Raw genomic sequence first — 288,358 nt, 5'->3', positions numbered from 1 at the left:
GCCTTGATCATTTTGTACATATGCATAATTTTTAGATCTCCATCATGAAATATATACTCATTCATCCTTTATCTCTTTTGTGCTTTTTGCTCCCATTCAGTTTTAAGTGAGGTTGTGAACATCACTTCCTTCTGCTTTCCCCAACAATTTCATGTTCCTACGTTTACAGATACAAATATTTCATAATGTGAATTCTCCTCCCAGCACTCTGTTAGCCTTTGTGTATGTATCATGATCTATTTTTTTGCCCATCCTTTTACTTTGAATGGTTTTGAATCACTTTAAGATGCATCCTTGGGGCGCCTGGGTGGCGCAGTCGGTTAAGCGTCCTACTTCAGCCAGGTCACGATCTCGCGGTCCGTGAGTTGGAGCCCCGCGTCAGGCTCTGGGCTGATGGCTCGGAGCCTGGAGCCTGTTTCCGATTCTGTGTCTCCCTCTCTCTTTGCCCCTCCCCCTTTCATGCTCTGTCTCTCTCTGTCCCAAAAATAAATAAACGTTGAAAAAAAAAAAAAGATGCATCCTTTTTATAGGATGTATACTTGAGTTTTCTTTGATAATCCCATTTGAGACATTTAAAAAATAATAAGTACATCCAGGCCACTTACGTTTACAGAGAAGACAGCTTTTTGGTTTTGTGTCTGTCATTGTATTTTACACTTTTTATTTCCATCAATGCTTTAAGATAATTTCCAACATATGGCTTACTTCCTTTGCTCATGTATGTGTTTGGATCATTTTATTTTTTTATTTATTTTTGAAAGAGAGAGGCAGAGTGTGAGTGGGGGAGGGGCAGAGAGAGAGGGACACACAGAATTCAAAGCAGGCTCCAGGCTCTGAGCTGTCAGCACAGACCATGACGTGGGCTCCACCTCACGAGCCATGAGATCATGACCTAAGCCGAAGTGGGACACTTGGAGCCACCCAGGTGCCTCTTGGATCATTTTTTTTTTTCAACGTTTATTTATTTTTGGGACAGAGAGAGACAGAGCATGAACGGGGGAGGGGCAGAGAGAGAGGGAGACACAGAATCGGAAACAGGCTCCAGGCTCCGAGCCATCAGCCCAGAGCCCGACGCGGGGCTCGAACTCACGGACCGCGAGATCGTGACCTGGCTGAAGTAGGACGCTTAACCGACTGCGCCACCCAGGCGCCCCGCCTCTTGGATCATTTTAAAGGTTTTTATTTTGTCTTACCTTTAAATGGTTACCTTCTCGGTAAAACCTTGGTTTGCGAGCATCACTCGTTCCGGAAACATGCTTGCAATCCAACACTCATATATCAAAGCGAATCTCAAGAACCACTGGCTCAGATGTGATCATATGACATTCAGCGTCAGGCACTACTTGTATCGCAAGACATCGCTCCTTGATCAAGTGAAATTTAAGAAACGTTCTCTCCTCTTGCAGAACACTCACAGAACAGGTCACTCACAGTCCACGGCTTTACTGTATTTATTGATCTCCTTTGAGCGCTTCTTTGAGCACAGTATACAAACTACTACGAAATAATAATATGCTTTAACCCCCCTTCTACTAAATTAGCTGATATGATTTCTACTTATTTTTTCAGCCCTCACCCTTATAAAGTGTATTATAAACCTCAAATACTTTTTACTCCTAATAATGAGAGTAAGAAATCAGAATCCCATGCCACTTCTCACCTTCTCCTCCAACCTCCAAGTTCTGTTACAGCATTTCTGTGACCGTAACTTGCACACGTGACCCTGTCTTTGTCTTACGGCAAATTCTTCCGCGGTAGTTTCTCCGTTTATCTCGATTGCTTGCACTTTATCCTCTTGTGGCTTCTCAACAAAATGCTCATGATATATTCCTTCATTTCTCCGTGTTTATGTGTATTACGTTCATACGGAAGTGGTAGTTTGATTGATACTTTCTCTTACCAGAATGGACACGTCAGGAATAGATGCCTGTTTTGTTCATTGGTGTATTTCAACGCCCAGATACATATTTGTTAAATGGAGATAGAAAGGAAAACCACAAAATAGGTCTTGGGTAGGGCTTCTTCCTCCTGAGAATTTTGTCAGCATCAATCTTCAAGTGCTAAATGCTAAAGATGAGGAGTTTGAGGCTGGTTTCTGCCTCTGCTACAATTTATTTTTAGTTCTCAGCAATCTGACCTTGAGGTGCCTACGTGTGGTGTGTGTGTCTGTGTGACTGTGTGTGTGTGTGTGTTTATCTTTCTTGGAGTTATTGAATGTCTTGAATCTGTGGCTTTAAATTTTTCATCAAATTTGAAAAATTTTAAGCCAATTTTTATTAATGTTCCATGCGTGCTCTTAAAAAATATTCATGCTCTATTGAGTGAAAAGGTCATTATTTATCTACTAGATCAAGTTGATTGATTTTATCATTCAAACCTTCTGTATCTTTGCTCTTTTTAGCTAATTTATCCACTTCTGAAAGGTATATCTCAAAACCTCCAACTAACACTGGTGATCTAATGTCTAGTGTGTCCAGTCACTTGCTTTATATATTTTGAAGCTATATTGTTACCAACATACATATCCATGATCATATCATTTGTTATTATCTTACTAGTAGACGTCATCCTTTGCCCTTGAAGGCATGTTCATCTTATCATTGTTTTGCTGTTAAAACTGCTGCCATGGCCAGTCTGGGAGGACTATGTGAGGCAGGGAACCTCAAGGTTTCTGGAGAATCTGGGAGGATGAATAGATGGGTGGCCCTTCAACTGAGCCAGTAACGCAGTTAGCGGTAAAGGTAGTTCAAGGTGGAAGGACTTGCAAAAAGGAGTCCACAAGGGGCCTTATGCATTTATTCTAGTCCAAATGAGTTAGGTCTTGTGAGTTAGGCCTAATCCCAAAAGGCTTAATATGCTTTCTGAAAGAACCAAGGCGGTCAGCGTGTGGGCAGCTGTGATTTGTTCCAGTTGGAAAAGGAATAGTCACAGGGTGGAGAAAAGTTTCCTTCCTACCTAGGAGGGCTCAGAGAGAGAGACAGCCTTCATATAACAATGGGGAAAGGGAGAGACCCTCACCCATGGCATTAATGAGCATCCCAATGCTCGCTCCGGTCTACTTTCGTTAAGTTATTACTCAACAGCTTAAAGGATTAAACCCTTTTTAAAAAAGACGGGCTCCGGGGCACCTGGGTGGCTCAGTCGGTTAAGTGTCTGACTTCGAGATCATGACCTGAGTCGAAGTCATCATGATGTCGCGGGCCATGAGTTTGAGCCCCGTGTCGGGCTCTGTGCTGACAGCTCAAAGCCTGGAGCCTGTTTCAGATTCTGTGTCTCCTTCTATCTCTGACCCTCCCCCATTCATGTTCTGTCTCTCTCTGTCTCAAAAATAAATAAACATAAATTGAATAAATAAATACATACATACATACATACATACATACATAAAAAGACGGTTCCTTTCCACAGAACTGGCAGGCAGGGAGATAATACAGATGACCCAACCGAAATACACTGAAGTCAGAGACATTTTCCTTGCAGAGTAATTAGAAAATACACAGCACAGATGACAGACTGGCTAGTGAACTGTACAAAGCCCCATTAGAAAAATGAGGCCTGACGGAGAGGGTGAAGCAAAACCTACGTGCATAGGTGCTCTTCCTTGATCTGTGAAGCCTGGGGGAAAGCGGCACCAGGACCTGAAGGGAGTGCAAGCCCTCACCCAATCCTAGCATAGATATCCTGCCTGGCTGGGTCAAGAGGAAACTACTCATAGACTTCCTTGATCTGAAGGTTCTATACCTCATTTCTAATGCTGAAGCAAGTCTGTGGCAAATAGTGTAGAGAACACAGAATTAGAGATGGCGCCTGGGGAAAAAAATTGCATTCAAAGTAAGGCAGTCATCTTCAAGCAGACAGACCATTTGGGACATTTTCAGTACAGAGCTGTAAAGGAATACACACACACACACACACACACACACACACGCACACACACACACACACAAATATATATAGACACACACACACACACACACACACACACACACACACACACGATGGCAGACTTCCAAAAAGAAAGCTAAGAGCCACAGTTTCAAGAGATTTCCTTCTTTTTCTCCCTCTAACAGGTAAATAATGATGTGAGACCCTTTGGGGGAGAGGGAAGGACAATCATCCCTTCAATCTTCCTAACCACCCTGAGGCAGGTGCTCCCATCTCCAATTTACAGATGAGTCCAACTGCACAGCTCCTTCCTGTGTCCTCATGAAGGATGCATGGGGGAAAGGTGGGCACGGGCTGCTCTGTTCTGAACGGACAAGGCAAAGAATTAAAGCTAGTAGCTTCAGAACCGGCGGAAACACAAATACATCTTGGGATCATGGTTTTTTAAAACACATCAAGTGGCACCTTTTAAAGCAATGACAATGGCTTCTATTTCTGTTTCTAACCCGATTCCTCTTTTGGAATTTGCTCTTCAAGAAACATGAGGCTGGGTAATGAGGACTCTGAAAGCCCAGAGCCCAGATCCTGTTGCAGAACCCCAGCATGACTTCCTGTGAAACTCCTAATAAATCATTCAGTTTTGCCTTGAAGCCACTGAATAACTTTGAATAATGTGAAAGCTGGTGCCTCAAATCGTTACCAGGACACCCACACGGGAGTCCTATTTACCCAGGGAACTGTTAAATTCCACCTGTGGTAAATTGGCATCTCCTCCCTGCCATGAGGTGGTTCACTTCAAAGTTGGTTACGTTTTAAAAGTCTTGCTTTCACCAAGCCTGTCTGGTAATTGCCTTCTCTTGAAAATCCAGATCCAATCCACCGGGCTTCCTGACAGACGACAAAGAGGAAAACAGTGAGTGAACGTAAGAGCCAGAGCACCTAAAGGATCTGTTGCACAGTGTATGGTATGGGGTCGGCCTGGCAAGTAAAGCCGTGGGAGGCAGGCCTTGATGTGTGCTCCGTGCGGCTTGACGAGGAGGAAAGGAATGGCCACTTATCGAGCATCTACACCGCACTAGGCGTGGTGTCATGCCCTTTTCCTATTTATCTTCCCAGCATCCTCTACATAGTAAAATGAACCTTACTACATAGTAAAATGAACCTTACTCCCACTAGATGTGGGACCTGACTGAGGTCATTTGGCCAGAAAGTGGCTGAGTTATAACTCCCCAGAATTCCTGCTTCTCTCACACCATACCCAACATATCCTAAGCAAGACTGCCAAAATGTTTCAATGAGGAACCCATGGAACAGATATGTCTCCTTGACTGCTACGGTGTTGAGGTTCCTCTCAGGGAGCAACAGATGAGATACTGATCGGGGTCTCAGATACCCAGTGGACAAAGCTGAACTCACAGCCTGTGTGTCTAAAGATGGCGTCTAAAGCTGTTCATGTCTACTGTTACCAGGAAGGGCTGTTCACACATCTGTGGGTAGGAAAGGTTTCCCTAGACTGGGAGAGTGGACAGAAGGAAATTAGTATTTATTAAGAGGTAATAGATGTTAATGATGAAGAGCATGGGTGTTAGGGCCTGACTGTCTGGGCCTTGATCTCATGTGCTGTCTTGCTGCAAAACAACCCATGTGTGTGCACGTGAGGGTGCCTGGGTGTGGGGCAGCAGAGATAGACGAGCAGGAGTGGCCACGTGCTGGCTTTGCTGAAACTCTTCAATGACAACGCGAGACGTATCACATTATTCTATTTCTGTAGAGGTTTGAAATTTCCCACAATGAAAGCATAAAAATAAACCTGAGCTCCTTCACTGCTCACCTGTTGTAAGACACTGACAAGTCTCTTGGCCTGCCTCAGTTTACTCCTGTCAAATTAAGTACTAATAGTACCTACCTCATAGGACTGTATGAAAAATGAATGAGTTAATCCATGGAAAATGTGGAGTAACCAAAACGTCCCAGGTATCAGACATGGTTTTACAAATTTACTATGTCAACTGATTCCTCCCATCAATCCTATGAAGCAAGATAACTTCCATTTTCACATGAGGAAGGGGACTCAGGGGTTCTGGCAACAAAACCTGCATAAAAACCCTGGTTTGCTCCATAAGCCTGGTTTGTATTAGACGGCCCCCTTCCCTAGAAGCGACTCGACCAGTGATTTACAGACAGGGACACTGAGGCTTAGTGAGTTTCCACTGTTCTTGGCATAGGCTGGGGACAAGATACAGACCAGGCAATCTGTGACATGCAGCCCGGGCTCTTTCTGGTAGACTGGACAGGCTGTCCCTGCGGCAGCCTCGACACCCACTCTTGGGGCAGGAGGGTGAAGAGCTCTGCATTTCAGTGGCCCTGTGGCCACCGTGAAGAACAGAGATGTCTCCTCCTCGCTGTGCCCCTGCGTGAGCAGGTCCTTGAGTCAGCGGCCTTCAGTCTTTCCCAGACCACAAGCACTGAGGCTTATAAAAGAGAACCAGACAAGGGAGAGAAAAATAGAAACCTATGAAAAACTTTATGCTGGCAGCCTCTGCACTTGATAAATATTTTAGTAAATCTCTTTCCAGGGCGACGGGCACTTGAGCGTGCCTAAGGCCGCACGGCATCTCCCTCTGAGACCAGCTCTCACAGAGTGGCCCACAAAGCTCTGTCAGCCTCGCCGAGTCCCGGGATCGTGGGGCATCAGCTGGAGTCCTTCCTTTCAACAGCTGCTTCATCTTCCCGAGGAACTTGCTCCCGGACATCCCAAGTCCCCTGTAACAGCCTGAGCCATCAGGGAGTAAGTCACGCAGCCTCGGTGATTAGAAAAGCACTTCTCTCCCCACAAATCTCTGTGTAATCAGCAATGACAGGAGGACAGACACCCTCGGAACAGTCATCATGAATCTGACTTCCAAAAAGGGGTCACTCCCTCAGGAACCAGGGCCGGGCTAACAATGCCCTTAGAGTACAGTGCAGAACCTTCTAGCAGGGCCAATGTGCATCAAAAATCCAGCTGGACTGCAAACAATCTGCATCCTTTCAGCAGGAACAGAACCAAGTCTGACCTTTACCTCCAGGACCACTTTCGGGTTGCCTTTCCAACTGGCGGAAAGAGCACCTGTAGTCATATTCCAGTTAGACCTCTTACTTTGCTAAAACAGACCAATGAATGTACCCTTCCTGCCCCTCTCAAGATTTTCCCAATCTTGAACTGCTCCAGTCAGAAAGCACAAATGCTACTGAAAGGGATTCAAGCTGGGACTGAAGGAGAGGTGAAGAAGCCCCTGGGGGGAAGGAGCAGCGTGAAGAAACACACACACACAGTGCCACCCTGCACTTCCCGGAGAGCAAGGCCTCCTCCTGGCAAAGCAAGATAAACATCCAGTTTAAGGCTATTATCTCCTTTATTCAAAAAAATAAATATTTCACTTTTGAGTCGACATATTTCAAATCACATTAAGCACAGAGAAGAAGTACAGTCCCTTTGGAAATTGTGAACACATGGAGGAAAAGAGTCATGTTCAAAACAATGGGGATGGGGGTGAGCACTGGTTCCAACTGATTCATGACCCAGAGATTCCTCCTCTCACCAGGTGGGCTACATATTGATTTTAGGAGAGACAAAGAAACACACACACACACACACACACACACACAGACACACACACACACCGCTTTGAAGTCTGAAAGGCACATGAAGTGGACCATAAGGTGTATGGCACGTTCACTGATAAAACGTTCCCTATTCCCTCCCAGGGAAATTGGAGAAACTTTAATCAAGTCAAAGACCAGAGAAGACAGGGTGCCCCTGCTCGGAGCTCAGCATCAGGAAAATCTCGGGACACGAGAGCCATGTTTCGTTGGCCTTCCCCCTCCCGGGCCTCCACTGCCTGCTTGGGGAGCCCGCCCACAGCGCTCACTCGGTGACGGTGGGGCGCGTGGCCACGTACACGAACACCACGATCAGAAGCACGACCACGGCCAGCGTGGGCAGCACCACCGTGGTGATCTGCTGTCGGGCCTCCTGCATGGCCTGCTTCCGCTCCTTCTTGTCCTTGGACGTCTCCTTCTTGGGCTTGCCTTTGAGCTGCCGCATCTTTCCCGGGCGTGGCTAGGAAGGCGTCCGGAGAGGGTTTTGAAGGACGGGCCACGCTCCTCTGGTCAAGGACAACCTCCTGTGGGGAGAACTGTGATTGAAAACGAACGGAGTGAAAAGGAAACGAAACTGTAAACTGAAAGGCAAATGCTGACCCAGGAGACACACCCGCAATTTAGAAGACAAGGGGTTAGAACAACAGGGGTCACACAACAGAGGTCAGAGCCTCTGAGTGGTGGGGTTGAGGACAAACTGGATGGACCCCAGGGTCCCTGGCCTGGCGGCGTACCGTGAATGGGTCTCTGGCATGCTCACACAGGGCCTCTGTGCACGTGGGACACGGACGGCACGCCGTCTCCGCTCGGATGAGAGGAGCACATTTCTCCCCGCCGAGGCCCCACCCGCTTTCCTCACTGTTCCGAGTGTTCCACCCTCCCCCGCTGATCTTTACTGTTGGGCAGCCTGCAGATGCCAGGCACATGGCTCCATCCTGCCCAAGCCCCGGGCCTGATCGTGGGCCTGGTCAGCCTTGCTAGGGCTACAGAGGGCCCAGAGGCACTGACTTCTCCATCTCTGCCCCGGTTCGTCCATCCGTCCAAACCTTCCCGAGCACCTACTATGTGCCAGGCACTGCTGGAGGAGCTGCGGAAGAGGTGGAGGACTAAGTCCCACCCTTGCAGCACCCTCGGTCTGGGGGTGCACCACCGGCTGCAGGCACAGTGTTGTCTGGGTCAGGCAGACAATGGAGACTGGCTGAGCCTGCGCCTGCGGTCCTGCCGCCCACTCGGATTCTCGTGAATTCTGTGCCCCGAGGAGGGGCTCAGGTGATGAAGCAGTGCCGTCAGGGGCCTGGGAACAAATGAAAAGCCCACGGACAACTTTACAGCAAGAGCTCCATAGAAGTCTGATTCTTAGCTTGAAGCGGCAGCAATCCTTTGACTGATTGAGACGGGGGAGTTGACTCAGAGACCTTTGGCACGTCTCAGGATCCCCAGAAAAGCCAAAGGCCTGGGCTCTGGCCACGAGCAGGACGAGGGAGCCGGGCGGCCATAACCAGAGCCCCACTCATACCACAGCACCACCTGGGCACCGCCACTGCAGCAGGAGGCGCCGAGGCCACCGCGACTGTCCTTGCAAACTAGGTGTGGCTGCTGTCACCGTCCAGCATGGACTGCCGAGCGCCTGGCTTTTCTGCGCCACCAGCTCCTGTGTGCGTCAGACGAGCCAAGCGGAGGCCCAATACGCCCACAGCCCAGCCTTTCAATCTCTATAGTGGGTGGAGTGTTTTCTTAAAGCGAAAAACAAGCGGAGGTTGGATATTGGACGAGACAAGACATCTGTCCATCACAGTATCCTGGGACTAGCATGGAGTTCGACGCTCTCAGAGGCAGAAGGGCAGCACACGCCAATATTCCTTGCAACATGACCTTGTGTGTGCAGTTTTGTCCCAGGGCAGTGGGCGGCCTGTCACCATGCTGACAAGAAGACAGCATTTACACCCGAGTCACCACATTAAGCGGCAGAATATGAAACGTGGATTCTGAGACAGAAGACGTCTTACGTGAGATCCAACTGTTGGGAGAGGGACCCTAATATATCCTACCACTCCTCTCATCTCCTATGGACCCCGGAATTTTTTCTGTATTATCCACATCAGGCAGAGTTTCTTACGGCACAAGATGACTAATTTTAGTACACTGGGATGACCAAGGCCAGCCAAAAGCAAATACTTAATTCCAGGGCAGCCCTACTTTGGCCAATGTACAATTTCCACTAGGATTTGAAAACTACTCATTAGTACTTTCTTAACACCTGACAGGTGTAGGAATCCCTGGCTTTACCAATTCTCCCTTTCAAATCTTTCACAGAACTTTCAGACAGACCTGGCTTCAAACCCAGGACGCACCGCTTACTGGCTGCATGGCTGTGAGCAAGTCACTTAGCTTCACCGGACCTCACTGCCCTCATCTGAACAATGAGAACAGCTTCTCTCGCAAAGGCTGACCGTGAGGACTTGAAAACGCACAAGTGCACGGTGCTCTGACCACCTGCAGGGAAGCAGGACAGGCCGCTGAGCCAGACGGAGCCGGCTTCCTCTCCCCCATGACTCACCGGCCCGAGACCCTGGGCAGCCTCACTGAGCTTCTCGAAGCCCCGGCTACCACCTGAGAGGTGCTAATGATGGCGGTGTGCCCTTCACAGGACCATGGTGAGGACGAGACAAGAACCCGTAACACGGTGCGTGGCGTGGAGAAGGCACTCGATGCACGTTAGCTAATGCTGCTAGGGCGCATCCCACCGGGCTGTGAAGTTGGAACGCACAGGATGGAAGAGGCTCACTATCCCCCGTTTTAGAGACAAGGACACCAGCAGAGCAGTGGACAGCACCGCTTGTCAGCTAGGAACCGCAGTTCATCCTCTCCCTGACGGGGCCTCACAAGTTTGTTTAGAAAGAGACAAGCCATTAGCGGCACTCGGATTTGCAGCTATTCCCCGGCGGGGGGTAGCTAATGGCCTGTCGGGCCTGTGAAATACGGAGGACCCGCGGGTGCTGTTCACAAGGCCCCTCACAGGCCCGGCCGCAGGCAGGCACCCTTGGAAGCCTGGAGTTAAAAAGGGCCCCAGCTGCTCCCACGAACCCTACAGGCCCTGGCTTCGGTCCTCCCACATCAGCATTTCAAAGGCATCAGCCTCCGTGGTGACCAGCTCCTGCTATCACAAAGATGCCCTCAGAAGTTCCTGGGAGCTTAGAAAAAAGCCTCAAGTTGCTGGGGACAGTGCAGGTCTGGTCAGGATTTAAAGGACAAGCAGGCAGGTCTGAATCCCGGGCTCTTCGTCAGGCTACAGCAGGCAGCCTCCCTGCTCTCACTCACCTATGCTGTGGATCTCAAGCCACAGCCCCACACTCTCTCTGGGGCCCAAGAATCAGGGAAAACGTCTCTGAGATGACACCAGAGGAGAGGGGAGGGGACCAGCCAGGACAGAAGCGGGGAAGCACAGCAGAAGTGGAAGGAACCAGGCAGGAGGAGAGTGGCAGTTGGACCTGGAGAGGGCGGCAGAGGCCAGGTCATGGGTCGGGGGGGGGGGGGGGGGGGGGGGGCATGCAGGCCACAGTAGGGAGCCTTGTCTTATCCCAAGAGCAGCAGGAGGCACCGAAGGGCTTCACACTGGCAGGCACAGGCTTTCAAAAGCTCCCTCTGGCTGCTTTGTGGAGAGCGAGGGGGGGTTGGGGGGGTGGGGCATGGCAGAATAACAAGGGAGGCTCAGGGAGCAGGCCAGCATGGGACGGGGTGGCTCAGACTGGGAGAGGGAGTGGTGCCCGGGAGGACAGAGTCGGTCGGTAGTACTCTGGGGGCACAAGTGACAGGCCCTACTTACAGATTAGATGTGGCCTCTGAGGGAAAGGGGGAAAATCACAGGTGAACCTAAAGTTTGGAGTGCAAGCGGCTGGCTGGCAGTGGTCCTGCCTCATGAGCGGAGGGAGAAGGGGTGGGGGAAGGGGTGGGCTTGAGAAAGACCGTGAAGTGCCGTGTTCATCTCTGTCCGTGTGTGAGGATGCCTATTGGACATCGCCATGGAAATATCAAGGAGGCGGCTGGAGCAATGAGTCAGGAGCTCCGGCTGGGCTGAGTCAGGAGCTCAGGCTGGGCTGAAGATCTATATTTGGAAGTCGTCTGCTATTAGCCAAGGTGAGCTCACTAAAGGTAGATGGAGAAAAGGCCCGGCCTGGGCCCCGCAGCCCCTGACAGAGGGACAGAGAGTTGTGGAACAAGCAAAGAGGCCTGGGGAGAAGAGGCCAGTGAAGGGGAGAAACAGAATATAAAGTCCTGGGGGCCGAGAGAGTCAAGAAAGGTACTGCTTCAGAACACTACTGAGAGCCAAGGTGAAGAGCGAGAAGCATCTACGGGCCTTGGCAACATGAAGATGTGACATGAGTGACTTCAGAGTGGGGAGGGTGCAGAGTAGGGCTATTAAAAGTGTCACCCACGGGGGCGCCTGGATGGCGCAGTCGGTTAAGCGTCCGACTTCAGCCAGGTCACGATCTCGAGGTCCGTGACTTTGAGCCCCGCGTCAGGCTCTGGGCTGATGGCTCAGAGCCTGGAGCCTGTTTCCGATTCTGTGTCTCCCTCTCTCTCTGCCCCTCCCCCGTTCATGCTCTGTCTCTCTCTGTCCCAGAAATAAATAAACGTTGAAAAAAAAAATTAAAAAAAAAAATAAAAGTGTCACCCACAAACTCAGCTGAGAAGGGAGAAGCTTGGGCCAGAAGGCAGATGGACACTCTGCTTCTTTCATTGACAAAGTTTTGCCATGAAGAAAAAAAAAAGTCAGCTGAACTAAATCAGGCGTGGTACACAGCTGACTTACATTCTGGCGCACACTCCCGAATCCTGTGACAACGTGCGATAAATGGTTCACGTACCAGCACTCTGACCAGCACTTGCGCAGACAACTGGTCTGGGGCCCTGCTGGAAGAGCATGTGCAGCCGGGAGGGAAACCGGAGGATGTCTGGGGAGACCAGCAGAACGGGGCAAGCCCTGATGCTGAAAAGAGAGCACCCGAGGACCACTTTGCCTTTGAGAGAAGTGAAGGCACGGCTTCAAATCCACCAGGAGATGGGGACGGGAGGAGGCAGGTCCTGTGCGGTAGGAATGAGAGGCTCCTACTTTCTTCAACGTTTTTTTTGGTTTTTTTTTTGGGACAGAGAGAGACTGAGCATGAACGGGGGAGGGGCAGAGAGAGAGGGAGACACAGAATTGGAAACAGGCTCCAGGTTCTGAGCCATCAGCCCAGAGCCTGACGCGGGGCTCGAACTCACGGACCGCGAGATCGTGACCTGGCTGAAGTCGGACGCTTAACCGACTGCGCCACCCAGGCGCCCCGAGGCTCCTACTTTCTTAATGAAACAGGAAAGGGCTCAGCTTCAAGGCTGGGAGTTGGGAGGCAGGTCTGAGGAAAGAGCAGGCAGGCAATAACCATCTTGGAGGGCAAAAAAAGCAAACTCAGCAGGGAAACAGCCCTTAAGGCTGAAGTTCATAGATGCTTCATATCCAGGCCCCGCCTCCTTTTGAGCCGGCAGTCCACCTCACATGCACTGGCCTTGGCTCACCGGACCAGGTGGCCTACTGGGTCACGACTGGCTCGACCACACTTGGCCAGGACCTCTGACATGTGTGGCTTGCCTCGAGAAAATGAGCTGGGTCAATCAGCCCCCACCTGGGAAATCCAGAGTAAGAAACACTAAGGGACACTACACGTAGCCACCTGGGAACCCATCTGATGCCATGTGCAGAAGGCAAGAGAGAAAGCCGGGTGGGGGACAGAGGAGACAGGAGCAGAGGGGACCACACTCCCGTCTTTCCAGCTCTACCAGGCTCTGGTCCTCACAGGACACTGCTGCACTTCTGTATTTCACGGTGGACACCTCTTTCATGAGCTGGCTCCAGTGGACCTCTGGCTTCCAGTGAAAAGAGCCCCGGCTGCAAGGATCACCCCAGTTTCACCAGTGAGGAACCCAGAGCCCTGCCTCGGTCCCAAAATTAGGGAGTGGCAGAGTGGAAGGTCAATCCCACATCTGTTGGACTGCAAAGCCCGAACAGTCACCACCCACCTACCTTCCTGACCCACTCCCCACTTGGGACCACTTCATCGCTTACCAGCCCCTCACAGAGAGGAAGGTGAAGATCAAGCTCACACTGGGCAGTCTGGCTTCTTCCCAGCCAGCAGCCCAGACAGGAAGGAGAAGCCACTAGCCGAATTCCAGCTTCACAACTGTGACTGCCACCTGGTCCCCCCCACGGCCTCTAACTCCCCTAACCAGGGAAACGGAAGACTTCACAAACACTTGGGTTCCACCTGATTCCAATGACACTCCGCCTGCTCTGCCCCCTCCCCCACCAATGCCAGTCAGGGGCAACTGGTCAGCGCTGCAACCGTCCAACTGGGCCCCAGCGTGTGTGGGCAGGAGGCAGAGGCAGAGAGGAAGCGTGGGAACACCTCTTTTTCTACAGTCATTTCAAGTTGGCGATTTTTCTCTGATTATAGCCTTTATGTACATATATATGTGTATATATATGTATACGTACATATGCTTGTGTATTACATATACATGCACGTATGTACACGTCACGTACAGAGTTTAACTCTATTAGAGAAACAGCCAGGAGCAGAGGTAAACCAGGGTGTGAAACCAGGTTTGAGTCTCAGCTCTGTCAGGTCCAGTCATACAACCCTGGGCAAGGTACTTAATGTCTCATGTCCTGATTTGCCTCCTCTGTAAAATGGGATAAGAAAACCTGCTTTGTAGACGTGCTGACAAAATTAGGCAGGATGTGTCATCCGAACATCCAGTACATTAACAGGCCGTACCAGTTGTTCAATAGACGGCACATAGTGCCTTGCTCTCCAGGGGGGTCTGTCCAGTGGAGATACACGTAAAGGGAGGAAACACCGGGGAATTCTGCTTTTTGTTTTTGTTTTCGTAGCGTGTAGCCCGAGGGTGATGGAATCCCCCAGTTTTTTCTCTTTTGGCTGCTGATAACTACCAGAGTCACCAATCTGGTGGTGGACAGGTTTGTTCAAAGGTTTGATGGGAGAAGGCTGGTTCAGGCTGAGGGAAGATTCTGGATTACACAGATCACTGCCACTCCCCACATTCCAGAACCGCTAACCCTTTGCTTTTCAATGAGGCAGCCGCTAGCCACACGAGCCTCTGATATTTGAAATGTGGCTGTGGTCCAAACTGTGCTGTACTATAATGTAAAATACACACCAGAAAAAAATAATAACGTGAAATGTGTCATTTAAATTTTTACACTGATTCATGCTGAAATGACACTTTGATAATATATCAAAATATAATATTTTGATAAACTCTCATTCATGTTGAAAGAATATTCGTGTTGGGATGATGATAATAAGATCATATTCACGTTGAAATGATATTATTGGGACACGCCTGGCTGGTTCAGTTGGGTAAGCATCCAACTGTTGATATTGGCTCAGGTCATGACCACGGTTCGTGAGTTTGAGCCCTGCGCTGGGCTCTGTGCTGACAGCTCGGGGCCTGCTTGGGATTCTCCTTCCTTCTCTCTCTGCCCCTACCCCACTCATGCTCATTCTCTCTCTCTCTCTCTCTCTTTATTGCTCAAAAATAAACTTAAAAACATTTTTTTAAGAGAATAATATTATTAATTTCACCTGTTCTGTTTTCCCTGTTTTAGTGTGGTTATGAGAGACATTTTAACCACACGAAAGGCTCACGGAGCACTTGTCCTGGACAGTGCTGTGCTTGCCCCATGCAAGAAGGCACACCACCTTCTGCCCTCTTCTAAGCTTTCCACGTCTTGGCCTCCACGCACAATGCTGAGGACTTCTGAGACTTCACAACCCAGCCCTAACACATCTCCCCAGCCTTGTCACGTCTGGCGTGAGCCACAGCCACCAACGCACCTGCACTCCCACCCTGCACACTCCTGCCTCCTCGCCTGTGCCACGGCGGTGCCTATGCTGGAGGCCCTCTCCCCTGTACCGTCCCCTGCCTGCTGGAGTCTCTCTCACCCTCGGTCGGCCCCCTCCCCAGGCTGAAGCAATGGCTCCTTCCTCGGTGCTGTCCCAGCACTCGATTGGTGCCCCTATGGCAGCACCGACCAGTGGCTGGTGACCAGCTGGGGCTCCGATGTGCCCAGGGGACTGTGCGCTCCTATAGGGTAGCAACACTATTCCCCTGGATTGGCATGGTGCCTCTCGCATAACAGGTGCTCAGCAAATACCCGCTGCATTAAATATCCAAGCTGGAATAGTCTAACAAGCAGTTCATCGTATGGACTCCCCACAGAGGTACAGTAGAAAATTCTACAACGCAGTAGAAAAAAGTTACAATAGAAAAGAATAAAGTAGCCAGCTGCCACTTCTCAACGCTCAGTTCATTTTCAACACAGTCTCGCAAGATTGGTATTTTTCATCCCCATTTTATGTGAAGAAACGGAGACTCAGAAAAGTGTGGTGACTTCCCCAAGGTCAAATACCATTAGGGAACCAGCACGGCCTCAACCCGTGTAAGATCCATAACAGGCACTCAGTAAATATTTGATGAATGAACAGAAAGAGGATTTGAACTCAGACCTAATTTCAAAGTCCTCCCATCCTCCTTGTGTGACCCCACTACGCCTCCGAGGCAGTCACCTCGGAGTGAACAGCAGCTATCACTTCCCGAACACAATCTGTCAGGCTACCACACTAAAGTCGCCCACAAACACACAACCCTCACTTTGGCTGTAACTCCGTTTTGCAGACCAGGGAACCGGGGCTTAGAGGAGGCCCCAGGCGGTCAGTCAGCAGTGCAGCTGGGATTCACCGAACGCTCTCTGGCTCAGAAACTGCTTTTCCCCACCACCGCGGCTGCCTCCAAGTGGCCGGCATCCTCTAGAAGCACGCGCAGGGATGGGGTGCAGAATCAAAAGTCCGCGTCTGGTTCCAGCCCCACAGTTCTGCGGGCCGTGGACTCGGGGAGGGTGACTGAGAGGGAGCACAGGCCATCCCGGGCTTGGCTTGTCGCACTCAGCAGGGGATAAAGCCTGCCCTCCTTCCTGAAAAGTATGCCTGCACGCCCGGCCCGGCTGGGCTGGGCTGGGCGGTGGGCCTGGGTTTACGCCCGCAGCACATCCTGCCTGAGGGTTCACCGTGGGCCCGGCTGCTTTGACGTCGCCTGATTTCTTTGCTGTCCGTTCTCACCTGATGTCACGGGCTGTCGGAGAGGTGCGGGTGGAGAACAGCACAACATGGCCTGGCCTGGTGACAGCGTTAAGCAGTTGTGAACGGCGTCAACGGCACCCCCACGTCGTTGGCTCACAATCAATGCGAGTACGGAGGCCAGGCCCAGGTGGTGGCTCCCCAGGGAAGACCACTCCCCCGGAAGACCGCCCACCTATTTTCCATGCTGGTCGCCTTTCCTAAAGCGCCGCAGCTCTCCCGTCTTCAGAAAAGGCAGTTTGAGGTGCTCGCTGAGAAAATGGATGCATTTTTCTCCTACTTGAAAACCAGGCATTCAAACGAATAGACAACACGTAAGAAGGGTATATGTGGGGGGACTCCTACCACCCCTTCTCGTGGCTGTGTCGTTATTGTAACAGGGAGCATCGGAAGGGCTGAACTGCTTCGTGCCCCATGCTAGGAGACTTGGGGAAGCTGCCCTGGGTTCAGGGAAACATAAATTGCGCGCCTGAGAGCGGCAGCTCTGTGTTTCATCAAGTGTGCCTGCTTCATTTTATGTGCCTGGTATTTAGCCATAATGGGCCTGTGATCACTTCACTCCAGTCTGCCGCAGAGAGTGGGGGCAGGGGGTGGGCAGGCTGCCAGGAGGATTGTGCAAGACGGGACTCCTGACACCCGCTAAGCACCTGCTGATAACATAAGCGCCTTCCCCGGGAACACAGACACGAACAGTAATAGCCACATGCATGCCAGCTCCAGCCACCCCCCCACCCCCCACCCCCACACCGGTCCCCTAGCCACTGACAGGCCACAGGTCTGGTGGGGGGATTCCGAACTACCGATAGAAGCCAAGAGACACGAATGCACAGGCACAGAGTTCTCTCACCAAGGGCAGAAGGAAGAAGAAAGTAGGTAATTTGGCAAAGGCAGTACCGGCTTCTCCTAAATAAAAACCCAAGAACACAAAAGAGCCTTTGGGCAGGTTGCTGAAGAACAGATGTGAAAGGCTAGGGTTCTCAAAAAGATAGATAAGTACCAGTCCTTTGGCACCCCAGGGTTTACAAGTGCTTTCCTGCGCATTATCCGTTTCATACCCACAATAACTCTGCGTGTCACATATTACTGTCCTTATTTAACAAGAAAAAGGAGGCTACAAAGCAGTTTAGCTCATGTCAGGGTTTCCATCCTTGTCCTGACACTTTTAGGGTCTGTGGCCCTGGGCAAGTAACTCTCAGACTTTCAATTATTCTATCTATAAACCAAGGATAAAAGTACCTATCATTCAAATATTTTTTGAGCACCTACTGTATGTGAGGGGCTATCAAGGGGATAGAGCTATGAACAAGACAGGCAAAACGCTGCCTTCAGGTAGTTTACAAGGACACGGGGAGACAGGCAACCAACAAATGAACAGAATGTGTGTCAGAGGATGCTATGTGTTGTGCAGAAAATACAGGGGAGGGGGTGGGGCAGAGGCTGCACATTTAGAGTAATCATTTGGGGAAGGCTTCAGGAGAAAGTGACTTTGGACCAGAGACTCGAAGGAAGTAAGAAAGTGACCTGTGCAGATTCCTGGGAAGACCTTCCAGACAGGGCAGAGCATGTGCTAAGGCCCAAGGGTAGCCCCCACGCCACCGCCAGCACATCTGAGAGGCAGTGCAGCGGCCAGCATCCTGGGGACGGCAGAAGGGAGCATTTAGAGGAGAGGCCACAATGGGAGCAGGAGGAGGATGAGATTACCCCACCCCCACCCCCCAGGGCTCTGCCTGCATTTAAAAAGAGCACTGTTGGACAACTGGCTGCAGGGGGACAGGACGGCGGCGGGAAGGAGACTGGCGAAGATGCCAGTGCACTATTCATGTGAAACACGGTGGCACGGTCCAGGGAAGGGGCAGATGGGGTGGACAGTGGTCAGGTCCTGCGTGCACCCTGAAAGCAGAGTCAACATGACTTACCAGCAGACTGGAACGGGAGTGGGAAAAAAGAAATGGACTAAAGCCTGAACGAACGGAAGGCTGGAGGGGCTGGAGGGGCTGAAGGGGATTGGAAAAGATGCAAGGCAGGTGGGGCGGGGGCGCGGGAAGCTGGGACGCATCAAGTTGGAGACCCTAGCGGAGACAGCGAGCAGGCAGTGGGATACAGGAGTCTGGTCCAGGGTGAGAGCTGGGCTGGAGGCAAGGATGTGAGGCTGCCGGGGCTGAAAGCCACAAGGCTGGTAGGCGAGCGCAGACAGGGACAGAGGCCGGGGCCAGACGGAGCTCTGGTGCAACATAATGCTTCGATCTGGGAGGGCAGAAGAGGAACCAGCAAAACAGACTAAAAATGTGTGAAAGGAGGAACACCAGGAAGAGTATGGTGTCCTGGGAGGCAAGTGCGGAAAGCGCTCTGAGAAACAAGGAGCTGACCATCTCATCCGGTCCCAGGAAGGTTTTGGAGAGGTGAGGAGGGGGCAGCAAGAGGAGTTGGTTCCAGAGTGGAAAGGGGCGGAGACAGCAGAGGCCAGCAGGAGGCAAGTCTTCTTGGGGACGGAGCCTGGAGGCCGAGGGTCGGCGCTGAAACCCCACTTTTGGCATTTCCCGGCCCTGTGACTTCAGGCAAGGCACTTAATCTTTCTGTGCCTCAGATTTCTCATCTGAAAAGTGGGGACAAAAATTGTACCCAATGAACCGATCAGAAGAACGCCAGGTACTTACTAAGTACTACGGAAGGTTAGCAAGCATCATCATCGTCATCAAAAGAGGGTCAGAATTATGGGCTAGGAGGACAAGAGCTTTGTTCTGTTTGTCTGTCAGGTAGTTAAGGCAGTTACAGAATGTTCGTACTATAAGGGGAAGTGCACCAGGAGAAGGAAGGAGAAAGAAGTGATGGACGCACCCCTGGGGGAGGCAGAGCGGGCTCCGGGCCACTGACGTGGTGCTGGGAGTACGTGCAAGTCCCACATGACCGCCACTGGCTGTGCGTGATAACGGGAAGAAGGTCGCCAGCTCAGGAGGCAGGAAGATGGAGGGGATGTCAGAAGCCTGAAGAGAGAAGAGCTATGAAATAGCTGTCCCCGAGGGGGACAAATGCAACAGAGGGCTACCATGTAACCGCAGCAGCATGTGGCCCACCTGCAGTCACAGATCTTAGAGCGCGGACGGTCAGGTGGTACCAACAGAGCAGGTGCAGGTACGGGGGGACAGAGGTGGAGGGTGCTAGAAGGAACCAGGGTGGGGGCTCTGTCAGGACCATGTGAGAGAAGGACAACATGAGGACGGCATGTGATTGCAAAAGCAAATGCCTGGCACAGGCCCTGGCGCCCACAACACCACATTGCTCAAGGGGCTTCTGTGGCCTGTAGGGGAGCCCCTCCCCCAGCACACCTGCCTCCCCACCGCCCCCTTCCCCTAATACACCCAGAACGCAGGCTCTGAAAACCCTGTTCAGTCTCCGTTCTGCTCCGTCTTTGGAGTCACGTCCCCCATCTCCTTTCAGTTCAAGTTACAGTCACGTCTGTCAGGACAACATGTGACAAGATGACACCTCTCCTGCTTGTCTCCAGGAAAGCAGAGAAGCCCACGTGAATGCAGGCTGGTCCCCACATGCTCCTTGCAAGGACCAGCGACAGAGGAAGCTCTTCTAGCCTTGAGGAAACCATGGCTTTCCAGACCCTGCCCTACAATGGCACGAGGCTCTCAAGGTGTTCAACCACCAGCTCCTCTCACTGAAGGAGAGGAAGGGGAGGAAGCAGGCCCTTTGATGGATCTTGTCATTTAACTCTGGACAGCCTACTGTCCTGCTTTAATGAGGACTTTGACATTCACAGCGACTGGCAACTTTGTTTTAAGCCAGCCGCCCTGAAGCAAATCCACCCACAGGAAGGACAAAAAAAAGACAACTAAAAAGAAAAGAAGTAACTTGAAATTCTCGCAAGGGGGTTGAAAGCAATGGCTTCAGAAATGGTTATGATGCACAGAAAGCAATATAATTAATGGGGCACACCACACAAACTGAAACAAAGTTTTACAAGGTAATACATAAGCTTATTATGAACAACCACTCTGATGTGTTTTGTTTTATTTCACCAGAAAAAAAATGCCCACTGCAATCCACTAAAAGAGACTATCAATCAGTCTGTACGATCAGTAGACAGATTGAGAAACACTGCATTGAGAAGACGTCCGCACAGTGAGGGCCACTAAAATGGTTAAAAATCTCATTTCCCCGTGAAATTGTGTGAACGCTAGGCCCGGAGGTCCGCGGCTCACAAAGAACCGAGGTTGCATGCTGAAGAAGGGCCAGGTTTAGTTGTGCTCTGGAAGACAGACCTGAACGGAGGACAGAAGATGCCTACATCTGGAGGAGGGAGTTCTCCATCGCGAGGGAAAACCAAGAGACTAATGGGAAGAGATTCAGAAATCAGACGAAAGCAAAGGACCAGGGTTCCACGCTGACGGTCTTCACCTTGATGGGTAACGGGCTTGTTTATGGATGAAACGCGAGCACCAAGTCAGGTCTGTCCCAGCACTCAGAAAGGCCACAGTTCCTGTAAGCGCAGTGACTCCCCAGCACAGTGACTCCTTAGGTGGCAATTCTGTATCCAAACCTATAGGTTCCCTCACTTCATCTGCTGTTCAATTAGGTACTTTAAGACAGCGGTTACTAAACGTAAGCATCGCTAATCTACCACTCTGTGAACGACAGCCCAACTCTGTGACAGCTTAAGAAGGAGGCAAGTTTGGGGGGGAAATTCATGAAAACGAGCAGCCCAGCCAGTGGTGCGCATTCGGTCTCTTTAAGGTGGTGCTTCGCCAACTTTTCCATCTCAGATACGGCAGATGTGAATGAACATTCACCCCTGGAGGCCAGGTCTGGGGCAGAGCCACTGCAAGAATAAAATTTCATTTGTGTCCTCTTTTACCTAAAAATGTCAAGCAATCATATATAACGTTGGCCCTTAAGATGTGCATGGCACTGTGATGAAAGCCTGCGGTGGCTGTCACTGAATGCTGACAGTGTCCCCACGCGGGAGACTCGCCTGTGTCACAGGCTCCCATCTGAGAGACGAGAATTGAGGTTTGGGGAGGTCACGTAACTTGCCCAGGAAGGGCCACCACACAAGTAAGTGGTGAGACCCTGTGAAACCCAGACAGTCTGGTTCCAGAGACCTGCTCTTAACCACTAAGCAGTGTGGAATTCTCCTCTTTCAATATTCCTGAAACATCATGTTCTCCAAATCTCTGGGTAAAATGTGACCCCAAGGAAGATGCACCCCTCACAGACAGCGGGGCTCTGCCTGGATGCCCCCACGCTCTGAAGCACCCCAGGACATCTGCTTGTCCTCTGGCTTCTACAGCCAGGTGTGGGCTAACGGCCCTTTCTTTCCTCAGCCCGTAACGCCGTCCTCGTGTTCTGTTAGGCATGAACTTCATTAACAACCAAGATATCATAAGCGCTGGTTGTTTATGGCATCTTTAAAATGAAAAATTCATCTCTAAGCTAAATTACAGCAAGTTAATTACAGAGCCTGGCTGATGGCAGACAAACTGAGAAAGAGTGAGGTATTGACTGAATTTTCAAGTACAAACAGTGACTGCCTGCACCCAAGACTACGTCTGGGCCGTCCTCAAATAACGAATCTCAGGGCTCACCCCCATCGAGTCGGTCTCAGAGGCGGGCAAGCTCTCGCATCCATTCATTTACTTATCCGCCAAACCCTTGCTGAGCACCCAAGCGCAGGGGACTAGCTAGTCACACGCAGAGTCACCGGCTCCCCAACTCATTCATTCAAACACTTACTGAGCACCTACCAGGTACCAGGCACCGATTACATGTTGGGAATATGCACACTGATTAACGGACCGGTCCCCCTGAGGGGTCGCTGATCCCCCAGGTACAGGGCAACCTCCACGAGCTAGGTGCTGTCTTGGCAGTGCGGATCGAGTAACGAACACAACAAAGTTCCTGCTCCGACAGAACACACACTCTACGGGCAGGAGTCAGACAAGAGACAGAGATGTAATATGTCAAGGAGCAAAGTGCCATGAGGAAGACAAACCAGCGCACGATGACAGTAGGGGACCTGCTGTGACAGAGAGGGTTACAAGGGACTGCATCTGAGCAGAGAGCAGAGGCCTGAAGGAAAAGTACCGCAAGCCCTGAGCACAGCTAGGGGAAGGGGGGTGCCGGGAAGGGAACAGGGAGGGCAAAGACCCGGAGGCAGGAGCTCCCCCTGCCCCAAAGAAGGATGTGTGGGAAGTTCACCTGAAGCATGATGCAGCTCCTGTCTGCCTCCCCCCAACCCCCACGCCGAGCATGAGGAAGAGCGGAGGGGCGAGAAGCTCAATCCAGAAAGGGCTCTACAGACCCACCGGCGAATGTCTCAGGGCCTATTATTTGTGCTTCACTGCAGGCCTTGATTGCTGCCCAAATTCAAATATTCTGCAAAAGGCAGACCATAAACTAAGCTGCTAAATATTTAGGCAGCCGCATATCAATGTTCTCTGGAGGCTCCAGGAGGACGGATCTGGGGGTAGGGGAAGGAGAGCGACCCCATCGGACAATGACCTCAGCCTGCTGGAGTTGAGTTTGTCGCTAACAAAGGGATACATATTTGATCTTTAGTTTAAATGATCTTTAGTTTAAATGCGACTTGTTTTTTTTTTTTTTTTTGCTGACCCTTAGGCTGTTTTACCAAACTGAACAGTCAGTGAGGATGGTTTGGGCAAAGGGCATACACAGAACCAGCAGTTTGAAGACCAGGCTGACTGATTTTGCCAGTGGCCTGTCTGCAGACTCCACAAAGTGCCACTGGCTCGCAAGGTGCCGTGTCCCTGTAGACCGCCGTGTGGCTGCTGCTAGCTGAGGCAAACCCAGCCAACAACTCGCTGTCGTGAAGTCTTCACTGCCTTCTACCCACATGCCTTCCTGTCTCCACCTCTGATTCCTCAGTCTCCAGACAGAGTAACTTCACTTAATCCAAGGTCTGATCTTGGTCCTCTAGCTATACCAAGCCTTCAGTGGCCCCCAGGGCCAACAAAACACAGTGCACATTTGGCCTGGCCTTCTAGGCCTTGAATGCTGAGCACAACCCCACCCCCAACATCACCTCAAGCGGTCACACTTCTGTCCCTCTGAACGCAGAGACAAAACAACATGCGCCTACCCCCAGGTCTCTTCATCTCGGCCAGCTTTACACACTCTTGCTGTGCAGATAATGTCCCCGACCCCCATAGCCAAAATTAGTTACCCTTTTGCCTACTCTTATGCCTTGAAAATGGCCCTTCTTTCGTTTTGCCTTTTCAAAGAGTGAATCATTCTTTGTCTGCCTCCCCCACGAGGGGTTCCGTAAGTGTTCGCCGTATGATAGAAGCCCGTTCCTCTTAGTGATGTTGCCCAAACCAGAAGTTTGAGGTTTTCCGGGATACCTCCCTGACCCCCAAGTCCCAGTATCAAATTGTTCCCTGAGTACTCCCAGCCCCTTATCCCAAACATCTCTCAAACGTATCCCCCTTTCTCCACCCCCACTACCATTATTAGGTCAGGCTCCCATCTTCGCTCATGAGCATTTCTGCAACAGCCTCATAGCCTGCGTATCCCTGCCTTACCTTCCTGCTTGCTCGAGCCCTAAATAGTACAAACATGTCTAAATCCTTCTAAAATCACTGCCTGTAGAGGCAGGGAAAGGATGCTACAACCTGCCCATCCCCACGAGCAAATGCAGGAGATGTATGCATCTTCTTCAGCAAAGGGGCAGGGATGACTCGTCTCAACCTCGTGTATGTTTTAAAGCCTAGTTGCTGGAAACTCTTAGGCCAAAACACATCCCTGGTATACATATGCATTGCTGTATACTCCAAGGTTAACCGCCAACCAAATCATGCTAAACTAACAATGAGAAAGCCAAGCTAGGAGTCATTGCTAATTAAATACCTAGGTTCCCAGCAACTGCAAATTACCAGTCATTCAAGACGGTTTTGACATTGCCCGGTTACAGTGCCATTTCCAGCATCTACAGGAAATCCAACAGCCTGTGAGTCTGTGCTGCACAGGAGCCTGAAGCGCACCGCTTCCCAGCACAGGGAGGCGGCCGGACCCCAAAGGGGCATCCATAAACGCCAGAGGGGCTGTAACTTAACGCCGATCACACTTCGGGAACTTCTAAAAATGTCTCTGCGATTCCTGGCGGACAGCCTACAACATACCTTAAACTTGGAATTTTTGAGTCCCATACCCACAAAACCTGATAAAAGGCCTTGTGTGCGGCCTTCCGAACTGGACCAACGCCACTGGCAAGAGGCCTTGGAGGTAGAGACCAAGCCTACAGAATCCCGACTGCAAAAGACAGATCTGATCCAGGAACCCACAGGGTCTAGGCTCCCGCGGAGGTGTTCCACCACACGATCAGGCCCCCGGCACACCATTCAGCACCCCCACCCCCCCATGCCTTTACCTGCAGCGGCCACAACCATTGTACAGCTAGCTCTCTGGCTGTGCCATGCTCTTGCTGACCTCCCGGGCCTCCATCCATGCCGCTGTCTGAAATGCCCTTTTCCACCTCTTTTCTCCCGGTCACTCCTCCCACTTGGCAGACTCCTCCTTCAAGACCCATCTCGTGGGTCATGCTCTCTTAAGAGTATTTCACAACTTTTCAGGCCCTACGGTGGATAAGGGGCTCATCTCTGTGCTCCCATGACACCTGGTAACACAACATCATAGTGCCCATCACACTGTATTACCATCACCTTGCCTGGTATTCCCATTTGCTTGCAACACATCAGAGCGAACTATCAACCTGGTATCATTAAAAGTTTCAAATTCAAGATCACAGAAAAGTTGTCTGAATTCGAGGTCATAGTGTACCAGAACTAAAGCTGGGGTTTCAGGATTCCCATTAATTACCTTGAATGGAAGGCCTGAGGAGAGCAGAGAGTGTCACTCAATTAAGACAGATTTCCCTTTTCAAGTGTGTTTGTGTGTACATGGTTCAAAAACTCAAGGTTAGAGGTGCCTGGGTGGCTCAGTTGGTTGAACAGCCGATTTGACTTCTACTCAGGTCATGATCCCAGGGTCGTGGCATCGGACCCCATATCAGACTTCACATGGAGCCTGCTTAAGATTCTCTTTCTCTCTCTCTCTCTCTTTCTCTCTGCCCCTCTCTCCTGCTCATGAGCATGTGTGCTTGCTCTCGCTCTCTCAAAAATAAATTAAACAAAATTTTTTTTAAAGTTCAGGTTAAGGTAAGGAAAACAAGTAGGCTTCAGGGTAGGAGAAAGGTGTTTAAAAAGAAAAAGCTGTGCACTAATATTTAGTTTCTTTTTTCCCCTATAGAATGTCAGTCTTTTCTTCTGCTGACTTAGAACCAAGTTACAATCATGATTTCTGGACCTAAAGGCTGCACATGTTTTTACATCGAACTATCTGGAAGGGAGGCTACTTGGAGAGTAGCAGGGGTATTAAAATTCCAGCCGATTACATACTGGTTATTTGCTTATTAAAGTTCCACAAGCTACCTGAACGTGATGTCACCAATGCTGTGAGACTTCTCTCGCCAGGCCCGGGGCCCAGACCATGCAATCCTCTCCGTGTGCCATGCTAGGCATGTTGGGGTTCATCCACGTGCAGGAGGAGGTCACTGGCAGGTTTAAGCAAGGAGTGAGGTGACATGACAAGTATTTTAAAGACCACGCTGGGTCCAAAGTGATGAGCAGAATGGAAGGAAAGTGGGAACAGGGCAAGCAATTCAAAGGCCTTTGCAGTGAAGGCCTACTGGTGTCACTGGACTTCGGGGGTGGACAAGGGAGGGCAACAGATGAATTCGAGATCTACATTAAGGGCATCTCAAGGACTTGGGGATCTGGAGGCAGAGAAAGGTGAGTGTTAACAGACGACTCCCTCGTTTCTGGCTTGAAAAAGAGAGTTAACAGCTGCGCGCTCTAATGAGAGGGGGGTTAGGGGAGGTCTGCAAAAGGGGCTGTGTTAGAAAGAGACCACGAGATAAAATTTGGACCCGGTGAGCTTGGAGTACCCACAAGACACTCAAGTTACCTAGCTGCTGTAGTAGGTACAAAATGTCCTATAAAGCACAGAGGAGTCATGTGGAACAATGGACGCCTGGGCCTTGCTCACTGGTGACCCTTCCCACCACCCTCCGAGGTGCTTGGATGTCCTGCTACTGTGTTGGGGCACCACATAAGGAGTTTATGGTGCCAAGTTCACCCACGCAGGCCGCTTCTATGATGACCCTCAGTAGTGATGCCGATACCAGCTTTGGGGCCAGGAAAGCAGTAACTTTAACAGTAACATGATAAATGATATTTTGCATCCTACCACAAGAGGAAGTGAAGTATGTAGACCAATATTTTCTTCAATTACAGGCATCCTAATAGGTTTGCAGATTTCTCGATAGTGACGTTTTCACGGAGTCCCAGCAGAAGGTCTTAGTACCCAGTCCTGTGCCCTGCCGGTTATACCACTGGGAGTACCACCCCGCGTAGGGGGTTCCAAGTTAGAGTCTCTCCTAGGGAAATGCTAATCTAAAGTGGTATCAGATGCAGAGAAAGGTCTCTCTCTCTTAACAAAAGACCAGAGAAGACAGCCTATTTTAGGAAAACAATGACTCACTGAAATCACATCCTGCTCTTAAGTTAATATGCCTCCTTCTGGACTAGAACCTGCTTTCCTATCATGATGGGTCTGTTTTCCAAGTCCCCCATCAAAGGACAAATCAAATGTCATTTAACAATCTGCCTTCTAATTAAAATTCGAGCCATTTTTTAAAAATCACAGTGAACTAAACAATTCCACATGGCAATAAAGCACTGTGCTCTGCCGCCTTGATTAACAGAAGCATTTGCAACTATTTAAAGGAGAAGGCGGGGGGGGGGGGGGGGGAACACATCATTAGATACAGCGAGATGAAACCCCTGTTAGTGTCTTTCAGTTTACTCCTAGAGTAAGTATCAATGTAAACTAATTAAATTTTCTGCCTTTAAATAAGCCCAAACAAAAATAAAACTTACAGGACTGACTGGAGGGTCCTGGAAGGAAGAGAACTACTTTTTCAAGAAAGTGGCCCTGCTGGGGTGGGGGGAACACCAGGGTCAGGCTGCATGTCTTAACAGAGGGTCAAGGGTCCTCTCGGTGGGAGGAACCCCGGGATTGGGGAAGAGACAGGGCCCCAGGTTTCGTGACGGCAGCAGTGGCTTCCCAGGGCAAGGGCCAAGACGGTGCAGGGGAGGGAAAAGCTGAACTCCTTTCACGCCCGCAACATGACCCCATGCAAGACATCTAACTCCTCTGAGCCTGTTCCTGACTGAATGTGAGAAGGTTCCAGCTGCCCCTGCCTGTTCCCTAGGACTGGCGGGAGAAGACGACCCGGTGCAGTGTGTAGAAGCACCCCGTGCAAAGGTAAGAGACCACTGTGGTTACTGGAGGGGAGGAGAGGGGCGGGCAAGCACTCTATGTGAACGGTGACCCATAAACTGGGAAGATCAATAAGAAACTTCTTGAGGAGACTTAGCAGTGCAGTAAACAGTTTGGGAAAAGGAACCTGCTGACTCATTCGCTTAAAGCAAAAGGTCTGGAGCAGGGACGTGGGTTAAGATGCAACCGTCTGCTGACTGAAGCAGCTCAGAAGATCATACAGATGGATGGAGGAGGAGGTCTGCCATCCAGTAGACGGGAGGACACCTCCCCTCCCTTTCAATTTCTGGATTACTGCTCCTAATGTGGGCCCACATTTGCCCATAAAAACTAAGAATCAGACACAGAAGCTTTGCTATTAGCTTCGTGTCACCAGTAGCCCAAAGAGAAAGGACATCTAGAGAGTAGCAATTTCTGATGGATGCTCAAAGAACAGAATCGATTTGAAAATGATAGTGAAGGCCCCTAACAAGGGTGGAGTGGTAAAGGTGCAGAGTGAATCCATACAGGAACTGCCTGTCTAGTGGGGAAGGCTGAGATGAGACTCTGTTCAGCATCCAGGCACAACTCAGATGCACCCTCCAAGAGCTCATTATGGCCAACGTGCAAACACGCAACTATAATCAGGTGTGGAAATACCCAGATGGTGGTGACGGGAGGTTCACAGAGAAGGAGCCACGGATGAAGATGGGACAGGGGAGGGGCACAAGTGACAATGTAAAGCTCGTTATGGTACCTGCCAGTGAGGAGATAGGATATGGGGATTCCAAAACAGGAGAAGCGCTATCAGCTGGGAGGGGATAAAAAAGGCCTGATTTCTGGGGAAGTGACGCCTGATAAAGGCCTTCAGGGATCAACAGGAACCTGGCCAGGCAGCCAGCATGGGGGCAAATAGTACATACAGGACTGGGCATGTCTGAGGAATGAGGGGTACAGTAATCTCTCCCCAACAATGGTTTCCCTCATAAGAGAACTTTAGTAGGTACAAATTTCCTTCTGTTTACCTTTTCTTCAACTCCAAGAACTGCAGTTTCAAGGCTTTCAGCAAACTGATTTCCAGTAAAGGTGACTTGGGTTATTCCTGTTGAGAAATCAAAATAAGAGGTATCATAGGTTTTGGGGAGCTACCCCTACACAGACCCCTTTTTGGGGATACTCCCCCCCACCCAGGCCACGCTGAGAGGGTGGTCCCGTGGCTCCCCTCCCCAAACTGACTGGCTTGGGGAGGGACTCTCGCCAGGGTCAGCTACACTGCTTCCTCCCTTGCTCATCTGAGGATGAAGATGTGCAAACTTAGGCGAGCAGTGGTGAGCCCTTATCCAGGGAAACACACACACACACACACACACACACACACACACACACACACACAGGAGGTGAGCAGGACTGTATAACATGCAGCCTCTGGATTAAGGGGCCTTCCCGCTCCAGTCCCCAGCAGGCTGGTCACACTATGCTCCCTGCATTCCCGAGATTCCTACAACAAACCCTCTGCTGAGGTCAGCTGGCCTGAGAGCATTTCTGTTCCTTGCGACCGAGAATCAACGATTTAAGAATGATGGATCCAGGGTCAGGACCAGAAAAAGAACAGAGTAGAGGGTGAAGAAACAGAGGCTTTTGGAACAAAGTCTTGGGAAAAATAAAAGAAGATGGGAGAAAGTGACCCGGGACTCTCAAGTACTGTCCCGTAATAGCTGAGAGCGAAGGATGAGAGGGGTGTGTGAGACCCAGAGAGGAGATCCAACAGATATAATTCATAAAATCCCAGCTGTATTAAACATTAAGACGGGGGCCCAGACACTGGGGAAAAGGGGCTCTTAATATGGGCATTTCCCATAACAAAGCAAAGCAAGTAAGAATTTAATTGAAAATACAGAGGTGGGAGACTGAAAAGTTTCTATAGCAAATAAGGAACAATTGAGTAACTATAAGAAGTGTAATAATTTGAAAGTTGATTTACTGTGGGATTTTTTTTTTTGGTCTAAAACAATAAACATTATATTTATTCATGGTTTGGTGGGTCAACAATTAGTGCTGGGCTCAGCCAGGTAGTTTTTCTCTGGTCTTGTCTGGTTTACATATGTGGCTATAGTCATCTGGTGGCTTCTGGGTGGTAGACCAGATGACTTAGCTCACATACTAGTGACTGATAAGGCTGTTTGTGCTGCTTTTATAGTCTATTTTAATGAATGTGAACTTCTGAAAGCTTCAAATATGTATGCCTACTATCCCCTTGCCGTATTTTTCCATTGGTTCTTGAGTTGGTCAACCATGAATTCACCCACTGTAAGGTTTCATAAATCTAACCTCTTCCTCCCCCTCTGCCAGGGAGTGATGATCTTGGTGAGGCTCAGAGATAAAGATGTGGGGAAGGGAGGGGTGAGAGGCAAGAGTGGAAAGGGCAAGGTTCTTCAGGGGCCCTGAATGCTGAGTTCAGTTGGATGGACTGCATTCAAACAGCAGAAGTCAAGATGATTGTAGTCTAATCTCATGTTCTTTCTCTAAGAAATAATTACCACTCAGAAAATGTAGAAAGTTTAAAAATGGGCTGCAGAGGGAAAACATGACCCAAACCACAGAGACTAGAAATTAAGTCAACGGCAAGCCGTGACCTTTACCCTTGACAGGATCCTTTGCCTGCTGCTATTGGTTAACAGCAGCAGAGGCTTCACAAGATTCCCCTGGCTTCTGGAACTTCTAAGCAGCTCAGCGCAGTAGGCTTTCACTGAGCAGGAGCAGGGACACCAGTTGACCGTCAGAACAGGCTGCTGAGCCCAGGCCTGGCCCCCAGGAGGCCGCTACCACAGCCCTCCACAGTCTCTCCATTCCCACCAGTCATCTCTGTCCCACCACTTCCTCTCTGGGTGAGGGAAACTAGACCCCACGGCTACTCAAAGGCGGTCATCCACCAACTCTTCGCTGCTGGTTCACGACAAGGTAAGCACAGAAATCAGAGACGCTGAGAAGCTGGGACAACATACGATACTTCCACACAGCCAAGCACATGATGAGCAGGGCATCCTCGTTGAGCGAAGCACAGATTGGTACAGGAGTTTCCTGTAGCTGCCATAACAAATTCTCGCTAACTGGGTGGCCCAAAACAACAAAAATCTATTCTCTCACAGTCCTCGGGGCTTGAAATCAAAGTGGAGGCAAGGGCCACAATCCCTTCAGAGACTTTAGGGGACAATCTATGCCCTGCCTCTCCCAGCTTCTTCTGGTGGCCATCGACATTCCTTGGCTTGTGGCCGCACCTCTCCTCTGCGTCACCGCCTTCTCTGTGTGTGTGAAATCTCCCTCTTTCTCTCTCTTATAAGCACACTTGTGATGGCACTTAAGGCCCTCCTGGATAATCCAAAATGGTCTCACCTCCAAATCCTTCTTTCAATCACGTCTACAAAGACCCTTTTCCTAAGAAAGGTAACATGATTTGGGCACACCTTTGGGGATACCATTTAGCCCCCCATAACTGGGATGGATATTGCCGAATTTGTGCGTGACCAGCTGTACCTGGTATGCACTGAACACTCGTATCAGATCACCACTGGGGGAAAGAAGACCCCACCCTGTCTTTCACTCTTCCTCTACAGCCCTGAGGCCTGGGTTGGACAAGATCAGATTGCAATGGGCAGCCCCCAGGAAAGGGAAGGAGGCTAACAGGAGGAGGCAGGGGCACAAGAACAGGTACAGACTTTCCGTCAGCCCTTCCCAAGCTGGTCTCCCACATTCTCTGGCAGGCAGTGGAATAGCTGGCCCTTCCTTACCCCAGCTTTCTGTCCTTCAAGCAGCTTTAGCTGTAAAGTAATTAAATTGATCTGTGTTCTGTTCAAGTGTTTTCAGAGTTTTCAATGTCCACGTTTGAGATCAGAGATGCAACTCTTCTGCTAAAATCCTTGTGTACCTAGCGCTGTCCTGCCAGTAACATATCCTCTCCCCAACACCCCTCCCTGTAACCTCAAAAGCACTCAGGAAAACACTCAGGCTTCATAACAAAATGGAGAAAGCACTTGGAGACTTGACAAAGCAAGGGCATCATTTCTCATTAGAAGTTTTCTTGCCTTTGCAAGAATACTCCTTGCTAAAGGAACCACTATGTTGAGTCCCTTTGCTATGTTACATTTCAGCTTTAAAGGGCAGACGATGTCAAAAATACCTGAAAATGTTTAAAATGATAACACTCGATGCAGGTATGGCCACAGTAAAATGGGCATTCTCATCATTCAACTACTGGTAGGAGTATAATAGGCACAATCTTTCTGGAAAGCAATTTGGAAATTTTTATTAAGCAGCTTAAACAGTACAAACCCTTTGACATTATAATTCCATTTTCAGAACTCTGCATTAGGGAATGAATCAGAAGCGAGGACAAACTTAATGCTCAAAGGTATCCATGCAGTGTTATACACTGATAAGAAAAAAAAACTGGAAATAAACTTAATAGCCAACAAAAGGAAATGATTAGATAAATTATGGTATATTCATAAATAAGGATTTACGCAGACATTAAAATGACATTTTACAAAGAACTTTTCATGAAAATGACATTTCTAAGAATAACAGCTGATCCTTACATGGGCCAGGCACTATCACAAGCTTCTTATTCCCACATTATAGATCAGAAAATGGAGACACCAAGAGTTAAGACACGTGCCCAAGGAAATCCTGCTAGTAAGAGACAGCATTGGGGTTTGAGCCCACCCAGTCTGACTCCAAAGTCCATGCTCTTAAACCCTGTGGTAGGCTAAAAACTGGCCCCAAAGATATCATGACCTAACCCTGGAACCTGTACATGTTACCTTCTATAGAAAAGGGTCTCTAGGGCACCTGGGTGGCTCAGTTGGTTAAGTGTCCTACTTGGGCTCAGGACGTGATTTCGCGGTTCACGAATTCCAGCCCTTCATCGGGCTCTGTGCTGACAGCTCAGACCATGGAGCCTGCTTTGGATTCTGCGTCTCTCTCTCTCTCTCTCTCTCTCTCTCTGCCCCTCCCCCACTCACACTCTATCTCTGTCTCTCAAAAATGAATAAACGTTAAAAAAAAAAAGGAAGAAAAGGGGTCTCTGCGGATGGGATTAAGATAAGAACCTTGGGGTGCCTGGGTCACTCAGTTAGTTAAGCGTCTGACTTTAGCTCAGGTCACGATATCAGTTCATGAGTTCGAGCCCCGCATAAGGCTCTCTGCTGTCAGCACGATGAAGAGATAGCCTCAATTATCTGGGTGGACCCTAGAGGCCATCGCCAGTGTCCTCATGAGAGGCAGAGATTACACACGCGCGCGCGCGCGCACACACACACACACACACACACGGAAGGCATGTAAAAACAAAGGCTGATAAGGGAGAGATGAGGCCACGTGCCAAGGAACGCCAGCAGCCACCAGAAGCTGCGTGGGACAAGGGATGGATTCTCCCTAGAGCCCCCAGAGGGAGCACAGCCCTGCCTACATCTCGATTTGAACTTCTGGTCTCCTGAAATGTGAAAGAATAAATTTCTGCTGTTTTAAGTCTCCCCATTGGAGACAATTTGTTACAGCAGCCACAAGAAACTAACATAAGCTCCTATGTTGTACTGCTCTCAATGCCAGAGAAAATATTCTTATGTTACATAGCGAAAGTAGAAATTGAAATTTATACACAATGATCTTAATTATGCATACAAAAATACATGCAAATACAACAAAATGGTTTGTAGTGATTATCTCTTGAGTACTAGAATTATGGGTAATTTTCAGCATTATGCCTTTTGATATTTTTCCAAGTTTCTACAATTAGCGTGAATTACTTTTACAAAGGAAATAAAATTATTTTTTTTTTAAATTAGCAACTCATATGATATTTCTGCAACTCTAACTCGATCACAAAAATTAGAAATCAAGAGGGCCAAAACTCCCCAAGTATAACATTTCTTAATTCAGTCTCAGAACAACACCTGAAAAATCAGGAATCCAGATGCAAGCCGTTCTTGAAGTGACTCCACTCAACCCTCGGCCTCTCTAAAGCCTATTAATCTTCAGACTCTGGTAGGAACATAATGTGGCTGAAAAAGTTGCAGGCTTTGAAACAAAAGGATAATTTGAGCTGGTAAATGTTTTCCTGCCCATGGAGCCATATAACAGGGTACAGGGAGTGGGGAAAGGGGGGACTTCTCTGCATTCCCAGAGCTCATCCAGCCCAAAGTGGTGTGAGCTGCATGCCAAGAACCAAAGGCACTGGTTAATAACCATGTAAATGTTTGATTTCTCTGTAGGTGACTTCATAGAATGAAACAGCAAGTTAAACAGTAGGTTAAGCTTCTTACTGAAGTCCTGACTCCAAAGCCTCCTGCTGTCAGCTGTCCAGGCAATCAGAAGACCAAAGGCCAATTTTACCATATCAATATCACGCCCTTTGATTGAATATATTCGCATAAAGATTGTATTAACATTTTCCCCCATGTCTGGGCAGTACCGGATCAAAATAGAAAGTAGGGTGTGTTGTGCCTTTTGTTTTGAGCCTAAGAGGAGGGAAGAGTCACTAGTCCCCTCCAGAAAGCGCCAGATCAGAGCAGCGAAGCATGAACAGCACATCGTTTGGTTTTATTCAGCTCACCCTGCACAGTGCAGCGAGTCCAGGCACTGGGGTGATGAGACCACAGCGTGGAATCTGTCCTTGAGTCTCAGATTTTTCAGGGCACGTGCATTCGTTCTTTGTTCAGCCAATCAACATAAACACACACCTACTATGTGCCAGGCACTAAGTGGAGGTTGGCTGACATTTTAAAAGACCTTATCTCGGACACACTATCCTCTCAGATGATACGTTTGGGCAAACGGCCCACATCCTAATGATCTTCATTAGTCATTTGGATCACAGGGATACCGGCAGTGGCAAAGTGTAGACAGGAATACCTAAACAGGATGGGCTGAGCCTTGAAAATGGAGAAGATGAAAAGCAAGTGGTTTAGTGCTGTGTACCTCCCTACATATCACTGTCATACCACTTGTAATTTCGGGTGACCAGCTGATGCATACTTGAATCTCCGACCTGACCGTCTACTCAATACAAATAATATATGAGCGTTTTCTCCAAGTCTTTTTTTTTTTTTGCTTGCACTGCATGCCTAAATCCACTAGCACCTAATCTTAGAAGGTACTTATAAAATATCTGAGATATAAATTAATGCATGAATGAACACAGGTAATCAGTTTCCTCATCTGTAAAAGTGGAAAAGTCAGGCTACACAATGATTTCCCAAGGAAAATTCTAAGAAACCTATTTCTATGAGATACGCCAAGAAAAGGACATTCACATGTTATTCAACTCGGGAAATACTACAGTCTATTGCCTTCTACCCCCCTTCAAGATTCACAATGCACATTATACAATGAAGGATCTGAGAAATCCTTCAACTAAAAACTTGCCTGAGCATCCCTAAATCGCGTTAACCACAGATGCCCTTCAAGCTTAACGCTTACTGACATCACAGAGAACCAATATTCTGAGGAAATTCTGGAAAAATACTAACCCAAACTCTTCATTTGTTCAAATACATTTATTGAGCCCTTGCAATAATGATACGATGATGATGAAAAGAGCCAACACGGAACGAGTCAGCACTTAATAGGTATAGTACTTGGAGCTACCGCCACCAAGATAAATATGAAACCTGGCTCACAGTCTACAGTCTACTGGGAGAGACCCGTGAACACATGATTAGTAAAGCTGGGTATGTGAATATATATATAAACACGTATATGTATGTATGTGTGTATATACACTTGCACGCAAGGATGGAGAGTTGGTGAAGACAAGTGTTCCAGGCAGATGGGAAGCAAGAGAGTCCATTGTGTACAGATGAATGAAGACAGTCTGCTTTTCAAAGTATGGCCCAAGAAACTTTGCGGGTGCCGCAAGGTCAAAACGACCTTCAAGTTCTGTTGACACCTGCACTGATGGTGCAAAGGAAAGGGTGGGTAAAGCTGCTGGTGCCTTAGCAAGAATCAAGGAGTGGCATCGGACCATATGAGCAGACACTCTTTGCCCTATTGCCACACATTCACAGTTCACAAAAAAAGAGTCCATTTCACCTAAGAATGTCCTTGATGAAGCAGTAAAAAATATTAATTGTATCAAATACTGACTCTTTAGTACACATCGTTTTAATATCCCATCTGACAAAATAGTAAGACCTATAAAGCCCTTCTGCTGCCAGCCAAAGTGTGATGGTTATCGGGAAGAAAACAGCACTTGCGTGACTGAGCTGCAAGTCGGATTAGCCACTCTTCTCCATGGAGCACCATTTTTATTTGAAAGAATAATAGAAAAACTATGGTTATTCAGACGTGGGTACCTGTAGAAATTTTCTCAAAAATGAGCAAAGTAAGCTCGTTATTTCAAGGAAAGTTGATGATGTTTGTTGCTAAAAAATTTTTTTTGAGCTTTCACGCAAAAACTAACATTTTTTTTAATATATGAAATTTATTGTCAAATTGGTTTCCATACAACACCCAGTGCTTGTCCTAAAAGGTGCCCTCCTCAATACCCATCACCCACTCACCCCTCCCTCCCACCCCCCATCAACCCTCAGTTCAAAAACTAACATTTTTAAAAACTTGTGTCAGTCACTATGAGCTTTGGAGCATCCCAATTCTTAGACTTTTCAGATAACAGTGGTAGTAACATCAACAAAAGTGATATTTTCCAAATGGCTAACGTATGATGTTTCAAAATGCATAAAAGATCCTTCCCAAGTGCAAGATGGACCAATAGATTTTAACATTACAAAGTACGAAAAGTTCACTGATATGGTTTCAGATTCTCAGCTGCAACAAACCTTTAGGAAACTATCACTTGTCAAGCTCTGTTGTAGTTACAAAGACTACCACAGTTGAATGCAAACTGGTGCAGCCACTCTGGAAAACAGTGTGGAGGTTCCTCAAAAAATTAAAAATAGATCTACCCTATGACCCAGCAATAGCACTGCTAGGAATTCACCCAAGGGATACAGGAGTGCTGATGCACAGGGGCACTTGTACCCCAATGTGTATAGTAGCACTCTCAACAATAGCCCAATTATGGAAAGAGCCTAAATGTCCATCAACTGATGAATGGATAAATAAATTGTGGTTTATATACACAATGGAGTACTACGTGGCAATGAGAAAGAATGAAGTATGGCCCTTTGTAGCAACATGGATGGAACTGGAAAGTGTTATGCTAAGTGAAATAAGTCATACAGAGAAAGACAGATACCATGTTTTCACTCTTATGCAGATCCTGAGAAACTTAACACAAGACCATGGGGGAGCGGAAGGGGGAAAAAAAAAAGAGAAGGAGGAAGCCAAACCATAGAGACTCTTAAAAACTGAGGATAAACTGAGGGTTGATGGGGGGGTGGGAGGGAGGGGAAAGTGGGTGATGGGCATTGAGGAGGGCACCTGCTGTGACGAGCACTAGGTGTTATATGGAAACCAATTTGACAATAAATTTCATATTTAAAAAAAAGAAGACTACCACGGTTAACTGAAAAGGTTATTAAAATACTCCTCCATTTTCCAACCACATATCTGTGTAAGGCTGTATTGTCTTTGTACAGTTCAACCAACGCAACATATTGCAACAGAATGAATGCAGAAGCATTTATGAGAATCCATCTGCCTCCCATGAAGGCAGACATCAAAGAGATCTGGACAAATGTGAAACAATGTCACTCTTCTCATTAAACGTTTTTATTTTGGAAATGGTTATTTTTCATGACAAATTTATGTTATCATGTTTATTACGACTATGTTTAAACTAATTTTCACAAATATTTTTAAATCTTTTCAATTTGGATTTCATATAATAAGTATTGCTAGATATGATCCACATAACTAAAAGTTCTTTGGGGAAGCCATTAATTGTTAAGAATTTTTAAAGGGGTTACGAAACAGGAAGTTTGAGAACTGCTGCTCTGGTATATGGGGGAGCAGGGAGTCACGGCAGGTGAGGTGTGGATGAAGAGGCAGCAGGGAAGGACACCCATGGTCTCCCACACAGCGATGAAGTGTTCAGAACTGATCTTATCAGAGCCAGTGAACGGTGTAGAGCGCCACATGATATGGACAGATTTGCCCTTTAGAAAGCGCAAGGACACCATAAAGGGGCCCTCTGCTCCGTGAACATACAATTCCCAAAACAAGTCAGTCTGATGGGAAGTCCAACGGTAACTAACACGGAAGGGCCATTAGAACAATCTAAACAAATGGAAGACAAATTTCTATAAAAGATCAGGAACAGAAAAAAAAATATATTAAAATTTAATGATGGAAAGGAAAGAAGCAGAGTCTTGCAAAATAGACTTGCAACCAAATGGAATTCTGCAAAATGAGGGAAATCATCAGCAACAAAGTGCAGGGCTCTAAACATCTGAAGATGCCAAAATCAAGATGCATTTCAGGCAAGTTTAGAAAATAAAAATAAAGGAGCCAGCAAAGAGCAATAAACTGCAGCAGTAAAGAGGGAAAATGAATGCGGCCCAGAGAAGACAAACAGAAGCATTTAGAAATAAAAAGTCAGGAAGAGGGGAGACCAGCTCCCATTTCCAGAGTGTGCACTCCATCCTATGGGCACGGCACGCACTCCACCACCTGGGGGGTGGGGCAGGAACAGATAGGGCAGGAAGCTCCCCCGTGGCCAAGGACAGCCCTGCAGCACCCAGTACGGGATGGGAAGGCCCAGACCAGACAACCAGGCCTCCTGAGCAAGTGTCTCACCCAGAAAAGCCTGGATTACACCACTCAGGAATGCAGACAGTAGAGAATAGACAAAACACAGCTACCGAAAGTTGTTCTCAAGGAGTTTATGATCATTATCAACTAAATTAAAAAAAGAAAAAAAGAAAAAAAAAAAAAAAGAGGGGCGCCTAGGCGTCTCAGTCAGTTAAGCGTCCGACTCTTGATTTTGGCTCAGGTCATGATCTCCAGGTTGGGAGATCGAGCCCCGCAATGGGCTCTGCGCTGACAGTGTGGAGCCTGCTTGGGATCCTCCCTCTCCTCTCTCTGCCCCTCCCCTCCTTGTACTCACTGTCTGTCTCTCTCTCTCTCTCTCTTTCAAAATTAATAAATAAACATTTTTTTAAAAAGGGTAACAGGGTAGTTGTAACTAAAATGAGAATGGGGTGCTGTACAAAACTCCAACTAGAAGATCTCGGTGAGTTTCTTGAATGCACTGGACCTCAGTTTCCTGTTCTGCAAAACAAGGAATCTGCCACTTACTCCACCAAGCGGGTGGGAGGAAAGGTAACGCATCGCAGATGCTCTGAGCACACATCTGGCATATAAACTCAATAAACAAAAAGCTGTGAGTATTTTCACTTTAGTTATGATTTTGGGGTGAAAGCGGACTACAGAGTTGTCATCGTACTTAATCAAAGCCAGAAAGGCCCCAAGGTCAAATATCAAGGTTTTAAAAAATCACCAGTATATGAACACAGAGAAAGAATCTGAATGGCTATGGCCCAGGCTACACTCACTCGACAGGTGAGAGAACTGCCCTTGACCTTGGTTGGGCCTGATACCACTGGGACTGTAGATCTCTCCAATAACAAAGGAACATTGTCAAGCAAAGCACAAGGAGATCCAAGAAAGAAGGGAGAAAAAAACCAAAAACCAAAAAACCAAACCACCTTCCTGAACAGCAAACACTGCTACGTCATGTACCCTCCACACGACTGATCTCCCCCCTGACTGCCATGATCAGCCGGGCTGGAAGAGGGTATGCTGTCATCACCCCCATTTAGTGGCCCAGGAAGCAGTCTCACAGCTGATTGCAAAGAACCAGTGTGGCCAAGGCCTCGCTCACTTGACCTGGGGGCTTAGGACTCTTTCACAAGACCACACTGCCCATCCCAAGAGGGACTGAGGGCCCGCCCAACAGATGTGGGCCAACAGCTCTTCACCCAGTTCGAACAAGACATTGGGAATCCACTGAATTAAAAGATAATCTCAAACAAACAAAAAACCCACTCAAAAGATTCTGAACCATCGACATGAATAAACATGGCCAATTAAAGAAATGCTTTCTGGAAAGGTTGGATAAGAAAAAGAGAGTGAGGAATATTTTGATAGATACAGTCAATGCTGCCAAACATGAGACTCCTGCCTTCCTTTACCATCCACAGCTAACAGAATACCCAGGAGGCATCCATTGATTGACATCGCACACCCTGCCCTCGGGACGGAGGATGTGAGCCAGCCTGTGACCCTACCCCCGGACAGATGTCTAGTGAGCAAAGAACGATTTCTTTATAGACGTAGTAAGTGCTGGTAAGTGCTGTGAACTTGCAGTTCCGGGTACCATGGGGCAGGTCATGAGGGGCCTGAGTCTGAGAGGTCAGAGGAACACATGCAGAGGCCCCAAGGGGTCTCAAATCCCATGAGACAGAAAGAGCTATAAGGCTCAAGAGGCCGGCAGGGACCAGGCGGCACAGACCTCGTGACCACACAGACTGTACCTCTCCTAAGAGTATGTGACTCTGCTCTAGGGAACATCATCCAATTTGCCTCATAAGAAGTTGTTTATTGTGGCTGCAGCTCAACGTGAAAGTACAGATGTCTGTCAAACAGAAACTTTACAACTTTTTTTTTTTTACCGTAACTTACAGAATAGGAAAGACACTTTACAACCCAGTACGTATGTACGAATGCACACACACACACACACACACACACACACACACACACTTTCGGCTGGTAAAGAACTCTCAATTACCTTCAGAACCCAATAACCAGTAACCGGAATCATGACCCGCAGATGGAGATGGAGGCCCCGCCTGGGGTGGCAGCGGAGGAAAGCAGGAGGAAGAGAGAGAACTGACGGGGCTTGGTGACTAATGAGGTATAGGGCGGAGACAGCGGGAGGTGTCACAGGGCTCTCGGGCCTCGGCGTTGATGGTGGTGCCATTTCTGAGACAGGGGAGCCTGGGGAGATGCAGGTGTAAGTGTGTGGGAGGACAGGAAGAGATCGGACTCCTGGGTCTAGACTTTTCTTCCCATCTAGACTTCCTGCCCGGAGGAGGATGTGCGTGGGGGTGACAAAAGGGACCTTCACTTAAACACTTCACCAAGCAGGGACCCACACAGAGAAATCTCACATCAGAACTGCAGGCCTAATAAAGAATGCATTTTTGCAGACTGTGCTCAGGGAGGTGGACCTTCATGAAGCGAGCACAGCAGCAAGTGGTTGCAGGAGGACTTGGGGACTTGGGGCTCCTGCCAAATGTCTTTCCTTATCTGACCAACATAAAGCACTAATCACATTTAATTAGAGTCCATCTGCCCATCTGTTCCCTCCACTAAGTGAGCTACTTCAGGGCAGGGACCACCCTGTCTCATCAATCTTTCTAGTCCCCAAGCCTCCCTAGCACACTGCCTTGCCTGCTGCCTATAGTAGGTGTTCAACAAACGTCTGCTGCATGAGTGGCCATGATTCAACATGATAAAATTCCCAAAAGGCCACTTACATTGCAAGAAACCAAAATAAGGCAGAGCAAACGGGAGCGGGGAGGCAGAATGTGCCAGGAGAATTCTGATCATTGAAGGGTGTGGGCCAACAAAAAGCCAACTGTTCACAGAGAAAATGAGTCTTCAAAAAAATGTTAAAGTCTGGAATGCGCTACGGGTCTGGATCTTCACCATCTTGATCAGAAACAGTAAGCAGGTCTGGGATGGAATCAGGAAGACAAAGGAAACATAAAATAGGGGGAATGAGGCATAATGTGTATATATCATTTGGCCTTTTCTAAAGATCACTCTAAACGTTTAATTCTTTATATCGCTTCTCTTGCCTCATTTTTCCATTAGCTCTAGTTCCTTCTTTGCGATGCCTCCCAATTTCCAATCCTCAGTCATCCTCCAAAGTCCAACTCTTTGCATGTTACCTGTTATATGTACATGACTTGTTCCCCCAACAAACAAGAAGGGTGTTACACACCTTCTGATCTACACCGCACCCACAGCCCTTGCACAGACGAGACACCCAATAATAGTTGATAAATTGATTTTTATAGTGCTGATTTGATTTTGTTATTAAATGCCAATTCGAATTCATATTTTTCTAGTCTCACCCCCTTTAGTTGAGACTGTAACTAAAACTTTCATTTTTTAATAGTAACAGCCCCATTTACTCAGCACCTACCACATACAAGACACGGCCAAGGACCGTAAGTACATTATCTCCTATAATTCTCAATCTGCAGGGTTGGATTATTCCTATTTTACAGATGACAAGACTGAGGCTCAAATACAACATAGTTTAGTAAGTGGAAACTTCGGGATTCAAACCCAAGACAACTTAATTTCAAAGCCAAATAAATGTGCAATCACTCTAAAGTTTCAGCACTATTTTCCCTGGCACAGAAGTGCAGAGAACAGCCCATGGATATGGAATCCATACTCAGTGCTCACCAAGACATATTGAGAGCTCACCTCAGAGGAAGCTTTTATTAGGCTTGAAAAGGCCATAATTTACCAAGACCCATTCACTCACTTCTACAAATACCTAAGTCCAGGTTACGCTTGTTTTAATTCTATGATTAAAAAAATGGAACATGCTAAGGGCACCTTTTATTTCTGAAAGAATGTTTAAGTTAAACAATGAAAAAAACAGCTTCAGAACAATCAAGTCATTCATTAGTGTCAAGTAGTTAATAAAATGATCACAGACACTATCAACAATAGCCAGAGTATGAAAAGAACCCAAAAGTCTACCAATGGATGAATGGATAAAGAAGATGTGGGGTGTGTGTGTGTGTGTGTGTGTGTGTGTGTGTGTGTACACACACACACATTGGAGTATTACTCGGCAATCAAAAGGAATGAAATCTTGCCATTTGCAACTACGTGGATGGAACTAGAAGGTATTATGCTAAGTGAAATTGGAGAAAGACAAATATCACATGACTTCACTCATATGAGGACTTTAAGATACAACACAGATGAACACAAGGGAAGGGAAACAAAAATAATATAAAAACAGGGAGGGAGACAAAACATAAGAGACTCAAATATGGAGACCAAACAGAGGGTTGCTGGAGGGGTTGCGGGAGGGGGGATGGGCTAAATGGGTAAGGGGCATTAAGGTCCTGAAATCCTTGTTGCACCATATGCTAACTAACTTGGATGTAAATTAAAAATTAAAATAAAATAAAATAAAATAAAATAAAATAAAATAAATCACAGAGCTGTCACAGCCTCTGTGCTCCCTACATTACAATTCCCCCAAAGTTTTCACTTACGTGTTATTGCATCTGAACACTCCAGTAACTATGAGGCAATTATTGTTGCCATTGCACACATGAGGAAAAAGATGAGCTAAGAGAAGTTCAGTGGTTGCTGAAGATCACAATGTCTACTATTTGGGGCCCTTGGTTGTAAGCAACTAAACAAAACACCTCCAATTAGCCAAGGCAAAAGAGAAACTTTGTCATAGGAAGGGTAGCTGGGGACTCTCAGATGAACAGAGATGTTTCCTCTCTCTGCTTCTCTCTGCCTGCAGGTTCCTCCTACCCACCCTGGCAGGCCAGCTTTCTCCTCCAGACAGGAAATCCGGGCCACCAGAGCTCCAGAGCCCCATTCCGGCTTCACCACCTCAGAGAGAAAGGCTCTTGGGCCTCAAGTTCAAAACTTCTGGGAGATGAGCTTGAAATGATGCCCACAAGGCCTCTCTGCTCTCCTCAGGCAGACGCTCGGTGGTATGATGGCGGGTACAATGGGACAGATGGCAGATGTCTCCAAAGACATCCCTCCATTAAATCCTCTTCCTCTCCACAGTCTGACTCCCACCCCCAATACCTTTGATCTGGCTGAGGGGTCCAAGAGTGGTAAAACCAGTTCCACGCTTTTCCTTTGTATTTTTCACACAGGAGGCTGCCTCACTTCAGTAGGGGATAGCCCAGTACTGGAGGCTCTGTGGAAAAACCCCATTTTACATCCTATTACACGGCCGTAATTATGGTCTTAGAGCCTCTGGGACATCCCGGCCTCACAATAAATTCCTCCCTTATTACTAAAAAATAAAAATGTTTTTAATTTTTTAAAAACTTAAAAAAAAAAAAAAAAACCTCAGAGCGAGGCCTGTCTGGCCTAGTCAGGTCAATCAGTGGTCCACCGACGGCACAGGGACCAATCAGGAAGGACACTCGGCAGGCCCCAAGGGCGGCGGGGGTGGGGGGTGCCAGGTCCAAAATCAGTAAGAGTTAACAGATTAAATATTAAAACTAAGTAGAAATCCTGTGCACGCAACTGCTAAGCTACTGCTCTTCAGACCCCAAGGCCAATGATCTTTCTTCTTTCTACACCAGGGCTGACACTACTCGGGCGCTACTGGTGAAGCCAGTACATAATAAGGTGCTAATTGTGTAGTAAAGATGTTTAGTGCAAACAGAATTAGAAAGAGAGAGGTCAATATACCCATTTACGTCGAGTAACGTCCTAAAATCAGAGCTTTGCACATCACAATTTTGTCCTAAGAAGAGCTAAAAACTGTATTTCTTCATCAATGAAAGTCAGCCTAGCTCCCCCCCCCCCCCCCCCCCCGCAACCACCTCCTGGCCAAACCCCCGCATCCTCCCCTTCACCCCTTACAGCTGAGGGACAGAGCCTCTCCGTAGGTCCTCTACGCCGCAGGAAGGTTCATCCGGGCCCAGGGGATGACTCAAATCCCTTCTTCTGAGGAAGAAAGCAGGACTCAGACACACAAAACCAAGCCTGCGAGGAGGAACCCAGAGGCCCAGGGCTCTGCAGAGACTGGAGGCGGGCTGGCCTCAGGGCACTCTCTGAAGTCTGAGGAAGCAGGGGGGAGGGGGGGAGGGGAGGCATGCAGGGGGTGCTTCCCCATCGCTGCCTCCTGAGGACTGTTACAACTCGCTTGGGTTTGGCTTTTTTTTCCCCCCCTTCTTCTTCTTTAATTTAATCAAACGCTTCTGTAGCCCTCGCTGCCTGCCACCTGCCACACGCTTTTCAAAGTGTTTCCCAAACTTGTCTTGTTCGAGCTGGTGGGAGTGAGTTTCCACCAGCTTCCACAGGCTGCAAGTGGCTATCTAGAAGAAATCGGGGAAACAGGACTTTCTGTCTCCTTTCTTCAAAAGTCTAACAACAACCTAGCTGGCTCAAATCAACTCATTTCTCTGCCTCCAGCATTTTGTGTCTCTCCCTCAGTCCACCGCATTCTCTCCTTCCGCAGAAATGAAACGAGACTCCAACCAAGACTGAAGTTAGTTAAATCAATTAGAAGTTAACATCTATTAAATGCTTACTGTGTGCCAAGCACTTTCTGTCTCTTACCTCGCCTAATTTTTTACTCGAGGCCAAATTCATGGACCATAAATTAACCATTCAGGGTAAAGTGTTCAATTCAGGGGTGTTTAGGAGATTCATAATGTTGTACAACTGCTGCCCCTAACCTAGTTCCAAAATATTTTCATCACCCCAAAAGAAAACTTGCACCATTAGGGGGTCAATCCCCAGGTCTCCCCACCACCAATCCCTTGCAACCACCTGGATATTTCACATTAACGGAATCATACAATATTTGGCCACTATTTGGCTTCTTTCACTTATAGCATAATGCTTTTGAGATCTATTCATGTTGCAGCACATCCGTAATTCATTCCTTTCTGTGGCTGAACCATATTCCACTGCATGGATATACCATACTTTATTTATCCATTCATCTGTTGACAGACATTTGGGTTGTTCCATAATGGGTGCTATGAACACAGCTGCTATAAACATTTGTAGACAAAGATCTGTGTCCTTGTTTTCGGTTCACAAAGATACCTAGAGTGGAATTGCTGGGCCCTATGGTAGTTCTAAGTGTAACTTTCTGAAGAACTCTCTAAAATATTTTTAAAATATGAAATTCTACACAGAAACACCAAAAGGAAACTGAAAGCAAATGTAAAACCACAATGAGATCAAAGAATTTTAAAGACAGATGTTTTTCTTGTCTTACTCCATTTTTGCATAAGTTCAAACCTGGGCAGAAGGAACCCAAATGCCCAAATAGTACACTTGCTTTTGAAAGGCCAAGAACACCATGAAGAGAAAATTAAGATACACAATTCTACCAAAGAGTTAACAAAGGGTGCTGTGTCTCCACAGTATTTTTTTTTTTATATTTATTCATTTTTGAGAGAGAGAGACAGAGCACACACTTGTGCGTGTGCGAGCAGAAAAGGGGCATAGGGGAGAAGGGGGACAGAAGATCCAAAATGGGCCCTGTGCTAACAAGCGGCAAGCCAGATGGGGGGCTTGAACTCACGAACCGTGAGATCATGACCTGAGCTGAAGTCAGACGCTCAACCAGCTGAGCCACCCAGGCGCCCCTCCACAATATTTTTAACAACAAAATCACACTTAAGCCAGGGCTCCGCTGAAAACCATGCTGCTGGCTATGAGATTTTGAACCAAAGAAAAGAGTTGAGAAGACCCAACATAGGCCGTGAACAGGAAGGCTTTCTGTTATCAGGGAAGACTGGATTCTCTGCTCTGGCTCTCATTTTTAGTAAAGCCACTTTTCTCTTTGGAAAGACATAAACTTCTAGTGTCAAACAAAGTCAGCACTCTTTCAAAAACAGACTTGCCACATCATATGTCATTGGGGCAATGTAAATTAAAACAATTATGAGACATTACTGTGCACCTATTAGAATGGCCAAAATCCAGAACACCGACAAGACCAGATGCCGGCAAGGATGTAGACAACAGGAATGCTCACTCATTGCTGGTGGGAAAACCAAGCAGTTTGGCACTGGGAGACAGAGGCAGTTTGGCAGTTCCTTACAAAATTAAACGTTTTTTGACCCTATGATACAGCAATCATCACACTCCCTGGTATTTACCCGAAAGACATGAAAACGTATGTCCACAAAAGTACCTGCACAGGGATGTTTATAGAAGCTTTATTCATAATTGCCAATACCTGGAGGCAACCAAGTCTTCATGCATTTCAGCAGGTAAATGGAAAAAGAAATGGACACATCCAAACAGTGGAATATTACTCGGCACTAAAAAGAAACGATCCAGCAAGCTATGAAAAGACGCGGAGGGACTTTAAAATGCATATCACTACATGAAGGAAGCCAATCCGAGAAGGCCTCTCACTATATAATTCCAACTATACGACACTGTGAAAAAGGCAAAACTGTGGAGACACTAAAAGATCCATGGTTGCCAGGGGTCGGGGTGAGACGCATAGGCAGGGCACAGAGGATTTTTAGGGCAGTGAAAATACCAGATATATGTCATTGGCTGAATCTGTGTCATTATACATTTGTCCAAATTCTTCAAATGTACAACACCAAGAGTGAGTATTACATTATGGTAAACTATGAGGGCGCCTGGGTGGCTCAGTCAGTCAAGTGTCCGACTCTTGACTTCAGCTCAGGTCATGATCTCACGGTTCACGAGACCGAGCCCCGCATCGGGCTCTATGCTGACAGCACACAGCCTGCTTAGGATTCTCTCTCTCCCTCTCTCTCTGTGTCCCTCCCCTGCTCATGCCCTCTCTCTCTCTCTCAGAATAAAATAAATAAACTTTAAAAAAAAGTAATTAATTAATTAAGGTAAACTATGGATTCTGGGTGATGATGATGTGTCCATGTAGGTTCACCGACTGTAACAACTGTACCACTCTGGGGGAGCGTGTGGGTAATGAGGGAGGTCATGCATGGGGGGCAGGGGTATGTGGGAAATCTCTGTACCTTCTGCTCAATATTGCTGTGATCCTAAAACGGCTCTAACAAAGTAAAGGCTTAATTGAAAAAGGAACTTATGTCCCTTCCCTTAAAAGAGTACTTCTCACTAGCTCTAAACCGTGAGCACTACTTTAAGAAGGACTCAGTAGAAACTTAGTCTGGGGACCAAGGGAGAGGGAGGCAAGCATGAGAACCACACCAGGATGCACACATACCCTCTCTCTGCATCTGGTCTCGCAGCAGCTGTCATGAGGCTGCCATTCAGCCATGATCTTTTTTTTTTTTTTTTTTTTTTTTTTTTTTTTTTTATTTTTGAGACAGCGAGAGACAGAGCATGAGCAGGGGAGGGGCAGAGAGAGAGGGAGACACAGAATCTGAAACAGGCTCCAGGCTCTGAGCTGTCAGCACAGAGCCTGATGCGGGGCTCGAACTCACGACTCGCGAGATCATGACCTGAGCCAAAGTCAGACGCTTAACCGACTGAGCCACCCAGGCGCCCCTCAGCCATGATCTTAACCGGGAGGACAGTGGCAAGATGGGAATGCAGAGGGACTGTCCCAGAAGAGGATGCATTGGCACCTTTAAATTAAGTGAAGAAGAAAGCAGTTCTCTGAAGGACACAGTGAGCTAACTGCAAGTGACAAAACCGAATCTTCTGGTACAAGCAAGACACTGACATGACAGGGACGGCTGGCAAACCAGGTAACGGGCAGGCGCGCTGGCAGCAGCTGCCCGGCAGCTGTTCAATTAGGCCGGAAGTGGGCTGCAAACGACTCAATTCGTTGTGCACGCCTGTCCCAGAGAACAGGGAGATAAACCTCAAACACCAGCGGCAGGCCAGAGGTGAACTCCACAGCTCCACCTTTTCAAAAGGGCGGGGCGTCTAGCAAAGATGCACGTGCAAAATAGAAAATCACACCAAGATTAGCCTGGGTAAGCCCTTTAAAATTCCAATGAAACTGACGGCCAGAAAGGAGACAAAGCGAGAAAGTAGTTTAGTACACATCAAAAAGTCCTCCCTTTCTCATGAGTGGCTTTCCTGGCCCACCTCACATACAGGCAGCCCCAGCGCTCATGCTGGGGAATACGGAAAGGACAAACACAGACAGGATTCAAAATCCAACGGCAAAGGGAAGGGATCACCCTTATCTGTAACCTCCCCAAGGTGTGAGGTTCTGCCACGTGGAGACTGAACTCCGGCCCACCAGGCATACCCATGGTCTGAATCCACTAGAAAAAGCATGGAAAGCATGGAGTCATTCTGCAGAGGCCAGGGAAAGGGAGATCCACTGAGAATATAAAATCAAGGAAAGAAAAACAAAGGTTATGAGGACCAACAGTGGGCAGAGAGCTGCAGGTCCTTAACAGAAAATGGGATCTCACCCTCCCGGCAGCCAGCATCACATCCTGAGGCCTCAGAAGAAACAGAGTGCACAGCACGCAAAGCAGAACATTCGAGGTAGAAGGAGTCTGAAGCATCTGGGCCTCTCCCTTGTTCTAGAGAAAACAACACTGAGGTTCAGCAATGTATCCAAGACCAGCTATTAACAATGGCAGAGCCAGGTCTATAATCCTGATCTCCTGTAAAGACCTTCCGCTAATATTTGGGATGATGATGATGGTGGTGATGACAGCACCCATGTCCTAAAGAGTTCATACGCAGACGTTACCATGACGGCTTTGCATATATTACCCAATTAAGCCTCTGCAAACTCCCCAGTAGTAGTATTATCATTAGCCCATTTCACAGATGGAATGCAGGCAGGTTAAGCTACGTGCCCAAAGTCACACAGCACGGGCTGTGACGACATGGATTAGGCTGGAGGGCATCACACTAAGTGAAATAAGCCATATGAGCTCACTGATACGTGGAGTCTAAAACAGTGAAATTCATAGAAGCAGAGGGCAGCATGTGGCTTGCCAGGAGCCGAGGGCTGGGGTGAATGGGGAGATGACAGTCAAAGAGTACAAGCTTTAATTTATAGGATGAGTAAGTTGTAGGGACCTGACGTACGGCATAGTGACTACAGTTAATAACACTGCGTCGTACACTTCATATTTGCTAAGAGTAGCCCTTCAGTGTTCTCATCTCACAAAGAAAAAAAGTGGTAACTACGGGAGCCGATGAATGTGTTACTTAATTAACTGGCTGGTGGTCATCACTTCACAGCGTATACGTATATGAAATCATCACACTGTGCTCCTTAAATATATACTATTTTTATTTGTTAATTACACCTCAGTAAAGCTGGAAAAAAATCAAGGGGGAAAGCAGCACAGGCAGTCTAGAAATGTAGGTCTGGCTGAAGTCTGTGCTCTTAACTGTTACACTCGACTGTTTCCAAACAAGGGAGAAAGTCACATTTCCAGCTAAAGTATAAACCCGAAACTTTCGATCATTGAATAATTTTCCACACCTTTCCCTCCCAAGATACGAAAGCAATCAGCACTAAGGGATATAAAGGGCAAAAATATTTTAACTTTGAGGGAGAAAGAAGGCTCGCGACTCCCCAGGCTGTACTCAGAACTGAACAAACTCGGACTTGAGAATTAAGGCTAATGCCAAAGCAAGTCCCTTTGGGTTCTGCCCAACGTCTTGCACCTTCAACATGTCACATATTTACTTTCCAACAGTTAATTCTGACTGGGCAGTGGCGCTGCCGGGCCCAGTTGGTGAGTTCAGAAATCTGTATTTACCAGGTCTTGGAGCTTTCACTGAAAACATCATTGTTGTTGGACACAAAAGCACCAGTTTAATCACACACGTGGCTATGTTCGGCTTCAGGAAATAGCTGCCTGCATGTGTGTGGTTAAAAACAAACAAACAACAACAACAAAACCCATACTATTAAAGTGAAACTGTTGCTTTTTGATTACATAAAAAGTACCTGGATTTTCTAAGAAATGCCACTTATAATCTCAGATTCCACAATGATATATATAGTCCTAGCTCACTGCACATGAGAGATGCCGTTTTCTCTAAGCTACAAAACCAGACTGTCTCGACCGTCTCTCTGCACACACAGACACCTGCTGCCACTGCTCCGTCCACTTCCTTTCACCACACGACCAACCACAGGCAGGGGCTTCTAGTTCAGTTCCAGATCTACAAGCATCACGGAACGGGAGCTCTGGCAGGGGCTTCCTGCCATGGACCCCACGTGAGTCACTTAGCCTCTCGTCATATTCACCACAAAAATGAGCACCAGACAAACTTTCGTAACTGCTTATCAGGTGCCAAGCACTCTGCTAAAGGCGCTGAGTTTCCTCTTCTAATCTTCACGGTACCTCGGAGGCGGGTGTCCTTACAGATGGAGCTGGTGAAGCTCGGTAGGGGTAAAGAAGCCACCCAAAGCCACACACCTGGACAGGGCACCCCCAGAATGCAAACTCAGACTTTGGAGTCAAGCTCTTAACTACCACATGCTCGGTGTCTCTCTGCTTTCCTCGCACACGGAGCCTGGGAAATACCGTTGCTCTCATTTCCTTGTGAGGACAGGGCAGTGTGTGTTCTGACTTCTTCCGGTCTGAAGGAAGAAGGGAGAAATTTAATAAGTTCTCCCAGACAGAATGACTGACCATGTACTCAACACTGGGTTAAGGATGGAGGCAACATAAAAAGGAGACAACAACAGACCCCTGCCCCCAGGCACCTAACAATCTAATCTATAATGATCGAAACTATAATCCCTATCTCTCTAGGACATTTTTGACCAGGACTCGCAAGCAGAAATGCACAAACACACATCAGCCTTACCATCTGTGATGTACTGATAGTTTTTACTTGGCCTTTTTTCTTTCTTTTCTTTCCTTCTCCTTTCTTTTCTTTTCTGTCAACCCACAAAATTGATTCTGTGACTATGGATCATGGATGACAGCTTGAACAGCCCTGTTCTAGAATGTCTCATTTTAGCTCTAATTAAAAAAAAAGAAAAGAAAAGAAAAGTTAGGAAGTTCTTCCTTAGATCTAATTTAAATTTCTAGGACTGTCAGGTTAATTAATCGTGTATGGCTGGGATATGTCCTCAGGGCAGAGGCAGTAGTGTATATCGGATTAGTTAAAGGCCAGGAATCTGGACTGACTTGCCTACCTGTTAGCTGGGTGGCTTCTCCAGATCTTAGCCTATAGAATAGGAGATAACACCACTCACACCTTGGGCTTGTTACCAACCACCTATCTGGTACTGGGGTACTGGTTTCGGGTCCCTCAACAGAAGCACTAGGGGCATGGGTGGGGAAGGTAGACAAGTAGGGTTTGTGGACAGGCCTGCCTGGTGCCACACAGCTCCCAACGCCCCCTGGTGGTACAGAGCCAATTCTGCAAAATCAACAGCGGCCACTGACCTGACAATCAGCCCCAGAGCCTCCTTTCCACCACGTGAAGTGATCCCAACTGCCGCAAATCTTTTGCGTAGGTAGCAATTGTGTTTCCACATAAAGTGAGACACGTAAGATGCCTAGGCTATAACAGGGCACAGGCCAAGTCCCTGCCCCATCAAGCTGGGCAGATGGACAGGCAAACAGGTAACTGTAACCCACTGTGCCAGATGGTGTAACTAAAGTCTGCGAGCCCAAGCAGAGAGCAGCTCATGCTGGAAAGTCCTGTCCTTAATTCTATTTGCAATTCTTCCAGTAAGAAAAACCACAGCTTGCAAATTTCTGGTTTATAATGCATTAAGATTTAGAAACCACCGCCACCACGCCCACCACCACGCCAAGACTTAAGCCCTGGAGAAGAGCATCCTTATCGGCACCCACAAAAATACAAGGGCTGCCACAACGCCAGGTCTATCTCCCTGACAAGGCTGCAGTTCCTTGAGGCTGGAAGTAAAGCGGATTGCTCAACATAATGTGACAGATACGTGAAATCAGAATCCCCAAAGATCAAAAATCACTAGTCACCTTTCTGGTTCCTCTGGAACCTGCCCTATACCTGTCTGGCCTCAGACTTACAAGGGGTGGGGGTGGAATGGAAGGCCTCCCATGAGGTGGTCAAAAATGCAAAGCTGAATCTGCTAGATGCTTCTGTAGGCCTTCAAGATGCAAGGCCAGAAGGTGTCAAATTTAGACTTTAAGTGGTCTCAGGAAAATTAGATAGTCACTGAATGTGTGTGTGCTAAAAGTACTGATGTGTCCAATGCACACACTTAAAATACCTGTTTCTAAAGCACTATTTTAGCGTTTCTCCATTTTTTTAAATGGGCCCAGGCACTTGAGAGTGGCTGTGTAGTTAAAGTGGACTTCCCAGAGCTCAGGTTCCCAGAAAATGAACCAAATCACCAGCTACCATTCCCTGAAACCAATAAGAATAGGAAAATCTTGGAAAGATTCTAGCTATAATCAGGGCTCTTTAGGGTTCCTTATGCTTTGTCCTCTGCTTCTCACTTTGGGGGAGGGGCTTGCAGGAGAAGTCAGTCACTAAGGCTCCAAGGTGGGGAGGGAGGTAGTTTCTCAGGCCTCTGCTTCTGTGGCAGCTCCAAACCACTGTGGTTTAAAGACCAAAAGTATGGGGCTCCTGGGTGGCTCAGTCGGTTACGCATCCGACTTTGGCTCAGGTCATGAGCTCACAGTTCGTGGGTTCAAGCCCTCTGTCGGGCTCTGTGCTGACAGCTGAGAGGCTAGAGTTTGCTTCAGATTCTGCCCTGGCTCACTCTTGCGTGCTCTCTCTCTCTCAAAAATAAATAAACACTTAAAAAAAATTTTTTTTAAGACCAAAAGTAATAATCCACTCACTGAGTCCTGAGTGATTTTACGTACATTGTCTCATTTACATCTTTTAGAATACTATTAGTATTATCCCCAATTCATAGGATACAGACTCAGATTAAGAAACAAAGGCAGGAAATGGCAGGGAGGAAAACTAGGATGGGCCAGGGACTCCTGACAGGAAACCCCAGCATGTACCAGCCAGCAAGACAGCATTTGAAGGGGTTCTCTCACTTTAGAATACAACTGATTTTATTTTTTTTTATTTTAGAGGGAATGTGTGTGTGAGTTGGGGAGAGGGGCCGAGAGAGCGAGAGAGAGAGAGAGAGAGAGAGAGAATCCTAAGCAGGCACTGCGTTCAGTATGGAGCCTAATGCAGGGCTCGATCCCACGACCCTGGGATCACGACTTGAGCCGAAATCGGGAGTCAGACGCTCAACTGACTGAGCCTAGAATACAACCACCAATTTTAAATAAACACTCCTCTGATGTTATCTATGAAACTTTCAGAGGAAGCTATGAGGTGTGTTACCTAAAAGTCTCAGGTCTATGGCATCCCTTGAGAATCCCCACCCGTAAAATGGGGTGACGGTGGCTTGCTGGGGATACTCAATGAGGCAATGCCTCTGCAAAGCACCTGAACATTCGGACACACCAGCAAATGTAGGCGACCACGTGCAGCAACATTACCGCCAGAACTCTGTGAGCAGCTTAGGGAGGAGAAACCGGAGAGAAGGACACAGCACGCACACAGCCAAGAGCTTGTGTTGACGTTTCAAAAATGTAGACAAAGCATGCAATCCTGACAACAGAGGAATATTAGGGTCAACTGCTGGTGTACACAGAGGAGGTGGTTAAAAGGACCCTGTGACCACCTGCACCGTCATGGATCTCACCATCTCACGGCACTCACCCAAGGTCTTAGGCAAGAACACCTAGAGAAAAAGTGAAACAGGAGAAAACTCAGCAAAGAGTAAAAACTGACAATTCTGTGGTCTAGTTATCTCCAAGTGGCAGAATAAAACATAACTCCAGTTCTGCATGGAAGCCGCTTTGCACTGGGGGCCCTACGTCCCCAACACTCAGCTGGGAAGTCCTATCTCCCCTCCGAACGGAACAGACCCGGGAGCCGCTCCCCTGCTCCCAGACAGGAATGTCTTCCATTCGCAGGCTCCTGAGACCCGTGTGGTGCGGTGCAAAGGCCAGATCCTGACCAGAAGACCCTGAGTGCAAGTCTCCGGCCTTGCTACTTACACAGTTGGTCTGCGAGCAAATTACCACACCACTTTGATTCTCTGCTTCTTCCCCTGTAAAATGGGCACAAAAATATCCATTTTCCAAGGCTGTGGTAAGGATTAAATGAGGTAATGCACATGAAAGGCTCAGCACACAGCAAATCAAGCAACTGGCTGCCATTACTAACAAAAGCAGAGGCCAACTAACACGGGGTAAAAATTAAATGCGATTTCTTAAAAGAAAAGGGTTCCATGAAGTTCGTGAGGATCAACAATTTTCGGAAAATTCAAAGAAGCGGGGCGGAACGACGATACGCCCCCGGCTTCCTGAAGGTTTCTGAAACCTCTCCACGGACCGACCGCTCTCCTGCAGGAATAGATAAGTGGAGTGTCTCGTTACCTCCAGACTCTTCACACTTTATAAATACACCGCACAACCAACCAGAGAGTGCTTGCTGCCAGCCTCCTGGACAAACAAGTCCAACAGGATTTGATCCGGAAATTAAATGGCCATGCAGCCCAGCCACGCTCGGTTCAAAATAGATATCTATGACCTACTTAGTCTTCGAGGACCGTTCTCAAAGCCAGAAACAAGTGGACAGTGAGACAGGGCCATGACTTTGGCAGACCCAGCACAGACCCCTGGCTTTCTTATCAGATGAAACATGCAAGGACACAGCAATGACTCAAAAAACTATTGTGGGGATGGCTAGACGGGAAACCTAGTCACCTCTGATCAGCCCCAAACAATACATTTTCATTCATTTAGACTAAAGGCTATACCTCTCGTGACAGTTACTCGTCAAGCTACCTATGCTCGCCCTCATAATTGTGTCCTGAGTATATGTATCTTCCCCATGAGACGGTGGCTTCTTTGAGAGTAAGACCGCACCTTCTTTACCTCAAGACTGCACCCAGGGTCTTGCACAGTGCACAGTGTGTTAGTGCGGCCAGGACAGGCACTGCACCTGCCATGAGAAAGTGAGCTCCTTCCCCCACCAGTGCATCTTCCGCATCCCAGCCCATATGCTTGGCCACTCAAGATCGGAGGATGGAAAGACAAACTGATATCTGCTGTAAAGACGAGGTAGACAGACAAGGCCCAGGGAACGTTGCTGTATACCTTAAATGATCACACGGCTACAAAAATGATCTCTGACGTTACAGTTCATCTCACCACAGAGATGGGAGTCTCGGGGAGGGCCTTGAGAGAGACACACTCTAGAAAATCTCAGAGCATGCCAACCTGCAGTACCAAGCAAACAATGGAACACTGGTGCTTCACCAGCTAGGCGATAGTGATGGAAACAAGCTGATGGCAAAAACGAAAGAAAACAGAGCAAGGCAAACCTGCCACTCTTCACCTTCCAATCCATCCTCCTCAGGGCTCCAGGGTCGGCCCCGGACACTCCCCTCTACCAGGGTACACTCAAAATGCCCATCATAGAAAGCTGCCTAGTCTACCTGGCACTATCCCCACATCGTGGCATGTAATCATCTACAATCGTGGCAGGCAAGCCAAACAAGCATCTTTCCCACCCACTTAGAAATGAGGGGGGTGCACCTGGGTGGCTCAGTCGGTTAAGCGACCGACTTCGGCTCAGGTCATGATCTCAAGGTCCATGAGTTCGAGCCCCGCGTTGGGCTCTGTGCTGACACCTCAGAGTCTGGAGCCTGCTTCAGATTCTGTGTCTCCCTCTCTCTCTGACCCTCCCCTGTTCATGCTCTATCTCTCTGTGTCAAAAATAAATAAACATTAAAAAAAAATTTTTTTTTAAATGAGGAAACTGGGGCACCTGAGTGGCTCAGTCGGGTGTCCGACTCTTGATTTTGGCTCGGGTCATGATCTTATGGTTTTGTTGAGTTCAAGCCCCACTACAGGCTCTCTGCTGTCAGCACAGAGCCCACTTCAGATCCTCTGTCCCCTTCTCTCTCTGCCCCTTTCCTGCTGGTTCCCTCTCTCTCTCTCAAAAATGGGTAAATACATTTTTTAAAAAATGAGGAAACTGAGGCCAAAGCATGTCACCCACAAGGCAACATAAGCACTAAAACGCAGAGACCTTCTAACTCCAAGCTCAGACCGGATGAGGCCAGGTACCCGAGCCCTGGGGCCCCCGCTACAAAAACCTTCTGGAAGAAGTCCAACACCCACCCTTTCCCAACACAATGGCGTATACACTTCAACCTTCATCAACCCTAGTGTCCATCAACAGGTGGCACCTGCATCAGCCACACACACACTGAGCCGGACTGATCGGCCACCTCCCCGACAAAACGCGAAACCCAATGCTAGAACTTTTCAACGAGAGATGCACATGAGTGAGCTGGTTTTCTGCAAAGAAGTGGTGAGCATGGGGCAGGGTAAGAAACCATGGAGCCCAACAACCACTAACCAGAAATCCCAGAGCTCTGAGTCTCAGGGTCCTGGGTTCAAATCCTACTTCTGGAACTTCTTACTCTCTGTGACCTGAGGCAAGCAACTTTGTTTTTCTAAGTTTTAGCTTCCTCATTTATAACATTAAGGAGCTAAAGAAAGGGATCCCACAGCAAATGTACTTAATGCCACAGAACTGTAGATTTAAAAATGGTTAAAAAGGTAAATTTCATGTTATATATATTCTACCGCAATTTAAAAAATAGGTTAACGGGTTTTTATTAACGTTTATATATTTATTTGAGAGAGAGAAAGAGTGAGTGTAGCAGGGAAGGGTGAGAGAGAGGGAGAGAAAATCCCAAGCAGGCTCTGTGCTGTCAGCTCAGAGTCTGATGTGGGGCTTGTTCCCACAAACCATGAGAGCATGACCTGAACTGAAATCAGGAATCGGACCCTTGACCGACTGAGCCATACAGGCGCCCCAGGTTAACGTGTATTTTAAAAAACAGGATCTTGGGGCGCCTGGGTGGCGCAGTCGGTTGAGCGTCCGACTTCAGCCAGGTCACGATCTCGCGGTCCGTGAGTTCGAGCCCCGCGTCAGGCTCTGGGCTGATGGCTCAGAGCCTGGAGCCTGTTTCCGATTCTGTGTCTCCCTCTCTCTCTGCCCCTCCCCCGTTCATGCTCTGTCTCTCTCTGTCCCAAAAATAAATAAACGTTGAAAAAAAAAAATTTTAAAAAAGGATCTTACAGATTCATAGTGAGGATTAAATAAGATATAATGGCAAGTTCTTACAGTGGCTATCGCATATTAAATTCTAATTTATTTATTATTTATCATAATTTTAATAGTTTTTATTATAAAGGTAATAGGTTAAAAACATTTCCTATTATACCAAAATCCAGGAATAATCTCCGAAATAAAGTTCCACAAAGTATTTTTCCTATGCATGGACAGTTCTTACATTTGGAATGTAAAATGTGTACAATTCTGTAGTCATGATCCATTCTTTTCTGCCTTACCAGTAACTGCAAAAACAATTCTCATAACAACAGCCAGAAATAAAGGGACTTTGTTCAAAGCGAGAATAAAAGGTTGCAAGAAACCTGAGACAGGAGCGAGGAACTCACGGTGAACCACTGGAGACACCTGCTTCCAGAGCTAGGCTAGAGATTCAGGCCAAATCCCCTGCCAGCTGTTCTTCCCTCCCCCATCAAAGTTCACCCCGAAAGTGAGTGCTGCGGGGGTCTGGCCAAGCAGGACGAAGGCCACACGGGAGCTCTAGGGAAGTGCTGCACATGTCGGGCTCTCAGGGACAAAGAGCTCATGTTCTTGCTGTCCCCGGGGAGCTCCCACTGTGACCAGGGGGGATGGTGCAGGAAGGGGGGATGGTGCAGGGGGGATGGTGCAGATCAGCCCAGGACCCCTGCATCCCAGGGGCAGGGGGGGCAGGAAGGCACCAAAGGAGGGGAGCCAAGAAGGCTCTCATTCCAACCATTTCATCCAACCCCCGGGTGGAAGATGAGACAACTGAGGCCCAAGGAAGCAAGCAAACGACGTCCCCAAGGCCATGGCTGTGAGACCGTCCAGTAGACGGAGCTGTCAGGGCTCTGGGCTAACTCACAGCACACTGCTGCCTGCTCAGAGCCCAGAAAAAGAGGTCAGGGCCGGCATCCAGTAGATCCTGCCCATCAACAAGTATTTACTTAGTACGTGCTTGTGCTTGGGGCAAGTCAGCACAGAGATAAAGCCCCACCCCCACCCCCTGCCCCGAAACAGGACAAGGAAGCGGTTTCATGGGAACAGCTCTTCCGGCTCCCACACAGGCAGGGCCTCCGCCTCTCGCAAGGCCAGACCCCAGACTTTCTGGGGGTGCTACTTGAGTCAAACGTCCCGCAGCACCTGGCAGAGAAGGCTGCAGAATTTAAAAGGCACCTCCTCCCAGGAAGTGCTTTTGATGTGCTGGGGATAGCACCCCCAGAAATAACTCTGCAGGAGGAATTACAATCTCACAAAACACCTTTTAATGTTCATTTTCTAGCCAGGAAGAAACTTCGCAACTTTTATTTTGTATGGGTGTATGTTTTGTTTGGCGAGGTGGGGGGGGGGTGATGGGGGAAATGAGCAAGTGGTGCCCAAAGGCAACTAACTCCTGAAATCCTACAGAAGAGCGGCTGCTCCTGGCCCTGGGGAGTTCAATCACCATCTCTGCTCACACAGAATTATCTTCTGAAGTGGTGCTTCCCCAGAGGGAAGGCAGCGCCCCCCCCCCCCGCCCCCACCCCCACCCCCCCCCACCCCCCACCCCCCCCCCACCCGCCTCCCAGGTGACCTCCCTGTGGGCTGCTTAGGGCACTACCCCCGGCAGGTGGAGGCAGGGAAGAGGGCCTGAAATCGGGCCGCCCGTGCGCGGCCCACTTCTCGGGGGCCCCTCATCACATACAGGCCAGGCCCCTTCCTTTCGAGGCCCAAAGAGGAAATTAAATATCAGCCAGATAAGGAGATTTCCCTTCGGCTCTGACGCCAAGAATCCGAAGTAGGATTCCTCCAGCAGCCCCGCGAACCAAACACCAGCACAGGCCTCGGGCCATCAGGCCAAGTGTGTTGAAGACAAGCCACCGCCTGGAGTTCCTTTTCTATGATGTCCAGATGGCAGGCCTAAGTGTTTTTATGGCAAATAAGAACAATGGGTAAAACTTTGTGGGCCACTTACAGAGCAGGCAGCAGCCAGGGCCCCAGGCCCCTGGGCTAGGACCTCAGGATGGCTCATCTGTCTCTCCACAGGTACTTTTGGGCATGCCTCCCTGCCCTGTATTTTCAAGGCCAAATGCGGCCTCCTGCCCAAGGGAGCTGACTCGACTCTTTTCACAGCGTGGTGACTTTATCCACGGAAGGATCCGCGGAGCTGAACACACTGAGCTCACACACTGACCTCAGCATTTTCTAAATCTGCCGGGGTGATAAACACCTTAACGCAGGCCTAGTGTTCACCAGGCAGGCCCCAGGCTAGCGGAGAATAAGCAGCTCCCAGCAGGGCTGACACACACACAGGGCCGGCCACCCCCAGCCTTGTCTGCCTACTTTCTCTTCCACGTGCTTGTGGTTTAAGTGTGGGGAGGTGGGTGGGTCAAAGACATCTAGAAGGACCAAGAACAGCCTGGAAAGGGCAGTGGATCAAGGGCCAACAGAGCCCTGACACTTAAAAAAGAAACCGCAGAGAAAACAGTTGCCACAGAATATCTGGGTGGGTTCACACATCCTGCAATGGCCATGTGAATCTGGAACACTCCCTAAGTGAGCTGGTCCGCATCAATCCTGCTTCAGCTCATGCTCCAACCACAACCGTGGCTCCCATCTCAAGAGAGCAAAAGGCCAAAGTCCTCGCAAAGACAGGCAAAGAGCTGCAAGGAGATCCTGGATGCCCCTACATACCCCTCGGCCCTCACGTTCTCCTATCTCACACACGCGCGCACACAGGACTGAGGCACTCGGGCCACACTGTCCCCGCACCATCCCGCACGGTCCGGGCAGGTGCACATACCCACCTCAAGGCCTCTGCTGCCCCTCCACACCACAGCTCTGCGCCCCCCCCCCCCCACTCCTCTTCCACACAGAAGCTCAAACACCACCTTCTCAGCAGGGCCTGCCTGATCGACACCTCACCACCAGACCCCTGTCCCTGGCACACCTCCTGCTTTTTCAGCGGTGATCGCCACCTCACCTATTGCTCTGGGTTAAACAGTGTCCCCTCCGTCCACCAAATCCATATCCACCTGGAACCACAGAACATGACTGCATTTGGAAATGGGTCTTTGCAGAAGTAATCATTTCAGATGACGACACACTGGAGTGCAGGCGGCCCAATGCAATGACTAGTGTTCTTCAGAAAACCTGAGACGGCCACATGGGGGCAGAAGCAGGGAGCAGTGCTATGCTGCCATAAACTAACACCAAAGCCTGCCTGCAACCACCAGAACCTTGAATCCCCTCTCAGAGCCTCCAGAACCATAAGAGAATGAATTACCGTTGTTTGAGCCATCCAGTTCGTGGGGCTTGGTCCCAGCAGCCCCAGGAAAGTCATACACAGACCATGAATTGTAATCATTTCTTATCCGTCGCCCCTCACTAGAAAAGAACACGATTTTAGCTTCTTTTGTTCAGTGCAAAGTGCCCAGTACTCAGAAGAGGGTCTGGCACTCAATAAGCACTCCTCAATAAATATTTGCTGAATGAATTCTGAGTCAATGAAGATAAGCTTAGAAGAGAGGCAGAGATGTTGTACCCATCCTACAGAGGGCAAAACTGAGAGGGCAAATGCTCTGACTTTGCTCAGAGACAGAAAAGCCAGGACCAGAATTGAACTGGGACCTTGTTTGCTCATTTGACAAATGATACTGAGCTCCTCCAGTGCTCGGTGTCACAATAGCCCTCAGGATAGCTGACACACGCAGTGATCACTAACCGCACATGTGGAGGGGCAGGAAGGGTGGGCCCTGGGCTCGCTGTCCCTCAACGAGGGATATGACCCTGAACAAGGTGGCTTACCCCTGGGTTTCAGTGTCCTCACCTAAAATTGAAGGGTACATTTGGGGCACCTGGGTGGCTCAGTCGGTTGGGCATCTGACTTCGGCAGGTCGTGATCCCGCGGTTCATGGGTTCAAGCCCCGCATCGGGCTCTGTGCGGACAGCTCAGAGCCTGGAGCCTGCTTCGGATTCTGTGTCTCCCTCTCTCTCTGCCCCTCCCCCCACTCATGCTCTGTCTCTCCCTGTCTCCCCAAAATAAGTAAACATAAACTGCAAGCATGCAGTCTGCCCAGGTCCCATCCCTGTCCCTGCCAGGCGGCTCTGTTCCTCCCAGGCCTACAGACAACAAACTCATACACTAAGCCTGGCTCCCGAGAGTGAAGTTTCCTTTTTCCCTCTGGACTTCTGAGGCCTCGCCTGCTTTGGTGGTCTTCGTACAGCCTTTTTCATACTCAACCTGCAGGTCTCAGACCTCCGGTCTGCATGAACCAACCATCCTCAAGCATACCGGGGATTTCAAATGAAGTTGCTGTCATACACAAACATGCATACGCATATGCATACACACACACACACACACACACACACACACACACACACACAGAGACACGTGTGTGTGTGTGGACATCATCCTCTGAGGAGTGCAATTATAGGTGATCAGGGGTATGAAACCCGCACAGACACCAACTGGGGGCCAGCACCGTTAGCAACGTAACCGGGTAGAAGGTAAAAGAATGAGCTTTGGAGCCAGGCGGATCTGAGTCTGAATCCCAGCCCTGCCTCACCTGGGGCTATACTTGACTTTCCCTCTCTGTACTTCAGTGAACTCATCTCACAAGGGGCTCGGGAGGAGCCTATGGCAGACCTATGAATGCAGTTCTCTAGTCCCACACCTAGAAGCAGGCAGTATGTGGCAGTGTAGAGAAGAGGGGGAAGAGTCTCGACCCCACAGAGGAGGAGACCTGGACCCCATCTCCACTCTGAAATTACCAGCAGTGTGGCATGGGGAAGACGCTTTACCTCTCGGCCTCCACTCAGCCTCCTCCCAGACAAGTGGGAAAAGTTGGACTAAGGAGCCCCCAGCACTCAGTCTACCTTAAAAAAAAAAAAAAAAAAAAAAAAAAAAAAGGTCTGTGCATGAGGGCTTTGGGGTTTCACAGCAGGAGGTCTGGTGTAAGGAGAGAAGTCACACTTGCTGTCCTGCCCCACCAAAATTTTCCCCCCAAAACCCCCTGTCTTCCCCCTTTCTTTACTCCCACAACCCTAAGTGACCCCAATCTGGCGCTAGTCACTACTGATCTCCTGACCCCCCCCTTTACAACCGCTACACTAGTCGCATTTTTATATTTAGCAAATGTAATATGCATTCATGCATTTATAAACATTTATTAAGGAAAGGGGACATATATCACAGTTTTTTACTACCTATTAGGTAATGTGCTGAGAGCTTTACAAATATTACTCTCTGTATGCTCGCAACAACCCTGTGAGGCAAGTACTGATATTATCCCGGGTTTACAGATGAGCCAACTGAAGCCCAGGGAGGAAATACAACTTTGTTTAACTCACACAGCCATAAGTGGCTAAGCGGAGGCTGGCACCGAGCTTGGCTGACCGTAGAGCCTCTGCACCACCCTAGGCTGCCTCCTCCATCACTCCTCTCTGGCCCCCTCTGAATGGCGGGTAAAGAACACTGTCAGCCAGTAATCCAGAGCTTCCCAAAGCCCACCAGATGGCTCGGCCTGCAGGGACTTGCCCAGTGAGTTCCTTCGTGGGGGTCTCTAGATGCCTCCTCCACCAGGTCAGGTCCCCAGAACATCTTCCAAGAAACCACGGCTTCTCCCCAAAGCACCCCGCTAAGAGGTAAACCATCATGATAGTCCCACAAGGAGCCAGGACAGAGGGAGACCACCACATGCTGGAGGAAAAGACCCGCCATGCACAGAATCTTGCTTCCCCACATTCATGGAGGCCATTCCAGAAACAAGAGCAGCTGATTTTCCGGCACACAATCTTTAAATGTTCTCCCAGGTCAGCTCTCCAGCCTCGAATCCCTGCCTCGGCAATGCAGACGCTGGTCTCAAGGTGCCACTTACACACGCTTGCCTCCTCCGGGAGAGGTTCGCGGAAATACTCTGGCAGGTTACACCGAAATGAAAGTGCTCTATGACAGAACCGAGCCTCTGGGGAAAGCAGAGAGAGTGCGCAACCTGAAGCGTCCGCTTCCAGGGCCACGTTGACACGCCTGTTGGCCGGACGCTCACACCAGAGTGTGAGCAGAGTGTCGGTCCTTGAGAGCGTGGCTCCCTCACCCTCCCAGGTTCCGACGAACTTGGCCACTAAGATCCAAACACCACACGATGAGTCTCACCGCGTCACCAATAAGCAGAGCGATGCCTACTAACACTACCCATTTCTTTCACCTGGAAGGAGGCCAGCGCATGGCGAAACGGGCCGCCTCCTACACTGCTGGTAATTTAGACCAGTCCAGCCCTTGAGAGCACGCTGGAACAGTTTAAACGTGTGGAACAGTTTAAACGTGTCCGACCGCTGACACAGCAATTCCGCTCCCAGAGAACCACATGTATGTGTGCCTAACGACAGGTACGTATGAAGATACAGTAGCAAAACCAATGAGTTAGGTTCTATGAATAGTGGGCCGACTCGTAAATCAGGACATAGGCTGTGCTATAAAATATTTTGTAGATGCAAAAGAGACAAACTAAGAGAGAAGAGGATCTAGAAAATACATTAGGTGAAGAGAGAAAGATATAGGGAAGAGGTAGGGTGGAATCAGTGTATGCTCACACAAAAAACAAAACTGCATGCATCTGTGTCTATGTGGGCTGACGGGCAGTTTCAGGATACACAACAAACTGCTAAGACTGGTGATTTCTGAGGACCTGGCAGAGAGGCGGTCTGTGGGGGAGGGGTGCAAGGGCCTCCCAGATTCATGTGTCACTTCTACTATCTAAGAAAAAAGCAACTCAACTGACTAAAAGAGAACAACGGCCAAACAGGATTTTCCTTCTGGTGCACAACGGCCACACCCATCTGAACAAGTTTGGGTGCCCCGCTCCAAGGTCTTCCCAAGACTGATGGAGGAAGTTCAAGTCCAATTTCTAAGCCACTGAGGGCAGACTGGATGGGGAGCAACGGGGAAGAAGGGAAGGGTGGGAGACAAGGGAAACATCTGTAAAAGTTCTGTGGAAGCTGCATCTCGGCTGAGCCTACCCCGAGCCTGCTGGGCTCTAAAACTCACTATCCTAACCCTTTCCTCCCTCTCACCCCCACAGGATGAGAAAAGAGAAAGCCAAAACTAAGGGACTATTCCCTCTTTCCGACAGCAGAGGAGAGGCCAGGATTGCTGCTAGGAGGAAGCGACCTGGCCAAACTCCGCCTTCCCCACAAAGTCACCTGTGCGCCAGGCTCCTGGGAGCACAGGGAGAGCCGAGACGGGCAACCCCAGACTCACTCCCTGGAGCCCCTCCACTTAGGCAAATAGCCCAAGCATCTTTCAACACTTGCTACTGAAATCCAAACTGAACCGGTATACAAATCAGCCGGTTCTGCCAACAAAACAGCAACAATGTGGAAAAAAGGAGAGATAAATCAATGGGAGCCCGGCTAAATATATATTTATTCTTTCTGCTTGCCAGCAGTAGCACTTCTGTAGATCCAAACATTTGGTAAATATCTTTTTTGCTTCCCGGTAATAATTAACACAAACACACACCCCAAACACACAAGGCACAGCTAAACACGAAGCAAAACGAAAACCAACAAAGGGGCATTGCTTCGGTCATAATGTTCAAGAAGCAGGTGTGACAGCTGCCATCCCCAGGCAAAAATGTTTTCCATTAAACAAATACCCTGTTAGTGCAGCAGACAAACTCATGGGCGCTCTAACTGTCCACAGCTAAGGCGGACACCAAAAGGTGCCCTCAGGGCAATGAAAAGTGGTTCCATCTTGGAGGGAAGGAGGTGACCATCAAGCAGAAAGTCAGGGAGCTGAATCTTCTGCAGGGACTCAAGGCAGAGACGACTTGTGATTGCAGGTGCCAGGAAGCAGCGGTCCAATAAAAGTAACCCTTGGCCTCCTTACGGTGAAGACAAAGCCCAAATAAAGCCCAAACCTGATCAACTGGCTTAGCCTAGCAAGAAGAAACTAAAGGGCACGGGTGTTATGCAGTCTGGAAAACGGGAGCCCATGCAAGTTTATCATAGAGGCTGGCACTAAATAAGGGAGAGTGCATGAGACCAGCATATTCCTGACGTGGTGACACTGCATCCTCTGACAGGAACATGTGGACACCAGCCACCAGGACCAGCCATCTCCCCTTGCTCTGCCTCCGATTCACCGATTCACCGGAGTATGGCGTGGTTCCCTGCTGAGTCTGCACCCTTCAGGGGAGAGGTGGTCTCATCTCTCAGAGCTGCCCACCACTGTGAACTCACCCACCCTCCCTCCCATTCCCCGGCCAGCCCCCACATGCTTGGTGACCACAAGTCACCCCTACCGAGAGGCAGACCAACTCCTGGGGAACAGCCAGAAGGGAGGCCCTGGTGGGTCCACTGAGCCTACCAGGGAAGAGTGGGGCGCAGACTCCGCCCCAGGTAGGTTTCCTTCTCTGGGGACCTTTTCCCTTTGATGCTTTTCACTTTGCTTGAATGCTCAAACCAGCATTTCCCTGAATGGTATCAGTGTCAGAGGAACCTGAATTCCATCCTCTGAGATGCTCCCGGAAAGGCAGAAATGATTAAGGCTAGGTGATGGGCAAAGAGAGGGGAAGGCGCTTTCAGGTTTCGGTCGGGCACCTTTCCCTAGCTGTCAAAAGAGACCAAAGGGGCAATTTTGGTTTCTGCAGAGGCTGCTTTCAGTCTACCAAGGGTCAGTGTCTCCAATGCCCAGCATGTGGACCAGACCTCCAACGGGGAGGGGTGAGGAGAGATAAGAATGGCTAGGATTTGGTTCCTCCTTCTCTCAGTGTCCATACCCAAAGGGACAAAGCGCTATCATCCCGACATGTCCCTGTTCAGTATCACCACCGCCACTGTCCTCATGTCTCCAGTTCATGCCCCATCATGAACTCTGATGGACTCATCAGTCCAGGAACTCTGATGGACTCATTTCTCCAGTCCCAACTTCACGCCCCACCTGACCCGCTCTCCCTACATGAGAACCCCCAGCCTATCAGACACAGTCCGACCCTGTCAGAGATGGCGAGGCCTCTGCCTGCACAGGTCCTGGAGTCACACAGGTCACCGAAGACCCGGGCTAACCCTTGGCTGGCTACGTGGACGCACACGTGATCCTGGGCCCATCTCCCCATCTGTGCGTTGAGGACAGCACAATCGACCCCCCAGAGCTGCCGTGAGGATTAAATCCAAGTTACAGACAGCCTCATTCTTCAAGAACCATGACGATGTTGACTTGACCTGTTTCCCAGCCAGCTCGGGAGTCTGTGTTTTGCCACCTCTATCATAATGAACGACTACCCACGAACTCAGGGGCAAAGGAGGCACATTAGAGATCTAGAAATGAATGGTCATCAACAACCAAATGTGAAAGAAACCAAAATTAACTATCAAAATAATGCCAGAGGAGGGAAGGAATGGGAAGAGAAGGAAAATATTACTTTGGGGAGGAAATGTTTTAAAATATATAGCTCTATGATTTTTTGGACTTCATCCGTTTCAAAGATTAGGAAGATTACATTTCAAAAGCTCACAAAGGAGACACTTCTATTTAAAAAAAAACAAAACTCTTTCTTAATTAATATCTTCAGAGAACTAAAAAGTGCTTTTATAGGCAGACTGAATCTTAATAAAATTCTCAGAAAAAGTCTGGCATCAGTCACAACAAACACCCTCTCGGAATTTAATTTCCTTTTCAGCATACAACTTACTATGGAAACTCATTTATGATGCCACCACAACCGGTCAAAATCTGCCTGGAGCACAAAAACTTCAAAGCCCCACAAGAGAGCCTTATAGGACGAGATGGAAACTGGCCCCATACTTAGCCAAATCCTACACCTAACAGAGATTCCCCCACACCAACTTTCCAGCTTGTACGGTCAGATTCGCCTCTCCCGTCTCCTGCCCGGCCCTTACCTGCCCTGGCCCCACCTTACACTATACCTCTTCCACGGCCTCCTTCCAGCTAGAAACCTCCCCAAACTCAGTATCATTTCCCTGTCCAATAAAATGAATAAAAAGGAGACAGGGCACAAAATTGGCAAAGGGAAACTAGCCTCATCCATCTTCAACCTTCTATCAAAGACTGTCCTCTCTGGCTTCTGGTTTTGTTCTCCCTTTCAGATGATGGCAGGGCCTGGAATATTCACTGTGTGCACTGGGCGTTGGGGTGGGAAGGCAAAAGCTGGAGGAATTATTCATAAGTACAAAAATGTACCATAAAAGCCTTTTTCCCTTGAGGCCAATTCCTACTGGAAGATTTAATCAATCCCATTATCCCAAGTGCCTGTAAGCAAGGGGAGAGAAAAGGGTGAATGCCAACCTTTACTGAGCAACCCCCCCAATATATCTCATTTAATGTAACGCAGTGATCCTGATTTTACATATGAGGAGACCAGGCTCAGAGGGGTCAGGGGATGGGCTCAGGAGGCACACCCAGGCCTGCCACATACATACCAAGACTCACGGCCTCAAGCTTCTAGTGTCCCCAAGTGCTTATGTTAAAATACTGTCCTGGGCTGGAGGCTACTTTACAGTTCACACATTGCTTTTCACATACATTATCTCATTTAATATCACAACCCTGTAGGATAGCTAAGAATTCCTTCTCCACTATTACAAAAAGGCTATTTGGTTTCAAAGATCATAGTGCAAACCGGCTACAACACTTACAGAGTTATGCTCTTCCTGAGGTTTGTTTTCTCACCTCCCAGTGTCTGATAAATGGTAGTGACTCAAATAGTTACTATTATTAGCATCATAATTTTCATTAATTTAATAGCATACACACAGACAGGCACACACACACACACACATACACACTACAGATATTTTAAAAATCCAATCTAATTAGTTAAGCCTTTACTTGTTGGAGAAGATATAATTTTACCACTTCAAACTCAGAGATAACCACTAACTGCAGCTTCCAAGAAACTGACAAAAAAAGGATTACTGAAAATGATGTGGTCAAACCCGATATGGATTTTGAAAGCTAATGGAAGAGAAGGACAAGGAGCATTCGGTTATGATAAAATACAAAAAAAAAAAAAAAAAAAAATCTTCCTCTCCTTCCAGCATCATGGCTTAATCATTAATGTGCTGTTTGGCCCAGCATCCAAACAAGATAGCCAGCAGGTGACCTAGAAGTTCTAGTGAGAGGTTGCCCAGGGGGGTCTGGGGGATAAGGATGGAGTGGACACATTATTATTTCAGGTTATTTTTAATGTGCTGCATCTAATGAACCGTGTGCCTATGAATTACACTCACTTGAAAAGAAATCTGGGAATTTCAGAAATGCCAGACGTAACAGGCATCAGCTGACGACTTCTCAAGCCACAGTGAAAAAGCTGACAGAAGTCTGGTGATACATGGATCCCAGTGTCAGACAGAAGGAGATCTTTAGTGCTGTGGCCCTAAGAGTTGCTGGGGATCTCATCCTGGGGATGTTCTTCGAATAAGGCTCCAGCAAAACCAGCCAAACCGAGCATCCACTCCAGGCTTGGGGGTTAAAACCAAAGAAAAAATTCAGGTCCGCAGGTAAGACATACATGATTTTTTTTTTTTTTTTAAAGAAGAGTTAGCAACTTTCTAGTAAAGACCTCTGGCCAGCCACGTACACGAATTGCCTGCATGACAACAGTATTCACACTAGACATCTCGTACCAATTATTTGATTTTATTCTCTTTTGCTTTTTGCAATCTTCCTTGCATCTTATCTGTCGTAAGTCCATCCGAATTTCTTTATAATAGGCTGAGGCTGACTTTGTGTGACTGATCTAGTCTCACAAGGAGAAACGTTTCAGTCTCTCTTCTGACTCCATCAGATTGTCTAGCTCTGTCTTTGTACCCCATTTCAGAGAAAAGGAAACTGAGGCCCAGAGAGGACTCATCAAAGATCATACTCCTTGCTAATATACCCTAGGACCAGAGCTAGGGCTCAAAAGGCCCACAGTGTGGGTCTCCAGCTCTATCAGTCGCAAATGACCTAGCACACTTGTGTCCTGAATACAAAGTTTATTTGAAAAAGGAAAAAAGGCCAACATGAGTCATGGCTGTTGCCAAGGGGCACCACACAGGTTGTTCTACTAAAGCATCCCACATCTCCAGAACCACTTGTTTCTGAAATAACGAGCCTCAGCCAGAGAATAAAGGGACACTTCATATTTCCCTTCAGGATATCCAGGACCGTCTGAGTAGATGTGCTGCTGGGCTTTGAGGACCTGCTAGCCCAAGCCAGGGAAGCCCTGACGCGTCCTCCAGAGAGGGAATAGGGTGGGTGGATGTGGGAGGAGATCAGACAGCTCTCTGCGACAGTTAGGATTTCATACCGTCCTGTCCTGCTCACCTTGGAACCCCTAAATACCTCATCCACTCAGGGAGCCCTCCTCAACTTCCCCAGGACAAAAGCATTGCAGTCGGGGAGGTGAACCTGACAGATGGGGAGGGGCGGTACCTGACCCGAGCAGTGGAGGAAGCGACGATCAGCTCCCTCCCGCAGTCCTTACAGGAACTCCCCCATCCGGTCTTCCGACGCCAAGGGGGGGTGTCCCCAACTCTCTGAGCCTGATCCCTCTCTCAGGGTCTGCCCCAAGGGAGATAGAGGGTAGGCAAAGCCCACCCCCCACCAACTCGCCTCCGGTCCCTAGTGCTCACCGCCTTCCCCAACCCCCCCCCCCCCCAAGCCCCCGTAGGGCCTCCCTCGCTCCCTCCTCACCCGCAGGGTTCCCGGCCGGACACTTGCCCACTGCAGCGGGAGACCCAGAACGCACCCCCTTTCTCCCGGCCCTCAGAGGATCTGCATCTCCCGCCTTCCCAAACGGGGCCCTCCCGGCTGCCCTGCGTCCAGCCCGGGACCCCCTCTCACCGCGTCCCTGCGCCCCCCGGGGTCCGCTCCGCAACCGCACTTCCCGCCCGGCCCACGCGGGCAAGCGGTCCGCCCCAACTTTTCCGGCCGCGGCCCCGTTCCCGCCGCGGCGGGGATTCCCGTCCGGAGCGGCGACTGGCGGGCGGGCTCGCGTCCCCTGTGCCCCCGCCCGCCCCGCCGGCACGAGTTGCGCTCGGGACCGGCTCCGCGCCGGGGCCGCGGCCGGCAGCCCGGCGCGGAGGCGGAGCCGGCGTGGCGGGAACCGCGCTGTCCCGGCGCCGGCACCCCCTCCCGGTGCCCGGTGCCCGGTGCCCGGTGCCCGGTGCCCGATCCCCGCGCCCGCCCGCCCGCCGCGCCGCCGCACCTCTCCCTGCCCACCTGCCCGCGGGCGCCGCCGCCGCTCACCTCCTCCCGTGCCGCCGCCACCGCCGCCGCCGCCGCCGCCACTGCCGGGAATACGTGGCAGTGGCCGCCGTCGCTCGCGCTCCCCGCCTCGCCTCGCCTCTCCTCTCGGCGCCCGCGCGGGCGGCTCCGGCGCGCCGGACCGCAGCGCCAGGCGCCCTCTGCCGCCGGGAAGCCGCATCCTCTCGCCCTAACCCTAACTCGCCGGCCGCCCCCGCCCGGACCTGGGCCTCAGCCCACCGCCTCCGCCCCGGGCCCCGCCCTCGGCCCGGTCGGGCCCCAACGCTTGTTTCCGAGCCCATTAGGCAGGGTCGCCTTACCGGTCCCGCGTGCCGGGCCCGGGCCGCCGCCGCCGCCTCCGGGGAGCCTGCCCTGACCACCCAGCCGCTGGGCACCGCCGGTACAGGTCATCCCCGGGCTGACACATTTCCTGCTTCTCTGAAAGCGTCGCCACGAGGTCGTACAATCGAAGAAAGGGCGGAGGGCAGGGGAGCAAAACACCAGGTCTCTGGTGTTCAACGTTCTCTCTCCGAGGGCGCCCTGCCTGGAATACCGAAGTGCGCAATAAATACTTGTTGAGGGAGCGAAAGAGTGAGTGAATGAGTAGAGATTTGAGCAGCTCTCCACAGTAGGCTTTTAAACCTGAAGCGGACAGATATCTTGACCTGGATTTGTTTTTGTAAATTACACAGACACGTGCGCAGCTTTGCATGAATAAATGGGCTGCACAATTTCCACCTCAGACCAGCACCAAAGCCATGCAAAGCCCACAGCTAAATATTATTCAGGGCTTTTAGTCAGATAGACTTGGGTTTTAGATCTACCACTTAAAAGCTGGGAAATCTCTGGAAAGCTAGTCTCCCTGGGCGCAGTTACCTCATCTATAAATTAAGAATAATAAAATCTATGTCAAATGGGTTGTTGTGAGATTAGATGAGATCATGCATTGTATGTAAAGGGCTTTGCACAGCTGCCCCCCTACGCCCCACGTACGCCGTCCTATCTAAATGGTAGCTATTTTTAGTATTGTTACTTACTGATCTAGTAGGTAGTAAAGACTACAGGCGAAACGTAAAAAAAAATGGCTACCCTTCGCCCGAGGACAGCCTTGGTTCAACATTAGTTCTGTGTACCTGCGGTATTAGGAGCAAGGCCTCTCCAGTCCCTCCTCTCCTCACCAGCAAGAATGAGCTGGTCTCGATTTTTCCAAGAGATGTAGAGCTGGCTCTCCTACAAGGTTTCCAAGCAGGGTTTCCCTGGCCAATCTCTCCACGAACAGTATTTATTGTATTGCAGAGGCAGAGAACAGTTTGAGGGCCGCTGCAATCTCCTACCTCTTCCTGGTTTCTTTTTGCCCCTCTGTCAACACCTTGAGGCTTTCGCTCCTGACTGTGTGCTTCCTGCTCCGCACATAAAGCAGCAGTGAGGAAAGTGTCCGGGCAGCAGATGGGGTGGGGCTGGAGTTCCGGCCCATCCACCTTGGGCTTTCTGCACCTCAGCCCCCCCTCAGGGGAAAACCGTAGAGAGTAACACTTCTTGGTGGCACTGAGAAAGAATCGGTGACCCAATCTGGGAGTGAAGTCCCTGAAACACCCAGGTGTTTAATAAATGGCAACTACTGACTCATTCATTCCACAAGCATTTAGGGAGCATCTACTGAGTGGTATAGGTGCTGGAAGGGCGAGGTAAATAAACATGGGTGAGGTGAGATCCCTGCCTCTGGAGGCGTTTGGGGTCTAGCCGATGAGACAGGCGTGGGTACATACCCCCACACATACTGGGGCAGAGGGTCTGGTGGGGATAGGTAGGCCATTAAATATGAAATCCGCAAGCCTCAAGTTCCAAACTGGGGCAACAGTATTACCGTGTGGATTGCTTTAATTCATTATAATTGTAAATGCCATTTTCCTCTAAATATTATGTACATAACTTCCCAAGGCCACTGCTAAAAATTAATGAATAATTTTATGAGGCAAGCAGAGCCATTTGATGTAGGATTCGGTCCCTTAATAAGGTGACTCCGAATGCTCCCTTCTACTAGTCATAACATCTCTATTGTGTCTTTGTGAAAGCACCACAACGTAGAAGTCAAAGCTCCGTATCTCGCAATGCACGTCGAAGAAGGAAACGCTCACACAGTGTTGCACTGGTGACCTCTAAGGAATGCTACCTTGGTATCTATGCCCTCGCTGCAGCCCTCTCCCACACAGACCCTGGGCGAGGTTATGTGATGTGCGGTGGCCACTGGGACATACGCGAACTTGGCAAGAGCATGGCAGATTGATGAGCACTCACGCCTTGTTCCTCGCTCTCTCGGAACGCTGTGAAGACAGAGAATACAGTGAGGATAAGTTTGTGGGCGACACGCCCCGCTGGGGTCCCCGTGGGACGCGGTGAAGAGGACAAGGACTCACACTCGGGATAAACCGGGAAACGCTGCCTTGTGCATCAGCGATGCGCCATGTTGTGCCGGGCTGTGCCAGGGATATAAATGCTAGAAGCAGTGAAGCAGGAGAACGGTGACAATCGCAGAAGTACGAACCCTCCACGCCGAGGCTGGGTTCATGGCCTGGCTGCAGCTGCCAGGAGCAGCGGTCGGCGGCCTATGTCCATGAACCTGCCCCCTCGGCCCGTCCATGCCGTGGCTGCTGTGTAGTCTCTGCCACAGGGGTCTCAGGCTCCCCTGCAGAGGGCAGCAGGCCTGTGGAGAGGTTTTTGCCATCCAGGGGCAAAACGAGAGTAGCGAAAGCAATGCGAAGCTAAATGTTGTCCTTGCCCCTATCAGTGAATATTAGATTTGTGATAGTTTGGGGGTTTTGATTTGGGGTCATTTTTTGGCAAAATAAAAAGCTGGCAACCTCCGTCACCCCCCAGCCGTTTCGGTAACGGTGCCGGTCCGTGCCACCTGAAAACCCCACAGATGATCACTTTTGCATCTCAGACACCCGGGCAATCCCTAAGGTCTCAGCAGACTCAGTAGACTGTCGCTTCATCTACCACAGTTGTTGCTATTGTTCTAGTCACGTGCACCCAGCCTCTGTTTCCCTTTCTGCCTCACGTCTACTTGGCAGTCATATAGCTTCACAGGTCAGAATGTGGGACGAGGCCTCGCTCCCAGGACTGCATCTGTGACCAGGGTTCTGGAGGTGTCCGGCTGGGAAGAAAGCCCTGGGTTTGAGGTCTGGTCAGTGACCAAGTATGTGTGTGTTTGTGTGTGTCCTTACACTCACACTCACGTGTGTATGTGCTTGTGGCAGGGTGAGTCTTTTTCAGGTCATCCCCCAGAGGAAAGCTACTTAACCTAACCCTGAGGAGAGATACTATTTATAAAGGGGAAAACAGACCTAGATCATGTAAGTAAGTCACCAAGGCCTAGATGAATACGGAGGTCAAACAATTAACCCCTTTAGCTATGAGTTGAACTTAAATCTGATATGAATTTCCAGAAGCCTAACATTATAGAAAGACTTTTTTAGAACTAGGGAGGGTGAAATTTAACTTCCCTAATCCAAAAGAGGAAACTGGTCCACTAATCTTCAACAAAGCAAGAAAGACTATCCAAAGTAAAAAAGAGAGGCTCTTTATGGGGCGCCTGGGTGGCTCAGTCGGTTAAGCGGCCGACTTCGGCCCAGGTCATGATCTCGCGGTCCATGAGTTCAAGCCCCCCGTCGGGCTCAGAGCCTGGAGCCTGTTTCAGATTCTGTGCCTCCCTCTCTCTGCCCCTCCCCCGTTCACGCTTTGTCTCTCTCTGTCTCAAAAATAAATAAACGTTAAAAAAAAAACACAGTCTCTTTAACAAATGGTGTCGGGAAAACTGGACAGCAACATGCAGAAGAAGGAAACTGGACCACTTTCTTGCACCATACACAAAAACAAATTCAAGATGGATAAAAGACCCAAACGTGAGACAGGAAACAATCAAAATCCTAGAGGAGAACACAGGCAGCAACCTCTGTGACCAAGGCCGTAGCAACTTCTTACTGGACACATCGCTGGAGACAAGGGAAACGAAAGCAAAAATGAACTATTGGGACTTCATCCAAATCAAAACCTTCTGCACAGCAACGGAAAGAACCAACAAAACTAAAAGGCAGCCTGTGGAATAGGAGAAGATATTTACAAATGACATATCGGATAAAGGGTTTGTATCCAAAATCTATAAAGAACTTATGAAACCCCACACTCCAAAAAATGAATAATCCAGTGAAGAAACGAGAAGAGGACATGAACAGATGTTTTTCCAGAGAAGACATCCAGATGCCTAATCCGAGAGGGGAAAATATCCAACTTCGTATATTTGAGAAGTAGTATAGCATGAAGTCCCAGACATTTGCGTTTCCACCAGAAGCTATGAAATGTATCCATTTCATACACTTCGCTGGACTTTGAATTCCTCAGAGAGAACTACCGCATAAGTATCAAGTATTATAATAAAAATGTCTTTTTCTTACTGGTAGGAATATCGAATAAATTTATTTAAAAGAAGGCTTTGAACAAAATCATACCTACTTCTACAGTAAAAGGTAGCCTTGCTCGTTTCCGTAAAGCTGTAAAATCCCATATGAGGGAAAGTTTAAAGATCTCTGCTTTCATTTGTACAGAGGCACCGGAGCACTAGTGAAAAGTTCAAGCAAGATCTTCACGCTCGCTGCTTCTGGGTTTGTGAAATTTAAGTCTTCAGCTAAAGCATGGGAAGGAATCCCTACTCCCTCCCCAGTGCCAGCAACCAAAGCAAACTCTCAAGCCAAGAACGCCAGTGAATTCTTTCAACTCCGTTTTTTCACCACTTTCTCCCTGCTGGCAAATGTTATGTTTCTATTTCAGGAGAAATAAGAGCTTCATCAACGTGCCTGTCTTCATGCTTCTCTAACTCCTTCCAGGGTGTCTTTCTTTCTTTTTTTTAAAATGTTTATTTATTTTTGAGAGAGAGACAGCGTGTGAGTGGGGGAGGAGTAGAGAGAGAGGGAGACACAGAATCTGAAGCAGCCTCCAGGCTCTGAGCTGTCAGCGCAGAGCCTGATGCGGGGCTCAAACTCACGGACCTCGAACTCACGAACCGTGGGATCGTGACCCGAGCTGAAGTCGGATGCTTACCGACTGAGCCACCCAGACGCCCCAGTCAGGGTTTCGTTTTTTGACTTTTGTTTTGTTTTGGTATCTGCTTGGGGGAATGAGACCACATGAACGACATAGCTCCTTAGAGTTCTATTAAAGGCCGGACGGTCCACATGGTAGAACGGGACAGGGGAGCTCCGCCCTCATTCCGTAGGTTGTGAATAGTCCACCTCAGGTTTTAAATTCCAAACCAGGAAGCAGCCCTTCTTAATTATTGTAACTTTTGGGTCTTCATCAGTGACTCACTGTCCCTTTTGGTATGGCACGTTTCTAACATCCAAAGGTGTTTCTTAAAAACGACATCCTTGTCCCCCATTGAGCCTCATCATTGTCAGAAAAAAGATGGTTTCTAGCCTGTACTTAACTTTTCAATCACTCCACACGTATTTACTGAGTACCTCGTACGGGCAGGCAATATACTGAATTTTGTGGATACAGAGGCAAGCAAAAAGACACAGTCCTTCCCTCCCTAGAGAAGCTCACAGACCAGTGGAGAGAAAAATAAACATATAATTACAAATCACACTAAGCGTTCTAAAGGAAAAGAACAAGGTACTGTTGGAAAGTTTAATAGAACTCATTTTAAATTGAGAGGTCTGAGAAGATCTTTCTGGAAGTGACCGTAAAGTTACAGACACCTGAGAGATGAATGGGTATTGACCCAGTGAGAAGCCCATTGGGCACACAGCCCTCCTCACCCACGGCTTCTCTCTCTCTCGGATAATGACCAAGACGAGGTGTGCAACTGCTCAGGGTCTCATTCCTTTCAGAGCGGGTCCTGGGAGCCTTGTCTCCGTATAGGCACAGGCATAGGACGGGGACATCCCAGGTTCTTCCTTCTCCACTCAACCCACACTCTGCTCTCTGAACTCCTGACCCCCTGTTGAAGTACTAAGTTAGCATTCCAAATGAGTGTCACTTAGGTTAGCAGTGCAGGTGGGTATTTTACCTGGGTCCTATGTGTGTGCAGTCTCTCCATCCAAGCTCTAAGCTCTTGGAGAGCAGACGGCTCTGTGTTTTTCTCCTTTTGTGACGCTCACAGTGCCTGGATGAGAGCTTGACTAGTAGCTACTGTTCAGTGAATACCCATTCGATAGAATTGAATTTTATCTCAACATTCAGTAGTGCAGCAAACATCTGATGTAAAATGACAGCCGAATCAGGTAAAGTACGTATTAGAAAAGATTAAAAGAAGCTGGCATGAAGTGCCATTCCTGAAGCTTCAAGGATCACCTTGAATGGCTTTGACTCTGTAAGGCCACGCTTTCTCAGTTCCAAGACTCGTCAACGATAGGATGCAACCCTGACTTCACAAGTTTACTTTTCTGAGAGTGGGAAGGAGGGGAGGGCTGCTTTCAATGTATCCACACATTGAAAGCCATATTATGATTTCAGAAGCATCAAAATGTTCCCAGAAAATGTCTTACCATTTAAAAAATCCCTCTTTTCTTGGGATGTAAAGTAAACTTTATTTTCTCTTTTGCCTGCCTCATGTCCACACCATTATTTTTTCTTTTCATTTTTCTTTAAAATATATATATATATATATTTTTTTTTTTTTTTTTTTTTTTTTGGTGGCATCTGGGTGGCTCTGTCAGTTAAGCATCCGACTCTTGGTTTCGGCTCAGGTCACGATCTCACGGTTTGTGGGTTTGAGCCCTGCATCGGGTTCTGTGCTGACAGTGTGGAGCCTGCTTGGGATTCTCTCTCCCTTCTCTCTTTGCTCCTACGCAACTTGTGTTCTCTCTTTCTCTCAAAATAAATAAACCTAAAAAGAATTTTAATATATATTTTTTGGTAATAGCACCTCAAATACCTTCTGACAAATTATTTTTCCTCATTAGATACAGTCTGCTATTTCACCAAGGTGCCTAGCTTTCTCCTAGTGAAGGAAAGGGCACCTGACCCAAGCAAGGCAACTGAGACATGAACAGAACATGGAATGATGATCAGAGAGTCAAAAGCCTGGCCATGGATGGGGCTTACTTATCCCACATGTGGGATGCAGATAAGACTGTCCAGAAGCCTCTACTACAAAGACCCTCTAAAACTGCCTGGTTCCAGAGCTAGTTTCTGTTCTTTACAGACAAAGAATGCTGAATTGTCCTTGACCATTGGTATATCTAGAACTGGAGTTTTTGACCTGAGGTCCATTGGCTTGGAAATGGTGTATTGATGGGCCCTAGGGGGTCCACAAACATGATATAATTTTTGTATCTGTAGATAAGTGGTGTTTTGTTTTGTTTTGTTTTTGTTTTCTTTTTGGGGGGGGGGTTTGTTTGTTGGTTTTTTGTGTAGATGGTCTACAGACAGCTGTTACTAGATTCTCAGAAGAATCCTTGGTTAAAAATAGATTAGACACCATCGATCCCAGAGCAAGGGTTTTTAACTAAGGTCTATGGGTGAACTTGGGGGGGGGGGATTATATCTTTGTTTTCACAAACTGACATTCATGTTCTTTTTAATTATGAACATAAGCAACAAGCTACCGGATTATTAGCAATACCTAGGACTTTGCCATCAGTAGAAATCACATATTTTCATATCACATTATGGTGTTGCAGATATCTCAAAGTATAATTTACACCTCTCGCTACTTTCAAATTACACTGGTATTAGACCCACAGCTAGATCTTGTTATTGAATGTGTTAATAAAGTATATATATCAGTTGACCACCGAATACTTCAGTATTTTAGAACTGCATCTCGAAATAATTGGTTTCCTTTATAATCCTGTATGCTTTATTTTATTCAGATTATTATTCTAGAAAGAGGTCCAAGAGCTTCATCAGACTGCAAAGGGGTCAATAATACAAAACGTTCAATAGCCTCTTTAGGAAAAACTTAGTAGGATGGTCTCCTAGCCTTACCTATACTGGTTTTAGAAAGCTAGTTTCTATCCTGTGGTCCCCCTCCTTTCTGCCACTTGACATATTGGCTCCCAGCATTGCAACCTCTGAATTCTTCCAAAGCAGCAGGCATTGCTGGTGGTCCAGAGAAACACACAAGTTCCTGTGCATCATGGGAAAGAAACAAAAGCAAAATAATAAACAAATTTTTTAAGTGAAGAGAGACAGACAGACAGAGAGAGCTCCTGAACAGGTAAATCCATAAGGACAGAAAGTTGATTAGTCACAGCCAGAAGAAATAAGGAGTAACTGCTTAATGGATGCAGGGTTTCCTGTGGGGGTGATAGGGCTGTTACGGAAGCAGAGAGAGGTGATGTGGCCCAGTGCAGCGCCATGAGTGTGCTAAATGCCATTGAATTTTACTCTGCAAAAGGGTTAATTTTATGTTATGTGAATTCCATCTCAATGAAACATAACATAAAATCATAAATAAGTTGGAGGAAACCCCATTATAAATTCACCTGGGAATTCAAGGCCCTACTTAGGGGAATAAAGAAAATAGATCCTGAGTTTTATGATATTTTGTTTCCCTCTCTCCCCCTCACCCTTGCCTCCCCCCCAGTTGCTCACGTACACTGCAATTTTAGATCACTTATGAAATTGCTAATGTGTACTTTAGCCTACACATTAAATTCTGGTTTGCACTTATGCATATTAAAACACACCACTAAATACTCATCTGACAAGCTATATTTTAAACTTCAAACAAGGTTTTATTGTGCCTGGATGCATTTTAATATACCTACTAAATTTTAGCTGGAGTGAAAAATGGCTGGCAACGATGATTGATAAGGGGAGGGTGGATCCTCTCTCTTTATATCCCACACATTCCGCTTCCGCTTGGGGTATTAGGCATTGGCAGCCCCCACTGCTTGAGAGCTCTAGAGAGCTTTCCGGAAAAGATTTCAAACATGATCTTCTTGCCTTAAGCAGGGCCTGAGAGATCACGGCAAGGCTTCCCATTCCGGTAACTTGCCCAGCACCCAGGACCTCGGTGCATCCCATTAGAGCTTTTGGTCTTTGCCAGAACTGCGGTCAGAATGGGCTGGGATTAACTTTCCACAAGCCCCTCTCACATCCTTCCTAATTCCCTCTCTGCCGGGGTTTTGAAATTCCTTTCCTGCTCCCCACCCCTCGTGGCTGCACACAGCCTGCGGGCTGATGCCCAGGCAGCTCAGCCCAGGAAGGGAAAACCAGAACTGACATTTTCGGAGGCGCAGACGGTGCCCGGCGCTGGGTGAGGGCTTCATATCAAGTATCTCGTTGCATTTTAGGAATCACACCAGTTTTCTCATGGCCACTCGGGAGCTGAAGGTCACGCAAAGTCACGCCGGTCAAGCCTGCACCATATTTCCCCGTCACTCTTCTTTCCAACCTTTTCACTGCTGTTTTGGACTCTGATCAGCCAGGCTCCACGACTCACCATCCCCTGACTGTGCCACAAGGGCCTCCGCCTAGACTGTCCCTCCCCTTCCATGTTCTCGCTCCCACTCAGTGCTCAAGGTCTAGCTCAAGCTGTCCCTTCTCGGAGCTTTCTCAGGCCCTACTGCTCCTGCCCTCTTCTGAATCCCCATTTATTCCAGCAGGGAGTCTGTGCCTCGCCTCCCTGCCTCCCCCAGTTAAGAAAAATCCCCCTGAGGGCAGGCACTGTGTCTTACTCCTCTTGGTATTTACTGCAGGGCCTGGTAGGACCGAGATGGAAACTGCTTGGTTCTCTCAATCAGCAAGAGATTTATTTTTCCGGGACGAAGCACTCAGCCTCTCTCCAGGCTCCTGTACTTCTCTTCCCTCTGCCCTCTGCCCCCCCCCCCCGGAAGTCTGATGGGGCCCCGAGTCCTTCTATCCTGCCTGCCCTGCGCAGGTGATCCAGGCCTCACTCAGCTATTTCGGGCCACAGCATCTCTCCTGGATGCAGCCTGCTTCCCCTGTAGCTGGAAGACGCAAAGGGCTCTTTTTTCCATGTCTAATGACATCATCCTTTTCAAGCAGGGACTTTGGGAAATTCATAGCGAATGAAGTATGGCCACTTATTCAGAGAATGAGCAGAGTGTAGCGTCTCCAGGTGTCTCGAGGCTGCTGAGAGGCTGGTGTGTGGTTTGGATTGGCAGGAAGGTGAGGTACAATGGAATTAAGCACCTATAGGACAGGACAGGGGCCTTGGGATGGGGAACATGGATGGAAGACAGAGCTGCCTGCATCATGTGATGTCGGTGATGCCGTGAGACCCCAAGAGCCCCCAGTCATGTTCCTTTGAGCTTTTAATGGTTTCTTCTTTCCTTTTGTGCTCAAAATTCCTAGCATTTCAGTTCTTCTCTGATTTTGATTATGTGGCTCCTTCCCTAGATGCACAGGTCGGGAAGACTAATTACGGGTGGTGGGTAATACCCACTTGTTTTCTGGGAACATGGGCCCAGCTGGGGAAGGGCAAAGAAGGCCACAGTGAGGAGCCTTCACTCAGTTTCTGCAGAGGACTGGCTGTCACTTTGGGGACACTTTGACAGGAATAATGTGTCAGAAAAGCGGAACAAAGAGTCAGGGATAGGGTAGGAGAGGAAGGAAGTGTCTACCAGGGGAAAGGGCTGCGGGGGTGTGGAGAGGACACCAACAGCCCTTGACGCAGGTCAGCCTGACCGGCGCCCTGAGATGCACAAGCCCCGACTGGCCCAGCACCAGGCCATGGAGTCCCAGCCCCTACAATGACAGGCTGAAGATGAGAGTTCAGACTAGCAGCTGGGACCAGGTGGAGCCACAGAGAGACAAAGGAGCAGTCAGCCAAGAGCTACACGCAGGCAGGAGGTCGGAGTGAAGTGCCGTCGTGGGTTCCTACTGTAGGGCAAAGCCCCAATCCAGCCTTTGTGGGAAGGGAAGAGAAGTGGAGGGGTGGCCTTAGAAAGCACGCGGCTCCTGCAGCAGAAGGACTGAGGGACTGAGCACTTTCTTCACAGGAGATGCAGTTGCAAGGTAGGAACCGAGAATCAGGAACAAGGCAGAAGAAGCACATTGAGCGATGTGAGAAAAACCAGGTCTTCAAAGACAGATGCGACATGGTTTTAAAAATCATTCTTATTGGGGCGCCTGGGTGGCTCGGTCAGTTAAGCGTCTGACTTCGGCCCAGGTCATGATCTCGTGGTCCGTGAGTTCGAGCCCCGTGTCGGGCTCTGTGCTGACTGCTCAGAGCCTGGAGCCTGTTTCAGATTCTGTGTCTCCCTCTCTCTCTCTGCCCCTCCCCTGCTCATGCTCTGTCTCTCTCTGTCTCAAAAATAAATAAACGTTAAAAAAAAATCATTCTTATTGTCACAAAAAACACATAACATAAAATGTACCACTTTAACCAACCTAAAGGGCATAACTCAGCAGCATTAAGTACATTCACAGTGCTGTGTGACCATCCCTACTATCTTGTTCTAGAATATTGTCATCACCCCAAATGGAAACCCCATACCCATTAAGCAGTTGCTCCCCATTCCCCGCCCCCCCCCCCCAACGCTGCCAGCCCCTGGCAACCGTAATTGCCTTCTGTTTCTATGGATTTGCCTGTCCTGGGTGTTTCATGTAAATGGAATCATACAATCTTTTGTGTCTGGCTTCTTTCACTTACCAGGATGTTTTTGAGGCTCAACCACGGTTGTAATGGTTAATTTTATGCATCAGCTTGATTAAGCCAGAGAGTGCCCACATATTTGGTTAAACATTACTCTGGGTGTGTCTGTGAGACTGTGTCTGGTTGAGATTAACATTTGGATGGATAGACAGTAAAGGAGATTGTCCTCCCCAAGTGTGGGTGGGCCTCATCCAACCCGTTGAACAGCTGAATAGCACATAAAGGCTGAGTAAGGGAGAATTTATTCTCTGTCTCTCTCTGCCTGACTGTTTTTGTCAAGCTGGGGCACCAGTCCTTTCCTGCCTTTGGACTCAGATGTAGACTGGACCTTACATCATCAGCTCTCCTGAGTTCCAACCTGCAGACGGAAGGTCTTGGGACTTGTCAGCCTCCATAGTCATGTGACATAATTCCTTATTATATAACATAATATTACAATGTTATAATGTTATAAATTTTATAATGTTATAAATTATTAAACATTATAAATTATAGCATAACATAATATTAACTTATGACACATATTAATATATTGTATTATATTTATCAATAGATTATGTACATATATATATATATATATATATATCTCCTATTGGTCTGTTTTTCTGGAGAATCCTAGCTAATACATAACAAGCATCAGGACTTGATCCCTTTTAATGGCTGAGTAATATTCCATTATGTGGATATACTGCATTTTGTTTATCCGTTTGCCAGTTGATGGGCATTTGGGTTGTTTCCACCATGCACCAGGGTTTGAATCCTGATTAAGTCAAGTCATTGAACCTCTCTGGCCACCTGCTCATCACATGTGAAATTCTTACAAGGATTAAATGAGATAAAGCACGTACAAACCTGATACAGAGAGGGAAATCAACAAATTGGTTTCCTTAACTAATATGGGGACCCCGATCGAACTGGGCCCAACAGCACAACTGTGTTTCAGTGGATTTTAGATCCTCAAAATCCCCGTCAAATCAGAAATGGGTCCAGAGTCAAGGCAGATGGACACCTACAGGTGGGGCACAAGAGATCTTAGTTCTTTTTTTTTGTTGTTGTTTATTTATTTATTTTTAGGGAGAGCACAAGCAGGGAAAGGGGCAGAGAAAGAGGGAGAGAGAATCCCAAGCAGGCTCCACACCGTCAGCGCAGAGCCCAATGCGGGGCTCAAACTCACGACCCACGAGATCATGACCTGAGCCAAAACCAAGAGTCAGACGCTTAACTGACTGAGCCACCCAGGTGAGATCTTAGTCTGAGGGCAGGAGATTGTACCCTCTCTTGCCCTCCCCCTCTCCCTAGCGGACACACCTTAGGGAACTGAGGTTCTAAATCAGGGCCCCCAAACATGACCATACCTCTGTTTCAGTGTCTTAGGCCAATAAATATTGTCAGGATATATCTCACATTTAACTTGTTAGAAATACCCCACATTTTGCAAATGTTTGAAAGAGAATGCACACTGCCATCGTGCTCTATCTTAAAAATAAGTACTCTTCAGGTTTATTTACAACTTGTGTTCAGATTACTCCATAGCATAGCATGCACTCACATTACATAAAACTTGTGAAAAAATAACACCTATCATTCCCTAAATCACAGTAATTTCATGTGTTTACATTTACATTCTTTCTTTTTTTTTTACGTTCTGTAACTATAGATGTCTCTTTCAAAGATGTCATGAAAGGCAACCTGAAAACTGAATTTAAATGCACGGAGTCGTCCTGGCTCAAGGCACACAGACAGAACAGTTTATTCCACATTCAGCGGTGGTCAATTCAATGGCCAACCTAAGAGCATTGGCCTGGGGCTCACGTGGCTCTGGGTGCATGTCCTACGGGGGCCATAGACATGGCCTGAGCTGCTCTGAGCCTCAGTTTCCTCCTTCATTCAGCAGCACTCCCCGAGGACCACAGTGGGCCAGGCACTGTGCCGGGCTCTGGGGTTACATAGATGAATAAGAACTTCCACCGCTTACCCTCAGAAACCAGAAGTCAAGCGGGAAAAAAGCTAACACACTTCACACCTTACCGGTGCCAGGGATTGCCCCCTCTATTTCACATGTATTAGTCCATCAGATCTCTCTAAAAACCCTATGAGATGGAGAGTGTAACTGGAGATATTCTGGTTATCTTCATGTCACAGATAAGAAAACTAAAGCTCGGAGCAGTGCAGTAATTTACATGGCTGGTCAAAAGCAAACCCAGGCAGTCTGGCTTTAGGGCCTGCCCCGTTAATCCCCACACGACTATGCCCCCATATGTATTTATATAATAGGCCTCCACGCAAGTGACACAGGAGCATAGAGCACAGCAATTGATTTTACCTGAACAAAGTTACAGAAGGCATCAGACATGACTGTGTGCCTTGGCGGGAAGAATGAGTGGGATTTCACCTGGCAGGGATGGGAGAGAGAAACAGAGAGCTAAGAGCGAGAACAAAACGAGCTGGCCAAGTGTGTGGCATGGTCGGGCATGTGCAGAGAAGCCCCCGGCAAAAGATCAAGGCCACACGGTGAAAATGAAGACACAGGTTTATCCTGCAGGCCCTGCCAGTCTCTAATCCTGTGATTTGCTACAAATTGTATCTGCAGTCCTTCATTTAAGGACGTGCAACGCTTCTGTACACATTAGTGATCAGACTGAGGTTTAAGAAAGCATATACCTCTCTATCCTAATGCCTAAACTTCCTTTAAGCAGTTTATACAGTGCATGGGACACTTCAGTGCGCGTTTTTGGAAAATTCACTGAGCAAACATGTTGAGTGTGAAATCAGTGCACCGCATCCTCTCCCTTCTGACTGTACCACCGTAGTGGAAGGAGAGCCTCATGTCTTGTCTGCAGTCTCTGCTTTCTTCAATCCATGCCTTCTCTTCTGTGGGGCATTAATCTACTCTGATTGCCCGGTTCTCCCTCTTTTCCACAGCTGACCATTGCATAAAGCCTGTCCTCTTTCGTCTGGCATTCAGCACCTTTCTCCATCCTTTGTGGTCTCACCTTCAACCTCGTCTCCCAGCCCTCCTCACCCCTCCCGTCTCCCAGCATTCTTCACCCCCCACCACCCTCACCCCGTCTGCCCCAAGTTCCAGCCCACTCCACACCGTTTCCCATCTGAAGAGCATGCACCCTCTGCTTCTCTGACCGCCGCGGACAGCCAGTCACGCCTTCGTCCTGCAGCTCTCTGCTCTTGCCTGGATGGCAGTGCTTACCCAGTCATCCAGCTCGGTCTGGAAAACTTAGGTATGTTTCCCCAAGGCTCACCTGGCCTGCTTTTCATGTGGTCACTCAGCCTACAAATGCACACACGTCTAGTGACCGTATGAAAACCTGGCCTGTTAATCTATAAATATTGACACGGTTAAGCGCTCACTACTTACAAAGAAGTGTACAGGAATCTTTTTAGCATTTTACTTAATATTATTTTTTTAAGTTTATTTATTTATTTTGAGTGAGAGAGACAGAAAGAGACTGTGCACACGCACGAGTGGGGGAGGGGCAGAGAGAGACGGGGAGAGAATCCCAAGCAGGCTCTGCCCTGTCATTGCAGAGCCCAGCGTGGGGTTCAAACTCATGAACCGTGAGATCATGACCTAAGTCGAAGTCGGACACTTAACCGACTGAGCCATCCAGGTACCCCAGCATTTTACTTAGTATTCTTTCTTTTTTTTAATGTTTATTTATTTTTGAAAGAGAGAGAGAGACAGAAACAGAGCGTGAGCGGGGGAGGGACAGAGAAAGAGGGAGACACAGAATCTGAAGCAGGCTCTAGGCTCTGAGCTGTCGTCGGCACAGAGCCAGGTGCGGGGCTCAGACCCATGAATTGTGAGATCATGACCTCAGTTGCAGTCGGACGCTTAACCAACTGAGCCACCCAGGCACCCCTTCGGCCACATTCTTGAAGTAAACTCATCGGTCCATCCACCAAATACATTCGGAGCATCTCCTCTGTTCCATACACAGCTAGACACTGGTAATAGAGCAGTGAGAAAGGCAGTGGTTAGCAAACTGCCAAAATGGAGCTTACAAAACTTTCTAGGTGGGAAAACAGACAAACACGAGAAAAGGATAAACATGACCCTGGCAGGCTCTAATAAGTCCTCATCGGCAAGGACTCATCAGCAGGGAAGGACATGGTGATTGCAGGGAGCTGCTTAGATGGGTGGCTCAGGACAGCCTCTCCAAAGAGACGATATGTGCACTGACACCCGATGAAAGCACAAGGCCAGCCATGGGAAGAGCATGGGCAATGGCACCCTGGGCCAAGGGGAAGGAGATGCAAAGATCTGGAGGTGGGAAAGGGCGCTGTGAGCATTTGGAAGGGAAAGGAGCAGAGTGAGGCTGCTCAGGAAGCTCAAGAGGAGGAGAGCTAGGGCTGTCGTAGGGTTAAGTTAGAGTAAGCATGTGGGGTGTTAGCGGCTGCTCAGTGAATGCTAGTGGTCTGTCAATCATCATCATCATAAGTCTGGGAAGACAGAAGGTGGATCATGCAAGTCACTACAGCGCATCGTAAGAAATCTGGGTTTTAATCTAAGAGCAATTGTGAGTCACTGATGGGCGTCTAGCATTGCTCCCCTGGCTGCTGGGTGGAGAGAGATCAGAGTAGGACAAAAATGGAAGGGGGGAGATGAACTAGGAGACCCTTATAATAATGGGACAGGAACATAATATAGAATGTTTAAGCACTTACCTTCTATTTTGATCTTAATATGAGTCTTAAAAATGAAACTGTGCTTCTGAGTCAGCTATACGCTTGTGACGGAAGATGCGTGTACCTTCTGATGTCCACGTTTAACGATGGACAGATTTATGTCGCTCTCTCAAGAACGCCACTGGCTGTTTTCCAATGGCAACTACCAGATCTCTGGTTCTCCGGTCACTGTCTGGATGTCCCACAGTTCAGTTCAATTCTGACACTAACTTCCGGGGGTTAGGATCAGACCCCACAAATTAAACAGCTCAGTTTCACCAGACTGCCCTCACTTCAGACGTCAGTCACGAGTCCTAAGGCGCCTGTACTTCTGACCGGCCGGCCGTAAGCTGGGGGTTCCCACCCCCACCCCCCTCAGGTTCAATAATTTGCTAGAATGGCTCCCAGAACTCAGGAAGACACTGTTCTTACTATTATCAGTTCGTTATAAAGGATACAGCTCAGGAACAGCCCAATGGAAGAGACGCATAGGGCAAGGAAGTGGGGGACAGTGCATGGAGTTTCCATGCCTTCCTCGAACATCTTCCAGCACCTCAGTGTGCTCACCAACCTGGAAGTTCTCCAAACCCTGTCATGTAGGAGTTTTATGGAGGTGTCATCACGCCGTCATGATCCACGCAATCTCTAGCCCTCCTACCTCCCCAGAGGCTGAGGTGGGAGGGGCTGAAAGTTCCAGGCTTCTAATCAAGGTTTGCTCTTTCTGGTAACAAGCCACCATTCTGAAGCTATCTGGGGGCCTACCAAGCATCTCTTCTTTACAGAAAAAGATATTCTTAGCATCCCTAACACTCAAGGGATTCCAAGGGATTTAGGATCTCTATGACAGGAACCAAGGACAAAGGCCAAATATATATTTTTTACGATGCCACACCCACCATTGGACTAATTTAAATATTTTATCTGAGAAGAACACTCTTGCTTATTGCATCTAAAATAAAATACATGGATAAATAAAGTACGTTAATTTCCAGTGGCATTCTTTTTTTCTTTTTTTTAATTTTTTAACATTTATTTATTTTCGAGAGAGAGACAGAGTGTGACTAGGGGAGGGGCAGAGAGAGAGAGAGACACAGAATCGAAGCTGGCTCCGGGCTCCGAGGTGTCAGTGCAGAGCCCGACACAGGGCTGGAACTCACAAACCCTGACATCATAACCCGAGCCGAAGTCAGACACTTAACTGACTGAGCCACCCAGGCATCCTTTTCCAGTGGTGTTCTTGAGAGGGCAGCATAAATATAAGTAACTGCTAAGATCTACCTGAATGACTTATGTCATGCCCAGTAGACCTGGTTGTTTTGTAATAACCCATTGACTTCCCTGTACATTACCCTCATAGCCCTACTAGTTCATAAAAAAACAGATTTGGTTTTTTTTAATGTTTATTTATTTATTTTGGGAGAGAGAGAGAGAGAGAGAGAGAGCAACCCCTGCATGAGTGGGGGAGGGGCAGAGAGAGAGAGGGAGAGACAGAATCCCAAGCAAGTCCCTCGCTGTCAGCACAGAATGGTACGCAGGGCACGAACTCACAAACTGTGGGATCGTGACCTGAGCTGAAACCAAGAGTCGGACGCTTAACTGGTGCCCCCAGGCTTGATTATTTTCTGTGTGTGTTTGTATAGACAAATATTTAACACAGTCCTTGGCACTTAATAGGCGTTCAGTAAATGTTTCCCAAGTGCATGAAAGAAGACTGTGGGTTGTGAACTGAATGTTTGTGTCCCCTCCGCAATTCACATGTTGAAATCCTAACCCTCAATGTAATGATTTTAGGAAGTGGGGATTGGGGGAGGCGATTAGGTCATGAGCATGGCATCCTCGTGGACGGGAACAGTGCCATTATAAGAAGATATCTCTCTCTCTCTCTCTCTCCTTCTGCAAGAAGCCACCAAGGAAGGCCATGTGGGTTCATAACCAGGGAAGAAGGACCTCACCAAGAACTCAACCCCGCCGGCATCCTGACCTCCAGCCTCCAGCACTGCTAGAAACAAATGTCTGCGTTTACACCTCCCGGTCTGTGCTATTTGTCACAGCAATCCCAGCTGACTGAGACATTACGGAAGCACCTCCACCTAAGACGGTCACTTCCCTCCGGAAGCTTCTAATCCATTTGGGAAGAGAACGGAGACACAGACACTTAAATAATAATTATTTTCACAATCCTCATGGGATAAAGGAGCTGATATGTGGTTGGAGTTAACCTGGGCTCCCAACATACTCGCCGTGTGTCCCCTGATGTGTTACTTGTCTCTTACACCTCCATCATTTTCTGTTAATGGGCGGTTGTGAGAAGTAGATAAACCACAGAGAACGCTTAGAGCAGAGCCCGGAATGCAGCAAACGCCATCAATCTGAACCCCAAAGAGGATATAATTTTTGCGCTGAGTAGCACGAGGGTAAGGCTAAAGGGATTGTTTGGGTTAATAAGAAACAAGATGCATAATGAGTTGATGGAAAGCCTGTGTGATTTGGCATCCTGTGAACCTTGGAGGCTTCACCTCAACCCGGCAGAAATGTCTCTGGTCTTCAAAAGAGCAACTCTCGTTGGCAGCCCCTTCCACGACACCGGGACCTTGGCCGGGTCCTCCGCGGGTCCCTGCTGTGGAGTGTCAGCTTGGGCAGGATCCAGGGCACGCTGTGACTGAACCGTCTCCAGGAAGCCAGCTAGTCTGCGTTCGGCCGCAGGGAGGTTTGGGAGCCCACTACTGCCAATTCCAGCCGAGTGCTGGCCACGCGCTGGCAGTGAGGCTCTGGGAAGCTGTGACCTCTTATTTTATTAGATTCCGCACAGGCCCGTTTCCAAAGCTGGCTTTTGGCCCCCGCCACGGAGCTGGTGCAGAGCAATGAAGCAATGGCTGCTTCGCAGGGAAGGGAGATTGATTCATTACCCGGGGGTCTACACAGGTGATTTAGTGGCAGGCAGGCTACCCTGCCCACCTGGCTGCTCGCCCCTCTCCAGCTGGAACGCGGCGCCCTCCCGGCGCTCCACACCCCCCCCCCCCCCCCCCCCCCGGCCTTGGCAATACCATGGATTTAAAACGCTGGGAACACGACTCAGAGCCAAAGCGCTACTCTTCCCCCTCGCACGCCTCACCCCTCCCACGCCTCACCCCTCCCAACCACCACTATCAAAGGCATGTCACACTTCAGAAAACCCAACTGGAGAAGCCCAGCAGAAAATAAAGGTGATGTGCCAAGCCCTTGACACGTCAGATTCTTCAACTGCACTGAAAATGGTATCTGACACATTTCTAGAGCATGACATTTTTACTTAAGACTGGATATGATTATGAGACTATCTGCCCATCTTCTAATGCTTCCCTTTGCTGCCCCATATCTAGTTCAATGACACAGTCTGTTGCTCTTGCTCTCCATTATCTTCCACTTCTTCTATTTATACAGCATAATCGTTTACATTGGAATTTATCATATATTTTATCGTTATTGGAGGGGGGCAGAAGATCACAGCGACAGAGTCTTGATTGCCTGGGTTGGAATCGCCACCTCACCGCCTACTCGCGGGTGATCATAACCTCTCCGTGCCTCAGTTGCTCGATGTGGACAAATGGGGTTTCTATGGGGCACAAATAAGATCATACGTGCAAAATACTTATGGGAGCGTCCGAAATGTAGGAAGCCCCTCCCTCCCTCCCTCCCTTCCTCAGTGAACGTTTGCCAGGGATCTCCTTATCCCCAAAGCCTCTGGCCAGTTACTCAGGTCACCACCTCTTTCCTTTGTTAGCTCCACTCATTACAAACATAATGGGTATGTCATTCATTCATACAACTTTTTCAATAGAATTGTTAAGTATCTTAACTTCTGAGGATTATAGAAATAACACGAAATGGCAGCAGTTAACATATACTTAGTGTTTCCTGCATGCTGGGCTCTCTGCTCAGCTGTTTACACGTATCACCTCATTTAATCTGCCTCATTAATAGTTTCCAAAGGCTGGACGTGGGCTCGTGCTAGCACAAGACTAAACTTGTCACCAGTCTCAGAGACATCAGAAGACATTTTTTCTTGGGGCGCCTGGGTGGCGCAGTCGGTTAAGCGTCCGACTTCGGCCAGGTCACGATCACGCGGTCCGTGAGTTCGAGCCCCGCGTCAGACTCTGGGCTGATGGCTCGGAGCCTGGAGCCTGTTTGCGATTCTGTGTCTCCCTCTCTCTCTGCCCCTCCCCCGTTCATGCTGTCTCTCTCTGTCCCAAAAATAAATAAAAAACGTTGAAAAAAAATTTTTTTAAAAAAAAAGAAGACATTTTTTCTTAAAGATATGTTCATTTGAAGAAATTAATCCTTCCTCCCTTTTTTGGTCTTAAAATACTCTTTCTTTTATGGTGAGGGTAGATGACAGTTTCTTTTCTGGAGCATTTCTAGTTGGAAAAATAAAAAACTGGCAATGATGTGTTAGTCACTAGACTTCGTTTGGTTTTGGTCCATTAAATCCAACAGTCCCAAACTGTTCCTCACCACAAATCGGACGGACGGGTAGATATTATTATTCCCATTTTAGAAAATGAGAAGCCAAGGCCCAGAGAGTTTATGGGACTTGCCCAGGGTCACACAGCTAGCAAAAGGCAGGACTCAGCATCCTAGCTCTTAAGTTCTTGGCAACAACATTTACTGAATACCTCCCACATGCGGGACACATATCTCATTTCATTCTAATAGCTGCTCTGTGAGGAGGTATGAGTCCCCAGTTTATAGAATAATGGAACTTGAGGAGGTTAGGTATCTGCCAAGGCCCTAGAGTCTGAAACATGAAAGCAGGATCGGAGCACACTTCTCTGATTCTGATTCATTCTTTCTGCACCTACCGTGTGTCAGGTACGGAAGCTAAGTCTTTCACAAACAGCTAAAAACTGTGCTCTGACCTCAAGAGGCTCATAGTCTGAGCCAGGACACATTCAACTTATCACGACGCCCTCTGATAAGCACTGTACTGAGGTGTGTCTAAGGTACTTTGAGAGCATTAGGGAGGGAGAAGTTTGTTGTGACAGACATTTCTGGCAATATTGTAATATCTTGCCATATTGTATTTTAAAGCACGCTTTATGAAACTCAGGATTTCAGGTATCTACTTTTTATGAACATTTGCCAGGAAATCTTTTCCACTAAGAGCATATTTCTTGTGTTAGATATAATAGGATGCTCTTGGTGAGGATTTTCTGAGATCCTATAGACTAACACATTTTATTTTTAAGATTGAAAAAATACTTATAACATATTTAATTTTTGTTAATTTAATAAATCTTATTAATTTAATAAATTTAATTTAATATATACTTCATATATTATGTATTATATATAATAGGATGCGTGGATGAGGATTTTCTGAGATCCTATAGGCTATAGGCTATAGATCCTATAGGCTAACACATGTGTTATTTTTAAGATTGAGAAATATTTTGGGGGCGCCCAGGTGGCTTAGTCAGTTGAATGTCCGACTCTTGATTTTGGCTCAGGTCATGATCTCACTGTTCGCGGGTTCAAGCCCCACGTCGGGCTCTGCGCTGAACGTGTGGAGTCGACTTAAGAGTCTCTCTCTCTCTCCTTCTCTCTCTCCCCCTCTCTCTATGTCCCTCCCCTGCTCATGCTCAAAATGAGAAAGATCTCAAAATAAAAATTAAAAAAAAGATGGAAGAATATTTTTAATAATACAAAAGACATAAAACACTTTCAATCTGAAGCCTCTATTGTGTCCTGAAGTGCCAACATGTTTCTCCCTGTGCCTTTAACTGTATCAGTTTGGCACTTTTGCAAAAGACTGAAGAGCACTTGATTCTGTGCCCCTCCCCCGGTCCCACCGCCTCATTCAGATTTTTACCTAACAGTCTATAAATAGTAAAATAGGAGGAAGCACGAACAGCAAATGAAAGTTACATTACATTGGGGCAAGAAAAAAAAGTATTCAGGCTGAATTCCACTTTAATCCCCACAGAGGTAGCAGGTGAGATGTCCTTAGGCCAAATTCTTCTCTCCCAACTGCACTGTGGAGGCTGAGTCAGACACACCGGGCACAAGGATCTCCCACTGACGTCAGTGCACATTTGGAGAACAGGCTATTAAAACCGCAGGCAGGAAGACAGCCTTACAGCAAAGTCGTGCCCTTGGACTTTGCCTTTGCAGGTTAATGTATCACCACGTTTTCAAAAGTGTGGGCCGCCAGCTGGCTTCTGACATAGGGTATTGGGAATTGCCAAGTCCCAGCCTTTGGGGAGGATATTTCTCCTGGCCTATCAGGGCACATGGTCCACAATTTACGGTGTCCTTGAATCCTGTTCTTTCAAAGTAAATGATTATCCAACCCAACATTCAGAAGCTAGGCTTGCATCATCCTATAGCTCCATTTTTTAAATACATTTCCCAGGGGCTCATTCACTCTTTAGCAAATACTTATTGAAGGGCTTGCTATAAGAAAGGTTCAAATGCATGGAAAAGCAAACATAGACATACATGGTTCAATCCCGCATCAAGTTTAGAGTCTAGTTGAAAGCCAGACAATCAATCAAATCAATCACACTAGTGAATCTGTAATACCAAATAGGAATTAATAGACTCAGGAGGAGAAGAAAGCTCTTTGCGAGTGAATAAGAAGGGAAGCTGACCTAGATTGAGGAGTTAGGTGTGAAGAGGGCAAGGAAGAGATCTCAGGCAGAGGCCAGGATGCAGGAGGGACAACGAAAATGGAGAACAGAGACAGCTTGGTGAAAAGCCAAGAGCTAGGCAGAGCCAGTCCAGGCGGGGGGCTGCAGGGCAGAGTTAAGGATTTGATCCTCATCCTAATAATAGGAGCTTCCAAAGAGTTCTAAGGTCAGGGTCATATTTGATGTGGTCAGACATGCCTTTTAGAAAGATGTCCCAACGGCTGTGTGAAGAAGAGAAGGGAAGGAGGGTGTCAGATAGTACAAAGACCAGTTAGGAGACTACTGTGGTGGTCCCATCAAGACCCAATGGTACTGCCTGGGATGGTGACAGTGGAGGGAGAGGAGAAAAGATACCTCAGGTACATGTGACTGGATGTAAACAGGAGAGAGAAGGAGATTTGGGGGATGGTGCCTGACTCGGCCTCCACAGTGCGGTTTGGAGACAAGAATTTGATATGTAAGATACATATATATTTTTGGAACATGTTCTCTGCTTACACAGAGTTGGACTACATCTAGTTGAAGATTTATGCAGGCATATTCCTGAAGTCACCCATTTAAATTAGAGTTACATGGGGGCACCTGGGTGGCTCAGTCGGTTAAGCGTCCGACTTCAGCTCAGGTCATGACCTTGCAGTTCATGAGTTCTAGCCCCACACTGGGCTCTGTGCTGACAGCTCAGAGCCTGGAGCCTATTTTGGATTCTGTGTCTCCCTCTCTCTCTGCCCCTCCCACTTGTGCTCTCTCTTCTCTCTCTCTCTCTCTCTCTCTCTCTCAAAAATAAACTTTAGGGGCGCCTGGGTGGCGCAGTCGGTTGGGCGTCCGACTTCAGCCAGGTCACGATCTCGCGGTCCGTGAGTTCGAGCCCCGCGTCAGGCTCTGGGCTGATGGCTCGGAGCCTGGAGCCTGTTTCTGATTCTGTGTCTCCCTCTCTCTCTGCCCCTCCCCCGTTCATGCTCTGTCTCTCTCTGTCCCAAAAATAAATAAAAATGTTGAAAAAAAAAAAATTTAAAAATAAACTTTAAAAAATTTTGAAAAAAATAAGTAAGTAAAATAAATTAGAGTTACATGTATCAACACGGATCAGTGTAAAAATATGTTGAACAAAACAAAAAACAACTTGCAGAATGTGTGTAGAATTATATTATTTGCATAAAGTTTTAAGATATGTAAAACAATACTATGAATTATTTATGAATTCATCCATACATGGTTTAAGAATATGCAAATCAATGATAAACACCAAATTTAGGAGAAGGATTGCCTTTGAAAGGGAGAGAAAGGACTGGCTTTGGGAAGGGGTCCTTGGGAGCCTTCCATTGTATCTATAAATGTTATATTTATTTTTTTTTAATTTTTTTTCAACGTTTTTTATTTATTTTTGGGACAGAGAGAGACAGAGCATGAACGGGGGAGGGGCAGAGAGAGAGGGAGACACAGAATCGGAAACAGGCTCCAGGCTCCCGAGCCATCAGCCCAGAGCCCGACGCGGAGCTCGAACTCCCGGACCTCGAGATCGTGACCTGGCTGAAGTCGGACGCTCAACCGACTGCGCCACCCAGGCGCCCCTATATTTATTTTTTAAAACATCCGCGGCAAACAGAACAAAAATGCTAAGATTTGACAAGGCGCTTAAAATTAAGATGAAGATTTCTAGATGCTGAAAATATTTCAAATTTTTTTAAAGCTCACAGGGCAGTGGGGAAATAATAAGTGATACAAGAGAGGCATTGATAAAAGATTACGGAAGGATTGGAGAGGAAAAAATTAACTCTAGCAGGAGAATTTATGTTGCTAACTTTATCGTCAATAGAAATACGAGCAATGAATTCAGTAAACATTAAGTGCCATCGCGTTAGCTCTCAGAGACAAGGTGTGACTATGGCACTGTCTGAAACATCAAGGCAGACGCAGACTTCACAGACACAACGAAGTGATACCAGCCAATGCTATGTTAGGCTTGAGTGAAAGGTTCTGAGATACCTATGTCTGCCTGGATACATGGCAAAAAGCTTCACAGAGCAGGAAATCTCTAAGAAATAGAAATGCATAGGAAGAGAGAAAAGGAAGGCCAAGAGAGGTGGCAGCTACAGAATATACAAAGGCGTTAAGTTGTGAACACGCAGCATGACTAAAAATGAGCCTTGAAAGGGTCCAGTTTATGAACGGCTCTGCATGAAGTGCTAAATGCCTGCCTCTTCCCAATAAATATTGGTGGGAGGGAAGGAGGAATAAATCTGTATCTCGATCTTTGGACAAAAGGCAACCAGTGGAAGTATTCCATCAAGGGAGTGGCAGGATATGATCGGGAGCGCTAAGAAGGGAAAGCTTGGCCGGAGTTGAGGAGAGCAGGGGTGGGGAAAGACAGGAGGCCCTCACATTGGTGCAGGGGGAGAGCTCCTGTGGACCTGAAGCAAGACTTGGCAATGGAGAGCGAGAGAGGTGAGAGGCAGAAGATTCTCATTTGACAGCAATGTTGAAAGTCTAAGTCAGGAGAATCGAATAACTTATTAGTCGTGGGAGGTGACAGAAAGGAAGAGGTGCAACACCCTTTTTTTTTTTTCCCAGCTGGCTGGTTAAATCGACTTCCTAAAGATATGCTTTTCATAAGATAAAACTGCATCTACTTTAAGTATACGGTTTGATAAGTTTTGACAAATGTATACACCCACAACCAAATGTAACCACAAGCAAGACAGAATATTTTCATCATCCAAAAAGCCTCATGCCCTCTGCGGTTGGTAAACAACTCCCCCACCCTCCCCCACCCAGGTAACCACTTACATGCTTTCTGTCCCAATACATCAGCTTTTCTTTTTTCTAGAATTTCATATAAATCGAATCATACAGTGTGCGCTCTTTTCTGTCTGGCGGATTTCATTCGGCATAATGTTTTTGAAATTCACACAGATGTCGTCGATATTAGCAGACCGTGCTCTTTGTTCTGCTGAGTATTATACTATTGTGTGGCTGGACCACACCTTATCTATTCAGTCACCTAGTGATGGATGTTTGTTTGACTTCAAGTTGAATGAAATTGTTAGGGACATTTCTGTGAATGTCTTTGTGTGGGTATGTTTTTATTTCTCATGGGGGATATAACCAGGGGTTGATATTGCCAGACGATGTGGTAAATGCAAACTTAACCTTGTGGGAAACTGCCAAACAGTTCTCCAAAGTTGTTATATCCTTTCATAAGCCCCACTAGCAACGTATATGTTCCATATCCTTGCCGACACTTGCACTGCCCACCTTTTTTGTTTTAGACATTTTTGTGGGTATATAATGGTACCTGGTGGTTTTAATTCTCATTTAAGACCTGGTGATGGTAAGCATCTTTTCATATGCTTGTCCATTTGTATATATTCTTTTCTGTGTCTGTTCAACCTTTGGTTATGAGTTCTTTTATTTTTTAATTTTTTTTTAACGTTATTTATTTTTGAGACAGAGAGAGACAGAGCATGAATGGGGGAGGAGCAGAGAGAGAGGGAGACACAGAATCGGAAGCAGGCTCCAGGCTCTGGGCCATCAGCCCAGAGCCCGACGCGGGGCTCGAACTCTCGGACCGCAAGATCGTGACCTGAGCCGAAGTCGGACGCTCAACTGACTGAGCCACCCAGGCGCCCCAGCTCTATTCTAATTTTTTTTAATTTTTTTTCAACGTTTATTTATTTTTGGGACAGAGAGAGACAGAGCATGAATGGGGGAGGGGCAGAGAGAGAGGGAGACACAGAATCGGAAGCAGGCTCCAGGCTCTGGGCCATCAGCCCAGAGCCCGACGCGGGGCTCGAACTCTCGGACGGCGAGATCGTGACCTGAGCCGAAGTCGGACGCTCAACTGACTGAGCCACCCAGGCGCCCCATGGTTATGAGTTCTTTACATATCTTGAGAGGCTGGAAAGATGGAAGAAGCATCAACTGAGATAGGGAGCAGTGGGGGGAAAAACAGTTTTGAAATGGTGGGGGAGGGAGGCAGGGGCAAACACAGTTTTGAGCCCCCATGGTTAAAGCACAGATAAAACATTTAGGTTGAAACGCGGGACGAATACTGGAAATAGCCTTCTGGAGCCCAAGACAGAGTGACCCAGAAACATGTTGAGTTGCAAGAAGTAGAGGCCCATCGGACAGCGTCAAATGTCACGAAAAGGTTGAGTGAAGACTGAAAAAGAAAATGGACATTTGGATTTCAGCCATGGTTTTGCGATTGTGGGTGAGAATCTGTTGGAAATCCATTTAGTGGAGCTTTACCAGCTTTTTAAAAAAAAAATGAGATAGAATGAAAAAGTACATTGCAGGTACTAAGGTTAAGTGTAGTTTCATGAAACTTTTTTGTTATGTGTGTGCATTACATACTGGATTAGAGTGCAACATATATTTTTTACCTTGGACTAGGACAAAAGGAGACCTTGGAAGAAGGAAGTAAGCTCCAGAGGTCCTTGCCAATGTTATCCTAATATCTGTTAGTAGCCAGGGATCTGGACTTGGTGGGATCTGGGTTCATCTGGTTTCTTCCTCTTTGTTAGATGTTGAATAAAGTACAGAAATTCTTCAATTCTCATTTTCTTAAATTAGATTGGGAATAATGATGATATTTACCCCAAAGTTGGTGACAAAGCTGATTTGTGCACACTGGCGCCCTCCACCTCTCCCTCGAGACAGAAATCTTGGCTGCTTGTCAGCCCCGGACCCCTCTGATGGGCTGCCTGGTGTGATACCAATATGTGCAGGCTTTTGCCTCATGAGGATTAAACGGGGTCATGCTTGTAAACCACTGTGCACAACGCCTGGGACAGGCAAGCTCTTTATAACCATCGGTTGCTGTCATTCGATTAAGGAAATGGAGACAATGCATGGGGGTTAAAAAGCTTGGTTGAAAAAAATCCAAGGCAAATGTCTATTAACTAATGAGCCAAATGTGGTCCACCCATGCGATGGAATATCACTCAGTCACAAAAAAGCAGGGAATGCTCATAGGAACCGGATGAACCCAGCGAAGTGAGAGAAGCTAGTCACAAGAAGCCACAGACGGAATAGGACATATTCAGAATAGGCAAATCCAGAGAGGCAACACGTAGATTAGCGGCGGCCAGGGGTTGAAGGGAAAACGGAATAGGGAGTGACTGCTCCACGGATGTGAGGTTTCCTTTCTGGGTGATGAAAATGTTCTGGAACTAGACTAGTGGTGGTGGTTGCAGGGCATTGTGAATGTTCAAAATGCCGTTAAAGTATGCACTTTAAAACGGTTAATTTCAGGGGCGCCTGGGTGGCTCAGTCAGTGTCCCACTCTTGATTTCAGCTCAGGTCATGATCCCAGGGTCAAGGGATCAAGCCCCATGTTGGTGTCGGCGCTGAGCGTGGAACCTGCTTAGGATTCTCTCTCTCTCTCTCTCTCTCTCTCTCTCTCTCCCTGTTCCTCTCCCTACTCATGCCATAAATAAATAAATAAATAAGGCTAATTTTATGTGTATTTTACCACGATTTTTTTTTTAAAAGCCTTGTTCAACTTAAGGAGGCTTCACGGCCCTTTTGGCATCTCCCCAACCTGTTCCCAGAAAACACAGTTCGGTTGGGAGCATGATAGAAAGCATAGCTCACGAAGACAGTAGTGCTGAGAGAAGGTTTGGGCAGAGGAGGGGAGGGGAACCAGGAACAGGGAAAGTGTTTGAGGAAAAGGGAAACAATTTCTCCAGTGCAGAAAACGTCTGGCCGTCTCCCCCAGCGGCACAAATTTCTGTGCAGCTCTGAAGGCTACTTAAGGGCCCAAGTTATCTGCTGAGCAGCCTTCGGTGACAACTAGGACAATCCCTCTGTCAGAAGGACCCTAGGAAGTGAGGTGGTCACGAGTGGATCCTTCCTGCCCTCATTAGATGTGGGGCATATACTGTTGGTGTTCCTAAGGGAGAGAAGAATAATTGGACAGATAATTAATAATAATCCCCCATGGCCGCGTCTCTGACAGGTGTTTGGCTATGGCCCCAGGAGCTTGGAAGCTAAATAAATCTTTATTATAAACTGATTTCTCAGTGAATGGGACTATTGGTATTAATAATTAGAGTCAATTTACCATTACGTACACTATTGAGTGGAACAACAATGCGTATAATCTGGAGCACAAGGTGATTTCTTTTAATGCTTTGCATTGTGTTACAGGTATTTGATTCTCCTTCAATGTATTTACTTTCTTAATTATGTCTGACTTGAGACCATTTGAAAATCATTTTGCATTCCTAGAAGCGGGCCTTCTAGATGTCCTTCTCCTGGCTACTTTCCTCCCCTAAACGTGCTCGGCCCTCCCCATCCTAAGATATTTTGACCTTAGAGTAAAAACCGGTTTTTAAAAATTGTCTAGACAAAATCACTAAGAGCAGGATATGTTAGAAGGATCATGGCAGAATTCATGATTCTCGGCCAGACTTGCTATAAAACATGCTGGCAATATCTCCCAGTCAATAATATTTAAATCTCCTTGTTAGTCATTCATTCAGTAAACAATTTTTGAGGGCCATGTAGCAGGTGCGGAGATGCAGAAACAAACAAGATGTGATCATTGCTCTCAACGAACCACGTTATAGTAGAGGGAACAGACATAGAAACAAACATTTGCTCTCAAATTTAATAAATATAAGGAAAAAAAGCAATCAATTCAGCCGGGGGTCAAGGCCTTCAATAAAGATGTACATGAGAACTATCTCAGAGTATTGCCTTCTGTAGCCTTGAGATTTCACGCCTATAGATCCACCCCAATCAGAGATTAAAACTCACCTGTGTACCTCAGACTCTCTCTGTTTAAATTATTGTGGATATTTTCTTTCTTTCATTTATCGTCACTAGTTTTATTGCCTTATTGTGGGTGCTTTGACTGAACACATTCCATTGTTGGTGGCGCCTTTTTTTTTTTAGTGTTTACTTATTTTTGAGAGAGAGAGACACAGACAAAGTGTGAGTGAGGGAGGGGTAGAGAGAGAGAGAGGGAGACACAGAATCCAAAGCAGGCTGCAGGCTCTGAGCTGTCAGCACAGAGCCCGACGCGGGGCTCAAACTCACAGACCGTGAGATCATGACCTGAGCCGAAGTCGGATGCTTAACCGACCGAGCCACCCAGGTGCCCCAGTGGCACTTTAACTGAACACATTCCAGCATCTTTCCATCAACCTAAATGAATAAGTTAAAAAGCGTACCTGCTTATGTAGTCCCAGCAAACGTCTGAGGCCTAGAGTTTACAAATGAGTGTTTTTGGCCATCTGCAAGAAGACTCAGGACCACACCCAGACTCCAGCTGTGGGCTCATGTGGACTTGGGACATTTGCCGCCCTCTGTCCATGACCTACCTCGGGTAGTAGAGTCCAGACACTCAACGCCCAGGGCCTACTAAGACATTGCTGGGATGGCAAGAGAGCATACATTTCATTGCTCCCAGGTGTCCAGGTAGATATCATGGGGGGGTTGGTGGTCCACACATTTTATTCATTCCCTCTGGCTGGGAAGAAGCCTCTTAAACACCATCCCCATGGAAGAATAAAGAAGGAAAAAGCGGATTGAATCTGAGGGTTGGAATGGACCTTAAAGGTCCTCTCGACTCCTCTCACTTATTTGGTCATTTGTTCACGCGGCAACAGTTACTGAGCGCCTACTGTATGCCAGGCACCGTGTATGGTACTGGGAACAAAATGTACTATGTAGTTCGCTGATCTATGGAATTTACAGTCTAGCGGGGGAGAAGGGCAGGAAATCAGGAAACAGATAAATAAATGAGGTAATAACATATCAGTGTAGGAGGTGGGGGCGGGAAGTGGCAGGCACCTTAAAAAGAGTGGTAAAACCAACAAGGGCCAGGAGATTAGGGATTAGGAGATTAGATATCACCAGAGTAGGGCTGGGAACTTGGGCTAGAGATGTGGAGAGACTATAAAAATAAGAGTTCAGCTGTCCCACAGTAGTCTATAAGCAGACTCAAAGAGGAGCCTGGGCCTGGAAAGAGGTATTACCTAGCTTTCATGGGTCACAGAATTTTGGAGGTTATCTAAATTTAGAGATTATCGGATGTTAGAGGCTAAATTGTAACTCCCCCCCCCCCCCCACCCAGGATCCGTATGTTTAAGCCCTAACCCCCAGTAACCTCTGAACGGGATGGTATTTGGAGACAGGGCCTCTAAAGATGTGATTCAGTTAAAATGAGGTCATCAGGGTGGGTGGTGATCCGATCGGCCTGGTGTCCCTCTGGGGACTAGGACACTCAGAGGCTGTGCACCTCAGGCTGTCTCTGTTTAAATTATCACTGACATCAGGGATATCACACAGGGACGCGGGGATGCCCACCCAGAAGAAGGGCCCTGTGAGGACACAGCAAGAGGGCGGCCTTCTGCGAGCCAAGGAGAGAGGTCTCAGGAGAAACCAACACCGTGATCTTGGACTTCTACCCTGCAGAACTGTGAGATTAATCTCTTGTTTAAGCCACTCTGCCTCTGATATCTTGTTACGGCAACCCAAGCTGACTGCTACACCAGCCTAGCGTCATATCAGACACTTACTAATAAACGGAATCGTGTTGAGGGGGCACCTGGGTGACTCAGTTGGTTAAGAGTCTGACTCTTGACTTCAGCTCAGGTCATGAGTCATGATCTCACGGTTCCTGAGATTGAGTCGCACATAGCGCTCTGTGCAGACAGCACAGGGCCTGCTTGGGATTCTCTGTCTCCCTCTCTCTCTGCCCCTCCCCCACTCATTCTCTTGCGAGAGAGAGAGAGAGAGAGAGAGAGAGAGAGAGAGAATTCCCAGAGAGAGAATCTTGGGTCCTGTGCCCCACTCCAGACTAACTAAACAACAACTTGTGTGGAGAAGGGAATAGAAGTCTGGATTTGAAACAAGTGCCTCTCCAAATGATAGTAATAAATAGTACATGATTCTCATCCACACTGAAGTTGGAAAACTACTAGCACGTAGACCCACTTGTTCATTGTATGGATGAGAAAACTGGAGTCCAAAGCAAACAAGGGAAAGCAACACGTGGCCCAGGACCTGCAGGCCCGGTCTCCCAATACTGAGCTCGCTATTCCGTCCGCCGCCCCGGCAGGGGCCTGGGAAACGTGCTGTTGGAAGTCAAATCTAGCCTCAGAACATAGATTTCCCAGCAATGTCCATTAGGCTCCAGTAATCTGCCTGTCGGGAACTCAGATTGAGCGGGTCTGGATGTGGTGTTAAGAGGGCAAGGAATTCCCTTCTCTCAGCCCTTTGCTGAGACAGCCTAGTCACATGACTCTTAAATATTCTGTAAGGAGGTTCTGTTCTAGCCTCTAAAGTCTTCCTGCTGTGGGTGAAAGCTATTTCTTATTCTGCCTGGCAGAGGAAAACTATTGTTTATTTTATTTTATTTTATTTTATTTTATTTTATTTTATTTTAATTTTGTTAACGTTTATTTATTTTTGAGACAGAGAGAGACAGAGCATGAACAGGGGAGGGGCAGAGAGAGAGGGAGACACAGAATCTGAAACGGGCTCCAGGCTCCGAGCTGTCAGCACAGAGCCCGACACAGGGCTCGAACTCATGGACCGTGAGATCATGACCTGAGCCGAGGTCGGAAGCTTAACCGACTGAGCCACCCAGGCGCCCCAGAAAACTATTGTTTATAACAACCTCCATTTAATTAAAGACATGAGTGATACCTTCCCAATTTTTTTCCTTGAGCCAACAACCATCTTTTTGGGGACTTGAAGCAAAGCCCATTGCTTTACCCTTTCATCTATTGGTTTGTTTTTATAGTTTTCCAAATTCTTCCTATACTGTGGGTCCCCAAACTAGCTATAATAGAATGTGATACATTATTATTAAATAATTAGATGAACAAATAAAGGAAGGATTATCCCTTTTTTTCCCCTCTTCCTGTCTAGGTTATGAGTTTCTGTGGTCAAAAAAAATAATGATCTGTAAGAACAAAAAAGACCTCAAGCAGTTACTCACAGAAAATCTGTCATGCAGAATGTTAGCTTTTGAGAAATGCAGATACATTGCGTCAGTCTTAACACATAATTACCAGCTGTGCTGACCCGGCATCTCCTGGCCTTCTTCCGTTCTCCAGATGCCATGTTCAGTTTCTATCTTCTGATTGCCTTGTCTTTTGCCTCAATCTTGTTTTCATCACCTTTCATCATAAAGCACTTTCTTTTGTCTTTTAAATAATGGAAATTGTGGTCATGGGAAAACCTCAGTTCTGCTCTTAGCTGTAGCAGGGGCTCATGGACAGGGAGGAAGGGATCTTTAGGGACAGGAATAGATCCCAGGCACATGATAGGAACTATGTAAATAAGCAAGGGCCTGAATGAGATCAAGCTGGCTCTATATTTAATGATTTACCAAAATATAACTGGATCCTGTCACTCTCTTGCTCAAATACACACACACACGCGCGCGCACACATAGTTTAACACAGATCTTGGCATGGGTAAGTATTAAATACATGGTAGCAGGGGCGCCTGGGTGGCGCAGTCGGTTAAGCGTCCGACTTCAGCCAGGTCACGATCTCGCGGTCCGTGAGTTCGAGCCCCGCGTCGGGCTCTGGGCTGATGGCTCAGAGCCTGGAGCCTGTTTCTGATTCTGTGTCTCCCTCTCTCTCTGCCCCTCCCCCGTTGATGCTCTGTCTCTCTCTGTCCCAAAAATAAATAAACGTTAAATAAATAAATAAATAAATAAATACATGGTAGCAATCAAATATGAGAAGAAGGAAAGGGAGGTGAGGGGGAAGGAGAACACTTTCCAGGCAGCCAGCGCATGCTTTCAAAGATAATGGAAGAATTTGTTAATGCACACGTCTGTGAGGGAGAAAATGCTTGATGAGGGGTATTTTCAGGGGCTCTAAGGTACGAGACTCGAGGCGTGCACCATCGAAATCCTAAGTCCTCAGGATCAGGAAAGCTGGTAGCTAATATCATCAGACAGTCCATCAAGCATCAGTTCTGCCCACCAAGAGCTGCCCGGCTGGATCTGTCGCCTGGTCGTAGAGTCACAGAGTCGGAAGGGGCTCTCGAAACCACTGCACCCAGTATTCCACCCAGATGCAGTAACAGTACCACCTCATTGGATTGTCATGAGAATCAATGGGTTAATGCAAAACACTTGGAATAGTGTCTGGTACATAATAAGGCCTTTGAGAGTGTCAGTTAAATACCATTTGTCGAGTGCTCTCTAAGTGTGGGCGCCAACCAAGATACTGCGCATACTTCTCAACATGTAATCCTCTGCTGGACCCTCACCCTATTTCATACGTGGGGGAGCTCAGCAAGATGAAGTGACTTGCCCAATGCATACCCTTAGTATGTGGAGTCGCTGGGATTCAAACTCGGTTTGATTTCAAAATCCGTGGTGCTCTTACTGCTAACTGTGACATTCCAGAGCCCACGACAAGGAGCGTCCCCAGGCCTGCACACTTTCACAGACAGAGAATTCATCCTTGTAAGAGTGACCCATCTTAGGGGCGCCTGGGTGGCTCAGTCGATTGAGCGTCTGACTCTAGATTTCGGCTCAGGTCGTGATCCCAGGGTCATGGGATGGAGTCTGCGTTGGGCTCCGTGCTCAGCACAGAGCCTACTTAAGATTCTCTCTCTCCCTCTCTCTCTCTCCATCTATCCCCTGCGCTGCTCGCATGTTCTCTCTCTCTCTCTCTCTCTCTCAAAAAACAAACAAAAAAGAGTGGCCCATTCATAAAAAGTCTTTATACTGAGCTGAGATTTACCTCAGATGGTTTGTTCCTTTTGGGCTACACAGACTGAGCATCCTGCTCTTCCATTCCACAGGCCATCAGATACTTGCAAACACTATCAAGAGAGTTAACAGACCCCGAGCCTGGAAATCACTCTTCAGATCAGCGTTTGAGATTCTCCCGCGTTGTAACTGTGGGTTGGGTCAGACTGGAAGAGAAGGGTTTGAATGCCAGGCCACTGTGTACTTTAGTTTTTGCTTTCCACACACTCGGGGGCCCTTCTCCAGATGGTTAGACTACAGCAGGGACCGGCGATTGTTGCTGTGGTGTGATGGGGGCAGAGCAAGGGGGACCCCCGAGGACATGGCTCCTGCCAGCTTTCACCTGCCAGAGCCATAAGCTTTCACTAAAACGAGCCCTAGGCTCCACAAAGGACGGCCTGCGCTATCCCACTGGTGTCCAGTAGGGGTCGACAGAGAAACCACCGGCAGGAGGTTTTCTCTCTGAGAACGTTCAGAGAGAAAATGAACCCTCGCTGGCTGCCAGTAGGATCCTGGTTACAAACCAGAGCTCTGGAGACGAACACATTGCATCCTGAACCCAGCTCTGTCACCTAAATAACCACTGACCTCAGGGATCTCTGCTTCCCCGCCTGCCCCCTTCCCCCCTCTGCATAAGGAGGGTGGTAATAATGGTTCCTACTCCCTACAGTTGTTTTTAAGGATTTCCTGACATAACCACATCAGGTGTTTAGAAACGTGCGTGGCATTGCCCAAGTGCTCGATTAACATTACTTGTTGTTACCTGAAAGTTTCCTGTAGATGTAATTCACAGAGACACTTGGAGCAAATGTTACAAGCCCCATTTGATAGCTCAAGAAACGGAGGTTTAGAAAATGAAGTGGCTTGGCCAAAGACACTGAACTAACGAACTGAGGAGTGCCGTCACGGAGAAAGCTAGCAGACCCAGGAAATCAGCCCCACCAGGTCGAGGGCTGAGGTGTGGAGAAGAGGGAAAGGGGGAGGGAGGAGGGAACAGGGAAGAACCTCATCCTGGCAAGCAACCAGGGAGCTCAGTGAACAAGAGGCCAAAGGAAAGCCTGACCGAAAGAAGGCATGTTCACTGGCCTACATGAAACCATAACAAAAGGGTCACCCGGAGGGTGTGCTGGGCAGATGACCAGTGACTTGTTCCAGGAAGAAAGCCCCCCAAAGCCTCCACTCTCTTAACTCCCTCATCCGGGCGGAGGAAGTAGTCCTCGGCAATCCAGTCTGCATGCCCCAAATACCCCCACCCCAGCTGTAGGGCGGGCTGTACGAGAGTCCTCTGATAAAGTACTGACGGGGATCTGAACACGCCATCCCCAAATAACGCCTCATTAGCATAAGGAGTATTTTGAACCGAATGTTCTCCCCCTATCTACAGGAATGCAGATCAACATTTCCCTTTGTGAAGGCATTCTCCCTCCTGTCTCCCATACCAGGAGAACAAACCTGACTGGAGGCAGAGAGTCAGCACCAAGATGAATCTACACAAACCTTACGAAACTAATCCTCATCAGGGCGCCTGGGTGGCTCAGTCACTTGAGCATACGACTTCGGCTCCGGTCATGATCTCACGATTCGTGGGTTCAGGCCCCACTTCGGGCTTTGCACTGACAGCACAGAGCCTGCTACGGTTCCTCTGTCTCCTTCTGTCTCTGCCCCTCCCCCACTCATGATGGCTTGCTCGCTCTCAAAAATAAACATTAAAAATTTTTTTACTAAAAATAACAAATAACTAAAAATAAAATAATCCTTATCTTCCATTATATTTAACCTTATATTTACTTTCCCTCAATTTACTGCCCCCAATAGTCCTTTTCCTTTGTCTTGTTTCTTTTCTTCAAATATATTATCTTTGGGGTGCCTGGGTGGCTCAGTCGGTTGAGCGTCCAACTTCGGCTCAGGCTATGATCTCACAGTTCGTGGGTTTGAGCCCCACGTCGGTCTCTGTGCTGACAGCTCAGAGCCTGGAGCCTGCTTCGATTCTGTGTCTCCCTCTCTCTCTGCCCCTTGCCTGCTCACACTCTGTCTGTCTCTCTCAAAAATAAACATAATAAAAAAATTTTTTGAATATATTATCCTTGTTAAAGTGGCATATAAGCCCCCAGGTCTTTAATGCCTCTCTGGGTCTTTATTTCTTTTCTCTGATGATCTAAGCACACATAAAAATTAAAATAAAATGTGGGGGCTCTTGAGTGGCTCAGTCAGTTAAGCATCTGACTCCTGATTTCGGCTCAGGTCATGATCTCACAGTTCGTGGGTTTGAGCCCCACACCGGGCTCTGTGTTGATAAAGCAGAGCCTGCTTCAGATTCTCTCTCTCTCTCCCTCTCTCTCTGCCTCTCCCCTGCTTGAGCTGTCTCTCTCAAAATAAACTTAAAAAATTTTTAAATAAATAAATAATGAAAACATAAAATGTATTTGCATTGTCTCCTGTAATTTCTCTTCGGTCTATTTAATCTGCAGGCCCCCATAATATTACTTAAGAAAGTAGAAGAATACATTTTTCCCCTCTCCTAAAATTGGAGGTATTTTATTCTGCAAACTGAGAAAATTTAAAAGCAGATACCTTGTGGAAGGCAACACATTGACTTCAAAATTATACTTTTGAACTGTAAATATACATAACTACTTTATTGGTGAAATGCCAGCACATAGCCTGGCACTTAAAAGAATATATATATTCATTTGTAAATTGACAAATAAATAACTGATACCAAAATATTGTCTGAAAACAGGTTCTCTGGTGTGAAAGACAGTAAGTGCTCAATAGATGTGGAAATTAAATGCTCTTGTTATGGGAAGGGCCCCTCATGAAGGCAGAGAAGATCAGATAAAACCAGCTTCACAGTTTTGTTGAACCAGTTCAGTTAGAACTGCTCTTGGCTGTTTGTGTTAAGACTTGACTTCTGTGCTTTCCAACTGTGTAGGAAGAGAAAAGAGAATGATGAGAAGGAATGGTATACTTGATTGTTGTTATATAAAAGTAATGAAAATGTGTGTGTGTCCAAAGATTTGGGGAACTAATTAGCAAGGGATAGTTCTAACAGATCACATAGACTGAGTAGCCTTGCATATTGTAGGGCTCAATAAATGTCTGGCAAGTTAGCTGAACAGAATTGAATATGTACATGGAACTGAATTTTTTTTTAAGTTTATTCACCTAGTTTTGAGAGAAAGACAGCAAGAGTAGGGGAGGAACAGAGAGAAAGGGAGACAGAGAATCCCAAGCAGGCTCTGCAACTGTCACCAGAGAGCCTGATGATGCGGGGCTCGAACTCTCAAATCCTGAGTTCACGACCTGAGCCGAAACCAAGAGTGGGACACTCAACTGACTGAGCCACCCAGGCGCCCCTATACATGGAACTGAATTTAAAAGAGAGTTCAGGCTGGTCTTGTCCACTTCTTGGGTTAGCGCATTATTTTGGTCAGTTGAAGAGTTTGTTTTTTCCTGAGCTCAGAAGTAATTGATAAGCACTTGCGTTGCCATGACCCGAGCCTCACCCTCCTCTTCTAATCCATTTCCTTTCTTTTCTTTCTTCTTTGTTTCCTCCCTGTTCCTTTTCCCTCTTATTCTTTTGAATCGATAATATTGCCTCCGTGATTTTTCTGTTTGCACACGCAACATCTGTGTTAACCACAAGAAGTATTCATTCACTCACAATTGACTGTTTCTCGGAAGAACTGCCTTGGGTTGTGGTTCCGTTCTCACGGACACTCTGAAGTTGCTCATTTCCCTTTCATCAGAGACACATTTCCCCACATTTCATTTGGGTCTTGAGAGTTGCTAGACTTGTAGGAATGATTTAAAATCAATTAGAAATCAGGCCATCTAACACGGCGGTATTTCCCTGATGTCTTCATCTCGTAACACCTCAGCCGCATCAAATTTTGTTGGATGGATAAAAATAATGAACACGTAAATGGTTGATGAAAAGAATGAAATAAAAAAAAAAAAGAAGAAAACAGTGGGTTTTTTTCTGGCTCTGCCTCAAATACAATTGTCCTTATTAATAAAACTGAAAGGCAATGGAAACTCTACTCCAAAACATTTTGATATTTTAGATATTTTCTCCACCTTAAAATAAGTCCATTGGACACAAATTAATCTTTGCTTGATTAGTCAGAGTTCTATTTCTCTGTGCTACAATGTAGAAATACACTTGGGGATTTTTTTTATTTTTTTTTTAACGTTTATTTATTTTTGAGACAGAGAGAGACAGAGCATGAACGGGGGAGGGTCAGAGAGAGAGGGAAGACACAGAATCCGAAGCAGGCTCCGAGCAGTCAGCACAGAGCCCGACGCGGGGCTCAAACCCACGAACTGTGAGATCATGGCCTGAGCCGAAGTCGGACGCCTAACCGACTGAGCCACCCAGGTGCCCCTTTTGGAGCCCTTTATCGTCCACATGCAGGCATTGAGTCTAGGTGACGGCTAGATGTAGTAGATTCTATCTCCTCCTTCAGTTAGCAATTACAGCCATCACGACCCGCTCCCTAATGGAACAGGTTGCTTCTAATCTCCAGCTGGCTAAGAAACCAGTCATTCAAGCAAGTTAAAATTGTGTCCAATAGAAGAGTAAATCGATTCCGAGTGAAGAGTCATGAAACTCTATCGTAAAAAAATACACGAGCTTAAGTTTGTTGATTTGAGGCCATCTGTTTTAGTCGCGCAGTATTTGATTTTGCTTCCGAGTTGCTGTTGTTGTTGTTGTTGCTGTTGTGGTGGGGGTGGCGAAGTTTTTGCCTTGATTCTGGGTCACCTACTTTGTTTCAGTTGGGCGAGGCTACCTAAGTGGTCCCTGACTCCTTTTCTATCCTAAGGGCTAGTCCCAGCTTCTCTTTCAAGGAGGCCCATTTGCTTAGTACAAGAATTAGATGATTAGAACATCAGACTAAGAGAATTCCTGGACTGGGACTTAGAACTCCTGGCTTCAAATATGAAATCCCCCAATTCTAGCGCCCAGAACATAGCATATATTCAAAAAATGTTAAAATTTAAAATAATAATAATAAAAACAAATGTAATGCTCAAATTCACTTCCCTTGAAAGCATTCTCGGAACTTATATGACACTGTGGCCTAGGATTTAACATTTCTTTTCCTCCCTCCTGGGTTAAAAATACAATGGCTTCTGGGGCGCCTGGGTGGCGCAGTCGGTTAAGCATCCGACTTCAGCCAGGTCACGATCTCACGGTCCGTGAGTTTGAGCCCCGTGTCAGGCTCTGGGCTGATGGCTCAGAGCCTGGAGCCTGTTTCCGATTCTGTGTCTCCCTCTCTCTCTGCCCCTCCCCTGTTCATGCTCTGTCTCTCTCTGTCCCAAAAATAAATAAACGTTGAAAAAAAAATTTAAAAAAAATACAATGGCTTCAAACACACATACACATATGCAGGTATACAAATCAATCCTACCTAATTGAGGTCCCACCAAATTTGAATTCACGAAACGGGGACATGACTGAAATTTATTTCTGGAAAGTTACTTACTAGGGTAAACAAAGTCCCAAGAAGAATGTTGGAGATTGGAAAGTAAACAATGTGCTGAAAGACCACACTTTAGAAGCATCCACTCACTGCACACGTAATTGCTAAGCTAATTGCGGATCATGGTCAGCTCTCGTCCCACAACTGGCCCTCCCAAAGCATTCACTTGGCAACATCTGCACCTGGTCTGAGCTACTATCTGTATTAGGAGTATCAAAAGTGCGTTTCTTTGGAAACATTCCCTAAATCAGACGTTTCTTCTCCCTAGTTAGTCTCAATAAACAAGGTTTGACAGAGCAGCCTAGAGAAAGGAATTGAACCAGAGCAATGCCGAGTCTACATTTATTCTTTTTTTTCCCCTTTCATTTTACAAAAGGAGAGGGATTCTAATCTTTTGATTTGCCTGATGTACTTTGACAGCATGGACTCCTCGCTGCTCTTACAAAGATTCTAAGTCCCAGGACGGTCCTCCATTCAAACCATTAGTCCTTTCCCCCTGCTCCTTCTAAGCCTGGCATCCTCCACAGATAATTATCCTTCTAGATAAAGCAGGCTATATTTTAAGAATTTCTTACGTAGTTCAATCGACATAATGGGTATACTGCCGGGGAGATGCATTTTAAAGTATTATTACCAGGAGAGAATTTCCCAAATCCCTAAGTTATAAGGATAGAGACAGCAATTTAGAAAGAGTAGAGCAGAAAGTCTTTATATGTGCATTTCATAAAATGGATTGTACTTCATGAATTTCAATGTGGCAGGATATTCACTCTGCTGTCCTGCCATTACCAAACAAGATGCTTGTTGTAAAAAAGAAATATGCGTGACTGTTCAGGATGTTGTGTTATTAATGACTGTGTTCTGCACTCTGTAAAATACTTCATTGGAATGTTGTCACCTGCACGGAAAGATATGCACAAACTTTCTTACCTAAATTATCTTCCTGAAGACATTCAGAATATGCTAACTCCACAAATCCCCAAATAAAAAGCCAGTTTAACAAGCCCCCACGTCCTTAAATTTAACGTAGGAATAAAATACCAGAATCCTGACATCTACGGATGACTCTTCTCCAGTGAGTTGCAAGATATTTCTTTTTATTAATTTGCTCCATGCAGTTAGTTTTAATAAGCAGAACTGGGTAAAAACCTTTTTTTTTTTTTTTTTTAAGTTTGCAACTAGGCAATTTGCTTATGAGGCAGTGTTCGTGGTGAAAATGGTTATGGTGCTAATCAGTCTGAGGATAACGTGTACGACCTCCACAGAAGGGGCCAGGATTTCCTCTGCCGGGCACAGGAAAGGGGAGAGTGTATTTGCGAAAAGAATATATGGGTCTTTTTTCTAACACTAACCGCTCCTTCTGTTGAGCTCTTGATTCCACCTTTTTCCACCCCTTTCAGGAATGTGTTTGTTTTAATATGTCAATCTCTTCTTTTTCCACTGGCTCCTCCTTCTGGGCGTATAATTCTACCCAAGTCTACCTCTGGTTGAAAATGTTTCTCTCGTTCCCGATGCTGGTCAAATTGCTCTATTAGCCTACAGGTGCACCCCTCACTTTTTTAACCTGCCACTCATTACTGAATGCCCAGAGACCTGCCTTCACCTCTACCTCTCATTAGAAATCACACTATGCAAAAAACACAAATGGCTGTGTGATCCCAAATCTAATGGTAATGTCCTAGCCTCTGTGGAGCATCGAAATCGCCGGTGTTTCCCTCACTGAGACTCTATTCCTATCCCGGCGCTGCTCTTGGCACTCTGTGCTCATGGTCCTCTGAACTCCTTCTATCTCTGAGCTATCCTCTGTGCCTTTCCTCTTCGAGCCCCGCAACGGTGGGCACACGCCTGGATTAAATCTGTCTCTCAGAATCCACCTAGTCTCGTGGCTCCCAGAAATCCTTCCACCTGTGTGGCCATCCAGACTTTTCTCTGAGCTTTTCCCAAGAGCCTGTGTAGTGTTCCCAGCTGCTCGTCCCTCCAGGACCTCGGACTGATCAGGTCTAAAACTGGATTTGTGCGCTGTCCTCCAGAGCAGGTCTCGTTTCCAACCTCCCTCTCTCTTTCTCTCGAATGTACCTCAAAGATTAGATGAGACATGGTTTGACCTCATCTATTTTGCCCCTTCATCCATCTAGCCACCAATCCCTGCCACTTTGTGCCTTTGTGGGGTGTTTCTCAAGTCCTCTGCTCATCCCCGCTGTCACTGACAGCAGCAGTAAGTGCCGTGTTGATTTGGTTAAGCCAGAACTTAATCCATTTCCCTCCATGGTTCCAGGTAAGAGGTAATGAAGAGAAGAATAGGGTGGTCATAAGAGTGATTTCCAAATAACCAACATATTCACACCTCCAAATGTAGGGAGTGAATTAACTGGCCCCAACTGCTGCTCTCTGATATCCATCACCACATAGACACCTGGCCACAATTTCCATGAACCGTCCAATGACTGAGCGTGACAGGAATACTGAGATAGGCTCATACCGAGGAGATGGGACATTCCTCAGATGGGCAACTTTGGCCTGACGACTCCCCAGTGGCCTTGAAAAACTCTCTTAGAGTTGCAATGATCCACCCAACCTTCCTTTCTTGTCTCTCCCCTTTACCCAGGATGAGACCTGCACTGTGGTCTGATGGCTCTTTCAGCCTCCCTACTACCCTTGTTGTCTGTCCATTTTCCTTCACAGATGTTCCCCTTAAAAAGTCTCTTGTGAGGCACCTGGATGGCTCAGTCGGTTGAGCGTCCGACATTGGCTCAGGTCACGATCTCGCAGTTCGTGAGTTGGAGCCCCGCGTCAGGCTCTGTACTGACAGCTCAGAGCCTGGAGACTGCTTCGGATTCTGTGTCTCCCTTTCTCTGCCCCTCCCCCACATGTTCTCTCTCTCTCTCTCTCTCAAAAATAAACATTAAAAAAAATTTCTTTTAAGTATTTTGTATAGCAAGTCCTATTTGGCTCCTGCTTTCCCAAGGACCTAGAGCTACACAAAGAATTTATGCAAGTTTTGGAAGATAGTGTATTAGCAGCCGTTACTCTCTGAAGGTCATCATGGTTAGAAGTGGCCATGATGCGGCAGACAGATGCAGAGGGGCAGGTGCATTCCAGGTTGTCCCTGCTCTCCCTTACTTGACATTTAGCTCTCCTTGCCAACTGCTGGCCCTGATGACTAACAGTAGCCCATGCCCACTACCAGATGTTTGGCTGCATACTTACAAAAACAGGAGATACACAGAAGCGACAACTTTCCATAGGCTTTTCTACTACCTCTGCCTTTGTGGTCCCACCATGGAAGCTAGACATAGCTACCCTCCAGATTCCCCAAGAAGCTCCAACTTTTCCACTCATACCAGTAACAGGAGGCCTAGTTAGAGACTCTTCTCTGACCTTCTAACTTTCCTTCCAGGGCCTTACTTCCATAGCTTCTCTCACAATAGTGTGAGGTGTATTACTATAGTGAACCCTCATTCCACAGTGGGTCTGCCTTCCTGATTGGACCCTAACTGACCCACCAGCCCTACATGCGCCTTTATTATCAACACTCAAACCACCGAAATAATGGCCTAACTCTCTCATCTTGACCAGTTCTGCTAGACTAATCTTTATAACTATACTCAAAGGATGAAAGGTGACTCTCCATTACCTGCACAATAAAATCGAAAGCATGGACGGGATCCTCCACAAGCTAACTCTCCTGGTTTATGTTCCTCATTCTCCCTACATGAATCTTTCTCTGCCAAATTAATCTACACACTTTCCCCTGATATTCCTTGTTCTTACCCATTCTATCTGTTCCTTGACTCCATGTCTCATCTTTCTCTTTCCCTGATCCACTTCTGATCCATTTATTCAAATCTGATACATTCTAGACAAGTCAGTTCAAACCTCACCTCCTCTGCAAAGACTTTTCGATCTCAGCTAGAAGTGATTGCTATTTTTACAGAGCAACTTCCTAAAGCAATTAGGCCTTCTCTTGACATTTCTCTTCTATCATATGTACCAGAATGTGGATTCTGAAAACTCGTTCTCTATTTGACATAAGATGAAATGAAACTATAATATGCATTTCATTTAATAGGCCTTGGTAAAAAGGAAACAAGCATCATATGCTGTTGAAATTTATATGCAAACCAAATAACATATATTACTTATATGAATTTTTATAACTCCTATCTTATGAAATTAATTGGGCTCCCCTTTCTCTTGTTCAGTGCTGAGGATTCAGCTGAACAGCCATTGAAGTCAGCAGGGCTAGGGCCAAGGATTAGGGTAGCAGGGTCAGGGTGATGGGGCCAGGTGTGGGAAGACATCCTGCATGGTCAGAAAACTGCTTACATATGGAAGGATGGAGAGAATAAGTAAATATATTAAGGATGGTGGGAGAGGAAAGACTAGAATAAGCCCATGATGATTAGATGGAATTGGAAATATTGGTGTGGATTCACATATTTATAAGTATAGGTGCAGATGTCTCTGTGTGTGTGTGTGTGCGTGTGTGTGTGTGTGTGTGTGTGTGTGTGAAACAGAGAGAGAAAGAGAGATGAATTTTTGAGTGTGGTATGTTTATTAGAAATCAAAACCTGTGGAAGGAAACAGATTGGGCACAAGGGGACATCGAACTGCAAGGCAGACCTAAGTCACTCTGGAGCACACGTGGCCTGTCAGAGTTCCTCACTGCACCAAAATGACCAAGCTTTATACCCTTCCCTTGACCAGTCACTAGAAGTGGGCTGGCTGCCCCCAGAAAGGTGGGACATTAGGCAAGAAAGTTCTCAGCGAGTCTTTCCTTGAAGCGGAACCTGAGTGGTACATTTTCGTGTCCATCACAATGCTTGCATGCACGCGCCCATGTGTGAGTTTGTGCGTGTACATATACAGTAGAACCTGGATTGCAAGTAACTTGTTCTGTGAGTGTTCCAAAGACAAGCAAGCATTTCTGATAAAGTTTAACTTGATAAATGAGTGATGTCTTGCGAGACAAGTCGTACGCGACGCCAAACATCACATGATCACAACTGAGCCAATGGTTCTTCTCTCTCTCTTTCTCACTGCGGGATTGTGACTGATCATCAATGCACTGTCACATTTCCACAAAATCCTCAAAAGGAGGCAAAAGCAAGTGTCATTGGATAGGTTCCTTGTTAAAGTTGCACAAAAAGAAAGATTCCATTGAGCCAATAGACAGCAACGATTCCATTAGTGATACGGAAAGTCGTTCCTACACAATAACCCTCCTCTCTCTTGTCTCCCTCACACAAGCCCTGAAGGTTTTCAAAGGTAAGTGCAGGTTACTTTGTTTATTTTTCTTTATATCTTGCATTGTCTTCATTATTTTTTACCATATTGCAGTATTAGAATCATTTTTATGCGAATATTTTTGGGTCGTGGAATGAATCATCTGAGCTTCCATTATTTCATATGGGGAAATTCCCTTTGATATACAAGTGCTTTGGATTACAAGCATGTTTCTGGAACGAATTATGCTTGCAAAGTAAAGTTTTACTGTAGATGTCTTCTACGTGTATCTGAGAAGGCCCAGAAGCAATAAGACCCCAGTAGAATGATCATATTTAGTACCCAGATCTTGGTTACTAAATACCATTCTTTGCTCACCGGGCTCCTCAGAAAATGGCTGATTCCAGAGCTAATGTAGTAAAGGTACAAGATGCACCTGGGCCAGTTTGTACCATAAAGCCAAGATTGATCCAAGAATGATGAGAACCTGTCAACAGAACATAGGCACCATCTTGAAGAGGCCTAATCTGGCCAAATATGCAGTATTTCGGCATAAAAATAAATAATGACAGCCAGAAATTATAAATCACTGAGTAAAATAGGGATCCATGAGTCCATACTAACATAAAGAAACTGAGGGAAGGGGAAGGACCTGACTTAAAGTCAAATGACAACTAATAACAATTATAAAGGATTGACGGAATTAAAGAATCACCGTTTGGCAATCATAACAGGAACAGTCAAGGCAAGGGTCAGCAATGAATGCTAAAATTAGCAAATAAAACTTCATGGAGGAGCTAGGTATTTAAGTAGCCTCAAAATATCACCCCACAGTCAACTATACTGCAATTTAAAAAACTATCTCCCTGGGCACCTGGGTGGCTCAGTCAGTTAAGCATCTGACTTTGGCTCAGGTCATGATCTTGCAGTTTGTGGGTTTGAGCTCGGCATCGGGCTCTGTGCTGACAGCTCAGAGCCTGGAGCCTGCTTCGGATTCTGTGTCTCCCTCTCTCTCTGCCCCTCCCTTGCTCGTACTCTGTCTCTCTCTCTCTCTCAAAAATAAATAAACATTAAAAATGTTTAGAAAAAAATTTTAAAAAGTATCTCCCCATAAAATGCTTATTAAGTAAGGATAAAATACTATTTATCTTTACAGTGGAGAAACCTGGTCAGACACTATCTTACCACGTGATAGAAGAATGGGGTAACTCTTTTATCATCTCTAGTAATGGGGCTAATCAACGTCATGTGCCTCTTGATCTGATGCACAGAGAAGAGCACAGCATTACTTCCGCAGTATTCCTGCCGCAAAGTGCATAAACTAAACGTAAACATGAAGAAGTATCAGACGAACCCCAAATGAAGGACAGAGTAACTGGCCTGTACTCTGAAAAAAATCCCATCATAGTCACAAAATACCAGGAGAGACAGAGGAAGCCAGTGGTATATTAGAGCCAGCTGGTATTGGCTCAGACCCACTCGAGAAAATCAATTGTGCGCATCTCTTCCTGACTCTACACTTCAGTGATAGTGACATGAAGTTGGTAACTTGAAATTGGCCAGAATGGGAATATTGACACCATAAAAACCAGCAGCCACTACAAATCAGGGCTTCTTTTTTCTCCCAGTGAGCTGGTGTAGCAGCACAGCCCTGGGACGTGCCGGATTAAAGGAGATGAAGGAGACGTGACCGCGAAATACAGCACGTGAACCTGGATTTGATCCCAACTGTAAAGGACACGATTGGGACTCTCGGAGAAATTTGAATGAGCCTTGGGAATTAGATGATAGTACTGTGTCAGAGTTTATTTCCTGATTTGGATGGCTACACCCTGGTTTATAGTATAGCCTTGTCTTTAGGACATTTACATTGAAGTATGGAGGAAAAATGAAGCATCATGTCTGCTTATCCTCCAAGGTTCATAAAAAGCCTCTAACGTGAACTAGATGGAAAGAGGGAGAATCACAGGGCAAACATGGTAAAATGTTAATACCGTGTCAGGGCATTAGGGATTAAGGAATAGCGTAAAGGCTGTATGAGAGTTTTTGTACTATTCTTGCCACTTTTCTGTAAATTTGAAATTATTTCCAAAAAATTTCTTAAGGACTTGAATTTTAATCAAATGCTGTTCAGTCAGCATTTGGTTCCTCTCCTTTTCGTCTTGGGTTGGCTAGGGGTTCAATCCCTTTCACATTCAGCAAAGTTAGGGAAACACTAAAGGGGAAAACGGAGTTTAGTAAACCTTCACTTGCGATGCTGTGTAACTAAATGCAATCTCTACGGGGCTGTGCCCCTTCCTGGGTCTGCGGAGAAGTGGGAAAGCTTCTGTTTCATTTCTCTCCTCAGAAACTCGCGGGTTTGTGGATATGGGAAGACTTTTATTTTACTGCCATTATAAACAACAAGGACAAGGGCCACCTGGGAGGCTCAGTTGAGCCTCCACCCCTCGATTTTGGCTCACAGTTTGTGAGTTCAAGCCCTGCATCAGGGATGCTTGGGAGTTCAAGCCCTGCTTGGGATTATCTCTCTTGCCCCTCTCTCTGCCCCTACCCTGCTCATGCTCTCTCTTTCTCTCAAAATAAATAAACTTAATTTAAAAAACTAAAAACAGGGGCGCCTGGGTGGCTCAGTCGGTTAAGCGTCCGACTTCAGCTCAGGTCATGATCTCGCGGTCCGTGAGTTCAAGCCCCGCGTCGGGCTCTGGGCTGACGGCTCAGAGCCTGGAGCCTACTTCCGATTCTGTGTCTCGCTCTCTCTCTGCCCCTCCCTGACTCATGCTCTGTCTCTCTCTGTCTCTCTCAAAAATAAATAAATGTTAAAAAAAAATTTTTTTAAATTAAAAACTAAAAACATAAGCAATAAGGATGAGAAGGTGGGTAAAAGAGGAGCTTTTTAAGGGAAACGCTTTTGTTTGTTTTGTTATGAGCAAAATAGGTATTCAGATATTGGTAGTATCATGTTCTGAACCCTCACCAGTAGGTATTAACTGTTGTTTCTTAACAGGCTAAGAATTTATTAGTGTAAAAAATTAAGCATGGAGCCTCTCGTAAATTCCTTTTAATTCAACGTAAAAATAGTGAACAAAGATCACGTAGAGAGCAGTGATTTTTATTTCAAAATCACCCCCCTTTTTCCTTCCATCCTTTCTCCGTGGCACACGAGCACCGTGTGAGGTGTAGTCCTCTTGGGCAGGTGCAGTGCTCCCTGAGGTAGGGACCACGGCTTCCACTTCCTTTGTCCCCCATAACACGTGCCAGTGCCACCAGCCTTTGCCATGGGTGAGTGGGCTGCTTGATGAGACAACAAAGTGTTCCGCTAATGCTGCAAAAGACAGCGAATCCTTCTCAAACGATAATCTGAATTGTCACCATAGTTGATCTGAGAGTCAGGATGGAACCAAGAGCCTGACAAAGAGCCTCCATCGCTTGAGTGGGAACAAAGGTCTTCACCCCTTCCATCGTCACAAAGCGATTTATAATGGAAGGCGGGATGCGAGGCACTGGCTGTGAACTCATTTAGCAACATTTTTTCTCTTGGCTGTTCAGATTTGCCAAATGCTCTCAACTTGACATTTTAATGTTTCTCTTTAGGGAAGATTAATAATGCCAATCAGGCATTTCTATGCCTATTTACCTGTTGTCAGTTAAGTTCCATCTCTATCCTAAGTTCTAAAAACAGCAAAGACTCAGAAAGCTCGCAGTTGGTTACCTGAGTAACAGTAAGTGCCATTGGGCGAACACCACAGTCACCTACAGGGACAGGGCAGGGCCTGGCAGACTTGGATGCGTGCTCTCTGATTCCAGCCGTGCCTTTTCCCAGCTTGTGGGACCAAATATGGACAACCAAGGGGCCTTGGGCTTGAGCATCCAGGGAAGGATTTCTAGCAAAAACAAATAAACTCCCACTAACATAGTGTGTGGACTAGTCTAAACTCATAAATACATACATTAAATCAACTTACTTTTTTCCAGTCTATAAAATGCTTTCCTCCGCATTTTGGCAACTCCCTAGTGACATTGTAACAGAGATGCTTTTGCACATAAATGGGCCTTCACTTAAATGTTGCTCAGGGAGCAGGAAGAAGCATTTGGACTTCCCTTAGCCTCTTCCTCCTCCCCACCAAAATATTGTACGGACATTGACCAACAATTAAAACTTTTACTCGCAATATAATTTATATGCAGTGAAATCAACAATTGAAAATCTTAAATTATTTTAATTGTATTAAATAAATACAACAACAAAAGGGATAATCCAGGCATATTGGATTTTATCTTCTAAAACACCATTATTTGGTAGTCTCAAAACTTACCCTATTTCCCTAAAAATTTATACATATTAACCAGTAACTTTTGGTAAATACAGTGTACAGTAAATTATTGTTTTATGTAAACAAAAACGCAGAAACTGGAATATAACCCTTTCAGTACGCCCTAGGGATTTAATTTTAAATGTTTAATCAGATGTTTTACACGTATTCTAAATGTGTCTAGCTTTTAAAAAATTCCTATATTAAAATTGTTCCTCTCTGCCACCTTTTCGTAGCTGGTAATGTTTAGTAGCCATTTAAAGCAACTTTTAATTACATACTGCCAATCAAAATCTTGGCACCGTGGGCTGTGTTTTAGTCTCAGGGAAGACACCACTCTTTAATTACCGGTGCATTGTTTCTAATTCCACTTCCAGAGTATATCCTCATCTGGAGTGACAAGATGTAAAAAAAATTCTTACATTTCACATTTGGCAATTACAATCTAAACCGCACAGGACACAATGGTAATCAGACTATATTGTTTCAATCCTACACATAGCAGAAGTGGGAGATGGGGCTCCTAATGGAAAGAATTAATCACGGGCTTTTTTGATATTCATGGAAGGGGGAGACAGTGACATCCTTTTGTGGGAGCCCAGCTTCTGGCTGTGAAACCCATTCCCATGTGATTTCTTCCTAACAAGCCGAGGAGCTGCTTTAATCTTTAAACATGAAGCATCGTGCTTACAGTATCAAAGGTAGACAAGTTCTCCCACTGAGGTTCAAAAGCAGATAATAAGAAGAACCTGGTTGCTAATGTCAGGCTGATGTCAGCTCTGAAATCACTTTTCACTTGATTGAGCCATTTTGTCCTCAGAATCGCTCTGTTCTGTTCCACTGAATTTTTTCCAGCCCTTAATAGTGAGCAGTACATCCAATGCTTCCCTGGGGGGCTTTCTGTCAGAAGTTAGAACCCCTGCGCCATAGACGTGTTATTTCATATCTAAACTCGCGTAGCCCGGGGACGGCCGAGCAGATCCTCTCCACGCAGCCCCAGACTCACTCTTCCGGCTGCCTCCCAGGCGCCGACACCCCCCTAGTCTGCTGAGGAGACTATGTCCACTCCCACCAGGCAGACCCCCCAGATCGCCAGACTTTCCTTTTTGCCTGAAAGGCCCACCAAGATGCTGGATTTCACAAAGACTTTCACGGTTCGCTTGTGCCATTTGAGGAGCCATCCTGGAAAAAGTCTCCTACTAAAAACAAAGGTAAGTGAAACAGAAAACGATGCTCAAAATGAAGTTCCATTGAGACTCTTCAATACAGGAACAAACTAAGGGTTGATGGAAGGAGGTGGGATGGGGGGGATGGGCTAGTGGGGGATGGGCTCGAAGGAGGACACTTGTGATGAACACAGGGTGTTGATGTAAGTGATGAATCACTGGGTTCTACTCCTGAAACCAATATTGCACCATACGTTAACTAACTAAAATTTAAATAAAACTTTGAAGGGGCGCCTGGGTGGCACAGTCGGTTAAGCGTCCGACTTCAGCCAGGTCACGATCTCGCGGTCCGTGAGTTCGAGCCCCGCGTCAGGCTCTGGGCCGATGGCTCAGAGCCTGGAGCCTGTTTCCGATTCTGTGTCTCCCTCTCTCTCTGCCCCTCCCCCGTTCATGCTCTGTCTCTCTCTGTCCCAAAAATAAATAAATAAATAAATAAATAAATAAATAAATAAAACTTTGAAAAGAAAAAAAAGAATAAAACCTTTAAAACTTTGAGGAAAAAAAATGAAGTTCCAGGCGAAGCTGAGATAAAAGAAAGTCAAAGTGAATCGATGCCTCCACAGACCATTAGCATCCAACGTTTTTGCACACACACAACAGCAGACAGAGAGATTGCACAACCTGCAGTGTGGGCATCATTCAAGTTTGGGGGAGTCCCCAAACTTCTACCGTCAGGCTCAAACTTACCTTAATTTCTTTAGCAATTAAGCAAACAAGTTGTCTGGGACTGTCTTTTGGAGCCCAGTTTTGGACCACAGTTGCATTCCTCAAGTGAGTCAGATCCGGCACAGCTGTGAACCCTCCTCTCTGCCCCTCATACCATTTTGCCTCCCTGTTTCTATTGGTTTCTTAGGGCTCTTATACCAAATTACCACAAATAAGTGGCTTACAGCAGCAGAAATTCATTCCCTCCCAGTTCTGGAGGCTAGACGTCCAAAATCAAGGCGTTGGTGGAGCCATGCTCCCTCCAAAGGCTCAGCAAGAATGTGTTCCTTGCCTTTCCAGCTTCTGGTGGCCGCTGGCATTCTTTGACTTGTATCTGCGTCACTGTAAGCCCTAACTCTGTTGGCCACATTCCCTTCTCTTATCTGTGTCAAATTCCCCTCTTATAAGGACCCAAATTGCATTTAGTGCCCCCCAGATAATCCTGGATCTCCCCATCTCAGGAACCTTAATCTAACCCCATCTGCAATTTTTAATTAAAAAAAATTTTGGGGGCGCCTGGGTGGCGCAGTCGGTTAAGCGTCCGACTTCAGCCAGGTCACGATCTTGCGGTCCGTGAGTTCGAGCCCCGCGTCGGGCTCTGGGCTGATGGCTCAGAGCCTGGAGCCAGTTTCCGATTCTGTGTCTCCCTCTCTCTCTGCTCCTCCCCCGTTCATGCTCTGTCTCTCTCTGTCCCAAAAATAAATTTAAAAAAAACGTTGAAAAAAAAAATTAAAAAAAAAATTTTTTTTTTTGCCATATAAGTAACATTCATAAAGTCCACTATTGAGACAATAATATCTTTTGGGGGGGTGGGCGGATGGGGGGTATTACTCAGCCTACCACACTGTTACTGGTTGCTAAAACAACTTTTTTTGTCACTTGAAGGCAGGAACTGGCCAATAGAAGAAAGCTAAGTAGTATATCCCAGCTTGGGACACCTCACAGAGCATCCCAGGCTCCTAGGGTCCTTTATGATTAAACTATCCAATAAGACAAGATACTCAGTTTCTAGTCAGGTCGAGAGCCTCCAAAGAATAGAAGTAAATTATAGAAAGTATTTCAAGCTACCATAAAACCTTCCTTAGTTGGATCCACAAAGAGCTATCTAAACTGGCCTGTGTTTGATTCAAACAAACATATCATGTAAACTAAAAAAGTCCCAGGCAGTGTCCACATCTGAAGATTGTAGGAAAACCATACCATATCATTTCATTATCTTTCAGGTAATGAAAGCAAATCCTTAATCATAAAGGGACTCAACAACCTTTCAAGGGGTTGGACCAGAGGCTGGTGGCCTTCCAATGTTTAGATTTGGCCCATGAGTCTTGGACGGTCTCTAGCACGACCTTAACCTAAAATCCACTCTGACCTAATTCACCCAGCCTGCTGGCCTGTGCCAACCAAATATACTGGGTAATTATGCAGTGTTGGACTTTGTCTCAGTTGGGTACACACATTTAGCTTATTTAATCAAGAGCGGTAATGCAGCAAGGCAACTTGGAAAAGAAACACCAGAGCTCGGCTCAAGTGCTGGATTTAATGGACAATGCATAAGTAATGAGAAAGGCAGTACATGAAAAATAAAAGCAAGGAACCAAAAAACCTTGCTGGTGAGACTTTGAAAACTTTCCTTACGAATGTCAAAGCCTGTTTGTTTTTCTTGCAGCCTAGCTCCAGCATGAGCTGCTTGGCAGTAAAATCTACTCTGTATTAACTCTGAGTCCATTCATATCGCAAAATGGCCAATAATAATGATGTCCCTGAGCTGCTAATTGATTGTGAAATGCTTTAAGAGCTTTATGACAGCATGAAGTTACAATTAGTTATTATTAGATCATGCAATTCATTAACTTAAAGGGCAAACAAAACTTCAATGGCAAGTGTTTCTACATATCTTCAATGGCAAGTGAGAAAACAGACTTGTCAGGCCACTGTTGTCTGCTATTAGCAATGTCACTCCTCCCCAGAATGCAATTTGCATATTTTGTCACAATACGAGGTTTTCTTACAAACATTTTTCGGAGCAGAGATAGAAGTGTGTTAATCTAGATGGGATGCTTTATCCAAAACATAATTTGGCCATCATATCTAATAACCAGCACTCAGTTGTAAATGCTTTTTAATTGCGTTAAATATCTGATAGTTGAAAGCAAAAAAAAGGAAGTCATGAGTTGGACACTGTTAAGAAGCCCATCGAAGAAACTCCACATCTATAAAGAAAAAAAGGTTCAAAGTCACAAGGTTACTTTAAAGAGAAATATTTAAATGGCACTCACATAATAAATTTCCTGTATGAATTAATATTGATACTATCCCATTTTCTGTTCCCTAAAACATCTTACCAATGAAAGGCACAATATTTTCCTCTGAGAACCACTGGCCCATAGCTATAGACTAGCTGCTGCTCTACATAGGCTCACTAAAATTTAGGGAAACACAACTTTAAAAGGGCTCCAAAGAAACAAACCTAGAAATGTAAGCTTTTGGTCTGTGGTTCATTATCCCACCAATTAGATAGAAAGTTTGCTGAACGTGTTCACATTACGTCTAGTGGGGGATCATCTGGATTCTTTGACTGCCAGTGACAGGCACCCAACCCCACCATCCAAAGCTAGGGGATGTACTGGATTACATGGTCATGGAAGGAGTAAAATGGAGCTGGTCTTAGGGACGCCCACAGTCCGCGACTCAAGTGCTCTGGACACTTCACTCTCTGTCTCTGCATTTTTCTGTATTTTGGCTTCATACATTTTATTGCAGGTGGAATTTCTCCACATGGCAAGGGAGACAGGAGACAAAGCACAGGCTACTCTGGGCTTCCAGGCTTCTAGCTTAACGATCCTCAAGGAAGGAGAACTTCCCCGTCCTGGAGGTAGTTGAAAACTTCCATGGAAGGGCGCTGGTTGGCTTAGCTTGAGCGACATGACTATGCATGAACCAGTCTCTGAGAACAGGGGAACAGGCTATTATAACTGCTCCAGACAGAGTCATGTGCCTATAATACTCCCATGATTAGTAGGGTAAGGTCTGCTTATTTCAACATAAGTAAACTAGTGAGTGAAAATAGGGGATAGCATAACGAAAGCCACAGCATCAGTCACTAAGGAAATCGTGGTGAGGTGAGTAGGCGAGTACCACGCACCCCCAGTTTGTACCCAACTGCATTCCCTGTGCACACATACAGTGTGGCCACTCCAGGCACACATCCCTATTTTGCAGTGGTCTCTGACATCAGACAGAACAGCGTTCAGTCAGGGAGAAGAAACATCTTCTTGGACAACAGCCCCCTCAGAATTCATATGTGAAAGCCCTAACCCCCAATACCTCAGGATGTGCCTCTATTAGGAGATAGGGTCTTTAAAGAGGACATTAGTTAAAATAAGGTCACTAGGATGGGCCCTAATCTAATCTGACTAGTGTTCTTATTAAGAAGAGGAGGACTTAGACACAGGCCAAAGAGAAAAGCCTGGAACAGGTTCTTCCTTCAGAGCTCTCAGTAGAAACCAACCTTGCTGACACGTTGATCTCAGTCCTTGAACTTCCAGATCCATGAGAAAATAAATCTCTTCCTTTTTTTTTTAAAGTTTTATGTATTTATTTTGACAGGGGAGGGGCAGAGAGAGAGAGAGAGAGAGAGAGAGAGAATCCTAAGCAGACTCCTCATTGTCAGTGAAGAGTCCGACTTGGGGCTCAATTTCATGGTTCAGGAGATTATGACCTGAGCTGAAATCAAGAGTGGGACGCTTAACCGAATGAGCCACCCAGGTGCCCTGAAAATATATGTCTCTTATTAAGCTATCCCATGCATGGCACTTTATTATGGCAACCCTAGCAAACAAGTATATCTCCACATTGTCACCCCTGTCACCAGCAAATGAGCCTCTCTGCCTCTTTCCAAGGAAGAAGAACCCACGCAACAACTAGTTGTTGTACGGTAACCAGTAGGATATCGGGCACTGTGTGTAGGCACAGGAGCTACAAAGGAAAGTGATATAAGGATGTGTGTTCTTTTCTTTCTTAATTCCCCACCTATCCAGGAATAGCAAATTCAAGGTATGTATATATACATATCATTATACCCCAACTCTCATGACCATGATCAAGATCCATAGTCAACCCTTGCACTCTACCCACTGAGCCCAGATTATTGCCTCAGAAGCTTGCTTCACACAGTGCTCTAGGAAATCACTAGAAAGAAATCAAAATTGCCACTTGAGGTGAAACTTATTTACTCCAGGAGGAAGAAGCCGCTTATTGCCTACCCAGTATCTAACTATCTTCTTACTTAGTGGGGCAGCCATGTTTTTATTCAGTAAAGGGAACATTTTTCACCTTCTCCTCTAACACTAGTCAATAAAATATAATGGGAGATAGTGATTGGAAGACTCCTCAAAAAGACAATTGCCTGGGGTGTGCTATGTTGCCTTCCCCTTCATCCTTCCTGCTTTCTGGAATGAAACTGTGATGTCTAGAGCTTCAGCAGCCACTTTGGTTTATGAGACCACAATGAGAATGGAAGCTAACACCAAAGATGAAGGAGAAGAAAGAAGGAATCTGCTATCTTAATGATTGTGGATCCTCCATATCAATCTTAGATTATCTACATCCAGACTCTTATGTGTTTAAACCACTATTATTCTAGTTTTCTTGTTGTATGCTACCAGACCTTGATTTAGAATGATGGTATTTTAGAGGTATTGTAGAATGGCTTACTCAACACCAGTGATCGACTTCTTATTTGTGTTTTTCTCTTACAAAGGCTTGAAACCTATGTATACAAATACCTATCTCCCTTCCTTGCAGCTAGGAAAGCCATATGAAATGTAAGCCAGTTCTGGCCATTGAAATCAAAGGAGAAGTCCACTGGTGATTTTTGAGAAAGACTACCGTTTTCTTCCTTCCTCTTTCTGCCTGGAAGGCAGATGTGTAGCTGAGTGGCTCCATGGCCATCTGGAGATCATGAAGCAACAAGGATGAGAATAAAAGGTGCTGACAAAGCTAGAGACGGAAGGGTAGAAATATGGGACGGGCCTGGGTCCCCTACGGCATTGCTCAACTACACAACCCCCAGACTGCTTTCCTCTGAACTTTTTGTTATGTGAGAATAAATGAACACTGTTTGCTTAAGCCACTTTGGATGGGTCTTCTGTTATTTCTGGCTGAACGCATTCCCAGCTCTGTCTCTACACAATCCCACTAGCATTTCGGCCCTCAGCTGAGGCAACACCCCCACTGGAATCACCCCAAGCCTGGTGAATATTTTGCTTCCTGGGACAGCCAAAACAAATTGCCACAAACTGGCTTAACACAACATAAATCTATTCTCTCATAGTTCAAGAGGCCTGAAGTCCAAAATCAAAGTGTCAGTAGAGTTGATTGATTCTCCATTGATTTTTCAAGAGGCGCTGAAGGAGAAACTATCCCCCAGGCACTTCGCCTAACTTCTGGTTACTCCCAGCAATCCGTGGTGTTCCTCAGCTACAGTTTAATCACTCCAATCTCGGCCTGTGTCCACACACCCTTCTTTCCTGTGTGTGTATTTCTGTCCTTTGTCTTCTTAATAAGGACACCAGTCACTGGATTTAGGGCCTACCCTTTACATCTGCAAAGATCCTATTTCCAAATAAGGTTACATTCACAGGTACTGGAGGTTAGAGCTTGAAACCGTTTTCAGAGGACACAATTCAACCCACCTACAGTGATGGACTCCCTCCCATTGCCCCCTTGGGGACCCATAGTATTACATTACCACATACGGCACTCAACTCATTATTTCAGAAAGAGCCTCAAGCTGGGACTTCGGACCAAGTTCTAATTTCAGTCACCTCACTAATCATTTCAATGCCCTCGCCAAGTAATTTAGCTCTTCGGTGACTCGGTTTCTTTATCATAACACAGCAATAAAAACACCTGCTCTGTCTACAAGCTTGATGAGAAAAGCCACTGAGATAATGTAGATGACACAGCCTTGAAAACCACGAAGATTTTCAAGGAGTAAGGCCTTCTGGACTTCCTCTCCTTCTTCAAGAGCATCATGATCATTCATCTCTGGCTTTCCAATGTCTAAGGGTGAAAAGGAAAAAAGGAATGAGCTTGGGGAGCTGGAATCAGTAAGTCGAGACATCTTCTGCTTGCGGGGGGTGTTCCCGAAAACAGAGCAGGTCAGGACAAAGGAAGAGAGTGGTTGGACCATGGCTGAGTCTGCAGGCAATGACCCCGAGATGGAAGGGCGGCAGGCCACCAGGCACTGCACAAGCTCTTCCAAATTGAAGCTTCCATACTGCCCTGGACCTCACAGCCTTGTTATCATTCTTTAGGGATTCTAAAAACATTCACTTTTTAAAATGTAAGAAACATATAATAAGTTAATGAAAGCACATGTAGCCTCTACCCAGATTTAGCACGTTAATATTTCACCATCTTCAATCCATATTCTCTTTAAGAAACAAAATATAAAAATGCAACTGAAGCCCCCTACACATAAAATCCCATTTTCCTCCCTCCTTTCCATTACTTTGAAGATGGTGTGTATCTTGCTTGCATGTTTTGATGTGTTTCTCCAAATGTCGATAGCTAGATTAAAAAATGCTCAATGTCAGGGCACCTGGCTGGCTCGGTCCGTAGAGTATGGGACTGTTGATCTCAGGCTTGTGAGTCTGAGCCCCACACTGGGTGTAGAGATTACTTAAAAATACAAACTTAAGAAAAATGCTCAGTGTTGTTTCCTACACTGAACACTTTTCATAAAAAAGCATCATTCTGTGCATATCCTCTTGGACTTGTTTTTTTTCACTCACCATGATTTTGAAATTTATCCATGTGGCTACATAGAAATCTATTCATTTCAACTGCTAAATATTATTGCATTACATGAATAAACCACCGTTTTGTTTTTTCTACTCCCCTGCTGAGGAACAATTAGGCTGTTTCTAATTTTTTATATTATAACCAACGCACCAGTGAACAACCTTTTGTGTTCCTCCTCATGCCTATGTATGAGAGTTTCTCTAGATCTACCCATAACCCAAATTGCTGGGTTATAGGTATGTGCATCTTCAACCTCACAGACATTGAGTGTTAATGCCATTTGAATTAATCATTTTCTTCAAGAAGGTTTGAACTGTAGGGTCTTATTTAAGAAATCCTTCTCAACACTTATGGTTCTAGAAATAGTCACATATTTTTTTTCACCTGTTTACACTGAGGCCTTTAATCCACCTGAAATTTATTTTTGTGCCTGGTGCAAAGTTAGTATCTAATTTTGTGCTTTTCCATCTGAATGGCTGGTTGTCCAGAACCATTCCTGGAAGTGTCCATTCTTTCTCCAGTGATTCGTGCTTTAACCTGAGGGGTAACCGTTCTAAAGCAGGGGTGATGCTCACCTTGAGCTCTTTATTTGGTCCCACTTGTCTTCTTGAGAATTCATAGCACATTTTTATTTTTTTTTAAGGTTATTCATTTTGAAAGAGAGAGAGAGAGAGAGAGAGAGAACACAAGCAGGGGAGGGCCAGAGAGAAGGAGACAGAGAATCCCAAGCAGGCTGCACACTGCCAGCACGGAGCCCAGTGCAGGGCTTGAACCCACGAGCCAAAACCAAGGGTCAGACGCTTAACCCACTGAGCCGCACAGGCATCCGCTCATACCACATTTTTAAATTAATGTAGTTTCATCATAAAGCCTTTTTAATGTTTATTTATTTTTGAGGGAGAGATAAAGAGCCAGAGAGGGGCAGAGACAGAGGGGGATAGAGGATCCAAAGCAGGCTCTGTGCTGATAGCAGAGGACCCGATGTGGGGCTCAAATCCACAAACCATGAGATCACGACCTGAGCCAAAGTTGGTTGCTCAACAGTCTGAGCCACCCAGGTGCCCCACTTTATAATAAGTCTTAATAGCTACATAGCAAGTTCCCTTCTAACGTCTTCCAAATTCCCTTGACTTTTCTGGGCCACGTGACTTCTTAATAAAGAACTTTAACTCAGTAATTCAAGAGTAACTGACAACTTAAAGGAATAACATATTAGATGGAATAAGTTTAACTAAAAACCCATTAGTACTTCTTGTCACTGAGCAAAAAGCAGGCTTAGAAAGAGTCTCAGGGCACCTGGGTAGCTCAGTCTGTTAAGCATCCGACTTCGGCTCAGGTCACGATCTCACGGTTCATGGGTTCGAGCCCCGTGTTAGGCTCCGTGCTGACAGCTCAGAGCCTGGATCCTGCTTCAGATTCTGTGTCTCCCTCTCTCTCTGTCCCTCCCCTACTGTGTGCACTCGCTCTCTCTCCCTCTATCTCTCTCTCAAAAATAAATAAACATTGGAAAAAAAAGATCCTCAACATAAGAGGCCTTCAGATAGGGACCGGTGACGAGAGTCAGGCAGGTGAAGAGCTGAGATGGGGCAATGTGGAAAGCTGGTAGGGGGTTGGGTGGGGGAGGGGTGCAGATGACATCCAGCCTGCTCTGCTGGAGGTGCAGAGGGCCTGGGGGATGACACCCCTGTGGGGAGACAGCCTACACAGACAATCAGAGGCGCCCTTGCTGACAGTCAGCACCCACACCCCAGTCATGTGAGAGAGGCCTTCATGGACCTTCCAGCCCCATCCATCTGCCAGCTGAATGCAGCTGCAGGAGTGACCTCAAGCAGCGCCACGTGTGGCTGAAGAATCACCCAGTCGACCCACAGGACAGAGGAAAATAATAAATCATTGTTATTTTAAAACACTAAGTTTGGGGTGTTTTGTTACCTCGCAATAGATAACAGAAACCATCAGAGACATAACCACTTAAATATGATGGCTGCATTCCCCCAAGACTAGCAGGAAAGCCCGGTTAATCGCTAAACAGGACGCACTTTGCAATGCGAAATAACAGAAAATTCTATGTACTGATCCAGAATGGCGAGAAAATTCAGGCGGGCCCTGGGTTTTGACATGCAAATGAAGACAAGAGCACTCCCCATCAGAATCAGACAAACTAGAAAAGTATTCACAATCTACTTGAATTCCTAGTCATTGCCCTAGAGCAATCTGCTTTTTAAAAAGAGAAGAAAGAAAGGATCTTTAAATAAAAAAAAAAAAAAACCACCCTTCAGTTCCACTTTTCAAACTTAGGCAGAACGACTTTCACTGCTTCACTCAAGTTTGTCAAAAAGTAATTTTCTACCTAATTTACTTTCACAGGACGAAGACCTTCTCAGAGGCCAGAGGAAAAATCCCTTTCCGACAAGGGTGAGAATGGAACTAGATTTCCTCCAAGGTTCCTTTCCTTCTGTCTCCTGGGCACGTGTCAGGGATCCCAAGGACAGGCCTTGCTTATCCCCGCAGGTGGCCCGGTGTGTGGGAAGCATGGAGAATCCCTCCGTGGCACGGCCAGGAGCCTGCTTTTGATTCCCCGCCATCACTGATCTCTTAGCCCTAGAGTCATGGTCAATTGGAAACAGAAATCCTGGTTTCCTGGGAGCTGTTACACAGCTAAGAGTGTGAGAAAATCCAGTGTGGTTTCTTGTTTACACAGGGGTCAAATGGAGGTGGAACGAACTGAAAACCAATTTTGACTCCAGCTTTACTAAGTAATTTACAACAATGCCAACAGAGATAAAAATCTTCCCAGGAAAGGAAAGCAGGCAGGTAAATTACTGTGGCTTTCTAAGTGAACTGCAGGGTTTTTGCTTATCTTCTCTTTCTGCGTTCTTCTTCAAACAGCTGCTCCTTTGCTTCATTATTTCCGTATATAAATGGGAACACTTTTTATTAGCGAATGACTCTGAAGGGTGATACCATTTCCCAGCCCAGACATCTCTGTGTGTGGTGTCCCCACACATACCAGCACACCCCAACCTTTTCCTTTGTGCCCCAGATCCAATTGCGGGCTGTCATGAAACATTAGTGATTTTTAATTACGGAGTCTAATTACAGTGGTAGAAATTATCATGCAGAGAATAAGCTGGCGCCTGCACCAGCCCACTCAGACCTTTCCATCGTGATTCTACTCGCATTCTTGGACTCACTTATAATTTATGTGCTGTGGGGAAACGTTGAGAAGGTGGCCAAATTCCCTTGCAACCTCCGAATTAAGATGCACGGAAGAGAAGCAGTTTCGACGTAGCGGAGAAGGTAGGATCTTTGCCAGACCCTGCACTTACATGGCCCGTGGGGAGGCTTGCTAAGTCCCAAGCTCGGATTTGCCGGAGAGGAAAGTCGGAGAGAACAGCAGGGGAGAGGGACGGGATGGGGCTCCTCTGCTACGTTCGGCAGCACCTCTTGTGGACTGTGCTAGACACTTTGTACAGAATCTTCACCATTACTTTCCACGGCAGCGCTGGGAGTGGGGTGTTCCTAGCCCCGTGCTCTGAGTGGTTACCTCACTTCTACCAGGAACACCTTCCTCCTTAACCAACCCGAGTTCCCTTCACCTGGTTAACTTTTTTTTTAAGTTTGTTTGTTTGTTTTGAGAGAGAAAAGAGCACGGATGGGGTGGGGCAGAGAGAGACAGAGACAGAGAGAGAGAGAATCCCAAACAGACTCCACGCGGTCAGTGCAGAGTCTGTTGTGGGGCTCGAACTCATGAACCGTGAGATCATGAACTGAGCCGAAATCAAGAGTCAGACACTTAACCGACGGAGCCCCCTAGGCGCCCCCCATCATCTGGTTACCTTTATCCTTAAGGACTGGCTCGGCCCTTACCACCTCTCCGCCACCTCCTCTCGCCTGGGCCTCTGAACACTACAGCAGTCTGCGTTGAGCACTATTAAAACCCTTGTTTTACGCTCTGAGGAAATTCCTTGTTTATTTTTCCGCCAGACGCTACTAGAGCCCTGCAGAGAGGAATTTGATCTTACCCATCTTTGTGTCCCTCAAATTTAGCACAATGCCTGGCGTATGGTCTGTGCTTGGTAAGTGTTTCGGGAATGGACTGAGTGAATTGCTCATAGGTACACAGTTAGTAAGGGGTGAGGCTTCTAACACACCAGTTCAGGTCCGTTTGATTCCAAAGCTCTATTCGAGGCTTTCTATCAAGGAGTAATAGTATGCAGAGCATTGTTTCAGAAAAAAAAAAAAAAAAAAAAAAAGAGAGAGAGAGAGGAAAACTCATTATCCAACTTTAAATTGAGGTAAGAGGTCACGGAATCTTCTGGCATTCTTGGAGAATGGGCATTCAGTGATACGTTGCTGGTGAGAACAAGGATTTGGCGGTCTTGTGCAGGATGAATTGGCTGTTTGTGAAGACACCAGAGCAATTCTGTCCCCTTTCTAATCCTTCTGTGCCCCTGGGGGTCACTAGGACCGGGGGATGACAGCATCTCCTGCCGCTGATTTCAGAGGCACCCTGAAAAATATCCAACACAAGAATTTAATCTTGGATTAAAGATTAAATTCATTTGGATTAAATAAATGGAAGGAGCAAAATTGGTCTCCCCCCTCACCCCAGAGCACGTATGTGGGAGTCCTAACCCCCAGAATCTCAGAATGTGACTGTATCTGGAGATTGAGTCTTTAAAGAGGTAATTAAGTTACAATGAGGTCGTTAGGGCGGGCCCTGATCCCACCTGACTGGTGTCCTTATAAAAAGAAGAAATTAGGACACTGACACAGAGAGAATATGACGTGGAGGCACAGGGAGAAGGCAGCCATCTACACGTCTCAGAGAGAAGCCTCGGAAGAAACCACTCTCGCTGATGCCCGGATCCCAGAATTCCAGCCTCCAGAACAGAGAAAATAAATTTCTTCTATTTAAGCCATGCTGTCTGCGGTACTCTGTTATGGGAGTCTAGCAAACCGATGCATTCCCAAAAGTAAAAACTGAACAACTTTAATTTTCAAACACGGGCAAGGTATTCTGAGTGAGTGACGGCCTCTAAGTGGTAGATGGCCATAATGAGTCTGGTTTCCTCTGTACCAAGAAAGCATAGGAAAAGGAACTTAGCCTGACCAAACTCTTTGTAACGATAGAATGTTCAATCGTCATTGCATTTCAGTGGGCCATATTGCAATAAGAAATGTTTTGTTTCTTCAATACGGATTTTTTTTTTAATGTGTTATTTATTTTTGAGACAGAGAGAGACAGAGCATGAGCAGGGGAGGGGCAGAGAGAGAGAGGGAGACACAGAATCTGAAGCAGGCTCCAGGCTCTGAGCTGTCAGCACAGAGCACGATGCGGGGCTCGAACTCACGAACTGTGAGATCATGACCTGAACTGAAGTTGGACGCTTAACCGACTGAGCCACCACGATTTAGGTAGGTGTATGTGTTATTAGTGTGCAAGTGTGTCGTTAGTGTGCAAGTCCTCAGAGTTGTACGTAGGGTCTCTCAGAAGACTGAAGAGGCCCCTATGCACCTCACCTCAGCTAAGAGAACTTGGGAGGGCCAGTTAAAGTCCATCCTGGACTATTCCGTTGAATTTGAGACCAGACCACACAACTCAGAGCTTGTGAAATGTACTGATGGGACTTCCACGTTGCAGCTTTTTCAGGGTCAGGGAACTGATCTGAGAGCCGGAAAACCCCTAAGGGTGATGGTTTTGTGACCTGGGAGTTTTGAAGAAGAGAGTGTGCTCCACCTCAGGATGGGGATGACAGCGGGGAACTGGGGCGTACTCCTGAGCATCCCCTTGTGACCGAGTGGACTTTGTTCATGCTTTCCCATTGCCTTTCAAGACAGTCACTTAGCAGTTTTTCTTTAAGATCTTTTCCCCTTCCGGGTGCCTGGGTGGCTCAGTTGGCTGAGCATCAGACTTCGACTTGGGTCGTGATGCTGTGGTTCATGAGTTCGAGCCCAGCGTGGGGCTTTGTGCTGACACTCAGAGCCTGGAGCCTGCTTTGGATTCTGTGTCTCCCTCTCTCTCTGCCCCTCCCCCACTCATGCTCTGTGTCTCTCTCTCTCTCTCTCAAAAACAAATAAATATTTTTTAAAAAGATATTTTTCCCTTCATGCCCTATTTATTATAATTCCCTTTCGTTATACCAGCTCTTTGGTAATGTCTGACACACTCACTCATCGACCTTTGGGTGATGGTGCCGTGGGTAGCAAAGAGTTGGACAGTAGAGGGGATAGGTACACTACCCAATCGTACCCCTCTGTGGATGCCCACACAAAGGGGTGCTTCCTACTGGGAGGACTGTACTCCGGGGGGGGGGGGCAGGTAGACAGCCCAGTGAGAGGTGACCCACACCAGGGCTGGGAAGCGGTGAGGAAGGATGGGTGACACAGAAATGAGGATCTGGGTGACTCCGGGGCATGACTGGAGGGAAGTGGCCTTCAGGACACGAGCCTGGCTTTAGGGTTACAAGTGTGAGTTGCAGGTGGGGGGGGGAAGGAATTGTCCTAAGTAGTCTTTTCAAAAGCGGGCTAAAAATTCCTCATGAAATGATAATTAACCTGAATTGCTTTTGTCTGACTGTTACTTGTCATCTTGAATGGAAAGAACTAGATTTAACGTGGATCATTTCTCCTGCATGCCGGGCAGTCTCGGCCTGGCGGTTCTCAGGACACAGCTCTGTTCAGGAGAGGACAGAGACCCACAGAGACGTGCTGTTCTCCACGACCGTGTGCGGACCCTTCGGCCGTCATGGGCGGTCAGCGGAGTCCACTTGGAGCCCTCCACTGAAGTCTATCGAGTCTTGCTAACAACACGAGACCCAGGGACAGCATCTACTCCCCAGGCACCCTGGCAATCTTCCCAGCCCCGGCCCTGACTGCTAGGGAATTCACAAAGATTTATTCTGGCTCACACTGTCCGCCGCTGCTTTCTTTTCTCTTTCTCCTGCCGTAAAATCTGCGTCATCTCATGTAATTCTGGCCCTCGATAAACCATATCTTTTCTGTCCTCTGTTTTCAGGGAAAAGAGGTAAATCACTGCTAAACAGGCTAAGATTGGGAATTTACTATTTTCATCATTTTTTTGCAGGGCACAAAGGGGGGCAGAAGTAAGAGGTTACTTTACAAAGCCTTGGCAGAGTGTGATTTCATGTCTGTTGCCTCATGGTCGTCTCACCACCCTCCACGACAGGAAGGTCAGGTATTACCTCCAATTACAATGAAGGAAACTGGGCTTTGGAGAAATTGACTGATTTCGTCCAGGCCGTGTGGTTAGAAAGTGATAAACTGGGCCTCAAAGCGTCGCTGTGACACCACGGTCCACACTCTCTAACAGCCAGTCGCGTTGGCATTTATTGAGCGCCTACTGTGTCCCAGGCTTCACGCTGAGGAATGAGCTTTAATTTTCCACACTCCCTGCTGTTAAAAAATCTCCAATTCACCTCCACATGTCTACATTCAAGGGGACCAACACTCGGAGAGGGTGCCGCATAGGTCCCTGTTCAGAAGCTTCTCTTCTGACGGCTCAGGGCAAAGAAACAATGCCAATTATAGTGGTTCCTGGATTTTGGAAATCTGTTCCAGACTTAGGATGTTGAAGTTGACATGAAGTCAATCCCTCACTTTTAGAGTCTAGACCGGTGCTGAACAATAGAACTTTCTATGATGATATGGAAATGCCCTAAATCTGCCCTGTCCAATACGTTAGCTGCTAGCCACATGTGGCTATTGAGCGCTTGAAATGTGGCTAGTGGGACAAAGCAACTAAATTTTAAATTTGTATTTAATATGTTTTTATTTAATATATGTTGCTTTATTTTATTTATTTTATTTATTTATTTTTGAGACAGAGAGAGACAGAGCATGAACAGGGGAGGGTCAGAGAGAGAGGGAGACACAGAATCTGAAGCAGGCTCCAGGCTCTGAGCTGTCAGCACAGAGCCTGACGCGGGGCTCAAACTCACAGACCGCAAGATCGTGACCTGAGCCGAAGTCGGCTGCTTAACCGACTGAGCCACCCAGGCGCCCCTAATATGTGTTGCTTTAAAGTTACATTTAAATACCCACACATGACTAGCGGCTACCATATCGGATAGCACAGGAGTCTAGACAATCGCATCAGGCAGACTTGAATTCAAATCCCAAATGTGTGTGAGCTAACTTCTCTGAGCACCAGTATCCTAAAATGGGCATAATAAGATCTACTTAACAGAGGTAGTGGATGTGAAGTGTCCATGAGAAGGCCGAGGTGCTTTTTATAGGTCACAGCGGTGTTCTCTTGTTAATGTCTCCAATCCCTGCCAGACTATAAACTTCATGAAGGCAGGGACTCTACCTTATTTACATATGCATCCCTAGCAATAAGAACAGTATACAAAGTAGGCATTCAGTAAACATTTCTTGAGATGAATTGAATAAAAGTTGGCAAGATGTCCTGAAGCAAGGCCAATGAAAAGAGAGTGGTACCCACTGCCCCTTTGTCACCTTAGGCACTTTTCCTGAATTACCTGAATAACACCATCTGCCTGTATCAGAAGATAACACAAGAAACAAGAAAAATTTGTGGTAGTGCTACTATAAAAGATGTAGTTGAGGATGTTGTTCACTGTGTTAAGCAGTGAGATTTTATGAAGATGTTCAGAATAAATTTCTTTCTCCGGGTAGACTATCACTACTTGAGCGGTAATATTCTGCTTTATCCCATGACCTTCTTATGAACATATAACGAGGAAGTTTTCACATTTGCATCAGCTACCAAAGGGTGTCTGAAACATCTGAAAAATGTGGGATAAACTTATTTTTAAACAGAATGTTAGTTACTTTTAAAAACAATATGCTAACATGGCTTTGTGTCCAAATTAGACGCACCATAGAATATCAGACTGTTCATGTGAAAAAAAATTATAAGGACTACACTATTGTCCTGGTGTTTTGAAATGGTTTTTTGCCACTTCTGCTGTATATTTACTGTATTTTCTTTCCAGGCTAACAATTGGATCCACTGCTTAAAATTTAGAGGTACTTCACCTGCAAAGGTGTCTGGAGGTCGAACATGTTATGTGAAAATGTAACCGATGTACTGTATGAAAATAAGCTTACTCTGCATTTCCGGACTTTGAACATCCTGTGGAAAGCTGAGAACCAAATCTGATGTTCAGATTTACTCAAGGGTTGTTCTGTTGTAAAGAACAGGACCCACTCAAGCTAACTCAACTGAGAAAGAAAGTTTCTGCAAGGAAATATCATACTGACATTAAGAACTGTCTCTCTCTCAGGAGACAGAATCTGATTAGCTCTATCCAGCCAACATTTTGCCCACCCTGGTGCCCAGTTTAATCTGCACTGGCTGATTAAATACAATACAGTTGGCCACACAGCAGAGAGCAAGGGAAGAGGTGCCTGAGACTGGTTTATCGTTCAGTAATGTCTCCTACAGCGTAGTGTCTCTTTATATTCTAGGAATCCTTGGAAGCTATCTTAAACACTTTTAGGAAGGGATGGGAGAGAGTGGGTAGAGAGGCAGAGTATGTTGGGGAGCAAATATACAATGATCATTTATTTAACAAATGTTTACTGAGTGTCTACACTACAAAACGGGATAAGAAACAGTTCTAATAAATCCAAAATTTAGTCTTGGTGCCACCTTTGGCACAGGTCACAGGCTGCCCATATCTGCTGTTCAGATTTTATATTTTCAAGCCTGTAGGATAGAGGCCAGCCTTCAGAGCCATGACCCAGGTACCCAAAGAGCTTCTATCACCAAGAAAGATAAACTTCCATGTCCATCGAACTGTCTGAGGGTGGGAAAATGCACTTATCCAGTTGGAAATAATTTTTAATAAGATCAGGACGAAAGAGGCTTCATGGTTAATTTTCAGTTAACCTCTTACTAAACAGAACACTTCGTTACCCCATCGAAGCCCCTACTGTAAAAGATTTGCGTCAATGGGAGTAGACAAGCAAAAACAGAACAGTAACAAAAAAGAACCTCATGGAGCAAGATCGTTTGATAGTACATACAATCCGATTAATTGCTGCCTGCGTGACCTACAGGCACCTGTTAAACTGTGTTACGACGTCTCAAGATAGGGAAACACCAAACCGAGCCTACTGTTTTTATGCATCTGACTGAGGAACTTTGGGAAAATCTTACCGGGGACCACGGCATAGTAATTATAATGATAGTTAACACACCAGGCACTACAATGTTAGGTACTTAGTATATAATATCTTATGGAAATAAGACACATATAGACATATACATATATATACACACACATATACATATACACGTACACATACATATACATTTATGTCTTATATGTAACTCTGAGAAGTAGGGGTTATTGTCACCCTCAGTTTACAGATGAGAAAACTGAGTCTCAAAGACTGAATAAAACCTTTTGATTACCCAACCCAATCTGATTTTAAGGACTTTTTGTGGCCTACTAAGTCGATGTTTAAAAGGCAGAAAATAAAAGTGAAAAGTGTCCAGAGACCCCACCCAGATGATTCTGACCCAGAAATGGATTTTGGAGGGTCTGAATTAGTCATTCCTCTAAATGGGTTTTAATTTAAATCAGCAACAACCTCCACCCCCAAATCATGCAGAGAGGTGATGACCACTTATAAAAATCCGTAGGGAGTCTGACTCTTGAGTTCAGTTGTGGAAATAAGCCAAAAGGCGTTTTAACTCAAACACACGTGTGGTGGGGGTAGCATAATCATACCGAGTCAAGATCAAAGCTGACAACAGGGAAAGTCATCTACTAAAGGAAATCATTCAAAGATCACAGCAGAATTGCTTGTTAAAAGCGATCATAAGCCATGGTGCAAATATTGATGTTTCATAACATTTTTATTATTGTCATTTTAAACGGATGGCTTAGCAGACTATTTATTGGTCTGTTCTGGGGTCTCCCGACTTGCCTCTAATGAGTTGACCTTATAAAATTAGTGAAATCAGAGCATGCTGTAAAGTGAAATCAGACCAGTCCTGTGAGGGCTTCCCCACAAAATCAACAAGCGAGAAACGCTGTGTCACTGGACGGGGACAGCGCCATGTGGAATGGCAGAAGGAATGAAGTCACCTTTGGCAAAAATATAAGATTAGGTAGTTTGGGGCAACAGAAGAAAAAGCATTTATGCTTTCAGCTTCGTTCTCACCAACCTCCGTGAGTGACACTCTGTCCCCTGCATTTCCTTCTGCCTTCTCGGTTGAGCGTTTCCTTTCCTCGGCCCAACAAGACCTTTTCCCCAGGCTCTTAAACCGAAGGAAACACACCTCCATGCCTCTGCCCACTCACTCCTCAGCACAAATGCTTGCTTTTCTGCCTCTCTTTTCCTCACCACCGTGTTGGCAGAATTTAGAATTATCTCGCTTCACTGAGTTCTGGGTCATAGGGAGTGAGGGGATCAGAGGGCAGGAAGCAAACGTCCCCGGTGGGAGAGAGGCGGGCAGGCCGCCCTGGCGCGTGGGCAGGACACTCAGCAGCCGGCCCGCTTGCGGCTCAGGTTCGTTCCTCCCTACTCCACGTTCTTGTGTTGAATGCTCCCCAAAGCACAGTGCCCTGTATTTCTGAGCAGCTGGCCGGGTCCTAATTGGACCAGCTATGACAGCGTGTGGAAGTTTTCAAAAAAAAAGTGTGAAAGTGATTTCAGACTAGAACCCTGAGAATACATGCGACTACATAAGAAGTTGGTTGTAGGGGTGCCTGGGTGGCTCAGCTGGTTAAGCATCCGGCTTCAGCTCAGGTCATGATCTCACCGTTGGTGAGTTCGAGCCCCGATCGGGCTGCTGCTGTTGGTACAGACCCCGCTTCAGATCCTCTGTTCCCCTCTGTCGCTGCCCCTCCCCCTGCTTGCACGAGCACGTACTCCTTCTCAAAAATAAACATTAAAGGGGCGCCTGGGTGGCTCAGTCGGTTACGCGTCCGACTTCAGCCCGGGTCATGATCTCGCGGTCTGTGAGTTCGAGCCCCGCGTGGGGCTCTGTGCTGACAGCTCAGAGCCTGCAGCCTGCTTCTGATTCCGTGTCTCCCTCTCTTTCTGCCCCTCCCCTACTCATGCTCTGTCTCTCTCTGTCTCAGAAATAAATAAACATTAAAAAAAAATTAAAAAAAATAAACATTAAAAAAATTGCTTGCAGTGGTTGCCTCTGGGGAGAGGAACTGGAAGACTCGGGGGTGGAGGCAGAACTTGAATGTCACTGTCTTTAAATCCTCTTCCAGAGCTCGGATTTTGTATTGTGTGTTGGTCTTTTTCTTTCTTAATCAGGTTTTAAAGGACCTCGAGGGTCATTTAGTTGAAGCTAAGATGTCAGGCACGATTTTTTAAAAAGAGGATCCTTGACAACTGTTCACCTGCCTCTCCCCTAGACCTCTCTGAAGTCCTCTCGAATGGGGACAGTCCACCGGCCCAAGCCCCGCATTTGCCCACAGGACTGTCTTAAGAGTGGGGGAGTGGGGGCTTGGGGGGGGTGGGCTGGGGTCAGGGTCCTTCATGCGGCTGCCAAATCATTGCTTGTGCATCTTCAAATAAAAACTCGCCCTTCAAAACTCTTGCACTCTTGCTCATATTATTATGTGCCAATAGTATCAACATTTATTGAGATTTTACTCAATGTATAGCATTCTGAATGCTCTAAATAATCCAATTTATTCTTATTTATAGATGGGCAAGCTGAAACAAGTAAAGTTAAGTGACTGGCTGGCTACCGTGTGCTAATACTGGGGTTCAAACCCAGGTGTATCTAACGCCTGCACTCCTAATTCCATCATGATGCTCCCTTCCCTTCCTCGTGGGTTGTTTACTGCATCACCCCCACATTCACTGAAGAGTTTTCCGGGTGACATGGTGTTTGCATCTTCTCCTGACCTCACCTTTATCCTGGAGTGAGGGACGGGAGTGTGGAAGGGCCGGGAGGGAAGGTTGGAGGGCCATTCTGGATGGAGGGAAGCAGAATTAAAACAATAAGGAAAAAAATCACTACTACGAATATCCAAGCACTGCGTCCTCATTGTCTATCATCACATCTTCCCCAATATGTGCACGCACATGCACACACACACACACACACACACACACACATTCATAATCACAAACACCCACGCTGAAGCCCGACATCCATAGGTTCCACTGTTCAGACTTTTGTTTCCCTGCTTCCTAGGAGTTTGTGCTTTGACTTTTTATTTCATCTTTTATCAGGAGCATCACGAAAAGACTCCCTGGAAAGGGGAACAGAAAGACATACCTGGTGGATTCCCGCTGAATGGACCGAAAAGAAGACCTCCTCACGTGGGGAGGCTGCGCGGGATTGGGAGCAGGTGCCGTCCAGAGCAGAACAGGGCATGGAAACAAAGGCTGGCCAGCAAGAGGCTAAAACAGGAAAGAAGAAAAGAACCGGGGTCTGGGAAGTTCAACCGGACAGAAGGAGGAAAGGACATCTTTTTCTGCCTTCCAAATGTGCAAATTAATTCAAGACATAAGAAAGTTAATCATCGTCCTCCCCTTGCCCCCTCCCTAATCAACAAACTGAAAATAAATAACTGAAATACTGTCCTCTCAGCCTTTACACAGTGAAAAAAAACTACAAGCAGAGGCTACGTCCTGGAAAAAAAAAAACAAAAAGCAAAAAAAAGCCCACCGAGTTTATCTTTGGTTTTCAAACTCAGAAGGGGTCATCACAACCCTACTAAGGAACATGCACACCACAGAGGACTTAAATACAAGTATCTAGATAGGTATCTTTATATCACTTAAGTTTCCTATAGCTTGTATCTAGGCAGAAGAGGGGTGTCAAGTTTCTGACGGGGGACTGGCATACAAGAGAAACTCTGAAGGATTTAAACAGCTTTCTGCACAAGGCAAAACTCAAAACTGTCAAGGAGATTTACATTGTTTTTCTTTCTTACTTTCCCTCACCCTTCTTTTCATTTTTCTTTGCTTTTTTCCTTTCTTTCCTCCCCCAATGCACGCCCTTCTCTTTCCTTTTTCTGCTCTTCTTCTCTTTTTTCTTTCTTTACAAAAAAAAACATAAGACAGAACAGCCAATAACATTGCTTTCCCTCTATCACAGTGTGTGGGAATCAGAAAAAAATAAATGCCATACCTCATTAGGAGACCGTCAGCCCAGAAAGAGGGATCCAAATAAGAGACCTGGAAGCAGAATACCAGGAGCTGTCAGAGAGCCACTCACAATCACTGGGATGGGAAGGGCTGCATCCTTGGGGGCAGTTTTGTTTCATCGGCTGAGGGGATGGAAACAGATACTCACAGATCCTCAGAGTACGTTAACCGAGGTTAACACCATGAGCACATGGCCAAGCTTGCGCCAGTTCTCAATAAATAGTATTTCATTCGGATACCTGGACGGAACATATACGCAAGGTCTCCAACATGATGCCGCTGATCTGCATGCCAGTGTGACCCTTGTGTCAGAGACGACAGTGACAAAAAGAACCCGGATAATTTTTAGCAGTATGATTTCTGTGGGTTTGAGCATCCGTGTGGAAACCTCGGGGGGACAGTAAAGAATACCGGATTGGGAGTCAGGTAAAGCCAACGACGTGCGCTGTGTGCCAAATCTATGGGCGCAAGTTTGCAGACCCTCGCCCTGGAAGCTGCAAACTCTGCTGGGGAGGTAGCATGTTAATAGATATAGATATAGATAGATATAGATATAGATATAGATATAGATATAGATATAGATATAGATATAGATTATATATATTATGTTGATAGCATGTTAATATATATATATACACCTTTATAAATACACACAAACACACTTATATGTGCAACAATAAAATTAAGAAAATATGGAGAAGAAGTCACTCTGCTTCAATGAATAGAAACAGCTTCCTAACCATCTACGGCCCCCAGTCTTCTGCCCTAAGCAGCTGCATTCCGTTCTCACCTCCAGCTCCCATGTGTGGGCATATACCCATCCAAATGCCATCATGACTTCTGCCAAGAGAGCTGCAGGTTCCTCACTTCTCAGGTCTCTAGACTGTCCCTGACCCTGGCAGCTGATAGCCCCTTGGCCTCTTGTGGTTCCCCAGGCTTTTCACTTTTAGCATACTTCTAACCAGAATGACCCATTCATTCCTTGGCCCCTGCCTGGACGTTAGGGACGGCTGACTTCCGGCTCTTCCTGTCCACTGATATCCCACTCTCACAGATTTTTGGCTCACCCCCACCTAGTGATCTGGCTAATGCCCAGACTTCAACACTTCCTACCTCCCCTGCCCTTGGCCTGATGGGGTCCGAGTCTATGGCTTGTCGGTGGAATGTCAAGATCCAACCTTCTTGCCCCAGTTAAGTGAGGTACATGATAATAATGGAAAAATAAGGAAATTACCCGACCAACCAATCCCTTGAAGATTTGGCATCCAGAAATAGGCTTCTGTGGCTTTAAGAGACCAACCAAGGAGTCACCACACCAGAGTGAGTCTCTGCCTTTCTCTAGTTACAAAATGAACTAACACCACAGAGGAAGTCAGCAAGTATTGCCTACCTTGAACTACACATTGAAAAAGTCCGAGAAGTACCACAGCTAAAGCCCTCTAAATGTTTAGGAGCTCGAGCAGGCTGGGTTTAGTGAGGTCTGATTGTGTGGCTTGGGTCTGCATGAGGAAGGAACAGTGGAGCCAACACGGGGGACAGTCCACGCTAGCTGCCTTCCTTCTCTTTTTCCTGATAGGTACACTAGATATAAGAATGCGGGACCTACTCTGCAGGGGGATGCCGAGGAAATATTGTCAGTGTCCCCACTGGATTAGAAGCCGCTAGGCTGGAGGCAGCAGCTTACATATCTCCATACCCCCATACTTAGGCCAATACCCAGTATGTAGTAATAGCTTGATTAATGTTTGATGAACAAATGATTAAGACTCTGTTTCACTCCATTCTGAATCTTCCAATTAAGTATTCCTCCAATTAATACTTATCAACTCGAATTCAAGTATCACTAACAGAGGTTAGGGAGCCTTTCTAAAATCGTGGCTTAGGAGACCCAAAATGTTTAACTAAAGCAGTGGTTCTCCTTCTGCTTAGGAAGCGTATATAATCGTTGACACAAAATAAATTAATTTGGATCCAATAGAGTCTGGATCTTAAGGTTTCCTTTCGTAAGGTTGGTGTCACTGAGCTGTGACCCTCAGATAATAGTCTAGTATTCAGAGGTCGGAGCCTCAGGTCCAGCTAAGGTTAAGAGCAAACAATTGAATGGAATTGACTGAGAATTTTTCATGTGGACAAATTTCAAACAATGATGTAAAAATTATATTGTGTTTCCTGCTAACACGATGGGAATGTTAATGGGGAGATGCAGGACGTGCTCTCTCTCTCTTCTCTCTCTCTAAAGAGTAATTCCGAAGCACTTAATTGGATTCTTGAATAACAACGATGACTTGGATATGGCTTCTAGAAGCAGGGGCAGTGCCTGAGAACCACTTTATCTGAGACTGAAATGCGTCTACCTCTTTCATGAAACCCAGACAGTGTTGTACATGTACAGGGGACCCACTGAATATTAGCGGAGCCAGGACCCGATCCCAGGGGGAAAAGCTGTCATATTTTCCTCAAAATATCAAGCTGTTCTCTCAGCATGCCCAGATCCAGGGAGTTAGTCAGATATTTCCTAACCCTCCAAGTGATCTGCCATACTGCAGTCTAGTCTGAAAGATCCCCTCTGCTTACCAAGACTTGGCTGCTTCTTGGTGCAGACTGACTCCAGGTAAAACTGTAAAGATGCCCAAGTTTGTCTTTGTGGCCCCTCCAACTCAACTTTCTAGCCCCTTCATGCCCCCTCCCTCTGTCCAACCACCCTTAAATAGGCCTTCAGATACAAGTTCCCAGGAAAGGCTTGGTATGCAAACTCAGGTGCCTAGATTTCCTATTCCAAACAGTGTTCTCTGTGTAATGAACGACTTTGTCCCTTCTAATTTAGGTGAAGAGATGTGTATGTTGTTGTGGGCACATGCATGTGTCTACGTGCCTAAGGAAGTCCTTTCCCAGGACCTTTCAATTTCAACAAATGTAAGCACTTTGGAAAGGCAGAGCGGTGAGGGGAAGTGACTCTCAATCTTGACTACAGATTAGCATCATCTGGGATGCTCCTGAAACTTACCAATATCTTGCCCTTACTCAGTCCAGGCAATCAGAGTCTTGGCCAGGGTTTAAAACCACTGGCACGATGGAACACACTTGGGCGTGGCGGGTTGTAGGTTCAAATCCCATCCGTGATACTGACGCGGGGCATGATTTTTAATAAATCATTTAACTTGGGTATGTCTCAGTGCCTTCACCAGGAAAATGAAGTAATGGTACCAATCTCACTGAGGTGTAGGGCAGTTAAATGACAAGCAGGGCACCAGACCCATAGTAGGGGTACAGTACCTTTGGTTCTTTCTTCGCCACTCTGCCAGGGGTCGAGCTAGATGCTAGAAATCACACGTACAAAGAACCAATTACCATGACAGTATCTAGCCCTTCATAAAGATACCTCCCTTTGGATGAAAACATTTTTCCCCCTAGCAGTCCTGAAAACTTCTACCGGAGCAGTGACTTCTCACTTCTGGAGGCACATGAAAGTCACTCTCGGAATTTTTTCTTTTTAATGCAGATGGATATTGGCTCCATTTCAAAGATTCTGACTTAATTGATCTGGGATAGGACCTGAGCATCAGGATTTTTAAAAAGCTTCTAAGATGAATCCAGGATTGAAAAGATACTGTCCTAGAACAAGGACAGATATATTATTCCAGAAAGAGTAATAAATAAAATGGTTCTGCCCTCCAGCTCTGCCACTTTCAGTATGACCTTGGACACATCATATAGATTCTCCAAAATTGAAAATGGAGATAATATTATTTGGCTTAAAGGGTAGTCATACAGATCAAAAAAGATAACGTAGGCGAAAGTGCTTTTGAAACCATCAGATCTTGTGCAATTTTAAGTTATCATTCCGGAGGCGACAAAGTCTTGGGTTAGCGTCATGGTTAACTACAAACCTTCCCAAGATTGTCCAGGCCCTGGGGCCAAATGGAGAGTTGGGATGGAGAGTCTGGGAATACAGGGGGACATGGTGTTGACTGTAATAAGACTTTGAGAAAGACGTTCTCCAAATGAGAAAAGAGTAATTTTTTTCTCTGGGTCAAAAATCCATCAGACTTCAAGGCAAATTGAAACAGCAAATTCCTCACCGTCCCAAACAACGATTTATCTGATACATAAACAGCTAGTGGGACTTTTTGTGTTTGCAATACGGTTTCTGCTTCCCAAATTTGGCTTCCTCCAGCTCCTACAATGCTCCCCCACCAACAGGTCTTTGAGGTAGATTGGAATGGTTCATTATTCTAATCACGCAGGCCCTGGGTATTGAGTTTAATTTAGCTGCCTGTGCGGTAGGATGCTAGGATATTTTCAAATCTTTAGCCCCTGGCGCTGTAAATCAGCCTGAATGTCAGCCAAGAAAAGTGTTGCGATGTAAGCCAGCCCTGCGTTCACAAATACTACCCATTACTTCTGTTATAAGGGAAGACAATAAATGTCGCATTTAAACACTACTTTGTGGAGGGTCTTCAACAGCCAGAAAGTTGCAGTGAGGGACTGTCACTGCACGCTGTTCCAACATTTCCTTAGACAGTGGCACTCAGTCTTGGCCCCATCGCTTGGGAAGTGGTAGGAATCAGAGTCTCAGGCCCCACCTCTCACGCTTAGAGTCTCCGAATCTGCGTTTTTAACCTGTATTTCCCCACAGGTGATTCTTATGCCAGGAAGCCCTGTCTGACAGAATTGTCTCATCAAATCCTCACAGACCACTGTGGCAGTTATTTCTCCATCTCACAGATGAATCAACTGAGACTCAGATGGGAGCAGCTAGGTCCAGGACTCAGTCAGCACCACACCATTATTTATGGACAAACCGAGACTGTCCCAGATCTGCTGATTCCAACAGCAGAGCACTTTCCGGCTCATGACATTGACCTTGTTGTAGGGTTTATTTGTTTGTTTGTTTGTTTGTTTGAACTATCACTGAGGGCATGGTGTCTATAATTTATTTTGCATCCTCTTTAGCGCGAAGCAGCTTCGCGGGGATTATCCTTAACAGATAAACTGCAAGTGGAAGTAAAAGAGAAAAGTTGTGGGAGACACAGCATCCAGAAAATAAAGATGACAAAAAAGTAAGATTTTCACCAAGAAGGACCTCTACAAGAAAGCTGGAGAAAGGCTTCAATGTATGGATTTCTGGTAACCCTGGAAACCTGCACCTCTATAGAGCAAGGATAAAAACCCTCAAAGGACTGGGATGAAGATTAGTAACATAATTAGATAGAAGGCAGACGGAACCCTTTGAGAAAGAAATCAATACGTACACAGATGCAGAATACCAATATAGGAAACACCCCTGCCCCCCTCACCCCTGCTGCTGGGGTGATGTTCTGCAGCAAAACACTGGCCAGGTCCTAGCTGGGCCAAACGCGGGGCAGGGGCTCTGACTGATGGTATCACCCCCACCATCTTGAGTTTTTGCCCTGCCTGATCCAAACTCTAAGCACCCACGATCCAGGCAGTGCCAGAGGCTGAAGGAGTAGCACTGAAAAGCACTGGAACAGGTATGGGAAGATGAACTAGCTGTGTGACCTTAGATAAGTCACTTAATGTCTCCAGATCTGTTTCTGCATCCTTAAAATGGAGGGTAACAACCCTGTCTTGTCCGCCACAGATTCTTTGAGTGTTAACTATGTTAGATTCTTTGAGTATTAGCTATGTTAATCCATGCAAAAGTGCTTGGGAGTTCATGATTTTATCATCATGGAGTCTGATAATACGTATAGCATTATAATTACTACTTTTTTCTTGGCCATGCAGGCACAGACACTTGAAATTCACACTGGTGCTGAAAAATGGCCCTGCGCTATGCAGAAGCCATTAGCCTCTGGGCTGCTTGAATTGTGTGTCAGACTAGGTGCTAACAAACACTAGAGGGTGTAATAAACACAGGTTGTTTAGAAGGGACAGGGAATAATCCAGAAAAGCCCCCTAAGGCAGCCCCACTGCAAGTCACATTGCCTCACATTCCACTATTCTGGTGGTATTTGCTTCCCTGAAGCATTGTCCTTGGGAAGCTTTGAAATGCAAATATTCCCAGAAAAGGTTAACATATTAACTACTCTCTGGCACTTTAGTCTGAATTGGTCTATCCACGGATTCCGCAGATAATGTTCTTAAATTTCCCAACGAAGGGAATTGAATGGTGATTTCGATAGTGGAGAAAAGAGAGAATTTTGGAGGCTGAGACCCTGCCTTGAGACCCACTACCTGAGTAGGGATGCGAGGGGCCCCTGGGTGCCTCACGGGAGGTAAAAGCCCCAAACCATAAATAAAAGTGTGTAGAGAGTGCTGAGCCGAATTCACCCTATACTTTTTCTCAAGGTCTAAAAGGAGAAGAATTGGATCCTGTAGTCCCCTGCCTGATCTGCCTCCCTCTTTGGGCCAATTATTTGCCTTTTCCTCTTTGTGGCAGAGTTTAGCTTGCTATTGCTCCAGAAAGTGGGAAAACAAAGCTAATCTAACAATCCTGACTGTTGCTCATTGTAAATCATTATTTATCGCAGACGAGCAATTATCTGTTAAGACTTGCCAAGTGTACCTTGTTTTTATCAAAAAGTTCTTTTTTTTTTTTTTTTTAAATTTTTTTTTTCAACGTTTATTTATTTTTGGGACAGAGAGAGACAGAGCATGAACGGGGGAGGGGCAGAGAGAGAGGGAGTCACAGAATCGGAAACAGGCTCCAGGCCCTGAGCCATCAACCCAGAGCCCGACGCGGGGCTCGAACTCACGGACCGCGAGATCGTGACCTGGCTGAAGTCGGACGCTTAACCGACTGCGCCACCCAGGCGCCCCTCAAAAAGTTCTTTAAAGTGGGCTAGAAGGCTTTGGTCCAATATAAGTTACCTTCAAAAAAAAAAAAAGGCATCCAGGGTTCTAAATGATCCTCAAAGGCTGTAGGCATGGGAAGTGTTCTAGAACCCTTTAGGGGTGTAACATGCTACCTCAGTTTTCCCAGGGTGATCAGTGTCTGGCGAGCTAAAGATCAGACTACAGAGGACAGCACTGATCCAAGCAAACACAAACTGAATAGCTCACACTTCCCTAATGGATGGACCCTAATGGGTTCTGTCCCCCAAACCTGCACACTTGTGAACCTTTAAATCAGCCAGCCAGCTCCTCCATGTCCCAGCCAGTCGCTGGTCATGAACACAAATGATCCAGGGTATCCATGGCAATCACCCTTGACCCCACTGTTGCTCCAAATTCCTTTGCTCCTCCAGTTCTGGTGGGTTCTAACCTCACTGGTCTTCCCTCCCAATTCTGGCCTTAGAGTAACTCACTTGACCTCTGAATTGAGATCCCAAATTTGATGCTCAGAACTCTGCACTCATTGTAATATATTGGATTTACTCATCACCCAATATTCTGATTCTTCTCCCCGAGAGAGAGGATTATAAAAGCCTGCCCTGTGGAACTCCAGAGTAGCTATAGGCTCACTTGGCCCATAAAAAGTGGGCAGAAAGGACACTAGGAACATTCCCTCTGTCTCAGTGACAGGAAACATTCAAGGGAGAGGCAATTCCATCAGCCTGGTCTCAAGATGCAGATGTGAGAGTGGCAGCTGATCCATGTAGGATACAGAAATGAGAAATAAACATTTGTTATCATAAACATTGAGATTTGGGAGTCTTATTTGTTACTGTAGCATAACTGATTCACATCCCCTTGGATTCCCACCACTTATGGCAACTTTAGACAGATTGCCAGACAGACTGTCAGACTTGGCTCTCGCCCCAGTGCACGATGATATTCAGAAAGGGAGGATAGACCCATCAGCCAGGGAAAAGCAACCTACTCATGTATTCTATGACGGTTCAGCACCTGGGTAGCGGTATGTAATGTTCTGAGTCCCTGGATTTCATCTGTTTCTCTGGGTTTAAGTCCCTTAACAAAGTCTCATCCCAGAATCTAGAACCCTACATGATACTAAGGTCCCCTGTGGGTGAGCTAAGGTAGAATGTCATGGCATGGGTCTCTTTCAGGCTTTATAAGAGGGAATCATCCTTCTGGCCTTGCCCAGACCATCTACTTGTCTAGAAAATTACCAAACTCTATCCGACGCTACAGAGATGAATTTTCTAAGAACCCAGTAGTAATCATTAGAGGTGTTCCTTTCTATGTCAAGTTTTCTTCACGTATAGATTTTCCTTTCTTCTCTTTATCACGTTCTCAACCATAAAAATAAGGTGGCAAGGTCAAAAGACCATAGCTCTAGGATCTGACAAACATATGTCTTGATTATGCCATGTTCCCCCAGTGTAACCTTGAGAACATCTGTACCTTCCTGGGGCTCCCGTTCCTTGCCTGTAAATCTGGGGTAACCGTTCAGAGACTTGCTGGGTGGTGGTTCTGACACCGAGTAGGAAGGCATTCCCAAAATAGGGGCTGCTCACTGTATCACATTTTCCAAGCCCTGCATTTCCTCCTTACTGTCAACAGATAAATTCCAAAAAGCTATCTTTTAAGGAGGCCTTTCCTTCATTAAGGTAATGTGTTAAAATTGTGTATTTCAGTATTTTCTCTCCTACCCTCACCCCACACCTCAGGAGGATAGAGGCCGTAATAGACTCAAGTAGCTACCAGATGGCTCAGAGTGTAATAAATGTTCAGTACGGGCTGTGAAATAAAATAACGAATGAATGGACCCAGAATGGTGAGCCTTACAAAATAATATGCAACTACTTATTCCTTCCACTTCTTCACCCTTAGTTCTCCTTCTGTTCGTATGTCAATCCTGTGTTCACTTGTGTCAGTCATCAAATGAAGGAAATGTGAATGTGTGTGCACGTGTGTTATGCCCTGAGCTCTTCAGGAGAGTCTTGTGTCAAAAAGAAAAAAAAGAAGAAAAAAGGTATGTCTAAAAATGTATTCTGTTAAAGTAAAATTGGAGAGGAGAGCCCCTGCACCCACGTGGCGAGTCACAGCCTACCCCACTTCGACTCCGCCATGTCCCCCGAGTCCTGCAAACAACACATCGATTCTGCTGTGTCGGCTGATCTTTATTGTGTTCAGAGTGTACACAATTTATTAGCAGGACTTACAGCCATCCAGTGATCTAAATTATACATGAAATCATAATAAAAATTTAAAAAGGTAACCAACACCCCTGCCTGCAATTTTGTAGATTGTGAAAAATACCAAGCGTTTGGTTTTGTTCTTAAATAGATCTCAGATCTTCCCTGGCCTCGGTGTCTGCCCGGCATCCAACCAAACCCTGCTTTGGTACGTGTGTTCAGCTGTAGTGGGACTCTTCCACGCTCTCTTCCGAAGCGCGGCATGGGTTCCAGAGGCTTCCAGGGGATCTGGGTCCATCTAGGTGGGAAAAAAGTCTTTATCACAGTCAGCCAAGCCCTCGTTTGGAAGTGCTTTGGAAAAGCGCGTTGGAAATAACACGGTGGTTCTCTCCCCAAGAGCGCATTCAGAAAGTAAAGTGCAGTGCTTTGCAAATCGTGTTCCTTGACCACGTGCCTCAAAATCCCTGGGATGGGTGGATTTCAGTGCTGATTTCTGGGCCCTACCCCAGATGGGCTGGTTCAGAATTTTAAGAGAAGGAAGTACAGGGATCACTATTTTGAATAAGCATCCTAGGGAAATCTTCAGCACATGCAGTTGTGAAAATCATTAGTATATCTGTTTGGAGCCTGGGTTCCAGAGTCAGATGGGACCTAGTTTGAATTCTTACTAGCTATGTGACCTTAGGCAAGTTACTTAACCTCCTTAGACCCCAGTGCCCAAACACCAGAAAAAGTGCCCCACAGTGTGTTGGAAAGATAAAATGAAATGCAATTGTGCATATTGTACTTCTCCAACTCCACGTGGATAGAAACATCATCTGGGGATCTTTAGAAAGTGCAAATTCTGACCCAGGGAATGTGGGTCGGAGCCTGAGATTCTGACTTTTTCTAATAAGCCCCCTGGTAAAGCCAACGCTGCCGGTCCCCCCGGCCACACTTGGAGAGACTGCCCGACAGAGTACATTCTGAATAAATGTTAACTGATCCATTTCAATTGCCCCCTTATTCATTGTTTCGCTTTCCAGGGTCTCAGTTATCTGTGGTCAGCTGCGGTCTGGAAGCAGGTGATCCTTCTGACCTATGGTCAGAAAGTCAATGGTAGCCGAACGCCACGTCACAGTGCCTATGTAATTCGCCTCGCTTCATCTCATCACGTGGGCTTGTTATTACTTCACGTCATCGCGAGAAGGGTGAGTACAGTACCATAAGATACTTTGAGAAAGAGAGGCCACATCATATAACTTTTATTACAGTATACTGTTAGAATTTTTCTGTTATGCTTACTTACTGTTGTTAATCTCTTACTGTGCCTAATTTATTAATTACACTTTATCATAGGTATGTAGGTACAGGAAAAATATAGCACATGTAAGTTTCAGTACTATCTGCGGCTTTAGGCATCCACTGGGGATCTTGAAACATGTCCCCTGTGGCTAAGAGAGGCAAGGGCCACGGTACGAGAACTCGCTGGGCAAGGGTGAAAAGATGGAGCAGTGTCATTGTGTTTTAAACCCTGATCATCCATTATAATCACCTGTGGTGTTTTGAAAAGATCCCTGGGCTCCCATCTTCAAAGATTCTAATTCAGTATTTTTATGGTGGAACCTAGGAATCTATGTTTTCAAAGTGCAACAAATGAAGGGTGCCTGGGGGGGGATTAGTCGATTGAGCGTCCGACTTTGGCTCAGGTCATGATCTCACGGTCTGTGAGTTCAAGCCCTGCGTCGGGCTCCGTGCTGACAGCTCAGAGCCTGAAGCCTGCTTCAGATTCTGTGTCTCCCTCTCTCTCTGTTCCTTGCTGCTCATGCTCTGTGTCTCTCAAAAATAAATAAACATTAAAAAAATTTTTATAAAGTGCAGCAAGTGAGCCAGGATTGAGAAATCTTGTATCTGAAGTTGTAAGTATCTTTGATGAAATTTATTTTGCATCCACTGAGAGAATGTCAAAATGTCCCCCAGTACAAAACTCTTATTCACTCTTGCTATAGATTGAATGTTTGTGTCTTCCCCGACATTTATAGATTGAAATTCTAATTCCCAAGGGGATTGTATTTAGAATTGGGCCTTCGGGAAGTGATTGGGTCATAAGGGTGGAGCCCTCATCAATGGGATTACTGTCCCTTACAAAAGAGGCCCCAGAGAGTCGCTTTGCCCCTTCGACCGTGTAAGCATAAATATACCGACACTATGATTCCAGTCTAAAGTGTACTGCCCGAGTCATGGCCATTAGTAGGGAAAAGAGGGAAGAGTGGTCATAGCCCCTAGACTGTTCTGCAATTCGTTATAGGGCCAGTCTCAGTTCCTTTCTGTGCCTTAAGGTACAAAGGAAGAGAGGGCCGCAGGAGGCAAACACCACAGGGCGGCCAACTCCATCACTTAATAGCTTTGGCATCTTAGACACGTGTTTCAACTCCATGTTCCTCAAACACCTCATCTATAAGCTATGGAGATAACATCTAGTCTACCCACCTCATAAGCTTGTTATGAGATTCAAAGGAATACTCTAAAGCCTTGCTACTCAAAGTGTGGTCCGTGGACCAGCAGTACCAGCATCACCCAAAAGGTCGCTTAAAATGTAGACTCTCTGAGCTACCGAATAAGCCTCTGCATTTTAACAAGATACCCCTACCCACCCAGTGATTCCAATGCAAAGTTTACAAAAGCCTGCATTATGCTGAAAAAAAAAAAAATTGGAGGGAGATATTATAAGAAGAAATAGCCCTACATTCTCATTGGAAAGGAACAAGCCTTACATTATACATGAACAATGAGAGATGAGGACGAAGCCACCCAAATCAAGTGCTCGCTAGTGTCCGTACGTTTCCAGAAAACGACAGCAGCAACAGCACCATTAGCTGACATTCTTTCCAGCTCTGATTATAATAGTCAGCGCTTTCCACGTGTTTTCGCAATCGAGGAGCAAATAATGATAATAGTTACACATTGCGGTGGGATAAAAGGATGGGATTGTTCAAGCCCAGATCAATTGTCTTGGGCACAGCTTCTGAAAGTTAAATGGGCAGGCAATCACTAGGTGTCTTGCAAGAATGCAGATTTTGAGATGAGGCTTGAAGCGTTGCATTTTGTACAAGCTCCCAGATGATGCCCGTGCGTGGACAGTACTTCAGGGAGTAAGCTGTGAGGACCCAGGTCCCCCAGGCCCCATACCGGCGGCCCTGAGGGCCAGGGAAAAAGAAATATCTGAGTACACCTTAACACATCCGGGGTACAACGGATAGGAAGCTGTATCCTCACATTAATTTGAGGGTCGCTCCTGCTCCTGGGGACATCTTTAGTCCTAATGCACACAAGGTGAGGGTGGCTGGCTGGGAAGACACCTGCCCGGTGCACAAGTATAAGCACCACTTTGTGGTGAGATGCATGTCCGTCAACAGCGCTGACAGGGAGGGAAATAGCCAGTGATTACATGGCGGTGCCATCTGGGAAACCCGTCCAGGTAAACCTTTCTGGTTCCCCAGAACCTCGTACTTGGGTTCATTTGCATATGTCTCCTTGGAGCAAGACCATAAGTGCACAGTTTCCAGAAGCCGCGCGAGGTTCTCTCCCTGGCACCTGCTGTACGCGTAGATGTTTAACAACCGTGGCAGCTCACCCTTCCGAGAACTCCCTAGGGAACTGGTTTCATGACACTTGGCCTTGGTAGAGCGTTCCTACTTCCCAGGTTCCTGGGGGTATATGTCTGATGGGCCGGGTAGTGTCGTACCACCTCCTTCTACCTGGATTCATAATACTTTAGCAAGAAATTGACCTCCAAGAAGACAATGTCCCGAGTAAACACTACTAAGAAAGCCTCGGCAAGCTCAATATTCAAACATTCATCACATAACTATATTCTTATTGGAGAAATCAAAAACCACCAGGGAAAATGAATACATGTGACTGCATAATATATCGTTAACTTCTTTTTGTCAAAAACACCTAAAATAAGGATGAAAGGCAAATAAGAAACAGGAGAAAAGGTTGGCAATTTAAAAAAGATTTAATACACAAAAAACAAATCAATAAGGGAAAGACTCCTCGTGGAAGTGCAGATGAAGGACATCACCTAGGAATTCACACAAACAACGCATGTACAAATGCTCGATAAATCTATACCTAAAATATGCAAATAATCCCAAAATGCAGGCGGAAAGAAAATATTTTCCCTATGAGATTACTAAAGATGAAAAGTATTGACAAAACCCTTTTTAATGAGCATCGAGCCAATGGCACTGTCAGGTCCCGATGGGAACATAAATTGGTCAAATATGTCAAATAACGACGAAATGTGTCAAATGTGTCTTTAATATTCATACCTTTTTTAAAAAAAAATTTTTAACGTTTTATTTATTTTTGAGACAGAGAGAGGCAGAGCATGAGCAGGGGAGGGTCAGAGAGAGAGGGAGACACAGAATCTGAAACAGGCTCCAGGCTCTGAGCTGTCAGCCCAGAGCCTGATGCGGGGCTCGAACTCACGGACCGCGAGATCATGACCTGAGCCGAAGTCGGACGCCCAACCGACTGAGCCACCCAGGCGCCCCATCATACCTTGTTTTAGAGAGAGAGAGGGCACACGTGAGAAAGGGGCAGAGAGAGAGAGAGAGAGAGAGAGAGAGAGAGAGAGAAGCAGAGCTCACCCGAAGTGGGGCTCGTGTTCACTAACTGCGAGATCATGACCTGAGCCGAGGTCCGATGCTTAACCGACTGAGCCACCCAGGGACCCTAATATTCATACCTTTTGAGTCGGTAATTCAACTCCTAGAAATCTACCCTAAGGAGATACTTGCACTACAAGATGAATATTCATTCATTTAACAAATATATATCGAGCTCCTATAGTTGTCAAGCATTAGATGAGGAGTTAGAGTTATAACCAAAAAGAAAACAGACAAAATGCCTGCCTTCAAGGAGCATATGTTATAGCCAGGGGAGACAAACGACAAATAAATTGTGTATGTGTTTGATGTGCGTGTGGGGGGGGGGGGGGGTGGTGATAATGGTAAGAAAAATAAAGCAGGGCAAAAAAAGAAAAAAAAGGTAAGGGCAACAGACGGTGGAAAGTATTGCTCCCAACAGGGTGATTAGAAAGGCCTGTCCGGCAAGAAGACACTGAACACACCCTTGAAGGAAGTAGAGAAGCAGGGTGTAGGGATACCTGGGGAAAGATGATTCCAGGCAGAGGGAAGGGTGGCAGCAAAGGCAGGCCAGTGAGGAGGCCAGTGAGACGGGAGCAGAGTGGGGGAGGGGTAAAGATGTGGAACCTTTACCAGGTTCCACAGTGCCAGAGACAGGGCAATGCTCTGAAATCACTCAGGGCCTTGTCAGCCACAGTAAGGCCATTGGGGTTTTACTGTCAACGAAATAGGCAGAATCAGAGGGCTTTGAGCAGAGCGATGATGGTCAACGACATGAGTTTGTAAAGACTCTCTCTCGCTGCTGGGTGGAAAATAGGGTGCAAGTGGCCAAGAGCGTGAGCACAAAGACCACTTGGTTGTAATTGCAATAAACCAGCTGAAATATGATGGGGGAGGGGACAGTGGAGGCGGCTGAAGGTGGCTGAATTCTAGATACGTTTTGGAGGTAGAGCCACCAGGATTTCCTGACAAAGCAGATGTGAGTTAGAAGAGAAAGGAGTCGAGGGTGACTCAAGGTTTTGGCTGAAAAGTATGATATTTATCAAGATGGGAAAGCCGTTAGGGGGAGAAATTAGGTGAAATGAAGTCAGAGAAACAAAGGACTTTCAACTCAAGTGTGTGGTATGTATTAGACTTTGCAGTAAAGACGTCAGGGAGGTAGTTGGATTAGGAATCTGGCGCTCAGGGACAGGTCCGGGCATATAGATAGCATTTAGTCCTGAGGCCAGATGAGATCACCTGAGGAATGAATGTAGACAGAGAAGAGGTCTGAGATGTGAACACTGGGTTGCTCCAAAATTTAGAGATCAGGAAGGCCAGGGGAAACAAGCAGTGTGAAGAGCAGTAGCCAATGAAACAGGAGCAAAACACTCCTACTAGAAGTGGTTTTCTGGAAGGCCGGTGAAGAATTCCAGGAGCGAAAGGAATGGTCAGTAGGTGAAATGTTGCGAGAGAGATATAAATGGAGGACCAACCATTGGGTCACCAACTGGGGACCTTGACAAGAACTGTTTGTGGAGGAAAACCCGATTGGAGTGTATTCAAGAGAAAGTGAGTAGAAAGTGAGTAGAAAGTGAGGCTGGCAAGTATAAACAGTGCTCTCAAGAATTTCTAGGTGTCTAGGTAAAGAAGAAAACAGGCTGTAGCTAGAGGGGGGGTGACATCAGGGAAGGTTTTTTTTAAAAGATGGAGCTATTATCTGAATCTTGCTCCTAAAGAAATGATATGACAGAGAAGAAAAATGACAAAGGAATTCAGAGAGATAAGATGGGATCCAATTAACAAAGGTGAGACTCTCTTGGATAGAACTAGACACAAAAAATGGTCACGCAATTATTTATAATGGTAAAAAAAAGGAAATTAATGAATAGTTTATCAATAAGAACTGGATAAGTGATTTAAGGGATCTAAGTACAATAAAATAAAACACAATCTTTAATATTGATAGTGAGGATTCGGTATTTATCTACATGATAACATATCCCAAAAAAACCCCATAAAACAGTATAGTAGGATCCTGACTAAAAATGATTAAAAATGCTTTGTCTGGATGATAAGATTTAAAGGTTGTTTTCACTTTATTCTTTAGATATTCTGTGTTGATAACATTTTTTTTTTTTTTTACAAAGAACACATATAATTTGCTCAAAGGTATTTTCTCCACTTAGAGCTGCTAAAACAGAAAATGCCCTGCCCTGAAGCCCTCTTAGAGGCTTTGAATGGTGATTTACCATTTAATCTCAGGCCCTTTCAAGACTTCTCCTTTTCCCACTTAACTCCTTCCGCACAAACATCAATTCAAATCTGTCATTTATTAGCTACTTGCTTTTGAGCAATATTTTTTAATCTTAATAAGCTTATTTCTTTATTTGTAAAATAATGACTTAAAAATTGCTGTTTTTTTTAACGTTTATTTTTGAGAGAGTTTGTGTGCACAAGTTGGGGGGGGGGGGGGTGGCAGGCAGAGAGAGAGGGAGACAGAATCCCAAGCAGGCTCTGTGCTGTCAGCACAAAGCCAGATCTGGGGCTCAAACCTACGAACTGTGAGATCATGACCTGAGCTGAAGCCAGACGTTCACAGACTGAGCCACCCAGGCACATCTCCTCGGAAGTCTGTTGTGAGGATCAAAGAAGATAATGTAGGTAAAACGCCTATTATGGTGCCTGCATATGGGCATATGGGCATATGGATAGTACATTAGGCTATTATTATCTGGTGTGGTCCGGTTTCCTTCCCTAGGGCAGTCCAACTACGCTATACGCACTTAGAGAAGAAGATGATGAAGGGGACCCACTCTTATCCATAACATTGGCACTGCCTTTGCTTCTTCCTATTTCTGGTGACCCTGCTCTCTCCTCTGTCTAATGCAAGGGGACTTGTGAAAGGAAGAAAAAAAATTCCTAGTTTCCCATTGTCCGCAATCATTTCAAAATTTGACAAATCCGCCCTCTAGTGGCAGACATTATAATTTCTACCACTTACCCCCCCCAAATTGGAGTTGAACTATCTGAGGTGCTGCCTCTGTCCTTCCTGACTAAGGCACCTGAGAAGGTGCCTAAAACTGGCTCATTGCTCCCTTCCTTGGGTTAAGGCTTTGAAAGACCTTAAAATGCGAACCTGTGCCTACGCCTTCAAGGAGTGGTCCGCCTGTGAATCTTTGAGCTTGGATTAGACAGCCAGAGGAATGAAACCTAGTAATATAAGGGTCGAGAAGGTCTATGGGAAGTTAGCCATTCAGGTGAACCCTAAAGGGGGCTGTTGGCTATTCAAAGGACGGAAAGCAGGAGGCATGATTCCCCAAATGCTTCCTCTGTTCCCTCAAAAATTGTAATTGTCTATCTAGGAGTAATACCTCAAAACAGGAGTTAATGTAATAACACTGGAAATTAGGTCTTGAAGGAAAGGAATGCAAAACTTACCTCGCCTGGAAGGTGACTGTCTTTACTATGTTAGTGTGCATTCGTGCCGGCATAAAAGGACCTATGCTACTCATCCCATTGACAAGATGTGTAATACCAGGCAAGCTATTTAGTCTTTTTGAGCATGAGCTTTCTCATCTGTAGAATGGGGACAATGGTGATCACCGTGCTCTCGGTGAAATACTTGGCAAACCATAGATCATGTAATGGTTTTGTTTGTTCCTTTAAGTCTTCCTGAATGTGGTATGTTTGTGACCAGTGTTGAAGATGGGGGCACGTACCAGAGAGGGGGTATGCACACCTCTTCTGACCTGGGCCTGGTGCCTTGACGACATCAGGGGATAGATTATGAAGCCCTTAGGCTCTTGGAAAAACTAAGGAGAGAGAGTGTAAGATGAGTAGATCTCTATTAGAAGATTTGGGTGCAATTCCAGTAGTAGAATCCCAATAGTGAAGTCTTAGGAGCAAAGATGGGAGGGAAGAGAAAGAAAAGGAGAAAAAAGAACACGGAAGCTTGAAATCTAGGAAAAGCTACTGGAGATGAGATTCAACTCACAGAAATAGGATAAGGGCTTTGTCTACAGAAGAGTCAACAAAAGCCCAAATGTGAAACCCACAGACATGGTCTGAGAGAGATAGAAACTGCTGGAAGGGGCTCGGGGTGCTCCAGAGAAGGTGGTTCTGTAACAAGTGGTGTCAAACTCATTCTTAACTGATCTGACGGAATAATGGGTCATCAAATGCCATTCACTTACAAATAAGTCGAGGAAAAAGTGGTATGCCAGAAATGGTCTCATGGTCAAAGTTTTATCACATGAGAAATATAGAGGGAAATATAGCAATTCATTGCTAACCAATGAATTAAAGCCCAGTTATTTCTGAAGCTAGATCATCTTATAATAATCAGAACACAGAGCTGAAAACAGTCTCATATCTAGTGTTTGTGGGTGCATACTTTCTTTCACTTATTTATTAGAAATATATTTAGGACCACCAGTGGTTTGAACCCTGTGCTCTACCCAGCCCCATACAAGTGCAAAATAAATTAGACGTGGCAGTTTCCTCCAAGATGTTTGCAGTCCACCAGAGGATATGGCACAGTTATAAAATAATTATAAAACTAGGTAGAAGGGTTGTTAACGTCGAGCAGAGAAAGTTTGGGATACAGTCGGATCATAGCTGGCTAGAAGAGAAACACAGGAAGTACAGAGCATCGTTTACACAACTACTCAGTAAATATGTACTGAGTGATTAGAGTGGAATGGAAAACAATGGCATTAACATAGAGGAATGGGAATATGGATTTGGTGTTGGAAACATCTGGGTGAAAACCTCAGTCCTGTGACTTGAGCCACGTACTCCGGGCAACATAAGGGCTCAATAAAATGGTAGCTATTAGGATGTTGTAGCCTAGGGGTGCCTGGATGGTTCAGTCGGTTGAGCTTCCAACTCTTGATTGCTCAGGTCATGATCCCAGGGTAGTGGGATCGAGCCCGGCATCAGGCTCTGTGCTGAGCATGCAGCCTGCTTAAGATTCTCTTCCTCTCCCTCTGACCCGCTCCCGCACTCGTACACTCTCTCCCTCCCTCCCTAAAATAAAAAAAAAAAAGAAAAAGAAATACTAAAAAAAAAAAAAAAAAAAGACTATCTTAGCCTTGAAAGATGGGCAGATTATAGATGAGTAGAAAAGAAGGGAAGGGCATTTGTGTCCCATGACTTATCAAACATACACTTGTCTTGATACTCGGAGGAACCATCCTTGTCGTCGAGATGTTCATATTATAAGCTAGCAACACAGAGGCATGGTAGGAAGAGGAGATCAGCCCCGGAAGTCATACAACATTGGTCCCACGCTACTAGGGAACAAGGAATCCCGCACACTTTGCACCTCTCTAATGTTGTGATTTTATCCTGTGAAACCCTGAGTGATGAGCCAATGAAGAGAGTTGTCTCATGTATTTCACACCCTTGCACTAGCTTCAGGAGGAAGCATTCTCGGTTGTATTGTACCCCCCAAGCATATCTGTGTTGAAGTCCTAACCCCCAGCACCTCAGAACGTGACCTGGTTGGGAATAGGGTCATTGCAGACATAACTGGTTAAAATGAGGACACACTAGGGGTAGAGTAGCCCCTAATCCAATATGGTGTCTTTGAGTGGTGTCCTTATGAAAAGGGGAAATTTGGACATAGACACACACACACAGGGAGAACACCATGTGAAGCTGAAGGCAGAGATCAGGGTGATGCTTCTACAAGTCAAGAAACTGCCAGAGGCTAGCAGAGAGGCATGGAATAGCTCCTTCCCTTCAGAGGGAAGATGGCCCTGCTGACACCTTGATCTCAGACATCTAACCTCCAGAACCGTGAGACAAGGAATTTCTGTTGTTTAAGCCACTCAGTTTGTGGTTCTGTGTTATGGCAGCCCTAGGAAACTAATACTGAAAGGTGCTAAGAATTTGAGAAAGGGGGGCGCCTGGGTGGCTCAGCCGGTTAAGCATCCGACTTCGGCTCAAGTCATGATCTCACTGTTCGTGGGTTCGAGCCCCTCGTTGGGCTCTGTGCTAACAGCTCTGAGCCTGGACGCTGCTTCAGATTCTGTGTCTCCCTCTCTCTCTGCCCCTCCCCCACTCGCCCTCTGTCTCTCTCTCTCTCTCTCTCAAAAAAGAAATAAACATTTTAAAAAAATGACTCTGACTCTGAACAGCAACAGGTAACAGTACTACCAAGATAAGATCTGGAAACATGAGACTGGCACTGAGGAGTCTGCCATAACCCAATGTCAGTTAGGAAATGACCATCAATGGATCTGTTGATTCCAAAACATACAGTATAGCATCAAGCTTAGGTGTTTCACTTTGGACTAAAAAGTCCTAACTTGGAAGTCTGTTGTGCTCACTTTCTAGGATGTGACCTCTCTGAGTCTCGGCTTCCTTGTTTGTAAAATGGGAATCTCAAGGTGACCCATTTCCTAAATAAGTAAGTATCAGAGCTAGGGTAAGAACTCCAAACCCAGTATACTCGCTCGACCACCCACCTGCCTGTACCAGCAAGCGGCCAAGGTCTACATCAGTAAAGGAAAACACTACCCATGTTTTAGATAGTGTCATGATCTACCTCTATCACTTATTCATATTGGGACCCATTTGCTTCCCCTTCTCTCTTCCTACTTGGGACATAATAAATTGCTCTGTCGTAACTTCACCTCACATGGGGCCCTGTGTAGGGCAGCGCTTCTCAAATTTCAATGCGCGTACGATTGCCTGCAGATCTAGTTCAAGTGCAGGTTCTGAGTCAGTAGATCTGGGATGGATCCTGAGGGTCTGCATTTCTAACAAGGTGATGCCAACGCTTCTGATCTTTGGACCACAACTTGGGAAGCATGGGTGTAGATTACTATTATGTTCACAGGTAAATGAAAATGATTTGGGATGAAGGGAACTCTGAGCAAATAGTGATGATTCGTATGTATAAAGCTAGATCAGTTAAAGCAGGTCAGGGGCGAGTGACTCAGTTGGTCAAGAGTTCGACTCTTGATTTCGGCTCAGGTCGTGACCTCACGGTTCATGAGATCCAGCCCTGAGTTGGGCTCTGCGCTGCCAGCATGGAGCCTGCTTGGGATTCTTTCTCTCACTCTCCCTGTGCCCCTCCCCCCTCTCAAAACAAATAAATCAACGTTAAAAAAAAAAAAAGTAAAGCAGGTCGAATGGCAGTAACAAAGAAACCTGTGAAAGTTGCCTGCCCCAAGCCTGTACGGGTGGCCAAGCTGCAGTACGATGTTTTTAGAGTTATGTTTTTGCTTTTATGTAGGATGTTTACAACTTAAATTTTAAAAATGTAATTTTCACAACTTCTCCGCAAGATAGCATGGGTGCTAACATTCCTGGCACACAGAGTGCCTAATAGACGTTGGGTATTTCTATTTCTATTTTATATAGAGAGGCTGAGCCTCAGAGAGTTAACTGTTTGTCCAGCAGATGGTCAAACCCACATCAGCTGCTTCCAGCTGCAAAACTCTTCCCACGCCATCTCCTCAACTGCTATGTGCTTGTCTGGGTTGTACATAATCTCCTTCCCATTCACCCCACAACTTTTCACTTAGACTTCCCTCACTTTTTAGGTATGTAACTCACAGTCTACCCACTAATGGCTTAATAAACATTAGTGTATTAATAAATACTGTATTAGCGATGTGCTAAAAAAGACTGAAAATATGAAACGCGACCAATCAACTTCCCCAAACTCTCCTCTCCTTTCTCACTCTCCTCAAATAAATGGCCCAATTCCTCACCACCCCAGAACTACCCACACACCTTTAAAAAAAAATATTTATAGCTTTTAAAAGCCTTTCTCAGCCCATCTTTCCTCTCCCGCCGGGCACTCTCAATCTCACCGCTGGTAGCAGTTCTAAATTATCCTCTTGAGATACTATCACTTGTTAAACTCTCGTGGTGTTTATGCCAGAGAGAGAGAGAGAGAGAGAGAGAGGGCAGTTGGCAGATGGTAGGATGGTTAATTATTTCTGTTCTTGCAGAGATTCTCTTTCTTCCGGAGTTGACACGCGACAATTATTGAGAGTGTCCCTGCTCCCCACTCACCACCACTGTAATTGACGTTCCACTCACACTGGATGTGGGCAAAGGTTCCTGTGCATTCAGAACAGTAAAGCTCCTGACATCTGAGAAATGTCTTAAAGGGCTCCAATCCTGGAGGGCTCCAGCTGCGTTTTAAGGAGGGGCAGCATCATACGGCAACTCACTAGACTAACTCAAGTCATCACTGCCTACGGCCACTCTTCCTCTTGATCACCGCACACTAACATTCATTCCTGATGGCGAACAACACTCGAGAAGCTAAATACACGTGCCTCTACCCCACAAAAGACAAAAGGACCTAATTAAAAATTAAGCCCAAAACACCAATAGACACTGAAATGCGGTTGGGGTTTGTGTGTGTGTGTGTGTGTGTGTGTGTGTGTGTGTGTGTGTGTGTGTTTCTGTTTTTGTTTTTGCCTCCTGTCGTCTGAAATAAATGTATTAAAATGGAAGCCAAAAAACTTAACGTTTATCGCATACTTTGTGCCAGGCATTGTCTCAAGAGCTTTAAACCTCACAACAATACTACATCCTTTTTAAAGCCGAGCACATTGACTTTTGAGGAGGTTTGGGAACTAGCTCAAGGTCAAAGAGTTGTTAAACCAGAAATTTAAATCTAGGCAGTGGGACTCGAGGTCCAAGGTCTTAACTATTATTCTATACTATTTCCTGGGATGCCCAGATGTTGTTTGTCCACGAGAACTTAAATATAAATCTACAGGGGCACCTGGGTGGCTCAGTCAGTTAAGTGTTCGACTCTTGATCTCAGCTCAGGTCTTGATCTCAGGGTCGTGAGTTCAGCCCGCGTTGGGCTCCACACTGGGTGTGAAGCCTACTTTTAAAAAATAAAATCAGGGGCTCCTGAGCGGCTCAGTAAGTTAAGCACCCAACTTCAGCTCAGGCCATGATCTCACAGCTCGGGGGTTCGAGCCCTGCATCAGCCTCTGCATGGACAGCTCAGAGCTTGGACACTACTCTGGATTCTGTCTCCCTCTGTCTGCCCCTCCCCCACTCATTCGCTCTCTTTCAAAAAGAAATAAACTATAAATAAATAAATAAATAAATAAATCTACAGGCTCTTTCAATTTGCATAAAAGGGGGTGGATTTAATAGCTCCTATCAGTAAACTAGAGAATGAACTGTGTCCAGGGACTTGAACATTCAGGATTCTTTCTGTTTGAGATGAATGTCAGTCTCATTCTTTCAACTACCGCATGTTAGGAACCTCGCTGGAGAAGCTCCAGTGTCATATTGTTTTTGTTTTTTAAGTTTTTTATGTTGTATTTTTTATATTTGAGAGAGAGACCGAGAGACAGAGAGTAGGGAAGGGGCAGAGAGACAGAGACAGAATCGGAAGCAGGCTCCCGGCTCTGAGCTGTCAGCACAGAGCCCAACACGGGGCTTGAACTCACAAACCGTGAGATCGTGACCTGAGCCGAAGTCGGACGCTTGATCGACTGAGCCACCCAGGCGCCCCATCCAGTTTCATATTCTAAGATTAGCCCAGAGAGGAAAAAATTCATCCCTTCTGGCTCCAGGAAGAAAAATTCCTGTGAAAGATTCTGACGGGCCTGATTTAGGTCATGTTCATCCTTTCATCAATCCCAGTGGCAAGGGGCAGAGAGGACTGTAATTTGCCCAATCTGGGTCACTTGTCTCCCCCTGTGGCCTGGAGGGGTGGATATATACCAGAGGAGGAGAGAAAGTTGCTAGACAAAATGTAAAATAGCTGTTATATTACGTAACTTGGGGATACCTCTTTGGAGTGTGCAAAATGCTCTCATGATTCCTGCCTTTTGAGTCTCACAACCAGCCTACAAAGAGGGCACGCTGAGTATTACTTAAAAAAAAAATTGGTGATGGGGGCGCCTGGGTGGCGCAGTCGGTTAAGCGTCCGACTTCAGCCAGGTCACGATCTCGCGGTCCGTGAGTTCGAGCCCCACGTCAGGCTCTGGGCTGATGGCTCCGAGCCTGGAGCCTGTTTCTGAATCTGGGTCTCCCTCCCTCTCTGCCCCTCCCCCGTTCATGCTCTGTCTCTCTCTGTCCCAAAAATAAATAAACGTTGAAAAAAAAAATTTTAAAAAAAATGGTGATGAATGGCATTAATTCTTTATCACTCTCTCCATTGAGAGACAGGGTTCACTTCTCTTCTCTTGAATCTGGGCTTGCCCTGTGATATTTAATAAAATACGGCTGAACTTGCAATAACTACTTATCGGTTTTGTCTTTAAAAGGCCCTGCACGCTCCACTTTCTTTCTCTGGGAATACTCACACTTACGATGCTCCCTTTTAAACTCTGCTAGTAAGAAGTCAACCCACAGAGAATGGCCGCAAAGAGTCATACCATTCACCAGATCCAGCTGAGCCTTCCACTGACAGCCAGAGTCAACTGCCAGCCATAAAGAGTGAGCCATTGTGGGCATTCTAGGGTGGTTTGGCTGGCAACAACAGAGAACCAAAACAGAAACTCGGGCTCATTGGCTTCGTGTCCTACAGTTAGAAAGTCTCAGAGTTGTAATGCTAAACCAGATGCTCTGACTCTAAGCCCACTGGGCTTTCTTTGATTCCTAACTGCCTTCTATTGAAAACAGAACAAGCCTTAATTTAAAATCTCCGATTGCAGAATTTCTGCCCAGGATGCAGGTTGGGGAAGTGAAGCATATAATTCACTCAGCAAGCATTTAAGAAGATGTATGTGGCCAGCAACTGAACAAAATGCACTACTGGTTCTTGAGGAACTCAGAGTCTAATCAATAGAGAGGCCTATTGACAGCTCATTTCAATAAGAACTGGTAAGTGCTATGATGGGAAATGTATAGAGTACTTTTGAAAAACATGGCAGGCACTAAACCTACCCAACAGCATGAAATAATGGGCACATCTTTTGTTGGGTGTAAGAGGGTATCTCTGAGTCTATGTTGAGGATGTTGAAGAATATGTTTAGAATGAAGCAACTATTCATCATAACTATGACAGGAAATGGAAAGGGAGGAAAAATTCTAGTATTTAGGAAAAGGACATGAATTCTAGTCCTGGTTTCACCCTCCACGCACATGTGCTTTTGGCCAAGTCACTGAATTTCCCCTTCACTTAGCTTCCTTATTTGCAAAGCTGAGGTGGGATCACACTATTTATTCTTTGTGTCCTTGGACAGTTTGTTTCTCTAACTCCCTTTAAGTTTTGATGTTCCTCAGAGTTTGGTCCTTAGTTCATTGTTCTTCTCACTCTGCAAACCCTCGCCAAGTGATCTCATCCTCTGGTTATCACTCTGCTCTGGTTGTCACTCATATGGAAATGAACCCCAAGTCTATATGCTAGCCCAGCTCTGTGGGCTCTCTACCTCTGTAGTCATCCACTACTGCCCATCACTAAATGTTCCACAGGCAAGTAAAGTTCAATGCGTCCAGAGCTGAGCTCGTCTCCTTGCCCACTTTAACTGACTCCCACTTCTGATTTCTCCCTTCGTTGGTGGCACCACCTATGAGATTAATTTCACTCTCAACTTTCCCCCCAACCTCACCCATAGTCCTTTGTCAGTACTACTAATTTTGTCTCCGAAATATTTCTACAATTCATTCCTTTGTCTAGATATCCCAAAAAAGCTCAAATTCAAAATATTCAAAACTGAACTCATTGATTCCCCCTCAAATCTGCTTCTTCTCCTGAGTTCAGGCAGGATGTTATCCTTATCCACTCACTGCATGTTGCCAAACATACATAGAACTTAGGCATCATGGTTGATTTCTCCCTCCCTTTGCTTTCCATAACCAGGTAACCACCAATTTCTGATGTTTGGCCTCATTTGCTTCTTAAATCTACTCATTTCTCTCCATTCTCATTATGATCATCTTTCACTTCCTGTAGTAGTATCCTAAATTGATAGTTTTCAGCCTTCAGTCCCTTTGGCCTCTTCTGCACAATGATGCTGAATCTGATCATGGCAGCAACTTCCCTCTTCCCCACTCTCCATTTTCTAATTGTTTGATTTTTCGTGTTTTAACTGCAGCCTACAAAATATAGGAGAGGGGCCATAATCTGTTTACCCTGGTCTCCCCTGCACCTACCACACTGTACCTGGCACATAATAGTTGCTCAATAAATACGAACCTGGACGCATTCCTTTTCTGATTACAGGTTATTTATAGTGAGTAAATTTGTAACATGTTCTACATGTATCGGACCTTTGGAGGCACAGAGTGTCATGATACGGTTCAGCGTTGTACAAACTGGAGGCCTTGAAGGAACGCTGTGAGACACTGCAGCATAATGTACCGAATGAGTTGTGTAGGCAGTGCACAAAAGGATGTATATCCCAAGGCATCTTCATAACAGGGCTTAAAACTAAAGTCACCCTCAACGCTCTGGGCAAATATTTTCCCCTTTCTGGACCTCTGCCTCCTGATCTATAACAAGAGCGCATTGAGAGAAAGGCAGCAAACTTCAAACCCGCGCCAGGTATGAGGAATAATGGGCCGATGCGTAGGGTTTGACGCGGGCGCGGGCGCGGGCGCGGGCGCGGGCGCGGGCGCGGGCGCGGGCGCGGGCGCGGGCGCGGGCGCGGGCGCGGGCGCGGGCGCGGGCGCGGGCTTTTCCGGCGCGGCAGTCCCGGCTGTCCTCGGGGGAGGCGGGACTAGGCCGATTCCCGCGGCTTGGCCCAGCCATTGGCGGGCTGTTTGAATGACGGAAGTGACGGGAGGTCGGCGATGGCTGCCCCGCAGGCGCACAAACGGCTGTTGGGAAGCTGGTGGGCCCCTGGCGCCGGGGCCTTTTCTGTCTGAGCTGTGATTCCTGACCCCGGGTTTCTGGTTCACGGGTGAGTGACGGACGCGCCTGCTTCCCGCGGCCCGGCCGTGCAGAACTCCTTAAGCCCCGGAACTCGAGGTGTGCTCCTCCGGAAGGGGATGCCTTGAAGGCCCCGGGCCCTGCCTGGGGTCGGGCTGGCGGCGGTGAGGAGTGGGGGGACTGGAGGTGCGTCCGGACGCAGACCCGCTGCTTGCTGCGAGAGGCTGCTCCCGTGACCTTAGGCGCGTGTGGCCTTGCGCCCCCTTCCGGGGTGCTGTCGCGCGAGGTCCTTGGGCTTGCGAATCGGGGGCAGCCGGGAAGGCCTCCGCGGTTGCTGCTGTAAACGAAACGCTTTTCGGTGCGTCCTGCCCTCCCTTCCCGCGTGTCAACCGCGGACTTGGCCTGAAACCTTGTACCCGTTTAAGAGCACTGCCTGGAATTGTTTCTTGCATACAGCGTGCTCTGTTTTGGTGTCTCTCACCTTTAACTTCTCAGGTAGTAAGTCCGGCCGCAAGCTGAGCTTTTAAAACAGTGGGGGAACGTTTGAGTCTTTAATACTAATACAGTATTGGCGGTTTCACATTCATTAAGTCACGTAATCATCAGAACAACCCTTTGGGGTAGATGCTGTGATTTCCAATATAGTTTAAGAAAACGAGACCAAAGTAACGTAAGTGACTTGGCCAGTGTCTTCCTGCAGTAAATGGCCATGATGAGTCTTGAACGCAAATCTTCTAGGGCTAGTATTTTGTGACTACAGTATGTGCCATTTAATCCTCGGGACAAATCCTTAGGACATAAATTAGTGTCATCTCTGTTACTGGATGGTATTAATACGCAGAATTTAAAAATCCATATTGATAGGAATAAATGATTTAATGAATAAGAGAAGGAGCAGGGGAAACTTCCGTACAGTAGGATTGCGATTGGTAAGTGTAGGAGGAAGAATGGAAATAGAAAATGCTTTTTGGCAAACGCCACAGTTAATGTTTCAAACAGCTATCAGTGGTTACTCAGGAGCAAACGTATAGTAAGGAACATGATACTTACATATATAGCCTCAACTGTCTCTCCACCAGATACTTAACAAAGGAGAAGCGGAGAGACCTGGTAGACACCACCCAACCAAGTGATCAAAATTAACATCAGCAGCTGGCAGTAAGACATGTTAACACAATTTAATACACCGAGAAAGGTCGCATCATCACTTCTGCGGTGTTCTTGCCAAAAATGCATACTCTCAGTGCAACTACAAGGAAAGATTAAGTGACTCCATATCGAGGGACGTTCTACAAAATAACTGACCAGCAGTTTAAAAAAAAAAAAAAAATCAAGAGGTTGAAAAGAAAGGCACAGACTGAGGAACTGTCCCAGATTAGAGGAGTCAAAGGAGGCATTATGATTTCAGCAGTGGTGAAAATGTAGTTCACCGACCTTCAGCTCCTGTATTCTGAATCCATTTGCATGGCTGCTTCTGGCCAGTGGCTGAACATGGCATGGACATTAAGGCAGGCCTATTCCTGCGACACAGGGACTTTCGCTTAAGAACTCCTCAGAGGTCTTACTGAATCAGTCTCTTTAGGCTGCATGGTGGTCATCTGCCCAAATTTCCCTCTCTCCATTAATTGTCAGATTTGCATGGAAGTCTGTCTGAAGTGCTCCCAGCTTTTACTGGCTCCCTCCCATTTTACCTCACACAGGCATCTCCTAACAAAATCTTTGTGGGTTTAATCCTGTCTTGTCCTCTGCTTCTTGGAGGATCCAGAGATCTACAACTGTTGAAAGCAATGGGTTGTCCTTGAATTGGGTTCTGGTTCGGAAAATGGACATTAGTGGAGTACTTGACAAAATTTGAATAAGGTCTGTAGATTAGTTAAAAGTATTGTGCGAATGTTAATTTCTTGGTTTTGGTCGTTGTGCTGTGATTGCCACTTAGAGGAGCTGGGGAAAGAGTACAGTATATGGGAATTCTAAGTCTGAAATTACTTACAAATAAGTTAAAAAATTAAGAAAATTATATGCAAGAGAAAAGTCACTCTATCACATCTAAGGAGGTAAAAGTAACCTATGTTTTCCTATGCTCCTGAAGCAAATAAGATGAGAAATACTCAAAACAATCTGAAAAAATAGTGTCACCCCCCCCCGTCTTTTGAGGTTTAACTTAGAATGAAGTATAACCATCCAAATGTAACATGTGAGGAATTTTTACATATGTATACACCTGTGTCATCATTAGATCAAAATACAGATCATTTCTAGCACCCTTGCAGGCTCCTTGTGTCCCATCCTAGTCATTAACCTACAGAAAGATGACCCCATGGGGCGCCTGGGTGGCGCAGTCGGTTAAGCGTCCGACTTCAGCCAGGTCACGATCTCGCAGTCCGTGAGTTCGAGCCCCGCGTGGGGCTCTGGGCTGATGGCTCAGAGCCTGGAGCCTGTTTCCGATTCTGTGTCTCCCTCTCTCTCTGCCCCTCCCCCGTTCATGCTCTGTCTCTCTCTGTCCCAAAAATAAATAAACTTTGAAAAAAAAAAATTAAAAAAAAAAAAAAAAAGATGACCCCTATTTTAACCTCTCTAATCATAGATTGGTCTTGCTTGTTTTTGAGTTTCATACAAATGGAATTTTGTAGTGTGTTCTCTTTGTTGTCTTTTTTCCCTTGATACATTGTGAGATTTATCAGGTTTGTATATGAATTTTCAGAGACCTTCAGAAAAATTGTGAGGACTGAATTTAATCTTGCTCATTTTTTCTTTGTTTAGTACTTCCTTGTTCATCAGTCCCCACTCACAAAAAATACTGGTTTAAGCCAAAATTTCCTCATTCCACATGTTTTAGCATGTCAGAAAGTTAGGAGCCATATGGAATAAGGAAACCAGATTCTTCCTTTGGATCTGCCAACAGATCCTGTCGCTTAGGTCAAGTCCTTTAACCCAAAAGGCTTTTTGATTCTTCATTTGTAAAATGAGGAAGACAGGGTCGCCTGGGTGGCTTAGTTGGTTAAGCATCTTTAAGCGGTGGACTCTTGGGGTGCCTCAGTCGGTTACGCCTCTGACTCCCGCTCCGGTCATGATCTCACGGTTCATGAGTTCGAACCCCGCATTGGGCTCTGTGCTGACAACTCAGCCTGAAGCCTGCTTCAGAGTCTGTGTCTCCCTCTCTCTCTGCCCCTCCCCCACTTGCACTCTGTCTCTGTCTCTCTCCCTCTCTCTCAAAAATAAACAAACATTTAAGGGGCTGACTCTTGATTTTAGCTCAGGTCATGATCGTGTGAGATCAAGACCCCTGCATCAGGCTCTGCACTGACATCGCAGAGCCTGCTTGGGATTCTCTCACGCTCTCTCTCTCTCTGCCCCTCCCCCGCTTGCAAAAAAAAAAAAAAATGAGGGAGACAGCACTTCACCTACTATTATCAAGGCCCTGTGAATATCAGATAAATGGGATGCATTGGAAAAGATTTTCAAATGCAAGCCGTTATTTCTTTTTGGACTCAGAGTCCTATTAGATAACTTTAAATCCTCCTAGCCCAAAACAATATCCATCCATAGCATGTGCAATACTGCCTGGTAGTTATTTGTTAAATTAGTTTGAATATTAAAATAAAACGATAACCTCTGTCCTTCAGTTGTTACGAATCTAGCTAGAAAGGGCACACTGTAATAGATGAAAAACTAGAGGAAGGTAATACCAAGACAACATTAGATTGGTCCCCATGTGAGTGTAAAGGTAATATTCATCATAGGTGAGCAAGTCAGGAATGGGGTGGTGGGTGGGTAAGGCAAAAATTGATAGAGTCTCATGAAGAAGTGGGTCATAAGCTAACTTCCGAAAGCTCTGAGTATCCATGTTATAACCTAGGGTGGAGAGTGACAACACCTGGTCAACGGCATTAGAAGAGTAGATCTGAGAACCTAAACACCTGACTCATCCAAACAACAGAATTATGCTCAGAAAATTTTTAAATGGTTGTTGATTTTTTTAAAAATCACACCATAGTAATTATTAAAGAATTGTTGAAGGTTGATGTGATTCCATATGATACAGTGACACTTGGCGATCAAGTTATACACAGCAGACTGAGAGTTGAATCTAGGGAGCAGGAGCCTTTTACAATTACAGCAGTCTTGCTGGTTATGAACAAGTTATCAGCGTTCTCGAGTGTAACATTGTAATTGTGAAAACATTTATGCTAACACATTTTTTTAAGTCTTTGTGCTTTTTTTACATTTAAGCTAGGTAAACTCTGTAAATCTTGATCAGAAGTCAGGTTCCAGATACTCTAGATAAACACACTGCTGTAATGGGGGAAAATGTTTCCAAGTAAATGCTACTTGTAAATATAAATCGACTTAGTCTATCTAAATTTTTTTTCATATGTATATAGTCCTTTAAATATGAACTGTTAAATACATTTTAAAAATTGTTCTAATCTTTGCTACCCTATTTTAATAGACATTTTTTTTTCTTTTCTTTTTTTAAATTCAGAATCTCTAAAGTACCCAGAAATGAAAAGAAAGGTAGGGAATGCTGGCAAGCTGAGATTGAGTCCTAATGAGGAAGCTTTCGTTTTAAAGGAAGATTATGAAAGAAGACGAAAACTAAGACTGCTGCAGGTAAGATTCATTTAGAACAATGTTTCAAATTCTTTGTCTTCCCCAAATTATTAGTGGGTTTATAGTAGAGAGTTCTAAATGTTGCATTTAAAGCCCTTTCCTGGGGCGCCTGGGTGGCTCAGTCAATTGAGCGAGCATCTGATTTTGGCTCAGGTCATGATCTCACAGTTTGTGGGTTTGAGCCCCATGTTGGACTCTGTTGACAGGTCAGAGCCTGGAGCCTGCTTTGGATTCTTTGTCTCCCTTTTTCTCTGCCCCTCCCCTGCTTGTGCTCTGTCTCCATCTCTCTCTCAAAAATGAATAAACATTAAAAACATTTTAAAAAATAAAGCCCTTTTCTGGCTGTACAAGAGCCCTGGTTCTTGTGTATTAACTAGTTTTGGAAAATTCGAAAAATAGGCTGTAATAGTAAACAGATGAAGAAGAGTTTGAGGTTAGGGATTATTTGACTTGATAATTATTTGAAAATCATTCTTTAAACATTTTTTAAATTATGTGTTATTGATGAGGATTCGAGTAGGAAGATTAGAATGGCTTTGAAGACTTATTGGAAAGATTATTAGCTGCTGCAACAGACTGATTAAGAAGTTGTAGATTATTCTTTTCTAGAGGTCTTCTCAGAGTAAGAAATTTAAGTCCTCGCGAAGCGTGTTGTAGGTGCCCTTCTGTCTAGAATTGAGGATGATGTACCACAAACATGGACTTCTCATCCAGCTCTGTCTGTATTCACCTGGGCTGGAAATTTTGTTGATCATCCTTACCTTTTTAACCTCTTATAGGTTATTAAAATGACCATGGTAATCCTGTTAGTGCTTAGATTGGAGAGGAGAAGATAGTAGCTAATGAGTTAGAACTTTAGAAGTAGTCTTGAGGGTTTAACTTCTTACATCACTTGGATTTTCTGCTTTCCGTAGGCCTTACCTAATATATGAATATTCAGGAAAATTGATATACCTGAGGAGAATTCATTTAAGTTCCTATTTCCAAGTGGCTTTTCAGAAAACTTGAAGTAAGCCTCTTTTCATATAATCTGTTAAATATGCATTCTTTAGGTTCGAGAACAAGAAAGGGATATCGCCTTTCAGATAAGAGAAGATATAAAACACAGGAGAAATCAGCAATTAGCCCGTTTGGCAGAGGAACTAAGGACAGAATGGAAAGAATCACAAACTCAGAAAATAAAGACCTTGGAAAAACTGTATTTGGCAAGTTTAAGAAATATGGGAGAGGGACACCAACAAGCCAAAGAAAATGTAAGTGAACACTTACTGACCGCCTGTCTGGTAGTAGTAGTGGTTAGAAGTAAGTTACAGTTATTCAGTGTTGTCTGGTATAAATGTTTGCACGTATAGAATTTATTTGGGGCAGCCTAAACTTATGTTTTCTACAGTCTTTTTTTTTTTCTTTATTTAAAGTGGTTGACATACAATATTTTATTAGTTTCAGGAGTACGACATTGTGGTTCAACAATTACCTTATGCGGTGCTCACCCTGATAAGGGTAGTTACCGTCTGTCGCCTACAGAGTTATCGCGATAGTGTTGATTATATTCTCTATGATGTATTTTTTCATTCCTATGACTTATTCTATAGTGACAAGTTTGCACCTCTTAATCCCCTTCACCTATTTCACCCATCCCCCACCCACTCACCTCTGGCAACCACCAGTTTGTTCTCTATATTGATTAGTTGGTTTCTTATTTTTTTGTTTGTTCATTTGTTTTGTTTTTTTAGATTTCACATACAAGTGAAATCATAAGGTATTTGTCTTTCTCTGTCTGAATTATTTTACTTAGCACATTACCCGTAGGCTTTCCATGCTGTTAGAAATGGCAAGATCTCTTTTTTTTTTTTTTTTTATGACAGATATTCCATTGTATATATACATACACTATAGTTTCTTTATCCACTTATCTGTCAGTGGACACTTAGGCTACTTCTGTATCTTGGCTATTATAATAAATCTGCAGTAAACATAGGGGTACATATATCTTTTCAAATTGGTGTTTTCATTTTCTTTGGGTAAATACCCAGCAGTAGAATTACTGGTATTTTTTATTTTTAATTTTTTGAAGAACCTCCCTACTGTTTCCACAGTGACTGCACCAATTTACGTTTCCACCAACAGTGCGCAAAGATTCTCTTTTCTCTATATCCTCACCAGCACTTGTTATTTCTTTTTGATACTTGCCATTCTGACAGGTGTCAGGTAATACCTCATTGTGCTTTGGATTTGCATTTCTTTAATTAGTGATGTGGAGCATCTTTTCGTGTGTCTGTTGGCCAGCCATGTGTCTTCTTTGGAAAACTGTCTAAGTCCTCTGCGTATTTTTAAATTGGATTATTTGATTTTTGTTGTTTTGGGTTGTATGAGTACCTTATATAGTTGAGATTAATGCCTTATCTGATATATCATTTATCGGTATCTTCTCCCATTCAGTAGATTACCTTTTCGTTTTTTGATGGTTTCCTTCACTGTGAAAAAGCTTTTTAGTTTGATGTAGTCCAGTTGCTTATTTTTTGCTTTTGTTTTCCTTGCCTAAGGAAACATATCCAGCAAAATAATGCTGAGGCGGATTTCCAAGAGATTACTACTTATGTTTTCTTTTAGGAATTTAATGGTTTCAGGTCTTACATTTAGGTCTTTAATCCATTTGGGGTTAATTTTTGTATCTGGTGCAAGAAAGCGGTCCCGTTTTAATCTTTTGCATGTGGCAGTCCAATTTCCAACACTATTGAAGAGACTGTCTTTTCTCCATTGTATATTCTTGTTTACTTTGTCACAGATTAATTGACCATATAAACATGGGTTTATTTCTGTGTTCTGTATTCTGTTCCATTGATCTGTGTGTGTGTGCTTGTGTCACTACCATACTGTATTGATTACTATAGTTTTGTAATACAGTTTGAAATCAGCAAGTGTGATGCCTCCAGGTTCCTTCTTCTTTCTTAAGATTGCTTTGGCTATTTGGAGTCTTTGTGATTCTGTACAAATTTTAGAATTATTTGTTCTAGTTCTGTGGAAAATATTGTTGGTGTTTTGATAGGAATTGCATTGACTCTAGATTGCTTTGGGTAGTTTGGACATTTTAACAATACTAATTTTTCCAGTTCTTGGACATTGTATACCTTTCCATTTATTTGTGTCATCTTCAGTTTCTTTCATTGGTGTTTTATAATTTTCAGAGTATAATTCTCTTCACGCCTTGGTTACATTTATTCCTGGGTATTTTATTCTTTGTGATATAATTGTAAATGGGATTGTTTTCCTAATTTCTTTTTGTCCTACTTTGTTATTAAGGTACAGAAATGCAACAGAATTGTGTATATTAATTGTGTATCCTGCAGCTTTACTGAATTCATTTATTTTAATAGTTTTTTGGTGGAGTCTTTAGGGTTTTCTATATGTAAAATCATGTCATCTGCAAATACTGACAGTTTACCTGTTCCTTTCCAGTTTGGATGCCTTTTATCTCTTGTGTGATTTCTGTGGCTAGGAATTCCAGTACTGTGTTGAATAATAGAGTAGCCGTCCTTGTTTCTGATCTTAGAGGAAGAGCTTTCAACCTTTCACCATGGAATATGATGTTAGTTGTGGGTTTCTCATAAATCGCCTTTTGTTATGTTGAGATATGTTCCCTGTGAACCCATTTTGCTGAGAGTTTTTGTCATGAATAGATGTTGAATTTTGTCAAATGCTTTTCCTACCTCTGTTGAAATTGATCATATGGTCTTTATTCTTCATTTTGTTAATGTGCTGTATTATAGTAATTGAGTTGTACTTTTTGAACATCCTTCATTCCTGGTATAAGTCCTATTTGATCATGGTAAATAATTCTTTTAATGTATTGTTGAATTCAATTTGCTAATATTTTGTTGAGGATTTTTGCATCTATGTTGATCAGGGATTTTGGCCTATGATTTTTCTTTTCCTGTAGCTTCTATCTGGTTGTGGTACAGGGTTATGCTGGCCTTATAGAATGCATTTGGAAGCATTCCTCCCTCTTGTATTTTATGGAATAGTTTGAGAATGGTAAGTATTAATTCTTTTTTAAATGTTTGGTTAGAAACTCACCAGAAGCCATCTAGTCCTGGACTTCTATTTTGGGGGAGTTTTTTTTTTTTATTAATTCAACTTTAATGTTAGTAATCAGTCTGCTCATGTTTTCTCTTCCTGATTCAGTCTTGGAAGATTGTTTCTGGGAATTTATCCAATTTTTTCTAAGTTGTCCATTTTGTTGGTGTATATTTTTCATAGTAGTCTTTTCTAATTCTTTGTTTTTCTGTGGTGTAAGTTGTCTTTCAGATTTTATTTACGTAAATGCTCTTTCTTTTTTCTTGATGAGTCTGGCTAAATGTCTCTCAATTCTATTTATCTTTTCAAAGAACCAGCTTAGTTTCATTGATCTTTTTTTTAAATCTCTATTTCATTTATTTCCACTCTGATCTCTATGTCCTTATTTTTACTAACATTTGGCTTTGCTGCTTCTTGTTTTTTAGTTCCTTTAGGTATAAGATTGGTTGTTTATTTGATATTTTTCTTGTTTCTTGAGAGAGGCCTGTATTGCTTTTAACTTCCGTCTTAGAACTGCTTTTGCTGCATCTCAGAGAATTTGTGTTTCCATTTTCATTTTTCTCTATTTTTTTATTTCCTCTTTGACTTTTTCATTGACCCATCTGTTGATTATCTTTAGTGTGGTTGGTTTTTTTTTTTTTTCTTACCCCCAGTTTTTTTCTTGTAATTGATTTCTAGTTCCATACTGTTGTGGTCAGAAAGGTGCTTGATATGATTTCACTTCTTAAATTTAATGAGACATGTTTTGTGGCCTAACATGTGATCTATCCTGGTGGATGTTCCATATGAACTTGAAAAGAATGTGTATTCTGCATTGTTTTTTGTTTTTTGTTTTTTTTAGATAGAATGTTTTCTCTCTATATTTTAAGTCCATCTGTCTGGATGATCTATCTGTGTATGTAAGTGGCTGTTAATATTTACTTTATATATTTATATGTTCCTATGTTGGGTGCATATATATTTACAGTTGTTATAGCCTCTTTTCATTATGTAATGCCTTTCTTTGTTTCTTGGTATAGTCTTTGTTTTAAAGTCTGTTTGTCTGATAAAAGTATTGTTACCTGGCTTTTTTTCCCTTTTTCTTCCATTTGTATAGAATATCTTCTTCCAGCCTTAACTTTCAGTCTGTATGTGTCTTTAGATCTGAAGTGGGTCTCTTGTAGGCAGCATGTAAATGGGTCATAGTTTTTATCCATTCACCCCATGTCTTTTTTTTTATTATGTTTATTTATTTTGAGAGAGCGTGAGCGGGGGAGGGGCAGAGAGAAAGGGAGACAATCTGAAGCAGGCTCCAGGCTCTGAGCTGTCATCACAGAGGGGCTCCAACCCGTAAGTTTTGAGGTCATGACCTGAGCTAAAGTCAGACGCTCAACTGACTGAGCCAGGCGCCCCAGCACCCCATGTCTTTTTGATTGGAACATTTAGTTCATTTACATTTAAAATAATTATTGACAGGTATGTACTTATTGCCATTTTGTTATTTTCTGGTTGTTTTTTGTAGTTTTTCCTGTGTTCCTTTCTTCCTCTCTTGCTCTCTTTGTGTTTTGATGACTTTCTTTAGTGTTATGCTTGGATTTGTTTCTATTTTGTGTGTCTATTATAGGTTTTTGGGTTTTGGTTATGAGGTTCATATATAGTATTCTGTGTATATAGCAGTCTATATTAAGTTGATGGTTGCTTAAGTTCAGACATTCTAAAAACACTAAATTTGTACTCCCCCTTTTACATTTTATGTGTGGTATAATATTTTACATTGTTTTATTTCATGTGTCCCTTAACTAATATTGTAGATATAATGGATTTTATTACTTTTATCCCGTAACCTTCATACTAGCTTTATAAGTGATCAACCAGTGGAATTTTTTGCTTTCATAGTTTTCTTGCTTCTAGTTATGGCTTTTTCTTTTCCACTTAAAGAAATCTCTCTAACATTTCTTGTAAGGCTGGTTTCAAGGTGATGATTTAATTGTTGATGTTTTAATTGTGTATCTTGGTGTGAGCCTCCTTGGTTTCATGTTGTTAGGTCCTCTGTGTGCTTCCTGGACCTGGAAGTCTGTTTACCTCCCTAGGTTAGGAAAGTTTTCAGCTATTGTTTGTTCAAATGTGTTTTTCTGTTGCCCGTTATTCTCCTCTGGGACCCCTTTAGTGTGAATGCTATTATGCTTGAAGGTGTCTTGGGTCCCTTAACCTGTCCTCATTATTTTTATTATTATTCATTTTTATTTTTGCTGTTTAGCTTGGGTGCTTTCCGCTACCCTTTTTTCCAGCCGACTGATTCATTCTTCTGCATCCTTTCATTTGCTGTTGATTCCCTCTAGTGTATTTTTCTTTTTCTTTTTAAGTTTATTTATTTGTTTTTAGAGAGAGAGCATGAGTGCAGGAGAAGGGCAGAGAGAGGGAGAGACAGAATCCTAATCAGGCTCTGCGCTGTCAGCAAGGAGCCATGCACAGGGCTTAAACTCCCAAACTGTGAGATCATGACCTGAACTGAAATCATCTTCACCAACTGAGACACCCAGGTGCCCTGTGGCTGGTTCTTTTTTATATTTTCTATCTCTTTTTTAAGTTCTCACTGAATTCATCTACTCTTAAATTTGGTGAGCTTCCTCCTCACCATTACTTTGAACCCTTTACCAGCTATATTGCCTGTCTCCATTTTGTTTAGTTGTTTTTTTTTTTTCTTTCTGTGGTTTTGCCTTGTTCCTTTTATTTAGAACATATTTCTCCATCTCCTTCTTTTGTCTGACTTTCTGTGTATGTTTCTGGGAATTAGGTGGAACAATTCCCTCTCCTGGTCTTGAGGGAGTGGCCTTATGTAGGAATGTCCCCAGAGTAGACTGAGTGTGCCCAGCAGCTATTGCTGGCCAGCTGGAGCTGGTGTGGTCATAGCCCAGGGGCCTGATGCGCTGTACTGCAGGGCCGCCCTGGCACGGAGACTGAACTGGAGGAACTGGAGTTCCTGGGGTGCTCCATGCTGGGGCTGCCCCAGCAGATCTGCCTCAATTTTTATATATTAGTATAATTTAATAATCCTGCTAGATGCATTTCCTAATAAGAATCAGTTATTAGGAAAGTAAAATCTGTCTTTAACATATGATGTTTAAATTGGAAGTATTCTCTTCCAGTACTTATTTATCTGGGTAAATGAAATAACCTTCTGAATCAGAAGTTGTTTGTTGCAAGCATTTTGGACAGATTTCATTGGGCTGAATGCAGATTTCCCATTTATGATTCTTCATACCTCTAGAACATGTATAGTGGAATATGTATACACTTGGATTTCGTTCACAAACAGTAACAGTTCTTTGATGACTTTCAGAAAGACAAAGTAGAACGTAGTATTTAAGACTATTCCCAAGCCATGTGTTGTTTATTGTGATTTATGGTTGGAAAATACTAGATTGTGGTCCCAGATACAGTCGCACAAAATAACCAACCTGGTTCCAAAGAAGGAAGGTCTTTGATATCAAACAATTAGTGAAGAAAATAAACATCCTTGAAGTATGTGACAATGATATGTGGTCCTTGGTCCCTGAGATTAGTCTGTTTTCAGTAATAGCCTTAGGATTGTGACATCTGATTTTTGTAGTTTTATTTATGCCACCGTTAACTTTGTGCTTTAAGTGCAGTGTTTCCTAAACCTCAGTCATTTGAATACCTTTGTGATTTTTGCCCTGGCTGGCGAACCACCCATATTATTTGTTTGGCATGTTAATCTTGTTTAACATAACATTTTAAGTAATATATATTTTTAGGAACCTGATTTGAATGCTCTGGCACAGCGGGCAGCAGAAAGAAAAAGAAAAGCAGAAATGAGACATAAAGAGGCTCTGAAATTACAGAAAAATCAAAAAGAGGAACTAATGAAACAAAAAACCTGGTAAAATAATAATGATTTTTACCATATTTTCCACTGAAACCGATAGGGCTGGAAGTAGAGAATACATCGGATACTATTTAAGCAGATATTAAATATAAGCCATGTGGTATATCAATTGATTTGTTCAACTTGGTTTAAAAATAATGTCTTGGGGGGCTCCTGGGTGGCTGAGTCGGTTAAGCGTCCAACTTGTGATCTTAGCTCAGGTCTTGATCTCAGGGTTGTGAGTTCAAGCCCCATGTTGGGCTCCATGCTGGGTGTGAAGTCTACTTAAAAATAAAATGAAATAAAAATCATGCGGTGCGGGTTTGGTTTGCCTAGGTGAGCAAATTAACAAATGAGCTTTCTCTTCTAGTATGACTTTAGCAACTCCTTAGTTTCTGGAAAAATGTATGGCTAGTTCAGAATGAATGTCCCCCCCAAATCTGTCTGCCTCCGATATAAAAAAAAGAAAAATCAGTGCAGTTAAGAGCATGGAAAGAGACTCAGACTATTGACAAATCATTTAATGTGTATTTTTGCATGTTTTAAAAGTGATGGAGCCTCTTACTAGTCAACAGTGCTCACTGTGTAGAGACTTTTTATTAAACGGCATATTGAGCCTGTGGGATCCAACTGGAGGATTTCTTGAGATCCTCTGCCTTTTATATTTTAGACCTTAAAGGTTGTGCTATAATATTACCTGGGAGATTAATTTAGGACATCTCTTGTTTTTTTCAAGGCATATAACAGCTCGAAAGGAAGCATTACTTGTGGAAAAAGAGAGATCTGCCAAAATTACAAGTCTGCCACCACCACCTCCAGCTCTTTTTGAGGTGAATTACTTTGAGTGTTGAGAAGAACTGGCTTATAATAATTCTTTATTATTAGAATTCAATGCAGGTCAAAATTTCATTTGTTTAAACTTAATTTTTAAATTTGCAGGTAACACACGTCTAGAGTATTTAAAAATAATCCTAGATACTTTTTTACCCCTTCTTTAGTATATATCTCTGATGTATAAGGATTTTTTTTTTAAGCACAGTACTAATATTCGTGATATCTAATACCCAGTCTGTATTCAATTTTCAGCAGTTGTCTGTATTTTTTTTTAGTTGTTTCAAAAGCTATGTTTTTGATTTTTAAAAAACTATAAATGGTTTGGTCTTAAAAATGCCCTTTATTTATTGGGGGGAAAAAACCTGGATTACTTACCCTGCCAACTTTTTACATTCAAGATTTGGGCATTGTAAATGGTTAGCCTCTTAGAGGTAAAGAAGTTTGGTTTAGATAAATTAATAAATTTACACGAGATTACATAAAGTGGATGAGAGATGTCTATTTCTCTGTGGGAATAATATGTGTGCTTTTGTGATTTGGAACTTATTTTAGAAAAGACAAAGTGGAAATTAATTTTAAAAGGTATTGGTTCTTTTGTTTTACAATAGTTTGTTGTAGTTATTGAAATGGCTGTTTGGGTGATTATCACAATTACATAGTTATTTTTATCTAAAAAGTAGAAATTAAAAAACCATTACATACAGGGCTATCTAATTTCATTGCATATACAAGTATATCTTATGTAGGTAAGATCAGCAGAGGTACCAGATGTTGGCCTCTTAAGGCTTTGATTTTATCAGCCTTCCTGCTTTTATGTGGAGCCATCTGCCATGTGACATTTGATCCAAAAGATTCAAATGGGAGCATTTCAGATTTCGCTCACTCCCTCAAGTACTGTCTCCCTCAGTACCTCGTTAAAACACAAGCAGTATTTTATCCATGATGCCTTTTGATTACTTTTACTGTAATTCCTGATGTTCTAACAAGTCAGGGTCAAATACTTACAAAAAGCAAACAAAGCATTATCTGTGTAAGTGATTTGGCAAATAGGGATTGTATACAAATGTGTAGTTGTACTTTTCCCCCCAACTTTTTATTACGAAAATTTTCAAAATACAGAGAAGTTAAAAGGCAAGTACAGTACAACGAATAGTTGTTTACACCTATGTGTGTGTATAGATTTCAAAGAGTTGTGTGTATAAATGCATACATTTGAATGTAAATTGTAGCATATTTTATGCTTCTTATAAGAATAAGGACATTCTCTTATGCAATGACAGTATCACACTAAGGAAATTAATATTGATTTTTTATACCATTTAGTATATAGTCCATAGTTAAGATTCTCCAGTTGTCCCTAAATTGTTTTACTTTACAACTTCGTTTTATGTTTGCATTTATATTTATATTTATATTTATATATGTATAAAGTCTATTGTCAAGTTAGTTTATAGTGTATACAGTGTGCTCTTGGTTTGTAGAAACAACTTCTTTCTTTTTTAAATAGGATTCCAGTCGGGCTTCACCCATTGCTTCTGTGTGTTTTGTCTTAGTCTCTCTCAATCTAGAACATCCTCTCACTCAACCCTACTCAATTTTTGTATTTCAGACTTTTTGAGGAGACTAGTTTCTTATATTCTGTTTGTCTCACTTGGTTATGGTGGTGAATACAAGACATCTCTATTAAAAAGGTATATTTTGCTCTGTTCAGTTATCAAGTAATCTGGGAGGTGATACTTTGGCACCAGACAGGTGTCTATCATCCATCTACGTTTATTCACTGTCCTACTTCTGTTTGAAAAAGGACAGCTTTCTCATCACTGGGCGTGCACCACCATAACCAAGTGCTCAAACTTAGAATCCGTAATAAGGGAGCAACTTGCCATTATGTACCTTCTGATGTGATGCAGTAAACTACACAGCATCACCAATTTACTATTCTTGCTTAAGTATACTTTAGTTTCTCAATCTATATTCCCCATTGATAGAAATACAGTGAATGATTCTCATGTAAGAAAAATGAATAAGAATAACTGGTTAGATACAAAATTACTTTTTTTTATTGGGTTCAGCTTTAATTGAAAATACTGTTAACCTAATAATCCATTGTCTACATTCCTTTTTCAGAACATTGAATTAAAGAAAACTTCTCATGTGAAAACCAGTAGTTCTACCTATCATCACCTCCACACTTTTGTGAATAGAGAGATGGACACAAACCAGGTGATTGACTTATTGTTGTTCATGATCCTCACTTTATTTCTGTTCATTGAAGTGAGTTATATGTGTAATTTGGCACTATACACATAAGCATAAACTATAGGAAAACAACTACCAATGTCATCACCAAAGAGTAATGTGATTCATACATTAATGAATTCATTGTAGCCTTTGTATATATAAGTATATACACATACTTTTCTTTTTTTTTTTTTAATTTTTTTTTATATGTAATTTATTGTCAAATTGGTTTCCATACAACACCCAGTGCTCATCCCAACAGGTGCCCTCCTCAATGCCCATCACCCACTTTCCCCTCCCTTCCACCCCCTATCAACCCTCAGTTTGTTCTCAGTATTTAAGAGTCTCTTATGGTTTGCCTTCTTCCCTCTCTGTAACTTTTTTTCTCCCCCTTCCCCTCTCCCCTCATCTTCTGTTAAGTTTCTCAGGATCCACATATGAGTGAAAACATATGGTATCTGTCTTTCTCTGCCTGACTTATTTCACTTAGCGTAACACTCTCCAGTTCCATCCACTTTGCTACAAAAGGCCATATTTCGTTCTTATTGCCAAGTAGTATTCCATTGTGTATATAAACCACAACTTCTTTATCCATTCATCAGTTGATGGACATTTAGGCTCTTTCCATAATTTGGCTATTGTTGAAAGTGCTGCTATAAACATTGGGGTACAAGTGGCCCTATGCATCAGTACTCCTGTATCCCTTGGGTAAATTCCTAGCAGTGCTATTGCTGGGTCATAGGGTAGATCTATTTTTAATTTTTTGAGGAACGTCCCCACTGTTTTCCAGAGCAGCTGCACCAGTTTGCATTCCCATATACACATACTTTTCAAAACATAATTTTTATAGGCATCATAGAGTTTATTTAACCATTGTTCTTTTGTTCATTTCTTTTTGCTTCTGTAAATAATGCAAACATAATAATCTTGTAAATTTTTGTGTATAATTCTGAGGTATATTTAGAATAGACTCATGGAAGAGAAATTATTGGATCCAAATTATAACATTTGATACAGATACTTGATATGGATCATTAAATTGCCTTTTAAAAAGTATCAGCAACATATGAAAATGGGCATCTTATCATACCCTTATCTATTCCCTTGTATGGATTATTATGGTTTAGAAATTATTGCCAGTCTCAAGAGTGATAAATGGTAATCCTTGTTATTATAATTGCTATTTCTTTATAACTGGATTTTAATTTCTTTTCATGTTGGATATATTTGGCTACTAAGAAAACAAACTTTCCCAGTATAGCTTTCTTATGAAGTTTAGAGTGCAGCAAATACACATTTTGGTTAACTACTTATTGGCAGATGTTAAAATCAATATTCAGTTCAAACCTGAGATAGATGAATATTCTCATCATAGAATTAACTTCTAAGAAAAAGAATAAATCTTGATTTGTTTAAAATCGTATTGTTATTACAGCTTTAATAGTATTATAACATAGGGACAGTAACTTCAGTCTGTGGCTAACTTGTTTTTGTGGTTACTATACCACATTTTGCAGTATTAAGTAGATGTTCTCTCTCAAATAAGATTGATGAAGAAAAACATTTTTTTTTTTTTTTTACCTAGCTGTTGTATAGGGTACCGCTGATGGGGTTACAGTAAGTTATTAAACTTTCCTCTTTGATAGTAAATAAAAGACCCCTCTCCTCTTTAATTTCTGGATTGAAGATTGGATTAGTACTTGTAGTTTTATAAAAACAGTCCCATAAACTAAAGCATTCTGATATTTGTTTTATTTGCTACTTTATACCATTACTTAGGAAAAAAAAATCTGTCTTTAAACCTTGGGTTTAAAATGTGACAGTGGAGCAGCGTATTTGGTTTTCAGGATAACAAAATTACCTCTGAATTTTCATCTGCATCTTGTTCCTTTTTTTTTTTTTTTAATTTTTTTTTTTTAATGTTTGTTTATTTTTGAGAGAGAGATAGAGTGTGAGCAGTGGAGGGGCAGAGAGAGAAGGAGACAGAATCTGAAGCAGGCTCCAGGCTCTGAGCTGTCAGCACAGAGCCCAATGCGGGGCTCAAACTCACAGACTGAGATCATGACCTGAGCCGAAGTTGGATGCTTAACCAACTGAGCCACCCAGGCGCCCCTTATTCCTTTTTTTTTTTTTTTTTTTAATGTTTTTTACTTTTGAGAGAAACAGAGCATGAGCTGGAGAGGGGCAGAGAGAGGGGGAGACACAGAGACACAGAATCAGAAACAGGTTCCAGGCTCTGAGCTGTTAGCACAGAGCCCTACATGAGGCTCAAACTCACAAACTGTGAGATCATGCCCTGAGCTAAAGTTGGACACTTAACTGACTGAGCCACCCAGGCGCCCCTGCATCTTATTTCTTTAGCAGCTTTCTGTAAATAAACAACTTTCATATGTTCAGTCAGCCTTTTTAACATGTACAAGTATAAGATGTTTCATTTGAATAGCCTGATAAAGTAGTTCTAAAATCTTTTATGTCATAACATTTGTCTTCGGCTTAAGAATGATGAGGTAGTCTCCTGTATCCCCACTTAGAGCCAGTTATTCTCTGAATTATGTTTAGCTACATTTACTTTCTATGCACACAATAAAGAAAAACATGTTTGCGTTTTCTAAATTACTCATGGCCTTCCTTGTGTTTGTTCCTTTGTCCATGACAGTTGCATAGCAACTTGTTAAAAATGGATTTTTTGTCCCTAGAAGTATTTTTCCAATCAAATACACTGTATTGTTTGCTGTGAGACCCAGAAATGTCTGTAGACAAGAAAAGCAGAAACAGTTGAATTCATCAGTTAGCCTGCTGTCCTACTTAAAAAGATTTCTGTCCAAATGTCTGACGTACAAGATGCAGAAGTAGCATATTTAATAATATCACGTTGTGTGCACTGCAGATTTTAATTGATGGAAGAGTTTTTTAGAAACATGTTTTCTAAAAAGAAAATTTGGGATTCACAGTTTTTGCAAATTTCATGTACCTTTTGAGTTCAGCTGCTAGAAATTTAATCTAACAATTATTTCAACAAGATTTTTGTCTAAATTTTGAGTGTCATTAACACAAGTCTATAAGGGATTGTCTTCCTAAAGCATGCTTGTAAAATCTTGTTTTTAAGTTTGGGCACTCTAACCCTTTATTTTCTTCATATCTTTTATGTACCTCATTGTGTTTGGACTGAATATTGTGAATGTTGTGTATTTTTGAAATTTTTCCTTCCCTTAAAGTTTTGGTTTAGCAAAATTGACATTCTGCTATTAATTCACCTTCAAATGGTGTGGTGAATTCCCAAAAAACACTTCTTAAAAATGTCATGGCCTGGTGTGCTTGGGTGGCTCAGTCGGTTGAGAGTCTGACTTTGGCTCAAGTCATGATCTCACTGCTTGTGAGTTCGAACTCAGCACTGGGCTCTGTGCTGACACCTCAGAGCCTGGAGCCTGCTTCAGATTCTGTCTCCGTGTCTTTGCCCCTCCACTGTTCGTGCACGCGCTTTCTCTCTCTCTCCCAAATATAAAATAAAACATAAAAAAAAATTTTAAGTCATGGCCTAAATGGAATGAAATGGTGTTCTTAAAGATTACTTTATTTAATTTTATGCATTTTAATTCCCTAAATAAATTTTTTGGAAATTATAGTATTGATTTAATATAACCTTTGTTCTGCCTGGTGTTCTGTTTAGATTTGCACAAATATTGATTGACTCAAAAGGGATATAATTTTTCTTGAATTGTATTAGAGTTTATATGTTTGCCTTTCTTCTAGCCATTATGCACCCACATAAAAGCTTTATTTTCAGTATGAGATAAAAAGTTATTTTGCAAATAGTGCAAAGTTTTCATGCTTGCTGTTGTAGCTGCAACTATAGCTATATAAATTTCCTTTTCTTCTTTAACCACGGTTCTTACTCTGGATTCATTTATCCTGAAATGGCAGGCGAGCACAGCTGCAGCCCGCAATCCGCAGGACATATGAAGCAGTGCAACTTTTTCTTGTAATACCATGACTTTTCCTTGCTTCTTGGGAGTACTTCCAGCATCTCTAGTGGTACTTTGTATGGGTCCCATGATGTTACGCAAGGTTTATGACACTGCCCTAATAAACATGATGAAAAATACACAAGAACCACAAGACATCACTCTTTACCACTTTTTACCATATGCAGTTAACTGGAGAGGTAAATTGCTCATGTAGAAATGATTGGTGGCACAGTGTTTTAAGCAGACACAACATTTGTGCTCACTGCAATAGCAACCAGAAGTGGCTAAAAAATTAATACAGGGTGCCTGGGTAGCTCAGTCTGTTGCACGTCTTGCTCTTGGTTTCTGCTCAGGTCATGATCCCGCGGTCATGAGATTGAGCCCCGCATTGGGGCTTAAGATTCTCTCTCTCTCTCTTAAGATTCTCTCTGTCTCTTCCTCTGCCCCTCTCCCCTGCCTCTAAAAAATACAGATAAAAGATAAATAAATAATGATGATAGTTCAGTACGTGCTACAGTTAATTTTATGCAGTTATGACTTAAACATTAAATCTTTATGTCTGTTTACATTTCTCGACCGTGAGTGCCTCCACATCTGGTGTATAAGTGCTTGTGTGTGTGAGTTTTGATAAATTTTAACTTTTTGTATCGGTTATGGTAGTAAATGATAGACTAGTACCTTACATATATTTTACACATTCATGACATACCTAACTTTTCTTAATATTTTTGATATTTCTAGGATACCTGGTTCATCTGTGAGTTTTTTCAGATTGTTGCAAATCTCCAAAAATTTTTCGAATATAATCATTGGAAAAAAACCCATGAATAAGTGGACCTGCACAGTTTTATACCTGTGTTGAGTCAACTAAAACAGCTTTCATAGTCATCGTTCTTAGCTCACCTTAGAATTTCAGCATATAAAGTATGCATTTACTATGCTTTTTAAGATGTTTACTTAAAGACACATTTGTAATGCTTAAACCTGTACTTGAAAGTGAACATTCAGGTTCAACAGTAAATCCAGGTTATGTACCCTTTCCCCTCCTATTTACTACCACTGTTAGCTTGGTGAGATGATAGCTGACTGTACAATCACATAATCTCTGATTATGCACAAGTTTTAGGAAATCAGAAATTATCTTAAAGTAGCTGTTTTGGTAACTTGGCCTCCCTGAGGTTGAAGTGAAGCCGCAGCTGTTGACTGAAAACCAAAGACAGATCTCAGTGCTTCCCTAAATGACCTTTGATGCGTGTGGGTTCTTCACTGCTAGCTTTGTGAGTGCTGACAACGCTGTTATTTTAGTGGAGTTTTGGAACAGAACAACAACGGAGGAATGTGTTTGGAGGAGTATAGTGTAATCTGGCTTAAAGTGAATGAATTTGTTCAACTTTCACTAACAATTTGATATTTTTCATTTATACATACAGTTGATAATTGTGGGCATTTAAAAATACAACTCTTCCTATTTTATTTAAATAGGGAAGCATGATTTTAAAGTTATTATTTAGTTATCACTTTGTTTCACAATTTTTAAATTTTCTGAAATGTACTGATTGACTGCTAGCCAGATCCTCGTGTGGCTGCTGAAGAAGAAGTGAAAAGACTGGAAGAACGACAAAAACAAGCAGCACAAGAGAGAATGGAACAGTGTGAAAAGGCGCATGTGCGGGGTTTCCAAGCAATGAAAAAGATCCACTTGGCTCAGGTAAGAATCCTGGCTGTAGACGTACCAGTAGGCTGTAGAACTGATTAGTGGACGGGCTCAGAGGTCAGAAGTGTGAAGAACGTGCAAGTACACTCTTTGACTCCTGTCTTTGCAAATTTCCCATTTCACATTCAGGTTGGATGAAGCAGTTCTCACTGACAGTAGTATATTGCTGTTCTAACATTTTTTGCAATGATGAATTTATTAAAAGTTTAATATTTTAATCAGCCAAAAATGGCCTGAAGAGAAATTAATCACTTTTCTCATTTAATGAATTGCATTTGTGCTCTGCAAATTTTGGGATTCTGTTTACTAAGTATTTACTGAGCAAAGCACTTGCTGACTTTGCAGAGTATTGATTCAGAAGTAGAGTCATGGTTCTTCCTATCAGGGAGCTTTGAAAAAGTGTCACAGAGCTCTAAAATATGTATAATGAAGCCTGGCTTTATAAGTTTAGCTTTACTTCTGTCATGCTTATTATCGTTCAGTGTTTATCCTTATCCTTGGAACATAGCAGAAAACAATTCATTTTAGAAGTCAAATGATTTTATTTTATGTATTTGACTAATGCATTTGGATGTTTTAAACACTCATGTGAAGAATGAGTTTTTAAGTGCTTCTGTGGAATTAAAAGCCTTAAAGTGGGACCACTGGGTGGCTCAGTTAGTTAAGCGTTGGACTCTTGATACTGGTTCAGATCATGATCTCACGGTTTGTGAGATTGAGTCCCTTGTTCAGCCCTGCGCTGACAGCGCGGAACCTGCTAGGGATTCTCTCTGTCCCCCTCTGCCCCTCCCCAACTTGCTTGTGCACACTCTCTCTCCCTCTCAAAATAAGTAAATAAAATTAAAAAGAAATAAAAGCCTTAAAATTCATTGGTATAATTTTAACTGATTCATACACAACCTTCTCAGTTAAATTTTTAGGTTTTTATAAGCTGGGAGTACATTATGACTAAAATAACTGATTACCTGAATTATTACCAATAGTTCTCATCCTAAGACTTAAACTGATAGAAAAAAAATGTGAAAGAGAATCAAACTGAACACATTGTTCCACAAATCAGTAATGTTTAGTGGTTAAGAAGGTAGACTCCACAGTCTGCCTGGAATTTCTTCTCTTCACTGCTTGGCTGGTTGACCTCAGGCAAATTACCTAACATCTCTGAATTGTTTCATTGTCTGTTTTGAGATTACATGAATTTAATAAGCCCTTAGAATTGTGCCTGGAATTTCATAAGCTCACAGCAAATGTCAGTGGTGATGGAAGATGTTAATATAGATGATTCGAGTAGAATAATACGCCGTACTCGCGCTGAGCTAGAAAGAGTATATTCAAAGAACTTTGAAGTTAAATTGAATGGGATTGTTTGAATCTTAATATAAAAAAAATGAATCATAAAACTTAACATAAGAATAAGAACGAGTAGTGTTGTGGGGCCCCTGGGTGGCTCAGTTGGTTAGGTGTCCGACTTGAGCTCAGGTCATGATCTCGCAATTTGTGAATTCGAGCCCCACATCGGGCTCTGTGCTGAGAGCTCAGAGCCTGAATCATGCTTCGGATTCTGTGTCTCCCTCTCTCTCTGCCCTTCCTTTGCTTGCTTTCTGTCTCTCTGTCTCAAAAATAAATCAACATTAAAAAAAAATTAAAAGAAAGAATAAGTAGCGTTGTGTCTATCACCACTTGGCGAACACTGTTACACGGCTCTCTCTCTGCCTTTTTGTAGGCTCAATGTCTCTTACATGAGAATGGTCATCAAAACCACTGGTAGAGGATTTCCTTTTCCCTGTGTGAACCTTTTTGCTGCAGACCCCATTGTGTCCTGGGATCTCATTTCCTGCTAGTGTCTGTTGTAAATAGTATTTGGCCCCTGCATACCTCTCCAATATTATCTTTTTCCCTTAACCATCCTTGCCCTCGGTACCCTGTCCATTACCTATAGCAGTGTATTTTCTCCAAATGCCCCATGCCTTCCTCTCTATACCTCCGTGCTGCAGTAATTATTTCTTATGTGTACTCCTCCACCCGCTTTTATCTGCCTTAATCCTCAACTCAAGGGATGAGAGGTCTTCCCTTATCCTCCCTTACTATCTTACACCACTAAAATTCAGTTAGATAACCTCACTGAAACATTCTGCTTAAACTTTCATATTAGCCTACCTTCTTAGGCTTAAAGACCTATAGATAGATCCTGTTTCATCATGGGGATTCACAAGAGTGTGAAGTAACACGAAATATCTGTTAAGCCAGTCACTCTGGGTCTTGGTGCTCCTCTGAGGCTGTTCTATGAGACTCCTCTAGTCTAGGAGTGAGGTCGTGTTCTGGCATCGAGCATGGTATCTGGCTTCCAGTAAACTTTTTTGGAGTGAAGAATTAATGACTTTTTGTGGTAGAACACAGGAGGGGGGTGGGGAGGGAACCCCAGTCCCTGTTCCTCGTGACTTCTCCACTTGGCCCTTCCTGTGAACGGTCCTGTCTAAGGTCTGTGCCTCCACTGGTGTTCATTAAGTCTCTCCTTTCTCGAAGACTCAGGAGAAAGTAATGAAAGAACTCAAACAGCTGCAGCAAGACGACCTGGCACGCAGGAGACAGACTGTGGCACAGATGCCCCCGCAGCTAGTTGAACTTGCGTACAGGCGCAGTGAGATGAAAGAAGACCGGCAGAGGGAGCTGGAATTCGCCTTTGAAGACCTGTATGACGCAGACAGGAGTAAGACCCTTTCAGTACGCTTTCCACAATGCTTTTAGAAGTGTTTGGGTGGGAAAATACATTTGTATTGTTGAAGCAGTCGTTATTTTGAAATGACTTCTCAGGTTGAAAGAAGCTCTCAGGGGTTAGACTTGGAAACCATGACGGCCTTTAAATTATATGCTCAAGTTCTTCTTGGTCATTTCAGAATGGAAACATTCTCTCTCTATTTCTTTATTGAGAGGTAAAAGGAAACCTGATTTTGCGCCTTGAACCAGAACCTTTGCCTACTGTGGCTGATCCGATCCAAGATGAAGAACTGGACCTCTCAATGGAACAAGAAAATTTAGCAGAAACTGAAAACATTCCAGTGACAGAAGCCGAAATAATATGTTCTAGTGAAGCAGACGGTAAACACTCCTGGGCTGAATATTACAATATTTCATAGGAAAAAATGCTAGTAATTTGCCAGTAGGAAAGTCTGGTCTAATTTTAGTGCAAACAAATAACTAATACTGATGGGAGTGACGGAAGAAGGAAACCATGTTTTTAGATTTCCATCATTAACGATCCTTTTCATGTATGTGGGAGGAAAGTCATTTTGTTCGCATGTACATAGGTTATTAGATTATTTAAGTTAGATACTCAACTCTAAGTTCATTTGAAAACTCAGCATTATTTTTAGACTTGCATCAAGTCACCACAGGTTTCTACTCTGTTAATAGGAAAAAACTAGTAAATAGTTCATGTATCATGATGAGCAGCACAAATTTCAGCCTCTCTTCTAAACTTCCCCTCTGTCTCCACCATTTTTAACTTTGTCACTTGGCTGTCTCACAGTTACTTAAAACTCCCTGTGTGATGATAAATCTATCCTCCCTTGTCTACTGAAACGTTGTCTTCCTCAACGTTAGTGAATGGTCCCAGTCTGCAGTTATCTAAGCCAGCCCGGTGCGACTTACGTGTAACACTGCCCCCCTTACTTCACATCTCTTTAGAGACCAAGTTCTCTTTATTTTGATCTCTTTTTTCCCTCCATACCTTTGTTCAAAACCACTCAAGGTTTCTTATCATCTTTACCCCACACTGGTTAGGTAGCCCTTCGGTGTTCCAACTTTATGTGGGTCCCCTGTTAGATTGCTGGGTGAGACTGTTATTAAGTTGTAGGCTCTATCCCTGTCCCCTGTGCCCACACTGCCCTCTGAACGGTGTACGGTGACTGTGGTGTCTCATAAACATGAGAAGGTGGGTTCAGGGCTCACTTGCCTTCCAGAATTCCTGCCTACACTTTATTTCTGGCCACTGCAGAATCTTCGATTTTCTTACCAGATCAGCCGTGCCTTGAGGAAGATATTTTTACTGTTTCATCCAGCTCTTTCAGTTTTTTAATTGGGAGTACTATTCAGATCTCTAGTTTGTCAGAATTGTAATTCTTGCCGTATCCAAAGGAACACTTACTTTTCAGCCCCTGCAGTTCCCATTTGGAATTGCTCGCTTGGTGTTGCCAACTCTCTTGATTTTTCGAAAGCATCTAGGAATCTCATTGGTTTAAAAATCCTTATTTTCAAATATTGGCCACAGATTTAATTTCTTAAATATGAGTGAATCACAAACTAATGGTGAGTAAAAGCAGCCAGACAGAAAAGAATACCTAAGTATAATTCTATATTTGTATGAAGTTAAAGTAAACAGAACTAATGTAGTTTCAAGGTTAGAACAGTGGTTATCTTTAGGGGTGTATTGACTGGGAAGGAGTATGAAGGAGCCTTATAGGTGTTGGTAATGTTCTACATCATGATCTGGATTGTATTACGCAGATATATGTAAAATTTTTTCAGCTGTACCCTTGGGTTTTGTGTACTTTATTGTTTGTAAGTTAAAATTAGAACATTTTTTTAATGTTTTTATTTATTTTTGAGAGAGAGAGAGAGAGAGAGGGAGAGAGAGACAGAGCAAGCAGGGGAGAGGCAGAGAAAGAGAAGGAGACACAGAGTCCACAGCAAGCTCCAGGCTCCGAGCTGTCAGCACGGAGCCCGATGCGGGGCTCGAACTCACAGACCATGAGATCATGACCTGAGCCAAAGTCAGATGCTCAACCGACTGAGCCACCCAGGCGTCCCATATTATAACATTTTTTAAAAAGTATGTCAGACAAAACCATAGTTTGCCAGTTTTTGACTTCAGTAGATTGCTTTAATTTTATTCCTTGATTAAGCCATAGAACTATGTATTTGCAACACAGTTCTGTCCCCTTAGAGAGTTGTTTTTACTATACTGAGTTTTGGTGTTGTCCTGTTAACCCATATGGAAGGATGTTTGGGGAAATAAGAATCTTGTTTTTGACTGAAGGGATCTCTTTATGAAGGTAGTTGAGCGAAATTTTCCCGATCGTACCGGGGATAATTCGGGAGCACCTGATTGTCTTTTAAGGTTCTAGCTAGTTCTGTTTTCCTCTGTAGCCTACTAGGAAGTACAGGGCCCGGGCAGCTTTTTGGCTCAGGTGGTTGAATGTCCAACTCTTGATTTTGGCTTAGGTCATAATCACAGGGTCATGGGATCGAGCCTCATGTCGTCGGCTCTGCGCCGAGCGTCCCATATTTGGGTCTCGTCTCTAGAATAGAGTATAAAACCTTATAGAACGTATTTTGAATGCTAATCTTCCACAAGTTAATTAAATGGTATGCATTCTGTCATCGTTTAGCAAACAGAAAAACATCTTCCTGAAAACATTTTTAAGTTTGAAATTTGTGTTGCGTGCATATTGTTGGAAAATAGTCGAATTTTGGTGTTTTTGTTTGAATTTAAATTGAAAATTCTTCCTGGTTATAAAATTGTGATGGGGGCCAAATAGCATTGTATATGCTGCTAATTTATAAATGTAGAGAATAATAAAGTGCTTTTATTATAACTAGTGAGTGTGGCAGGTACTAAGTATAATGGTAGAATAATTTGCTTGGTATATAACAGATGCTGAATAAGTGTTTTTCTTTTCTTTTAGCTTCCTTATCAATGAAGACCCACCAGGTTCCTTCAAAAATTCTTTTTAAAAAATTATTAAATAAGATCCGAAGCCAAAAATCTCTCTGGACGATTCAGTCCACGTCTGAAGACGAAAACGAAGTGATTACCACTGCTAGTGAGACTGAGAGTAAAGCCCCAACAGTCGAATCAGGAGCAATTGCTGACGAAGATAAAACATTATCCTCTGGGCAGGAACAAGGTGATTCTCTCCAAGAGTCTGATTTTGTAGCACACAGACCCTTTTTAAGTTGTTCAAAAATATGATACCTGAAAAATCAAAGAATAATTGGTCAAAGGAAGAAAATGCTTTAAAGCCCATGATGCTGCTACTTCAAGGCAGTAAATGTTAAAAACCTTAGTGAATCTCCTTCCATACACACTAACATGGTAGTATTGTTTATATATGGTTGACCCTGGCACAAAACACGTTTGAACTACGTGGGCCCAATTATACGTGGATTTTTCCATAAACATATTAGAAGATTTTTTTGGTGATGACGATGATTTGAAAAAACTCACGTACAAACTGCGTAGCCTAAAAGTACAGAAAAAATTAAAAAGTTAGGTATTTAAGAATATAGTATATAGGGGCATCTGGGTGGCTCAATCAGTTAAGCGTCCAACTATTGATTTCTGTTCAAGTCATGATCTCACGGTTTGTGGGATCAAGCCCCGTGTTGGGCTCTGTGCTGACAGCACAAAGCCTGTTTGGGATTCTTTCTCTCTGCCCCTCCCCAGCTCATGGTCTCTCACTTTCTCAAAATGAATAAACTTAAAAAAAAAAAAAAAAAAAAAAAAAAGAATACAGTATGTAATATCTATAATATTCAAAATATGTGTTAGCTGACTGTATTATTGGTTAGACACCCGGCCGTCAGTAGGCTATTAGTAGTTAAGTTTTGGGGGAGTCAGGGGGCACCTGGGTGGCTCTGTCAGTTCAGCATCTGATTTAGGCTCAGGTCATGATCTCACAGTTTGTGGGTTTGAGCCCCACATCAGGCTCTGTGCTGACAGCTCATAGCCTAGAGCCTACTTTGGATTCTGCGTCCTTCTCTCTGCCACTCCCCTGCTTATACTGTGTGTGTGTGTGTGTGTGTGTGTGTGTGTGTGTGTGTGTGTGTGTGTCTCTCTCAAAAATAAATAAACATAAAATTTTTTTAAAAGTTTTGGGGGAGTCAGAAGTTATAAGTGGGGGTTTGGCTTCTAACTGTGGTGGTGTTCAAGGGTCAGCTGTCTATTTTAGGTCCAGTAATTGATGAACCAAAATTAACCAGCTTGCTATGGTTAAAATATTTAGCGTATTTCTAATTTTTCTTGTTATTTTTTGTGCTGTAGAGAGCATCCTTTTAACAGTCTTTGCTCACATCTTTATTTCCTTAGGGACAACTCTCGAATTCCTGAATCAAAGAATATGAACATGTTAACAGCTTTTGAGTATATTGCGTCGCGTGTTTATTTCACATTCCCACCAGAGATTTGGCTTCTTTGTTACTCTTCAAGAATTTAGGGGTTTTTTTTGGTAGACAAAAAGGTTATTTTAAATACATTTCCAGAAGTTACAAAAGTCAAGCACAACAGCATCTGAAGTTACAGACTAACAAATGAATCGTGATGACATAACTCCTCTTTGATTTGTTTTTTTCCTTAGAGCTTTATCTTCTATGTATTTTTTTTTAATGTGATGGGATTTGTATGGAAATATTTTGCTACCAAGCTTCTGAACCAAGTGACTTATAGCTCATGTCTAGATTTTGGATTTTATCCTAAGTACAACAGGAAACCTTCTGGAAATAGTTTCTTCCCTTGACCTCTTGACACCACTTTCTCTTGGTCTTCTTACCTTACTGGCTCCTCCTTCATAATTTCCTTCGCTGCTCTTCTCATCTCTACAACCACGAGTCCTTGCTCCCTGAGCTTGTTTCTCAGATCTTTTCACACTCCCTAAACGCCAGTGTCATGACTTTATGTTACCATCTTCGAAGTGTGTGTTTCTAGCCTTGACCTCTCCTTGGAACCCCACTCATTTACTTAAATGTCTTATTTGACATCTTCCTGGGTAATCGGCATAAACTTTTCCAAAACCGGACTCTTACTATCCCCTCTAATAACCACCTGCTTTTCCTACACCCGTCCACATTTCAGTAAGTGGCAATAAAGTTTTCTTGCTGAAGTCAAAAAGCCTGTCCTTCTGGTTCCCTTTTTTATATCGTACAACCAAATCGTCACAGATCTTTTAGTCTCATTCTCAAAACCTGTCCACAGTGCCACCACTTCTCACCACCTACTGCCCTAGTTTAAGCTAAATTTCTTGTCCAGTGCGGATTCTTGCAGCAGCCTGCTAACCATCTTCTGTCTTCAGATTTTGTACCTTCCTGCTGTGGTGTAATCCCAGAGTCATCCTGTTAAAACACAAATCACCTCATGTCATTACTCTCGGGGAGGCCCTCCAACAACTACCCAATTCGTGCAGTTAAAACCAACGTGCTTATAGTGGCATCAAAGCCTTGCATAATCTGCTCGCGCACGCACCTCTCTCCCACCACCTCTCTCACCCTACTTCCTCTTGACTTCCTTTCCAGCCACACCTCCCTCCTGAGCCACTCACCATACGCACTGTCTTCCTGGCTGTTCCGTGCACACAGCAGACATGACTCACGTGGTCTTTGCAGATTGCTGGTCTTGGCTGGGATGCTCTTGGATATTTCTGTGCCTTACTCTTCCTTCAGATACTTGCTGAGACCTGGCTTTCTCGGAAAGGCCTTCTCTGTTCACTCTATACAAAATGGCAAGTTACTCCTCTCCCCCATTCCCCTTACCCTTCACTCCCTATCCCCTCTACCCTGCTTTCTCTCCATAGCTGTTACCAGCATCTCCTAGACCATAAATTTACTTTCTTGGCTTATTTGCTTCTTGCCTTGACACTCTGTCCACCCTGCACGTCCTCCAATCCTGGTATAACCTCCGTTGAGGGTAGGAACTTGGTTTTGTTCATTGCTGTATCCCCAAGGCTTAGACAAGTGCCTTGTACATAAAAAAATGCTGTTAGTATTTGTTGAAATAATTGAGTAGCTTAAAGCAAGAGAGGTAAGTTTGGAAAGTCAGATGTATATATGTATTTAAAGCCATGGGAACTCTTTCAGGGGAAAGAATTTGGTGAGAAGAGGACTTAGGAGACCAGTTGAGGGACTCCGGCATTTAGCAGATAACTAAAGAAGGGCAGACAGCAAAGTAGTAAAAAGGACTGGCCAACAAAGTAGGAGAGAATATGATTTCGGAATTCAGTAAAAGGGGGATTCATCTTCAGTCATAACCAAGTTAATTTTTTGAAAGGCCCTGTATGAGTGGGCTTTCTCCAGCTTCATCTTGCTTCTTTCTCCCCCTTGTCTGACTACACCTTATATTCATTCTTAGACATCCCCACATTCTCTACCCAGCTGATTCCTCCTTACCTTTCAGATGTCCGCCTAAATGTCATTTCCTAAGACAAATCTCATCTGAGCCCCTAGCCTAATTCAGATTCGCTTATAGTACTCTACTATCTAATCCTTTATTTCTCTTATATAGCACCTACCAGTTTCTAGTTTTATAATTTTTTCTGAAGATGAAAGGTGAATACGTAATGTTTCGGTCTGCCCACTTGCCTGTAAAGCCTCCTGTCCACCTTTTTAAAATGTGCCACTGTGTCCCCAGCATGCAGCACATAAGTAGGTGCTGAATAAATGAGTGAGTGAGTGAATGAATGAGTGCTTGATGCAGCGTTCCTGGCTCCCCTGATATGATCAGAAAAACTGATTTAACTTCCTTCTCTGCTCTGATTTAATAAATAACCAAAATCCTGATATCTAAAAATGTCAAGGAGGGTACTTGGGTGGCTCAGTCAGTTAAGTGTCTGACTCTGGGTTTCAGCTCAGGTCCTGATCTCAGTTTGTGGGATTGAACCCCTCTTTGGGCTCTGTGCTGGTGACATAGAGCCTGCTGGAGATTCTTTCTCTCCTCCTCTCTTTGCCTCTTCCCCATTTGCACTCTCTCTCAAAATAAACTTAAAATAAAAATGGACTTTCCTTAAACTTCTCTTTTTTAAACTTTGGTACCTTGCTTATTCTACTCTTTTATGCTTTTCTTTTGTGTTTGGAACTATCAGTACACCTTTTTAATCAGTTCTTCATTTTTTCCTTTTGGTTCACAATTTTCGTCTCCCATCAGTCTTCTTTTATTAGGCTCAAGTTTAATGGATAAAATATGTGGTCATCTGGAACATGACTGGATCTTAACTAAATAAGACATATAGATGAACCAAAATTGAATTGTTAATCTGAATGCAAGTTGTTTTTTTTGTTTGTTTGTTTTACTTTGTTCAGATTTAAGCTTGACAGTGATAATACATTCATAATAATGTATCTTTACAGTTGCTGAAAGTGATACTTTAACAGTTGACTCTGGACCACTTAGTAGTGAAGAGAAACCACTTGCATTGGATACAGACTATGAAAAGGAACAAGGTATTTTTATCACATTCTCAGATTAAGCTTGCTTAACATTCTTTGTTTAATACAATTACATATGTAACAAATGAATAAAGAGAATAATAGTGGTGTCAAAATTCTAAATTATTGAAACTAATTTTTGTTTTGGGGATTCTCCTAGAAATAAATGAGACTCAGCCCATCACAACTGTAGCTCAGAGTTCGGTTCTGCTTCATCCTCAAGAAGAAGCAGCCAGAATTAGAATGGCAGCAAGGCAGAAACAGGTAATCTGAACTTTTTATTTGTAGAGGTTTCTTTCTTCGGCTAGGTACCATAATTTTGTTTGATCAATGAAATTTGTCTTCCTATCTGGCTACTTTTGATACTGTTTCTTCTACCTTGTTAGAAAGGACTTCATCTCTGCTTATAAACTATTCATTTAACCCTTATTACATTCTGTTTTGTATTTAATACTTTTGTATGTATCTTATTTTCCCTGTAAAACTTACCATTTTTCTTTAAAGACAGAGACTGTCTTTTTTAAAAATTCAATTCATTTTACATAGTTTCTGGTTCAGTGCCTTATACATAATAGTAAGTGCTCAATAAATGTTCGTTGAATAAATGAGTCCCTGTCATAATATTAGATACTCAGCTAGGCTTTATAAATCTCAAAAGTTTTTCTGAAATACTCTTTTTCAGAAGAAAAATTGTAAATTCAACCTCCTTAACTATAATTTTGGTCCCATCAGCTTTAATAAAAGATTTTTTTTTTTTAACACAAATTACCTTGAAGGTGGTTAATTGTTACTAAGCCAGTTTATAGTCATAGTTTTTTATATAAATACAGTTGGGGAGTGAGAATTCTATGAGCCAGTATTCTCAGATAAGTGTTTTCTAATCAATATTCTAAAGTGATATTGTCCAATAGAGCTTTCTCTGCTGTGGAAACATTCCATATCTGTGTCCAGTATGGTACCTGCTACATGGGCTGTTGAGTACTTGGCATGTGACTGTCGCCACTGAGGAACCGAATTTTAAGTTTTATTTAATTTTAATTCATTTACATTTTAATAGTCACATGTAGCCAGTGTACTTCTAGAGGTACTACTGAAATATAAACGGTCCAAATTCAGTGGCTCCTATGAGTGAGGGAAAGAAAGGAAGGTGAAGACAAGAACTCGGCCGTAGCCACTACTGCCTGATCAGGAATAGGTAAAATACCACATTGAGACATTTTTTGTTTTCAAAACCAGATCATTCTTCATTATCTCTAGTGGAAGTGTTCCTCTTGATAAAACTTCACATTCATTCCTTGTTCTACTTATTCAGTAAGTATTTATCTGTTACGTGTATTCTAGGGACTGTACGAGATGCCCTCTTTAGCAGGCAAACAGTCACACTAGTCCCGTGCTCAAGAAGCTCGAGGTTCCTCTGGCATGTTCTAATTACTTGGATCTGTGTGTGTGTGTTGGTGTGTTGGTGTAATTATTAGAGTTTATGTGTTACCCCTCTACCATTGTCTTCATCTGTTTCATGTCTGACAGAAAAGACACAGAATGTTGCTCATGTTTTATTTGGCCTCTAGTTAACTGCACCCCTTCATGGGTGGGCCTAAGAAATCAAATTATTTGTGAGGCCTTAGTATTTAATTTCTCTAGTCATTTTTCTTACTGAGAACACTGGAAAATTAAAGGTGCGAGCACAGAATTTGGTCGAGCATCATAACAGATAAAACAGTGGCAATAAGAGAGAAAACATTACCACTTTCTTCTCGACAGCTGGTACTCTTGGTGATGAGATCGGTTTCCTTTCAATGTAATGCATGTAAACTTTTGTTGAGTTTGTCGTTAATAGATCAGTAGTATTTTTGTTACTTAGATCATGGAAATCGAAGAGCAGAAGCAAAAGCAGTTGGAATTACTTGAACAAATTGAACAACAGAAGTTACGATTAAAAACTGATTGCTTCAGGGCTCAGCTGGAAGAAGAAAAAAGAAAAAGAACTCAACAGACTGGGGTAAGATGCAGGAAATCTCATCCCTACATAGATTGTTGAGGGATAAGAAAATATGAGCAATCTTAGCATTCAGGAAAGTGAAATGCATTTTTAATCTTATTTGGTAATTTTTTTTCTTTTAGTGCTGTATGTGTGTGTGTGTGTGTGTGTGTGTAGATATAGGTATACTTACACAAATCTGATGGCTTTTACCTTTCAGTTTCTAGAGGGTGCCATCGTATATGACCATGATTTATATGTAATGTGTACATTGAGCTCTTGGGCTTGGCACTAAAGGAGAATGGTGGGTTACTTCATTTCTTCATAATGGAAGTGCCAGTCTTTTGTATGAAAAATAAAGCTATGTGAAAGTTTACAGTCATCGAACTTCAGTTTATGTAAAATACTTTAGGACTTGTTTCTAGATTTGCCTTTCAACTAGTGGCTTTGTCTTTCATTAGGTCGGCACTGCTCCAGCATCACGCGCCGTCAAATCCGATGAAGATAATCACAGGCAGATGATTCGTAACTATCAACATCAGCTTTTACAGCAAAACAGGTATTAGCTAGGGTACGGTTTCTTGTGATAGTGTGTGGCTGCATCTGCAGGATTTATTATTTGGTTTATATGAAGATTGAATCGGGATTCTCTTGGAACTACAACGTAGAGGTTTCTCAGAGGTCAATATGAATGTTGTTCCTTTTTTGTCATAATAGCCAACCCTGAATTGCTGTTGGTTAAATTTAATACTTGGGTTAATTGAACACTTGGGAATATAGGGCATGTTTTCCTCAAGAAAGAACAATGTTTGTTTTTTGTCTTTGTTTTTGGTAGGTTTCACAGACAGTCTGTGGAAATAGCCAGGAAGCGATTACTCGAATATCAGACTATGTTAAAAGCAAAGTACCCACCCATGTTAGCCACTTCATTGGTATCTGATTCTGTTGTAACAGTACCACCACAGAAATCTGAAAGACCCACTGTTATATCAGAGCATCGGGACCAAGGTCAGAGACCCAAGTTGAGTTCAGATGTTTTAGCCAAGCAGTCTCTGGAGTCAGAGGAACAGCCTAAGCAATTCTCACAGAGTGAAGTACAACAGGGAGACTATAAATTGCCTCATAAAGATTCTCATACACTTTCAAAGCCTTTGTCATATGATAGACCGCGAATATTACACGATCCTAGAGAAATAGCTGAAACGTCTACGGCAACAACTTCTCAAACTTTAGACTCCCAGCAAAGATTCTCAGAGAACAATGAACATATACCCTCTAAGCTAACTGAACATTCTTCATTCCAACCACTGGCAGCTGAGCGTGCTTTTAGTTCTCTGCCTGCTACAGTGGAATCTGGAAAAATCCAGGAACCCTTTCCAACCATAAGCAAAAGTACAGTTCCTGTAAGTCCTTCTGTAATCAGCCAAATACAGGATAAGTCTTTGCCATCCTCAGAGAATATCACAGCCCAGAAGGGTAATTTGAAGGCTCTCCAAGAACAGTTAGACCGACAGAAGGAAATTCTTCGGTCAAGACAGGAAGCTCAAGAACAATTGCTTTTGCACAAACGAAAAGAATTGGAAGGACAAACTGGCCTCTCGATATCCCTTCCATTAGTACCTCTGGATTCATTTGCTACACTGCCTTCTGCCAGAGCTGAATCAGGGAGAATCCAGGAATCTTTTCCAATCAGAGATGATACTGCAGTTTCCTCAGGCCATCTTGGGGTCCCACGACTTCAGGATAGGCTTTTGAGTTTTTCACAGCCTGTCTTATCACAGCAAGATAATTTTAAATTTCTCCAAGAACAGTTAAATATTCAGAGGGACAGCCAACAGGCTAGGCGAGAAGCCCAGGAAGTATTATGTGTACATAAACAGAGTGAAGTGGATGGAAGAATATGGTCTGAACAGACTGAACCCCCCTCTCTCCCATCTCAGGTGGCTCAGCATACATTGACTTTGCGACCTTCTGCCGGCACTCATTCTGGAAAAACCCAGGAGCAGTATTCATCCGAGAGTGAGAAGGGACTTCTCTCAAGCCAGCCTGAAATCCAGGAATCTCGGGATGGGTCTTTGAGTTTCCTACAGCAGTTCCTACCTTTGCATGATAGTATGAAGCTGCTCCCAGAACAGCCGACGGCACAGAAGGGCGCTCTTCAGGCAAGGCCTGAAGCCCAGGCGGAGTTGCTTTTGCAGAGACCAAGGGATTTGGGAGACAGTACGTCTGGGCAGATGAGTTCTGTATTCCCACCAGTGGTTGTTCAGTGTTCAGTTGCTTCACAACCTTCTGCTAAAGCTGAGCCTAGAAGAATTTCTTTATCTGAGAAGGAGAGTACCGTTCCTTCAAGTGACTTGGTACTCCCAGCATTTCAGGACCAGCCTCGTAGTTTGCCACAGTGGGAAAATTTGACAGCACGTCAAGAACAGTTACACGTGCAGAGGGTGATACTTGGTGCTAAACAAGAAACCCAGGAATTTGTACACAAACAAAGTGAATTAGAAACAATGGTTTCTTCTGAACAGACTGGCACCTTTTTATCCCTGTCCCAGGTAGCAGAGTCTGAAAGAGTCCAGGAGTTTATGTCAGTCCAGAGTGATAGTACAGTTCCTGTAAGCCATTCTAAGATCCCGAGAGTTCAGGAAAGACTTCTGAGGTTTCCACAACATATACTACCTCTACAGGATGATTTGGAGGAACACCACAAATGGCTAGGCCTGGGGAAGGAGGCCCTTCATTTTAGCCAGAAAACCCAAGGGAATCTATCTTCTGAACAGACCGACTCCTCATTCCTGCCCCAGTTAGGACAGCCTTCATTTACCTCATTACCTTCTGCTGAATCTGGTACAACCCAGGAAGCCCTTTCAACAGAGAGTGATACTAAAATTCTTTCAAGCCATTCTCAGATCCCACAGTTGCAGGATAGGCTTTTGAGGATATCACAACTTATCCAGCCTCAACAAGATAATTTGAAGGCTCTTGGAGAAAGGTTAGCTATACAGAGAGAAGCTATCATTCGATCTAGACAGGAAGCTCAGGAAGAATTACTTTTGCATAAACAGAGTGAGTGGAAGGAAAGAATATCTCCTGAACAGGTTGGCGCCTCTTCCTTCCCCCCAGTTGCACAGCATTCATTTGCTTCATTACCCCTTAGTGAATCTCGAAGAGTCCAAGAACCTTGTTCAGCTAAGAGTGATAATTTGGAGATACCAAGATTGCCTGACAGGCTTTTAGATTTATCACAACCTGTTTTAACCCAGCCAGATCACCTGATTGCACTTCAACAAGAACACTTGTCTGCACAAAGAAATCCCCTTCCGTGCAGCAAGAAAACCCAGAAAGAATTGGTTTTGCCCAGACAGTATAAATTTGAGGAAAAGTTACCTGCTGAGCATTTTATCCAACCTCACCAGGGTGATTTGAAGGCACTTCAGCAGCAGTTAGATATACAGAGGAGATCCATTCGATCTAGACAGGAAGTCCAAGAAGAATTACTTTTGCAAAGACTAAGTAAACTGGAGAAAAAGGTCTCATCTGAGCAGACTGGCTCTTCACCCTTATCCCAGGTAGCACCGCCTGTTGCCAATTGTGAAAGAATCCAAAAGCCTTTTGTACCCAGATGTAACAGTACTGTTCCTGTAAGTCACCCTGAAATCTCAACATCACAGGACAGACCTTCGAGTTTATCACAGCCCGTTCTGTCTCAGCAAGACACTTCGACAGCACAGTTGGACTTACAAAGGGAAGTGGTGCTTTCTAATGAGAAAGTCCAGGAAGAACTTCTATTAAACAAACACACACAGTGGATTGAAAGTGAGTCTTCTGAGCATGCTCTTTCCTCTTTGTTTTCAGCTCACAAAAGAGAGCATTCATTTATTCCGCTGCCTTTTGCTGAAGTTAAATCTAAAAACAGTTGTGGATTGTATTCCTCTAAGAATGAACATGCAGCTCCCTCCGGCAATTCTGTGATCCCCAGATTTCAAGATAGGCTTTTGAGTTTTTCACCACCTGTCTTAACTCGGCAAGATAACCTGGAATTTCAGAAGCAGTTGGATCTACAAAAACAAGTTCTGCATCACAGCCAAAAAGCCCAAGAAGAGTTGCTTGTACAGAGACAGACGACACTGCAGCAGCAGATACAGAAACATCAAGAGACTTTGAAGGATTTCTTTAAATACGGTCAGGTATGTAATTAAACTTGAATGCCTAGAAATTAAATAATGGACGTAACCCAACCCAGACAAGCTAAATGTTTTTTAATCTCAGGCCTGAATAAGTTCTTAGTTATTGAGAATAAGTGGTTTGACCTTAACTGCTTTATTTTTCTACCTTAAACAATGTGGAAATTAAAAAGTAAGAATTGATCTACCGTGCATGGTGTTTCGGAGGTTAATAGTTACTGGAAGCCCAACTGATTTCGGCCAGTAGTTTGACACAGCCAAGTGCAAACACCATTAAAAACGTAGATTGTCATTTGAAGTTTTATCATAAAGGGTTTTGAACTTACCAAAAGGTTAAATTGCAGAATAGCGGAATTTCTTTTATGCAGATAGCAAGTCTTGTGCTTTCTGTGTAGCACTCTGTGGACAATTGTATATGAATCAAAATTAGTACCATCTTTTTCCTTAAGTGATCATATTACCGCATGATTTTAGGGCTGATGGACAGTTAGAACTGCTGCCTGTTACTGAATTAGAGGGCAGACTCTACCACGGTCACGTAGACATCCATGTTCTCAGTAGGGGAGACAGGAGTATATTCTGAGTGTGAAGGTGTCTATTTTATTTTAAAAGGTTACTTCCTAAATCTATGGTTTAGTCTAAATAGAACTCCTTAAATCCTTTGATGTTCAAGAGAAGCTTGAGTTGAGTTCATGAGTTCATGAATACTTGAGTTCTAGGGATTTACTGGTCTTTTTAAGGAAAAGTAATGGGGAAAGAAAAGCAGGGGGGAGTACTCAAGTAGAATGTCTTATGAAAGATACAGTGGAAGCTGAGTTTTAAGTCCAACATTGTACTTTTCAATGGAATATGGTTTCTGTATAAGAAGCATTTCTCATCTTTTTTAATGTATGAAGCTGTAATAGTGTGAGTGATGGAATTATTTATTTGCTTGAGGTTCTAATTTAAGAAGGGCAGTACACATCTGATGAATTCTTCACATGATCTCTCATCTTGTGTCATCCCCACCCTCAATTGTCCACTTTTTCAGATAAGTCAGCCCACAGTTGGAAATGACGTGCAAAGTCAGAAGCTCAGAGAGTGGCTTCCTCGTCCCCAAGACCTAGCAGGAGACGATCAGGAAAACATTAGGCCTGTTACTAGGAGCAACTCCGATGACAATCAGCTGCTTTCAGAAAGTAGTGCCAAGCAAAGTGGTAAGATAATTGCATTTTATTGTTAACTGTCTGCTGGTTACTCTTTGCTTTCACCTCCCGCAACCCTCTGGCTGAAGAAAAGTTTGTCGTATGTTAACAGATCTGTACTATGCCTAACTTTGTCTCTGACTTGATAGGCAAGCATCTGGACAAAGAACTGGGCAGGAGATCTTCCAAGCCGCCTGTAGCAAAAGTTAAATGTGGATTGGATTTGAACCAACACGAACTTAGTGCTATACAAGAGGTAGAATCACCAGCAAGTGGCAGAACTTCTCTACTAGGTAAACATACGGTTTGATAAAATAGGGTTTTGTTTTTAATTTTTTTAACATTTATTTAATTTTGGGAGGGGGAACTAGCACTAGTGGGGCAGGGGCAGAGAAAGAGAGACAGAGGATCTGAAGCAGGCCCTGTGCTGTGAGTGGAGAGCCCAATGAAGGGCTCGAACCCACAAACCGTGAGATCATGACCTGAACCAAGAGTCCGAAGGCTTAATCGGCTGAGCCACCCAGGCGCCCCAATAAAATGTGATTTGTTTAATAGTTTGCCGGTTTTCTACATTTTTTTCAGGATGCTAAATTTTTGTTTTGAAGATACAGACTGCGAATACTCATGAAAGAAAAAAATGGGTTTACATAAACAGTATTTAAAATTTGGACTTAAAGAAATGTGGCATTAGGGAACTAATTTCTTCTTGTGTATGGTGAAAACCTATTTACTGTATTCCCTATGGTTCCTTTCATATCTGCCTTCTAAACCTGTTTCTTTAGGAGTAACTCTTTTTTTCTCTTCTTCTTTGCTGCTTTTCTACTTCAATACCTTCACTGCTCTTTTCGTGTATCTTTTGAGGATAATTATTATGCTTAAAATTCTGGCTTTATGAACAGTTATAAGCAGGTATAGTTCTTCTCTCTACTTCTTCCTAGATGCAGTTTTCTGGAAAATTCCTCCCTGCGATCTTTAGTAAATAGCCCTGTTTGAGTTTCATAATGATTTTTAGATTTCAGAGTCAAGCAAATAATTGATCGAGTTTATCCAAGCAGATCCTTGTGTCGATCTCTCCGACACGCAGTAACCCATCACCACTTCTCAGTTCTTGTTCCGCTCTGGCACCTGCCTGTTTCCCTGCCCACTGCCGCTCACTTCATGCAGACTCCTGAGTGGCTGCTACAGCTTCCAGTGTTCCCTGTTTCCAGTCTAGCTTTACTCTCATTTTCCCATGGTATATTCAGAGTAGTCTCCCTCTGCATCTCCGTGTTTGAAACTCTTCACCGGGTTTCCCTTCGAGTCGAGGAGTAAGTCTAAATTAAGTCAAAGTCCCTACTGTCACCTGCAGGCCCTTCGTGATCTCGCTCCTTCCTTCAGGGTGGGGTTCACTGCTACTTCCCTGTAAATTTGTCCTGAGTTATCAAGTGTCCCGCCCCCTGCCTTTGGGAGCTTTTATCCTAGCCTTTATCACACTTCTTTGGGGAATACTTCTAGTCAGAATACGACAGGCACACAGTTTAAAAAGGCAAATAGCGCTAAAAGGTTATAACATGAAACAGCATGTTTTCCTGCCCCTGCCCACCCTTCACCCCTTAACTTTACCAGAGACAGCCACTTTTCAAGTCTTTTATGTTTCTTCTTATATTTACCACTATCCTTGGCAATACGTTTCAGGAAAAATCCAGCTAAGTTACTATCATGCTAACGTGTTAAGTTTTTTTCACTGTTCAGTTAGTGTGCTATATTTCCTTTTTTGTAAAATTTCTTTTTTTTTTAATGTTTATTTTTGAGAGAGAAACAGAGTGCGAGTGGGGGAGGGGCAGAGAGCCGGAGACACAGAATCCAAGCACGCTCCAGGCTCCAAGCTGTCAGCACAAGAGTCTGACGTGGGGCTCAAACTCACAAATGGCGAGATCGTGACCTGAGCTGAAGTTGGATGTTCAACCAATTGAGCCATTGAGCCACCCAGGCACCCCCTAAAACTCCTTTTTCTATAGTAAATTGTCACTTTTTATTTGCTTAAAGTTTCTGTTGAATGTCTGTCTTCTTACGCTAATACTTCTGTTAAATACCTCTAATGTAAGGGAAGATCACACTATTTTCTCTTGAAACACCTAGTTGGAAGTTGGAGGACAGCTGTTCTGCATTGTTAATAAGGGTGTTAGCGCTTCCAGAAGGGACAAAAACTGCTTCTTGGAAAGGTACCAAACCACAGTTGTACAGAAAAAGATAAGCAGTAGGTCTGTAGTTACTAAAATTTCATGGAGGTAGGAGGCAATTAGAGCAAGAAATAATGACTACAAAGACTGATGATAAAAGTAATGTTGAGAAACACTGATCTATATCGATCCTCTAATTTTCTTCTCTATAGTTCATTTCTTTTGGTTTTACTTTCTGGAAGAATTGCCTCAGTGTATTTCTCACTTACGAATTTTTATTTTGACAATCACATTGCACTTTCTAAAAGCTTACTCTTCCTGTCTTTTTCATTTTTCATAGCATCCTGCTGTTGTGTCACCAATGCAATTAACTACTTTGAATATATATATATATATATATATATATATATATATATATATATATATAGTGTTTTGTTTGTTTGGGTTCCTGTATTTTCTCTGTCCAAATTCTTTTGTTCCTTTTTTGTTGTTTCTGATTTTTTTAGAGGCTTTTCTCTAATATCTTGCATATTTGAGTGGGATGCTCATGGCTAATTAGAAATTCTGGGGGTGCCTGGGTGGCTCAGTTGGTTAAGCGTCCGACTTCAGCTCCTGTCATGATCTTACGGTTTGTGGGTTCGAGACCCACGCCAGGCTCTGTGCTGACAGCTTGCTCAGAGCCTGGAGCCTGCTTTGGATTCTGTGTCTCCTTCTCCCTCTGCTCCTTCTCTGCTGGGACTCTGTCTCTTTGTCTCGAAAATAAATAAATGTTAAAAAAAAAAAAAAAAAGAAATTGTGTAGTTGGCGGCCCTGTTTCCTGCTGGACTTCATTAGAAAAGGTGGTTTCTCATCAGGCACCCTCAATTTAGTATCTGTGGTTCTTTCCTTGAGGCAGTTTAGAGTTTAGTTTCTTCAAGGAAAGATCTGCCAAGCTTGATACAAGTCTGGCTGTTGCTGTTATGGAGCCAGACCTGGGGGGAATCTGCATTGAGGATGCAGACTTTACTACCCCTGACTTCCTTTTGGCACTCTTACTTCCTCCCACCCTTGTTTTCTTTCAGTGCCGAGCCCCCCCTGAGTTCAGAGTGTACTGGATTCAGTTTCTCCAGAGCATAAATCGTTAGTCTCCTCTGGGGATAAACGTAGGCGGTGGGATGGGTCTGTTCGCAGTACATGTTTTTAAGCATTGTCCCTGTCTTCAGTTCCCTGGTGCACACTTTCCTTATGTAATATTCGGTGCCTTTAACTGCCAAGTTTTTCTAAGGTGGTGCACAGTAGATTAGCTTCTACTTTTGGGTATCTCCCATGCCTCTATTTCCTTACTTGTTCATTATTATATTTGTATCAAAGTATAATATTCAGAGAATTGCACAAATCATAAGGGTTTATTTCAGTGATTATCGCTGTAATAGCCATCCCCATGTAGCCACCACTCAGGTCAAGAACTAGAGTGTTACAGAACTCCGTAGACTGTCCTCTCGCGTCCTCCCAACTATGGCCTCTCAGTTCTCTCCAGAGCAAACCTCTGTCTTGATGTCAAACCACAGATTAGCCATGGTTATTTTGACTTTATGCTATCAACACATACCTTAGAATACTATCAGTGGTTAGTGAATTCTCCAGGAACTTGATCCTGTGATTGGTCAATACTGAAGTATTATCTGGTATTTGAACTAGGAGCAGCCTTAAAGTTAGGGAAATGGAAGTGAAGTAATTTAAAGGCCTGTGTGAAAAACTTAAGCGGTTATTATTTCCTTGCTACATACATCAGGTGTGTAAAATTTCAGATTTTTATCTGTAATCTCTATTGCCTTTTTTGTTTGTTTTTGGGGGGTTTTTTAATTTTAATTTTTAATTTTTTTTAAGTTTATTTATTTATTTTGAGAGAGAGATGGCACAGGGGAGGGGCAGAGAGAGAGGGAGACAGAGAATCCCAAGCAGGCTGCATGCTGTCAGCACAGAGCCTGACACAAGGCTTGAACTCGTGAACCATGAGATCATGACCTGAGCCAAAACCAAGAGTCAGGCACTTAACCAACTGAGCCACCCAGGCGCCCCTAAATTGCCATTTTTGTTTTAACTAACTGTGGAAATGTAATGAGTCCATCTTTTTTTTTTTCCTTGCAGATTCTTGTCAAGACAGGGATCCCCTGAGGGTCTCAATAAGCCGAGAACAAAGTTTCTTTGGGAGCCCACTGGACTGTGAACCATTTGGTTGTCTTTACCCGGTTGCCCAGGAGAACGTCTGTGGTGCTAACTCCAGTGAAGCAGGTGAGAGACCAGTGGAATTCCTGTGCACAGAGATATTTATTGTAGTGTAATTTATAATGACAAGTGGTAGATAACTTTAATGACGGTTGGGAATAGAATCCTTATGGCGCATCCGTAATGTGCAGTTCTGTGCACTTGTTAAATTAAGGGGGTAAAACCTGTCTTTATGGTGTAAAAATTGTATGGAATTATCATCACCAAAGTGTTGGTACAGGTTTACCTTTGTTGGAGGCCAGGTTTCACTTTCTATCTTATATGCTTATGTATTGTAGGGTTGTTTGTTTTGTTTTGTTTCACAAAAAGCATGTACTGTTTACACAAAAAGTTGAATGAGGGAAGTGGAGTTTATTTAGAGAATGGTAATTTTGCTTTTAAATTGTTTCACTAAATAAATGCTGATGGGAAGCATATGAGGATATAAAGTTTTCACAGTTGGCAACCTCTGCAAATTTTGTTTAAACTTATTTGTAACAATCCACATTTAACTTAATACTGTTAAATATTATCTTTAAAAAATTCTGTGGTATTCTAAATGACGTGCTTTATGTTCACTTTTAAATATTTGGAAAATAGAGTTGCAAGGGAAAAATTTTAAAGTACTTAATCCTGCCACCAAAACACAACCAGATTAATTTCTTCACTTACGAATTTCTGTTTTATAGGTATAATATTGCTTGCCCTACAAAGCATAGTTCCAGTGCTGCTTCATTAGTGCCAATACTTTTCAGCAGTTACCTTTTCCAAGCAGATTTCTTTTAATTTTAGCCATCACTGTCGTTTAATAGAGTGAGAGATGAGAGAGAGCCATTCTCTCTTTACATCTCTTTTTAATTGGAGATTGAAATACCTGCAAAGGATATAATTTCCAGTGAATTAGAGTTTTTGATATTTTATTTATTTATTTACTTTTTTAAAAAATGTATTTACTTATTTTTGAGAGAGACAGAAACAGCACAAGTGGGGAAGGGGCAGAGAAAGAGGGGGAGAGAGAAATCCAAGCAGGCTCTGTGCTGTCAGCTTAGGGCCCCATGTGGGGCTTGAACTCACAAAACGTGAGATCATGACCTGAGCCAAAACTGAAAGTTGGATGCTCAACCAACTGAGCCACCAAGGTGCCCTGAGTTTTTGACATTTTAAAATGAAACTGTTACCATTCTTCTAAATTTAGCCAAAGAATACTTGTATTTCCTTTTTATTCTACCCGCAACCATCCTCTAGCCAAAGAGGACCAGGAACATAGCCATAGTTGAACAAAGTGGAATGTTCTGACTTGTTGCAGGGAGGTAGAATGCCCAGCACAGGGAGCTGTGAGGTGTTTCAGGACGGGTATTAGAAAGGACTTACCGTAAGATTCGGGCCTGTATTTGGTGATCTGGGGGAGGCTTTAAGGAAATGGGCCTTGCTTATGAGTATTGGATGTTATCAAGAAGCAGGGGCACTTCCACTATTGGGTACCATAAAAACTTATCCAGGAGGTAGGAATGATGGTGCAAGGCTTATGAAAACTACGCTTAGTAAAGAAGCAGCAGTTACTCAGAAAAAAAAAAGGCAAGAGAGAAAACACCAAAGTGCAGTAAGTGGTTGCTTGTGAATGGTAGGAAAAGGAAGAATTTTATTTCTTCATAACTTTTGAAATCGTAACGAGCATCTATTGCCTTTATTATAAATTATCCAAGGTTTTTCGTTTTGAGAGAGAGAGAACGCGCAGGAGAGGCAGAGAGAAAGGGAGAGAGAGAGAATCCCAAGCAGGATCCACAATGTCACTGTAGAGCCCGACACGGGAGCTCTAACCCATGAACAGTGAGATTGTGACCTGAGCCGAAATCAAGAGTCAAAGTTAAGACTCTTAAGCCAAAACGCTTAACCAACTGAGTCACCCAGACAGCCCTCTAAATTATCATTCTTAATTATGTCTGACAGATTAAACATATATAAAAATTACACTTTCTGTCTCAATAATTCAGGCCATGGCAAAGAGATGCTTGATCATTTTTATGGTTTGGATAATACTCATGGTTTTGTTTATGTTTAGACATGCATACCAGTGGCCTGATTTTTGTCTTGATCCATCATAGTCACAGAATGGCCTTTTCTGTTGGTACCATGAAATTCCTCACGTTTAACAGAACACCAAGGCCTCAGTGATAGTGCTGGGTCAGCTCCTAGCTCTCAGGGACTGCTTTTCTCTTATAATCATCCCTGGATTCAGATCTTTTCTGGCTTAGAAAAGAAGGTCCTAGCTTTCTACTTCTTCTCTGTTCCCTCCCTTCCTCTTTATCCAGGTCTTCATCACCTTGCCTAAATTTCTTTAGTAGGTTAAGTGGGATCACTAACTTCAAGCTCTGTAGCCTTTGCTTTTGTAGGAAAGCAGGAAATGGGGCTTTGCTTCTGAAGGAAAGCAGGAAATTCTTGGGTAGCATGGGAAGATTACTCTGCTTAAGGCATTACCCTGCTTTCGTGATGCTACTTCCCTTTTTGAGTAATCTCATCATGGGCCCCGTCTATCGGGGACAAACCAGTGACCCTTTTTTCTCTGCCAACTGCCTTTGGGGACCTGTCCATTGAATTCTTCAACATCGTTAATTACTCTGACCTTGTTCCTTTCTCATTTTTATTTTTCACCTCTTACCAGTACCCAAATCCTCCCTCTTGGGGAGTCTTCTTGGTATCCGTGTAGAGTTGTGATTATGAATTGAAAAACTGCAGATTAATTTCCTATCTCCCAAGTAGCTTTTGGAATGAGCTGCCTAAGAAAAAAATAACAACTTACCCTGCAATTCACCGTATCTTAGTTTCTTTACTGAAAATTGTAGTGTGTATTGAAGAAACCGAGTAACAGTTTATTGGTTAGAACAGTTAGGTCACAATGATATATTTTTTAATGAACTAGAAGAGAATAAAAAAGTGTTTAAGAACAGATTGTACTTACTCTAATATTTGGTATTAGCTTTGCTTCTGCTTCATTATCCATAATATAAATATTAATGAATATATGAGTAATATGCATGTGTGGCCTGGGTTATCTTTTAGAACACACTTCTCACACAAACATTTAAGAAACATACTGTTAATGTATATGATATCTTGTAATAAAATCACGGTGATAATGAGACACGAAGTTTATGTATTTGGTGGCACAGTTTTAATTTTATTCTGTTTTAGAGCCACGGATCACTATACGCTTTGGCCAGTTTTCTCATAAACTCCTTTGGAGTAAGAGAGAAATTAACTCAGAATACCTGAATTATCAAGTGAGGCAAAATAATGTTTATCTATTTTTAATACATCAAATATAATTAAGAATCATTCATAATAAAAGCAGTATGTGCTCATTGTGATTTTAGAAAGCACCAAAAGTAAAATTCCTCTTTTTCCTACCACTTGTTGCACTTTGATGTTTTTGTCTTTTTTTATATGCATTTTTCTCAACTTTGAGATCATCTTGTATTCATGATAGAATATTCTTCACTTAATAACAAAAGCATTTCCCATCATACTAGCAGTTTTCTATTTTTCATAGAGTAATAACAAGTACAGTTTTCCAGGGAAAAGATGACTAGGAAATGTTTTTAATGAATAATAAAATGAATGTTTTTGTTTCTTTTTGGTCTAAGATAAGGCAATCTTACAAAGCAAAATATGAAAGAAAATTGTCGGAAAACAGAAATGATGTCCTTTGGTGCTAAGAACTTGATTTGTAATAGTCTAAATTCTCTCCCCTCCCCTCCATTTCAGTCAAGGTCAAGGAGGCTGTGACTGAGAATGACGCAATATTAAGTTATGCTGTGGAGGAAGAACATACATATCTGAGTCCACCTGTGAAGCCACATAATGTTAGTAATGTCTTAATGTGTACCCCATTGTTAGACCTGTTTGGTTTTACGTTGTCTTTAGTTTATACATGTTGTGAAATGTCAAAGTCTGTGTTCTCTGAGATCTACTCTTCCTGAAGTGGATCAATGATGAAAATAGCCAAATCTGAGCATCAGAAGACTTTGCAGTCTATCTGATGCATGATCTCTGTAGTTCTGAGAAGCAAAAGTAATTTCAAACAGTAAGGGCCTATGTCTGGCATGTGTGTGTGTGCGTATGTGTGTGTGTGTGTGTGTGTGTGTGTGTGTGTGTGTGTGTGTGTGTGTAAAGGTGATAGTATATAACCAAGAACTTGTTGAATGAGATAGGGATGGGGTGGAGGAGATACGTGTGTGTATGAAAGTCTAATCAGTTCTGAGCAATGATGAAAAGGTTTTAGTACTGACCTTTACAGCTATGAAGGTTTCTACACTTGATCTGAGCTCAGAATTGATAACTGCTAAAAGAGAACTGTTACTGATTTGAGTTTTTTCTAGCTATTACTTCCTACATTGTAGTCTAATGTTCCCCTTAATTTTTAGGCTGAAACAGAAGAGATTTATCATGAGCCATTATCATCAATAACTGTTTCTACTGGGAGCTTTTTAAGTTATGAAAACACAGATTTGAGCCTTACAGATGCAGGTAATAATGTCAAAATGTTTGTAAATAAGTTGAAGGACCAGCATCAGTGGCGTTTGATAGATTGGTGAGAGCAAACATTGAGAGATCATCCCAATGTGCTGAGAGGGATTGTTTCTTTAAATCTCAGGAGTAAACTATTCATGCCTGACAGAATATTGGACAGTATAATACTCTAACCATGATTGGACGTCACAGGCCTGCAGACCCACAGAGATGCTCTGTGGATCTCCAGCTACATTTTGACAATTATCTGCTATGGTCATATTTTCCCATTCAGTGGGAATCTATCTGAGCAGATTTCTTCATTGCCCTGCTCCCTTATCAACATATATTGTTGGGCCTCCCAAAATGTGTCTCTAAGGAAGTGCCCAGCCATTAAATATTTTCCCTACACTCAATTTTCAGGGTCATTTTCAGAGCATGCATCGGACCACAGGGAACAAGAACCTACCACTGCTAAAGAAGAGGAAACAAATGTATTAAGTTCTGTAGTTCCTGCATCACAAGTCAGTTATCAAAGGCAGGACCCTGGGGAAGTTCATAAACCTGTGTTGCCTGCGGTGGAAAAATTCACATCTGGTCAGACACACCTTCAGCAGATGATGGAAAAGCACATAAATGAAGCAAATTTGATGACTGAGAAGACAGACTTGCGGGGTAAAATGATTTTGAACAATACTTGTATATAACCTTTCATCTTTTCAGTTTGAAGGAGTGATTGAGCTTCGTGTTTTTGTTTTTTAATGTTAATTCATTTTTTGAGAGAGGGAGACCGAGCGGGGGAGGGGCAGAGACAGAGAAGGAGACATAGAATCCAAAGCAGGCTCCAGGCTCTGCGCTGTCAGCACAGAGCCTGATGTGGGGCTCAAACCCACAAACTGTGAGATCGTGACCTGAGCCAAAGTCAAGACGTTTAGCCAACTGAGCCACCCAGGTGCCCTGAGCTTTATGTTTTTATGGACTGCTGCAGCAGTTATGACATGGACACGGCAAACAGGGCATTTAGTGCAAGAGGGGATCTGGGACAAATCAGACTGAAGAACATATAGAAGAGATCAACAAATCTTCCCTTACCATTGCAAAGTTAGCTCTAACAGCTGAGGCCCTATTGCCGTATTGAGAAAGGAGTTCACAGATGAGACCATTGAGTCCTAGTGTGATCGTTTTTAGCTGTGACACCATGGGCAGGCTGCTTGTTATTCTTTCATCTTCTCTAAAAGAGGGATGTTGGAGACTAAACAAAATGATACACATGAAGTACAATGCCTGACCCATAGTAACACCCAGGACAGTGAACAAGGATTTTTTTTTCTTTTTTTCTAATGTTTGTTTATTTTCGAGAGAGAGCCCGAGCAGGGGAGGAGCAGAGAGAAGGGGGCGACAGAGGATCCGAAGTGAGCTCTTTGCTGACAGCGGATAGCCCAGTGCAGGACTCAAACTGTGAGATTGTGGCCGGAGCCAAAGTTGGACACTTTTTTTTTTAAAATCATTGATCCTAAAATGAACTGAGAATAACAAAGTTTATAGCAAAACAGTGATCATAACGGCTTCTTACTCCTAATTATTAATCTCTTACTTTAGAGCTAGTAAAAATGGAAATGTTGTCAAAAGGTTTTGGTCATTGAGTATCCTCATGTTTTGTATGTTGGACATGATGATAGGACTTAATTTGAAAGCATCTACTGGTAATGAAAAAAAAAACGGAAAGAATTTTGTTGAATTGGGAGTTACCTAAAACTAAATTTTATCTCTTTTTCTCAAAATTCTAACAGTTGACCTTGACTTTCCGGAATTGGAACACACTTTTCCAAATCTGCATCATCAGCTATTTAAACCCTTAGAACCACATCCAGATTTTGATATGTTATCATCATACTCTGGGATTTCTCAAGACAGCAGAGACTTTCACCAGGTAAAGTAATATAGATGCTTCATTGCTGTGAGTTTCCAAAAACAGTTTTTCTTCTATTAGAGCAGAACAGTGGTTCTTAGCCTTGGCTGCTGCTTAGAATCCTGTGGAAAGTCTTTAAAAATCCCAGTGCTTGGACTGTGCCCAGAACAGTTAAATCAGAATCTCCAGGAGTGCTTTAGATTATCAGGATTTTTTTTAGGCTCCCCAAGTGATTCTAATGTGGAACCAAGATTGAAAACCAGCTGCACTAGAATTTTGTCATGTGAGCCTTATCTCCAGCTAAGGATTATAATCCATAAGATGCTCAAGAACATTTTTATTGTCATTTGTTATTAATATTTTTAAGTTTATTTACTTTGAGAGAAAGAGCAGGGGAGGAAAGAGAGGGAGGGAGAGAGAATCCCAAGCAGGCTCCTCACTGTCAGTGCAGAGCCCAGTGCGGGGCTCGATCTCACGGTTCGTGAGATCATGACTTGAGACAAAATCAAGAGTCGGATGCTTAACTCCCTGAGCCACCCAGGTGTCCCTGTTATTTTATTTTTTTGATTTTTCAAAATTAATGCCTCTTCCTACATAGTACAGCAGCTGAGATTCAAATCAGGTCTTTTGCTCCCATACCCTGACCTCCCCAGCTGTCCTTACATAATAGTTCCTGCTTTTAGAAGGCGATCTCATCATATTCTAAACTCTTATCTGGTTAATTTGCAGTTTGTTTTCTAAATAATCTTTTTTTAAAAAGCCTCTTTCATATTGACTGAAATGGAAGAATGGGTTTAAATAGTCAAATTACTAGTGTGAAAGAGAAGTGGTAATTAAGGAAGAGTAGTATCATAAGAACATGATTATTGATTCGGTTGGAAATACATAATCAGTATTTCAGCCTTTCTCTGTTGTTTTCGTCAGAACTCTGATTCTTCATGGGAAAGCCACCGTACTACCGTTTCATCCAAAAGTACAGCTTCCCTTACAGCGCTGAGAACCAGCCTGAATCCTTCTAACACAAGCCCGAACCAGCAACCTGACCCTCACTTGGCTCATGCTGCAGCTCAGATTTTTGCTACAGAAAACATTACTGAGGGTGTGTATGATTAAGTTAGAAAAAGTTAAAGAAACTCCACTGCTTTTTCCATGGTTTACATCCATTTTCTTTGGAAATTGTGCCTGGCAGGTCTTGGTATGTCTCCACTCCTGCGGTCACCAATCCCCAGTGTTACAACTTCTGTTTCTCTGTGTATCCATCCGTTTAAGTAACAGGAGTAATAATGCTGTTTGCATTTTTACAGTATGGAATTTGATAAAAGCAAAAGCACTACCTCTTGTTCCTCAACTTCCTTACCTCAGCCCTTCCAGTTAACAGTTTAAGTATCCTTATGAAACTTTTTATACAGGCCAGTAAAGCTTCCCGGTTAAGTGTCTTACCCTTAATTTCAGCTCAGGTCATGACCTTACGGTCATGAGATAGAGCCCTGTGTGCAGCCTGCTTACGATTCTTGCTCTTTCTGTCTCTGTCAGTCTCTTCTCCTTCCCTCTTTCCCTTTGCCCCTCTTCCCTGCTCACACTTTTGGTCTTTCAAAAAAAAAATACTTCTTGTACAAATTCGTGTATACACACATATGCACACCTTTTTATATATGAGGTACATAATGTGTGCATTTAGTCTGTTATTAAAATCGGTATTCTCTCTTAATGAGGGAAAAATCCTCAGCATATCTAATAACCATATTTTCTTTATTAGACTAGGAGAAAATACATGGTATGAGCAGTGGAGTTATTAAAAATCACTGTGACCATCCTTTCGTTCTCTATTCATGTATACATACATCAGCTTCCACTCCCAAAGTAGTAGGAAGTAAGCGGAATTCATTATTTACTCAAACTGTTATCCAGGTTTTACAACATGTAATTATGGTTAACTTATTTCTTACAGGCTCTGAACAGTCTTTTCAACAGCTTCTGCCAGAATTTTCTTCGCAGGAGGGGAGCCAGCATGTTGATCTACCAAGTATTTTTAGCATTGAAGCAAGAGATTCTTCCCAAAGCATGGAAAATCATAACTACTCTGCACAGACTGAATTACAAAATAGGAAAAAAAGTGTTCCTTTCCAGCTCTCTGTAGGAAATTTACAAAATTCAGGCTTCAGGTCATCTGATGAGGCTAATGGATTTCATCACTTAAATCTACAGCATAGCACTCCCTGTGGTTCTACCTCTAGTGAATGCTCAATAAAAGCCCAACCAGAAGGCAGAGAAGAAACACTGGGCTCTGAAAAACTGTCAGAAAGAGGGATCGATACAATGTTACAAAGTCAAGGACTCAGTGGAGACAAAAAGGAAACCTGTGGGGTTTTAAATATAAATTCACAAGTAGAGGAAATCGATTCACAGTTGTGTCTGAGAACAGTGGAGATGGGAACTTCAGTTCAAGCACCATATTCTGTTCAGAATGAAAAATATTTTGAGAATTCAGCTAAAGCAGAAACTCCAGAAATCCTAAGAAACCTCTCTCAACTAGCACAGTCAGAGCTCTTTTTAAGTTCTGGATCATTACAGAGCTCTATTCCAATGTGGGTAAGTGAAATCTGTGTTGTGTGGAAATAAATTCATTTCCAAGGAAGACTTTTGAAACAAATTTAGAAGCAACAAAGCTACTTAACATTCCTGAGCTAGTCAATCATGTAATCATTGGAAATTTCCAATGAAATGAGCAAACTCCCAAATTTCAATTTTTTTTTTTTTTTTTTTGAAGTTTGAGAGGGAGAGGGCACATAGGGGGAGGGGCAGAGAGGAAGACGACAGAGCATTCCAAGCAGGTTCTGAGCTCAAGTTTTAAGCTGACCTTTAAATTTTACAACCAGTCTGCTCCCAATCGACATATCCCCCTCTCATTTCCCTGAGGAATAGCTTGGCCTATGCTTCAGCACTTTCAGTGTGGAATTTCTTGGCACTGCATTGTATTAATCTGCTTGGTTTCAACTCCGGTCGCCTGAGTATTACCTTTCAGTATTGTCCTTCCACAGATGAACATGTAATACAGATTGAGAGCAAGAATGACATCTAGGTCACAGATATTTTGCTCCTTTTGGGGTGTTCTTTTGCAGATTCTTACTCAGTAGTTGGATACTTCCCTCTAAAGATGTAGTTTGAGAACAGTCCACTAGCTCCTGCTCCTTTAGATAGGTCAGTTACACCCTCAGGTTCTGCATGGCTGCCTGTCAACCTGCATCAGCCCTATAATATAAACACTTGGGCTTCTAATTCTTGCAGTAGCTATCTTCAGACATTTTGCCCATCCCCAAAGTCTTCAGTATTTCTAAAAGTGGGTTGGGATGGGGGAGGCACCACATTGTCAATGTACATCACTTTTACATTTTTACTATTTCAAGGCTGTTACTTTGAATATGGTTTCTTTTTCAATTTTATCACACAGTTGACAGAGTCTGGACATGGTATAATGGAAGAGCCAGAGCTTACATTAGTAAGCACCAGTGATATCAGTATTGCTGAAATGGAGTTTGCAAACTTAACCCTAGAAGAAAAGAAAGAAAATGAGGCAGAAAGCAGCTTTCAGGTAAAGGTCATAGCTCCCTTTAATGTGAATACACTTCATTTACACAGCAGCACACAGCTGAGAATAAGGAATTATTTATGATGCTGTAGATTTCATTAGGGCTTAGAAGGGCTGAAACTCATGCCTTCCATCCCCCAATAAAAGATGTAGGAAACCCTGAGGCACAGAGAAGCTCTAGAAGATACATAAGTAAATCAGACCTAATGGGGATACAGAGTAAGTGCTATTGCAAGTTTATTTTCAAATTATCAACTTGAGTACAACAGATTTATAGTCCTATTAGCTGCAGGTTCCTTGTACTTTTCTCCACTGCAAGCGGACCATTCCTATGGGGCTCACTTCAATTCTTAGAAGGTAGTCATTGGAGGAAATCCTGCTGTAAAGCTTATAATAGATGAATTCATGGATTACAACAGAACTACAGTTGGAAACTGAGCAAGTCTAAGTCACCACTCATCAACTGTTTCAGTGTATTAAGTTGCCCTGTTACCAAAGTCCCAGGTTGTACGTGCTACTACCGTGGCAGGACTAATGTTTCTGTAGCCTGATGCTAAATTAGAGAATTCATCTTAAAAAAATAGTTCCACACCTAGTATTTGTTTCCATGATTACTGAGAAGGGTAATGGGGAGGCAGCAGACAAGTGCAGATGCAGAAGTGGTATAGAAGCACTTGACAAGAATCAGGTGAGGAAAAAAGCTTTGGGCTAGAGGCTGGGCAAAAGCCATTCTCTAACAGAGCTGGAGAGTAAAGCATTTTAATAGGAATAGAACTATAAGGACTTTCCCTTCCCAGAAAACTCCAGCCCTGCCATTTAGATGTGAGAAACCACACAAAGCAGTGAAAGCAGAATAGGAACTAAATTCATTGGACGCAGATTCCTACACTGTATTTGGGGATTGAGAATAGGCATTCAGCTTCCCATCTCCCCCAAACAGCAAATCTCCCTCTACCAAAGGGAACCAGGGGTTTAGGAACTGTTAAGGTTAGTGGAAGATCATTTACCTATGATTTTATCTATGATTTACTTGTAATTAGGTGAATGAATTTCTGCCTCTTCTATCAGAAAAAGAAACCTCAGATTATCCAGTATCAGAGCACTGTGTGGAGGAGCCAGTGGCAGTTTCGGCAGGTATGCCTTGAGCATCTGAAAGGGTCCCCTGCTCAACCTCTCAGCCTTCACATTCCCCACAATCTTGTAGACTGCCAGCACAAAAGCGTCAATGAGCTAAAAATAAGCTTCAATTTCATCTTTAAACAGAAACCCTGCCAAAGTTTACAGCTATACCTGGGAGCTTACAAGAAGCATTTGTAAAGAGGAAAAAATCATTTATAGAGAGATCTTCCCAGAGACAGAAAGAAATAAAGAGTAAGATTTACCTTTCTGAGAAATCTCAGATCAAAACAGCTAAGGAGAAACCAACAGGTATGTTCCCCACATCTGCATCAATTCTCACAAAGAGCATATAGCAGGGTAATATTTGCCAGATCACTTATTCTCTGCTCAGGCTCATCTGTGAGTCGCCTGAAGGGTGTGAATAAGGTCAGAGTGTCACTTCCTGAAGACAGAAAGACTGCACAAGCCCACATGCGTCAAAGGGCTTTAAGGTATGTATATGTTTCTGTGTCGTGTGCGGTTACTCACATTCCTTAAGTATTACTGAGAGTACGAAGAATATGTAAGAATAAATTTCTTACAGATTATACAATCAGTTAGCTGAAGTGAAACAGCAAAGGGAAGAGAAAGCAAAGCAAGATGCATATGCCCAAAATCGAGCAAGGGCAAAAGAGTTTCATAAGGTGAGTGAGGCCCCCTATAATCTTTCCAGGTCTAGGGCACTGCAACTGTTAATTTCATTTTTCTATTCCCTCCACAGAAAACACTAGAGAAACTTCGAGCCAAAAATACGTGTTGACTTTCTACAAAATGTGTAAAGATTCTTTGTTTAAATTATGTGTAACATAGGTGAAGTTATTTAAAGTCAATAAATTTTTATTTAAGAATTTTAACATGGGATTCCTTCCACTCCCAAGCACCGTTGTTCCTCTGAGTCAGAATCACATTCTTCAAAATAGCCCTGAGAACGAGAGTATACATTGGTTAAATTTGGGAGACATTTCTTTCCCACATGGCTGTGAAGGAGCTAAATCTTGTATCTCCTCAGGAAAACATAGCAACACTGAGTAACTATTATATCCTATGGAGAACTTCGATATCTGGTCACAGCGTTAAGGGCTCTTGGTTTTAGCCCCACAAGCCCTCTTTGAAATGACCTATAAATTAGACCTTTAAATTTTTTCAAATGTGTACATACCTTTTAAAAGGAGCTTTTGTTCAATCCACAGTTGTCACCATCAGTTCTATCCTATAGAAAAGGAATAGAAAAGTAAAACTCCATTTCCAGAGATGATCCTGTAAATAAAGCCAATCTCCCTCTATTAGATCTATTATTAATATTACAAGTTGCCCAGTTACTAGTAACAACAGAAATCTAGGCATGCACCATTCAAAATACTATGTATGGTCAGATGAGAATTTGAAATATGGCTGTTGTAAATGTTCCCAATAGGCTGAACGCTAGCAAAGTAGCATAAAGAAAGCAAGCCTAGTGGAAAAATTTTTTATGGTCATGTCCACAGCAAATGAGAAACTACATTCTCAAAGCCTTGGTAATGACCATTATACCATTCAAGATAAGATAAAGAACTAACTTGCCAGAGTTCTTTCCCTTGGGCTTCTTTAATCTCCACTTGAATATGGACATACTTCAGGTATTCCCCACCTACGGACGATTTTAAAGTTTAGACTAAATTTCTCAAAATGTGGTTTTAATTAGGTTCCAAAGTAGCCGGATACCCAGTTCTGAACTAATACGTATTGAAATTTCCAGGCTTAAAAATGCAGAGTTGGAATAATTAATTTTTCAACCCATTCCATTTTTTTATGTTTTTTGGGGGGGGGGGGGCAAGAGGAGGGAGACACACTTCAAGCTCTGATCTGTCAGCACAGAGCCCAACGCGGAACTCAAACTCCTGAACCACGAGATCATGACCTGAACCAAAGTTGGACACTCAACTGACTGAGCCACCCAGGAGCCCCCACTTATTTTTTAAATACTGTATTTATTTTGGGAAGAAAGAACATGCCAGTGCGGGAGGGGCACGAGAGAGAGGGATAGAGGAGCCCAAGCAGGCTCAGCGCTTATCAGCCCAGAGCCCGAACTCAAATACACCAACCATGAGGTCATGAGCTGAAGTCACTGAACTGACAGAGCCATCCAGTGTCCCCCAGATTTCATTTAGATGGATGTTCAGAAAGGCTACTTTCATTCAGCCCAGTCAGAGCAGTTGAACATTTTGCCCATCATCATAACATCACAAATCACTGGCAAGTTGTATAAACACACATTAATATCTAGGGTTTTTTTTTTTAATTAGGATACAATAAACCACCAGGATTAGCTGTTGCCAAAATTAGGTAAACCAAAGCATTAGGAACATTAATGAAGTGTTATGAAAAAAAGCTTTCAACTCCTGTAAGATTGGGCACTTGAGGGGAATCTTACCTGCAATCTTTGGGATCCAGTTTTTTTTTTTACTTTAGGGCCCTAGAAATCAAGTTTTAAGAATTACACTGATTGCTGTTTTGGCAAATGATCTACAAAATTGTTATCCCTTAATTGCTTCCAATATGGGAAAGTCTTGTTACTTCCACTCTACTCCACAGGCCTAGCAGAAAATGTTACAGGTCTCATTGTCACCACTGCAATAAACCTGCTGTGATGCAAGCATTACCTGTGTCTCAATGTAGCCACATTAACAATTCCTGGACACCATGAATGATAATGCCCACTTCCACCTTAGAATGAATGAGGCTTTTAAAAATTTCCTCTCAAGCTTATGTATAAGCTATACAAAGGTTTCTGATTCCGTATAGAAGTCCTGCTGTTTGCTAGCAATAAAAACACCCACCAGAAGCAACAGAAATAGAAAGCCTTACATGTTTAGGGTCAGACTACATGGACCCCTGGTTCTCAATTTCAAACACCCTAGAAAAAAAGAGAAGCATTAGTTCCTATCAAAGATGATCTCAAATTCAGTAATATGAAAAACTATAGGAATACTGTTTCAATAAAAATACCAGGTTTAACATGCACGAAGCCAAGAAAACCAACGATGCCAGATACTGAATTGATATTGCACTGTCCTTTGAACACCCAGCAGGAACACGCTGCTGAATGCAGATACCATGCAGTGCAATCATGACTGAATTGTAAACCCCTGTACTTCAAGGTTGCAACACCACTGAGAAACTTATCTCTAGAGATTTAAGTTCTTGTAATATGTAATTTGACTTTTATTCCTAATTATCATTCCAATGAGGCAACTACATTAACTGCATCTGAAATTATAAATCTAGTCCCCATTATCTTTATCCTGTCTCTGTATTATACATACGGAACTATTAAGTCAAATACTAAAAGAAATGATGCATTAGAAATCAAGACTGTGGCTTGTGGACTGTGAAATCAATCTGTAGCTCAGATTGCTATCAGGCAGAATTTAAATTCAATATCTGTACTGTAACATATCCAAATGCACAGGTTATTAGGATGAACCATAGCAATGGTTTCATAAGGATACAAGACGGGAGGGGGCATTTTCATGTTATTCCCTAGACATGCAGTCTCCTCGGTTTGTCCAATTCGGTGTATAAATATCATGGCAAGTACCTTTGCCAAGATCTCGATACCTTTTTAATTTTAGAGAACACACAAGTGGGGGAGATGGGCAGAGGGAGAGAGAGAAAGAAAGAAAACCTCAAGCAGGCTCCCCGCTCAGCGCAGAGCCTGACACAAGGCTCAATCCCATGACCCTGGGATCATGACCTGAGCCAAAATTGAGTCGGACTACTCAACTGACTGAACCACCTAGGCACCCTAAGATCTAATACTTCTGTGGCATACCCAAATAACTACGAGGCACAACAGTAATGGGATACCGTACTCACAACTCACATTTTTTCAGTACTTTTGAATTCTTAATAAATTTCAACAAAAATTAAACATTCCACCTACCTCTAAACGTAAATGAGTTCAAATCATATTCACCCCTACAGATAAAATACCAAATAAAAGATTAAGAACAATTTAAATGTGTGATTAAAATCTAAAATAGGTGCTTAGCATCCAAATTGACAACCATGGGGTTTTTTTTTTAAGCTATCGTCAGCTCCGTCAGAATCAAGTTTTAGTTCATGTCTGTAATCATTCAGCAGTTGAACAGTTAAATTCATCATGTGAACTGTAACGGTGCCCCCAAGATTACACTGTCCCCAACAAAACTTACCTAAACTAGCATGCCCTGAACTATACAGATTCTTGGGATACTCCAATACCTAAGATTTAAAATATATGACCATTAGGTCTTTCAATGTTTTAGCAGATAGATGTCTTGTAGTTCTTTCCCACAGATCTAACACATAGTTCTGTGAATAAAGGAAACCACACATATACTCTATGAGGCGTTTCCAACGATGTAGGTCTACAGAAAAAGCCCCATCGGGATAGACCTCAACCACTGTTTACAGTTTTAAAACTGAAGATTCCACAAGAAAACAATTAGACCTGTGATCTGCTCTAAATCTGAGTTCAAAATTGTGCAAAAAGCCAAACATCCTATTTACAACAAACTTATCCCATAATTTAATCGCATGATAAGGATTTTCTGAATGGTTGGTTACAAGAGTGTATACTGAGATAGACATGCAAAGTACCAAGTAGCTATTCTAGAACCACCAAAGGAAAAAGATTTCCATGTCTAAAGTCTTGATTTTTACAAACTCCAATGAAATTCCCAGGATTACAGCAAAATGTTTAAGATTCTGCCTCATTTTAAGAACTACAGTTATTTGACTTAAAAAATTTCAGGAAAATATTAATATGGCTGTACTTATGTTCTTCCCATTTAGGAATCCCTGGAAGATAATAAAACAAATTGGATGATTGTGAATTAATAACCTTTCCATCATTCTCGTGTAATCATTTCTAACATTACACTATTAAGTCCTAAACCTCATTTTAGATTATGCATTAGTTTAAGCTAACGTAGATGCTTAAAGTGGGAATATCCTGCATTCTGATTATTGCCATAACCTAAGTTACAGTTTGGGGACCCCTTCCTGCAAGTGAAGTAAAGCTTACATCTGTCACTATAAAATGTATGAACTCTAAAATCTTTTTCTGAAATCACGTCATAAACAAATTAAAACTGGGAAAATGTCTTTCAACAATGAAACCTGTAGAGGTTTATATTATCTGATAAAGTACATTTAAACAAATCTGATCCAAAAATTCACCAAAAGACATTCCTTCACTGAAAGCAGAAGACATACCTTTAAGTCCAGGCATTGTGCTCTCAAATGAAAAGCCTACAACAAGAAGGCATCTTTGTTTTATGTCAACATTAAAATCGTAATACTAATTCACCATAGTTGAGAATTCCCTTTTGCCTTGTGCTTTAGTCATTCTACAGTCCTGAAACCAACTTTCAAGTTTATCAAACCCCCCACAATCACTTTAGTTGGTTGTAGGGATCTTGTTCCTTCTTACATGTATCAAAACTCATATTGAGCCATGAGTTCTGGGTTGCAAAAGAGGATTTATTTTCTGCACTTGTCTAAGTCTTTGTCCACAAAACTGAACAAAAACAAGCACAAGTGCAATCAATACAGCGTTATTTAGTGGCATAATCAGCAATATACAGTGGTGATGAGAAGAAAATTGTAGTTGACACAGTCTAGGTAGTTAGGAAGTTCTTATTACAGTAACACGTTTGACACTAAAGGTCTTTGTTTGAATAAAAATGGGATAAAAACGGCTTCAGGTATCCTGAGGAGATGTCAATCATTAGTGATTACATTTATAATAAAGGTTTTCAGGAGATAATCTCCATACTTCTTTGCTCAAAATGACACCTTTAAGCTCTTGCTCTGAAACAAAGTATGGACAAAAACAGTAGGATCCTGTTTATTATTTATCAGGTGATTATTTTTGCTATGCAAGTCTTAATTCTTTTCTACATGTAAACAATTCCACAGCTTTAAAATGCTTTTCCTGATAATTCAGAGTTTCACTAATTTGTTCAGGTTCTTTTTATTTTCTCCTTAGATTCATTTTTATCACTGACATATATATTTGCATTTATCATCTTTATTTTCTACGAAAAGCTGTTTTTCTGTGCTGTTTACCTTAACATTCATATTCCTATCTCCTTTTCAGACCATTCTATCCTCTGTCCAATGTTTTTGGACCTTGATGTTCTCCTTTTAGACACAGCTGCTTCTTCAGTATATTCCTCTTGTTCTAAATACACATTCTTCTTTGGTGCTTCAGAACTTACTATGAAATAATTATGGTCCTGCATAAAAAACATCCATATTAAGCGACAACTAAATCTTACTGCTTTTGTTATCCCACATAACTTAACTCTAGGCTACTGAAAAAAACCTGGAGACGGTCTAAATGTTAAAAATCCAAATTCAGCTTCTTTTCCTCACTAGACATCCTAATAGCAATTACTGAAAAGCCCATGTTCTCACCAGGTGAGTATCCAAATAATCCCTATTTTTATTTCCTGCACCAAATCTATTAAGCTTTTCAAAAACTAAATTCAGAATCTAAGATAGTAACTAGTAGAATAAATTCCTCCTGTACCAACTGCTATTCTAAGACGAAATAAGACAAAAATGTCACTTACCACCAATTTGATATCACATTCGTCATCATGTTCAAGATTTGTTGCAAGATCATCCTCTGCTCTGTAACATTAAAATATATCCTCACTCAGATGACAAAAACTTCTAGAACCCATTAGTAGTATACTATCATGATGCACAACTGAAACATCAATACTAATTAAAAAGAAAATTTACGCTATCCTGTGTAACACCCCAAAATGGATGTCTCATGTGCCAAACTCATAGCTCAACTACCAACCCAAATGGTTTACTGTAAAATATAAACAAATTGATAGCATGATATGGAACATTAAAGTTCAAAAACATTTAATTCGACAAAACCTATGACCAAAATTATTTCACGCGAGTAAACTTACTCTGACTCAATAGGAGAGAGAGATCCATCATCATCCAAGTATTTATATCTACGACTGTCAAAATCTTCTTTTTCTAAATCTTCACCAACATTCATTTGTTTCAAGGATTCCTTGAGGTAGTATTCATACTTCAGCTTTTCAAGGTAGTTGAAAAATCCTCTTGCCACTGCTTGCTACATAAAAACGCTGTATTGTAAGTAATGGCCTCACAAAATAAAAAACTTCCCTGACTCAGCAGATGCCTTATGTTCCAAAATAAAGGATCCCTCTGCTAAAAACTCTTATATGATCTTTATTTACTCTGCCATATGTGGGCCACATATGCCAGATGCTGGTTTTAAAAGGAATTCGTGGTCTACCTAGCACATTACCAATTTACCTACGTTGGTATACCAAGAAAACCTAAGCACAGATCTTGTTTGCATTAAAAAATGTCTTTAGAAGCTCCCAAAGAAACAAATCTCTATAAGAGAATTAACTTAAAACAAAAGCTTAGAGAATATTCTTTCAAATATATCATCAACTCTAGAGCAAGAGACTTATGAATTGTGCAGTCATTTAACTAAAATATTTGAGAGCTTACTGCTAAGTAATTGTTGGGCAGTTCCATCAGAAATTGAGTATTTGGTATCAGAAGAAAATGGCCTATTCTAAAACCACTGCACATGGAAGGTATGGATAGGTTTGGCTTAGGTTACCATAAAACCACTGGGAATCATTTCAGTTTTAGGAGTGTTTAACGGCCTGATTAAATCAAGTGATTTTATATAAACAGCCTTGAAACACCTCATATATGGATATGTTCACTGAATAGACCAGTGAAGAATCCACTTAGGAACCCAAGTGGTATTTGTGCTGAAGGATGGGTTGTGGTCTTGAAGTGGCAGTTAGTACAGAAGAGTATTAACAAAGTTGCAGATTTTATGTTCTAGGTACATCTCAATTCTAAAAGTGGCCACCAAGGGGAGCCTGAGTGGCTCAGTTGGTTGAGAATCTAATTCTGGATTTAGGCTCAGGTCATGGGAGACTGGCTGTAGATTACTGCTAGAAAGCCTAAGACCGACTGCAGGTAACTTCTACAGTGAAAACTACTTCTGGGAATGGAATATAAAAAACAAGAACCACAAGTCTTAACTCTGTTCAAGTAAAGGGAAAGACCATGCTTATAGCTGTGCCAATATGAGACATGAATTCCTTACACATTTCGTCACCTACAAACACAAGTAGTTAACTCTGGAAGAGACTACCAAAAGAATAAAGAGATACAGTTGAAAGCAAAGTAGTGTCTGACCTTATTTATCCTAAATCAAGCAGGGCTAAGTTCTAGAGAAATCTAAATCCAGACATCTCCTGGAATGCTTGTGTCAAACTCCCTGGAACGGGGCTGGCAAATGTTGAGATTGAGCCCCACATTTTTCCGGCTCACCACTGACAGCAGAGACTGCTTGGGATTCTCTCTCCTCCCCTCTATACCTCTCCCCAGCTCGCTTGTGGGCTCCTTCACTCAAAAATAAACTTTACAGGGGCACCTGGGTGGCTCAGTTGGTTGAGCGGTTGACTTCAGTTCAGGTCATGATCTCACAGTTGATGAGTTCGAGCCCTGCGTAGGGCTCTGTGCTGACAGCTCAGAGCCTGGAGCCTGCTTCAGATTCTATGTCTCCCTCTCTCTGTCCCTCCCCCACTCATGCTCTGTCTCAAAAGTAAACATTTAAAAAAATAAACTTTACAAAAAAGGGGGGGGGGGCACTTAAAAGTGGCCAACAAATCATTTCAAGCATTTTGGCTATGTGTATCCACATTTATAAAATACTGACCTCAAAGGTTAAAATCTTCCTCCAAGGTAGTGGTTTTCTTTCATTCTCTGATTCTAAAAATGGGAACCCAGATCCTTTGTCTCTAACTTGTTTCCTATTTATTTGGGAGCGTCTAGTATTTTTTCTTCCTTTTGGTCTTCCCCTTGGTCTTCCTGTTGGCTTGTATTTCCTCTTTTTACGTTTCTTTTTTTTGAATCTTTCAAAAATAGCTTTTAAAGTCAATGGTCTTGGTTCTAAAGATGAGTCACTAGAGGAATCCTTTGCTTGAACACTTTCAGGTGAATAAACAAATTTTCTGATAGGGTTTCTTTGCCTTGGTTTAGGTGAGGAAGGGACACACTGAGTTTTAAATAAGCTGCTACCAGATGAAGAATTATCACTGGAAAAAAAAGGGGAAAAATTAATCACACCCTCTTGTATTACTGAATACTGATTACTGTAATACACTTTTCTTCCACAGACCAAAAGCAGGAAAACATGTTCAGAATAATTTTTAAAAAGATGGGCTCAGTACTAAGCCAACTATTTCGTTCTAACTACTGAAAATGGCCTATAGTGCCATGATCTCATAGCATTTACCAAAAAATGATCTCCCAAAAGAAAGAATATTAATTTCCAAAGACGGTCTTGTTTACTGCTAGAACTTGCTCTAAATAAAACTAGAGGAACAAAGTAAACATTTGACTTGAATACAGTATAAATGCCCATTTCCCTGTTAACTAGATATTTCCATCATATATATACATATACATGCCAGCATTCTCGATAATGTGCAGTATCACAAAGTAATTTTTAAGCAAGATCACCCACTGATGTCCATTGCCCGTTTGTAGGAGTAATTTCGTCAGGAAGAGACACCAAACTGGCCAAGAGTATTGCTTCCCTGGTTAAGAATGTATCCCACTGTTAATTATATAAACAAGCCGAAGACCTGTAACAGGTTTTCCTTTTCTTTTCTAATTCTTGAAAATTACCTTTACTGCTTACTAGGTAATTCAAATACAGTAAACATTACCATCAAATTTAGTCAGCTTTGTGATAAAAATCTAGTAATGGGTGATTAAAAAACTTAAAAAGCACTTACCTGTGATTTTCAATTTCCACAGCTGAATCAGATGCCATTATAGGGTTCAGAGAATTCATTCCTGTTATGTATTCTCCAAGCCCCTCTCCAAATTATTCATCACTTATTACTTGCTTCAGATTTCCGACAACTCGGCAAACATGATGTGGCTTCTCCGAACGAATGCTAACACAAACAGCTATTATCTAAACAAAATTTCACGTAGTCAGATAATGCCATTTTATGTAAATTAAGGAAAAAATCAAATACAAGGCCTTTAATATTTTTATATAGGAACTATCCATTTCAAATCAAAAATTCTAAAATCTAGAAAGTGAATTCATGGTTTCCATCTTTCAGCTGTGTCTTCTCAATCTATCCAAGTGGAATAAGATTACAGTACATTTCCAAAAAAAAAGTATTAAACATCTTCCCGTAATACAGAATGTAAATTCACTAGCCATATTGTGTGCAAGTATTAACACACCGTTAATAGCCAAAAAGCCATTTGTTAAGAGCAGATGAGCACTCCCAGGAAAAACTACATACGAAGGCAAGAGGCAATGCTGCCTCAGTGTATCAGGAGAAATAATCCCCACGATTCACTCTGTCAATCCAAACCGCTGGCCTCATTTTTTATTTGTAGCCTCTTCTCATTCATACTGTGATTCCAAGTCACTGTGAAATTTCTACCTCGGCATATAGGATTTCCTGATAAGTCCTGAATTCTCAAACTTTTCAAGGAAAGGCTAACAGACTACACAATGGTGCCTTTCATCTCTCATTTTAACCTCCTTGGAAGCTCTTACAATAACAAAGCAAAAACTGTCTTATTTATTAGTTTGCTACCTCATCTCCCCCATAGGTGATGCCTACATTCTTCCGCTCTTGCGTTTAGTCTTTACTTGGGAAGGACAACTAAGGAAGAAAGGAATCCTAGGATTAAATGGCAAAATATCTCAACTCAGGAAATCCTTAAAGTCACACAGATCTTGTATCTGCAAAACACCCAACGGACTCGTGGTAATTTTCAGGATATGTCTTGTTGCAGCTTTGCATTTTCAAAATGCAAAATCTACGAATTCATGAATTGCCCAAAAACAGCAATTTAACAAAAATTGGGTCCAATGGCACTGATGGGATATACCGGAGATTAAATCTGCCTTTTAAATATCACAGTGGCATTAACTCAAAAAACACTTTTTCGGAAACGGTTTAGAAAGCATTCCTGGGGTCCCTGAGGGGCTCAGTCGGTTGTACACTTCAGCTCAGGTCATAATCTCACCGTTCCTGAGCTCGAGCCCCATCCTGTCTCCCGACTCTGCCACTCCCCTACTCGACACTCTCAAAAATAAATAACCATTAAAATAAATTTCTAAAGAAAGCACTCCTAAGTGTCGCTTCCGTCCCACGATCCGGCGCTCTTGTGTGGTGGTAACAACCCCTTCAACCACTCACTATGCCTGACCTTCGAGCAGAGTGTCTCCAGGAAGCACCCAACCTCATGCAAGGAAAATGGCGTCAGAAATGGTTACCTTGCACTTACGAAGATTAACAAAACGTGTGCTCGCCCGTAATACTTAATTTTAACAACTTCACTAACATACAACGGAGCACGCCTACAAACGCGTAGGTGTGGGCCGCCATCCAGCCACTAGGCCCACAGCCGCGAGCCCACCACCCTCAGGGCCTGCCTTCTGCGCTGTGGCTGCAACCTGCCGAGCAACGCGAGGATCCCGGGGAAACCGAGCTCCTCCCTCGCTCACCAGGCCCCGACGATCACGTCCTCTTCCTACCCACCCAAACTGGCAAACGGCTTGCACCAGGAGCGCCGGTTCGGCACAGGCTGAGCAACCCAGGCCTCGGAGGTCCGCATCCGGCAACCTCCTGACCGCAGCACCCCAACGCGCCTAGGACCACCTACCTCCACGGCCTCTCGAAAGAAAAGGATGGCCCATCGCACGACCCAGCTAATAGTGGGCCCGAAATCTCGCGAGAACACTTTACGCCACGAGGAACGTGAAAGGTGGGAAGCAGCAAGATGCGGGAGCGCCATTTTGATCGCCGCGAGGGGCGGGGCGATTGGGGTGGGCGGTGCCTGAGCTCCCTAACGCGGAGGAGGCGGGGTTGACAGACGCATTTCTCGGGGTTCAGGAGTCGGCTCGGCTAACTGAATAGGTAAATGGAATAGCCAAGAACTTTTCGGCAAATGGGGTCAACTTTTCGGAGTGGGTGTGAACTGCCAGGAGGCAGCCACTCAGCCTGATCTGTTTCCGGTGTCTCGCATTTGCTGAGCCGCCGTCTGATTTCCTAAAGCCTGGTCAGGGGTGTGTGCGTGGATGTGAGTGTGGTGTCGGCTGTGTTGTTAGATCTACTTCTGTCTTCAGAAATCTCTTCTGTGTGAAACTGTGACAGACCCCTGCCTTGACCGTGACTCAAAATTTGTAACCTTTGTACTGGAAGCCGGTGTTACTCCATTGCACACCCGGTTCCCCTCTCCACCTTTGGACTTGTTTTGTTAGCTCACTCTTTCCCTCCAAACTGAGGGTCAGCCTCCTGGAGCTGGGCAACGTATCGCAAGAGACACCAGCGGTGGATTGTTTTTTTCTTCTGGGTTTTTTACTTCGTTCCCCGAACGGCTACTGAGTGTTAAAACAGTTTCAACTAGTCTAGTTTGGGTGGTTTTTTTCTCTCTCCTAAAGGAGTTACAAAACTTTCAGATCTCTTGTATCATATGATAGACCCGTAAAGTTGCCTAGTCCCGTAGAGTCAGTGTGATCTCAGGATTGAACAGACCTTGAAGGTAAACTGATCTCTTTACACAGTTTCTCTCTACATACTGAAAAATTCCAGGCATAAAAGTCGAATCCCTTAGGTAGGCGGGCATTTCCACAAGTCTATGAACTACTAGGAAACGCCACGACAGGTATGGTCGTGTTACTCGCTGTCATATTTGGGAGCAGCCCTGGCCATGTAATTTGTGAGACTCCGTACAAAATAAAAATACAGGCTCCCTTGTTCAGCAGGGCGAAGCGCCACTAAAGGTACTAAAAAGTAAGCTCTCTCCTTCTGGTATCTCCTTTGGCTTGTCACGGTGTTTCAACTAATAGCATCAACTTTCTATTAATTATAACAGCATGTTAGTATTCACTTGTTAATAGAAATTTGCTATTTAATGTCAAAATAAAAATTTGGGGGCGCCTGGGTGACTCAGTCTGTTAAGCATCGGACTACGGCTCAGGTTATGATCTCCCAGTTGGTGAGTTCAAGCCCCATGCATTGGGCTCTGTTGCTGACGGTTTGGAGCCTGGAGCCTGCTTCAGATTCTGTGTCTCTGTCTCTCTTTCTCTGCCCACCCCCCACCCCTACCCCCATTTGCACTCGGTCTCTCTCTCATAAATAAACATTAAAAAATTTTTATATTTAAATTATTAGCATGTTTTACTTCTATCGTGCAGTGCCAGTTTTATTTATTTTTTTTTTTTAATTTTTTTTTTTCAACGTTTATTTATTTTTGGGACAGAGAGAGACAGAGCATGAACGGGGGAGGGGCAGAGAGAGAGGGAGACACAGAATCTGAAACAGGCTCCAGGCTCTGAGCCATCAGCCCAGAGCCCGACGCGGGGCTCGAACTCCCAGACCGCGAGATCGTGACCTGGCTGAAGTCGGACGCTTAACCGACTGCGCCACCCAGGCGCCCCATAGTGCCAGTTTTAAATACAGATGAAAGAACAGTCAACTCGTATGCAGAATTGCTTAAATTTCACAATATGTATTTTGTAGCTCATACAAACATGTATTTTGTTCTTACCAGAACAGTGGAAACTGCACAAAACTAACACATTTTTTTTTACTTCTTGATGTATGCAACACCAACACTATGCAATCCGGGGACCTTAAGTCTCCCTGAACTCCCACAGATGGTGGGTCCACTAGATTTCTGTGTTCTTGGGGCTTCACAAATGCATGATGGGAGTGAAGTAGCAAGGAATGGTGGTGGTGGACATGCCCGATGCACCTCCGGCCTCTGATCCTGCACGTGCTCCATTGTCCTAGTGGTCCTAAAAGTTCAAATATAAAGTTAAGAATTGCAGGGTGGTGGACAGCAGAGCACTAAACCAAGTGCTGTTCTGAATACATGGCCCTGTGCAATTATACTAGTTGCACACCCGCAAGCCAGCCCTATCCCAGAGACTTATGTGTCTGACACGTTGTAAACGTTCAATAAATAGTTAAGGCTGAAATGGTGCCCACTAGGAAGGCACTCGGAAGACAGATAAGAGAGCCCTAGGCCTATCTTCAAAAAGATCACTGCCTAGCAGGAAGAAACAAAGCAAACAAATGACACCTCTGAGTGCTCTCAAGATGACTCTATGCAAATTCTTCCGTCCGTGAGCTGAGCTGTGTCATTCTATCTCAGGTTAACCTCGGAGTTCTGGCTTTACAGTGGGCTACATTTGATTTTCAATTATTTTTTTTTAATCTTTCTTTTAATAGCTGGGTGATCTCAAATAATACATTCTCTCTGGCCTATTCCTCTTTTGTACAATGAGAAATGTATTATCTCTTCGGAGTGAGAGGTTTTGAGAGAATGTAAAGTGGCATATCGTACGTACCTGTTAATATAGCATGCACTCAATAAAAAGATATCAGCTTGGTTGCTACAGTTGTTCTACCCTGTTAGGCATTGTCTCTGCAGTTCCACTTACCCAACTGCCTTTTATTTATATTCTTTCCATCTCTAGGCCCTACTGCTGGGCCAGTGACTGCCAGCAATGGAATCTGGAGGGTAAAAATCCTGTGCCTCCTTACAGCCCAAAGCTGTCCTCCTAGAGCCACTCTTGAGTTTGTATTAGAACCTTTTTTTTTTTAATGTTTATTTATTTTCAAGAGAGAAACAGAGGATCTGAAGTGGGCTCTGTGTGGAAAGCACAAACCAGGAGATCATTACCTGAGCCAAAGTCGAACGCTTAGCGAAATGAGCCCCCCGCCGGGTGCCCCTGTATTAAAACTTTTCTGGGGTTCCTGGGTGGCTCAGTCAGTTACGCTTTTGACTTCTGCTCAGGTCATGATCGCTCAGTTCGTGAGCTCAAGCCCCACGTCAGGCTCTGTGCTGACAGTCCAGAGCCTGGAGCCTGCTTCAGATTCTGTCCCCCTCTCTCTCTGCCCCTCCCCTGCTCACACTCTGTCTCTTTCTCAAAAATAAACATTAAAAAAAAAACCCTTTTCTAACCCCTTTCTCTCATCACTCCCAACTCCAACCTCCAGCCCTACCTCCCACATAAACACACACACGCTACCGCTGCCTTCTGGGCTGTTGGCTAACCTGAAGTTCTACATTTCCAAACCAGTTATTCAGCTGTAGCCTCCTGGGTTTGGACTTTGTTTCTGTTTTGGTGAGGAAAGAAAAACAAACGAACAAACAAAAAAAAAAACGACAACAAAAAAAAAACCCAGACCTTTTAAAGGTAGCACAAAGTATAAAATCAGGATTATACTTGAATTTAAACTTGTCTTTATTATTCCTACTATAAATAAAAATATCTAGAGTGCTTTTACTTTCCTCATTATAAATATAGTATTGAGCAGATTTTGACATGTTCTTGATTATTACTTGCTGCTTTCTGATAAAACGTAAGATGTTAACATTTGGAAAATCTAGGTGAAGGTATACAGGAATATCTGTGTGTGTTTTCTGTCCATCGGAAATTAATTTCCAGAGAAAAAGTTAAAATGTCTCATTCCTGAACAATTATAAATTGTTCAACTGAAAAACATGCTTGAGATCATTGAAATATGATTATATAGGACTCAGGGCCCATTATCAACAGTTTATATTTTATTTGGGAGACTAGATTATGCATATAATCAAAGGGTTATAAAAGTTGGTATTTGATGAGGTACTTACGTGAACATTAAGTCCTACATGTATGCGCTAGCATGTTTGTTGAGGATATGTTGTTTGAAATCACCACCAAAACCAGAAGCCCAGTTTCTAAGAAACCTGCGAAACTTTGGAAAATTAAAAAAAAAAAAAAAAAAAAAATGGGCGGGGAGAGAGAATTTTTCAAGTGATGTTGAAAGACCACCTTCCACTTACTAAGCAAGCCTGTATCGAGACTGTTCAGGTTAATAATTAATGAGATGTTCCATTAACAATTTTAATGGGAATCTGAATAGTGTTCTTAGAAACACCCTTAAGAATGTTACCAGCATTCTTTGTTGCAGTTGGCCTAGAGCAGGATCCCCTGCCCACCTTACATTATTTTTGCTTGGGTTTTAGGGTTTTTTTTTTCCCTTCATTTTATTTACCTCCCTCTGCTTGCACGCTTCATCACCTCACCTGAACTCTTAAGGTAAGATACTAATCTCTGTGTATATATGTTTCCCTATTGTAAAATATACTTAGCATATATTTTTAAAACATCAAACTATAATCAGGTTAGAATAATTTAACGTTAAAGCTGCTTACCAAGAAAGTATGTTTATTTGTAAGTAAAAGTAATACTTTGAGTTTCAGTAGCTACTCGTTTGCAGAATTTTGCACTTTTCTTAGTAATTTAAAATTTCTTTTGCAAAAGTGGTAGTCTAAGAAACTTGCTTAATTTTTAGCCTATATGTCAAATATAGAAGACACAAATTATCTATGAGAGAATGAATTCCTTGAGCATCTTATACTGTTATCTCTAACCGTTTAAACAGTTATCTATAAGCCTTAAAAACTACTTTTTGCCTCAGGACCTATATTCCTTAGATCAACCATTAGAAAACTACGTGTTAAATTCACATATATGACTAAAGAATCATATGCCTTCTTGGTTTGGCATTTCCTCTTGTCTATTTTAAGTGTTGACTGTTTAAAGAATCAGTATTAAAAAAAGGTTACTTGTGCATTTCTCGCTTGGAATATTAAATACCAGAAGCTGTGATTGCCTTTCTATGAGGATAGAAACCCAAATGCCCTTCTGCCCTTTTTATATAACTGAACTCTTAGTGTTTCTTTCCAGAACAACAGCTGTTCATGCTTCGTTTACGGGGAACTCTTGTGACCATTAACCTCCCATAGCTTTACGTGTACATCCTTGCACCTCAAGAAGAAATGGCTTGCGCTGAGTATTCTTTTCACGTGCCAAGTCTTGAGGAGCTTGTTGGAGGTAAATACAATAGTAACTGAAGGGTTTTTAAATTATTCTAAGGAAAACAATTAAAGATAAAAATATTGTAAGACATAATTTATGTGATAGTATTTTCAATGCAGAGCTCATTTTCCTTTTCGGTGTCTCTTCTGTACTATTTTTATTGAGAAAGTCCGAAATTATGCCCCTCCAAAAAAAAAAAAAAAAGTAAACTCACCACTTGAAGATTCTTGTTAAGGTACCAACTTTACAGAGTGAAAATGAATATAGTAATCCAATACTTAAGTATATGTGATGCCCGAAAAGTCACACCATTTTAGCTTTTTACCAGTTACAATATTCTTTAAGTATAAAATCTGTGGTATATTAATCATGTTCCTAACGTTACTGCTTTTTCCCCTTTTCCTGATAGACTGCCAATGAACTCGCTTAGATTTCTATCTTCTCCTGATAGACTGCCAATGAACTCGCTTAGATTTCTGTATATATTTTTCTGCATTTCCCCTTGTTCAAATAGGAATTTAAGGCAGCTTCGCAAGATGAATCAGGTGGGGTGACAGATAAGAAAAAGAAAGTAAAAATAAGACTATGAAATGAAGCCAGGAATAGTACTAAGCCAAAACTGTATAGCCTGTCAGAAAGCTAACATTTGATTGATGGCCTCTAGCTTGTATTCTGACGGCGAGGATAAAACCTACCCTTACTTTTCAAAGTGCACCCATCCTGACAGTTCATCTGTCTTCCTGATTAAGGTTGAAGTCAAAAAGCGTACTCAGGTTTTGCTTGGTTATGACTCTCTTCTTCTGACCTTCCTAGTTTTTCCTCAGTGGGATGGCAGCTAACAAATCATCTGTATGACTAGTATTCTTTGCCTGTATTTTCTTTCTGTCAGTCTTTCTGCCTTCCCTGTTATGAGAGGACAGCTAGGAATCTTTTCTTTGAGGGTCTTTCTACATCTATCTTCGCTTGTGTGTCTGTGTTTCTATATGTTCTTTCTATATGTACAGGATATTTTCAGTACAAAATAGATTGGAATCTAAGTTTTTTGGCTTGCAATTGATTTTCAATTTTACATAAAGTCCTATAGCAAGAATTTGGTCTCTTTGAAATCGGTAAAAAATAGATTTAACTGTATTTCCACATGCTGAAATATTATAATTTCCATATTGATAAGTCTGCTGTCATTAGTTTAGCTAGGGGAATTTTCCAGGCAATTTGGTTTCTGTTTTCATATGGATAAAAGATCTGGTATGGAATGTCTATGTGGCTAGATTTAGGATGACTTCATGTTTTGGAGAGGTTGATTCTACAAAACTTAAACTAATGGCTGACACTACTATCAGAGAAGTTTTTATGGAAACTTTCCATCCTTAGAAGTACATTGCTCCTAGCATTGTAACTTTGAAATATGTTTCTTTTTTCCCTTTTTGTATTGAGTTACAATATGTCTGCAGTAAAAGGCACTAATCTTAAGTGTACATCTTGATGAATTTTAGCATGCTTACACTCATGTCACTACCACCCAGACTGAGATATAAAATACTTCGGCATTCCAGAAGACTCCTTCAGGTATTTAGCCAGTCACTATCTCTACCCAAAGAGGTAACCACCGTTCTGACTTCTGTCACCTTAGATGAGTTGCCCGATTTTGAAGTATGTGTAAGTGAAGTCCTATAAAGTCTTTTGTGTCTTACTCCTTTTGCTCAACGTTTTCTCTTCAAGTGTCCATGAAGTTGTTACATGTAATTGCTTACTGTCTAACAATTTAAATATAGACATTTCAATAGGTCTTTGGAATTCTGTCTGCAAAAGAAAAGTAGTCCTCACCTTAGTGCAGTGTTTAAATCTCTACAGATCTATAGTGATTTTGATGGGGATTATTTGTGTTTAATTCTGTCTTGTGATTGTGTGTTGGTGTCTAATTATATTAATTAATAAGACCTTGTGATTGTGTGCCTAATGTCTAGTTATATTCATTAGTAAGACCATTTCCTCTTTTTTTTAATGCTTATTTATTTTTGAGAGAGAGAGAAAAAAATGCAAGTGGGGGAAGGGCAAAGAGAGAGGGAGACACAGAATCCGAAGCAGGCTCCAGGCTCCAAGCTGTCAGCACAGAGCCCAATGTGGGGCTCAAACCCAAGAACCGTGAAATCATGACTTGAGCCCAAGTCGGACGCTTAGCCAACTGAGCCACCCAAGCACTCCTCCCTCTCTCTCTCTCTTTTTTTTAAATTAAAGTAAGCCCTGCCCAACATGGGGCTTGAACTCATGACCCCAAGATGAAGAGTCCCTTGCTCTACCAACTGAACCAGGCCCCTCCCCTTGCCCTCTCCCTCCCCCGCCTTTTAATTATACAAATTTAGACTGAGAGCGTGATACCCAAAATGTTGAGGGAAGGTTTGATATATGGTGGCAAATTTTTACCTGATGTTAACCCTTTTCCTTTTCTGTCAGTTCTGCAGAAGGGCCTCAAAGATAACTTTGCTGATGTCCAGGTGTCTGTGGTCGATTGCCCTGATTTGACTAAGGAGCCATTTACCTTTCCTGTAAAAGGTAAACAGTTTTTGCAATTCACTTTTTTCAGTCCCCATCTTCTTCTGAAACTAAAATTATTATGAAGGATTGTCTTAAATTACCTACAAATAAAGGATATTGTCCCAAATTTTAGACTAAATTGTGCTGAATATCTGTGCAGTTTTCTTAAATGGAGCAAATTTCGTTTTATTCCTTTGTGGGAAAATGCTGTTTTATGCACTTATGTTATTTTCACAGGTTATATCATCGATATTCAGTAGGCTAGAATCCTTGATACCACATGAGAGTTTTGTTTTTTAACTGTTGGAGCGACTGTTAAGGAAATGTAAATTTCGCTGTTTATATTTATTTATTCAAGACCAGAAGGAATCTTGAAAGCCTTGTATTTGAGTCATCTGTTAAATTCTTATTTGCCAAACATCCAGCCGATGTTTAAAGTAAGAAGGAAGGGAAAAAATATTGGTTGAGTAAATATAATTTGTATGATAGATAAACACCTATATTTGGTGACTTAATTTTGACAATAATCCTGCAAAGTAAGTGCTCGCCCCAGTCTAGGGATGAGAAGGCTGAAGCTCAGAGAGGCTAGGCAAGATCAACAGTAATCATAATCAGGATTCAAATCCAAGTCTATCTGTTCTGAAAGTCTGACCTTCTCCCATTATATCCTATTGTGATGAGGAATTTGGAGATAAACATTCACACTTCCTCTTTGATTATGTTACTGACATAATTATAATTTTTTGTTAAAAAGTAATTTTACACAGAAGTTCTAGACTCTGCTTCTTTCTCTGCCATGCACAGATTTCATTACCCTAAGGAAGCCAAGTAATATATTTGGGCTTCAGATATATTAAAATGGAGAGATTTGGCTTTCATTTTCTTTCTGGGTCTTTCCAGCTTAAACAGTCTCTGATTTTAAGTATTCTTGTAAATTCTACATGATCTCACGGCTCGTGAGTTCAAGCCCCACGTCGGGCTCTGTGCTGACAGCTCAGAGCCTGGAGCCTGCTTCATATTTCATATTCTGGGTACCCCCCCCCCACCCCCACCCCTCTCTGCCCTCTCCCACTCATGCAGTCTCTCTCTGTGTCTCAAAATAAATAAATAAACAAACAAACAAGCAAGCATTAAGTATACTTGTAAATTCTGGAAGTTTTGTGTACCAGAGGTAATATATTCTCCCCACTAAATAAGTAGTCAATGGAAGTAAAATTAAAAAATCAGAAAACACAGAAGAGTACAAGGAAAAGGAAAAATGATTCATCTTAATTCTGTCATCCAAAGAGGTTTCTAGATGATAACTTGTAAGCCTTTAAATTGCAACACTAAGGAAGCTAGATATGTACGTTTATATGTATCTTATCTTTTACAAGTGTTAGGTACTTTCTACCTGGTCTGACTGAAGTCACCAATGACTTTGATATGTTTACTAGTATTATTTGGTTTCTCACATATTTCATAGTATTCGGCCATGGCTGCCTGACATTCTGTCTCCCCTTAGTTCTCTCTCCTTTTTCCTTGATTCTTTTGCCTTCTCTTCCTTGGTACCTTTCCGACTTCCATGATGTTCTTTCTTCCTCATTTTTCCTAGCTCCTTTCTCTTTCTGGCAGGCTCTTAAAAATCCTGACATTTTCTGGAATTCTTTCCTCAACCTCTTCTTATTCTGTACAGTCTCTCTGCATTTTTCCATTTACTCCTGTGATTTTAAATTTCTGTGTGGATACAAGAACTTGAAATCTGCACATCTCACCTAGGTAGGTCTGTCTTTTTCTTGGCTATAGATGAGTAATTCCAGCTGTCCACAGGACATCTCCACCTATATATGCTAAGGACAACTTGAGGTCAGCATGTCTAAAATTTAGCTCAATCCTTCACCATAGTTGTCTATTCTCCCTTGTCCTCTTTCTTAATCTACTCTTCTCCATCTCTACAGTCCCCATTTTTAGCACATTACTTGTCTTTTCCCAGGACTACTAAAATAGTCCTCTAATGGTTTCTTTAAATTTCAGTATTACTATCACTTATGAGAAAGACTCTTATCCATGAGTAATTTCTGCTGATCCCATGGAAGAAATTTCTAAAATCCCTATTTATAAATGGGATGTATAAAAATCCTGTACATCTTCCTTCTGCATAGCTAAAGAAATAGCGACGTATGTGTATACTTTATTTTGGGATATTGTTAGTATAAAACTGACAAGACTGCTTTTTTTCAAACAAAAAGTAATTATTTTCTACTTTACATTAAAAAAAAAGGTGCCTTTCCCAAGTTGTGTCTAGCTGTACCTGTGATGTTAATTAAAAGTGTCAGTAAAAAAAAAAAAAAAAAGTGTGAGTAGAAAGTTCCCAACGTCTGAAGTTATCTCTAATTACTTGCATTTCTATAAAACAACCTTGGGAATAAACAACTTTGACAAGAGGATCTCCCAATATGGATTTGTTTAATTTTTTTTTTTTAATGTTTATTTATTTTTGACCCAGAGAGAGAGAGCATGAGTGGGGGACTGAGCCACCCAGGTGCCCCACCCGATATGGGTTTCTTAAAGAACTAATATTCTACTGGAGCAAAATACGTTATACTAAAGTACAATTTTAACCAACTCCTTCTCTACCAAAAGCACAGATTTTTTTTCAGTTTTTTTAATGTTTATTTATATTTGAGAGAGAGACAGAGACAGAGTACAAGAGGGGGAAGGGCAGAGAGAGGGAGACAGAATCCGAAGCAGGCTCCAGACTCTGAGCCACAAGCTGTCAGCACAGAGCCCGACGCAGGGCTCGATGTCACCAGCAGTGAGATCATGACCTGAGCCAAAGTCAGATGCTTAACCGACTGAGCCACCCAGGTGCCCCCAAAGCACAGATTTTTAAAGGAATAGGTCATGACAGACTGATTGTAGAATTCTCATCCTATCTGAACTTCGGCTTCAATTCTAGCCCTTGCTCTATTAGCAACTTTCCGTTGCCTTTATGCTTGATAATGACAGTATTAGATGTATTAAGTAGTTAGAATAGGATAGGGATCATAGCTATTTCTGTCTTTCAATCCCTACTATTTGTAAAACTATAAGAATGGAAGAGTTAGGTACCCTTTAAATAATAAATAAGTTAGTGCCTTTTGGCATTTTATACTTAAGTTAGAGGTTTGCCTATTTTTTTTTTTAACGTTTATTTATTTTTGAGACAGAGAGAGACAGAGCATGAATGGGGGAGGGTCAGAGAGAGAGGGAGACACAGAATCTGAAACAGGCTCCGAGCTGTCAGCACAGAGCCTGATGCGGGGCTCGAACTCACGGACCGCGAGATCATGACCTGAGCCGAAGTCGGACGCTTAACCGACTGAGCCACCCAGGCGCCCTGAGGTTTGCCTATTTTTAAAGTTACTTTTTTTTTTTAGGCATCTGTGGGAAAACTAGAATTGCAGAAGTAGGAGGTGTGCCTTACTTATTGCCTCTTGCAAATAAAGAAAAAGTAAGTGTACTTTTACTCTTCACATTCACATGAAGATTATTAGAAGTTGAGCTGATTCCTCTTTTTGTTATTAGAAGACCCATTGACCAATGTGGCATGGAAGTGTTAATGGACTCAGTGAAAAAAAGTACAGATTTGTATAAGTTGTGATTTAAATAATATTTTTTCTTCTTGTATATAGGTTTTTGATGTAAATAAGATTGCAAAAGACATTAAGCTTCCTGGAGCTTTTATTCTTGGAGCAGGAGCAGGCCCATTTCAGACTGTTGGGTTCAACTGTGAGGTCAGCATACATATAATTATTTTACTTTATTTTATTATTATTTTTTAAATTGTTTTATTATTTTATTAATTTTATTGATTTGACGTTTAGTCTACCTATTTTTCTTTTATTGCCCTACCTGAAAGTCTGCTTTCTGAATGAATTGGTATCCTCTTTCTTTATAGATTTGATATTGTTTGGTACCGATTTGGACTATAGCCTATGCTCCACTATAATGGAGCACCAGCCCCTAATTTCAGATTTTCTAGGGTATGCACTCCGTGTTAGATGAGTCTAACATCCTAATGTGGTCTGCTGAGGTCCCTGGATTGTGCAAGATTTTAATCCTTTATCCATCAGAGAATTTCTGCCTTCACTGTAAATCTTTCCTTTTGATATGAAAGCAGCTTTTGATGAGAAGATGAATGGAGTATTTAATGATCTCATCAATTCCCTCTTTCAGACTAAATAGCAAGGACCTACCCCAATGGTATAATGATTATTTACAAAAGATACTATCGATTCCTGTGTGTGTTAGTATATTTACAACATAAAAACACCACGGTCTCTTCCCATCTCTGGACCAGAGAAGTAAAAGACCTCTTAAATCTGCCCATTCCCTCATCTCTTCAGATGTGACCATTACTCGATAGGCATACAAGGTTCTTTTGTAGAAAGAGTAATATAATTTACCTAGTGTTCAAGATAGAAAAAAAGTCTAAAATTTAAAGCCCAGTTTACAAGGTTTTTGAAACACTGTAAGAAATACTAGACATTTTATAAAATGTTTTTTCAACTTTTTGATGTTTGTAAATCTTCAACATTTTGAATCTAAAATTAAATATTTCATACTTCATGTTTTCTTAATAGGTCCTGAAATAAAATATCTTAAGTCAAGGATCCTCAAGATATTCTCTTCGGATATTGATGCCAGGATTGACTAATTTACTTTTCTTATTTACATTTCTTTTCAGTTTATGCCAATTATTCAAACAGAAAGTGAACACAAATCTCCAGTAAATGGAAGTTACTTTGCCCATGTTAACCCGGCAGATGGAGGGTGCCTGCTCGAGAAATACAGTGAGAAATATCACGATTTTGGGTGTGCATTACTGGCTAATCTTTTTGCCAGTGAGGGCCAACCTGGAAAGGTGATTTTTTGTTCACAAAAACATAGTATTCTCCAGAAGTTCTCAGATAGCTAAAAATTTGAACTTTAACAAGTACGGTTTTCTTAAAAGTCAAAACCAGCTGAGCCAAATTTTATTAGAGATTCAGAGAGTACTACAAGTAAGGTGAAAGTCTTATTTAAAACTGAGGTGAAGAATACTTAGTAAGCAATACCTTGTTTTCTGAGGAATAAAAGGTAATGCTATTCATGTGCGGAGTGAGTCAAATAGATGAACCACGCAGCTGAAATAGACAGATACTACCTACCTGCAGTTACTATGTAGGTAATTTGTTCATTGCTGATTGATCAGAGGTTGGTTGAGCTAGACAGAAATTGTGGTAGCAAAATATTACATCAAGAAAGAGGTAAAAAAAATTAATGCCTCACCTCGTATTTACTTCCTGTTAGAACACGAAAAGATCATTTCAATGTTAGCAGTTGTGGGAACTCTCAGATTTTTAAATAGAGGGAGCTACTTCGGCTACTTTGAGAAGCCAGGTAGTGAAGTAAAAAGACCTAATTAAGTGGAGGTAACACAAGTCCAGAATTTTAAGGGAAAGGAAAAGATGTAATCACTTTCTCCTCCCTTCTGAACTACCAGAGGTTAACCCCTTTGAGCCAGGAATTCTCAACCTTTTGCCGCCTTGACATGTAAATGATAAGAATCTCTAGAGCTCAGTAGAAGACTTCGCTATAACTCTCTCTGTCCAAGAAAACATGAATAAGACTTATTAGAGTAAATGATAACTCATCATACACACACACACACACACACACGCACGCACGCACGCACACTATGTATTATTGATCAAGACAGGATTGAGATATCTCACTCAACTCCTATGTGTGTGCTCCAAGCAAACAAGTGACTGCTTAATGGCATTAGATTATATGTTTCATTTTGATAGTTATTCACATAAAATTGTGCAGCTTAGAGCAATGGAATGCATATTTATGTCCTCTCTAGGTCATTGAGGTGAAAGCCAAAAGAAGAACTGGAAAACTTAACTTTGTGACTTGTATGAGACAGACTCTTGAAAAACATTATGGAGATAAGCCTGTAGGGATGGGAGGTACTTTCGTAATTCAGAAGGGAAAAGTGAAGACTCACATAATGGTAAGAGTCTTTGTGTACATGTGTATATGAGTATTATGTACGTGCACATACTTAAGATCTTGAGATTTTTTAATATACATTGAGAATTCTACCCTTAAAACACCCTGAATGCTTTTACTATGATTGTATTAATTTTACTTATTTATTTATTTATTTATTTAATCCTTTAAGTTTATTTTATTTTGAGAGAAAGAGAGAGCAGGGGAGGGGCAGAGAGAGAGAGGGAGAATTGAGAATCCCAAGCCAGCTCCACTCTCAGTGCAGAGCCCGACACAGGGCTCGATCTCGCAAACCATGAAATTATGACCTGAGTGAAAATCAACAGTTGGACACTTACCTGACTGAGCCACCCAGGTGCCCCATGTATTACTTTAAAACTTAAATGACAAACAATACTGTAAATCATACTGTAAGATAATGTCTAACTAGAGTCCTTTCTTTATGTTAATATATTGGAACTTTGTGTTTTTAAGATGTAGATAGACATGAGTATAAGCCTTAGAAATAGATTATCAATTTTTTTTGGATTATCATTTTTATTGCCAGAATCCCAAACTGCATATGTTGACTTTGCTATCTAGATGGTTGTGGTTTTGGGAAAAGGAGTCATTATGAAAATTATAATCTTATGGGCTAATTATATAAGTTTATAAGACAATAAGGATGGAATACCGTATGAAGCAAGACCCAGGGCATTTTTTTTTTAATTTTTATTTTTTTTAATGTTTATTCTTGAGAGAGAGAGCGCACATGCACACGCACATGAATGGGGGAGGGGCAGAGAGAGAGGGAGACACAGAATCTGAAGCAGGCCCCAGGCTCTGAGCTGTCAGCACAGGGCCCAATGTGGGGCTCGAACCCACAAACCATGAGATTATGACCCGAGCTGAAGTCAGACGCTTAACCAACTGAGCCACACAGGCACCCCAAGGTTTTAAAATAATGTTTTGTAGGTGAATGAATGAATCAAGTGTAAAAGTAATTACAACTTAATTTCCTTTTCATTCTGTCACTAAACTCATCAAAAATGTTTGGTTTTAATGTTTTTTATCCCGATAATTTTAAATGGCAAGTCAGCTGATTTTGCAAAGAAAGACACAACATTTACGAAACTACTTAATTTTCCAAATTGTTAAAAACAGAATTGTAGATAAATCTAATTGCAAATACCAAATAATTACAGGCATTTTTAAAACTCAAGTACACAATACTTTATTATTAACTATGGGCATATCTCATTTTATTGTGTTTCACATTATTGCATTCGCAAATACTGCATTTTTCATACATGAGTTTGTGGCAGCACTGCATCAAGCAAGTCTTTTGACACCAAATTTCCAGCAGCATTTGCTCACTTCCCCTCTCTGTGTCACATTTCGGTAATTCTCGCAATATTGCAAACTTTTTCATTGTTCTTATTATATTTGTTATGGCAGTCCGTCATCAGTGATCTTTGAAGTAATGATTGAACTTGCTTTGGGGTGCTACAAACGGCACCCATGTAAGATGGTCACCTTAATAAATGTTGGTCTGTTTTGACTTTTCCACCAACCAGCCCTGTGTCTCTCCCTCTCCTCAGGCCTCCCTATTCCCTGAGACACAACAATATCAGATTTAGGCCAGTTACTAACCCTACAGTGGCCTCTCAGTGTTCAAGTGAAAGGAAGAATCACACGTCTCTCACTTTACATTAAAAGCTAGACATGATTAAGCTTAGTGAGGCAGGCATGTCAAAAGCGAAGGGAGACCAAAAGCTGGACCTCCCATCCAAATAGCCAAGGTGTGAACGTAAAGGAAGAGTCCTTGATGGAAAATTAGAAGTGTTACTCCAGTGAATCCACAACTGGTAAGAAAGCAAAAATAGCCTTGTTGCTGATATGGAGAAAGTTTTAGTGGTCTGGATGGAAGATCAGACAAGCCCTAACATTCCCTTAAGCCAAAGCCTAATCCAGAGCAAAGCCCTTCTTCAATTCTATGAAGGCCGAAACGGGTGAGGGAGCTGCAGAAGAAAAGTTCGAAACTAGCAGAGGTTGGTTCATGAGGTTTAAGAAAAGAAGCCATCTCCATAACATAGCAATGCAAGGTGAAGCAGCAAATGCTGATGTAGAAGCTGCAGCAAGTTATCCTCCAGAGATCTAGCTAAGGTAATTAATGAAGGTGGCTACACGAAACAACAGATTTTCAAGGTAGACAAAACAGCCTTCTATTGGAAGAAGATACCGTCTAGGACTTTCATACCTATAGAGAAGTCAATGCTTTGCTTCAAAGCTGCAAAGGACAGGCTGACTCTTCTGTTAAGGGCTAATGCAGCTGGTGGCTTTAAGTTGAAGCCAGTGCTCATTTACCATCCTGAAAATCCTAGAGTCCTTACGAATTATGCTAAATCTACTCTGCCTGTGCTCTATCAATGGAACAGCAGAGCCCAGACGATAGCACAACCGTTTACAAAATGGGTTACTGAATATTTTTAGCATGCTTTTGACAGCAACTGCTCAGAAAAGCATATTCCTTGCAAAATATTACTGCTCATTGACAATGCACCTGGTCACCCAAGAGGTCTGATGGAGATGTACAATGAGATTCATGCTTTCATGCCTGCTAACATCGCATCCATTCTGCAACCCATGGATCAAGGAGTAATTTCAGCTTTCAAGTTTTATTATATGAGAAATACATTTCAGGGGCACCTGGGTGGCTCAGTCGCTTAACCATCTGACTTTGACTCAGGTCATGATCTCATGGTTCGTGTGTTCAAGCCCCATGTCATGCTCTGTGCTGACAGCTCGGAGCCTGGAGTCTGCTTTGGGTTCTCTGTCTTCCTCTCTCTCTGCCTCTCCCCTGCAGGCACTCTGTCTCTCTCTTAGAAATAAATAAACATTAAAAAATTAAAAACAATACATTTCATAAGATTATAGCTTCCATAGACGTATGACAGCTCAGGGCAGAGTCAGTTGAAAACCTAGAAAGGATTCACCATTCTAGATACTACTAAGAACATTTGTGATTCATGAGAAGAGGTCAAAATGTCAGCATAAATAGGAGTTTGGAAGAAGTTGATTACAATTCCCATAGATGACTTCGAGGGGTTCAAGACGTAAGTGGAGGAAGTAACTGCAGAAGTGGTAGAAACAGCAAGAGAACTAGAAGTGGAGCCTGAAGGTGGGGCTAAATTACTGCAATCTCATGATCAAACTTGAACAGATGAGGAGTTGCTTCTTAGGGATGAACAAAAAAAGTGGCTTCTTGAGATGGAATCTGCTGGTGAAGATGCTGTGAAGATTGTTGAAATGACAACAAGGGACTTAGAACATTACATGAACTAAGTTGCTGAAGCAGCTGGAGGGTTTGAGAGGATTGACTCCAATTTTGAAAGTTCTGTGGGTAAAATGCTACAGAACAGCACTGTTCACCACTGTAGCACCCTGATCACTCAACCTGAGCCATCAACACGGAGGCAAGACCCGCCACCAGCAAAAAGTTTATGCCTTGAAAAAACAAGTTTATGACTTGCTGATAGCTCAAATGATTGTCAGCGTTTTTTGGCAATAAAGTATTTTTAAATTTAGGTATGTACATTTTTTAAGATATAATGCACACTTGATAGACCACAGTATAATGCAAACATCACTTTTACATGCAATGGGAAACTAAAAAATTCATTTGACTTGCCCCTATTTTATTGCAGTGGTCTGGAACTAAACCCACAACATCTCCAAGGTATGCCTGTAGTTAACCATAAGGTGCATTATATCTCTAAAACTTACCCATCTTGTAACTGAAAAATGTTTGTACCCTTTGACCTTCACCTCATTTTCCCCATTCCCCAGCTCCTGGCAACCACCACTTTATGTGTCTGTTTCTCTAAATTGGACTCTTTAGATTCCAGTAAGTGATACCATGCAATATTTGTGTGTGGCCTATTTCATTTTAGCATAATGTCCTCCAAGTTCATCCATGTTGTTACAAATTGCAGGATTTCCTTCCTTCCTAAGCCTGGATAACATTCCTTGTATGTGTGTGTGTATACATATGTCATAATTTTACATATTTACACACACATATATATAATCAAATCACACATTTATATATACACACACACACACACACAACAGTTTCTTTATCCATTCATCCATTGATAGACCCAGAAGTGGGATTACTGGATCATATGGTTCTATTTTTTGAGGAACCTTCATACTGTTTTCCATAATGATTGCACTGGTTTACATACCTACTAACAGCATACAAGTGTCCCTTTTTCTCCACATCCTTGTCAACACTTGTTATCCCTTGCTTTTTTGATAGCAACCATCCTCACAGGAATGAGGTGATATCTCATGGTTTTGACTTGCATTTCCCTTCCCTGATGATATTGAGCACTTTTTCTTATACCTGCTGGCCATTTGTATGTCTTGTTTGGAGAAACGTCTAATTTAGTTCCTTTGCCCATTTTTTAAGTTGGTTGTTTTTTGATATTGAGTTGTAGGAGTTCCTTGTATATTGTGGATATTAACCCCTTATTGGATAAATATTTTTTCCCATTCCATAGATTGCCTTTTCATTTTGTGGCTTGTTTCCTTTACAGTGCAGACGTTTGTAATTTGACATAGTCCCACTTATCATTCCTTTTGTTGCCTGTAGTTTTTATGTCATATGCAAGAAATTATGGTGAAAATCCCACGTTCTGAAACTTTTCCCTTAAATTTTCTTCTAAGTTTTATATTTTAGCTCTTACAGCTAGGTCTTTGATCCATTTTGAGTTCTTTTTTTGTACATGTATAAATTAAGGGGCCGACTTCACTCTTTTGCACATGAATATCCAGTTTTCCCAGCACCATTTTTTGAAAAGATAGTCCATTTTCCATTAAGTGGTTTTGACACCCTTATTGAAAATTATTTGACCATATATGCAAGGGTTTATTTCTGGGATCTCTGTGCTATTCCGCTGATTTGTATGTCTGCCTTTATGCCAATGTTACACCGTTTTGATTACTTGCAGTAAGTTTGATATCAGGATGTGCTAGGCCTCCAACTTTTCTCTTTTCCCCGAAGATTGGTTTGGCTCTTCAGGGTCCCTTGAGATTCCACATGACTTTTACGATGGATTCTTCTATTTCAGCAGAAAACTTTATTGGGATTTTAATAGGGGTGGCATTAAATCTTTAGATTGCTTTTGGTAGTATTAACATCTTAACAATATTGTTCGATTCATGAACACAGGATATTTCTCCATTTATTGGAGTCTTTTTAAATTTCTTTTATTTTTTAAATGCTTTATTTTTGAGAGAGAGAGAGAGAGAGAGAGAGACAGAGAGACAGAGAGACAGAGAGACAGAGTGCCAGCAGGGGAGGGACAGAGAGACAGGGAGACACAGAATCCGAAGCAGGCTCCAGGCTCTGAGCTGTCAGCACCGAGCCCAATGCAGGGCTCAAACGAACCTTGAGATCATGAGCCATAGTCGGATGCTTAACCGTTGAGCCACCCAGGTGCCCCCTTGGGGTCTTCCCAAATTTCTTTTAGCAGTGCTTTGTAGTACAAGTTTTTGTTTGTTTTGTTTTTGCTTCCTTGAATAAGTTTATTTTATTCGTTTTGATGCTTCTACCAACTTCTAATGCCTTGTTCCCCACCCACACACCCCTCGATGTACTGGTAGCAGTAATGAGATTTAAAATTAGGACGAGGATATATTTCCAGGAAAACTGAGAAGCTATGAAAAATAAAAAGATAGTAGGCTCATTCTTTCATTTATTCATTCATGCATTTTAGCTTATACACTTGATTGGTGATCCTTTTGAAAACTATGGTATGTAACTTGTTTTGATTCTAAAAATAGTCAAATGTATAAGAAGGCTTAAATTTCTAATGTAATGAAGTTAGATACAATTTACATTTTAATTATCAATAATATTCTATATATTTAGCATGATCTTTTATTGTAGCCCACAGAATTTTCTTCCTGCCCTTTGAACTCTGATGAGGAGGTGAATAAATGGTTGCACTTTTATGAGATGAAAGCTCCTTTGGTTTGTCTGCCAGTTTTTGTCTCCAGAGACCCAGTAAGTTTATGTCTGTCTTTTATATTGCAGTATAATACAGTGATTATGCTTAGGTTTTAGGATATTCTTTTAAAATTAGGCACTTTCTGAGTTGTCATTTAAGAACTAGGATAGTCTCCAGAATTATCTTGAAAGATGAGGGAGCAGGTAGCTAACGCCCCTATGAGTTAGTTAGGCAGGGAAGATTTTACCTTCGAGCAAATCAAGGCACAGATATTTTACATGATACCCAAAGTCATGTTATTAAATAGTAGAATCAAGACCAGGATTCGGGTCTCCTATCACCTTATTTGTTGCTCATCATACCATTCCTTATATTCTAACACTAGACACTAGAAAAAGATATGAGAGAGACCAATTCAGAGAAAGTAGCTACCACAATACTGACTTTTGATCCAGCGGTTACGTGTCTAGGAATGTATCCTTAAATATATGTGTAAGTATTTAAAATTATTAGTTAAAAGGTTATTCATAATAGCATTACTATAATAGCAGCATTGGACATAATCTAAATGTTAGTTGAGAATTGGTGGAATCGGTATGTGTGTACAATAGAATGCCATGTAGGTGTAAAAGAAAGCAGAAGCTCTTTTATGATCTAATATACTAAGAGCTCAAGCTATATTTTTAAATGAAGAAAAGCAATACTCATCACAGTATGTACAGAGTGAAAATTTGAGTAAAAATTACAAAAGTTAATATTTCTGGAAGGGTATATAAGAAACTCCTTACACCGGGTGCCTGCAAGGAAAGGAAGGAAGAAGGAAGTAGTAAAGGCAGAAGATGGAAAGACACACTTTATGGAATATATCCTTTTTCACTCTTTGAATTTTGAATTAAGTATATATATTGCTTACTTAAAAAATAAAATAAAAACTATTATAACAAATAAAAAGGTCTCCCTCCCCCTTAAACAATTCCTATCCAGGATAATTTAAATACTGACAGATAGCTTGTCTGTTGTCCTAGGGGTTTGATTTGCGATTGGAGCACACCCATTGTTTCAGTCATCATGGAGAAGGTGGACACTACCATTATGACACTACCCCAGACACAGTGGAATATCTTGGATACTTCTTGCCTGCAGAGTTTCTGTATCGCATTGATCAACCAAAAGAGACCCATTCCATTGGGCGAGATTAAATCAAATGAAAAAGACATAATTAAGGTTAAGTAATCAACTCATTGATTGATACTAATATAAAATCCAATAGCAATGATCTCACGACTTAAATCCCATTGTTTTGGCCATTAACTGAAAGGTATGTTGACCTCTGTACTCTGTATTATCTGATATATCTTAGAGATTATTGGGCACAAACATACATAATGAAAATGTTCATTTTTTTATTCTTTATTCACAGCAAAATCAGTCTTATGTTTATACCTTAAATATAACATGATCAGGAATCACGTGATTATACCTACTATCTACTGGTAATAACTTATATTTGTATAACATTATTAAATTTTTCAAAATACTCTCACAAGTCCTAAGTGGATGTTTCTGGGTATTAGAAAAATCAGTGTTGCAAATGCTGATAGTTATTGAATCTATAGTATTAAATTTTAAAAATCCATTTCAGAAATCAGAGTATACTTTTTTATTTTTGTGGAATAAGGTGGGCAGAGGAAGCAAGTTTCCCCGTTTTGGTGGGGTTGAGCCATACTCAGGAGTTCGCAATTTGACTTTCACAAACATTGGCAACTAGGTGGTTAGCCATGATGCCTCCTTTGTTTGGGTTGCCAGTTGGAAGCAGTTTGTATCTTGTTGGCTATTTGCCAGAAGGAAAGGGAAAAGAAACATCCAAATACAACACTGAAGTGGGTATACTTTAATTTATAAGTGAGGCTGTTGGTACACATGACACTGTCCTTTGTGAAATAAAAAATTCTACTCTTTTACTGATTGAAATTGTTGACATTATCCTCAGTATTCTTCTTTAATAATCATTAGCCAGAAATCAACTGTCTAATCGTAATCTTGCTAATGCTAAGCATGTGCAGATTTAGGAGCTCTTTAATGGCAAACACATACTAAATCTTCAAAAAATATTTTTTGACTGTCTTCTTTGGATGTTACCTATAACCTGTCCTGTGAGTAGAAATTTGTAAATGTTATTTTTACAAGAAGCACTAGTTTGAAGCAAAAAATGAATAAAAAGTTTATATTCACAATATGCTGTTTCTTTTTAATATCTTGCCTCCAGGCAGGAAAAAAAGAGCTTTGTTTACCAGTGTAGCACTAATGCCTTTAATAGTGCCTGGCCAAAGCAGGCACTCAATAAATATTTGTTGAATGAATGAGTGTACAGAAGATTATGTCAGACACTTCACCAGATGCGGGCCTCTATCATTCAATCGTTTATATGGGGGGGGGGAACTAACAGTAAACAAATGTGTTATATGACAGGTAGTATTAAGTCCTATGAAGAAAAATAAAACACAGGATGGATTGTAAAACAGTACGCTATTTTTTAATTTTTTTTTTTATTTTTTTTCAACGTTTTTTTATTTATTTTTGGGACAGAGAGAGACAGAGCATGAACGGGGGAGGGGCAGAGAGAGAGGGAGACACAGAATCGGAAACAGGCTCTGAGCCATCAGCCCAGAGCCCGACGCGGGGCTCGAACTCCCGGACTGCGAGATCGTGACCTGGCTGAAGTCGGGCGCTTAACCGACTGCACCACCCAGGCGCCCCATACGCTATTTTTTTAAATGTCAATTTATTTTTGAGAGACAGAAAGAGACAAGGTGGACAGGGGAGGGGCAGAGGGAAAAGGAGAAAGAATCCCGAGCCATGCTGTCATTGCAGAGCCCGAGGAGGGACTCAGTCTCACGAACCGTGAGATCATGACCTGAGCCATGACCTGAGCCAAAACCAAGAGTTGGACGCTTAACCGACAGAGCCACACAGGCGCCCCCAAGGAGGATGCTATTTTGTTGAGTCCATCCCACATGAGACAGGATGGACTCATCACCCCAAATTAGGTTTGGATGTCAAGACTGATAGAGTCACATACACCCCAACAGGGTATGAAAGGATTTGCCGCTTGCATAATGAGGCTTTCTGGGGAAAGCAGGACAGCTCCCAAGCAGGTCCAAAAATGGCTGAGAGAACAGAGAAAGGAGCCTGGTTTGGGGTTTCTGTGGTAATGAACAGTTAGGGCCAAGGTGATGGTTCCATATGCAGTTTAAATTTCCCACAAGTGTCAAAGAAGGAGCAGCCAGGCTTGCTCAAATATGGAGCAGAATGGGAAGAGAGGGGAGTGAGGCTTAACAGCTGTCAGCAGTCAAACATAAAAAGTGGAATTAGGTTCCTTATTACGCATTGTATATAGGGAGATCAGAAAAAGACTCTGATAAAGAGACACTTGAGCAAAGACCTGAAAGAAATGAGAAAGTGAGCTATGAAGTTATTTGGAGAAACATCCTTCTTGGCAGATTCAAAGGTCCAGGAACAGGAGGGGATTTGGTATGTTTGAGAAGCAGTAAGAGGCTGGGGCGCCTGGGTGGCTCAGTCGGTTGAGCATCCAACTTCGGCTCAGGTCATGATCTCACAGCTCGTGAGTTTGAGCCCTGTGTCGGACTCTGTGCTGACAGCTCAGAGCCTGGAGCCTGCTTCTGCTTCTGTGTCTCCCTCTCTCTCTGCCCCTAACCCACTCGCATTCTGTCACTGTCTCTCTCAAAAATAAATAAACATTAAAAAAAAAAAAATTAAAAAAACCAAAAAGAAGCAGTAAGAGGCTGTTGTGAACAAAATAGACTCACCTGACTGGGCAGCAAACATCTAGTGCATGCTCTGAGAAGCATGTAAACATAGTTTTGTAAATGCTATACATGTATTCAGAAAGTTTTATGTTAATGCCATGTTTAGTTTAAAATTCGAAACGTGACAAGTATGTCCAATATCATCAACTATTGGAGGTTCTAGCCAGGAAGAGCAAACAAGAAAGAATAATGACTGAAAAGGAAGAAAAACATTTTTGGCAGAAAGCATGATTGATTCTTAGAAAACCCAAGAGAGTTTCTAGTGGAATTACTAGACTGTATTCAAGAAGATTCCAAAATATAAAATCAATGTATAATAATGTGTTACATTTCTTCATACCAATAAGAAATAGTTAAAAATGTAAATTTGAAAAAGATATCAATTACAATGCTATCAAAAGCACATAGCAATATTTTCATTTACCAAATATTATATATAACCATCATGGGGAACATTATAAAACTGTTGAAAACCTAAAAACATGAAAAATAAATACTTCTATCTAGGAAAATGCAATATCATAGAAGCATCAGAGGCCTTTCTTGTCAAATCTATAAATTCAATTCAATGCCAGTCAAATGCCAGTGGGCCTTTCCATAGAACCAGTTGATTGGAAAATGTATGGGATAGCAAAGGGCCAAGATAAACAAAGGTGATTTTCAAGACAACAAGGTCAAGGGCATTTGATATCAAAATTTATAAACTTGTGAAAGTAAGAGTGTGGTTTTGGCACAGTGATGACAATCAAACCAATAGACTAGAAAATCATTTCCAGTTTCTGTTGAAGCCTTTCATCCATTTTCTCCATTTTCATCTAACATTACTGTTCAGTTATTTTTAAGTTCTTGCCTTCCATCTCCAATGTTTTGATCATCCATGGATATGTTCCTATTGTTTTAGGTTTTTATCATCAGTCACTCTTGCCTGCCTTTTTACATTTACTGCTATTATATGCTGGATACTGTGTGTTCAGGTATCTTCCACGGTGAGGGTTTCCATCTTTCTTTTGTTAGGTAGATAAAGTGAGAGACCGATTTCCTCAGTGTAATCAGAGACTGAGCTGGAATAGGGTAGGGCTGCATTTTACTTTTTTAAGTTTATTTATTTACTTAGAGTACCCGTGAGTGAGGGAGGGGCAGAGAGAGAGGGAGAGAGAGAATCCCAAGCAGATTCTGAGCTGTCAGGGTGGAGCCTGACATGGATGGGGCTCAATCCCATGAACCGTGAGACCTGAGCTGAAATCAAGAGTCAGGTACTGAAATCAAAAGTCAGTTGCTTAACTGACTGAGCCACCGAGGCACTCTGGGTTACATTTTAAATAAGACTCAGGCCACCCCTGCTTATAGCCTGTTATTCCTTGTGTTCTGTGGAGTTTTAATTGAGAGCCTAGCAGATCTCTGTCTCCTCACCCCTTAAGGATGGTTCATCTCTTCCCTTTGGAAGATTTGAGCTCCATGAACCCTCAAAATGTGACAAATATTTTTTCATAGAACACTTCTCTTTAAGCAGGACTTAGCCTCATATATATATCTGAGTCTGCAGAAGACTTCACTTTTTTTTATACTTAGATCTTTAATCCAATTGGAATTTTTATTTATGGTGTGAGATAGGGGAATGTAACTGGATTATTTTCCATATGTGACAGATTGTTGGCCTTGATCCTCCCTTTATCCATATCCCCTTTCCATGTAACTCTGCAGTTTCTGCAACTGAAAAGGCTGAGTGTCCCCTCTCCTATCCTTGACTTTTAGGCTTGGCCATGGGCCATGTGATTGTTAGACATGTAATGCAGGCAAAACCTCTCTCTTGTACCTCGGCCATCACCATAAGAACACACCCTGAGCAGCCTGCTAGTCCAAGAAGAATGAATGAAAGCCACATGGTACAGAGTCATCTGAACGACCCGGAGACATATCTTGAAGTAGAACCCACCAGCTGAGCCCTGCCTCAATTCTGATTCTCAGGTATGTAAGCTAACCCAGATGAGATAGCAGTTGCCAGGGCCAAAATGCAGAAGTATGAGCATCTTAAAAAGATAAAATATAAAGTATGGTTAAAACCAAGCACACTGGAGCGCCTGGGTGGCTCAGTCAGTTAAGCGGCTGACTTCGGCTCAGGTCATGATCTCACGGTCCGTGAGTTCGAGCCCCGCGTCGGGCTCTGTGCTGACAGCTCAGAGCCTGAAGCCTGTTTCGGATTCTGTGTCTCCCTCTCTCTGACCCTCCCCCGTTCATGCTCTGTCTCTCTCTGTCTCAAAAATAAATAAACATTAAAAAAAATTTTTTTTAAACCAAGCACAGTGATGGGCACAAAATTTAAAATAAAGTATTAAAAACTTTTACAAACTTATGCATAGAGTACAGTGGTTCTCAAACATGATTGTGCAAAAGAATCACTTGAGCTTGCCAAAAATAGGTTCCTCTCTTGAAAATTCACTTTCCCAACACACTCCCACATATTGTTTCCTTAGAGACTGACACCAGGGAAATCTTATTTTCCTAAACACCTTAGGAAATAATTAAAAAACTTAAATGTATCTTGGTCAGTACAAAACTTGAAAAGCCTCATGATTGACGTGGGGTCGCGAATGGTCAGGGAAGAATTCTTGAGACGTTTTTGGTGCAAAAAAGGTGCTTTTCTTATAAAACGGGGCCAGGACCCCATGGGCAGAAAGACCTGCACTTCGGCTTTGTGAAGCTGGCGCTTATGTATGTACTTAGTGCTCAAGGGGGGACACGCAGGGAGTATTAGATCCTAAATGTCTTCTCGAAAGATTTCTCTGGTGCGTATCATTCAGCTCGATACTAACTATCCGTGAGATATAGAGGCAGTCATGAGACCTTTTAAGAATGCAGCAGTCAGCATCTATTTGATCTTTATCAAAACTATGCACACTATAGGTCAGCCTTCTGGGCTAAAGGTGAACACTTTTCTGCTCATATCCTTCATCGATGATAAATGGTAGACACAATTCCTTAAATAGTTTTGCGATATCCGTCCTCCTCTGTGGAATTAATACTTAAGACATAGTCTCGGGCACTCAGACTGTTAAGTTTTACTACTGCTTCTTAACCCTTTAAGTATTGCTTATCTCCATTACTCAGGCATAAAATAAAAATTAAGCTCATATTACATGCCAGTGTCTATTATTAAGCTTGCTGGAGATAGTCCCTCTCCAGGAGTTTACCAATAATGGGAAAACAGATAATAAGCTAATTATGCGGTACATTTTTAAGTAGTGATAAGCACAATGTATTGTTTTCCTCAAATTACGTCTTCGTTTTATCACTCTTCAGACATGTTTCTTGAGGTGTAAGCCCTCAAACCTCAGCATTCTCAGAAGGACGCTCATTGCTAAGACCCAGGGACCCATTCATTTCCTTTTCCCGACTTCTTTCCGGCCTTCTCCAGCTTTCCACCTTCCATCGCTTCAAGCAAGTAACTTTGAAAACGCAGACGAACACCACGGACCAGCCCGCCCGCGCCCTCGGCACTAAGATCCCTCCCCACCGCCCTCTGCCGGCCGCGCCTCCTTACAGACGAGGAAGTTTTTCCCGGCGCTGCACTGGGATTCACCGGAAGCGCTCCCCCCGGAAGCGTGGAGAGCCAGCGCCTGGCAGTCGGGTTCCGGGAGACTCCGAGCGGGGGCGGGGAACTGCAGTGCATTCTGGGAAAGCCGCCAAGCCCTCGGCTTTGTTTCCCGCCCCAGCGCGGCGTTTGGTTTCCGGAGGTCCGCAGAAGCCCTGCGGTTCCCGGCTTGCGGGCTTTCCTCGGAGGCGCCTCTCCTTCCCACCTCGGGTTTCGGCTCGCGCGGCAGCCCTCCCGACGCCGCAAGCATGTCTGGGGTGCGCGCTGTGCGGATCAGCATCGAGTCGGCCTGCGAGAAGCAGGTCCAGGAGGTGGGCCTGGATGGCACTGAAACGTACCTGCAGCCGCTGTCCATGTCGCAGAACCTGGCGCGCCTGGCCCAGCGGATCGACTTCAGCCAGGGTTCGGGCTCCGAGGAGGAGGAGGCGGCGGGGGCCGAGGGGGACGCGCAGGACTGGGCTGGCGCCGGGTCCAGCGCAGACCAGGACGACGAGGAAGGTAAGGCCCGTGTGTGCTACTCCACTCCGCGGGCCGGTCTGGGGACCCCGGTTCCCGCCCAGGTGATGCCACCCTGCGTCTCCCGTGCTAGACGAGATGCGGTGCGTGGGCGAACTTTGAAAGTAACTTCAGTGCGGAAGAGTGATCGTGCTCACTGTGGTCTTTTCACAGCCTGACGATTTAGGGCGCTGCCTGCCTCCTAATACTCCTTATCCTTCTGCACGTTTTCTTGAATTGGAGCATTTGAGGCACTGTCACTGATGAAGCGTTTAAGTCTGTTATGGGGCATACTTGGTGAAGAAGCCTGCGGTTCATATCGCGGCTCTGCCACGTCTAGTCGAGTTACTTTGCTTCCCTTTGCAATGTGGATGATGCTAATTACACCTACTGAAAAGAGAGAGAGGTCTGTATTGACTGGAATATAAGATAAAGTCTAAGAGGTAGGCTGGGACCAAATCGTGTACAGCCAGTAGGCCAAGATAAGCATGTGACTTTTATTAGAAAGCCAGCTGAAAGCTTTTGAAGGATTTTAAGTAGACTGATGATTCTGTTTTAAAAGAGATTATTTTGGGGCACCTGAGTGCCTCATTGGGTTAAGCGTCCAACTTGGGCTCAGGTCACGATCTCACAGCTCCCTGAGTTCCAGCCCTGCGTTGATCTCTGTGCTGACAGCTCAAAGCCTGGAGCCTGCTTGGGATTCTGTGTCTCTCTCTCTCTCTCTCTGCCCTCCCCTGCTCGTGCTCTGTCTCCCTCTCTCAAAAACAAATGAACATTTCTTAAAAATTAAGAAAAAAAAGATTATTCTGGATCCTATGTAGCAAATGGATTGCAGGGAAAATGAAACTGGAAGGAGGGAGACTGGTTAGGAGAGAATTATAGAAAAAGTGTGAATGGGTTTTGGATTTTCATTATTGTCAGGAATAAAAAATAGTCACAATGATTTAGGTATGTGCAACAGACCCTGTGTAAATGGGAATTTAAAGATGGCATTTCAAGTCAGTGGTGTTAGGATAACTGGGGGTCCGTTTGGGAGTAAAAAGCAAATACCGCCTCCGACTTCACACTCAGATTAGTTCCACAAGGATTGAAATACAAATGAAGAGAATAAAGTAAAAATTGGAAGGAAACTATAATCATAAAACTTTGGGAGTAGAAGAGACCTTCTTTTTTTTTTTTTTTTTTTTTTTTTTTTTTTCAAAGTTTTATTTTTATTTTTGGGACAGAGAGAGACAGAGCATGAACGGGGGAGGGGCAGAGAGAGAGGGAGACACAGAATCGGAAACAGGCTCCCGGCTCTGAGCCATCAGCCCAGAGCCTGACGCGGGGCTCGAACTCACGGACCGCGAGATCGTGACCTGGCTGAAGTCGGACGCCCAACCGACTGCGCCACCCAGGCGCCCCGAGACCTTCTTAATCAAGATAGGAAATACAGAAAATATAAAGACAAAGAGATTAATTACATAAAAATGTAAAATAATAACCGGAAAAGGTGCCATGAACAAAGTAAGAAAATAAATGACTGGGAAAAGTATTTGCAACATACAGGACACATAGTAGTCAATATCCCTGCTATTCAAAGATTCCCTTCAAACGGGGGGGGGGGGGGGGGGGGGGGGGGGGGGGGGAGACAAGGCCCTGGAAAAACAGCCCAAAGGCATAAACAGCTCACAGGAAAAGACTTCAGATCTCACAATTAGGGAGAGGCAAATTAAAACACTAGTCTGGTGCATTAGCAACATAGTATCCAGTGTTGGAAATGTGAATTGGTAAAGCCTTTTTGGAAGGCTTAGCAGTTCAGTATGTGTCAAAAATGTTAAATGCGTATCTCCTTTGTCCTACTAAATCATGGCTAGGAATTTAACCTACAGAAAAAGTTGTCCACATACACAGATGTGTGTTGAGCATGTTTACCATTACTGACATTATGGAAAGCAACGTACGTGTCCGTTAAATAGGAATGGTTAAACTTAGTGTACAGCTATGCTCCAGAATGTCAAATAGCGTTAAAAGAATGAAATAGATCTATGTACTGACATGGAGGTAGCTGTAGGACATATTAAGTGAGGAAAAAAAAAAAAGTAACAGAAACATGGAAGTAAATGTATATAAATGCATCGAAAAACAGTTGGATGGGTACACCTCAACTGTTAATATTGATTACTTCTCGGGATGGGACAGAACTAGGGGTGGGGAACAAAGGAAAACTTTTACTTTTTTACTCTATAACTCTATTTGAACTCTTTATAATGAGCATGTATTTGGTGGAATTTAATGAAGTGATTTAAGAGGTTGGAAGGCATGTTAACAGTTTTTAATATCGGAATGCTGCCCTTATAGATCATTAAAAATTTTTTTTAAGGTTTATTTTGAGGGAGAGAGAGAGAGCCCGCATGTGCGTGGCAGTGCGGGGAGAAGGGCAGAGGGAGAGAATCCCAAGCAGGCTCCTCCCTGTCAGCAGAGAGCCCAAAGTGGGGTTGAACTCAGGAATGTTACCCAAGCCTACCTGAGCCAAATCTTGGCCTGAGGCAAAATCAAGAGTCAAGTCATTTATCTGACTGAGCCACCCAGGTGCCCCTGTAGGTCACTTTTATTTTTGTACTTGAACGTATTTTGGAAATTCTCTCGTTATTCAAGTTTTGTTGTTTTTTTTTAATGTTTCTTTTTGAGAGAGAGACACACGGAGTGTGAGTAGGGGAGGGGCAGAGAGAGGGAGACACAGAATCCGAAGCAGGCTCCAGGCTCTGAGCTGTCAGCATACAGCCTGACACAGGGCTCAAACCTACGAACCGTGAGATCATGACCTGAGCCGAGATTGGACATTTAACCGACTGAGCCACCCAGGCACCCTTCCAGTTACTCAAGTTTTAAAAGCTGGAAGAAAAGGGGTATTTAAAAGTCTTGCATATGTTGAAAAAAAAATACTGAAATGCTTACCTGAAAAATACTGAAATGCTTAACTGAAATGCTTAATGTTGGAATGTTAGATTTAAGCTGTGGAAATTAGATATCATGTTTGTTTTGCCATTGTAGGAATGCTAGCTTAAATATTAACACAAAGATTCAAGAAAGGGTACATGGAATGGGATAAAACAGGAAGCGATTTGAAATGAAAGTCATTGTTCTTTTAGTACCTACAACATCTCAGTGAGATTTCTGCCTTCTAGTCAGTGTAACTCATACCTGTGTGCTTCTTTTTTTCTTTCTCTTTTTAGGGTTGGTAAAATTTCAACCTTCTCTTTGGCCCTGGGACTCAGTGAGGAACAATTTGAGAAGTGCCTTGACAGAGATGTGCGTTCTCTATGATGTCCTTAGTATTGTTAGAGATAAAAAATTTATGACTCTTGATCCCGTCTCTCAGGATGCACTTCCTCCAAAACAGGTATTTGTGGGCTTTAATTGAATAATGGTACCATTTTATTGAGTCCCAGGACCACTCTTCAGGCTGTGTGCCTTCTGCAAAATTAAGTCCAGATGAAGCTGTGAAGACTGGTTCAAAACAAAGGTGTGAAACCCCATCTCCTTTATTTATCATTTTATTAATGGTCCTGAGACCCTTAGAGGAGTTAAGTTTCATTAATAATATAACACTTGAAAGTTTCCCAGATCTTAACAAATTCTTACAGCCCGGATCATTGGTCCTGTAGTGTATTACACAAAAATGTGATAGTGAAATGGCTGTGGAGTCAGACAGACCTGGGTTCAAATCCCGCCTCTGCCGTCATTAGTCCTGGGTCCTTCAGCAAGTGAGTTTTTTCAAAGTCTCACTTTTCCCCTCAACCTGTTTCTAGGGCCTGGTTTAAAAAGGCCAAATTATGAAAGCTAGGTGAGATTGTTGCAGTTTGAGGAAGAGCGTGTTTAATTTTTGAGCACGAGAGGATGAGAGCGAGGCAACAGAAGGATGCACTAGTGAATGGAAAGTCTGAAATTAAGGAGGCCACTTGGGAGGTGCTCAAGGAAAAGCAGCATTAGGTCCACGACCAGGTTAATGGCGAGAAGAGGAAGTAATGGTTGTTCTTGCGCATTTGTACGTAAAGTGCATTGAATGTAATTACTCATGTGGTAATAGTTTCAGAATCTAGAAACGCCATGCTGGAAGACTTTAACTTAGAGATCATTCAGCCTGGTTCCTTCGTTGCACAGAGAGAACACTGAGGCCCAGAGGGATGCGTGACACATTCCGAGGCAGCACAGCCCGTGGTTAGAGAGCCAAGACCACAACTCTGGCACCTTATTCCTAGCCCACGGCCTTTACCTGTGCTCTTCCCAGAGAGGGCTCTCCAGGAATTTCTTGATCTCTCCAAAAATTTAGAATTCACTTCCCTGACACGGTCCAAAGATTATTGTGACCAGCACTATTCTTTAAACCTGTGGATGGGAATTTTCCCCGTCCTTGGTTACGCTGTAGTGCGAAAGAATTCCTGGCTCTTTCTCTTGCACAGCTGACCTGCCATTCTGCTGTTGCTATGTAGAGTTAAGGAACATAACTATTCAGAAAGTTAAAAATGTATTACGTTTTAAAAATTGACAAGGGATTATTGTGACATTTTATGAAACTTGGTGATTTTGATTCATGCAGCCAGAAGACTTTTCTTTTGTTAAATTTGGCTTATTTGGAAGTGTATCCGGTTACTAGAGTACACAAATCGGTGGTGATTAATGGGTATTTAGGTATGGACATATAATACATAGATTATGCTGTCTCATCAGTTTTCCGGAAATCAGCCTTCAGTGAAGTGCATTAATTTTAATGCTGTGTGGCTTCAGTCTTTATTCCAAAGGCACATTGGTAGCTTGCCATCGTGTAATTATACAGCTGTACTCATTGGGGTCATTCATTTATTCCACAAATCAAGTAGTAGGTGCTGAGCATTGTTCTAGCGTCCATGGACATAGTGGGTCTCGCCATCGTGGGTGACTTTGAAGCAGGGATTACAGAGAAGGGTATACACGGGGCCGGGCGTGGGCATTTGAACGACACGAGAGGGGAGCCCCATCTAGACTGGGCAGAGTTCACATGAGTTCTGATTTGTAGTCCAGTGTGGTGTTTGTGGTTTAACAGAAGTTCATTTGAGTTGACGGGAGAAATCGTTAAGGTTGTTATTTTTCAAAAAACAGTGCTTTTCTTTAATTTCTTAATTTTCTCCTGAGTAGGTATTTTATTATTGAGAAATGTTGAAATCATTTACAAATACAGAACTGTATGGTTGGATTGTTTTTGCTAGAACCCTCAGACACTGCAGTTGATATCTAAAAAGAAGTCGCTGGCTGGAGCAGCACAGATCCTATTGAAGGGGGCAGAAAGATTGACCAAATCAGTCACTGAAAACCAAGAAAATAAGCTGCAAAGAGACTTCAACTCTGAGCTTTTGAGATTACGGCAACACTGGAAACTCAGAAAAGTTGGAGATAAAATTCTTGGAGATCTGAGCTACAGAAGCGCAGGTATAGATCATTGTTAGAAACGGTCCTTTTAAGCTGTAGCTTGTCACAAAACTATACAGGGTTGACTGTGATGTTTATGTGTATGGCTATAATGTATGGCTTCTCGGTTACAGGTTACATTTTGAAATTTTAATTTCTGTACACATAAGCCTGATAAGCTAAAATTACTCATATAGCCTTATAAGTGAGTATATATAGAGAGGGAGGGAGGGATTCAGTTTGAAAATCTTTAGATGCATTTAACAGAAAGCTTATGTGCTAACGCACCTGGAACCATAATTGACATTTTCGTCAGAGATAAAGGAGCTAGGACTGGACTCGATCAGGGGCTCCTTTGTAACCCTAAAAAATTAAGCAAAAGGGGCACCTGGGTGGCTCTTTCGGTTAAGCATCTGACTCTTGACTTTGGCTCAGGTCATCATGTCATGGTTTGGGAGTTCAAGCTCCACGTCAGACTCTGTGCTGACGGTGCAGAGCCTGCTTGGGATTCTCTCTCTCTCTCTCTCTCTCTCTCTCTCTCTCTGCTCCTCCCCCATGCTTGCACATGCTCTCTCTCTCAAAAAATAAATAAAAAGAAGCTTAAAAAGTTAAAAAAAAAAACCCAACTGAGCATAAAAGGACAAAGAAATGTTTCCATTCCACCTTAATTCTTTTTTTCTCCATTAAGTCATCTAAGCTGTTGTCACATCCTGGGTTAAGGGAGAGAGTGGTGAAAACACTTTGCCTTTTGCCCCATTCTACCAAGGTTGCAGGAATATATTTTGTTGGCATATACCAAAATTTGATGATCTTGAATTCACATCTGTTTGTACAGACTTTTTATTGTTGATCTATAATACGTTTCCGGAGGTAATCATGCTGCTGTCTTGTAAGCCACTAAGGTGTATTCAGAGGAGCGACACAGTAAAGGTTTACAAGACTCCCAGCTCAGTGGAGTAAAAGCTTTGAGTGCCAAGGGACAAAGCAAGGAGCCCTGGCTGTGATCACCGTGATTAACAGGAGAGTGATAGTTTAAAAAGACTCATTTGCCAGAGGGAGCCATCGTTGTCCTACCATTACAAGCAGGCAAGGTGAGGTGGTTTAAGTCAGTACCGGAGAACCTAAGTGTCTCAGCATTTGATGTAAACTGGGGAATTCTGAAGGTAAAATCCCATTTCAAGATGACCAAGACTTTTTTCTGGTTTTTTTTACATATTTTTAAAAATTAATTACTTAATTATTTCATTTATATCCAAGTTAGCATATGGCGCAATAATGATTTCAGGAGTAGATCCCAGTGAGTCATCCCCTATGTATAATACCCAGTGCTCATTCCAACAGGCGTCTTCTTTAATTTCTCTTACCCATTTAAAATGCCCATCCCCCAACCCACAACCCTCCAGCAAACCTCATTTTAGTCTCTGTATTTAAGAGTCTCTTATGTTTTGTCCCTCTCCTTGTTTTTATATTGTTTTTGCTTCCCTTTCCTTACGTTCGTCTGTTCTGTATCTTAAAAAGTCATATGAGGTCAAGATATTTGTCTTTCTCTGACTGGCTAATTTCGCTTAGCATAATATTCTCTAGTTCCGTCCACGTAACTGCAGATGGCAAGATTTCATTCTTTTTGATTGCTGAGTAATACTCCGTTGTGGATGTGTATAAATATATATATATATATATATATATTTATACACACCACATCTTCCTTATCCATTCATCCATCGATGGACATTTGGGCTCTTTCCATACTTGGGCTATTGTTATAAACATTGGGGTGCATGTGCTCCTTTAAAACGGCACACCTGTGAAATATTATATACTTAAGGTATGTTAAATTTATGTGTTAACTTGTTTCTATTTTCTTGTTTTTAATAAATACCCCATTAGGATCTCTCTTTCCCCATCACGGTACATTTGAAGTAATAAAGAATACAGATATTGATCTGGATAAGAAGATACCTGAAGATTACTGTCCCCTCGATGTACAAATTCCTAGTGATTTAGAGGGGTCTGCATATATCAAGGTATTTGCCGAAGTATTTTTTTTTTTTTTTTTTTGAATGTTTATTCTTGAGAGAGGGAGACCACACAGGCAGGGCAGGGGCAGAGAGAGAGGGAGACAGAGAATCCCAAGCAGGCTCTGTCTACGCTGTCAGCACAGAGCCCGATGTGGGACTCAGACCTGCAAACTGTGAGGTCATGGCCTGAGCCGAAGTCTGACATGAGCCGAAGTCAGACACTCAACTGACTGAACCACCCAGGTGCCCCTTGTTAAAGTATGTTTCAGTAATTTCTTCACCCAGAAGTTAATTTGCTAACATTTTTTCATGTTTTTATTGTCCCATAGGTTTCAATTCAAAAACAGGCTCCAGACATAGGTGACCTTGGCACAGTCAACCTCTTCAAACGACCTTTGCCCAAATCCAAACCAGGTGCAGTTATGTTCTGTCCTCTAACTTCCGGTCCTGTCTGAGCTTACATTCCCAAATAAACTGGTGATAAACGTAGATAGGAAAAGTCGGTACTCTGGAGTAAGGACAATTGGAAATTTATTATTTATAATCCGTTAATTAACCGTTGGTGAATAGCTGTGCAATCTTTTTTTTTAAGATCGAACTTCTTTACCAGTTTTCTATGTAAACGAAAGGAAAATTTTTGAGTTTTGGGAAAGATATGCTGTAATACAGTGTTTTCTGAACTTTTGTCGTATGCATTCAAGTCCCCACTTAAGCAAATTAATGTATAATCCGGTCAGATAATTGATATATACATATGTCCCCTGTCTTTCAGGTTCCCCACATTGGCAGACGAAATTAGAAGCAGCACAGAACGTTCTCTTGTGTAAAGAAATTTTTGCGCAGCTCTCTCGGGAAGCCGTTCAAATTAAGTCACAGATCCCTCACATTGTGGTGAAAAACCAGATTATCTCTCAGCCCTTTCCAAGTAAGAGCAGCCAACCCTTTTGAGTTTATAAATAGGACTTTGTGGTTTGGGGAACAGGGCAGAGGGGCTAGTTACGTATTTGGCTGCGTTGAGGGAACAGTAAGAGCAAAGCGGTAGCGTGCTGTCCATAATGGTGGCTCATAAAGCGCGCAAGACACAGCACGTCTCCAATGCTAGTCTGTGTCCTAAGTAGTGTCACTCCTGGATTTTAAACCACATACGCGAAAAACGTGTACTAGCAAGGGTGTTATTCAGCAACAGTTGCTTTGAGGTGTCTGCTGACACCGTTCGTGGACTATTTCCCAGGGATCCTGTCCTGCTGGCTAAATAAGATGTCAGTCAGACAGTGGTTATTAAATGCCCGTAATATTCCTAAATTTGTGGAAATTGGGATTTTAATTATATTATTATTCAAGAGCAGTTGGAATTGCCCTGGAGGTCAATTTGTTGTTAGCCGTGTCACTGATTTTTGTTTGTTTTTAAAATTGTGAGATGTAGCTTCTTGAGTCTTGTCAAAGGAATGGGTTTTACAAGTGAAAAATTCCATCCATGCTTTCATGGCAGCAAGGAAGAGTATTTGTCTTTTTTCTAATCAGCAAGACCAGATACCCACTTGGTGGGGTTTTTTGTTGTTGTTTTTCCAAGGTGTTGTTTTTTTTTTTTAATATTAATTTTTGAGAAGAGAGAGTGAGCATGGAGTAGGGGCAGAAAGAGAGGGAAACAGAATCAGAGGATTGGAAGCAGGCTCTGTGCTGACTGCAGAGAGTCTGATGTGGGGCTTGAAGTCATGAACCGTGAGATCATGACCTGAGCCGAAGTTGGACACTGAACTGACTGAGTCCCCCAGGCGCCCCAACTAAGTGGTTTTTGTTTTTTCAAAAATGGTGTTGTGTTTTTTGTTTTTAATTTAAAGGCAAGAAGAAACTAATTCACATACAGTTTCTGTTGAACTCTCTTTATCCACAGCTCAAAGTCAACAGCCACAATGTAGGTCAATAGAACTTGAATTGTTAAAATACGTGATGGTTGATTATATTCCTGAATAGTCATTTTGGTGTGAAAATGGTAATCGTGAAGCCTGATCTCCAAGTTTAGAATGCTCTTTTTTTTTTTTTTTTTTTAATTTTTTTTTTAATGTTTATTTATTTTTGAGACAGAGAGAGACACAGCATGAACGGGGGAGGGTCAGAGAGAGAGGGAGACACAGAATTGGAAGCAAGCTCCAGGCTCCGAGCCATCAGCCCAGAGCCTGACGCGGGGCTCGAACTGGCGGACCACGAGATCGTGTCCTGAGCTGAAGTCGGACGCTCAACCGACTGAGCCACCCAGGCGCCCCTAGAATGCTCTTTTGAGAAAGGGCTGTGATTATACTTCATGAAGACAGTTGTGCTTTTCTATATCTTCGGTTATTTGCATCTGTCCTATTTCTTTTTATAAATAGGCTTGCAGTTACTGATTTCTTTGTGCCATTCCTCAAATGATAAGAAATCCCAAAAATGTGCTACTGAGAAGCAAAGTCCGGAGGACCATCTTTATGTCTTAGAGCATAATTTGCATCTACTAATTAGAGAGGTAACGGAATAAATGTCTCTTCTTGCGTTTTGGTAAGCATACCCAGTGCGGTGAATGTGCACAGGCTCCTCTCTGCTGAGTCCTCGTTATTCCCCTAGTGATGGCTTTCACCGTCTGTGATGTGAAGGATCCTTACTCTGTGTTGGGGGAATATGCCGATAATCAGAATTCTCAGTCTGTGTTCACAAGCTTAACTTCTAGTGGTAGAAATAAACCTCAAGCTTGATACAGACGCACCAGGAAAGTGTGCAGGGTACAGAGGGAAAAGTGATTCTGATTGAGTGATGGGGAAAGTGTCACGCCAGAGCCTGTGAACAGGATAGTTATTTCAGGACATATTCTGCTTACACGTTAACTAGAACTGTGTTTGCAGAGTGCTGGCTCACAGTTTAGGCTAATTTCAAAAGAATCCCCTGAGAAACTTAATAGAAGTATGTATTCCAGCCTCCCCTGCCTTAAATATGTAAGTATCAGTTGCTTTAAAGAAAAAAAAAAGTTTTTTAAATTTGCAATTGTTTACGGTGACAGATGTTAACTAGGATTATTTTGAATCATTTTACAGTATATAGTAACATCAGGTCATGATGTTGTCTGCCTTAAACTAATACGTTCTATGTCAGTTATGCTTCGGTATGAAAATTAATTGAAAACGGCTCTTCTTGTTACAGTTTCATAAACAGACCTTGAGTTCCATCACGATGCCTCATCCAGCAAGCGCACCTTTTGGTCACAAGAGAATGAGACTTTCGGGTCCCCAGGCTTTTGATAAAAACGAGATTAATTCATTACAATCCAGTGAAGGGCTTCTGGAAAAAATAATTAAACAAGCAAAGCATATCTTTCTGAGGAGCAGGTAAAGATGAACAAAGTAATGGTTTTTCTTCAAAGCCTCAGTCATTTTTCCTTTATTACTTACCTCCTATGCATTATTTTTGGCATGCTGTATGTAACCTTTTGTGCCAGGGAGAGGAAGCGGGGTGTGGGATAAGAGTTGACACGGATGGTCCTGTCAGGTGTGGGGAAGACTTAGACTTAGCTTCAGGGCCCATGTAACTTACAAGATGGCTTCTGACGCTGGCTGCAGTTTCGGAAGGCACCTGACTAGGAGTATGCCCTGAACCCCACACCTTCTTCAGTGATCCATCCAGGAGATACTTGTTCCTGAACTGATTCTAATCTTTTTTTTTTTTTTGAAGCTTTCCCTATTTTTGGGGGCTGTCTCACGTTTTAGGACTTGGGAAGGTGCTTTCCCATATGTTGATTTCTCTAGCTTTTGTTCTCTGGCATCAGGTGGTATTAGTTATTTTCAGTGATGAGAAGGTTCCAACTTAGAGAAGTTGTACAACTTGCTCCAAGTGAGACTTGTAAAGAGTAGCAAAATCAGTGTTCATGCCCAGCTCTGTGGAGCTCTGGAGCTCATTTTCTTCCATGCACACGACAGGAAAACCTTGGTCTGTGAGCGTAATTCGTTCGGAAACATGCTTGTCATCCAAAGCACTCTTCTCCTATCAAAGCGAATTTCAGGAACCATCAGCTCAGTTGTGATCATGTCACACTGGGTGTCACGTACTGTTCCAATTGTAAGACACGCTCGTTTATCAAGTTAATATTTGTTAGAAGTGTTTGCTTCTCTTGGGGAACACTAGCAGAACAAGTTACTTGCAACCCAAAGTTTTATGTTTACAAAAGAACTTGTACTTAAATGTGCCTTCTTCACATGCTAAAGGTTTGCGCGCCTGAGTGGCTCAGTTTATTTTGAGAGAGACAGAGACAGTGCAAGTGGGGGAGGGGCAGAGAGAGAGGGAGGCAGAGAATCCCAAGCAGGCCCTGTGTGCCAGTGCAGAGCCCGATGCCGGTCTCAAACTCACAAACAGCGAGATCATGACCCGAGCCAAAACCAAGAGTTGGATGGTTAACCAACTGAGGCACCTAAGTGCCCCAAGCATCTGACTCTTGACTTCAGCTTAGGTCATGATCTGGAAGCAGGGTCATGAGATTGAGTCCTACATGGGATTTCTCTCCTCTCTCCCCCCGCCTCTCTTTCTCAATCTCTCAAAACAAATAAATAAACTTTAAAAAAGAAAAAAAGAAACATGTTGAAGGTGCTCTTGTATTTTAGTATTGTTCCTTGGTGAAGAGAGCTGTTTTTTACTTCATTTAGAATGGTGCCTTGATAATATTCCAGACTCTCAGGTGTGGGCACACTGTGCTGCGGATGAGTGTTTATTTTTGATTTTTATTTTTTTCATGCTAATACAAGGCATGGTTTTCTTTTTAAATTTTTTTTTAATGTTATATTTATTTTTGAGAGAAAGAGACTGCATGAGTGGGGGAGGGGCAGAGAGCGAGACACAGAATCCGAAGCAGGCTTCAGGCTCTGAGCTGTCAGCACAGAACTTGTATCCAAGAACTGTGAGATTATGACCTGAGCCAAAGTTGGATGTTTAACCGGCAAAGCCGCCCAGGCTCTTCTGCAAGTCATGGTTTTAATGGCACATACGTTTGTAGTCTTTAAATGGAAACCTAAGCCTGAAGCTTATAGTAAAATGAATTAGGAGGACATGTTCTGAGAAGACAGCATGGTGCAGTAAAAGGAATAAGAAATTGGGGTAAAAAAATGTGCTTAAACCAGGGCTCAGGAGGTGCTTGGGTGGCTCAGTTGTTTGAGCATCCGACTTCGGCTCGGGTCATGATCTCACGGTTCCTGGGTTCGAAACCTGTGTGGGGCTCTGTGCGGTTTGTGGGTTAGAGCCCCACATTGGGCTCTGTGCTGACAGCTCAGAGCCTGGAGCCTCCTTCAGATTCTGTGTCCCCTTCTCTCTGCCCCTCCCCTGCTCGTGTTCTCTCTCTCAAAAATAAGTAAACATTAAAACAACAACAAAAACAGGGCTCAGTTACTTGCTAACTAACTTTGGGGCGTTTTTTGTTTTTTTAGTTTATTTATTTATTTTTAGAGACAGCATGTGCATGAGTGGGGGGTCGGGGGGCAGAGAGAATGGGAGGGAGAGAATCCCAAGCAGGTTCCGCTCTGTTAGTGCAGAGCCAGACGTGGAGCTCAATCCCACAACCGCTAGTTCATGACCTGAGCCAAAATCAAGAGTCAGACGCTTAACTGACTGAGCCACCCAGGCGCTCCACTAGCTTTGGTTTTCATATCTATGGCCCTCCACCTATTTCTCTGCCAGTTAGGGATATAGGAGTCTGGTCTTCGGGTCAAATGAAATAATATATGCAGAAGTTCCTTATAAACAATAAAATAGGGTAGGTTACTGTTGTCACTTTCATTTGTACGTTTCAGTTATAAAAACCTTTAACCTAAAGTCAGGGGAATGAAGGTAGCTATTTTTGGAATCCTCATACATTTTCAGAGTATTGTTATAGTGTTGGAGGCAGCAAAGCTTTAAAAATATTCCTGCGTTCCCGTTATAAAATAATTTTCCAACGTATCAACCCCATCTGTATAAATACCATACACAAGCAAGACCTGTTATTAACATGCTCATGTATTTTGATATATATGTGTGCTAGGGTATGTGTATCTTTTTTTTTTAAATCTGGAATCGGGGCACCTGGGTGGTTCAGTCAGTTGAGTGTCTGACTCTTGATTTTGGCTCAGGTCATGTGCTGGGGATTGGGATCTACCTCTGTGCTGCTTAAGATTCTCTCTCTCTCCCCCCTCGTGCTCTCTCTCAAATTAAAAAAAAAAAAAAGGAAAATCCAGAATCACAAAATTTTATGTCCTGCTTTCACTTAATATTATAAATGTTTTTATCTTTCATTAAACGCTTTTCAGAGATATTTTAATAGCTGTGCAATATCCCATTAGGTAAACACTCCATGATTTCTTTTACCAATTCTCAGTCACTAGATACTTTTTATTTCCAGTTTATTGAGGCATAATGCTAAGATCAGTGCTCACATACATATCTGTCTGCTGTAGGAATTTTCGGAAGAAATTCTGTCAAGGAAACAAATCCCAGAAAAGGAAGAGAAAGTTGAAGGGGTTGAAAGAAACCAGTACTGGAGCAGAAGCAGTAAAAGAGCAGACCCCAAACCCATTTATGTAAATGGCCTCTTGTCCTCAATGGCAGTTTGCATTTCTTCCCAATCAAGTACTGGGGAATCAGATAACTAGAAACCGGAGACCTCCAGTAGTCTCATTAAGTGTCATGAATTATGCTTTGGTTCTGGGTAGTAGCTGTTTGATTAGTATGTTAGACTACCGGTTATATACCTCAGCTTATGGCTGTGTCACCTTAGGCAAATTACTAAGTGTGGCTAGACTGAAAAATAGAGGTGATCATAGTGTCTACTTGACAGGGTTGTTAGTGAGATGAAACGATACAGTTCATGAAAGCACTTACTATGATCTGTGGTACATAATGAGGAGTTAAATCATATTTCTTGTGTACATGTTTATCTTTCTTGGAGTGTAAGGTTTTCATTGTGCAGAACGGCTCCCTGACTTCTCAGGAAAATGATTGTAGTTCCGTGATAGTAAATGGGCCTCCACTGTGGGTGTGCCATTTGTTACCAGGGACCAAATTATTAACATCCATGAATGATTTCTGTTCTCTTCAGACCTGAGGCATATACCCTAAAAGTACCCTTCTTCCCCTGTTCTGATGAGTTTTCCTGAGAGAAAACAAATTGGAGTTCAAAGGAAATAAACCTTTTTTTAAGAAAGGTCTTTGCTTTTCAAATGTAGTATTTTTGAAACGTAGTCCTCCCGTTTTCAAATAGCCATAACATTAATAAAGTGATTTATAATCTTACTATTTAAAATGGTAGCTTTTTAAAATTTTCACCTTCTTTTCTTTAAAAGAGCTGCTGCAACCATTGACAGCTTGGCAAGTCGCATCGAGGACCCTCAGATACAGGCTCACTGGTCGAATATTAATGATGTTTATGAATCTAGTGTGAAGGTTTTAATCACATCACAAGGTTATGAACAGATATGCAAGTAAGTGTCAAAAATAAGTTGTTCGTTTCAAACGTTAAGTTGCTTTTTATATATTGATGTTTGCTGAATGATTATATCGAGATTTGGGGTTTTATTTGCTGCGGTGCCACAACATTCCAGTAAATTCTATCAACTGTAGAGGTTTTGCGCAAATGAGAAGTAAGAATGTTTGAAATAGTCTCCGTAAGGTAAGTGTCACATAATTGAGTTGTGGCAAAAAATGAACCTCATCATTGAGCGGCCACGCCTTACACTCTGGTCCGCTTCAGTTCTTGCTCGAGGCGGTGGTGAGTCTGGGGTATTTGAAGTGAGCAGGGCCGTTTGTATTAGAGCCTATACTCTCCATATTGTGCCTAAAACAGCCTAAGTTTTGTAGCTCTCCTGGCGGGGGAGATTAGAGGATTAAACCTGTGTTCAGTCCAGTTCATGATTATGCTCTTAAAATGGGGCTGAGAGCTGTGTCTGTAAAGGGGGTGAAATGACTTTTGTCCTGACCATTCACAGAGAAGCACTCTCCTTCACTTACATTCACAAATCACGGGCTAAGATACACAGGACAAATTGGTGGTTGCCAGAGGTTGGGAGGTGGGGTGGGCAAAAGGTACAAACTTCCATTTGTAAAAGTTCTGGGATCTAATGTACACCATGGTGACTATAGTTAATAATACTGTGTTGTATATTTGAAAGTAGCTAAGAGTAGATCTTGAAAGGTCTTATCACAGGAACAAAAATGGGCAGCTTATGAGGTGATGGGTGTTAACATACTACGATGATCATTTCATAAAATATATACACTTATTACATCATCATGTTCTACATACACCTTAAACCAATCAATGATGTGTGTCAATTATATTTCAATAAAGCTGGGGAGAATAAACCAAGTTAATAAAATTAAGCTTGTAGCCACGGAAGGCATTTTGGCCTCCGTTTGAGCCTCTTTTGAAATTTAACAACTGGGGTTCCTGGGTGGTTCAGTCAGTTAAGCGGCTAACTCTTGATTTCAGTCCAAGTCATGATTCCAGGGTTATGGGATCGAGCCCCATGTCAGGCTCTGCACTGGGTGTGGAGGCCGCTGGGTATTCTCATTCTCTCTCTCTCTCTCTCTCTGTCCCCCCCCCCCCCCCCCCGCCCCTCTCCTGCTTGGACTCTCTCTCAAATAAAATATTAAAAACTAAAATTAACAACTGACAGGATATAGTTAAGTCCCCTTCCCCAGGTCAGTCTGAGAGAGCCATTAGCAAACATTTATCAATGTCGGTGAGTACCTTTTCTTTTTCAAGTTTTAGTTGCTTTATTTCAGGCAGACCTAACTAGCCACTGTGCTCTCTCCGTTGAGCAAAACACACTGAAAACAAAATCACCACCCTCAGGAGTAGGAGAGTATAATACCCTTAAATTGTTGTTTGTTCATTTATTTATTTATTTAATGTTTGTTTATTTTTGAGACAAAGAGCGTGAGCAGGGGAGGGACAGAGAGAGAGGGAGACACAGAATCCAAAACAGGCTACCGGCTATGAGCTGTCAGCACAGAGCCCATTGTGGGGCTCGAACCCACGAACTGTGAGATCATTACCTGAGCTGAAGTCAGACGCTTAACCGACTGAGCCACCCAGGCGCCCCTTAAATTGTTATTTTTTTTAATTTTTTTTTTAACGTTTTATTTATTTTTGACAGAGAGAGACAGAGCATGAGCGGGGGAGGGTCAGAGAGAGAGGGAGACACAGAATCTGAAGCAGGCTCCAGGCTCTGAGCCATCAACACAGAGCCCGATGTGGGGCTCGAACTCACGGACCGCGAGATCATGACCTGAGCCGAAGTCGGACGCTCAACCAACTGAGCCACCCAGGCGCCCCAATTGTTATTTTTTTAATATAGAGACTTTAATTCACTATTTTTCAAAAATGAAAAATCGCTAGGGAGCATGATGTAAAAGATCGGATATAGAAGATAAAGGAATACACAGTGGAAATCAGTCTTGCAACTTCCAGGAAAAGATGGTGGGGTGAAGGTGGATCATGGTTTTCTTCCCCTATACTATAGAGAAATAAGGAAATAATTGAGGTGACTTGGAGTGTGGTGGGAGAGTAGCCGTTGAATAAGGTAAAACAAGTTTGGCATGCATTTTAACTGTTACGGCTAGGTGATGGGGCCATTGGCTTTCATTGTATTTCATTGCATTACTTTCGTATATATTACTATATATGCAAAATCTGCTATGTACTTTTGCTTAAAATTTTCCACCATAAAACATTACGAGAAAGAGTACAAAGGAGTGGAAAAGAAAAAAAATTGTCAGCATTGAGTTATTTACGTTTACAAGACCAAACAAATGTGAGATTATGGTTTCAGGGCCCGGGGTAAAAGTTCTAAACTTCTGAGAAGAAGGGTTGTTGACAATGTATCCTTGACAGCATCAGGAGGGAAAGGAAGTAGTAGAATGCCCTTTTCCTCATCTTTTATAGCTGGGGTCAACTTAGGTTATTTAAAGTTGAAAGTAATTCTCTTAGGACTTCCCAGAAGCATCTAAAAAGTTTCTACACATCCGTCTAGGAAAGTCTGTGCATTTACAAGCATATATATCCTACTTTTTTCCTACAGTATTGTGTGCTTTTAAAATACTGAGACATAATTCACATAAAAAATTTACTATTTTAGAGTGTACAGTTCAGTGGATTTTAGCATATTATTTATGTTGTATATCATCACTAATTCTAGAACATTTTCCATTATCTCAAAAAGAAACCCTATACCTGTCAGCAGTCATTCCCAATTTGCATGTTTTTTTAAATATTATATTGGTGAATTACATTGTTATATTGGTGAATAAGCATTCCTTACCACTACGTACAGATTTACTTCATTCTTTTTACAGCTTCATTGTGTTCATTGTATGTACCATGACTTTTAATCAGCCTTCTGTTGATGAACATTTTATTGTATTTTTAAATATTTATTCATTTTTGAGAGAGCGCAGGTGGGGAAAGGGCAGAGAGAGGGGGATAGAGGATCCTAAGTGGGTTCTGCACTGACAGCAGTGAGCCTGGTGTGGAACTCAGACTCAGAGCCACAAGATCATGACTTGAGCCGAAGTCTGACGCTCAACTGACTGAGCCACCCAGGTGCCCCCTGATGAACATTTTAGTTGGATGCCAGCCAGGTAACTTGTACACGTGCAAGTACATCTGTAGGCAAGTATATCCGTAGGATAAAGCCCTCCAGGTGTAATTGCTGGGTCAGAAGATAAGGACGTTTAAACTTTGTGTTAATGTTACCGAATTGCTTTTCGAAGCGGTTGCCACAACTATGCTTCTACCAATAGTAATCATAATTTTTTTTAAGTTTATTTATTTTGAGAGAGAGAGAGCATGCACAAGTGGAGAAGGATCAGAAAGAGGAGGAGAGAGAATCCCGAGCAGGCCCTGCACTGACAGCGTGGATCCTGACACAGGGCTCAAACTCACAAACTGTGAGTCGAGCCAAAATCAATAATCAGACACTTAACTGACTGAGCCACTCAGGCAGTACTCAGTACCCAGTCACCCAGTACTCAGGCTTTTTACCATTTGGTTAAGTTTGTAAGTTTTTCCTTTTAAGCCTTCTGAATTTTGTGTTTTTCTTTGAAAGAAACATGTAAACTTTTAATACATCAAAATTACAATTTTACATAGATAACTGACACAATGTTTTATTCCTAAGTGGTCACTGTAAAGTCAAGTCTAAAAAAAGAGGTATTTTCAAATGTGAGGAGATATAATGCTATTTTATCCTTCAGTTCATCTAGATGGTTTGATTTGGAGAATTTCATATTTCTCGTAGATGTTGTATGCTAGTGATAAAAATTTGTAAATTGGTTTGGAAGAGGGTCGTTATCTGCATGTTGTTTTATGAGTTTCTTTATTTGACCTAAGCCAAGTTAATAGAGTATATATTTTGACTTGTTTGCCGATTATTTCAGGAGAGGGTGTGGAGTTAATAAAAGCTTTTCCCTTTCCGTATGAGAATTTGATCTTCGGTTAACTCTTTAGCTATTAGCTATAATCCCCTAGTAACCTGCTAAGAAAAGATGCCACCTGTGTTACTAGGCAACATTGCTTTTGGCAAAAATGATCCCAAACTGGTAAAGTGGATCTGGACTGGAAGGAATTATAAACACCTGATGGAGGTGCCTTTGGCTTTTCCCAGATGGAGTGACTTCTCAAACTGGGCAGTATCTCCTGGGGGGGGGACTGTGGAGACCATGTCTATGGAGTTGTCTTGAGGACATGTGGCTCTTCTACGGAATGAGGCTTCTAAGTCGGGGCAGGTCCCCCACATGCCCAGCATAGATCTCATCTCAGTGCAGCAAAGGTGTGCAGATTGTCAGAGCAGAGTGGCAGTGGGTGTTGGCCGGCTGGCAAGCTGGGCTTCCTCTCCTGCATCCTTCTGCACGCATGGGTGACCTAGGGGCATCTGGTGGGAGTCTGACGGTTACCTTGAACCTAAGACAACCCCTCTCTCCCATGGGTGTTGGTGTAGGTTATCAAAATTGTTATTTTCGGTTTCTTTGGTGTTAAGGTTTAATGTCTGTGGCATCGTATGAGGTAATTTTGAACATTTCTGATTTTTAGTATATGTGTCTATAAAGGTCCATTCAGCTGCAGTTGAATATCGGAGTTGAGCAGATCCGAGTTGTACACAGGGATGGAAGAGTGATCACACTGTCTCACCAGGAGCAGGAGCTACAGGACTTCCTCCTGTCACAGGTAAGAGTTATAGACCGCAAGTCTGGGGCCTCTTTGCCCTTGTCACTGCTTAAAGAACAAAATGAGTAAGGAAGAGTTAAGGTATATTATAAAAAGAAAGCTATTTTTGTCCGCCATCTTGCTTAATTTCTAGTGCACATTTTACAACTTAATGGCTAATTGTGAAACTTTGATAAATTGTCCTAGATATATTTCCAGTTAGTTTGTGGTTAAGATGAAGGAGCAGCTCGGAGACTGTAAACTTCGGATTTCTCACATTTGCCTGGGTTTACAGCCCCTTTGGGTCCACACAAAAGTGGAGAATTACCCCAGAAAACCAGAGGAGAGATCAGATACAAAACTCTAGTGACCCTCCATGATAATAAGTGGGATATTTTACTTAAGCCCTCAGATATAGTTCTTCCGTGTTAAGGAGCAGCCTGGAAAGTGCTGGGTTCTAGTCCCAGGTCCACCACAAATTTGCTTTGTGACACCGGACAAATTTCTGGACCTTCCTTTCCTCTTCTGTAAAGTTAAGAATAGTATTTCTCCTGTGTTCTTCATGGAGTTATGATCCAGTGAAAAATTGACTTGTGGGAGAAAGGGTAGGTTTAGAGAAGCTAATACACTTTTCACAATACACACATTTATATTTCACATAAAGCTGAAAAAAACATGCTCTCCATCCTAGAAGCAATAATCTTCTATACTGACTTCTTTCTTTGGTGCCAAGTAAATAAAATGCATTTGTGAGATACGGCAGTTCTTGGTTGATTACACTTAAACTGACTTTCGTGTCACACACACACATGCACGCACACAGAACTATATTGGGAGGCTGTTGGGTAGCTCCGAGAACCAATGGAAAGTCTAGAGAACAAGGCTGGCAGGTGGCGGAGATCAAAGGAAGCTGCCCGGTGAGAAGCACAGCCAGGACAGCGGCTGCTGTCAGGTGCCATCCTGACACTCCCACTGCCTTCATTCCTAGTGGCAGAGCGCGCTCTAACTTGCCCCTGTGCATTAGTCAGGATTTTAGTAGAAAATAGGTGGCACTCAGTAATTTTTCTAAGGATTTACAGAAGTGTGGGTGTAGGAGAACCGCCAGGGAAAGTGTGGTAACCTGGTGCTAGTACCAACCAGGTAACCAGGCCGGGGGGGTGCTGAGTGGTCACCAGTCCTAAGCCAGAGGGATAAGGGGAGGGCTTGTAGGTGCCCTAAAGGGGGAGAGTCATGTGGAACAGGCCACCTTGGAAAAACACTAGTCGCCTTTCATCACCGGATACAAGCTCACGGGGAAGGGTACCGACCTTGCTTTCCTCTCTCTTTCGCCATCCTCTGGCTCCCATTACCTTGGTTGCTCCCGTTATCTGAACCCACCCTGAAGCCAAATGATGTAACCATATGGGTCATCCTCTCTGGGTGGAGTAGGGTGGAGAGTGGATTTGCAGGGGTAACTGGAAGATACCCAGCACACCCCCGCTGCCTTTGGTACTGCGCCACATTCGGTGATCCAGGTGGGAGTCTTCGGTTGGCCAAGTTTAGGTCACGTGTCTGTGCTCAAGCTGCAATCGGGCAGGGAAGGCGAGCATCAGGCTATTTTAGCCTCTGCGGTGGAAGGTGGGATCCTCCCCCGGTAATCACAGAGGAGGGTTCCTCACGCAGAAGATAGGATTCCTGTCTGTGCTCGGCAGCGGACACCCCAACAAAAAGTTCACAGTCGTGATGTCAAGCTACCGCAAAGTAAATATCCATGGCAATTACACATAAAGTTTCCTTTTTCGTTCACAGATGTCACAGCATCAGGTGCATGCAGTTCAGCAGCTCGCCAAGGTTATGGGCTGGCAAGTGCTAAGCTTCAGTAATCACGTGGGCCTTGGACCCATAGAGAGCATTGGCAATGCCTCTGCCATAACGGTGGCCTCCCCAAGTGGTGACTATGCTATCTCAGGTACTGGCTGCTGCTTGGAATGTGAAGAGGCCTTTGGGAGTTGGGTCTTAACATTTACCTGTAATAGACATACTTGGGAGTCATTTATCTCTGCAGTGAGTTCATATAGCAGTTATGCTGAGCTTTTATCTGATCATGGCTATTATTCAGAGCAACAAATTATTCTCTTCTAGTGGTCTTAAAAATGTTTTGCTTGGTGACACATTTTCCTAAGAGATCTGAAAACTGCCATCAGCATCGTTACTCCTAAAGTTCAAAACCTTTGATGGATAAATGCTTTTTGAAAATGTACTGCAAATTGGCAAGAGTAATATCGGATCCTAAGGACATGACGGGATGGAACAGAAAAGAGAGGTGTTTTTGGAGTACTTGCGGCTTTATGTAGTCTTTTCTTTCCTTCTTTCTTTCTTTTTTTTTTTTTTTACCGTTTATTTTTGAGAGGCAGAGAGAGACAGAGCACAAGCAGGGGAGGGGCAGAGAGAGGGAGATACAGAATCTGAAGCAAGGTCCAGGCTCTGGGCTGTCAGAACAGAGCCTGACGTGGGACTCAAACTCACAAACTGGGAGGTCATGACTTGAGCCGAAGTCGGACACTTACCTGACTGAGCCACCCAGGCGCCCCTAGTGTGGTCTTTACTAATACCTGTTCTAAATATTTGAAAGAGTGAGCAATTAGAAATTTTTCCCCCAGAACCATGGTCTGAATCTGTAGGCTTGGTCATTTGGTCGATCTTTATTGATAAGAGTTTCAAAATACCCATTTCTTCTTCGCTGAGTAATGAAGCCTCATTAAAACCTGAAGTTCGTAATTCAGAATAATCTTGCCTTCTCCCTCCCAGTCCTGATTCTGAACGTTTGAGTTTCCTTCTATATTAGATGTGTATCAAGTGTTTTAGAAAAAAAATAAATTGGTTTTCTGAAAATATACAGGACATATGACTTTCCTAAGCCAGAATTCATCTTGCCACATTTTTATGATACAAACAGTAATTCGTGAATATTTATACCAGCCTAGTATATATAAATCAGCAAGGTTTGTTTGGTTTTTTGCATATGAAAACGGACCAGTGCTTTTAAACAAGAGCTTTTAAGTGCATATGCAGAAGAGGTTTTTGTATTCGTGGTAGAATGAAGTTGTGGGACGCTTCCTTGTTTTCTAGTTTGGAAATTGACCATACTGATATTTTGGTTTTGCTCCGCAGTTCGCAATGGCCCTGAAAGTGGCAGCAAGATCATGGTTCAGTTTCCCCGGAACCAGTGTAAAGACCTTCCGAAGAGTGATGTTTTACAGGATAGCAAATGGAATCATCTTCGTGGTCCGTTCAGAGAAGTTCAGTGGAATAAGATGGAAGGTCGAAACTTTGTCTATAAAATGGAGCTGCTTATGTCTGCGCTCAGCCCTTGCCTGCTATGATCCTTGTTTCCAGCACGGTCTCTGGATTGTTTTTTGGCAGAGAAGTTTCCAGAAACGGACTTGAGAAGATGAACCATTAAGCACAAGGAAGAGAAATTTTCCAAAGGAGTATTGTTTTAAAAAAATAATTAGCAGATGTTTACCTAGCATTTTGAAACCTTTCACTTTATAAGTGATGAGTGCTTTGAAATGCAGAAGCTTATGTACAGTTATAGGGTATATAGTATAGGGAAATGCAAAATAACTTTTTTTATGCAGTTAACTTGAAATGTTACTAATTTATGGGTTTGAATTAACTTTTTAAAATATTCCTTTGATGTTGACATCAAATAAAGCGTATGGTTAAAAATTCCAGATACTCGTTGAACTCTTAACAACCTAAATGAATGGTCTTTTTTTTTTTTTTTTTAAAGAGCACTGATGATTTTAAAGTTTATTTATTGAGAGAGAAGAGAGCAGAGGAGGGGCAGAGAGAGGAGAGAGAGAATCCCAAGCAGGCTCTGTACTGTCATCGTGGAACCTGTCCCTGGGCTTGAGGTCACAAACCGAGAAATTATAACCTGAGCCAAAACCAAGAGTCAGTTGGTTGCTTAATCGACTGAGCCACCTAGGCACCCCCAAATGAATTATGTCTTTTATCAACTCATCTCATTCTCCTATTCGTTAAAAAGATTGCTTAAGAATATACAAACACTCTTACGACCCAGCGTTCGTACAGAGTGTGCTCACAGTGAAAGAAGACTTCTTCCCCTGAAGTGGAAGGATCTACACGCTGGCAGGAAGATCCTCTCCCCCTTTCGTAGCAGAGCTATTAAAGCTACGCTTGTCTTGGCAAATCGACTTCCTCTTCCTCCAATTGCCTTTATGTATGCCTGGGTCCTCTGAGAGCATCCTGGAAAGTGCTCAGCCGAAGGCACAGAGGGCAGAGTATATTTTTAGGGTTTTCTCAGGTCCCTTTTTTGTCTCTTCCGCCACTTGAATGACCTCTGTCCCTTAAGACGGCAAGTGCTCACACCCCGCCCCGCCTGCCCCTGCAATTCTCCAGCCTCCACCCAACAGCTCTGGATTCCTTCTTTCAGTGAAAGTATTGTCCTGTCTCACGCCATAAAGCGCTCTTTCTCCAGGGAAAAATACGAATGGATCTGTGGATTGATTACATTTTACAAATAACATATTTGAACTTTCTGGAAATAGTGCCCCAATCCTAAAATGCACCTGAGTTACTTCCCTTAATAAGAGACTTAGGTTTATATGGGTCTTTTGGAACAATTATAAATAATACATAGGGAGTGTATTCCTTATGAGAAAGGCTTTCAATTTGTTAAAGATACCCTTTTAATAAGTTATGACTGTAAAATCACTTCATAAGGTTTATATTTCTCCTTTTTTCTTTTAAAAGAAAAAT

At 43.6% G+C, this 288,358-nt stretch overlaps 4 protein-coding genes and 11 non-coding genes across 56 annotated transcripts; 6 read left to right on the top strand and 9 right to left on the bottom strand.

Annotated features, from left to right (window-relative positions):
• Positions 1 to 170,009: 170,009 nt before the first annotated feature.
• CEP295 (centrosomal protein 295) lies at positions 170,010 to 225,381 on the top strand. Of its 9 annotated transcripts, XM_047878015.1 has the most exons (30): positions 170,011 to 170,161; positions 174,614 to 174,741; positions 175,794 to 175,994; positions 182,571 to 182,695; positions 183,417 to 183,510; positions 185,642 to 185,737; positions 191,288 to 191,428; positions 193,955 to 194,138; positions 194,360 to 194,527; positions 197,116 to 197,337; positions 201,545 to 201,637; positions 201,783 to 201,886; positions 203,484 to 203,621; positions 204,062 to 204,159; positions 204,436 to 207,784; positions 208,812 to 208,977; positions 209,115 to 209,258; positions 213,252 to 213,395; positions 217,131 to 217,228; positions 217,790 to 217,892; positions 218,298 to 218,549; positions 219,665 to 219,804; positions 220,708 to 220,882; positions 221,732 to 222,372; positions 223,232 to 223,372; positions 224,410 to 224,503; positions 224,633 to 224,797; positions 224,880 to 224,979; positions 225,072 to 225,171; positions 225,249 to 225,381. In XM_047878015.1, exons 2-30 carry the CDS (start codon positions 174,634 to 174,636, stop codon positions 225,285 to 225,287), a joined length of 7,623 nt encoding a protein of 2,540 aa, XP_047733971.1. In that variant the 5' UTR covers positions 170,011 to 170,161; positions 174,614 to 174,633; the 3' UTR covers positions 225,288 to 225,381. The 9 variants fall into 9 exon arrangements, with proteins under 9 accessions (XP_047733975.1, XP_047733971.1, XP_047733967.1 ...); XM_047878011.1 differs by having other exon boundaries at positions 225,072 to 225,381; XM_047878012.1 differs by lacking the exon at positions 170,011 to 170,161 and adding an exon at positions 170,210 to 170,229 and having other exon boundaries at positions 225,072 to 225,381.
• LOC125147303 (small nucleolar RNA U2-19) lies at positions 217,350 to 217,429 on the top strand. The gene has a single exon (XR_007145132.1). It is a non-coding gene; the product is annotated as a small nucleolar RNA U2-19 (small nucleolar RNA).
• Positions 217,625 to 217,694, top strand: LOC125147301 (small nucleolar RNA U2-30). The gene has a single exon (XR_007145130.1). It is a non-coding gene; the product is annotated as a small nucleolar RNA U2-30 (small nucleolar RNA).
• On the bottom strand, positions 225,344 to 236,426 carry TAF1D (TATA-box binding protein associated factor, RNA polymerase I subunit D). 29 transcript variants are annotated; one of them, XR_007156271.1, is made up of 12 exons: positions 236,288 to 236,426; positions 234,385 to 234,569; positions 233,301 to 233,679; positions 231,487 to 231,659; positions 231,130 to 231,190; positions 230,621 to 230,790; positions 229,766 to 229,801; positions 228,721 to 228,769; positions 228,450 to 228,484; positions 226,084 to 227,420; positions 225,687 to 225,737; positions 225,344 to 225,449 (listed from the first exon to the last, which is right to left on the bottom strand). XR_007156271.1 is itself a non-coding variant. In XM_047878030.1 (9 exons), the coding sequence occupies exons 2-8, from the start codon at positions 234,441 to 234,443 to the stop codon at positions 225,690 to 225,692; spliced, it is 798 nt and encodes a 265-aa protein (XP_047733986.1). In that variant the 5' UTR covers positions 234,444 to 234,569; positions 236,288 to 236,426; the 3' UTR covers positions 225,344 to 225,449; positions 225,687 to 225,689. The 29 variants fall into 29 exon arrangements, 1 of the variants encoding a protein (XP_047733986.1); XR_007156273.1 differs by lacking the exon at positions 228,721 to 228,769 and having other exon boundaries at positions 226,084 to 226,979; positions 227,372 to 227,420; XR_007156280.1 differs by lacking the exon at positions 230,621 to 230,790 and having other exon boundaries at positions 226,084 to 226,979; positions 227,372 to 227,420.
• Positions 225,521 to 225,647, bottom strand: LOC125147290 (small nucleolar RNA SNORA25). Its single transcript, XR_007145119.1, has one exon. It is a non-coding gene; the product is annotated as a small nucleolar RNA SNORA25 (small nucleolar RNA).
• LOC125147298 (small nucleolar RNA SNORA32) lies at positions 225,927 to 226,051 on the bottom strand. Its single transcript, XR_007145126.1, has one exon. It is a non-coding gene; the product is annotated as a small nucleolar RNA SNORA32 (small nucleolar RNA).
• On the bottom strand, positions 226,677 to 226,749 carry LOC125147288 (small nucleolar RNA Z40). Its single transcript, XR_007145117.1, has one exon. It is a non-coding gene; the product is annotated as a small nucleolar RNA Z40 (small nucleolar RNA).
• On the bottom strand, positions 227,109 to 227,248 carry LOC125147292 (small nucleolar RNA SNORA1). The gene has a single exon (XR_007145121.1). It is a non-coding gene; the product is annotated as a small nucleolar RNA SNORA1 (small nucleolar RNA).
• Positions 227,493 to 227,630, bottom strand: LOC125147289 (small nucleolar RNA SNORA8). Its single transcript, XR_007145118.1, has one exon. It is a non-coding gene; the product is annotated as a small nucleolar RNA SNORA8 (small nucleolar RNA).
• On the bottom strand, positions 228,604 to 228,676 carry LOC125147311 (small nucleolar RNA SNORD5). The gene has a single exon (XR_007145140.1). It is a non-coding gene; the product is annotated as a small nucleolar RNA SNORD5 (small nucleolar RNA).
• Positions 228,819 to 228,949, bottom strand: LOC125147299 (small nucleolar RNA SNORA18). Its single transcript, XR_007145128.1, has one exon. It is a non-coding gene; the product is annotated as a small nucleolar RNA SNORA18 (small nucleolar RNA).
• LOC125147305 (small nucleolar RNA SNORA40) lies at positions 229,968 to 230,094 on the bottom strand. Its single transcript, XR_007145133.1, has one exon. It is a non-coding gene; the product is annotated as a small nucleolar RNA SNORA40 (small nucleolar RNA).
• CD1H11orf54 (chromosome D1 C11orf54 homolog) lies at positions 236,283 to 258,288 on the top strand. 4 transcript variants are annotated; one of them, XM_047878025.1, is made up of 10 exons: positions 236,459 to 236,541; positions 240,647 to 240,719; positions 241,371 to 241,517; positions 243,954 to 244,052; positions 247,433 to 247,506; positions 247,688 to 247,789; positions 248,743 to 248,919; positions 249,907 to 250,056; positions 255,994 to 256,110; positions 257,080 to 258,288. In XM_047878025.1, exons 3-10 carry the CDS (start codon positions 241,463 to 241,465, stop codon positions 257,251 to 257,253), a joined length of 948 nt encoding a protein of 315 aa, XP_047733981.1. In that variant the 5' UTR covers positions 236,459 to 236,541; positions 240,647 to 240,719; positions 241,371 to 241,462; the 3' UTR covers positions 257,254 to 258,288. The 4 variants fall into 4 exon arrangements, with proteins under 4 accessions (XP_047733983.1, XP_047733981.1, XP_047733982.1 ...); XM_047878028.1 differs by lacking the exon at positions 240,647 to 240,719 and adding an exon at positions 237,387 to 237,407 and having other exon boundaries at positions 236,501 to 236,541; XM_047878027.1 differs by lacking the exons at positions 236,459 to 236,541; positions 240,647 to 240,719 and adding an exon at positions 236,283 to 236,389.
• Positions 258,289 to 261,354: 3,066 nt separating this feature from the next.
• MED17 (mediator complex subunit 17) lies at positions 261,355 to 287,295 on the top strand. 3 transcript variants are annotated; one of them, XR_007156259.1, is made up of 14 exons: positions 262,241 to 262,247; positions 263,559 to 263,968; positions 267,181 to 267,347; positions 269,191 to 269,410; positions 271,277 to 271,413; positions 271,737 to 271,821; positions 272,180 to 272,332; positions 273,774 to 273,904; positions 274,573 to 274,757; positions 278,730 to 278,867; positions 283,495 to 283,612; positions 285,380 to 285,539; positions 285,713 to 285,893; positions 286,742 to 286,879. XR_007156259.1 is itself a non-coding variant. In XM_047878021.1 (13 exons), the coding sequence occupies exons 2-13, from the start codon at positions 263,719 to 263,721 to the stop codon at positions 286,951 to 286,953; spliced, it is 1,956 nt and encodes a 651-aa protein (XP_047733977.1). In that variant the 5' UTR covers positions 261,355 to 261,846; positions 263,294 to 263,718; the 3' UTR covers positions 286,954 to 287,295. The 3 variants fall into 3 exon arrangements, 2 of the variants coding, with proteins under 2 accessions (XP_047733977.1, XP_047733978.1); XM_047878021.1 differs by lacking the exons at positions 262,241 to 262,247; positions 285,713 to 285,893 and adding an exon at positions 261,355 to 261,846 and having other exon boundaries at positions 263,294 to 263,968; positions 286,742 to 287,295; XM_047878022.1 differs by lacking the exons at positions 262,241 to 262,247; positions 285,713 to 285,893 and having other exon boundaries at positions 263,261 to 263,968; positions 286,742 to 287,295.
• Positions 268,317 to 268,452, top strand: LOC125147291 (small nucleolar RNA SNORA46). The gene has a single exon (XR_007145120.1). It is a non-coding gene; the product is annotated as a small nucleolar RNA SNORA46 (small nucleolar RNA).
• Positions 287,296 to 288,358: the final 1,063 nt, after the last annotated feature.

The sequence above is a fragment of the Prionailurus viverrinus genome, chromosome D1 (genome assembly GCF_022837055.1).
Source record: "Prionailurus viverrinus isolate Anna chromosome D1, UM_Priviv_1.0, whole genome shotgun sequence".
NCBI lineage: Eukaryota > Metazoa > Chordata > Mammalia > Carnivora > Felidae > Prionailurus > Prionailurus viverrinus.
This window is presented reverse-complemented; position numbering and strand designations above follow the sequence as displayed.

What these genes read in the sequence shown, in the direction of transcription:
- MED17 (XM_047878021.1), top strand. Translation starts at nt 263,719, where the DNA reads ATGTCTGGGGTGCGCGCTGTGCGGATCAGCATCGAGTCGGCCTGCGAG. An exon ending in GGTTATGAACAGATATGCAA is followed by an intron (nt 278,868 to 283,494) that starts GTAAGTGTCAAA and finishes GTGTCTATAAAG; the next exon opens with GTCCATTCAGCTGCAGTTGA. An exon ending in TGGTGACTATGCTATCTCAG is followed by an intron (nt 285,540 to 286,741) that starts GTACTGGCTGCT and finishes TTTGCTCCGCAG; the next exon opens with TTCGCAATGGCCCTGAAAGT.
- TAF1D (XM_047878030.1), bottom strand. Translation starts at nt 234,443, where the DNA reads ATGAATTCTCTGAACCCTATAATGGCATCTGATTCAGCTGTGGAAATT. An exon ending in CTCTCTCCTATTGAGTCAGA is followed by an intron (nt 231,191 to 231,486) that starts GTAAGTTTACTC and finishes TTAATGTTACAG; the next exon opens with AGCAGAGGATGATCTTGCAA. An exon ending in AATGTGATATCAAATTGGTG is followed by an intron (nt 229,802 to 231,129) that starts GTAAGTGACATT and finishes TTCTTGTTGTAG; the next exon opens with GCTTTTCATTTGAGAGCACA.
- CEP295 (XM_047878011.1), top strand. Translation starts at nt 174,634, where the DNA reads ATGAAAAGAAAGGTAGGGAATGCTGGCAAGCTGAGATTGAGTCCTAAT. An exon ending in GAGAGATGGACACAAACCAG is followed by an intron (nt 185,738 to 191,287) that starts GTGATTGACTTA and finishes ATTGACTGCTAG; the next exon opens with CCAGATCCTCGTGTGGCTGC. An exon ending in ATGTTCTAGTGAAGCAGACG is followed by an intron (nt 194,528 to 197,115) that starts GTAAACACTCCT and finishes CTTTTCTTTTAG; the next exon opens with CTTCCTTATCAATGAAGACC.
- CD1H11orf54 (XM_047878027.1), top strand. Translation starts at nt 241,463, where the DNA reads ATGGCTTGCGCTGAGTATTCTTTTCACGTGCCAAGTCTTGAGGAGCTT. An exon ending in CTGTTGGGTTCAACTGTGAG is followed by an intron (nt 247,790 to 248,742) that starts GTCAGCATACAT and finishes ATTTCTTTTCAG; the next exon opens with TTTATGCCAATTATTCAAAC. An exon ending in GTGAGGGCCAACCTGGAAAG is followed by an intron (nt 248,920 to 249,906) that starts GTGATTTTTTGT and finishes TGTCCTCTCTAG; the next exon opens with GTCATTGAGGTGAAAGCCAA.